General features: G+C 31.6%; 6 protein-coding genes and 2 pseudogenes across 11 annotated transcripts; 5 read left to right on the top strand and 3 right to left on the bottom strand.

The window, feature by feature from the left end:
* Positions 1 to 6,481: 6,481 nt before the first annotated feature.
* LOC132943122 (E3 SUMO-protein ligase ZBED1-like) lies at positions 6,482 to 7,309 on the bottom strand. Its single transcript, XM_061011949.1, has one exon. The coding sequence runs from the start codon at positions 7,307 to 7,309 to the stop codon at positions 6,482 to 6,484; it is 828 nt and encodes a 275-aa protein (XP_060867932.1).
* A 2,776-nt stretch (positions 7,310 to 10,085) lies between these two features.
* Positions 10,086 to 10,590, bottom strand: LOC132934922 (uncharacterized). Its single transcript, XM_061001342.1, has 2 exons — positions 10,392 to 10,590; positions 10,086 to 10,330 (listed from the first exon to the last, which is right to left on the bottom strand). The coding sequence occupies exons 1-2, from the start codon at positions 10,588 to 10,590 to the stop codon at positions 10,110 to 10,112; spliced, it is 420 nt and encodes a 139-aa protein (XP_060857325.1). The 3' UTR covers positions 10,086 to 10,109.
* Positions 10,591 to 52,051: 41,461 nt separating this feature from the next.
* LOC132933505 (nuclear factor 1 X-type) lies at positions 52,052 to 207,460 on the top strand. Of its 6 annotated transcripts, none has more exons than XM_060999777.1 (13): positions 52,052 to 52,509; positions 89,543 to 89,698; positions 137,127 to 137,318; positions 152,153 to 152,336; positions 163,855 to 163,893; positions 183,032 to 183,127; positions 187,788 to 187,916; positions 190,901 to 191,098; positions 192,282 to 192,460; positions 194,289 to 194,397; positions 196,829 to 197,073; positions 205,364 to 205,649; positions 207,115 to 207,460. In XM_060999777.1, exons 1-13 carry the CDS (start codon positions 52,507 to 52,509, stop codon positions 207,267 to 207,269), a joined length of 1,971 nt encoding a protein of 656 aa, XP_060855760.1. In that variant the 5' UTR covers positions 52,052 to 52,506; the 3' UTR covers positions 207,270 to 207,460. The 6 variants fall into 6 exon arrangements, with proteins under 6 accessions (XP_060855760.1, XP_060855758.1, XP_060855757.1 ...); XM_060999775.1 differs by lacking the exon at positions 52,052 to 52,509 and adding an exon at positions 53,034 to 53,518; XM_060999774.1 differs by lacking the exon at positions 52,052 to 52,509 and adding an exon at positions 62,539 to 63,025.
* A 5,136-nt stretch (positions 207,461 to 212,596) lies between these two features.
* LOC132934051 (uncharacterized) lies at positions 212,597 to 213,533 on the top strand (annotated as a pseudogene).
* Positions 213,534 to 215,365: 1,832 nt separating this feature from the next.
* On the bottom strand, positions 215,366 to 218,893 carry LOC132937314 (uncharacterized). Its single transcript, XM_061004142.1, has 2 exons — positions 218,518 to 218,893; positions 215,366 to 216,385 (listed from the first exon to the last, which is right to left on the bottom strand). Exons 1-2 carry the CDS (start codon positions 218,759 to 218,761, stop codon positions 215,574 to 215,576), a joined length of 1,056 nt encoding a protein of 351 aa, XP_060860125.1. The 5' UTR covers positions 218,762 to 218,893; the 3' UTR covers positions 215,366 to 215,573.
* On the top strand, positions 216,901 to 217,845 carry LOC132933926 (uncharacterized; annotated as a pseudogene).
* A 3,237-nt stretch (positions 218,894 to 222,130) lies between the features above and the next one.
* LOC132933528 (uncharacterized) lies at positions 222,131 to 223,212 on the top strand. The gene is made up of 2 exons (XM_060999805.1): positions 222,131 to 222,455; positions 222,881 to 223,212. The coding sequence occupies exons 1-2, from the start codon at positions 222,131 to 222,133 to the stop codon at positions 223,210 to 223,212; spliced, it is 657 nt and encodes a 218-aa protein (XP_060855788.1).
* A 17,730-nt stretch (positions 223,213 to 240,942) lies between these two features.
* LOC132943103 (uncharacterized) lies at positions 240,943 to 243,831 on the top strand. Its single transcript, XM_061011914.1, has 3 exons — positions 240,943 to 241,394; positions 242,949 to 243,163; positions 243,431 to 243,831. Exons 1-3 carry the CDS (start codon positions 241,099 to 241,101, stop codon positions 243,829 to 243,831), a joined length of 912 nt encoding a protein of 303 aa, XP_060867897.1. The 5' UTR covers positions 240,943 to 241,098.
* Positions 243,832 to 267,845: the final 24,014 nt, after the last annotated feature.

Below are 267,845 nucleotides of genomic sequence, written 5' to 3'. Positions count from 1 at the left end.
GGACTTCTATCAAAATTATTCACCTTACCCAGCAAACGAACATTAAATACAATTCTTATCAGTGTTTCAATTCGACCAGGAATTTGCCTCGTGTTATAAATAGATGTATTTTGAAAGAAAATGTGAAAAAATTAAAGCCTGCTGAAAGGTTAAATTCAATTATTTTATTACAATATAAAATTTTTTTAAATTTTAAATTCATTGGTGAAAATTAATTACATTTAATTTTAAATTTATTATAATATGTATTATGTAGGTACTGCTCGATACTTTTTGATGAAGTTTGTCTGAGTGGACTACAATACACTCCAGGGGTAGAAGAAATTGATGGATTTGTTGATAGTGGTAGTTTCAAAAGCCAAGAACTGGCTGATAATGCCCCGGTATTCATGATGGAGTATTGGAGCTGCATCTGCTCCTTGGGGGACACCAGCACAGATCGGGAATATTTCGGATATAGCAGAACCTGAACAGACAGAGTGTCTGTCTTTGAGGTAGGATTTAACACGTTCACTGCGGATCATATCACAATACACATTCAAATGTGCGGGAGTAATTCAAGGTTTTTTTTTGGTTGACGCCAATTGGCGTCATAGCAAATTTGTTATGCTAGGTATACCAAACAGTTACTCACAACTATCATACCGATTTGTTACTTTATTCTTATTATTTTACAATGCAATTAAATTAATAAATAACTAAACCTAAATATGTACTTCCAATTTAATAAAATGAAAACATCATTATTCCTTATTATTTTAAAATTAAATTAATTAGATAAATAACTAAAAGTGAACACGTTATTATAATAAAAAAATAATCTATAGGATTTATTTTGCCTTCTATTGGAACAAGCATTTCGTTTCGTTTTATAAAAGGAAAATAAGATAATTCAATTTCTTCCTCTTGCCAGTCACCGTCATTATTAGTATTTGTTGATGATTGAGTATTTACACTTGGTACATTATTCGCGATCTCAGTATCACTCTCAAAATCGACAGACACTTGTTCAGTATTTTCAAATTCATATTCACTACCAGAATCGGAAAAATCATAATTTTTGTCACTATCAGAATTAAAAAGCATCTGCTCAATTTGTTGTTCATAATTTCGATTCATACTGCATAACCGTTTTGGTCGAGATGAACCGGATTCATTCAATGTATTATCCATGTTCATAATATAAGTAATACAAAAGTAAACGAAATAAAAATAAATCGTTCAAAAGAAATAAAATGTATATAATTTAACTATAAAATGTATAAAAACAATACAATGTGTATTCACAACGTGTTTCATCAACGACCGACGATGGAAAAATGATTGCAACGATAGTGAATTTCTTGAAAATACCGATAATTATCTTGATAAAGGAATAGTAAACATCCCAAAATAAAATAAAAATATTATAGACTAAAAATAGAAATACCGCTGTGCGATTGCGCACACGTATTAAATAATATCTATAGATAACGCTGACCGAAAATGAGGTTTTTGATTGTAACGCGGACTAAATTATAGTGTATTGAAAAATAGTGATCGTGTTAAACAGCAGATAATAGTAGGGGGGAGAATAATTTTAAGCTTAAGGAGGAGACCTTCATGCGAGACAGTGTCGAAAGCTTGCGCCATGTCGAGTAATACACCTGTGCATATTAGCTTTTTTTCCAGAGCGTAGGAGATGTTATCAACTAGGCGATGGATCTGGTGAATGGTTGAGTGATTATGACGAAAACCAAATTGGTTGTTAGGCAGGTTAGATTCAATGACGGGTAGAATGCGCTTTAGGATAATGTTTTCAAAGATTTTTGAAAATAATGGAAGAAGGCTGATTGGTCTGTAAGATTTAGGAGAGTCTGGTGGTTTTCCTGGCTTGAGAATCATGATAATTACAGAGAACATCCATAGGACTGGAAAATATGAGTCTCGGCATGGAATTATATAAGTGCGTGAGCATTAGTAAAGCTTTTTTGGGCAATTTCACCGCTACTTCGCATGTTATTGAGTCATAAACTGGGGTTTTGCGACGAGAGAGTGCTGTATTGCATGTTCAACTTCGCATGGGCCATTATGTTTAGGTGGAAGGGTCATAGGTAGAGCGCAGAATAGGGAGCGGTTTACTGTTTCGATTTGAATTGGGTATAAATTGTTGTGTGGTTGAAAGGTAGTGGTGAGGTGGTGGGAGAATATATTTGCTTTTTCCAGATCAGTGATGGTCCAAGACCCATCAGCTTTTTCAAAGGAGGTACAAGAGGTCGGGAGCGAAGTATTTTTCTTGTGGTTTGCCACAATGAATTATCGGTAGTAATAAGAGAAATAAGATTCCTCGTAAAGTTTTCCGATCTAATTGAGGCCAATGTTCGTTTTAGTTTATTCGAGCGGTTGTTAAATTTACGTTTATCAGAGGGGTATTTAGTTCTCTGCCAGATGGATCGGGCTTTTCGTTTTGATGAAATTAGGGCCCTAATATGTAGGGGTAAATTCCTGACGTGGTCTTTAGGAGGAAGTGGTGAGGAGGAGGACCAGGCTGAATCTTGTATTGATTTGATTAGATGGTTAACAGCGTCGTCAATATCGACAGTGGATTTTAAACTAATTTTTAGGTTGATTTGGCTTTCAAGTAATGATTTGAATTTATCCCAGTCCATTTGGCCTTGAATAAGAATAGGTCCATCAGGTTTATAAAGAGGAGCTGTATCTTATAATGAGGACAGACGAATGGTCAGAACAATGGTCATCTAAGTTGGTTACTTTGGTATATAGCCTGTTTAGAATTTTTGTTACGAAAATGTCGAGAATGTCCGGGCTTTTTCTGGGTGAAGAGGGCTACTGGAGAGGGAGGGGCGTGTATTTTATAGTTTTTGATGTAGGTTAGAGCTTTGAGGGTATTACCACGAGGATTGTTTGTACGGCAGCCCCATTGTATGTGTTTAGCGTTAAAATCCCCCCCTATGATAAATTTTTGTACAAGGGTGTTGAAGAAGTCGTTAAGTTGGTTATGGGTAATAGTATGGCGAGGAGGACTGTAGGCTGCATAAATGTTAATAGGTATATTATTTAGTGTTAAGGATATGCCACAGGCTTGAATATGATGTGACTGGATGTTAGGAAGAGGGTAGAAGATTAGTGATGATCTCACTATGATAGCGGCTCCAGCGTGTGCTGTGCCATCCGGGTGGTTAGTTTTGAAAGTTTGATATCCAGGTAGATAAAAATTTGAAGAATTAGTGAAGTGTGTTTCAGAGATGAGTGCAATATCAATCCTATTGTTTTGGAGTGTAGCTAGAATTTCATTTTTGTGGTTTGCGAGTCATCCCGAGAGGGATGGAGGTTTCTGATAACTACCCTTAGGAGTTTATCAGATTGTGGTTGATATGTGTGGAATTGTACGTTGGTTTCTTTTAGGTAATGAATTATATTTCTGTAGCTGTTAGGAGTGTCTGCTTGGATTTTGAGGTGAGTAGTGGTCGAATTTCACGAGAAACTATCGGGGGCAGAGACTTCTGTTAGGTGGTTGCGTAGTCCAAGGTAGTTATGGACGCCTTTGATGAATACGGGTGGAGGCAAAATGATTTTAGGTGTGACTTCGGTGGTATTCTGTTGCCCCTGATTTGAGGTCTCTGAACGTCAATTTCAACATTATTATTTGCGTTGATATCGTGGACGTCGTCCGTGGAGAGTGGTGCGAACCGGTTTGGCGTAAAGAAAAGTTTAGTTTTCTTAGAAGTTACGATAGGCGGTGATTGCGATGGAGAGGAGGATGATGATGAAAGGGAACGTTTATTTTCATTGTTACTAGTATTTTTACTAGTAACAATTTTATTTTTCACAATCTTAATTGGGGATACAGTTGGCTTTGGATTTGGCATATCGCAGGTTTGTTGTTATCTGAGGTCCAAAGGTCGCCGCACGATACGGTGACCGTGGCCTTACGTAGTTATGTAATCTTGTGGTTGTTACGTAACAGAAAATATTTGTCGTGATATTTAGAAACTATAATAGTAGAACTAGTAAATAAATTATACTACTGCATTTGAGAAGGTAGCTCTTCCCGTAATGTGTGCCCTTGGTAAGACGTTGACGGAGAAGAAGAGTTGTTGGGTACACTATCGGCAATTTGAATTTTGCGTGGTCGTATGCGAAACGCATCTGTCGCAATGTTGTCACCCTGCCGCCCCGCCGTCGAAAACTGTGTGATTGAACTTTGTACTCGAGAAGAAGGGGACGGTACCGTCGCGGTCAAGCCGACGGTCGCCTACACCCGCCGATACACCTTTGTCGTTTCCGAGCCGTCTAGGCAATTTTTCCCGTTCATGTCGCGATCCGGTGCGCCGCCGCCGTTAATACGCCATTTTTTATGTGTTCCGTGCATCTGAGCCTTGCTGCTTTTTAACTCGTCGCAAACGCCAGTTTTCGCGTTACGAGCACCAGCCCTTGTGCCAAACCACGGTTCATTGTGTTACCTACCGTCGCCCGTTCGAATTTCCGTAGTGCGAACTCGAGCCGTGGTCAACCACGTAATCCACGTGTTTTTCGTCGGAGCCGTTCGCGCTTTCGTGTCACGCCGCCCGTTGTGCACACGAAGTTGGGAATTCGACCTCCCGTGGTCAGTACATTCACCGTGCATCATCGCCCGCTCGTTTTACCTACGCTGTGCGATTTGCCGTGTCCCCACGTGTTCACGCGCCTTACCGTTCGTCTGCCGGTTTCGCCCAGTGGGCCCGTCGGTCCCTTCGCTGTGTGCGTCGCATTTACGCCACGTCACCACCGAGGTACTGGTGCAATCCCGCGATCCGAACACCGTTGTTTTGTTTTGTCGCCCGCCCGACCATCGCCGTGCGATTCGAGCTCCGCTCATCCGCACGCGCCCACGTGTTCTCGCCCGCCCGTCCTACGCAGTGCGAACCGTGGCGTTTTCATTTATTGTCGTTTGTGCCGCGTTATACGCCGCTACAGCGGACATCCGCGCGTGACGGGGCTCGAGTTTACCTACCACCGTAAGTACTCATTTCGGGCACGCATTGTCCCGGTGTGATCACCTCCACATCACCGTCGATCATCAGCCGCGCGTACGCGGTGTCGTCGATCTCGTTGACGGGAGTGCAAGTGTCGCACGCCGAGTCGTCGCCCGCAGCCGTGCCACCGTCGTCTTGGGTCAACAGCAGCGTCATCGTCGCGATATCAGTTCCGCGCTCGTATCAGGTCGTACACACGATTGTTTATCAGTTTATCTTGTTGTTTTATACTCGTGTTTTTCTCATTATTATTATTTCCATTGATTTATTTTGCCGATCGTATTGTGGTCGTGCGTATTAATTATTACTAACCTTAGCAGTTAAGATATATTTTACATTGCAGAACATTACAATAAATCGCTCTGTGCCTTTTATTACCGCAAAACATTGTTCTTAATATTTTGAATCATCCTATTTTATACAGTCCATTCTCCGCCTCCTTACAGGGCTATTGACAGGTTCACCGACGAGGTAATTCACACACCGACGCGCTACGTGTAGGCCGCCCACCGCGCACGCTCGCGCGTACACGCGTCGTCGGGCTTGATGTGAGTCGTACGGAGCAAAAGTGAGATTTTATATTTTTTCCTGATGCAAGACAGAGGAACAATGGAGCGTAATCCGAGAGAAGCATCGAAATGCGTGCGCACTGTCGGACTAGTGATGGGTGAAAATAACAGGAACAGTTATTTGTAACAGTTATCAGACGAGTAGCAATAACAAGCTGTTACTTGGAAGAAAAAATAACAGTTACTGAGTTACCGGTTTTCTTCTTTTAGAAAACATCGATTTTAATTTTAATTTGTGTTCTCGGTTATCGTTATTCGTTAATTGTTTTTAATAACAGTTATATAGTAGTTACCATCGGAATAACAGTCCGTTCCGTTGTTACTTAGTTAATAGTTATAAACAGTATATAATATATACCTACGTTTTAATTGCGCATGTATCAAACTAAAATAATTATCAACCAAGAAATTTATTTTAACAAAAGATGTATATGTTACACTACACTACTACAGTATCTACCTATGAAGTATAAATAATGAAAAGGAAATTGGAAAAGTAATGGTAATAAAAATATCAAAATTTATTTTATTAAAATATTTAACACATAGGTAATATTATTTAATTAGTATAAATTATTTAAGTTTAGTGATACTGATACTACTGTCACTGCTTACAGTACTACAAAATAACATTAATATTACTATAGGTATATTATAATTTTCTTTTATTTAATGATGTCTAATTAGTAATTTGATACTTATTCGAATTCAATATAAAACAATTCAAGCTATTTAACCTTTATGAATATAAATTATAAACACTTGTTTACTACATTTATAATGTAATAAAATAAATTTTACCTTTTACATAAAGTATTTTTTATATAAAAATACAATATTGTTTAAATTATTTTAAATTATAATGAAGAAATAACAACATATGAACTTTCTGACTTTTTAGACGACAGCGCTACGATCATTTAGCACTAAACCTGCACTTGAAAATATCCTTTCACAGGGAACTGATGTACCTAAATGACATAAACTATTTTTGGCCAATAAACTTAGATTAGGGTAGTTATAGCTTTGGTCTTTCCACCATTTAAGCGGATCTTCGTTTCTGGATATAACTGCATCGTTCAAGTAGCGTTGAACTTCGACTATTGCTCTTGACTTTGCAGTCCCCAATGGTGAAAATCTTGCCACATTACTATCAATTTCACTCCAAATTGATAATTCTTCAGATTCGGGTATTGGATCTGGCTGTATATTTACATTTGATTGACTCTGTGGTTCTTTATCTCGAATAATTTGTGCTATATTTTCAATGATTTTATTTTTTATTGGATTCATATTCATGAAAGGCAGGTGTTTAAATCGGGGATCTAAGAATGTACACTTAGAAAGTGTCATACTTATTTCACAGTTCTTAAAACCATCCCTTGCATCCATATTACTCAGTAACTTTTTAGCTACAAGCAATGCTCTTGGGGACAAATTCATTTTTATTAAACTATTGCACACTTTGTATAACCCCTGGACTATAACAATTACAAGTGAAGCTGTCATATATTTTTGTCCACTTATTGCTTTTTTAGCCTCTGCGAAAGGTTTTAATATTTTAATTAGATCTTGTAAAATGGTCCAATCTTCGGGTCTCAAAGTATCAGGAGCATTATCCAATAAACCTAATGTACCTCTAATTGATGTTTGCATCTCAACAAATCTATATATCATGTAGTAGGTAGAGTTCCACCGAGTTTGTACATCTTGAATAAGCTTCATTGGATCTTTTATACCGTTATTTATTTGGTAAGTTTTAAATACATTATTAGCTACAGTGCTTTTTCTGAAATGTGATACTATGCTTTTAACACTGTCTATAACACTGTACTATAAAGTTCAATGTATGAGCAAAGCATCCCATATTTTTAAAAGATAATGAATTGAGGGCATTTTTAATATTGGAAGCGTTATCGGAGACCGCGAATGTAATTTTGTCGTTTAAATTCCAAGAAACCAATACTTGTTTGATTGCTTGGCTCAAATTAACTCCAGTATGGTTCAAGTTAAAAGAACCACACTCTAAAAGTATAGACTTTAATATAAACTCGGAGTCAATGAAATGAATGGTGATTGCCATAAAACTTTCATTGTTCCTGGATGTCCAGCAGTCAGTGGTCAAACAAGCACTCTCAATGGTAGATACCAACTCTTTCATTTCTCCTAAACATCTCTCATACATGGCCGGAATATGGACTTTGGATATCGTGTTACGGTTAGGCAGTTCATCACTAGGATTCAACGCTTTTACAAATTCAATAAAGCCCGAATCTTCAACAACTTTAAAAGGTTGAAAATCTTTTACAAAAAGTTTTAAAAGTACTTGATCAATTTTTTTTTTAGCATCTACTGATAATTTTTTTGGCAAATAATTTGAAACAGATGTTTGTTTACGTTTGCGGACTGAAGAATTTGAAGCTTGGATCAAGGAGAAAGCATTTGATGAAGATGGTGTAGGGATTTGATTAGATACATCAGAAGTAGATGTTGATGGTAATATTGCAGAGGAACATGATGCAACTGGTGCGGGATCATCAATTTGTTCACCTTCATTACGATTCTAGAATTAATTAATTCAAAATATGATAAATATTCAAATTTAAAAATTTAAATAGTTGATAGAGTATCTATACAATTTGTATCTTAATCAGTTTTTAATTTAATTTCATAAAATATTGTACATTAATTGGATTATATTTTAAATAAATGTAAATATGTATAATATTGGTAATAAAAAGATGTCAAAATATTAAAATGCACTAATGTATCAAATTATACTTTTAATAACTATACATGATAAACTAGTGGCTTAGTCGGGGGATATTTTCGATTTGCGGAGCGGAGCGGAGCGACGGCGCCGAGGAGCGTAGCGACGAGTGCCGCTAGCATGGCATCATTGTACGATGTTTTTTGAAATTGGTGTCACTGGAATATGCTGGTATATGCTGGTATGGTATTGTGGTATAAACTGCCTTATCATTTTTCGGACAACTGCTCCCAACCCGTTTATTATCTTATGAACGTTCGTCCGTAACGTATCCCTTCGGAATAAAATTCATACACCTAAATGCATTGCCGCCATAATATTTTAAATATTCGCTCAGCGCTCTTATACACTGACCATTTTTTAATTAAAGCCATTGTCTACCCAATAGTATACCTATTTGTATATAACAATTAACAATATTATGTAGGCTAGAAAATCTAGTTTATACCGTACCTTTAATAAATGTTGTACAAACATTTTAAGTATTCGAGTTAACAATATTTGACGTACAATAACTTACGATTTACATTTAGTTTGTAAAAATATCAATGTAGACATACGTCTATTATCAATGCTATTATGTATTTATTTTTATACTTACCAATATTTTCAAATGTATTACCATAATACCATTGATTATAATAAATATTATTATTTAATATTTATATTATTCAATGATAACATTAACACGTGCAATGCCAACATTATTCTGGCGTATTACGCTACACGCCACGCTAATATTTGAAAAACATAGACACCGTCGGATACGTGACGACGCCGGCCATACGGTGTGGCGATGCATCATATGGCCGACGTCGGCACGTATCCGACACGCTATATGCTAAAGCATTTATTTTTTGAATTGTAAATAATAATACATATAATATTATACTTATATATTTATTTTTAGTATAATTATCAATATAAATATATAATTATTATTTTAAAGATTTTGATATCATGAAAGGTAAATTATTATTAGAATCTAAAACATGATGGTTTTATTTTTTGATATAAAATATAACGAATGATAAGACACATAACAAATAACAAATACTTATAATGTTTTAATAACAATTCTAATAGTTAACAAATTAATATAACAATATGATCTCAATATAAATATCAAAACAAATATTATAAATCATTGCAAATGAAAAGTAGACTAGCCTTCGTCTATAAGTAATAAAATAATGAGAAAACAAATATTATAAATCATTGTAAATGAAAAGCAGACTAGCCTTCGTCTATAAGTAATAAAATAATAATAAAAAAAATAAAAGTAAAAAATAATTAAACAAAATTATAACGATTATTTGTGAAACTCTTTGAAGCATTGTTCCAAGCATAACCCTGGTTCATCCTCACATTGATCACAGTAATATATAGTTTCTTTTCGTATTTTTTTATCGTATTTATTATATATAGGACTTCGAGATCGCTCTCTAGATGGACCAGGAGGAAGATCCATTTGTATTATTGTTAATTAAATTTATTAATTTAAAAAAATAAGGTCGGGTGCTAACGAATTACGAATTTGTTATCATATAATTTCAATAATCTACGTTCGCCTAATCGTGTATATAATTTTTATGATACATACGACATGAACATACGAACAATAATTGTGGAAGTATTGACGTATAGATTGTTTTGTCGATGCATTTATTACATTTTTCTGAAAAAGCCAATACCATAACCATAACCACAATAGCCATTATCTACATATATTGTTCTTAATTTTAATATATTTAATTAATTATGCCATATACCTTCATCATTCAAATCATTCAAATTAAATTCCTTATTGCCATCCAAATGTTTCCTTTTCGTACCACTTATTTTTGTGAAGTCTTTTTTTATATTACAGAATTTATCATATAGTTTTCCTCTATTGGGACTAATAATATTTCCCTCTTTACAATATGGTATAAAATACAGTTCTTCGGTTTCAGATGGAAATAAGTCTTCAATTCCTTTAAGTTAGAAACATAATAAATATAATAATTTATTTTTAAAATTATAATACTCTTATACCCTTAGCTAATTCAATAAATCTTGTCCTATTTAAATTCTCATTGTTTTGAATTTGGTCTTTTATTATTACAGCAACCAATTTGTTCCTCATAGCACTGTTTAAACATTGTTTTGATTCATAAAACATCAAAACCATCTCACCATCTTGGTATTTTTTTAGGATATTTTTTATAACTATGGATGAAGATGAACTGGTCATCGTTCTTACAACTGTATCTACGATAACAAAATCATTTAAATTTATAATATAAAAATACTTTTACATAAATATTTAGGTATTCTGTATAGAACAAAAGTTTGAATAGGCAATCTATTTGTATAAAAATATAATAGCATAAAATAAATATTGCGGTTACCAGAAAATTTGTTGAGTTCAACTAAATTTGTATTTAATGATGTTATTGAGCATTCATTACCGGTGTTAGTTACCAATGAAGTTTCTTTTACAGTATCGTTATCAGTTATATGTTCTAATTCATCTGATAATTCAACACTTATGTTAGCCCAATCAATTAATGGATGTTGAATTATAACTGGTGAGTTTTTCTCAGGTAAATTCTATTATATAAAAAATTAGTGGAATTACTTAAATATAAGATTATACATAATCATACTTTTTCTGTTTTTAATTCCTTCAAATGTCTTAAAAACTTAGAACGCTGACCCATTTTTGGGAATAACTGTTCAACCATAGTTTCAGTAAGATCCAGTAAGACCATTTCATCTATTTCTTCCTCTTAAAATATAAAACATTATATAAACAAGTTCAGTCAATTTTATTTAAACAGGGTTTAAAGTTTGGTAGATAACCTCCTTATAATTTACTATTTAGTTAATTATTAATGCAACTATAGATAGGTAAGCTATCTTTAAATACCTTTAAAATTATTAATAATTTCTGATGAATATCCCCATTGTTTCATTATATTTTCTGTGAATAAATCCATAGTGGGTAGTTTGAGTTTGTTGTGTAATAATAACGCCTAAATATACAAATACACAAATATATAATATGCATTCAATATCAGGATAATATTTAAATTTAGGATATAGTAAGCACATTGCAGAAGTATAAAAATTATTATATTAACTCATCTTATATTTATAAACAAGATGCACTCTAGGTAGCCTAATTAACATAGTAATTTATCGACAAATTTTAAAATGGTATTTATTGAGACATTGGGTTGAATTTTCATACTTCCTATGAAAATTAGATACTTACTAGCTCCTATTGTAAATATAATTATTGAATACTCGTGTACATTCTATCTTTTTTTATAGTTATTGAAGCTTTTAACCTTCAAAACTTCATTCTAATTTTTTTGTCTTAATAACCTATAGGTAGATATAAAAACCGACATACAGTAGAACTTTGAATAACCATCGTCCATCACTGATAATCATTAGGTGTACATTGTACATACATAATATTATTATGAATACGTACCATCGATTAAGTACCGGATTAAGTAAGAACCTATACTTAATCAAACTGTACAAAATAATCAGTCAACTAATGATTTAATATAATATTATGATTTACGATTTTGACGACAATGGATAAGACTAACAGGAAGAGAGTTCAAAATTGTAATAGGTATATTAACATTCTAGAAATGTTTATTATTTAGGTACTACATTAATACAATTTTGGTTTATAACTTTAAGATTTAAGGGCATTATAGGTAGGTACATGGTACTATACCTATCTGCAGTTTTAAACAAACATAAATAAGCATTAAGTATATAAATACCGGCTTATTCGTTATTATTTACCTATTAATTATTATTATGAATGTAGTAGATACTTACCTTTAAGTTTTGGTCCAAATATTGAAGATACGTTTCGCAAATTCGCAATAGTCAATAGGTATTACAATATCGCGGACAGAAACACAGTACTTATAACGATCACTCAGAAAATATCACTACAAATGACAAATGACAAATGGCAACAAAAGTAATAGAATATTAGATATTTTGTATTATTCTTGTGTACAATACCGTCAATACCTGCCTACTACGCATACTGTTCAGTGTTCACTCGTGAGATAATTGGGTGGGTATGCGGTAGTGGTGAACAAGTAAAGTCGGCGGGTCGCCGCCGAGTCATAGTTGGGAATGTCAACATTTCCAGGATTTATAAAAATAGAAACTATATTTGTTTTTTCTGATAATAGTTACTATAAATTATAGTAGATAGAACCATCCTATATCATACTAAATTGTTACTAAAACATTGGTATATTTTACTTAATTATAGTACTGGTAATTATAAACTTGCAACTATATATTTTTATTAATATATACTAAACTCGTTAAGCAGTGGTTACTACAATATAGTTATACTAACTTTAATATTTTTAACTATACATTTATAGTTTATATTTTTTTCCGTGCACTGTAATGGATGGTGTTAAATTTGAATTCAATGATATAATATCATTGTATAAGATAAACGATTCTGAGCGAAAGCGGTCCATCACCCTATGATATTACCAAGTATATTTGATGATATTATTATAAATAAAGTAAATTATATAATATAACCTATTTACATGGAGGCTTGTTTTAAATTTTCAATCCTTAGCCATAAAAGTTGATTCATTGAAGTCCATTATTGTCTACAAATATAGTTAGAAGCTCATACAACATACACCATTATTAGATTAATATTATAGTACCTTTGAAATCCACTCCATTGGCCTATATACACCATACTTAGGATGCGGATATCGAGAATATCTAAGATCGTTTGTACTAGTGCTAGCGTGTATATTTGTAGTTTTATCTGGTGCAGTCAAATTAATTAAATTAGTTGCTTATTAATTATTACACAGGGCAAAGTATACACCAGCATTGGTATCGCGGTTTACTTCGTTTAAAATAAACGGACAAATACTAATTCGAAAATAACCTTGAATGGTGGTAAAATTATGAATTATGTGTGGTTGAATCAACACTCCACGCGTATTCATTATAATGTTATATTATTATTCATAGAAGTATAATATGATTGTATGTGCGTGCGTACGAATAGGAAAACAATAAATAAAACTAAAAATACGAGCCAACATGTACATCAATTCGATTTCTTTGATAGGTCGTAGTGAATTATTAGCCCGTTGTCGAGTGTGTTTTCTGGTCTGCCGAACAAAGGGAATATTAATATCAATCGAAGGCACGAGGGGGCATGATTATCATTTTTGTCTCTTTTATTATTTTTATTATTTCATAATATAGTGCTCTCTAAAAACATTTATTACAATAGTCATCCCTATAAACGTTTTTAATGTTTTTTATTATTTCTTTTTGTCGTTTTCCTAGGTTTTATTTTTATTTAGTATGTGTTCAATTTATAGCCAATTTTTTTTTTACAAAATATATAATTAATTATTTATATATTTTATAATTGTATTTATTATATTTAATCTATTTTATAATCATATTTTATATGTTAATTATAATAAACTTAAACTTTTTATATTTTATTTTGAATTTCTGTATATTATGCTCGATTAGTACGTACCTAACCTATACATATCTAATATAGATTTATACATACAAACTTTTAAACTATATAAAAAACAAATTAAATTAAATTAAAAATAAGCATGATCGTTTAAATAATTTATCTCTAAGTCGTTAATTTTAAAACTGTTTAACTGTGCTAAAGTCTTACATAGTTACATCGACTATCCAGAATACGATAATTTTTGCAATTATGTGATATCGTCGCTTAAACTGCAACAGTCCGTATCTCAAAATTTTACAAAATGAGTTTATTGTCAATATTAATAAAATAAGTGACTCTAACCTCTTCTGATGTTTTAAGAATTTGTATTTTATCCATGACTACAAAAAAAAATTAAAAACAAGAATTTTTATTTTAAAACGTATATAACCATTATAACTACTAAACCCCTACTAAACAGCAATTAACTGGGTTTTGGACACAATTTTAGATTTCAATGTTACCCATCTAATTCAATAATAGTATACTTACTACTATTTTACTTTTATTTAAAACTATATTTTTACTTAACCTGTTTTAAATATTATTTATTATTCTTTTATTGAAATTAAGATTAAAGATTTTTCAGTTAACGTACAGTTATTACAAATATAAAAAAAACAAATATGAAAAAAAGCTAAAAAATATGTGTTAAAAATAATAATTTTATATTCGAAGGTAAATAATTAAAAATAAATAATAAAAAAAACGGGGGTAAAATGTCCGCATCCAAAAATTTATCGAGAGGGAAATGTCCGGATACCATATCTGTGTCTACTCGATAAAAAAATATTGGAAATGATTAAAATGCAAATGTAGTGTATAATTATAGGCTCCAATTTATTATGCCAACTCGACTAAAAAAAAATTATTATTCAATGTTTTCGTAAATACTAACCTAAATTTAAAAAAAAAGCATTTTAATTCTTAAGTTTTAAGACATTTTGCGTTTAACAGTATGAATACACAGGCTTTCGTAGGACAAGAAGCGCGTTCTGGTGACTATAGAACTTAGGTAATATTTTCAACCAAGAGTGTATACGTATAGGGGTCCAGAGTGACGATACCTTATCAATACACCTTGATAATATATAGATTGCCCATCGGCATCTGATGAGGCGTGCATGAAATGACTAGCAAAAATTGGCGCTCCAAGCGGCAGTATTACAATTAACCGATTATAGATATTATATAAGTGTAAAATTAGTTCTAAATGTCGACACATATGGTTGAGTATTGACATAAAGCTCTAGCAGTTAATGTGGTCCAGATGAAAATTATGGATTAGCAAACGAATTAGTTGATGATTTACCTGCCGCAGAATTTAATTTACGCAAAAACAATTTTCTAAATGAATTAAAGACCACTAATCGAGGTAAAAAAACAACTAAAATAAAATTGATGTTATATGAATCTTTTGTATTAACTTTTCAGAACAATTAGCAAATGAAACCAAAGAGCAAGCAAATTCCCAACTTTGGTATTCCGAAAGAAAAAAAAGAATTACTGCCTCAAATATCGGGAAAATATGTAAAATGAGACAATATACATCTTGTAAAAAGATTGTCTACGATTTGCTATATAGTAGCATAAATATAAAAATAAAGGCTATTGATTATGGACGTGTAATGGAAATCGAAGCCAAAAAACAATATGAAAAAATATACAATTTGAAAATTGCACCTGTGGGTTTGTGTGTAGATGAAAAAATTCCATACTTAGCAGCAAGTCCAGGTAGTTAAAAACCTAAAACTATTAAATAACAAATAATAAATTGAAATTTATTTAAAATAATTGAGTTTAATAAAATAAGTTTTATTTTACGCTGACATTTCATTTGGCAAAAACCGGGACAAAATTATTTTTATTTTTTTTTATTGATTTTCTGATAATACAATATAATTTGTAACACACATTATATAGATAATAATTTTTGAAGCTTTAAAAATTAAAGAATACATAATAAAATATAACATTTTTAATCTGTGTCCGATGTGTTTTTTGTCGGCAAAAAAGTCTGAGTTGTTTGATACTTGGCTGAACTATGTACTTTTTGAAGCAATGTTTTGTTGGCGAAGATTGACTCAAAACTTGTTTAAATTGTTAATGAGGCGTCAACTGTACTTATATCTAATTTATTTCGTGATTTTATCCATGTGCTATTCATTAATGAAAAGACACGTTCGATTGCAGCATTTTAACCATGTAATGAGAAAGAAAATTCAACAACTATTAATAGACAATCAAGTTCTTTAAAATTTTTAAATGTTGATAACCAGGGTTCGGGACTTATAGCACTTAAAAACACAATAATAAGCGCTAAAATATGCACTTAAAAACCCTAGAATATGCATAAAAAATTTAAAAATATACATTTAATATTTAATATATTTATTATTTTATTAATAACCTAATTATTAATTACAATTAGTTTCACATAAAAATTTTTTAAAAAAAAAATCAACTGATTGTTTCGTGAATTTCCGAGTTTTTTGAATTTTATTCGTCAACTATATAATGATGGGAAAAATTAAAATTTAATTTAATAAATAAATAATTTTACATTTATGTGACTTACCTTCATTGTTACATTGAATAATTAAATGTTTCCGCAAGTTTTCAAATGTAAATGCTCTTCGATTGTCGGTTTACAGAGTTATGTACGATGAAAATTACCTCTCGATGTCCACTGAAGTGGTCGGTGCATATTTAAAATACACAAAGTCGTTGCATGGATAATCTTCAGAAAATTGACTCATATCCGAAATTTCATCTTCTCCTTCTAAAATGTTTGATATTTTCTCCAGTATTTTAAGACCTTCATTCTTTTCAAAAACTTTTTGTAGTTTTAAAAGTACTGCTTTTCCTTGAGTTCCTTTTAAGGATATAATTTCGATTTTACTTCTTGAATTACAGTAAGTGAATGGCCAATGGAAGGTTTTTCGTTTGTAATTTTACAATGGCCTTTGACTAACACTATCTGCATCATTTCGTCTAGGGCATTTATTACGCTACATATTATTTGGAAATTTTCACAGTAATAAATTGCGGCTTCGAGCCATGTCCCCCAACGTATTGAGATTTGAGATATAGGTTCTGGTGGTAATCTAATTCCTTGAGCTATCGATTTAAACAAAGCAACGAAGTATGGGGCTTTACAAAAATTTTTTTCCTGTTTGATATCAAATTGTCAACAGTATTGAATTGTCCACGAATTTTTTCAGCTATCCGATGAAGTGCGTGTGCACTGCAAGTGGTGTGTGTCATTTTGGTATATACATTTTTGAGAACTGAACTGGCCTTTACCACTTCCCCCAATTAATAGGGAAGTAACTCGAATTTAATCATTTTTCACTTTTTTATGAAATCTGATAACGGATTTTTTTCTTTATCTCCTACGAAAACGGAAGTAACTTTACTATTCCAGAGAGGTTAGAATTCATAATATTAAAATATATTCATAATCTCACATGATAGCGTTTCCGGCGAAAAAAGACGTATCTTAAGTTACTTCTATTTTTAAATCAACATTCCCCGAGATAATGGAAGTAACTCATTTTTGTATTTTTAAATACAATAATTTATTAATAATTTATTGTTAATTATTTGAATGCATATTTTATTTATAGTTTTTAATGATAGCAGTGATTATAGAATTGTTATCAGCTAAGTTATAATATAAATATTAAATAATAATACGATTCATAATGGAAGGTCAGAGTGTTGAACATTTCGTTGACGTTCAGAAGTAGGTGCACATATTTCTATAAATACGTGATTTCTGAAAGTAAAATCAATTTTTGTTCCAGACGATTCACACATTTCACACATTAATGTATAATTTGTAAATCTGCTGTTTAAAACATCCTGTAGAAAGTCTATTGTATCTGTTGGTAAATTTGCAATTATTGTTTTTCCTTCCGTTTTTTTTTTCAAAATCACAATTGGTACATGTAATTTACTCATTAAAATATAGGAATTCGTTATATAGATTTTGTATCAAAAAATTAGCTGTACTAGCACAATCTAAATGTTTAAGCCCTCCAGGTCTTGATTGAGTGTTCTCCTTTACTTTTAAAAATAGACTTGTTAATATATTTGCTCTATTTTTATAGGTCTGTACATTAATTCCATCTCTTATAGCGTTAGCTACTAAGATATAAAGTGTTTTGGATATATTTAAGTCGATAAATTGTGCATATTTAATGCTATCTGTATAGGATGAACATATAATTTGAAATATGCTATCAAATGTACAGGTATTTGTCAAAGAGTAATTTGTCCCATCAACCATAATTCTTTTCAAGTCTTGAATATTTCCATTTTTTAATATACCAATTATTGTACTTTTGGTTTTACTGTAATCATTGTAGAACAGAATACTTCTATCTGGAGTTGAATAACTATGTTTCATATTCTTTGCCGACTTGCCTTGACCCCTCCAGTTTTCTACTTCATTTATATTGTCATATGTATGGTGTCGACCGATACTGTTGTCACTGTGTTCTTTTTTGTGTTCCTTCTTTTCCTCTTTTTCACTTTGGTCATCTTCACTATTATTATACTCAGGTTTTCCTTTTATGAGTTTCATTGAACCCATAATAAAACTTACATGATTTTGAACAAATTCATCTAGCCGAATTGGTAGTCTTATGTTTGAAAACTCTGTTTTTTAATTCATTAAATAAGCTTTCTGATGTTGAACTTGACTCTATGGAATTACCATATCCAAAATATGGTGTCATTATTGCTGACCAACATGGTAAGAGCTTACAAAAATTCAATATTTTTTTTGCAATATTTGGATTGTCATTACATATTTTCATGACTTCCATTATTTGTCTTGAGCGAATCTTCTAAACAAGACTCATAAATATTTTTATAACATTAAACATACTGGTAGTGCCGTCTTCTTCTAATATATTATCATAACTAATGTCAACTAATTCATCTAGTAGTGGATTTGTTCCATCTATGCAGTCTACTTCCATAGTAATATTATCCGCAATTCTTTGTTTAAGATAGTTTTTTGCATTCTCACATTGTGTTGGTGCTTTATCTAAATCAAATCAATCTTCCTCATTCAGGGATACAATGAAAATACATTTCAATAGTTCTTTCACTTCTTCAAAATTGCTACTTTTATAATTAGTCCAATTGAACGCATGTATAAATTTTTCACTCTATAAGTTGACGTCTTAATTTGTGGCCATGTACTTATTAAATGCATAACGTGGTTGAAATCGTTTCGTATCATGCAAGACGGTACTTTAGTAGACTGTTCTAATATCAATGAAGAACATACTGAAATATATTTTGTTAGAGTAGAATATTGAGTGAATGCTTTAGCCACTACCATCGTTAATGCTAATGACTGATCTGTCACAACAATTTTTGGTGGAACAATATTGCTCCTTCACCATTCTGTCAGCCAATAATTGATACTGTTAGAATCGTGTCTTTCTGATAGCATATGGGCTGCAGTAAATTGGCATTTGTTCTTGTAATCCATTATGCAAATTTCATATAAAAATATTGATCCAGTTTCTCTTCCTATCAACAATTTTACTTTTCTTACCAATCCTCCTGTAGCATCTATTGTTGTTTTTGGTATTTTATTTTGTTTTGTATATACTCTGTAGGTATTTATTTCAGTTGATATCCAATAATGTAAGAAGAAACGGTCGTAACCCATATCGTGAATTATTTTATCATAAGGTACTGTGACGCGGTCCCGCGTAATAGCTGTTTGAATTCAAATAGCCTTTTACGCGGAAAGCCGCGCAGCGCTTCTCAAACAAACCGCCAATCGATGACGGACGACGCCGGCGCGCGACACCTGCGCCAGGAACCGTCGGCCGGCCGTTCGGGGAACCGGATTGTAAAAGTTACTAGTTTTATACGCACGCAACGGACAACACACCCGTCCCCGCAAGCTCGAAACCACACTCCTGACGCTACAGAGAGTACCGTACTCATTTTTGTTCTCTGTACACAACTAAAAATCTGTACATGATATTGTAGTTTTTGGCTACCTGCATCTACCACGAAATAAAAAGTCAATTTAAAGTCGTATTCGTTTGCGTTTATCTTATTTTATTCATTTGGTCACCTGACACCTCACCACACCATCCACGCGGCTCCCCACAGGTCCGCATCAACTGTGCCCTTAAGCAAAGATAAAAATGTAATTAAATCTTGATGAATATGACTTTTGAAGAGCTTAATACTTCATGACCCTTAGAGCATTCAATGTTGGTATGTGGGCAGGCTCTTGATCACCATATTCCATTATATTCCATTATTCGATTTGCTTCTAGTTTTTGGCTGTACGAAGCTGACATATTTTGCTCATATATTTTTTCTAAAAACTCATCTCTATTTTGTCCTATGAGTGTTCTTTTCTTTCTACTTCTACAACTTTCAAAAGTACCACTATATGTACACTGAATCAAAACTCTTGTATTTGGTTCTGGTAGATTCTGAACTATACCATTGAATGTACTACTGCACACTAAACAATGACCCTTGATATTTAAAAAAATATTTCCCGTCGGACATATTTTTGCAGTTTTATATACTATTGGGCATGCTTTTTTAGTGTGGTCAGAAAAATGTTCATGAATCAATGGACTCCATTCATTTGAAGTTAATACATCATAAGCTCGAAATGAGTTTTCCCGGTCACTTCGTTTATACAAATACCTTTCTTCTTTGTAAATTTTATCCCACTCATCAGAAGACAATGTAATAGTAAATTTAATTTGTTCATCTTCACAGTTCTCAACTTTGAATCGCTTGACAGAACTGGAGTAAAATTTACTTGAACCTCATTAGTACTATTGACATTTTCATCATCTATCATCAGTTTATTTAGTATATTAAATCGGTTTCCTTTTACTACTGTGTAAATTTATTTATATGATACCAAATTATCAAGATATGCTGCTATTTCTTTCCAACATTGATGTGAAGGTCCCAATATCGTTTTAGAGCAATTGTCAAATATATTGTTTCTTATCCACAATTGCTTGAATCAGTCTATCGTTTTCAACAACTGGCTTTTATGGCATTTTAAATGTTTAAAATCCTACAAAGTTAAAAAAATATTAATATTTATAATTACAAAATCAGGTCAATAAACTAATAAAAATCTTTCAGATAACAGAAAATAATATATTGAACATAATATTATGAAGAAGATATATTTTACATACTATAGCAGAAAGAAGAAAAAAAATATGCTATGCAGATAATGGACAAGAAAGACATTAATTATTTAGATAAACATCAATCTTAACAAAATATTTGAAAAAAAAAATGTTATTAGGTATATTAAGTCTATGATTGTTTTAGCTTTTAAGTAATTAAATAAAATATCAATTATAAATATGTAAAAATATATGAATGCATAAAAATAACTGACAAAGTGCCTTCACTGGAAGGCTTCATAAATCAGTTTTTTTTCAAGCCATATTATTTCTCTTTTTTACTTATTGTTCTATATTGTAATTGACTCTAGATTATATTGTTAAGAATAAAAATATATGTTTTAATTTGTATACCTATCAACGATTAAAAAGTAATAATATTATTATACTATGTTGATTATGAAATGATGAATAAATGTTTTATTACCAATCTTCATAATACAATAAGTTATATGCGATTATTTGTTGCCCAGTAAATTGAATCATCAAAATATATAGTATTTTATGAATTGTTCAATATTATCATGTAATATTTCACATTAAACTACAATTGTTAAAAATTAAAGTACGTACCTATTTTACATTGGGTATTACCTATACAGGGTGATTTTATGTTCACCTTATTTTTATGCTTAAATTATTTATATATTCAAATTCTTATTTTTAGTATTTAAATACACTTTTAAACCGTATTTTTAATACATGATATTTATTGTATCACTTAAATATGATATTGTTGCAATACAAACTTCTGTTTCAAATCAAATTTGACTGAATTGTTTTTGAATTAGGTATATAACTTAATGAACTAAGGATAATATGTCTATGGCAAATTAGTAAGTTATTGGGTAAGTAGATATGGGGGATAAAATGATTTGAAAATGTTAGTTATTAGATACTATTGATCTATCAATATAAATAATTTATAAAAATGATTCAAGTATAATAAAAACTTAATCTAATACAACATGTAATTTATATTTTTGTAACACCATTAAGGATTATTATTGTTAATATAAATATTTTAAAAACTCAGAAACTACTCATAAGATTTTTGATTTAGATACGTATATCAACATTTTCAAGAAAATCATCCTTTAAATAATTTTCAGTAAAAAGAGGGGGTGGGGGTTCTTCTTTGAAAAATAGAAGTTGTATACTTATAATTCTAAAAATCAAATTTTAATAAATGGACTATTAAAGAAAAAATGGGAGTTAAGATTCTAAAAAAATTTGTTTATTATTAATTAAAAAACTAAACATTCAAATAAGGATGGAATTTTAATCATGAAACTGCTTATATTCATTAGATAACTCCGGATCCTAACCTAAACAATTTTATAAAAAAACAACAAAATTTCGATGTAGGTATGAAGAAAAAAAAATAGCTACAATGCAAATAATTACGCCCGCCAGAACAGTAACTAGACATACACTGAAGACTGAAGAGTGAAGACCGTAACATTGAATAAACACGTTACCTATCCACTTGTCCACAGTGTATAATACGATAGCAGTGTATAAAGTACGTAAATCCATTTAGAGAACGTAGATATTGTTTAGCGTCATTAAAAATTACAAATATTATTATTTTAGGCTTTCGTCGACAGCGTATATATTGCACACCCAGAAGAAGAACGACACAACTCAAATATAATAATTATACAGTACAGGTAAAAATCATAATGGCTAAAAATTAAAATTAACATAAAAATTAAAGTTCTCATTCTACTTACTTGGTATTTACACCAATAGATTCAAATTCATATTCTCTATTAAACATGTATTCTACAAATTTAAAAAAGTTTTGGGTCTAATATTTTAATTAACTATGTCTATTTTACTTTTTATTTTTTTATCATAACCTTTGAGTTGGGTCTATTTTTAATAACTAAGAGAACACGTACTATTACTTTATAATATGATTGTTGCGTTACAATATCATATTTTATTTAATATTTCGTAAGCTTAAAAATACATCAATTTAAGTCATAAGTCATAAGTAGAAAATATGTAGAAAATAAAAATAAATAATTAATATAAATAATTTGTACAATATAAAAAGTCATAAAATGCCATGTTTAAAATTTAAATAGTTCAATATAAACAAAAGTTTGAAGTGTTACATTGTTAGATGTATTGGAAGCAAACAAAACACAGTATTTACAAAACAACCCTTTCATGCAATCTGATAGTACTAACCACTGATTATTTTGTAAGTGGACAGGTAGAACGTTTCTTTTTATTTCTTTTCCTTGGCGTATGTGTATAGAAAATGGATATATGTATCCTGGTGGAGGAACCCAGTGTTTTTCAAGCAATGCACATTTTGTGAAGTCATCAATAGGAATTGAAGTATTAATAAATTTTCCAATATCTAAGCTGTCATCAATTATTAAACTATAACTTTCATCATTCTTCAGATTTATTTTTTTATTGTTTTTGATATATGAACTAGAGGATGAATCAAAAATCAACTCTCTTTGTCTTTTGTTTACATTTTCATTCTAAACAACAAAATACAATTGTAAAATACTTACATAGGTAATATGTAGTATGTAATGAGTTAATATTAATTATAGTAGGTATCTATATTACATTATTACAATATTACTATTTACTTATATTATTCAATATTCATTATTATTGTAAGTAGGTATTAAAATAAATTTGTAATAGTGTAATACAATAATATTATAATATTAATATATTATAGCAATATAGCCTATTATAGGTACCTACTACCTGTCTACCTACATATTATAGGTAGGTACTATAAAAACTATCGGCTTACCTGCTGATCAGATTCAAGAGATTGTACTTTTTCAACTTCAGAAAACCTAAATTTCTTTAATTTTTCCTTGAAAGATACTGATTTTTTGTCCATCCTGAATTTTATTATTCATTTAATTATTTTAATTAGCGCACACGAAACGTCGACACGTCGAACTTGACTGTCGAAAACGTACGATAAGTAATAAGTAATAACACATTAGCCGTTAGGACGTTGTCTATGTTATTACGTAATTGATTTTATCGTATCTATTGAACGTCTGTGTCGACTGTCAATATTCACCAGAACTATGATAAGGAAACCTAATAACTTATGTGCTATTATTAGACTGGCGAGAAATTATCAGGATTGTAATTTTTCCATGTTTACAATAAAACTCTCGTATGGAAATATTATTGGATACTGTAACTCTAGAAGTATTAATATCTACGATATAAAAGATAGGGCAACTACAGGGCGTTTAGGGGGGGGGGGGAATGCCCCCTTTACCCCCCCCCCCCCTGGATCCGCCACTGACTTCAGAGTACCAATTTGTTTTTGACGTTCTATTACTGAATGCATAGAGTCCCCTTCATTTTGTGTGTGGCCCACGATTAGAAACTTGTGACGAGTTGTATTGATATTTAATACTAATGATGCGTATAAATATAAACATGCAATAAATTTATTTTTATTTTGTCCAGAACAGTTGTCAGAATAAAATATTATATCTGCTAAATTATTTTCAGTACCATTAAATTCATTACGTATAAAATCCGATAAAATCAATATAGCCTGTAAATCAAAACAAGCGGTAAACTGAAAACCATCGATTGCTTTTTGTTTATCATCTTCTTTTTCCAAACGAACAGCATTTTTTTCAGAAAGATGAAGATTTTGCAATAATTCTATTTCGTCAGTTTAATTTTCTGTGTTTTTATACGATTCACAAGTATTACATAGATCTTTTTTTGGTACAAAAAAACCAATATTGTAATTATAATTAAAAATATGTTAATACATAGCGAGATTAGACCATTTTTGCATACGCTTGTTCTTTACAATATTATACGTACATTCTGTACATTTTTGCTACATTTAAATTTCCAGCAATATAAGTTCTTGTAGTCTGCTTTCTGAGATAATATGACTCAATTGTCGGAAAAAGTTCTATGTGTTTTTGTATCGACTGTTTAATATTTGAATCAAGTGATTTTTGTTTCTTATGTTTGCCTATAAAATCTTCGTCTAGAAAACCATTTTTCATTTTTTCTTTAACAGTTCGTATCATTCTATCTGAAATACTTAACGCATTCAAAAAAAAAGTTTTACATACTTTCACTCGTGTGGAATTAATATTAAAAAAAAACCATGGTTCAATGATCTTGAACTAGGTACCTGTTATTGCATATCGATGTTTTGGATTAATTTCGTCGATATGCCTACTTACAAAGTCACGCTGTTTTGATAAATCTGCTAGATTCCAAAAATCTTCGAAAATACGTTTTCTTTGCTCTTCATTTATTTTACTCTTACATTTAATTCTGCGATTCGTACTACATGGCCCTCGCATAGATTTAGCATCAATAAGTTGCTTTTTAGAATTTTCGTACTGTAATCCTGAATTTTTATTTTTACGCATGACATTTTTCTTCCATTTTTTGGTCAAACGCTTACGTTTTCTAGTCGGCGTGTTAACTTCTTCCAAATTTGAAGATAAATAAGTGGCTGGAACAATATTAACATCAGGTAAATCCGATTCATGATTTTTTTCAATTGGTGGTACATTTTCTTCATCGCTATCAAAAGCTAATATTGAATCATATTCAATCTCATTTATTGGGGTCCAGTCACTACCACTATCTTTAAACAAATCATCAGAACTTTCACTTTCCATTATGGAGCACCAACCGGTATATCCAAAATATTGGTCGCCACTTCTTCGGTCGTTTTTGACTTTAAAGCCCGCAACTGAACAAATTTTGTTAAATGATCTTGGTAAACCATAATAAAGCGAAATTCTCCATCTGCTTGCGATTGCATGTCGATCAGGTCAACCTGACAACGACTTTTCATTTCTGAATGAATAATCGGTTTAACAACAAGGCCTTTTCGTTTAGATGACAGTTTTGTTTGACAAGGTCCGTAAAATTTTAAAAATATAAGTACGACTTCTTGAGTAAAATTGTTGTATTTTTTTTTATTTCTGCCATCATTCGATGCTTACCACCATGACCAATATTGAGATGTATTTCATTTAGTATGTCATATAATTCATCATTTTTTATGTAATATAGTAAATTAGTACTACCTTTTTCGACGGGTGCTATAAGTTTCTCTTCTCCTCCGATATTAATAATTTCATTTCAAATTTGTTCAAACGACGAGATTTATTGCTGCCTTTCAAATTATTTATTATATTTAAATATTTTTCATTTGAAATATAAGATGAATTATCTTCTCTTTTTTGAGACAACAGTTTTTCAAATAAATTATAAAACTCCGTTTTTGTTTCCATTTTATTTGAATTCAATTAAGACACTTGACACTGTAGGTACCTACTGTAAATTACTGTAAATTTCACGTGTGAAAACTGAAAACAGACTAACAATAGATCGACGCTCGACGTCGTGTTTTGTACAACATGTAACAATTATAACAAAAATGTCGTGCAATTAAGATAAATATTAAGCCCATATTATATATTGTCCACTTTATCGGTAAGATAAAGTACTGCTGCACTATATTATAGCAGGTATACCTACGATTAGCTTTAAACTCGTAATTCAAATAATCTACAGATAGACGGATCTACATGTGTAATCGATAAAATATAAAATTATTAGACGTGTAGATTACACTCGGCCCCACTTGGTATAAAGAAATAGAATTCAGTTTTCACTTTTAACATTATCCAATATTGACTGGCTAATGTCGACATAATCCGGATAATGTTAATATTTCATTAATATAAACGAAAAATTACACATTAACCAAAACGCATGGCTAATGTCGACATAAGTTGTATAATTTTTATTTTGAAACAAAAATGTTTTTTAGTCTTAGTTATTTAAATAGTTCGGTGCACCGTAACTCCGCACGGATCGTCTCCATTTTATAATATATCACCTTAACTCCGCAAACAAGTTTTTTTTTCGACACCTTAACTCCGCATACAGGATTTTTTTTTAACACCCTAACTCCGCACATGGTATAAAATATATCGTATTTATTATTGTATTAATTAATTTATTTTAAATACAATATATTATGTTATTAAAATTAAATAAAAATAATATTTTAGAATAAATAAAATAAAATATAAAATATTTAATGTAAATTAAAATTAAATTGCATTAAATGAAGCTAAACTCTTTACAAAATTATACCTATCAATTTGGTTGTCGTTATACAATTCTATTTTTTTATTTATAAATTGTATATGGTTTTTTTGTTGTGTTCTAATTATTCTACTTTCATTATTATTGGCAGAATTCATTCGTATATAAGAATCTGTCTGCATGGCTAATAAATTTTTAATGAAAACTGCAATATTTGGATGTGCTGAAGTAAATAAATTACCAAATTTGGCATGAAAAGACTCACAATTGTTAGTTGTTCTTTCCAGTGTTGCTTCTTTTTTGGCCCAAATACTTGGTGGAAATGTTGCATCCTGTTTTATGTATGTTTTATCTAAGTAAGTGATAATTTTTTTAACTCGTGCATCCTTGGATTGGTCATTTTTAAAGTCATTTTCAAAACATAGTTCAACTTCGTAAGGATCTAGAAACATAAGATCAAATAATTGTCTGAGCCATTTTCCTATGTTGGATTCGTTGTTTTTATATTCTTGAACAAGACCAACTGCTTGTATTCGTCTCCACCTATTAACAAAAAATAAATAAAAATAGATAACTAAATATAATATAATATAATATATATTATCCATACGTACCATGATTGACTAAGATGAAAACGGCATCCAATTATAACTATATTAGGAAATATATCTTTGACGCTTGAATGAATTGCCATTTCGAAATCGATTACTAGTGTTCTTGGTTGCAAACATTTGTTTAACGAATGACATTTTTCACGAAGTATTTCCCAAATAGCTGTATATGTATCTTTATTTTTATTTGGAAGCAGACAGAACACAACTGGTACAAATACGCCATTACAATATGCGTGAATACTGAATAATTGGTGAAAAAATTTCGTACAGTATTTAAATGTACCATCAACATATAAGGTCTGAGAATCACACATAAAATTTAAATTTATATCACAAGAAAATATTATTATATGATCTAATGGGTCATTTGTTATAACAAAATATTCGTCTTTCACCGTTATCGGATTGGTGTTATTAATATAATCATGTACTTCAGAAATTGATTTTGGAAATTTCGGTAAATTTCGTATGCGTTCACGAGAAATGCTATCTCTAATTAATTTTGTGTCTTTACATGTTAAAGTCGACGCTGCTTCTACATTATTAGCTATTTCAAGTTTTATTAACTTGGAAGAACGGTCAGTAATATAATCAAGTCCCTTTCGTTTTATCCCGTTACTAATCTTTTGTCGAATAATAATATTGGTGTCGATACTTTCATGTAGATGTGTCCCTGATTCCCGCGAAAAATTATAATCAACGCCAATCGTGTATAATTTTGCTGAACACGTTTTCTGTATGCATTTCCATCCAACTTCTCCGGATATTAGTTCTGTATACCTAGAGTATTTATAATTATTTTTTACTAACAGCACATTTCCCCGTTGACTGTATACAACACTGATTTCACTTGCCATATTTAAATAAAACTTAATTTAAGCAACAATATAATCTAGCAATTAAATTTTAAGCAACTACTACACAGAGAATGCTCAGAGAACTGAATTCGTCCCGTATACGTTCCACACTAGGGAAATAAATATATTGGTTATTAGTTTATTACCTATAATATGTTATCAATTTTATATTATATCGGTTTTATGGCATGTGGACTTTTGGTGTTAAAATATTTTTAGAATGCGGAGATACGGTGCGTTCGTGTTTTCGACCGTGCGGAGATACGGTGCATGCGGAGTTACGGATTCACAAAATATTTTTATTCATGCGGAGCTGCGGTGCGTCCAAATAGTTAATAATTCCTTTTCTTACATGGTATGTATTATGTAAGAAATATGAATTAAGTTTAATTTTGGATTTGAACGTAGCCCGTGGGAATTACATAGGCGGTTATCAAATATCTGTAGTGCCAAACAAAGCAATATAGGCTAAATATTACGAACTAATAATTACATTAAACGGTCAGGCTATTGTATTAATTGTACATTTATCATTTGCATGTTTATTAAAAATCATATACCTAGATAAAAAATTCAAAAATTCTTGTCAAGTGCCATTAAGCCGTGAACGTATACCTACAAAATAATATGTTGTTATTTTTTCTTTCTAAAAAGTATTGTTTTGTGGGCCTTTGTTCATATTATTATTTATCATGGATTCTAAAATAAAAACATTTGCCCCCGGCCCAACAGAGTGCAAGCACTGAAAGCGCATGGCTCCACACTCGTGCGCATGTCTATGAGCTGCACATTTATGCACAAATGGAAATTAAAGCTGCGAATTTCAGTAGGAGGGGTGATAAAATGTATTTGAATTGAGGAATATATCGAAATTTATGTTTCAAAATATCGAGGTGGGGTGGTTAACCCTTCGCGGCGAATAGTCCGGCGGCGAAATGTCCAGCGGCAAATCGGTTGCGGCGAAACGGTCGCGGTGAAATGTCCGAGTTCGTATTATTGATGATAATTTTTAAGCATAACGCATTATATTATAATACCAATTATTTTAATTATACTTAAGTTTGAAATTATAATTGTATATGAATATATTTCATTGGAGAAGTATGAGGGGAGGGAGAGGAGGGTATATATCAAATGTACATATAAAGTTACAAAACAAACATATCAGGAACAATATATTTAAAACTATTAATCAATAGTACCTAAAATATCCCAGGAATAGTTAAGACAAATATTACCGTAATGTTTCAATAAAATTATTCAGGGAACATAAACCTGTAAACAGTTATATAATGTTGTACACAATTTTACAAACAACATGGCATAAGCTGTTCCTGGAATGTATTTGGTACTCCTGTGTGTGGTATCACCCGTATTAGACAATACGCGGTAAACCAACTATCGCCTTACCCTCGTATTCTCTAGTTAATGACACTCTCTAAAGTTAATTAGAATGGCACTGTTAACTCGTTGAGGTACGATGGTAGGCGCTTGTCAATTCTTAGTTCGTTCCTATCTAGTTGAAATGACTCAAAGATTACATATACCTTGGCACTATTCAGTTTAATAAAACTTCATTGACACATAGTACGTATATCCCGGCGCTGTTCCTATAAAAGGTAAGAACGTAAGAATGACTAAAATAATGTTTAACTCGGGTTTTCAGGTCGGAAACACTTTTATTGTATTTAAATAAACATAAATAAAACACTTAGCAAATTCACATCGCCTAGCCCGTACTACGATCGGCGTTTCACACGCACGTCGTAGCTACGTCCTCGCCGAATCACTCAGCGACAACGGGGGCCGTGCCTGCGCGTACGGCGGTGTTATATAGAAAATATTATTGTCGCCTCAGCACATTATTGCTTCGCTGGCCTGACCTATGTCAATAATTTACAATTTGAAATATTCCCACCTATATTACATATATATTAAATAATATTATTTTGACGACTGTCTGCAATATACGACACTCCCCGTTGTTTTTTGGAAAAAATGCCCTCATTTTTTAATGCTATTGCTACTTAAAAATGTCTTATTACTAAATTAAATACTAAACTTATATTATTACTAGGTTACCGTCTCGGCTTATTCGCGTCGTTGACTATAAAATTATGCTTAAATGATAATTTAATCTTACTACTTTAATAGTTAATTATATAATGCGTGCCTAAAAAAAAAAATAAATATAAATATAAGGTTATAAAAATGTATTGATTGGTCCTTTTGTGGAAAAATGTTTTCTTAGAGATTGTTCACAGTTTGAAGTATAGTATTTTTATTTCGACAAATAGCAATAATTTTCGTTGTTTTTCTATGGTATTTCATTCTTTGATTCTGTGTTAGTTAATTCTTCTTCTCTTCTTGTATTTCATAAGGTAAGTATTTGAATATTATCTTGCTTGTTTTCGTTTTGTCGAATTTGATTTGTAATTTTTATTCTTATATCTATATTTCTGCTTTTCAAATTTCTGTTTGGACTGTGTCTTTTTCGTGTCTTCGTATGGAACAATTTTATTTGCTATTGTTTCTATAATTTTTGGTTTAATGCTTATTGTCTACTTAGAAAATATTATATTCGCCCTTTGTCTCAGAAGATTGTTGCTACTCGTTGACTCATGAATTTTTGATTATGCTGAAAATACATTCTATTCTTTTGTTTTTTTACTTTTGTAACATGTTTTTAATATTTCATTATTTTTCCTTAAATGTAATTTGTTTTATTATAATATTACAATAGTTTAGTTAGTATAAAATCTGCTAATGTCTTGCTATTGATTTTACTAATCTGGTGCTAAATTACATATTTGTTCTTAAAAGGGTATTACATATAAAATTCTGGAGGAATATTAAAGGTAGAAATATTAAATTTTTAAGGTAGTTAAATTAAATTTGTTCGTTGATTTAAAATCATTATATAATGCAAACATATATATATATATTATATAACCTTAACGTGGGTGACAGCCGGCTTGAGAAGTTGACTTAAAGTGGTAGTGTACACTGTGTACAGTGGATTGGCCTTTCGGCCATCGGTGGCCCATGGCGGTGTCCTCATCATATAGTCGTACACAACAACCGAAATGAAAATCCAGTGTCGTGAAAACGGTTAAAAGATGATACCAAACACGAGGTTAGTGTGGTTGCGTGAAAAATTTTCGTCGTGGACAGTGTTGCAATTTGCATGTCCGGGACGTAATGGAGAATGATGGTTGATGATGAATCCGTAGAAATCGAATGAAAGAACGTTGGCGGCCGGAGCGGTCTGCTGGTCTCCGACGGTGGCTTGTCGAGTGGTAGGTAAAAGGTATTACATGTTATAAAATCTTGAGGAAAGTTAAATTTGTACAGTTATATTAAATCTTGTGTTTTTGTTTAAAGTAATATTCAGAAAAATTATTCAAGGGACTTGATAAAATTTATAAGATTTTCGAAACCTTCCCGGATTTCTTCAATTAATTACGGTGGTTGAAATGTCGATTTGTCTGTTTTAAATTTAATTTCACATGGTTCTACTTGTGCGCATCCTAAGTCTAAAGGGTCTGAGGTGAATAAACGCTTGAATTTGTTTATTGGTGTTTGTGTCTTTATACGTTGTTCATAGCTAAGTTCGTTAGGTATTTGTATTATTGTACCTTGTTTATCCGTTACTTCTGTTATTTTTGTTACTATTATTTTTTCTTTATTAATAATTTTATTGTCTGAATTAATATTTTTTATTTCGTATTTATCGCGTTTAATCGTATTTAATTCAGTGGCAATTGCTATAACCATGTTTCTTGGTATATTACTATAGGTATTGGAGAAATTGTATAATATGACTTCGTCATCATTATTTAATAATGTAGTTTCTAAAGTTATTTTTTTATTATTTTGTAGGCGCTCAGTTGGTTTTATTATATATTGTATTTGCTTGTCTTGCATTTTTGTGGACACTTTTAATTTTGACCTAGTCTTTGGAGCCATGGTAATATTTTCGTTAGATATAATTTTAATTTTATTTTTATTAATGTTGGTTGCACTTGTGATGCTTTCAGTTGTATAAATGTTTAAGTTGTGATTTACATTATGTTCGTACCATATTTCGTCCATTTTTATAGAATTATTATCGATTTGTATGTTTTTATTTTTAAAATCGACTATTAGGTTGTATCTAATATTAAAATCGTTTCCTAATAGTAATTTACAATTTAGTCCTTCAACGACGTATACTTTGATTTGATATTGGCGTGTGTTGATTGTAATTATTAATTCTGTTGTTCCTATTTGTATCAGTTCGTTGTTGCCAGCGCCTGTTATAGTTATTTGTTCTTTGGGTTTAGTGACTTGTTTATTTTTTATTAGGGAATAATCTATACATGATATATTTGAGCCTGTGTCTATAATTGCATTTTGTTCGTTACCGTCTAATTTTATTTTTATGGATAGCACTCTTTGTTTTCGTTCAGTATCTGAATCTACGCTTATATTTTGATTGTTGATTTTGATTTCATTTTTGTGTTGAATTAGCTGGTTTTTGGTTTCTATGGCTTTCTCGTCTTCTTGTATAGGCCGGTTCCGATATTCCCTTATGTAGTTTCCGCATATTTCGCAAAACATAACGTTTCCCCCCTCGCTCCAATACTGTTCTCTGTCATCTTGGTCGTCTAGTATGTCCTTGGATGTGGACAAATATTCGCAGTCTTGACAAAATTTTGAGTACCATATTGTGGATTTGTCTGTTTTAAAATTATTGTCGGTTTTATTTTTCTCTATAGGGTTTTGTTGGGATAATTTTAAGCGATCGAAACATTCGTGTAAGAAATGGTCTACATTTTCTTCTATAGTATGAAAGTCAGGAAAAACTGTGTTTATTGTTATGTTATTGAAATGACGAGGGTTATATGTTTCTGTTATGATTCCTGGTGTCCAATGGCAATTTTTATTGAATATCCCTATATTTTTCCTATTTAATTTCCAGTAAATTATGGCATTTGTATATTCGGAATTTTCGTGTATTAAATATAAGTTGAAATTGAATTGGTCACAGATAAACGCTAGATCGTCATCTTTAAGATAGTAGCCAGATTTGCAATTAGGAATGCCGAGCATATTTAATAATTCTACTGTCTTTCTATATATACCATGTTGTTTAAGGCATATTCGTAGTGCGTGGGCGCCACAGTCACCGTCTCCGGGTACATTTTCCGTTTTTATGAATGAACCCGCGATTTGTGATATTTCATTTTTTAATTTATCGTTAATTGTGTTATTGAAATTTTTCCCTAACGTGATTATATTACTAGTTTGTGAACCATTGTTTTTAAAATATTTATTTTGTTTTTCATCGTCATTGTTTGGTAGTAGGCAAATTAAAATTTTTATTTGCGTGTCTTGAAAAATAAACTTAATCATAGTAGAAATAACGTTCCAATCCTTTTTGTCTCGTCCGGTGCAAATTTTGGGTAAAGCTAAAGTAGTAATATTATTCTCAATACAAAATTTCCTAGTGTTAGCTAGTGTTCTAAAAATGTTAGTGTACGCTGGTTTGTCGTAATATTCATTTTTTGTTATGAGATATAGAACCCATTGTCTTCCGTTTTTCAAATAAGCAATTTCGGTTATTTTTTTTCTTTGGTCTATTAAATTTTGAACGTTGTTAAATTTATTTCTAAATTGTAATGCGATCCCCTTCGACATAGTAAGGCATTGACTTGTGCAATGGCCGATTGCGATATCATTTCGTAATGATAAAATATTTACCGTCTGTTCACTGTAATCGCATAGGAAGTCGGTTCTATCGTTATTGCTGAGTAGGAATCTTTGAAATTCGTTTAGTGGGTTCAAACTACTTATTGTTACGATGTTTTCTATAGCTTTTTCGTCATCGTCGTTTACTTCATTAGTTATTAGTTTATTTGCATTTTTTGATGTGTACCAATTTTCTACAAAATGAATATAATTATTTTTTTCAATTTTTTTATCTCTGTTAAATTTAGAGGTGTCGATTTTTAAATTAATATTATTTGTTCCCCGAGGTAGATATTCCGATTTTTCTCTTAACTCGGGTGCTATTCGTTTTTTTGAAAAATTGCAATCGTTTGCATAATGTCCTTTTTCATTGCATTTGTAGCATATTATGTTTTCTCTTCCATTAAATTTTTCCGGTGTTGAGTATCTTTCTCTGCTGTTGTCCCTACTGTGCTGTTTTCTATTTGCGTCATCTCCACGATTTCTGTTGTTATATCTATTTCTGCTTGTATCTCTGGACCTGTCGTAGGAGTTTTTCCTATCCCTTGAATAAGATCTATCTCTATTATTGCTAATTTCTCTGCTGTTATCTCTGTATTTATGGTTATTATATCTATCTTTACTATTTTCTCTGAACTTATAGTCGTTGTACCTATCGGGATAAGGACTTTTTTCCCTATGATTGTTCCTGCCTTTGTAATCTGATTTGTGTGGATATGGACTTTTGTCTCTGTTGCGTGATCTATCTTCAAAATTTACTGTCTTGTCGTATTTTTTTAAATTGTTCATTTCGGTACATAGTTGATTAATTTTGTTTTTGTAATAACTGTCTATTCCTTCTAATTTTGTATTTAAACGTTTAATTTCTTGGTTGCTGTCTTTTGTTTTGGTATTTAATTGCATTACTTGTTTGTTCAAAATTTCTGTGTATTCGCTAAGTCCTGAGCTTCTTGAATTAATTCTAAATTGCATAAGTTCATATTTTTTTAAATTTTCTTTTAACTTTTTTAAGTTACTGTTGTCGTGAAGTGAAATCGTGTGTAATATAGGTTCTTTTATACCTTTTAGTATGTAAACACAAATATCTTCCTCTTTCATATCCTTGTCTAGTTGACTACATAAATATTCTATTTCCGTAACAAAACTAGAAATTGACTCTAAGTCGTATTGTTTCCTATTTTCTAATTTGTCTTTCAGTATTATAGAGTATCCTATTGGTTGAAATTCGTTTATGAACTCGCTTTTTAGATTTTCCCATGACCAGTTTCTTCCTTTGTTTTCCAAGTTTTGTAAAAATTTGTTGGCAGTATCTTTCAGAAATATTGATAAGAATTTCATTTTTTCATTGTCGTCCCAATTGTTTATTTGTGCTGCTTTTTCGTACTGTCTAAGAAATGTTTTGATGTCTCCTTGTCCGGAAAAACTATCTGGTTTAATTATCATTTTTTCCATTTTGTGTTTTGGATTTTTATTTTTTAAATTATTTTGTTTTTCAGGTGTGTTTTCTATTACAAATTGTGAGTTGCTAAAGAAGGTGGTATTTAAGTTCGATTCAGTTTTAATTGGACTTTCGATATCTTCGTATATGTGTTCTTTTTTTGTTGGTTCGTTAGGATTTAAGTTTATTAAATTATTATAATTATTGTCAGAGGTTTGCTCTAAATTATTTTGATATAAAGTATTACTAGTGTCTAAAATTTTGTCTGTCTGAATTATTAATTTATTTGCGTTAATTTCTAAATCGTTAGTTATATTTTTAATGTCGTTAGTAATTGATTTATTTTTTGTACTATTACTTGTTTCAGGACTTGAATCACTTAAGTTACTTTGTATGAGTAAATCTTTAATGTCGATTTTATCTTTTATTGAATTTTCTTGAACTTCGTGTTTTTGTAATTCGCTTAAGGTTTCTTCAATGTCGTCTAATTCTGTGATCCCTTTATAATATTTTGATAATCTAGCCCTTAGATTATCTACGGTTCCTACGCTTTTTAATTGTTTAGATTTGCATAGTTCAATAAGTTCTGATTTTTTGTGTGAATAAATATCTGTTAATTTAGTAATTTTCGAACCTAAGGCTATAAGCTCTTCGTCATTCAAATCATATTAAGATTTAATTGAATTAAAGAAAAATTTTGTAATGAAAGAAGTTGATTTTTATTAATATATTTATACTTAACAATAACTACTTAATTTTTGAATAATTTAAGAATTAAAATTAAAATATATTTTTTTTTTGAAATAAACTAAATACAATTTTAAAGGGCGAACGAAAATTAAAGTAAAAAATTATTTAAATTATTAAAAAAACTAATCTACAATCCTAATATTAATATTTAAGTATATTACAAAACGTTGCTCACCTTGGCGTATATGTGTAGACGCACGGTTAGCAAAATTGTACTCACGCGGCACAAACGTTGTCTTGTCGGTAAGACAAAAATCGAACGCGTATTTGTTAGTTAATCGGTATACACGCACACAATTGCGTTCTGGGTTTCTACTGTACCCAAAACTCTTATAACTGTTATTTTAACTTGTAAGGCACTAAAAATTTGCTCCCGGTTACACTACCAGAAATGTACAATTAGTCGCACTTCACTTGTACAAAAAAAAAACAAAAAAAATATATATTGGTGTACTCACGAGGTACAAGCGTTACTTTTTCCGTAAGAAAAATTTATCGAACGCGTATGTGTTACTCACTCGGTATACACACGCACAAAATTGCGTTCTGGGTTACTACTGCACCCCAAAACACACACAAAAAGTATATTTTACTTTAACAGGTAAAAACACAAAAAACTTGCTCCGGGTTTTACTACCCGAAACGTACACAATTGTCGTACTTCACTTGTACAAAAAAATTGGTGTGCCAAGGGAATTTTTCCCAGACCACACGTAAAAACTGTTGTACTTCTCGTACATAAACACTTCGAAAAATTAAACGTGCCAAGGTTGAGGTACCAGGGCACACGCACAAAAAAAAAATGTCTCCGCCCGTGAATAAGAACCCCGTTGGGCGCCACTCTGTGGTATCACCCGTATTAGATAATACGCGGTACACCAACTATCGCCTTACCCTCGTATTCTCTAGTTAATGACACTCTCTATAGTTAATTAGAATGGCACTGTTAACTCGTTGAGGTACGATGGTAGGCGCTTGTCAATTCTTAGTTCGTTCCTATCTAGTTGAAATGACTCAAAGATTACATATACCTTGGCACTATTCAGTTTAATAAAACTTCATTGACACATAGTACGTATATCCCGGCGCTGTTCCTATAAAAGGTAAGAACGTAAGAATGACTAAAATAATGTTTAACTCGGGTTTTCAGGTCGGAAACACTTTTATTGTATTTAAATAAACATAAATAAAACACTTAGCAAATTCACATCGCCTAGCCCGTACTACGATCGGCGTTTCACACGCACGTCGTAGCTACGTCCTCGCCGAATCACTCAGCGACAACGGGGGCCGTGCCTGCGCGTACGGCGGTGTTATATAGAAAATATTATTGTCGCCTCAGCACATTATTGCTTCGCTGGCCTGACCTATGTCAATAATTTACAATTTGAAATATTCCCACCTATATTACATATATATAAAATAATATTATTTTGACGACTGTCTGCAATATACGACATGTGGAAGTTCCATAGCAATATTTCATAGTTCCTTGGGAATGGTTTTTTACATAATTGTAACGCTTTTTTGCACAGTGCAGTTGTTAGTAGTAGTATATTAACGCTATTAGTTCACCTTTGTTGCCACTTCGTCGCAGCTATTACATTGGCTGTATACACGGTCGTACTAAATATTAATTATACATACACACATTTTTTTAAAAAGCATTGAAAATTCAATTTTTGACAAAATATATCAAATTTAAAATTTAATAATTATTTCATAGTTAAAAATGTATAGCATTTTTAACTTTTATAGCTTAGGATAGAAAATTTAAAACAAGGTTCCACGTAAATAGGTTATAACATATAAATTACGTTATTCACAATAATATCATAAAATATACTTAGTAATATCAATAATATCATAGGCTGACTGACCGTCTTCGCCAGGAGCGGTGCTTCACTGGGGCCAGGGTGGGCAAGTGCCCCCCAACATTTGATTTTGCCCCTTTTAACTTAATTTTGAAAATTTTAATCTAATCTGAAAATCCATTTTATATTGAGCATTTTATTAAATACTATGATATATAATATAAAACAGTCCTAATACTTAATTTGTTATTATTTACATTCATTTAATACTAATAAGTAATAGCTAATGGTATTTTGATATTTAGATATAATCATAATAATAAAATAAAATAAATAATACTAATATATTTATTGATTTTTATTTTAATAGGTGATACCAATATGTTGCTATTTAGATACTTAAAAAGCCCTTTCTGTATTTGTTTAATTAAAATGTTTAACTTTTATAGCTAAGGATTGAAAATTTAAATCTAGGTTCTATATGTTAATATGTTATAGATATATAAATTACTTTTTAACAACCCACTTGCCCACTCTATTAAACTTGCCCAACTTTTTTTAATTGTATTTCTCGACGCTTTTGAATACTACTGAACATTTTTAATGTTTATCTCTGGAATGCACCAACTAGATTCACTAACTACCAAAAGAAATGGTCCTAAGAATATGAAATAACCAACCGATGGACACAATATTTCTGACCTGTTGGTTATTGTTGAATTTTAAATCAATTTGTATATTATTTTGGCATAAATCTTTGATTTAAATTTTTTTTAATTTAAATATAAGTTTGTATTATCATTATAATAGTATATATCAATATCGATGTAATTTGTATTTAATTTACGGTAAATTATTTACCAATTTCTATCGATATTTATAATTGATTTCATGCCCTAGTTTAAAAAAAATGAAATATATTTTTAAAAAAAATATTTGTACCTACCTAACTAACTTCATGCATTATTCATCAATATGTTATGTATAATTTTAGATAGTATATTAGTTAAGTTTGAAAACTAAATAAATATTTCTAGCGAAAACACTAAAAGCAAAGTGGAAAAACATATGATATTGAACACTGAAAGTGCATGGCTCCACACCCGTGCGCATGTCTATGAGCTGCACATTTATGCACAAATGGAAATTAAAGCTGCGAATTTCAGTAGGAGGGGTGATAAAATGTATCTGATTTGAATTGAGGAATATATCGAAATTTATGTTTCAAAATGATGATGTGGGGTGGTTAACCCTTCGCGGCGAAACGGTCCGCGGCGAAACGGTGCGGCGGCGAAATGTCCTAGACCCTCAATAATAACCCATGGATATTCTTATACAAACTTACTATAGATAACAATAACATAAAATATATAAAGTTATTACAATAGTTGAAATATAATTTACAAATAAAATAAATAAATCCAATGTGTGGCATAAACAAGTTTATTTTAAAATAAATTCTCATATCAAACATGAAAAAAATACATACAATTTATATAAATATGCATATTACATATTATAGTATAAATAAACTACAACTATTCTTGATTATTGGTAAGTTGAACAAAAAAAACTTAAATTTAATATTATTTAAAATTATAACATATGCTTCTAATATAAAAACATTTTAACTGAAAGAATTCCTAAAAGTCTAAATAGTACTGGTTGTAAAAACATCAGTGTATCACATTATATTTTATTTGTTAAAAACTCAAAATCAAAACAATTAGGTAAATATTTTTATATTTAATGTCCCTAAGTACACCGTTAAAAAGTTATTGGTTTTAAAAAAAATAGAACTGAAATTTAAACTCTATAACACATAATTGTACATTTTTATACTTTTTTTTAGATTGAGCGAAGCGATTTTTGTGTCTGTCATCACCTTTTAGGACAGTAAAAGTGCTAGGATTTTCATCAACAGTAACTTTTCTGATAGAAAAGTGAATCCAGTTGGTACTTTGGGGGGTCAAAAGTAAAAATTTCCCAGTAGTTTTCAAAAGCGACGTGAAAAACAAAAGAAAAATAAAGGAAAAACGGGAATTTTTACGCAAAATCTATTTTCGAGAAAGTCAATTTTGGTTTTTGGTGTAACTCTAAATAAAATGACCGTAGGGACATGAAATTTTGACTGAATGTTTATAATTTCATTTCCTATACTCCATAACATTTTCCAAATATTTTGACTTTTTTTGAGTTGTTTACGGACATAGTCAATTTCCATTTTTTTTAGTTTTTTTTTTCTATAAATATTAATAAAATTTTATCTGTTGAGTAAAAAAGCTTGAAAATTTAATAGAAGGCTCCTAGGTTTTGTTTCAAAGGCAGATGAAAAAAATTAAAAATCCTTAGTCACAGTTTTTATTTATAAGCATTTAAAGTTCAAATTTTGACAAAATACGGAAAAATCACGAAAATTAGCAAATTATTTTAAGTTGAGAATTCATGAAAAATTTTCTTTTTAAATCTAAGATTTGAAAATGTAATATAAGATTACTCATAAGTTTTTCTACCTTTATCAAAAAAAAAATGTCTACAAGAAACTTAAATTAAATTTTTATGAGCGTCTGAAATTTATATTTTTACAACATTTGATATTCACTCGATTTCTCATGTATCAATTTTCTTATTTTATTGTAGTTAAAAAACGAATGACTGTAGATACTTGAAAATTTCACTGAATGTTTATATTAGCATTTTCTATACACCATAACATTTTGAAAATAATTTGACTCTTTTTGAACTGTTTACGGACATAGTCAGTTTTCAATTTTATTAGTTTTTTTTTTTTATAAATATCAATAAAATTTTATTTGTTGTGTAAAAAAGCGTGAAAATTTAATGCAAGGCTCCTGATATAATGTTACAATTGCAGTTGAAAAATATTAAAAATACATAGGCACAATTTTTTTTTATAAGCATTTAAAGTTCAAATGTTGACAACATTTATCAAATTTATAATTTATTAATTATTTTGTAGTTAAAAATGTATAAAATATTTAACTTTTATGGCTAAGGATTGAAAATTTAAAACAAGGCTCCACGTAAATAGGTTATATATAAATTACTTTATTCACAATAATATCATCAAATATACTTGGTAATATCATAGGCTGACTGACCGTTTTCGCTCAGAATCGTTTTTCTTATACAATGATATTATATCATTGAATTTAAATTTAACACCATCCATTTCAGTGACCCACTTGTAACCTACTGCACAGCAGAGCGACATCCACTTATCCATCTTTTTTAAATTAAAATTACATACAATATTTCTTGTTAACATACAATTAAATATTTATTCAATATAATATAACACATTGTACAACTATAAACTATATCAAACATTGTGACATAATGAAATCACAACTGCTTGATCATCAACAAGCTGAGAGAAAAAACATTTATATTTCACAGTATTTAAAACAATATCAGAAGGACTTGATATATTATTGCTATTAATTAAATAAATTCCAACATGTCTACTGGGCACTGGTTTTTTAAGTAAATCGTTTACGGTAAATATTTTTACAACAGTTAATTTTATAATATAATCAATTTTTGAATTTGGTTTATAAATATTTTTAATTATTGCAATACTACCGTTATTTTTTTTATTTTTTTTTATTAAATAAAACAAAAAACATTGTTATATCTACTACCTTTAAGCAGAGCTTGAGTTGGTAGTAGAGAGTTACATGTTACAACTTAAATTATATACATATATTAATTACTAATTACAACAGCAAATTGATTATATCGACATTCGACAATTAATTAAACATAAAAGAGGAAGTACAAAAAAGAATGAAATTAATAACATATTCTATACACACATAATATTTAGACATTCCTTAAAAGCTAGAGATTATATTTCTTGTAGAAGCCAATTGTAGATTATTATTTTATGATTAGATTTGGGATTTGATCTTATAGTTTTCTTGATTGCGAAAGGCATTGCATTGAAGAAAGTTGGTCCTAAATAGTCCACGAATCTTTGTCCAATAGTTTTTTTAGTGTAATTATTTGAGATGTCATATGTTCTATTACGTTTTGAATATACAATATCATTTTTAGGAGTATTTTTACTAAGAAACATGATCGCGAATTTTTTGTAAAGTAAATTAATAGGTAGAACGCCAAAGCATTTATAATTTAATTTAGTTGATCCTTCTAACGTGTTTTTGTCAAGGCATTTACGAACTATTTTGTTTTGCTGTATAGTTAAAGGCTTAATAGCATTTTCATATGTACCACCCCAGGCAATTGTACCATATTGAAAAATAGCTTGGTAGAGAGACAGGTACACTATACGCATAGTATCTGGTGAGATTATTTTCCTCAAACAATATATTTTGTACATAATTGTCCTTAGGCGCATAGTTATACTGTTTATGTGGAGTTGCCATTTCATATTTTGGTCGAAAATTAGGCCCAGGTATCTTACCCTAGTTACCCTTTTTATTTTGCAACCATTATGGTATATTATCTGTGATTTCAATTTCATCAAATGGGCTTTGACAGGAGTAAATAGAAAAAGCTATAAATTCTGTTTTATCTAAATTTAAAAGTAATTTTTTTTGTATTTAGTTTTCGAATAATTTGGTTTAGTCCAGTAGATGCTTTAGCATAGACTGAGTCCCATGATGTATCAGAGTACAGTAAACATGTATCGTCTGCATATGTAAATATTGAACCATCCGTCTGCGAGTCACAAATGCTGTTAATATATATTATAAATAAAATTGGGCCTAAAACACTTCCTTGAGGAACACCACAGTTAAATAAAAATTTAAGATAATACACTGATCTTTTGGATTACTACAGCTAAGAACATAATTATTGGAATTTAAAGTAATTTGGTTATAATAAATGGTGCTAAAAATTGAAATATTTTCATTTATCTTAAAAGATTTTTTTAAATTATCCTCATCATAAGTCAAAACTGGTATGGGTTCTTCTCCTTCAGATGCAGTTATTTGATTCTGAATTTCTGAAAGAGGATATCTACAATACTTTGTCGATTTTTTTAGTATCTGAATATAGTTTTCATATTTAAATGCACTATAATTATCCAAAGATCCATGCAAATGTGCATAAAATGGTAAGTGGATTAAACTGTGGACATTATAGTTAATAAATTGAGAACCATAAAGTGATGTATAGTTTTCAATGAATTGTCGTAAAAGCTGTAATGCTAAATTATTATTTTCATTACTAATTTGATTTGAGCATAATATTCGAATCGATACAACTAAAAGAAGAAAGTGTTCATAAAATTCTTTTTTTAGATTCAACTTCAATACAATAACCCCTGTAGCTTTCTAATATCCAAGATCATCAAGGGATCTTGGAAGACGAGAATATTCAGATGGTACAGACTTTCTTAAATTGTACAAGGATAGAGAAATATTAGATTTTTTTCTTCTATAATTCTAACTGGTTTTTCCCCCGTATCCAAAACTCAAGAAGGCGTTTCATTACCCCTTGGAAAACACAATGCATATAATTGAGGACAACTGTGTTTGTCATATTTATCGGAAGTTCTATTAAAGAACTTACACCATCTTTGTGATACTCAGGATTAGATTTAGATCTAAATGAATCATTACTATGAGACGGAGCAAACATACCTAAGCTTTTTACTCTATATTCTATAAAATCTCCTTCTACTTCACAAGAGTTACAAGAAAAATACCCATTATGGTTCTTAACATTTAATAAGACTGATTTTGCTGGAGCGTCAGCTACAATATGAACAATTTCAAAGTTTATTTGTTTATTTTCAATTGTAACACCGCAAGTTAATAAGTTATGTAGCTCGGTTATAAATGGTCTAAAATATTCATTTATATTTCCCGGTTTGCTTTTATAACTATGGTAAAGACCGACGGGAAAAATATTTTTTTGCAAAAATAGGTAAATTTGTAAATGATAATAAAATAGGCCAAAACTGAGTTTTTGAGCTCTTTGCTAAAGGTAGGCCATCAATATTAAAACTTAATTTAATTATTGTTATTAGGAATATATCTGAACTGTTTAACTAAATGAGGTTTAATTATATTTAATATACCTATATCTAAATATGAACCATTTTGTATTTCAATGATAGGATGATTAGTGTAGTAAACCCAAAAGCCATTATAATATTTTAAATAAAATAAGTAAAATAATAAATTATACATAGTATAATTTATGAGTAGAAACGTAGGTATTAATATAATCCTAAGTAACAGGAAACATAGAGCAAAGGTGAAAACAACAAGTTGTTTTACCTAGTCACAAAATAGTGCAATTCAACAATATTAGGAATGTATTAATACCCACAGCTATAATACGATATTAAACAATATCACGTAGAATAAATTATACATTTAGTATAATTTATAATAGGTAATGTAGGTAGTAATATGCAATGTAAAATAGGCCTAAATAACAGGAAGCGTGGATCAGAGGTGAAAACAACAAGTGGTTTTACCTAGTCCCATCATAATGCAATTTGACATTACTTGGGAAGTAATATTAGAATATAGATATCACGCCACCAATACGTCATTGTTAGAACCCTCATAAATACGGGTAGATCACCTACTATTACTTAGAAGATAGTCAGCCCTCGTCGTAGGTCTATCAAGCTTACGACAGTGCTTATATAGTTATTTTGTAATTCAAACTTGTAATAATAAAGTGTTACGTAATTGTCATATTTAAAAAGTCTAAAAAAGTGTTATTAATTATTTACCTATCTTTCTCAACCGCGACTCAAGACGACAACGAACGTGCTACGTCGTTTAAATAATTATTGTATTAGTGTTCAACGTGTCCTTCACTGCGATCACTACATTAGCTTTATGTTCACGTAGAATAGTTATAATGTCTTTTGGTACCTTTAAACCAACTCTACGCAGAATAGATAATATTTCATTTGCACATCCATAAGATACATTGGAATTTACAACCCATTTACGAAGTTGTTTTATTAAATGTTGATTTGTACATTCATTAGTATCCAATAACTCTTCTTCAACAATTGGCTGCACATTTTTTGAATTTTCCTAAAAAAAATATATAAAAATGTATTAATAATATATAGAAAAAATAAACTACATCAATACTTGATTCTAACTAAGTTCATTCTCTATTCGCCTTTTTAATTTCCTGTTAGATATGCATCCAATATTTTTAATTCTTGTACAAGGTGTTACAGACCCTAAAACAAATTGTACATCAATATTTATACAAAACAAAAAAAAAATGAATCATGTAAAATATACATAGGCAGTTAATGCAACAAATTATAATACAACAACTCATTTTATTGTGTATAAATAAAATATTAAAGTTCCAATACTTAGTTATAAAAAGTACAAAATATAGTTAGTTTAAATTATTATTATTATGGTAAATTTGCAGATGGTTTTTCTCTATCGAATCTGGTTTTTGCGGTTCTAAACCAACACTGAATATCTAATTCAAAATTTGAATCAGAATATTGCAAATGCTGCTTTTTGATTACACCAACCAAAAAAAAAATTATTTTCATTATTTTCAGTACACAACACTGTAGCACAAAAATAACACAATATACTTTTCATTATAGCAATAATTTTAAAATCCTGAATTTTAAACTTTGTCACATCCTTCTCAAAAGCTCTACCTGTCCACGAACAGTTGATCGCAAATTTGTTAGTAAATAATTTGGAGAGCATTCTTCTAATAGTACTTTTTGCGTCAACACCACCAACAGAGCAAAGCATCGTTTGCTATAAAAAAATAAATTATGAATGCAAGAAAAACAGAAATAAAAAAGTTAATTTTTTTTTATCAAATCTTACAAATTTTTCATTAATGTCACAATGTCATCTGTACTTAATTTATTTTCACAATCCAAAATGATTATTTGGGAAGTAAATGGAAATTGGTCCAAGAATTCTTTATCTGGAACTTTTGACAAAATAGGTACAATTTGGGAAGTCAGCGTTACAACTTCACTTCTTAAACTACTAATTTGGTTCATTCATCAAGCGATTAGCAACCATCTCATTCAGGATCTTTTTCAAAATTTCATGCAGGGTTTCTAATATATAATAACAATTAAAATTATTTTTTTATACCTGGGTATTCTCCTATTTTATTTGATGATAGCAATTTAGCATAGAGCAATTTTTTCCAAACTTTTTTTGTATGGTGACCCACAAATTATAAAATCTATAATTATTAAAATATACCATTATTCAGTTTAATTACTGTGGTTATAATCTACAATCAAGATGAACAGGCAACAGCAGTTTAAAATTTAAATAGCGTCTATACAAAATTTTCCTAATCATTCTGTGGTAATAGTAACAATTTGCAACAAAATGTAATTACAGCTCAAAAAACTTGATCAATAAATTACACAACAATTGAAATATCACTTAACATTACTCTTCATAATCAATTTACAATTATGCGAAGCTAAACTAAGGTAACCTAAACTAATATTTTCATAGTCATTAAATTTAATATTCAAGTCTAAAGACTTATACCAATATACGCATACCAAGTACTTTTTAAATATTTTTTAACTACATTCATACAAAAATTTCATATTTTTAAAGATATTTTGTAAGTCTCAAGTTTTAATCGGCATTTAAAATATGATTTTTGAAAAATATTAGTTGACTGGTCCAAGTTTAGCACTAATCATATATTCATATCAACAACTTTGGGCAAAAATAAGTTATTTCAGTAAAAAAAAATATTTATATATTTTTATCATAAAAATTAGATATGTATAGGTATAAAGAAAAAAGTTAAAAATAAATGCAAGTCTGAAGTTGAAAACTGCCCCAAGTTGTAGTATTTAATGATAATTAGGTAACATTATTAGGAACTAGTTAATTACTTATAGTAATAAATTATAATTGACTATTATTTTACCTTCATAATATGTTCTTAAGCTTCTGTTTGTGTCATTTGAAGATATTAAGATTTGCGAGGCGCTAGGGTCATTTTGATATCCTTCAAAATTAGGAACCTATTTTACAATAATTAATAATAATATTTTACAATAATATAATATCTTGTTTAATTTCTTGTTTGGTTACATAGATTAGTCATTATTATACCTTTATATAAATTAATTACCTGCTCTAAGATAGATATTTCTGTAAAATGTTCATCGGTTGTTATTGACATATTATCTGTATATACTTGAGTAATAGATGATTGTGGTGGCTCTGTTGTTATTAACATATCTGTGTATATCGGAGTAGTAGATAATTGTGGTATGTTGTCCCTACAACTCATATCTTCCGAACCAAACAATAAACTGTTAGATATAACTGGAGCAATACTGAAGCCAGGATCTAGATACAAACATTTAAATTAAATAATAATAACTACCAAAGTGCTTTCGCTGTATGTTTTTTCCAGAAAAAAAGCACACTTCAGATGCACACTTTTTTTTTTGCCGTTGCGGCAACTTATGTTCTTACCTTATATTACATTATATCTATATTATATCAGATATATAGATATAATGTAATATAAGATAAGATGGCAAAACGGCAAAAAAACATAAGTGTGCATCGGGCGTAAATAATAATATGCAGCATTATTTTAAAAAAAGTTCTATAATCCACCATACGTCATCTGTACTATCATATACTGGAATCATGCATCTTTGTTTTGCCACTTGTTGTTGTTCTTCGATATCAGTATCGAACAATATTGAAGTTATAACGTTAGAATTTGCGTAAAAATTCCCGTTGTTCCTTAATTTATATGTTGTTTTTTCCAGCGCGTTTGAAAACTATTGAGAATTTTTAATTTTCTCATTGCACCAACTTTTGTGTTTTGTGTATCAAGTCAGTTACCAAAATGAAAATTCAAATGGAACGAGATTTTAACAAACACCTTTTCAGATATTGCCGATTAAAATATTGTCTATTCTAGTTATAGATCATTCAAATTTTTACTGGTCCTGAGTTTTACTGCCCCAAACGGTGATGGCAGACATAAAAAAAATTTAATAAAAAGGTGGGTTAGTGGATTTTGCTCTGCTGTACAGTAGTTTATAAGTGGGTTATAGTATAATGGATGGTATTAAATTTGAATTCAATGATTTAATATCAATATATCATTGTAAGTATACGAAAAACGATTCTGAGCGGAGACGGGTTGTCAGTGTGGATATTTTATAATATATTGTTATTACTTATTATTAGAGTTAGGTTGTTGATGACTTGCATTTTTTTTCTTTTGATCATATACAATGCTATCTTATTTAATAATTAGTTTCATGATTCCTTGATTCAAAATGTATTTATTTTATTTTGCATTTTTTGCATTTTTAGGCCTTTTCATATATAGATGTTAAAATGCATTTATTTGTTTTTTAACGTCATATTTTTTACATTTTTCATATTTTAGGTCATTTTTGTATTTTTTTTACAAAGTGGGATCATTTTTCTCAAATGATTTTTGTTTCAGATTTAAAAAAAAAATTTATAATATTAAAAAAAAAATAATATTATTATTTATTATTGTGTGGATTTTGTTATGATTAAATCGCGTACTGATTAGATTTAATTTTTGCGTGTTATATATTTAATTATAAATATAACAACTTGTATTAACAAGTGCTTTTTCACACATAATATGCCGAACTTACACACTTTAATAATTTTATATTATTCTTTATATTTAAATAATTAAATGCTTACTATTGTCTATTAATATTACAATTCATATTTTAAATTACTCTGATGCCCATTATCACAACCATAATATACCTCTAATAAAAATTATTATATTTAAAATAGATTTTTTCCACTTAAATAAGTAGATTTTTTGGTCATTTATCAGGGCATTTTGTGTGTGTTTTAGGTCATGAACATCCTTAATCTAGTGATAAGTAATTGTTTACAATTCAGTCTCTAATTTGGTCAAATAATACAAATTGGACCTTATACATTCATTTTATTTTATGAATTATGCCTTAACTTTTAAGTTTCAATGAATTAATACTTAAGGAGTACAATTATTTTTTTGTGTTAGTAGGTAATCTAGAGAGAATATTAGATAGTAATTAGTATTAACAATAAACAATATTATACTTTAAAATCAAAGCAATATATTTTATTGAAAGATATAAACTAGATAGTTTGGTATGAAGAGTGGTTCTAAAATTTAAAGTTGTATTACTGTTTCTATTTAATTTTTATAAACTTTATGTTGTTAATGGTAATGGACAAAATTAAATTACACTGAAGTAAAATTAGATATGAATACTGTGATTGAGCTGTTTTAATTACTTCAAAATGTATATTACACTTTAGAACAATAGAACTGAATTTATATGGGCATATAGCTATATCGTATACAGATTAAAATACAAAGTGCATATTAATATCTGTAGATATATCATATTATATAACAGTAAGTATATAGAAACTGTATAGTTTATTAAAAAGATCCAAGAATACTTATTATGACTTTAAGAACAAAATAAAAAAATGATCCTGTTACAAACAAAAATTAAATTTGCATTAATATATTGTAAATAATTATAAACATAAATATTAATTTAAAAAATGTCACACGCATATTATATGACCTGAATAAGAGTTTTCAATTAACCCTTTTTAAAAACTTGAACCACTTGAAAGTTTTCTGTGATTGTGTACAGAATATAAAAACGTTAATTCAATCTTGAAAACGTTAAAAATAAAATAATGGCTCTTTTAAAAGGGTTTTAATAGCCTTACTTAATATTATAATTGATTCCGTTTTTATTTCACACATATTTTTTTTATATAATATGTGAGAGAATTTATAAATCAAATTATTATTGAAGTAGGGAATAACTCTATTATTTCTTAATACTATAATAATACTTGAATTATAAAATTGTTTAACGAATAATAAATTACTCAGAGAATTTTCTTTAGAGCTTATTTGCACGAGACAATATATATGAAATTATATAGCGGACGATAAAATATTCAACGTTTACGTAAGTCGTAAATCGTTCGTCTCTCTATATAAAATTATAGTACATTATACACATGACGTATAGTATTATACATTTATAAATACATTTCAGAGGTCGATACAGATTGCTACCGATTCGAAAACGCATATTATGCTGCCTCGCAAAACCACACGAAAGTATAAAAAAAGTATAATATACTCGAAAGACGTATACGTTGCGCGTGTTTAATTAGAAAAAAATCTCGTAAACTTCGTAGGGAACGCACTAAAAAAGAAAATCGTTATAATAACGTAGGGAAAAAACCAAAATAAATAGCAACGTTCCGGTCGTAAGAATACGGAATGATAAAAAAAAAAAGATGTTTAAAAAAGCGTATCGGCCAGTGCGTGGCGGTGGCGGCGCGGCGGGCGCTCTGCGACGAAGACGCGCGTTCTACTAGGGCCGCCGCCGCCGTATAGTCACTAAAAATAAAGTGCACTACGCGACGTCACTGCCGCCGTTAACCGTCCCGGAAATTGGGACATAGTTTTTTCGCACCCATCTGCTGCACGTGGAGTTAACGTGCACATTATTTCGGACCCGTTTAAAAGAATATAATATTATACTAGAAAACATCGTTATGAAGTATTGTTATGCAAGTCGATACGGCATAATATCACAAAAATGAATTTTAATTAATATTACTGTAGAACTGTAGAAGTCTAGACGAGGGCTACAGCAGCAGCGGATTCAGGGATCCAAGGACAATTCCCCCTCCCTCTAACAAACACCGTGGTGGCGTAGTATGTTTCCTGTATGTAAAAAAATTTCATATTTACATAGAGTCTCTATATGAGTAATATTATAAACATTTTACAACAAATTTTTTGGAATAAAGTTTTCCAGGTTATTTATAGAACTTAATCACTGATCTGTTAATTTACATGACATATCAATATTCAATCTCAATAATTATACTACCTACTTTCTAAACTAATTATAATATATTATTAAGCACCATGTTTCCATACATTTATATTAAGATGATGGGGGGAGGGATGTTAAATCTCAGCTTTAAGTACTACTTTTATCTTAGAAAAATATTATGTAAAAAAAAATGTGTTGAACTACTGTGTTTTGTCCCAAAATTGAGCACAGGATCCATCACAGCTGGTAAAATGAATCCGGTACAATTTATCGCGGCACAGCAGGGACAATGACATTTTACAGCCAACACTGCAGTTCCTGATCCAGAACTCTGTGCCTTTGAGAGAAAAATGTTGGTTTTTCGGGGAATTGAAAGACGTTGTTGCACATCGCGCGATATTATGACCGATGAGTTCGTTGCACCGCGCTCGTACACACACTCTCACACACGAAGCAAAGTCGCCGCCGTTCGGTCTTTGGTGCGTATATACTTACGCGGCGGCAAAATCGTGTGTGCACGTGCACGTGTGTGCGTGCGCCCGCGTAGCAGCAGCAGCCAGCAGGTTTATTAATAGAACGGCGGCCGTCCGGTTGACGGAGACTGCTGCGACGGCGGTGGCGGCGGCGGCTGTTGGAAGGAGAGTTTATTTTTGCGTCCGGTAGCAACCAGCCAGCCAACCAGCCGGCCGGCCCAGCCACACCAGCCGCCTAGAGCAGTCGACGGCCCCGGCCCGGGACACGGCCGCCGCTGGATGCTGTCACACACTCGCACGCACGCACACACACTACACACATGCACACACACAAGCACGCGTGGATCAGAAACCAGCAACGACGAGACGGCGCGCAACAGCATCAGCCCGAGCCAGCAGTCTGCCGGCAAACATCCGCGAGCGAGCGCGCGCGCACCACAAACCGCACGACGCACACGCGCGTCCTCTCCCGTACACGTTATACGCGCGCGAGCGATCGCGGGCGCGCGCGCGCGTGTCGGTTTTCTCCGCGTTTTCCGCCAAACTTCCGCACCGGTTTCCTCATTGCGAAAAACGCGCGATCCCCTCGCCGTCGTTAAGTGCATACGAATATCACCACATTGGAACCCAGCGTCGTCGTCGTTATGAGCGCCACGTGACTGGGCACACGATTACCGCCGCTTAAACTCGGAAAGCTCAAACACCATGGTAAGTATTTTCGACGACGATTGATGACAAAATATTATGTATATTTTGATAATCAACTGTATTTGTGTGGTTGTGATTTTGGGGTCATAATAATTATATGCATTGACTAATATACTACAGGTACCTAGGTATATAATAGTATTGCTATAAATGAGCGCTGGTAACTAATATATTATATATTTGTATATATATTATTACGTTATTGTCATACAGTTTAATGTACCGTACGACGTGTTGGTAAAAAGATGCGGCGAAAGAAAAACAAAAGTGAAAACTTCCCGTGGGGTGGCAGAGGGGAGGGTGGTGGTGTCCGTGGTTTGCGTTGTTTCTTCGTTCGCGCTCGCGGGAGGGGAGAGGCGTCTGCGTGAGGCGCACGTGCGCGCTCCCCAAAGGGGGGTGGTGGACGGGGGGGCGAGGGCCGGCGCACGCGCTGCCGCACGCTCCTCCCCGACGACGGTGTCCGCCCATCGGTGGTCCGGCCGCGTGGTGCTCGGCCGCCGCGTGCGGTACTTTACGTATCATTCACCGCATCTGCTCCGTGCCGCCGTCGCAGCGAGTCGTTCGCCGCCCGCACACATACCGTCGTCGTCGTCGTCGTCCGTGTGGTATACGCGCCGCCGATCAGCGTGAATTTTATTATTCCGATTAGTTTTTTTTCCCCCAATGTCTGTTGGTTTATACCGTCCAAACGACGACAAATACTATCGTGAAACGACATATTTAATACAATATTCGGGTGCAATGTAAAAAGATATAGGTACTATCCGGTTTCGGTCCTATGACTATACATATTGTATATATTTTTATATTTTGTTGTTAAATTGCATAATACACACGGAGGAACAATTTACGCGGAATTTTAAGAAAACGTAAACAAAAACTTTTTATTTATTTAAATCCGTTTTCGCGTTTTGGACACATTACGATTATGTTCATACCGGACTCACTGCGCAACTACATGATAGAACCGGACGTGTCCAACTATCTGCAAGCACCTTCGTCCAGTCAGGTGTGTGTTTAATATAATATGTCTATATATATATATATGTATTACCCTTTATTATTATGGTTTTATATAAATGTAAATATTTTATAAGATTTTATTATAATAGTTTTAAAGTATACCTATTACCTACCTAGTACCTACCTATTATACATGGCTGTATGTAATAAGTTCGATGTGGTCGAATTTAAATACATCATATTATATAGGTATATTTAGTGTTTGAATAATATGCGTACCTATAAGTATTTCTCTTGATCCACTGTAGTAATATAAAGTAATATCTTCGTCCTTCATAGTATCCGGAACGCTCGAATTTCTATACTCCGGTCTTCCGCGTCGATTCCAATAATTTGTTGCCCTAAATATTTGTTCGAAGAAATTGAACTGCCGTACCGTATATATGTAAAGGGCGAGACAATATTTTTAACTACATAGCACAACAATTGCGTATTGACATTGGCGCAGGTGTGCTTTTTGGCCGATGTCCCGTACGCATTTTGTTGTATAAGTATATATATATACGCTGATTGAACTTACCCGGGCTGTTAGCGAAATCGGTATTTTATCAAACGACAGTTGTTGATAGGTCGCACCGAAATAAAAATGTGTCATTAAAAATAATAAACATTTAATGGCGGTATACTCTTTAAGTGTAGCTACTAGCTAGTGAGTTCAACATCTGTGCGAACTTTTTTCTTCATACAAATCACAGATTCTTTAATGTATATAATATTTATGGTTATGAAAACATTAAATTCGTTTATATATATATATATATATTATTCGTTGTGATTATTTAAATATTGAAAAAAATCACGGTTTTATTCGTTATACCTACCTATTAGGCACATTTAGTACATTTTGAATTATACGTTACATTTTAGGTAATATACTAGATTATGTATAACTTATATGAACTTAAGTAAATTACCTACCTATACTATTATACTATTATAATATTAAAAGGTAGGTAAATATTCACATTTTGAAGTACCTAGGCAGAACATTTTGGTTTTGTTATATTCTTGTACCTATATGACTAAAATAAAAAATAAGTTATCTGAAAAAATACAAAAAATTAGTTTGTTTATTATATACTACATTATTACACCCACCTATATACTTCTACATCTTTTTAATATAAAATTATTTTTAAGTTATAACATCTGTTAGAGGTAAAACCGATTTTCTGCACCTTTAGGATAACACTATAGGTATAAGGTACAATGTACATCGACACATCGTATACCTAGGTCACTTTTGGTGGAAGTAATACTAACGTGGTTCCCTCCTCAGCTGTAATACACTGATACTACAGGAAAAAGAAAAAATATTTATCACTGAAACGTAAAAAAGTATACCTAATACAATTAATACTTTTCACATTTACACCTATATATTTTTGTATTTGTATGTATCTAACTTTGAAATTGTACCTAAATATTAATATATTCATAAAACTATGTTAAGACCTTTATTATTTATATATATAATATGACAGAAAGTAATTTAGATGCTTTCCATAGTTTTCTATGTAGGTATGTGCATTGGTATAATATGTTACGTATATATAATAGGAATTATATGATCGTAAGAGTCACTGGTATTCTTATATATTTATATATATCTAAGACATAATTTTATTTTTCAACATTCTTATAATTTATTGAAAATCAATAGGTACCTATATATTATATTATATCAATACAACGTAATTAAGTAATAAAATCACTGTTAAAAACATAGTAAATATAATAAAATATAGGTACCTACCTAATATATACTGTGTTTTATACTTAGCATATTATATGATACTGTATAGTAATATTTTGTTTACACAATGTATACTTAAAACTTTTACAAGCACTTCGGAATTTATTTCATGGTAATTTTAAGAACTTAAGTATATTGATAAATTGTAATAATTATAAAAAAAATCACAAATAACTATTTTGTAGAGAAAGTATATTATTTTGAAACATACCTATATTATTATGCCGGTTTGCCCACATGACCATATTATATTAATATGTTATAAACCTGCACGTATAGATAATATAGGTACAGTCGTTTAGATATGCCTTTATAAGTTGGTATATAGGTACCAGATTTTTGTTATTAAATAAACGATACCTATATTTATGTTATTTTAATGTATTGATTAAAATATCTACCTATCAAAGACATTTACATTTCTACATTTTACTTATACCATTGGGTATTTATTTTGTTACAACTTATACTATACAAAACCAATTTGTATTTGAGAAACTCTATATTATATAGGTTTTTACTTTTATATTGGAGATAAAAATCGAACTTTCGATATATCCATGTATGATCTATAATTAATATAATTATATTATGTCTAAATAGATAGGTACCTCCCTTAAGTATTGTACACATTATACTTATTACATTGAATAAAATAATAATATTTAGCTGATTATCCATGTGCCAAAGTATATGCAATTGTTATATAATAAGGGAAAATACATTTCTAAATTAAACATTGTATGCGGTTTTGTTGGTTGTGACTGCTGTTTTGACAGAATAAATTTAATTTTCTTAAAAAGTATCTTATGAAGGCGATACTTAAGTGATAACCTTAAAATCTGAGAATCTTCAGTAGTTCTATCTGTTTATACGTTAGTATTATTAATTATATTAGACAAATTGTTAATGAAAAGAAAATATACAATATTTTCCATAGTAAAATTATTAAATTTATCTTTTTTTTTGTTTAACTGTTTTACAAAATTATTGTACAAAAGTCCGATTAGATAGTTAGATTTATGATGGATTTTAAATTCAAAATTGTCTTATAATAATAAATTTAAATTTAAACAATAAATATCTACTATATAATATTTTATAATACTGTGCGTAAGTATGCGTGTGTGTTTATATTTACTTATATTATGTGCATTCAATTATCATTGTACACCGACAAGACATTATTAATAGAACCTCTTGGGGTCCTCGACAACGACAACGACAACGTCGCAGCGATTTCCCCGGTACAATTTATATATATGACACACACATACACAACACATACACACGCATCACATATATCTACTATAATACTATAATAATAAATTGATATGATAGTATATAGCTACTGTATAGTAGGTACCTACCTACTATAATAGTTGCTGATGCAATATATGCATTTTTAAATGTATCATAATATTATATACGTTTATCAATTATTGCAGCATATCAGCGAGTATTTTGTCATGTGAAAATAATAATTAAAATTTTGATAAAATGTAGCTGTTTGAATTTTCCTTGGTGGGGGGTCCCTACGCATCGGTAAAGGGGACGTCCAGTGGCGGAGCCTTTTCTCGCGCACGCCCGTTGAGCATATCAAAAGGACCACCCGCGTATACGATTCGTGTCCGGAAAAATAATTTTACCACCTCTGCGATTTTATTATGTATACCACCCCCAAGGCCTATATAGATTACGTATGTCACCCAGCAGAATTACTATACCCCTCTTATTACAGTAGTATAACCTGTTGTTGAGTTTAAAGACTGAATTATGCTAAACGTGTGGTATATAGTTATTGTATGATTTTATTGAACAATACCTATACTTACTCTTTGAAATTACTAGCGTATGTAACTTTGTATTTGTTTCTTTAACGTCACGTTTGGTGGCGTGGTGTGATACTTACTTTTGCATGGTGCAACCCATAATTGTTAAATATTTTGCCGTATATTTTGCACAAACTATGGGATGTCCTGTAGCCTATACTATTATATATTATATTAAATAGGTTTAAAATATTGGTTATATTGCAGGTTCTAAAAACATTTGTGTTACGTTTTACGTTTTACGCACACTATAAAAATACATGCAGTTAATTCCTTTGTACGTATATAATATTAAGTAGGTTTATGGTCTATCGCAGTTATTTCTTTAGGCCTTACAAAATATATCATCATATATTTTTAAATCCAATGCATTTTTGTTTAGAAAATAGAAAGACTTACTCAGATAATTTTTTTTAAGTGTGTTGTTACTATATAAATAAATATAAATAAATTCTAGTCTGATTTTATTTATAGTTTAATAGTTTTACTTATAGTTTATAATATGTACCCACTTAAATCACTTATAAGTTATAACTACACTTAACATTTAATATTAACTTTTAATTTCTGAATATTTCACATATTATTATAGATAAATTAATTAACAACCTACACCTACCTATTTAGTTATTTATAATTTCAAAATTGAATGCGGATAATGAACAATAATTCACACTTCACTAAATGATGTAATTTGAATTTATCTACTTATTACTATACTTAGTTTATAAATTATTAATAATAAGATAACAATTTAATTTTTGTAATAAATTAGCTGAAGCATTTATTTCAAGTTAAACAATTTTAGTAATATCTCGCGATATCTCAAAACTATAATAATATACATATGGGTATAAATATCAATAAATAGATTTATTGATAAATGATGACAGCAGAGGATTGGCGATATAGTCGACTGCTATAACAGTTATCAGAGAGTGATCTCTGATACTGATATCCATTGGCTAAGTTTCAGAACTCCGTAGGTATATACCGGTAGTAACGTTACTTTTGGTGGTTTTGTAGTACTTATTTAATAAATAATACAATCGAGTCTTACAAATCTGTGGGTACTGACAGATTAAAAACACTTGTGAGTTGTATAGTAAACATTTTAAATTTAAATAACATTGATTTTTATTTTTTATGTATGATTGATTTTAAGTATTATATTAATGTTTTGTTGTGCACTCATTACATGTTTTTGTATGTCGTATAACTGTATTAATATTATTATTAATTTAGAATTAATTAAAATAATTAAAATTTAGAATTTGATTTGATTATTATTTTAGAGTATCATAATATGTATTAATTTAAGAAATTATTGTATACTCCATTTAGAATATTAAACAAATCTCTCTGCAAGGCACTGACTTTTGAGGCCCCAATATAATATATCAATGCTTTATAAATATATGTCTGTATATAACTGTAAAGCCTACAATTCTTTAACTGTATAACTGGAACAAAAAACGTAAACACATGAGTCATAAATACTCATAATACTCTTACGAAAAACTGATCTAAATATTGTGTTTGATATAAATGTATTATTGCAGCGTTGAACAATTATATAATATACCTCATTAAGATAATGTCAGCGCAATATTTGTTTTCTCTCTCAGACCCACGCGCAATATAGATAAAACGCTTTCACCTAAAATCTTTTTTTTTTTGATTTTGAGTAATCTTAGAGCAAAATCACCTATTACAAAAATTATAGAGGATAATATTTTTGAAGGTATGACATATCGGTTTTATATTTTATTGTTATTTAATTTTGTATTCTACTTTCGAAATAAAAAAAAATTTTGTAAATTTAAATGATGTTTAAATTATTTTGAGACATTATTTAACCAAATTTATATTTCATACCCTCAAAAATATTATTCTCTATCATTTTTGTAATGGGTGAGATTTTACTCTAAGATTACTCAAAAACGCGTAAATATGTTTTGTTTATGTTGCGCACGGGCCAGAGAGAGAAAACAAACAGTGCGCTGACATCCTCTTAAAGTGTAATGTATTTTGTGGTTCCTGACTACAAGCTTTTTGACTAGCACTGATAACTAGCACTTTGACTGGACAGTGGATATATTTCTGTTACATACCAGGACAATTTTTTCCACTCAATATAGTTATATAAGAACTTGCAGATTCATGCTAAATTATTTCTGTAAATACTTGATCATTTTTAATTTATTTACTTGTTGAATAATAATATAATTATCACAACCAAATAATTTTTTATTATAATTTAATGTTTTTATATGAAAATAAATTACCTGATTATACGTAAGGGGTTAGCTGCACGATGTTTTCCCTCAATAATTTCTACAACGTCATTAAGTAAATTTAAAATATGATTCTTGACATTGCCTGGACCATGGGATGAAAATACATTTAAAAAACCAGTTTCCAATGTCATTAAATATGAACAAATTTACATTATTAATTACAAGATTGAAATATTTAAAAATTATATTATCTTAATACTATGTTTTTACTTTTTTAATATAAAATTGGATTCATACGCTTTTACAGTTTTACCTAAAATAAGTAATAACCATATTATATAAAATATACTTTGATAAATAATCAATGTTAAATATAACAATACGGTTTATGGTGAGCTGTATATGAAGCTTTGAATTCTGCAGTCTTCTTATATCCAATATTTAGCGAATTTAATTTATTGAATTATTATTATAATTGATGTGCATCGAATATTCGAATATACATAGCCATATAGGTACAAATTGTATTATTATGTTTTGTACTCTACAAATGACAGGTATACAATAGTTCAGAATATAATATAAGTAAATGTTTTTAGGATAGGTAGGTATACCATACACAAATTATTCATCTTAAAACTTAAAGTACCTAATAAAACAGATATAGAAATCAAAAATAAAATGTGCATTATAACTTATATATACGGCTGATTAATTAGTTTTTAAATTGCTTCTGTAATACGTAATAATGCATTTATTTGTATAATATACTAGATAATAATATACTAAATCCATTAATAAGCTTTAATAAACTAATACCCTTTAAAATCAAACGGCATATAAATAAATAATATTATTATAGTGTGAATTTTTTGTTACAATATTATTTTCAACATATAGTTCCTATTAAGTAAACAGTAGGTATAATAATTAATAACTAATGTTAATGAGTAGTGGCAGTCATGACTCATGACGTGGTATATAATATAATATACAATAATATGTACCTATTATGTAAGCATAATCTATATAGGTACCTATATAATATATTATGCTTTAAATTATACATTTATACACGTTTTAAATACATATTATACAAAGACAAAATGCATTATAGTTTGTAGGTATAGGTACTTATAGGTACTACTGAATTAGAATTTGTAATATACAAGTACTTACCTATATTATTAACTATAAGGTACCTTAAAATGTTTTGAAAATGTATAGATAAGGTATTAGTGTAAAGCAGCTCAATTTAAACACGATAAATATTATTATAAATATTATACAATATTCGTCATTGAAAATATGGTTGACCGTGTATTGGTTATATTGAAAATATCAAAACCATTTTGATATTTGTTGACGGGTTTTTAATAATGATATCAATAATGATATTGATCGTGTATTGGCCGCTTACTACGATAGTATATAAGTATCATGCGCGTCCCCAAGGGGTAGGGGTGGGGCGGAGGAGCGTCCCCCCATAACAATTTTTTATGTTTAAAATGTATTACTCTCATTGTTAACAAAATAATAATGAACAACATTTTAATTTACTGTTATGCTTTCCTTAACTAATCACCATAATAATAATTATTATTATAATCTATTGATAACCTGCAATACTGTTTAGATAAAGATATTAAGTAATAACTACTTATTTGGTATACTGGTATCGGCATAGTCACGATGTAGAGAAGATATTTTCTCCGTGGTGAAACCACGTGGTTTTAACCGTGGTGTATACAGTATACAGATCTGTGTGATAACATGATTGTTTGTACTATGTACAATTGTACTTAATTATACTAACAACACTAAAAATTAAACATTAAAGGAATTTAGGAAACAATACATTATTTCGTTAACTTATTTGTAAAGTAGTCGCATTAAAAAAAAAATAAAGTCAGTAAAATTGACTTAAGTTTGCCTAATTATTGAAAAAACACGCATAAGGTAATTATTGAATTAAAAAATAGATTCGCCCCCCTCCCCCCTAGAAAACCCCTGATAAATATAACTACTAAATATATTCATTGTAGTGACAGTCCTAGAACTAATAATAGGTACCTCGTACAGTCGTACCTATAATATCTTATCAAATTCAAAATTTTAATTATGATATTTCCATCATAGGTCATCAGATGTAATACCTATATATGGAATTATGGAACTATAATCGTATTAATGTAATGTCTAAGGGCCTGTTTTACAATCATAGTTTAAACCTCGGTTACGCCTAACCCACTGATTTTACCAGCCGAATTCGGTGGTTTAACCTTAGTTTAACGATTGTATTATGGGCCTTAAGTAACATCTATATTCCTTAGCGATTAACTGATAAAGTGAAAAGTATACTTCCCTAGCCGTGTAAATAAACTTGAAAGTTTTCATAAAAAATTGTTCATGTATAGGTAATAAATAATACTAGTACATTATTGTATACACGAAATTCATTGGACACATTGTCGAAAAAATCACGTTCGCCGGCAGAACTGGCGCGGTGGCTGTTCGCCACTGGTGTTATATTATGTTATTGTACCTGTTCGACGTGCCGCCGATAAAACGTATACACCGGTCGGGCTCGCGCGAGATCGTCTGTCATCGTCGTCACCCCGTCACCGCGTCACCGCGTCACCACGCGTCATTGTCGCCGACGACGACGACGACAACGCCGCCGCCGCCGCTGCCGCTTCGGTCGTAACCGAAGCCGCCGTCACGTAACCGCCTCCGGACGTTTATCGCACGCCCGACATGATTGGCCGACGGACGGACACGGGGGCGTGGCTTGGAACGTGATTGATTTTTTTTCTCTTTATTTTTCGCGTCCTCCTCGCTCCGTTGCACTCGCACACACGTACTACATAGCCCGCTATCTCCGTCCTCGGCGATTCGCCTTTTTCCGCGTCTCTTTTCTTCTTATTATTTTTTCTCTCATTATCATCGTCATATTATTATTTTCTTTATTATTATTACTTATAACTATTTTTTCTCTTTCCACACGCACACACATATAGATAATAGTAATATAGTCTTCTCTGTCCGGCCAGTGTGTGTGTGTGTGTGTGTGTGTGAGTGTGGTTATTAACATTACATGTTTTATTATTATACCGCAGTAGTGCGTCGGGTATGTGGTAGGTAGGTATACCTAACCTTATATTATTATACGCTCTACAATATTTATGCCGGCAGCTGCTATATACAATAATATACGATTTGTATACTCGTCGAGGCGCGGGCGCGCGCACGCGTGTTTGGTGTTGATGTGTCGCGGGCGAGTTATTTTCGTACGGGCGCGCGAAACTTATTACCGATAGAATATAATACAGAAAAAATTGCATTATTATATTGTCATCACTCATTATATTTAATGTCATCGCGTTCCTTACTTACCGCGTACTACCGTTTCGATATTTCCTTTTATGTTATATTATTGTGTTGTGTAGGTAGATACGTTGTAAAAAATTATTATTCGAATTTTCGATGTAATGGCTATTTATTAACGCGAAACGATTCAGCCGATATTTTGAGATCCGTATGATTGTCTATACCTTATACCTATCAACATTTAAAATATGTATCAATGCGGTACATATCCGCCAGCACTCGGATATCATCACCAATCGTCCAGCTGGCCGTCGCAGTGTTACTCGCAACACAAGGTAATGAATAATAATGATAATATAAAAACAATTTTAACGTTTATTTTTACATATACCTAACCTACTCAAATAATATTTTTATGTCAGTCCGAGATTCTTAAGTAGGTGCACCCTAATATCAGTGTACCCACATCTATATAATTAGAGCCAGGATTTATATGCAATAAAATATAATTTTTTATACATAATTATAAAAATGCATAATATTCCCTTTCGAATATATTATATAGGTACTTAATTTATATAATATTATGTCCTGAAAAGAAATTATACGGTGTTTTTCACAAAAAAATGTATGTTAGGTAGGTGCATAAAAAGATAGCTATATATAATATATTATATTTTATAAGTACTTATAGGCTACCTACCTATACTACTTACACAGTAATAATATATAGGTTGATACCTATATGATAAACGCTGGTGCGTATTTTATGATTTTAAACAATATAATAGGTAGAAATATATAATATTATACTATGCTTATATTAACCGTTCAAAAAATAAACTATTCAACACGATCTAAGTGTAAATAAATCTTAGCGATGCTTCAATATTGTCATAGTGTACATATATATATATATAGTATATAATATAGTGTATCATAGTGTTCATATAATATATAATAATTAAAGTGTAGGTACCTACTAGTACTGTAGGTACTACTATAAAATAGACTATTAGACTATAGTACTATCATTGTGAATTTCTGTAGTACGTAAAATATAAGTTCAATTAGAACTCTATAGTTAAATATGTAGTTATAATAACATCGGCCCCGATATATATGACCGGGAATCAGTGTGTTAAAAATTAATTTTATACTTAATTTAAGTATAACAAAGAAAAGAAAAAGCAAGCTTAGGATAATATTATATATTATTATTATCATAATAATATAGGTACCTAACTTTTTACTTATTATTGACGGTACCTACCTACCTATTATTTATACAATTTAATTTTTCTTTTTAATAAATATTAGGTATTATAATGCCATAGGTAACCTACCTACAACAGAATTATTTTGCCTATACTTGTTGTGCAAGTGTTACATCCAAAATAATAATTACATTTTCCAACATTTCAAATTGTTATAACTTATAATGGAAAAGTAGATAAAAAGTCTGTTTAAGTTTACATAAGGTAAATCTATAACACAAAGTTTCATCTATACCATAGTTTTGCATCATACTTCACTTTATATAATAATGTGATAAAATATTAGAAATACGTCTATAAAAAATATTAAAACACTGCAGGGTAAAACAGTTAAAATCAAAGATTTACCAGACTTTACCTTCCTTAATACAAACGCCTGCGGGTTATTATATCTTATTTACAGTAGGTATAAATACTTTTTTTTTAAATTATTTAGTCCCCAAATTAAGGTTTGCATACTAGCCCCATAATGTGTAGTTTCAGTTAGGTTAGTTAGGGCACTAATAGTTATTGATTAATTTTGTATGTCGTCGTACATAACTATATCTAGTATAGGTTAGAAACATCATGTAATAATTTTATCAATCAATTAAAAATACATTATACTAATTATACTATTTATGTAGGTTGGAATAAAAATGTGTGTATAGTAATATTATTATAAATGTAAGTTTCTCCAAAATAAAATCAATAAGCTTTAAAATAGGTAGTTTTGTGTTCATTGAATTAAATACTAAATAAATATACCCGATATATTTTGTGGATGCATTTTAGTTCAAAGTAATATATTAATATTAATATAATAATATGAACAAAATTATTATTTGGATATCACATGTATTTTTATATGTATTATAAGTAATGTACCTATACAATTTAAAAATTTAATTGTAATACAGTACAACATTTTAAGGTTAATTCATAAAAAATCAATACCTATATATTTAACAATAATTTTAAATATAGCCGTAATATAAATACGTAATAAATATAAAATAAAATATAATATAAGTACGTGTGAATAGATGATATAATTATAATAATAAATAGATAGATACAGCTACCTATATAGGTATATCAAAGAATTAAATACAATACATAAATATTTATAATTTATAAATTCCCGTATGAGATCGAATTCTCTGACGTTTTCATGATTGGTGTGTTATCTATTAATATAATTTTATTGTTTCCTTTTTTCATTCACGATAATCGTGTGAATTATAATTAGGTACGTTATTATAGACAGCAGGAAGCTCTATTAGTCATGAAAATATTAAAGTTAGAGAATATTTTAATAATCACCTATTTGTTCAATATATTCAGTTCATTGTGTTCTTATTAGTACCTATAACCGTGCATGTCCGACCATATTCGTAAATACAATTGATATATTTTTTGATTGAAATATTATCATTAAAAAAATATCATATTTTATATACCTTTACTTAAAAGAATACTTAACAAATACGTAATATCAATAAATCAAAAATATATAATGTGTAACTTTAATATATTTAACAATTAGGTATGTGGATACTTTGGTATCAATAAAAATAAAAATATGCATTTACTGGATATCAGTATTTTTTTACCAACAACATTTTTATAAATTATTAAGAACCATTAAACAATTATAATATTATAAATATACGCGTGACACAATAGTATTATACCTAACCTACACAATAGTATTATATTATATAAATGTATAATACTTTTTATGAGATTATGAGATCATGATATACTGTATAGCTGGTTGGTTTTGGTTGTAAAGAACTTTATCGTTATGTAATTTACGTTTACAATGTAGATTCTACATAATATATTTTAAACGATATTATGCTAACAAAAATTTGGGTTTTTGGCAAAAGCTGTAAATGAACCATAGACGTTCACAGCAGACGATGATTTTGGCATAAAAATTGTGTGGGTTAAGGTTAAGGTCGAAAAATCGGGTTTAAGTTGGAAAATAAATTTCACTTTGAGTTTCTTTTCATTCGTGGATGATGCAGTTTTGTTTTGTTTAATGGGAGCCCATTCCTCTCATACATGGTACACAGTTGTAATATACAACATGCAGGAAGTTAAAAAATATCCGGTTCAGCCACGTGTTTCTCTCGTAAATCGAGTGACACACACTGCGTTTTCAATGGACTTGTGTGTAACAGACCCTCCACGATATGACCTTGACCCGGAATAGTGGGTTTGAAAAGTACTATAATGTACGCAGTTGATTGGAACGGTTTCAAAAACGGAAAAAAGGGGTCGGATAGTATACCTACACGGCTACACGCGTCTGAAATGCATAGTGGTCGAAAACTAGGGCGGGCGGTGGTCTCACATTATATATTGACATATATGATATGTAATGAAACTAAAGCTAAATTAGTCCACAACATATCACATTATAATTTTGAAAATAAATCATGAGCATTGTGTATTGTTTGTGAAGGAAAAATGTTTTAAGTGCTTTTATAAATATTGTAGTTATAGGTACGGAATATTTGTGATTTTAAAATAAGTTTCAATGCATCATGATGGTTGAAAATGTTAAAAGCTTATTAGGTATAAAAAATGTATTTATGTTGTATGTTTATTGTTTATATAAGACAATTAATGCATTATGTACGTAATGTAATTGTATAATTCTATGGCCGCTGTTTAAAAAGTCTGTTAGAATTGTTTTATAATACAATAATTTATAAATGCATTTCAACTTATAATTTCAATCATACGAATATATGTACTTTCAAATTAGGCCTTTTGTTTTTTTCATGGACATTTATGACATAGAAATATAATTAGGTTATACAGCCTCTATATAAGTATACGCGTATATAAACATTACGCATATTGCGTATATACTTCAAACTGCCATTTTACAGATTAATGATATATTTTGTAAACGCAATAAAGATTTATTATCAAACTGTACCTATATAAGAATGTTTTCTTAGACTAATATAATTTTACCAATATCAGAGGTAGGTTAACATTCATTTAATGTTGAGATTTTTTTCTAGATTTTATGTAGATTTTTGTTTAATACACTCAAACTAATGTCTAATTGTGATACTGTTTTTATTGTAATAATTCATATACACAACTGTTAGGTCATCGTGCGTCTTAAGATGATTAGATTTATTTTTATTTCTCACGAGTGTAAAAAAAAAATGTGCAAAATATTTGAGCAAACATCTGTTATATATTAATTAAGCTGTATGTAACAGGAATGTTTTAAATAAGAAAAACCAGTTTAATGATCAGAATACAAATTGTTGAAACATTTTTGTTGTAACTTTTTCAATGAATTGATCATACTGTTAAGGTTAACGAAATACCATTACATATTATTATTTTGCATATTTTGTATATTATAGTCATTAGTATAAACTTCATATAATATAACTTAATTATATAATATGACGTATAACCTATATATGGCTTTATATATTATACACTATAATAAGTGATTTCCACAATGTCTTTTATTCCTACACTGCAGTTTGTTTTGTATACATATATACCTATCAACATTGTTCATAAAACATGTTTGGTTAAGTATATATTGTGTTAAATTTGATTAGGTTTATATTATATTATATTATATCTATTAAGTAAATAACTTTTACTTCTAAGTTTTAACAACGAGATTATTTTACTAAAAATTAAGTTACTATTTATCAATTATATATTAGTCCAGTGATGTAGTCGTAATTTTTTAGTGAGTACCTATACGCTTAAATGTTTTTGATATGTAAACAGGAGGGGGGGATTCTCTCCCCACAACTTCCTATATATCCTTCGTTGTTATTGTATTTATATTTATAGTTGCATAATTATATTACGATACCCTGCCGCAATTCAGCCTCTACCTTTTACAATCATACTCCTAGAAATATATTAATATACATTTTATTTTTTATGATTACCTATATACAAATCAATGAATTTTAACTGTTTTAAGTTATAAAAATTAAATACTTTAGTAATAATTACTTGATTTATGTTAAAATATGAATATAATGTTCCACTTCTAAGCTTATTTTTGTCTGGTTCCAAATTTAATGTTTAATACAATACCTAGTTAATTTGTCAAATATTAAATAAAAGACAAAAGTTAGAAAAACACGAGACATAATGCACAAATAATTATTGTAACTGGTGGTTGAAGCCGGGCGTTGTTGTTATTCTGTAGCGTCTTATCAGTTACATATAATACGTTTTCCCACAATGTTTATAAATAACTCTATGGTCAGTATACCAGCAGCTATACTGTATAATAGATAATAATGTTTAATTACAGTGTTGTACAGTCATATATACTAAAATACCTTTAGTATAACTGTTAAGCAACTTTTAATTATGGAAACCGTCAAATCGATAAGGTTTGTTCGACATTTTTTTTTAAAAATGGCTTATCAAATTGGTTTATAGAATAAATGCATTCCCATACGCGTATACCTGCGAATCATGTGTTATTCTATAAGTATACGCACTTACAGAAAAACAGAGAAGTGGGTATACCCGCGTATACGCCACACTACACACTGTAATATTACATATTTTTACATTATTTAAACACAACGATAACTGTTATCATTTAAAAAATAAGGTTGGCTGATTTAACAAACAATAGTTTATCTTTTCATTTTGAGGTCTGTGATTGTTACGTATAATGATTGAAGATTTACAAGTGTTATTCATAAATTGAATTTATTGAGAGAAAAAAATCGAGTAGGTCGATGTTGAAAATAAACGTGTCCCAGTAAATTAAATTGCCACCTACAAGAATTGTGCACATGAGCAATACGGAAAAAATTAATTTATTTTATCATTGTGCGTAATAATATTCTATGGTTATAAATTTATAATAATGGAATACGCCTGGACAATAGAATTGCATTTTGTAGCCGTCATTGATATACACGACCAGGCGCACAATATTCTGCAATTCTGGCAGTTCGTGGGCGAATTTATAATCATATTATAATATTTTTTCTCCTATATTTATCAAAAATTAAATCTACACATTTCTCCTTTACAAGTAGTAATTCAAATACAAATGTCCGCAAAGCAATTTTCGTCGTGTCCGGTTCGGCTATTCGGTTACCGAGTTGGAAAAATAAAATAAAATAAGTACCAGACTAAGCGGAATTGTTAAATAAAAAAAAGGCGGAGAAGTTCCACTCGAATTGTAGAGCTATAATAAAATTTACGATCTGGCAAAATTTCAAAAGGACAAAAATATTTTTTTTTATTTTGTTAGAAAATGTTTTATTTTAGAACGTCAAAACCTTGATGAGGGCGTCGCGATTAGGCAATTTAGGTACCCTCGAGCTACTGTTCGAAAATAGCACCGGCCGCGGCAGCCCGTATACATACGTGCAACATAAATGTGTATAAATAACGTGTAAAATATAGGCCGTTTCGATGTGTGAAACGCGCTCTCGAAACGAGAACAGTATATATAGCGTGCATGCAGCAGTAGTTGAAAAATCAATAAATGTAATAAATAAAATCGACGTCATAGCAATAGCATTACATAATATTATGAGAAGACTAGCGATGGAAAATCATTTGTAAAACAATAACAGAGTGCGATATATTCACGACTGTATTAGCACCGCGTGATGTTTGGCACGGTTGTAAAACACATACTGGACCTTAAAAGATTTAGCGATTTGAAGGGCGTTTGGATATAATCCAGTTGGACCGACGTTTCATTGTATTTCATTTTCTCACGACCGTTTTGGCCGGTAAGTCAGCTTATTCTAGTGAATCGCGACCATCACAGGTAAACGTCTGCAGCGAGGCTAGACCACGCGGCTTTAACCCAACATTGCAGATCATCGCTCTGTAGTTTACTGTTTTATATAACAGGTATTTTATTCGTATATGATTTGGGTTGATATACATGCAAATTATATTTTTGGTCTCGTTTATTATTATACGCGTTTCAGTGTTACACGTATAATTTAATTATTAACAGATTACTGGGTCAGGGTGTATCAGGAAGATATGACATGCAGTACATTGAAATTACATTAGAATAATTGCAGTGCATGTCAGGTTTTCTTGATATACCTTGTATAATATGATGCAATACTATATTGGTAGATGTTTATGTTTACCTACGCGTGGTTCGATTTGAATTTATTGTGTTTTCTGTGTATATAGTATAAACATTAAACATATATATTTTTGTGTCCTAAAAATAAAAAATAACGATTCTAGCTTTTACCTTTTATATGTTGGTATATAATAGGTATAAATACGGTTCTTCACAGCTCAAACGAATTATATCGCAGTATATATATAATATGTGGTTTGAAGGGATATAATATAATATATAGAGGGGTTGATAAGTATCAGAAGTTTCATCTATATTATTATATATAAACAAGGGCTGTTTCCTAATGGAGTGGACTTCGTGAAATTACCTGCAGGGAAGCAGACGTATATTAAGTAAACGTTCTTTAAAAAAGCCCAAGGCAATTTTTTTTTAGTTACATATCAAAGCTCTCGATAGCAACAAAATTGAAAACTACACAAATATGTAATTATAATATATATATATATATAATAAGCTAGGGAACTTTAAACTTTATACTATCTTTTGCAGTTTGTATTTTTTTCTTACATATTAAATAACAAATGATTTTCTTTAAATTAAACAGAATGATAATATTTTTAAACAAGTGTATTTAATTCAATATTAATTTAAATGGAGTAATGAACTTCATTTTGCATTTTTTTGCCTTTGCCTACTTCTATAAAATTCTTCAAATGCTTTTTTCTCTCTTTACATTTTTAACGTAGGTATTTACGAGTACCTATTTACCGTTGTACAAATCAAACAGAGCTTGTGAAAATGCGTTGTGGATGATACTAATATATATTAAATGTTTCAAATAGTATATACTAGAAAGTATCTATAGTCTATACCTATAATATCATAGCTACGTGTGTGATCGTTGCACCTATAAACTACAGAAACTACCAGGTGGGTCCTTGAAAGATAATTTTTGATGTACAAGAATATTTTAAATCCGAACCGTCTACATTTTCCCAAAGACAGTCTATAGTGTGTCTAAATATTTTATGATTTTTAAAAAAAATTGATATAGACTTGGTTTATAGACTATTTAAATTTTCTATTTTTTTTATTCATGTTTATCAAATGTCATGGTAAAAAGCTCAAAAATTTAAGGTTTCTTGAAAATTGTTCTTGTAGCACTAACATATACAGTAAAATTACTATAACAGTGTGTATAATACGAGGGCAGTGTATAAGTGCTATAGTAATGTATCAGTAAATTGGTACGCCACAATTATTGTGAAATCGCATGTAACCACGAACCGCATAAATAGTATATACAGTAGTAGTAGTTTATATGTATAGTATTATAATGTATTGGTAGGTACTTAGGTATACTATATTCGTATTCCGGCACTCGACCGTTGCGCGACTATATTATTATAATATTACACCGTTCACCCTGAGTCCTGATCACCATGCACTCACGACCGCTCGTGGAATCACTGTGGCTTTAAATTGATAAAAAGGATCCTTTACTATATATAAGAGACTTGTACACGGGGGCCCAAATGACATTAGCATTCCGGTCGGGCGAGACTTAATCAAAGGAAGATGCCTATATTACGCATATATAGAGTGTATATAATTATTATAGAGAATCAGTTGCTCGTTCCACTGGGACCGTTCAGGTCATGTCCCTCCACGCTTAAATGTTAAATACCTTTACGTCGGTTGATAGTCGACGCTCACGCGCATGTATAGTTGGACTAGAACTGATACAATAACAATATATTAATAACGGTCGCGATAACGGAGGAGTAGGAGGTAGGTAGGTTGTCTCGAGAGATCGCGTTTGCAGACAAAATTATTGTAAATTGATATGCGTAACCCATTCGGCGGCCCGGGTATACGGCATCTTGTACACGGCTATGTATAATTCGATTATTATCGCCGTTATCCGGATTATATTGCTGGGGTCCGCGACGTTTCCAGAGGGCTCTGATATAAGTGATATAACGTGCATTGTACACAAACACACACACACAGCATACATGCTACTCGAAGGCACTCATTTTTGAGTATATCGACCAAGACGAGTGCGCAATCAACGATGAATGATGATGAATGTATAAGTGCATCAAAATAATCAAAATAAATATAATATATCTTCCGAAACTGCAAAGATGGCGTAACTATATACATTATAATAATGAGATATATAATATAATATACGTATATTATTATACATACATGTATTAAGAATGTGTTTGTCGGCAGGAGGACTAGAGGCGAGACTCATCTGGTTATTTTTGTATCATAGAAGAAATAATATTTTACCAGTTCATATTTCATAGGAACCTCTGCTGCGGCTCGGATGTATTGACTTGCCACGTACGCTGCAGATTTATAGGGCTCGTTTTACGCTTAAAATAGACGGGCATGCACGGGACACGGCAGTGGCTTATAATAGGCCTTCGGTTCAACAGACGGCATTGTTTTACCGACACTGCTACAAAGCTATAGTATATTATATATTCTAATGATAGCAATAGGTGTTGTAGACACCGTGTTGAAATAGATTCCAATCATATTACAATGACAAAATGTTCTAAGTTTATACACGAAACTTGCCGTTCTATACAGTGATGTAATTAAAATGTCTTATGGAATTTATATGAATATTTTATAACTATACCGACCAATGGGAGGCATACATTTGTCAAAATTTGAACTTTAAATACTCATAAAAAAAACCGTGCATATGGATCTTTAATATTTCTCAATTGCTAAACTGCTATTATAACTAATTAGGATCTTGTATTACATTTTCAAGCATTTTGACCCAACAAAAAATATTTTATGAACATTTATGAAATTAAAAAATTACATGATAAAATTAACATTTGGTGATTATTCTTCATACGTTTTAGTTTGGTAAGTGATAGACAAAAAATTCGTTATCAATTTTCTTTTTTTATGTGTTTTCTTGTATCTATACAACGATGTACTAAAATTCATAATTTGTAAAAAAAAAATGCCATAGAGGGATCTATCTCCCATATCTTCCCTCCGTTTACGCCCCTAGTTCTATACATACCTACCTCATTAAATATTTATAAAATGATGATTTACTGCAGGATTTCTAATATAAAATACAAAAATAATAAAAAATAAAAAAATTCCTTTAAAATTGTAACCATAATTTTTTTAATTTATTATTTTACGAACGGGCCATTTTTCTCATATTATTTTTTTTCAATATAATCCGACGTTGCATTCTCTCATGTACCTAATACTGCAGTATGAAAAACTATACTATTTTCAAACACATACGTACACATATGTAGACGTAAACATTGAGTATTACCATGTGTTATCCAAACAATAATTAGACACATTTTATTTATAGTACTAATAATAATACTGTATAATATTATAGTATAATATAGCGTGGCAGACTGGCAAATATAAAATCGAATGCACGTGTATGGTGTATTATTGATCAATATCATACTGTATTACTAGCTGTACATTGTACCTATTCCTATATAATATATGGGATAGGGTGAAAACGATACGATCCTATTTGGTGTAATATTATTACGATCTTTGCACGAGATTATACTTCAAAAACGAAAACAGTCATAATAATTTGATGTATCCCGCGGAATAATTTATGCGCATGATAATAATATTCTAAATATTACGCAAAACTGTAGTTGTATCGATTTCTTGCGGACATCCGTTATTGAATTGTATCTAAATTGTAGCATATGATTGTTGTAATATATGTTATAAATTATATAATGATGTATGTTTTGTTATGCACCACTGTGATCAACAGATTTTCGTGTTAGAAAAATGTGTTTCATTCGTATTGTGCCGTAGAACTGCAGCGGCAGCAGCAGCAGTAGCAGCTATCCGATCGATTCGTCTCGATAATATCATCGCAAAAATAAGTCGGTCGGAGGGTTAACAAACGAGGGGGGAGGCGAAAAAAAAGGGCAATTAATCTAAGGGGATGTCTGGTTTTTATATGTGTACGATTGCAAAGGATTTAAGCGTTAGCTTCCGCAGGATTTAAAAGAACCGGCATGACGGACTCATTAATTCTGGTTGTCAGCGACGCGCCGAAGAAACACTATACCGCAGTCGTTGCAGAATAGTTACAAATCTACTAGTAAATGGCGTATAAATGACTGGCGATTTTTCGAATAAAACTCGTATGTATATGCACACGCACGAGACCGTTAATATCACAGAAGGATCTGTGCATCATAGTATTGTAGTATAATATATATTTGCAAATATGTATACATTGTGTATATGTGTAAGCCGACGGCAGACATCGATTTTCCAGACTATTTTTTGAAAACCACTGCAGTAAGTGCAGTATCAGCAGCGCATCGGTCGCGTTCGACTGCATCTTTACGATCCCTAGTTCTCTCTAGGGTCATATATGATAAACATATATATATATATTGTACTCCACCCATGAATGCATTTTGCATATTAACAATTGTTCGCCTGAATTTTTTTATTTAAAATAATTTAACTCGCTGCTGCAGACGATGTCACTGCAGAATATAAATATTAAATGAACACTATATTTACATATATATAATATGTATCTGTATGACTACTGTATGCTATTAAACGATGTATACATATTTAATATTTATATAATATATTGTATTTTATGGTGGAAGCATTACAAAAGACTTTATCTGGCATTTGCAGATTCAATAAATAATATACGGTTTTAAAATATTTTCGATTTGATTCTTAGGCAGGTCGTTGTTGTCAATCGTATTTTTTTCATATAGGTAGGTACACTGTACACGACTCATTTATTTGATCAAAAAGAAAATGTTTGTTACATAATAATTGTGTAATTACATAAAAATTACTAAATATATTATAGTATACTGCATATAGACGTATACTGTGTATTCTTACCTATAATCATTTAGTATTAGTGCATGAAGTGTAAACTTTGAATCACCCCACTGTATTTTTTTTTTTTTTTAATAACAATGTTAATCACTTTTAATGTTTAAGTATAATTCTAATTTATATTGTCATCTACTAAATTATAATTGTTTCTCGTTCATGCACTATATAAGGGCTGCTGCAGCTGTAATTCGTATGCTCGTTTTCGCGTCAGTACGTTCGGTTGCTATTAAGACCCATAACAACGGTATTACGTTGAACACGATTTGCCCGTATAATGTGTACCATTTATAGGATCGAAGGGACCACTGGGGCGCAAGAGGACGTGCGGGTAGAAAAGTGAAAAGTGAGTCGGTGGACGCGGGAGCAGGAAATCGCACTGATGGCTGGGGGTGAAAGCATGGGTGGTGAAATAAAACCGCTGCGTTGACCGAAATTTATTGCTGCGTTTTTCAAACCAAAGTTTAGGCACTTAAAAAATATTGAAAAAAAATATAAAACATCCGACCTAAATACAATAAATTAAATACATTTAAAAAAAAACACTATATAGAGGGAAACGCCACGGTGGTTCTCGCGGCATAAGTTTACGCAACCAATAAATTAAAAAAATTAAAATTAATTTCAGGAGGAGAAAAAACAAAAAGAAAAAAAAAACAATGAGCCATTATTGTGAAACGTCGAAACCGTTTTGTCTGTCGCCACCGCTGCCGCCGTTGCTGCAGGCTTTTTGGACGGTTTGGCGGTCGTGTTCGGGCGACCGGGCCGGACAAGAACGACGCGAATTGGCGAAAATATATATATATTTATAATATAAAAGGGGTCAACAAACATGAACAGGGACGGTAGTGATGGTGTTTAACGTGTTTGGGCATCGGTTAGTACAACTTTCCGACCCACGTCTGCGGCGTATATACAGGGCCATGTTATATATATTATAATATTATTGTGTATATTATGGTCTTTGGGTCCTTCCATTGTGCTTTCGGACGTTTCGCCGAGAATAATTCACACGGTCTCTGCTGCTACTGCTGCTACCGCTCCTATACATGTCATTTACAGTTTTATAAAACAACAAACCGAGGGGCGCAGAGTGAAATTTCATCTAAAGGACGCGGTGATTGAATTACTGCGATTGCGCTTCTATAATAATAATAATGGTATATTATACTATATTTTGTACATCGTTTTCTTATTATAATTATTGATATTGGAGGTACCTATACCCAAAATGCGACTTCCACTATAATATAACTACACTATTAAGACATGCTTTTTGAGCTGTATAATTTGAATTGATATTGTTTATCTACTTGCATAATAATTATTCGTCAACCAACTTATTATTCTTTTGAAATGCTAATTTGACTATATCGTTAACATGGTTTACGCATAGAGTATACACATGGGCGTAGTTTGGTATAATTATCTGTGGAGACTTTTATATAGGACTAGAAAATTATACAAACATTTTAATCTATAATTTCGGATAAAATGTAAAAAATGAAAGTAAACACCATGAGGGGGCTACAAAAGTTTCTGTGGGGGCTGTAGCCCCCATACATACTACGCACATGAGTATACTTATTCTTAATTGTATAAGAGTTTTAACGAGTTATGATGAACTCAACTACAAGTAAAATATTAAAATAAAAATACTAAATATTAATAATAATTATATAAGTAAATAAATATACATCCATTAGGAGGACACACAATACTGCGGCTATTACATAATGGACTAACTGTCAAATTTCAATACAATTAAAATGTATTATTCAATTATTTCGTGTATAGATGATTTGTACCTATATGTATAAATAAAATAATCATATCATTTGGAGTAATAAATTCCTTACGAGTTTAAAGAAATAATAATTAATACCTAATTTTTGATATTTTGTTGGGCCTGTATATTATATAGGTATTGTGTGGAAGTTTTAGGGGAATAAATAAAAGTAGTTACTGTGGTCGAAGAATTAATATGTTGTCATAATTGTTTATATAGTACTTATTTAAGTTATTACCTATTAAATTGAATAGTTTATCTTTATAAATTAAAAATATTGTATATTGGCCAAATGTTAAATATTTGGGGTATATACTATCTAATAAGATTATATTGGCACATAACATCTAAATATTTACCATCTTTTTTTCTATATACAAAACGATATTTTGCTTTTATAATAATCTGATAAAAACACATATTTCATCGAATGTCACATAACGTCAATTGTAATATTTTATAGATAAAATATTACTTTTTAGAAGGCTATAATATTTATTACTGAGATATAGAAAAAATACAAAATTATATTTATTTTATATATCTATACTTGCATATTAGCAAAATTAAATTACATGACAATTTGTTAAATTATATTTTTTTAGATTCGTTATACTTTATTATACTATACATTATGTGGCATGCATTAAAATACGTTAAATCATAATGTCAGTAGAAGTGCCTTTATATGAAAAAACGAAAATTCTATTGAAAAAAAAAAAAAGTAAACACCAGGTTAATTTATATAATAAGACGTAAGCATACATGAAAATGTTTTGTATACCTACTTTGCGTATAATTATTATAATTTTATAGTTTATGGTTAAACTCGAAGAAAACTGTTTTCGTCTTTTATATCCAATTTCGAAAAAGCACTAATGCATGTACCTATGTATACAAATCCACACACACACACGATATTATGCCTTTACACGATATTATGCCTTTTACAAGCTAAGAGACCTACTGCATAATACACGACATAACCATAGTATAATATGTGGGTGCGATTTCTTTTTCCGTATAATAATAAAAATAAAAATACTCAAAAAAGGGGAAAAAAACTTATGTTTATCGTGTACGACGTACGGTCGTAGCGCGCGGGGTCCTTGTCCACGCGTTATTTACATGCCGGATTGCTGGTGTTTCGGGTGGGGGAAGTGTTTCAGGAAATTCGCGAATAAAACCTCATGGCTTAAATCGTCGTTATAAGCGGCCGTGTTTGAAGAGGGCAAGGAAATCTACACACACACACACATATATATATATATATATATACATGGAGAATATACGGTGCCCTCGTGCACAGATATACGATTTATGCGCAATCGACGGTCGTCCGCGTTGTACGTTATATATACACACACGCGAGCACCTCCTACGCGATGTCCAAAAGTCTGCGGTACGCGCTCGGACACTCCTTTGCAAACGTCCCTTTGCGTGTAACCCGCGGGGACTCAATTCCTGCCGCCGTCGTTGCTGCGGCCCGTGCCGTTTAATTAATAGGATCGTTTATTACACGTATGTATATATACACCATAGAGTGAGTGAGATAGGGAGTGTGAAAGAGAGAAAGAGAGAGAAATTATACAGAGGGTGAGAGAGATATAGAAATAGATAGATATCGATCGACGACCACTATCCTCTCTCTTCCGATACCGTAATATGATAGGCGTTTCCGATGTTAACATACTGCAACGGTTTGTGTATATACAACGCATGTGACTACGGTATATCGTATATCATACAGTTATTAGTTATTGTACAATAATTATACGCACTTGTTTACAGAAGTAGAGAGACGCGTAGGTAATAAACGTTGGTCAATCCGATCACAATATTCTATCGAATATTTTGAACAATTGGTCGATTTTCTCTCGAAACCATCTAATAGTGTCTGGAGGACAGTGTACGGTGTACGGTTTTAAGCAATGTGTTAGTTTGTTCGTATAGTTACAACTTAAAAATAATATTATATTACTATTTAAACGGGTTTCTAACAAACATGGCAAAGTAAGAAATAAAACCCGTAGAAAAGTGATAATTTGAAAAGTTTCTCTATATATGTACATATCTACATAATAATAAATTATTATATGTTATTCTATAACAACAGTTGTACCTATATAGTTACTGTATAGTCTATATATTATCGCTCGGCCAGAAATCGTCTATTCATTTTGAATGTTATATAGGTAGTGAAATTTAAATTAACATTACGCGTTAGCTGTAACGGCTCGTGCCGTTTATCTTGTTTTCATTTACCGTCTTTCAGTTTCCAGAACGGTTTATTAGATTTACCTATCAAGAGACACTTGTCACTTCTTATCTAGTTGTTCACATCTCCCGTATTGTGTACGGTTAAACGAAACCGAATTCAATTTACATTTTAAACCGGAGGTATTGGTGTTAACAATAACGGGCAAATTGTATTACTTTCGTCTGTTGACTGTACCATAGTATAAATATATTTATACGGTTATATTATATGCATTAGAATTTAAGCACTGTATTCACTATATTGTTCGTGATTAAAATATTATTACGTGATATTTACACGTTTGCGCAACAATGCGTGTATGTAGATATATCATAATAATATGTACTATGTAATTGCGATTGTAATCAATATAAAAATAAGAAAAATATTTTCCTCCATATATAATAATAGATTTTATAAGATCAATGCTAGTATCCATATAAAATATTAAAATGTGATGCAAAAAAAATCGTGACGTATAATATCATACCTATACAACTGTCGTTTGTACCTACATTTGTTCGATGAAAAACGAATGCTAGCGCTCAATAAATATATTGAAGTTGTAGAATTGTTTAATCAAGGGGTGCATGCCAAGTCAGTTTTTGTAGGCGCATCGGAAAAAAATCTATTAAAAACTCCATTCATAAATAAATATATACATATGTTCTTCAATATACATAAACATTGCAGCGGTAATCGTGCCGCGAAGACTTTATAACCGAGCGGCATTGGTGGTTAAAAATCCCTATGTAAACGCGGCACAGAAATCCTCATCGAAAATCCGGGGTAAAAAATAAAAAATACCGGAAAAAAAGATTACGCCGTTTTATCCCTTAATTCGCGTTAGCAAACACGCAGAGTACGGCGGTGGCACCCTTCCTCGCGCGTTCTCCGTCGAGAGTTATACGCGTGACGACGACGCGTATACGTTCCTCTCGATCTTATCTGCTCGGTTCGGAGAAAATGTGCATCGGCGGCGGGAACGAAGAACATAAGAAGAAAAAAAAAATACGAAAAGGCAATCGCATTAATACGCCAAGTACAAACTACTATTTATTACTATTCGGGCGGGCGAGACGCGACCGAGAATGAGACTGCACGTTATATATAAAAATCGTCTGCGCGCACCCACCCCGGGGGCAGTTGTTTATTGCTCTCCGATATAATAATATGTATGTACACTAAAACACGTATGTGTGTGTATGTACGCGCGCGCGTGTGTACGTGCCAACCACGCGGGTCGTTCTCTAGCGAAAATCATATGCAAATGGAATATACGCATCCACTTTTAAATCGGCCGCGGTGGCTGTGGTCGGAAAGAATATAGATGATACGCGCGCACACGCCGGCCTCGCGTCCATACGATAATAATATACGCGTGCGGTTATGATACCCTTTATCTATATATACACGCTATATATAATAAATATAAAACTACCCTCTGTAACTGTTACGCGCTCGTCGCCGTGGCCGCCGCAGCCCTCCTGCAGACACCCCCCCCCCACCCCCTCTGCATTGTGAGTGTTGTCGACCCGCTTCAACCGACAGTCACATCATCACCGCCTCCCCCGCCCCGGCACACAGTCAGTTTTGGACGACATTATTTCATAATAAGTTTAATATTTTATTTATAGTATCGTATATAGTTAGAAAGAATATACTATATCGTATATTTCGAGAGAAATTATGCAAGAAATCATCCACACATTCGAAAAAACGAATGTTTTAATATGACTGTCGGGATTTTTAAGACACATTTCCATACTAATTCATCATTCCCGTGCTTAAGTTCCTCGCTCAAGGGCACTAAATTTGAAAATTCACATCATTAAATTGTAAAATTATACATAGGTATAATTATTAGGTGAACAAAAAAACCACACAGCTTAAGATATCTATGTAGACTATAGTATAATATAGGTAATGTAATTAAATTTATCCGATTTGTACCTCCGCATTGTTATGTCACTAAATAATATTATAAATGAAGAAAGGTAATTTGGGATCAATACCTCGGAGTATAATGTTAGGGATTGGCAATCAAAAACTGAACAGAGTTCCAATACGATTTTTAATTTTTTAGATAAAATCTGCACATTGCATAACTGATTTTTAGTTGATATAATATAACCAGCATTCAGCTATTTTAATGTCACGTTGTGGTTGTTTGACGCAAGTGTAAATGCATGATTACTTTTTGAATATTATATTTTTTATTCTGTGTATTTTTAATAAGATTTGAAAAAATGGACACATACCGATAGAGCATTTGGAGTTAAAAGACGTGTGTTTCATTAATCATCTGTGTCGACGATTTAAATTAAACACAACATAATATTATATACACGCAAAACCCACGCATAAACGACCTGTCGCGTGTGTTAGTTTGTCTGTGTGCGCGCGCGTGTTATTGGATACAAATTTCCAACGTCGAGTGAGATGGACGTTCTCATAATATTATTAATATATATTATATATAGTAGGTATTATTTTAATGATCTCTTTGCAGCGATAATCGACGCCGCTATATTAATTTTTTTATCAAACGGTTCGCAGTATTTTAGACTTTTGCTATTTTTAAAAAAAAAATAATAATATTTACGTTATTCATAGAAGTTTACATAATATTCTATAGCATTTGAAAATGTGGACATCCAAAAGCAATTATATTTTTAACCAGTGGTGTAATTATACAAATTTGGGCCAGATGCAAAATACCAAAAACTATGAACAAAATATTCTGGTAATGCCCTTTTTTGCTGTCTATCGATAGAACCCTATTAAAACCCTATATGGATATTAGGGCCCCAGGCAGCCACATTACCTTTCCTAACCTAACCTATTTAACGTATCATTTAAAATAAAATGTTAATACAATTTATGAACGCTTATCTAAGCGTGTACAACTAATTACACAAAATAAACGTATTGAGCATAGATATATAATTTTTAACCAATGGTATAATATTTAGATAAAACTACAATATAATGTTATGTTGAATGTATCGAAATGATATCCCATTTGCGCAGTAAAACTTTTATGGGACTATTATTGTTGAATAATCGCATTTAAGATTACCATGATGTATATCTTTCAAGGAATAAATAAAAGTTATCATGAAAAAAAATCATATGTACTATAGTAAAATTATATTCACATTTCACGCACATGTTTAATTGAAATTGCTTATCAATTTGACGATTTAGGAGCGATGTTACATTTTCATTGTTGAATTTGTTGAATTTCAATGTTGTATTGTGATAAAAGATCATTGCTACAGCACAGCATAACACTGCATACTTACACATTGATATTTGATGGATAATATAAATATTATAAAGTCCAACTAAAATTAATCACTATTTTAATAAAAAAAGTTCAAATATCAAAATATTAGAAAATAAATAGTTTTATAATTTTTACACATAATAAATGTTTCATAAATTAAATTAAAAAATAATTTTAAAATCAAACAACATAAATTGATATTGATTCATTGGTCAAATCTTCTTCCCGACATAAGTGTTTCGAATTTGGGGAAGGCTGAAAGTCAGTTTGAAAGGTTGTTTAAAAAAACCTTGAAGTACAAAACATTTTACGGATCCTAACAATAATTTTTAATTACGAAACGAGTATTTTCATTCATTATCATAACTAAATACTGTGAAACTGTACAATATCAATATTTTTAGGTAATAAATATTGTGATTGTATCGGAATATTAGATTGTATATTACACCATTGCTGTTGACGGTCCACCACTGTTTGTCGTCAATCGGAGGAGCCGGTGCATTGTATGGTCATCGGTGACACGCGCGAGTTTTATTTGTGTGTGTGTGCGTGTGTGTGTGGGTTCATTCGGCGGTCCAAACTAGTCGCCAGGCGCGGACGTTCCTTGACATTTATCGACGATACGCATTTAATTTTTTTCCTCGTTTTTTTTTTCTTAACTCAAAGTATTATAATATATACCTATAATACAATTTACTCCAAAGCAAGTAGTTTCACGACGAACAAATATAAAAAAATCTTATTGGTGCACACACACACACACACACACACACACACACATACACGATACACCACTACAACTTGACAACCACGCGACCGTCGTATTATATATTATATTAGAGGTATAATATGTTAAACGTTTGCGGGCGCACGCGCATCTTAATTCCCCGGAATAATCATAAAAATAATAATAATACTATATCAGATTATAATATATTCCGGTATATACCATCGTCGCCGCCACCGCCGAAGGTCGAGTAAAATGTTTTTTTTTTCGTTTAATTTTTTCTTGTCACTTTGCACTTTGGAAGTTTGCGCGCGTTTGAAATAAGGAGATCGCATACGCGTGCGTAGATTGTAGGTGTACCCATATATAATACGCGAGATATTATAGTATGGTCGCCGGACATTCTTCGGACGATCGACCGCGGTATCATGTTACCCGGTCGTCGCACAGTGATCACCGCGGGGGAATGTGGGTGTCCCGTGTAAAACGCACATAATATAATATCTCGCGATGCCTGTGTGTGTGTGTTTTTTATTATTATTATTTTTCTCCTTTTTTTTTTACTTTACGAGAGGAGAAAACAAGGTCGACGACCTTATCCCATGTGGCGGTGGTTATGCAATATAGTTCTGATGGATAAGCCTTATTGTATACCACTGCTGCCGCCGCCACTGATGCTGCTGCTGTAGTCTTACCAGCCGTCGTCGTTTTATAAATAGCGCGCGAGAGCGCTCGCGCGACATCCAGCGGATCGCGGCGCGCGCTGCGCGTGCAGTGCGCGCGTGTTTAATAGTTCGAAAATACCCGACTCCGGTGTCATACGTACACAAGTGTAGATTATTAGCTGGTACTATATTTGCACCACCTGCGGCCTTAATTGTATTTTGTAAATAACTTTAATGGTCGAATCACATATTATACAATTATTGCCCAGACCAAAAACCCCTTAAAATTAATTGTGATTTATGAAAATAATTTTTTTCTTATATAATTTTGAAAGAACAAAATACGATATTATCTTGTGTCAAAAGTAATAAAAAAGAACATTAATTGTTAGTTCCAATACTATTTCGATCGTCGATACAGTATGCGATTATAAGTGAATAACTTCAACAGAGAAAACTATTATCTATAGATTCTTCTTTTTAGTATCACCACAGGACACTTCTTAAATTAAATAATTGAAAATACTAAAATTCTAAAATCTAAATTTGCATGAATTTATAGAAAAAAATGGGGCCAAGCATGCTTGGGGCGAATCACACAAAAATATAAGTACCTATACACGCTAAACAGTGGTGGAAAAGGTATATTTTTTTGTCCAGGGAAAATTCTATAAATCGTGTCCACTGTAGAATTGTATGTTCGTACTTCAATGATATCGTATTTTTACTTTCATTCCCATTTCCACGGCTATTGCACCCAAATTATTGTTAATTAAAACTTATTAATTCTTATTTTTATGAATAGGAAATACTGTAGATTTTACTGCAGCCTCGTATCGTAGGTCTTGAGGATACGTCGAGAAATTACTTCTTTTGCCCATTCCCCCTTTTATGTGTGAACATAACAATATTATTATTATTATTATTATTATTATTATTATTATAAAATAATAATATAACATTATTGTCATTTGATGAAAAAAACGCCGTCCATGGGGCGGCGCAGAGAAATTCCGCAGAATCGGTTTACCGGTTGTCGTCTCTAAACTGGTTAGGTCAGATCTCATACAGATTGGAAAATTAGTATTTCGTCGTTGATATTCAAGAATTCGCGCGAGCGAATGAGTATACATATACGCGAAAACAGTGCGTACAGGTTCCGGATGGATGAAAAATATTATAAAAATAATATATTGTCATGTTTTGTTTTGTGTGGCCGCGTAGGTTCACAATATAACGTTTACCTATAAAATTTAATACTATTTCAGTACACGCTACACTTATTATTCGATGTGAATCACACACGTATTACTTATACATATAAATAAGGAAGGCCGGTTATGTCGCCGTATGGAGCGTTTTGACGTATTTGACAGAAAACAAAGATATATATAATTCAAGTTTGAATTAAATAATAATGTCCATTATTGAGTTTATAATATAATATATATCAATAGCTAATTGTTTTAATACCTATATCCCAATTGATCCCATATAGTTAGGTTAGGTTAGCCAGGTTAGGTAGTATACTACCTCAATAATAAGTTGTATAAACTTTTATATGTTTCACTTATAACAAATACTACATGTCATTTAGACACAATGACACAACCGTATCAGTAATTAATCTTTTTTTATAGTGGTGAAGTCCACCAATAAAATTGATTTTATACTCTTTATAGTCTACAGTAAGTGACGCAAGCATGCATTCCAAACATGTTATATAGGCTTTTTGCAATAAATTAGTAATACAATAATTGATTGATATCAATAGACAATAGTTATACGAGTCATTAATGTATCATTTATTAATTCTTTATTTATTTGTTTATATATGAGATATACCTATAAATGTCTATAATCATTGAACATGGTATAAATGATTAAATATAAATTATTGGTTGTGTACAATAATAAATTGTTCTCTTAAATAAACAAACTGATTTTGAAAAATATTGTGCTGTGTAGTTACTTTTTTGGTTAGGCCAGGATGAATATTAAAAAATATTATAAAACCTATTATCATCTTATAGGTAAGAACGTTATCTCGTCGATTTTTAAATTTTAATATTATACCCACTCATAACTTGCTTAAAAATTTAAATTTCGTAAAAAGCCAAAGAAAGAACAAAATATAATTCTGTTAAGTTTGCCTTAAGTTTGATGACCAGGTCAAATATTAAAGCTTACAACTCAAAATTGGAACTGCTGAACCCACATTTGTTGAATTGTAAGTTTTTGTTTAATCACTTACGTACCTCGCATATTTGAGGTGATCCATTATGCTCACCCCCATTTTTCCTTTATTAAAAAATGTATTCAAATTCTAATTTTTAAGTGTTCTCAAGGACCATATTTTCAAATGCTTTTTTTTACATAATTAAAGGAAATGGCGAAATAAACTATTATTTCTAAACGAGAATTATTACTTTAATTTGTAAATCGTTATAGTCACCATATTTTCCAAACCTATTATCAATCATCATGGACCTAATATCAAATTTGCTATACATAGTTAGATAACTCAAAATTACTCGATTTGGATGTATCAACCTTTTAAAAATATTTATTTGCTTAACAATTTAGGCAAAAATAGTGATTCTAATTTGAAAAAAAAAGTTGGGACAGTTCACAAGACATAGCTTAAGTGGTGTAAACAAATTATATGAATAAGATCATTAAGTATTATACTAAAAAATTCCAAAACCCAAATTTGAATACATTTATTAATAAAGGAAAAATGAGGGTGAGCATATTTGGGGTGTATCACCCTGTATATTTTTATGTGAGACGATAAAACAATAATGATTATAATAGAATACTATATAAAAATACTTTTTACACGCACACAACGCCGATTTGATGTCTGCGCGCCGAGGCGATCGACTCTTTAATATATAATGTTTACCACGCTCGCCACACATGTGTGGGATATTATACCGATACACACACACACACACACACACACATAATATATTATGTATACATAGGTGTACGTAATATTATTTTCATACGCATCGCACATGGTTAAAGTCGTTGCGATCTGTGCGTGTGTGCGTGATTGTGTTTGTTTTTTTTTTTGATTTTCGACGAGCATATGCGTTTTGTTCGGAGACCGAGTCTAAATAATAACCACCACTGCCTCCACCACCACCGGGACGACAGACCAACAGGACGATGCGCGTTGTCGTCGCCGAGATGACAAACCGTCAGCGAACTCTTCCTCTTGTTCGCCCAACAGGTGACAACCCACTTATTATCGATGTCATTGCCTACATAAAATTATTGATGCGTATTATATTATATTGTATTTATATTATTGTTGAACCACCCGATTTCAGTTTCTAAAAAATAATATATAATAATTCGGATATTATCGGCAATGACTTCAGACGTCATCCATGTTGGAATAAACTACGTTTAAATCCCTATGTTCCAAGTGTGTTAGACAAAGATAGATTATCACCGCTTCCAATACCCTTAAAACAAGATTTTGTAGCTAATTAAATATTAGATGATGAAGTTCACATGTGGACAACGATTTAGATGGAACGGATATTATTTTAATGCAACAATTTACAAACAATAAATATTATATTAATACGTCATTTATATTTTATATTGCCATGTGTCAAGTAGAAAATGTTACTAAACTAATTACGATTTGCTCGTAATATTATTAGAGAATATAAATTCAAAATATGTCGTCGACACGATTTCAATATGATGTATAGGTACGTGTTTTTGTCTAACGACATTGTTTTGCCAATAGTACAATGTGCGTTGTTCTCCGGTTGACCCATTATGCGATTTATTTCTCACGGAACTGACAAGTTATTAATAACACAGTCAATAATCGGACTACTAATAAACAGTTAAAATGTTAGTAACCGCGTTCCTATATAAAAAAAAAAAAAAAACAAAAATTGGACACAATTAATATAATATACCGTGCTGCACATGCACGGTATATTAAAATTCAATTAAATATTTAAGATTTAAAACCGAATCCAACACCGGTGTGAAGTCAATTTTTTTTTTAGTTCATATACAATACTGTATTATTACTTATTAGATTTAAATAATACACTGTTTTGATGAAAATAGGACTTTAAACCATATACTACCTATTTACTTTATAGAACAATGCGTAAATTGTAAATTATTATATTAACTAATCTACTGATTTGAATTTTTTAATTGTTATTCATTATATTTAATTTATTTAAATTGTAATTTTAATAGTATATTACTAATTTTATACCGGGCTGCATGAAAAATGTATTAATTTAATAGTTCAATAAAATTTAATGCATCAATCATGGGCCACTATAAATCATGTTTAATGGATTCTATTGATTCGTTAAATATTTGGTGATTGTTCAAGCAACTCGGAATTAGTCTTCATAATATATTAAATTCGTTTGTATTTTTGTATCTTTTTATCCTGAAAAGTCGGTATTAAAATCGAAATAATTGCATTCTATTTCCTTATTTATAATATTATAATATTCCATCTCAAGAATGTAAATTAAATACCTATAGCTAGTCTCTGCATGTACTTCTGATAAGGCATAGTTTAGGTTTAGTATACCACCACCAACTATATGTAGCCATGTAGGTAATTGCTTAAAGCCGACGCTCGACACCTCGTTAAAATATTATATAAACGTTTGTAGAAAATATATTTTTTTAAATAAGGTTACGTCTAGACTGGATATCCCTTGTCTGAATAACCTTATCTCCTAATATAACCTAATCTAGTTTTGCTGACCAGAGATATGTAACAAATTTTGGATTTCTATCCAACCTCCTGACTGGTAAAATCGACTTATCAACATTTTTAGCACTCATAACTTCTCACTTTACCCACTGACACGCCCCGTTCCATTCCCAATTTCTCCGGCAAACTATTTCGGTAACTCACCACTTATTCGGCTTAATATACGCACCACGAACCACGGACCCCACTTGTTCACTTCTTTTTCACACATATCTGTACATTTGTGTATTCAACCCCATTGTTTTTTGGGTGTATCCCGTATTTACTATTTACCAATAAAATACACACAATTTGACGTTTTGCGTGGCGTCCATTATACTTATGTCATGTATAATATATAGGTAATATATAATATACCTAGTATTAAATAATATATACATTGGTTATTATGAACTCACGTAAGAATTCTGAATTTCATTAACGGAAGAACTTCTACAGCAGACGAATCACTGCAGTAAACAACAGCCTTGTTTGTTTACTGTTGTCGTTGGCCGAAACCCGTTTGAAAATCAAAAAAAAAAATTTGGCAGTTTCCGATTTTAGTGTTTGTGTGCGTACGCATGACGTGCGTATTCTCCAGCACACACACACATCGATATACCATGCCAATTGCATAAGAAGTCTCGGCCAACGGGGTCACGGCGACGACACGACCACGACCACGGTAGTGTGCGCGTTTGGCAGGCTGTAACGGTCTGGTTGGCACCGGGTTCCGGAGGATCTCGGCGTGCGCGATTCCCACTAACCCAGTGCGGTGCGGTGCGAATTGGCAGCACCTCCTGCTACAACCACGTGCTCAAGACTGTTGCTTCCGTGATAACCGGGGTCCGATCGTACATGTTCACCAGTCACCACAAACACTTGTATATTTATAATAACTAGCCTAGGTTTAGGGAGGGATTTCGCGTACCTATATAATATAATATGTACTATTATAGAAATGAAGTAGCACCTATGTGAACTGTAACAACAATAATAATACCTAATAATATTATAATAGAGTAACAGTAACAACGTAGTCACATCGACTTAACTATTTTTTTTCTCTTATCCGCAGGATGAATTCCATCCGTTCATAGAGGCGTTGCTGCCTAATGTCAAAGCGTTCTCGTACACATGGTTCAACCTGCAGGCCGCTAAACGCAAGTATTTCAAAAAACACGAGAAACGGATGTCGCTCGAAGAGGAGAGACGATGCAAGGAAGAGCTGATGGTGAGTTCATCAGCTATATTATAATATATTATATTATACTCGTATGTACATAGTTCACAAATACACACACACACACACACACACATACACACATACACACACATACATACATATAAGTAAAGTATATACATACTGTACGTGCCGCCACCACTACAACGGTCGAACTGCAGGTGGTGGCGGAGGCGTACGCGCAAAAAATAAAAAATAAAATACGAATCACCCGTGTATAAAAAAAAAAGCTATAATAATAATAAAAAAAGTAAAAATAAAACATTAATATAAACGACGACTCACGTGATGTACGTTTTATCTTTATATTATGCATAATACACACACACACGCGGCGATTTCGAATGTCCCGCGATGTTGACCTGTTCGATTGCCGAGCGGCGGTGGCATTCAGTTCAAGGTCATATATTATTCTCCCGGCCGCCGAGGAGTGGTCGTTGTCGTGTTGACGGTGCACACACACATACAAAAAACATTTTAATATATACATATATATATATATATATAGCACCCATCTTTTATTCCAGACGAAGTTTCGTCTTTCAGATACTTGTCTCGGTCGCGCGTGTGACTATCCCCTCACTACCACCCCTTCTATGTGTCATATCGCCCCTAAAATACCTGCGAACCTGGCTGATATAACGATAAAAACATAATATATTATTATTACGAATGAGCACGTAAAGCTATTAAAGGGGTTTCATTGTTTACGTAGAATAGCGTATATGGATGGGTGAAAAAAAACATCTTATATAGGTAAGAAATCGTATTATCAGCGAGATAGCTGCGTAGACTGTGCGAGAATTCGAGGTTTTCTCCTTTATAATATACCTTGTATGATTCATAAATAATTTAATAAAAAAAACCCGAAGAAAAATACCCCAACAAATATGTTATACAAATAATATATATACATGTACGCATACATCATCTGCTTTTCGATTATGAGTTATAGTCATGATGGTTGTATAGATCATTCTGAGATATTGAATCTATGATAGTCATTTTACTACGTCAAAAATCCTTCCTTCGACTGGTTTGAAGGATGTCCAGTGGCGTCCGGCGAGCAGTAATAATATTATTGTCATGTGATTAATCGGTAACCCCGTCGTTGTAACTATATACATTTATATCCTCGCATTATGGACCATGTTTATACCTATGTACGATAACAATCTAAAACAAAACTCGTCGTCGTGTTTCGATCAAAGTCAAAAAAATCACCGTATTTCGCATTTGCCGGTCGAATGTTTTTTATATATTATACATACGAGAAACTTTAATGAGAACCACCGGTAATTTAAAAGCTGTGGGTGAAATGCACTTCGGTATTATAAATAAAGTTTGGCGGAACTCTACGTTTTCCTTTTACAATATAGTGAGAATTATTCAATTTTCATCAAGTGGACATCCAAAACCCAAAAATGTTCATAATATACCCAATAAAAATTATATTTTCTGCGAATTGTCAAATTTTCGAGATCAAAATCACGTCTCTTGTGTGTGCGTTCACGTACTCATCGTGCGTATGCATACTTATTACTTACTTACATTGTATCCTGTAAAACACCTATCGCTAATTGTAGCGTGCAGGCACATTTTTTTATGTTTTTCGCGCGAGACGAGCTCTCGCATTCATTGCAAAAACAATAATAATAGTAATAACAACAACAACAATATTATCTCGTTTTTATTGGACTGGGAAAAAAAAAAACAAAAAAACATCTTCATAAATTAGAACCCACTGACGGTCGTTCGCGTGTGTGCTTCTCGGCGCGCACCGAATTTTTTTTCGTATAATACACACGACATACGTATTATATTATTATTATGTATATAATATAGCATTGAAACGACGCGACGGCGGCCAACTTGTTCACCTCCGTTGGAGTGCATAATATACCTTCGCTTAGTGTCAACCGGATAACGAATGAGTCGTATGAATAAAATACGAATAAAATAGTGTAATAATAATAATAATAATAATAATAATAATAAAATAATAATAATAATAACGATAATGATAATAATAATAAAAATAAATGACCGAGGTGCGTATAAGAGTACTTGCAATCGTGTGCATACTATATTATTATCATCATAATATATGTGTCGCCTATCGCGATTTCCCGTTTCCTTGTGTTAGTATTACCTGTATAGCATGACCACCGAGTATGAATTCTTTATCCTAATCCTATAGGCCATAATATACCTACGTACTACTGCAGAGACACGATATCGGCAAAAACTGTCTGACAGACGAATCCAGTATCTTATTCCATGCGACATGCGTCCATAGTTCCATCTGATTTTAGACGTATAATATAGATTTAACATTAGATACAAGTGTGTCAAAGCATTGTCATTTGTCAAAGCAATCAAAAACATTATACATAATTATATTATTAGGAGCGTCATTTGCGCGATGCAAGGGTGTGCATATTAATTTCATTTCTCTAATCTTAATATTTCACAGATTTTTTATTGAATTGGTACTATTTCTAACAGAAATAATAACATTTTTAGCTTCTAGACTTTTGTATTGATACAATTAATAATTTTTGAATTCCAAGCTTCCTCACTATTGATATATTTGTTGAATATTTTAAATATTGAATTATCTTCCAAATTACTTATAATGGTTTAAACAGGGAAAAAGTTTGAGGGCGTGCTATATGTCACTAAAAGCCAACGAGCGTTCCCGAGTTTTTTTCTTTCACATCTTTGTTCATAAAAAGTTAATGTAAAAACAGAATTCCTCCCAAGAAAAATTATGCTATTATATATTATGTTATCCCTGTTCAGTAAAAATAAATTGAAATAAATACCTGAAAATCAAAAACAAATGTACCTATTTAAATTTAGTTAAGTTTTAAATACGAGTAGTTCAATAAAAACACATAAAAAACTAATCCGAGGAAGAAGTCTAATAAATTATTAAAATTAACCCATGATGTAAATTTACCATACTTTTTTTTGTGAAACGTCCCCCCGGACTTAGAGACTTAAACTAAAGAGGACGTATAATCTTACCATAAATATGAAGGCGGACTCCGTTACTCTTCTCCCCCTTCCCCTTTCCCTTACGTGTGACGATTGAAATGACTATCGTGTTGGATAGTGCTATTAAAACGAACGTATTTTTCACAGAGATCATCGTTTCTATTGCTCTCTGCTGTTGCGAAATATTGTAGTATTTGTAATTTTGTAAATACTTTAATACAATAATACTTGACACTATTATAATATATATAACTGATACGGAGGATATCTATATACAAAAAAGAACACGCTACTCAACGTTTGTTTCAATGGCGTGGGCATTATATTGTTGCGCGAGTAAATCTCCGTTTCCGCGCGTGCAGGTTCAAAGTTTATGTTCATAGTTTATATACCTACTATATAAGACACTTTTCATCTGAACATTGCGAATACGCAATTCTAGATATAATATTGTTATTGTATATTATGATACACTGTCGTATGATCACGTTATTTAAGTATAGGTACTCCGATATAAATCGTAAATTTTAACTTAACTCATAATTCGCGTAGGTATATTATAATACTTGCATATTATAAAAATGATTATACTCACAATATTTCGTAATAGAAATAATGGTGTAAAGCATAGTATGCACATGTTTAACACAGCCAGCTGCACGCGCACATCGTGATCAGGAACATATTTGTTTTAGGAAATATGATGACGCAGTGCCGCAGGGGTGTCTGAGGAGTACATCCCCCAGTGATATTTTGTAATCCTATTCTTAGGCTAAGAAAGAATTATCTTTAGACATTCTTTAGAACTGTTATTTAAATATTTTAATATATATAGAATATACATATATACAACCCTATAAATCAATTATAAGTTATTGTGTTTTGAATCACATTTTAAAAATTAGACAACTACATAAAATACCGTATTACATGACATAATATGATATAATATTTTTTAAAAATTAATTTGATTTGATATATAAAAAAAATTAATTCAGGTTTAGATTTTGAAATCAAATTCTTAAATAAATTATTAAAAACATTTTTAATACACTTCTATCTACAATATCTTAGGCTAATCAAAACCCATACAATCGACGCCTTATAGAAAACGATGGACTTCACCGACACGAAGTACAATGTATAATATTATATACGTAAAGGCATGGGTGTAAATAGGGTGAGACTTGGGGGCAAAATACCTTCTCAAAATTATCCATATAACCCTCAAATCAAGTTCTCGCCAAGTACATAGTACTATGAAAATATTATTTTTTCTAAAATGTTGAAATCAAACCGATTAATAATTATTGAAAAAACATTATAATTTTGCTTTTTTAGTACAGTATTTCTACGTAATTTGTAATTATGTCACAGAACAAACAACCATTGTAAATTGTAATAAACCAAGTAGGTTAGCTTCTCGATATGCGTTTGTTTTTCATGCAACCATGGTCCTGTAGTAGTAATTATACATACTATTGTATCCAATAACTGTGACTCATGACTCACGTGTATATATACACGTATCGGGTGCGTGTGTTTCTTTTCGAATTGTCTACGCGCCGAAAAGAGTTGCGCAAAGAAAGTTGTAAATAATTGTAATACTCTGTGGTCGTTGGTAGGTACAGCCGCGTCGAGTGGCGTACGAAGAAATGACAACGCGCGAGATGACTGGTGTCCCGGCGGTGTGTCTATTTATGGAAAAAGGTCTTTTATAACTGCACTGCGCGAGCGCGTACGTAAAACTTCTCTGAACTATTACTTTTTACGGCTTTGGGTTGTTTTTAGAACGATTATAATGTCGCGCCGGGCTCGCGGGATGGCGACGGTACGCAGGTCGCAACGCCTGATGGTGCGGCAAAGATCGAAGGTGATAAATATTCGCCAAGATTAAAGGGTTCGGACGATGAAACGAGAACATGGATATTAACCCTTTTTCAAACTTTATTAGTTACTACGTAGAGGTACAGAATATTGTATTACCTATATTTAGCTGAGCGGAGAATTACTATGCATTGCCCACCGCCACTGACGCGATGTACCGCGTGCGTCATTGTGTGTTGAACACTGCGATGGCTGCTGCCTGCTGCCTGCTGTGGACTGTGGGCTTGATCCCCCGATCCTCATCTGTATATCTGCTTGATAATAATAAATAAATAACTATTATTATTATTTATTAGTTAACACCGTTCGCACTAGTCGAGTATGAGGCGTCGGCGTCAGACGCCTAAAAATACTATGACAACGTGCGCCTCCGCCCCCGCACACAATATAATATATTATTTTTACGTATACGACTAAAAGTGTGCGGCGCACTTGTGCTCGACAACCGGCTATTATTCTAATATTCTAATATAATATCATAACACCGACCGTACGTACGAAAAAGTGCAGGGCGCTGTTATATCGATCAGTGATGATGGTATAATACTCGTGTGTAACGTAGAGACGTAGAGTACTGAGAAGGTAGTAATAAACTGAACAAATCCTCCGAGATAGGATGAGGTATTGTACATTTTACACATTATGCGAGTAGATTGTAGGTATAACACATAATAATAATAGTATTTTTTTTTAGATTTCGTCGTTGGTTATTAGCTCTCTTTTAAAGTGTAACATTGGTTTACATAAAATTGTTTTTTTTAATTATATCACTTACACAATACAGTTGAATAATATAAGGTATGGAATGTTCTACATTGTTGTTATGATTTTAGTTTAACACTGAAACTGTATTGTTTTTGTGGATCGTCCCTCACTCCTCAGTCCTCACTGAGTGTGATTTTACAATAATACGTATGGTGTTTGACATGTTCGGACAGATACTTACTGTGGTATAATTTAAACATTCCTCTGTTATGTATTTTTGAGTTAAACTGTGAGACCAGTGTGGAATGTATAAGTATAAAGTATAAGTACTTGATTGTGTTAGAGGTAAACGTGGTTAGATAACCTGCATACATACACACATAACATTATAATATATTAAAATAAAATATAATAATATGAGGTCATTTAATTAGTCCGAAAACACTCGTTAAGACATTTATGAATGTGTCAAATGTGTATTATATTTGTTAGGTATAACGTGTGATAGAGTGTATTTCGTTAAGCACTGTAGATGTTTAGAAAATAATCATAATAATATATTATACCGAACGCATTCGTTTATAGTTTATACAAAAGGGCGTAGAATGTAGACACTAGAAATGGATAAAAACTGCTTTGCTCCAAATGTATAACTTTTAAGTTTACCTAACCTAACCTATTATATAGTTTAATAATAAAGATATAAATTACCTATGAATGTTGTCATGTTGGTTCATAGGTATAGATGTTGAAAGGAAAGGACAGTTTTAAAAAAATCTACTTCTTTGACTAGTTACCTAAATAATGTCTTAAACCTTTTTTTCCCATAACTTAAATTAAAGTTAAAATAAAATACACTGCAGGCGACTTTGCACCAAGATTAAAATTATTAGCTTAGCTTGAAATTCAAAATTATTATTGTTGTCATGTTTAAATTTCATGTTACAAATATCACAAATATCAAAATATATATTATTATATAAGTTATGGCGGAATTTCGGAGCCCCTATACAGTTTCTTATACCTATACTGCATAGAATATACCTATATATGGAATGATTATTTTATCGTGAAACAAGTAATATCTTAGGAAGTTTAAGGTTTTTTTTAAGTTGAACAACACATTATACTTTTTACATTTTTCTATGGTTCAGTGTAATATTTTGTTCTTGCATTTAAAAACTCCTTGTATTTTCGAAGATACCGCCTGATTAACGATGAAGGAATCCCCCTGTAGCACCCTATATAATATCATATATACGTGTACATGACTCTCGGAGCGCTTACATTATTATAGTATAATATTATGTTGTTTGATTAATCGCCGGACGGACGGACAACAGTTGTTAAATGAAAAATAACCGTGTCGCGTTTATTGAAAGTAAAAAAGTGTATATACGTTCATATACAGCACGCGTGCTTGTTTTTGTTCCTATATAATATCAAGTAGGTATATAGGAAGTTGAAATAAAACGCTTGGTCGATGTAGTAGTAGTATAGGTGTATCTAGCAATAATAAGAGTCCATGACCTATGGTCGCTCGAGCGCACACACACTCACATTCATACACCACATATGCACATTATTCACTACACCCGTACACACACACAAACACATACTAGTCACATTCGCATATTACAATATTTACTGTCACTATGCATGCGGTGCATTGTGCCCTCGGGCGACCATCCAAGGTCCTGCGGCGGCCGGAGACTTGATGAAATTTTTGTACGGCAATAAACGGTTTTAATGTAAACCGACGAGTGGTTTATTTATACCTAGGTATATTATGTTGTATATAAGACGTGTGGCAGACGCCGGCGGAATCGCAGGGCCTATTATTGTACGCGTAAAATGTGTATTGCATTTGCGGTTTTCGTTTTCGACACATATTTACGGCGTTTCCGCGCGTGAGCGTCTCCGGAATTCCGTCCCTACAGATACTGCACAGCAGTTGTTGTCTAGACGGAAAGTATAAATCGCGTCCAGACACATCCCATGCTGCACTTAAATTAATCGCGTGCCGCCGCTGCAATCGGCGCGGGGGCTGGACCGTCGTGAAAAAAAAATACTGATTGAAGCCACGACTTTGTCACGCCCCGAACACTATTGCTGAAGACCGTATAATAAACAACTCTTATCTCGGTCTCCGAACTTTGATTATAATATATATACGTATATGTTTGTTTTACTCGTACACTCATTTATATTGAAATCAATCGAAATCCCATTTAATTTCGATAGTTTAGTCCGTTGTCTTCTGTACTTCTGTTCGTCCGAAAAAAACCAGCCATACTATTACATTAAAAGTATATTATTTATATTTTCATAGTCCAAACGCTGTGGTTCTATACGATCATAATTTATTATAATATATACCTAATAATAATTCAATAGAATAATACAAGGTTATAACTATTAAAAGGAAAATGTAATATTTTAACTCGATTTTTTTTAATAAAACATTGTCGTTGTGTATAAATATATAGGTACATACACGCTTATATTATAATATATATATATATATGTACGGCAATACAGCATATAATATATTATATATTTTACCGAACGCACGAGTGTTATATAAAAGTATTTTGCATATAATATCATGCCTATCTATACCTGAAGTGTATAAAAAAAAATTTGAATTATTTTTATTTTAATCGTGTGTACTATATAAATTTATAATAATAGCCCATAGACTATGCGTACATTACGCTTAATTTCTTGGATTACCGCGGCGAAGACTCCATTATAATAATTATTATATTATAATATACAGGCCCGTTGAGATCAAATCTCATCCGTTATTCCATATACAACGCATATATAGAAATTATGAGATTTGCATAATTGTCCTGTACGCATTAAATATATGAAAAGGAAACGCGTGGCGCCTTTTAAAATCGTTCCGACACGTCTTAATGTTCCAACACAACTTTTTAGCTTCTAACCAGTTTTTTTTATAGTGCTATTATGGTATGGTATATACGTAGGTACCTTGATATCTGAATAGTACCTATATATATATAATTTACACTATTACCATAATAGACATGCATACACAATACCCACATAATATATATATATATATGTATAAGTGCATTTTAATAAGCAAATAAAATTGATTAGGTCCGGTATTTAAAACTGTCTTATACACGTATATAGATGCGATCCGTTGTATATATTAAATATTATATAATAACAATATTTACTTTCGTTTATAATCGATATAATATTAGTAAAACCTAGTACAGTAGTACCTACCTATATTATTATTAATAAATTGCGCCGCGGTGTTGGTTTAACGGTACATGCGCTGAAAAAAAATAAGTCAAAATACGAAAGTCATATATATTATACTCTTGTACCTACCACGTGGAGGCATAATGTAATCGGTTGGAGGAATACAGATTACAATATAAATACCTATATATTATTATATCGTTATTCAGACGACGCTCGCCTGTTTGATTTTTTCATCAATTTCTATTCTCTTAATTATTTTAATTTCATTCCGCGTTAATTAAAACTTGTTGTTCGCCGCTGCTCCGAGTTTGGACGCGCCACGTGATGCTCGCTTTATAATATACGCGTAGCTTAATTAAAAGCCATGTATACGCGATCATGTCTTGTCGAAACAAGGGAAATCCAAACCTCCCGACTTGAGTCCGCCGCCGCCACATTTGCGTCCGCGATTTATGTCCGACCGCGATAAAATGTCGTTCTTCTCTCTCTAAATACACACACACACACACACACACGACACTAACGACCCTAACTTCGGATTCCGCAGCTCCGGTTATATACCGACCGACTCGAGTACGGTGTACGCGAAATGATATATTATACTTACGCGTGTACGACGTTTAACTACGTAAACACACAATCGAGAAATATATATTATATTGTATGTGTGTATCGCAAACGTGCGTGTGTTGAGCAGTAGTATACGAAAGACGCTCGACTGCAGCTTGTATATTATAAGTAAGTATACGCGTGCGGTGCGGTTGGCGACGACGAAATATGGTTACACTTAGAGCCTTGCGCGTCATAAGCCAAAACGTAAAAGCGCAACTAATTGTCATCGGAGGGTCGTGTGTCAAACAACCACCCTCGCCATGCGAAACTGTACTGTATCGTGTGTGCTTTACACACACACACACACACACACACACACACACACATACACACAAATGTATAAATATAGATATGTATAATGTAACGTTTTCGTAAAAAAATAATAAACAAATAAATACAACAAGAATGTTTTATTATATACACATATAATATATACGTTGGTTTTTGTCGTCGCGGGCGGTGCAGGGAAATAACCGTTTTGCGGGTGAAATGACCCAAAGGCGCCTTTACAAACAGCTCGTCTGCGTCTCCTTTCCTATTTCTCTTATTCTTTCCCCCCCCCCCCCTACTCCTCCATCGACGCTCGAAAAACCTCCGAAATTGCTATCGTGCGAGGGACGACGACGACGACACAAGAAATATGCCGCCCCCACCATATCCGCCCTGTATACGACATGTACGTATATATATGTATATATTATATGTGTTGTATAAATGCCGTAGAGGAGACACATTCTTTACATATATGTATATATGCGTGCGTAGCGTTTCTCTTATTTATACATCTATTCTAGTTTTTAATCTTCCCCTTCAACCACCACCTTCACCTCTCCCCCCATCTGCCAAGTCTCGCGAGTGTGTCGCATTTGTTTGGATTATATGCATTTTGTTTTTGCGCACTATACACCATCACCCTATATACACACTGCATGCGTGTATATATTATATGCAATGTAATTCCCCCTCCCACCATCGCTTACGTCTTCTCGTGTGTATGTGTGTAGGGGCGGTGCGCATTAATACGACTATAGGACTGGGATCTCGGGATCTCCGCGGATGATTTGAGTGCCTAACGGGCGGGTTCTGTACCACTTAATTTGAAAAACTCGCGGAAATCCGTACAGTGGCGTATATAATAACATAACATTAAGTACACTCGTTTTGGCAAAATAAATTATGCTATGTTTCTATAGATTTATTTATCGTCCATAATCTATATCCATATGATTGAATAATGGAACTTATGAATAATTTAAACTATAAGTTTAGCGTTAAATGTCAATGGAAAGAATAAATACTTTTATTTGTTTTCATTAATTGATTTATTATTTATAATTTATAATTAGTATGTAAAATATATACAATATTGTTATACATACATTTATAAAAACCTTTGGGTCATTTAAATAAAGCCCTAGATCATTTAAAAGAAAATTACATTAAGAAATTACAATCTGTACTTTTTAGTACTATTAGTACATACACAATATTATGAAATGACAGAATACAATTTTAATTCAAATTTTGAATAAGAAGCCACCTATTAGTAACACTTGACTAGGAAAAATCAATAACAAAAATTGAGCATTTAATTTGTTCAGGAAACTTTTATGTTTTTCCCACAAAAAAAAAATTAATAAAAAAGTAAATTATAATTTATGTGAACAGCTTTCAGCATATTAAAGTACCTATTATTGTTGATTTGATTTTTCACTGATAGACTATAATTTAATTTGTAACAAGTATTGGAAGTATTGGATGTTATTCGAAATGCTTATTTTATGAATTAAAAAAAAATAAAAATATAGTATGGGCAATGTATCCCCATAATATAATAATATATTATACACTTTTTATATTTATTTTATTTTATTAGCGAGTTATATAATATACAAAAATGGCAATCTAATTTTAGTATTTAAATTATATTATTGAGATGTATTCGAAAATATTAAAATATTCGGCATGCAGTAATAACAAACCGTCGGAAATAAATAAAATATTTATAGGTACCTTACACGTCCTTCTAAACGAATGCCATCATATTATTATGATGGGTACGAGTTTTGCGATAGGTACTTACAAATATAGGTACCTATTATTGTGTATTATCGTTATGTGCGTAAGTCTAATTCATTTGCGAAATGAAATACATTTGAATAATCTGCAACTGACCGCTCGTAAAGGTCAATATGTTGACGACGTGTTGTCAAAATTCGACTTTACCTTAAAATCGTCATGTTTTGCGCAATATTACACATTATTGTCGTATTGGATTTGAATTATTAAAGTATAATATATAGCATTATAGTATATATGTGGCAATTACCTATTTAGTTACTAATGAAAGTATATAATATTTTATTATATTGCATAATTTATTAGACATAAATGATTATAATAACTCAAAATAACTGCAATGTATTGCAGCGTTGTTGTTGCACTTCGTATCCCGATGCTGCAGGTACCTTTAGATTTTAGGTATCGTTTTGGGTACCGTGTTACTATAAATATTTTATCGATTGATATCACATGCAGTCTGTGACACACTGACGCTGTCTCGAACTTTGACTGTGAGTCGAAGAAAAAAACCCGATTCTCTTGAACAGAATTTTATCTCGTCATCTCGCACATAAATATTGTATGAAACATCGACAAATCGAATTTTTATCTCTATGCAGCTGTATACGGTTTTATAATTATCTCATCTGCAGTCGTACAATAAATGACCATTCGCATTCAAACAATTGGCATTCAGTTTTACGTATTCCGTATTCATGTTAAAAATGTCGAAACGTAAATTAAAAAAAAGTTTTAAAAGATCAATGGAAAAGTTAACAAATAACGTTAAATTATTATGACTGTGGTATGTACAAGGGAGGCTGTGTAGTTCTATAGAAAAAGAAAGTTTACGTCGCTTACTGGCGATACCGACCGACAGATAAAAGCTAAACGTCATCGACCATTTGAAAAAAATAAAAGTAAATCTTCTTCACATGAAATTCCAAGGAACGATAGAAAATACTTTTCTTGAAAACGTGTAAAAAGGCTTAAACATTTTTTTTTTAATAAGTAATAAAGTAGATATATCTTATAGACATCTTTAATTATAAGCCTGCACAGTGAGTTTTTATTTTCAACACGTACCTATGTATTATACAATTTTTGTAAAAATACAAACTTTACCATTTTCGACAATTCTTAATTTTTTTTTATTTCTCTCCAATAGTTCGAGGTATTGAAGTTTTAGATATATTATTATTGCTTTATATTACTTCCCTAAGTGTGTTAAACATGCAGTCAGCATTATAGCTACATTCGGTGTTTATAATATAATATATGTTTAATATAAATTTCCGCGGCTTTAAATATTATATTATTTCTCTCTCTCGAATAATAATATAATAATTTTTCATACTTTGTATTATAATAATTTATATATTGTATACGTATTATAATATATAGGCAATATAACTATATATCAAATAAATCATCTGGTAATTTTTATTTTTTATTCTAAGCATGAAAAAAACAGAAAACAGTGTACAAACGCTAGTGTATACGGCTATACCATAATACAGTCAAAGCGAACGTGTAAAACATGTAATTTCGATTATAATATATTACCACGCGGCACGGTGTTTATTGGGAAAAAAAATTGCATCGCTCGGGAACTACCTGCAGTATAATATACGTTATATTATATTTATACATACCTACACATAGTTATGTTAGGTATATCGCATACATAATAAAGTACGTCTATTATGTTACATACCAGTTTTTATTTTTTTGTAAGTGGGAAATAATGACAATATTAGCGCATAAAACGTAATGGAGTTATCTTGTTACCTACCTATATATACAATATATATAATATATATAATGACCGACGACAAACAGCGTTTGATCTGCGGGCATATATAATAAACTAATATTATATAGATAGATAGAGAGGGCAAGAGATGAGAACTCGCACAGAGTTCTATTATTATTCTTATAATATATAGGTAGTCGCATTATAATAATATAATATTCTCTCCATATATCGTTGTATAATATTATATAAATTATAATATATATATATATATATATCCTTTGAATGACAGAACTACTGAACTTGATATATAATATTATATAATATAAATAAATACATATTTGCAGTTCGTTTAGTAAATCCCGCGGTTGCAAATCTTTTCAACGCACCTATTGTTGAAAAATGTGATTGCGTTACATCACATCATATTATTATAAAACGACGTTTAATATCAGCTACAATGTACATAATATTATATAGTTATATCCAAACCTGGGCATAAACGAGTCAAAAAATTAAAATTAAGTTAATTTTAACTTTTTAACTTAATACTTTTTTAACTTTAATTTTTAACCTAACTGATTTTTATTTATGTAAACTTAATAAATAACGAGTTACTTTGAATCAAATCCAAGTTTCGTTAGTTTATAAATAATTAAAGGATAATTATAATAAAATTATTATTGATGATGCATATTGCACAAACATTTATTTTTATTATTTTAAACTATATTACTGGCTATTTATAAATTAAATAACTTAACAAAAGTTAATAAGTTAATTGTATGTTTCCATATACATTTTATCGTAACTAAGTTAAAAAAAAATATTGAAGATTCCATGTAATTGTATGCTGTTAATTGGCCCTTCCTATATAATAAGATATTATTATCCAAAATTGTATGTATGGGTTTTAATCGACACGATTTTGAATTCAATTATCATTACATTATAGTAAATTCCAGACGTTTTGTTGAGAAATCGGTTATTTTTCGGCAATGTACCTATAAACGTGTTTGACAAAACAAGATAGTTCCTGATCGTATACATATCGCTTCATCAGTTCTGTGTCGTGTATCTATATGTATAGCCAAAAACCGGTCGAGTGATTATATTTTTTCAACGGATATTAATAATAATAATAAAATAAAAATCAAAAGTAATAAAAAGTATTTTAATGTGCCATTCAAATGAAAGTGACAATATACTCACATAGCAATATATTATGATATATTAATATTAATATATATATTATGTATAATGTGTAACTAGCAAAGTAGATAATAGGGAATTTTATAAAACGGTAATAATATAGAACTGATTACGTTTTTAAATGTATATAATTATATACTTGAACCATTTTTATACATGCGATGTTTCAATATTGCTGTAAGCGACGGTAAATGTCTTTATTATACTATTGTGAAGATTCCAAACTTCTCGTAAACAGCGATTTTTAATTTTGAATCTACAACGGAGTACACCGATTTTTATTGTAAAGTTACTATATTTGATTTTTCATGAAATCGTTGAAACTCAATTCCATATACTGTGTGATCTAGCATATTATTATCTCGTAAACAGTTTATAAAATGTTTGTAGTTATTTTAATTATACTAAACGTTTTACGGAACACAGGAAAATAAACTGTAATTAATAAAAGATGTATAATATAATATCGGTCATATTAATGAATACAAATGAAATTTTAATATACGCACTCACGAATATCGGAGAGCTTATTAAAAAAACAAAAACAAAAAACTGATAAATAAACTATTGTTAATTTACACCCTGCGGTATAGTATATATTTTAATTTGTGCCGATTAGTCGATGATAGCGTTCCATGAAATATATGATGGTGTACACCAGGGTTATACTATCACTAGCTGCTGCAGAGAGTCGTGCATTTTGCTGAAGTCGTTATTAGGTTTAAAGTTACAAACTTTTCGCCCGGCTGTGCGCGCGTGTGTATGTATACTGGCGGTGGTCCAAAATATTTCCAATTGTTTTATATCATTTCGACCAGAATATTATCCTGGAAAGTTGGTTGCTATATGTCATATATGTATATCATACACACACAAAGACAGTCGAAGCTGCAGTTGCGTATAACGCGATTACGCGTGTTTAATCCGGCGGCAACGGTTGGTGGCCGGTAGGGCGAGTATACGGCGAAAGTGCTAAAACTAAAATCAGACACCCGGACAACCGGAAAAGAAAATCGTCGACAGGAAACATGAAATTTTGGATTTTTGTGTCCGCAAATTGGTTTCATCGTTATATTTTTGTAACCCATACACACAATATTATTCAACTTTTTTCGAAATTTTCTTTTGAATAATTTAAGATACAGCCATGAAATTTTAAAATCGTACTTTACTACCCTAATTTTTTCCACTATTAAGTTTGAGATCAAAATCACTATTTACTTTTGATTTTTAAATGACAATCTACATTTATTTTTCATAATCTAAATTAAAAGAAAGAAAATTTTACTAAAATGTTGATGGTGGTACCTAAAAATAAATATTAAATATTGGATGAATAGTTTTTATCACCAAGCGTTTTAAGTTTAGTTAAGACTGTAACTGATGTGGTAAAATAAATGTATTAAATGCGTATTAATAAAACAAAACATTTTTATTTAATAAGTATATTTCAATTTTTTTAAATTAAGAAATTATAAATATTGATTGACATTAAAAATCATAATTCCATAGTGGTTTCAATTATTTTTGTTACACCCTGCAGTACGCTAAATAATATATGTATTTATACTTTTTAAATACTTTGGGATAGTAATGCTATCTCAGTTTACCAGTTTACTCTCCCTAATGTTATCCGTCCTCTGCTAATGGTTAGCAAACAGGAAAAAATGTACTCTATAATAAAATGCCCAATCGTGAAGTATTATTTTAATTTACATATAGGTATAATATTTATATAAGTATTTATACCTATTTTGTGATTTTATAGATCCTTTAAAATACTAACAAAAAGGTTAAGTGTATGCTTAATAGGTACTATGGAAATTTGTCTGTTGATTTGTCTCCATTTAATTATTTGAAATCTCTCTTAGATAATTATAGATAATAAGTACCTATTTAAATAGGTACTTTTTCATTCGTGTGTTGGAATACACATTTGAAATACATTTTAATAATTTTTTTTTATCAGCAGGTATGTAAATTCGATATTACATAATTATATTATGTAGATCACGTTGATCGGGGCTATAATATATAAATAACACGCAATCACGCCGACGAAGATATTATTATATTATATACGTCACCGCGCATAGATCGGTATTGGATTTTAAATATTCGAATCGATTCCGCACCTTTTTGTCGGACACTTTTATGTATTAATAAATTAAACAATACTCTCCTTGAGCTCCGTGCGATGTAGGTTTAAATATATAAATAATTAATACGTGATCATCTAAGCATGGGTCAAGGACTGGGTTTAGGACGTTGAAAATAAAATCCTGCAAAACATACGTTAAACCTACAATAATATTACTTACTTTTATTTATGTTTTTATTGTGCGTATTTATTTAAAAAAAAAAAATTATATTATATGACATGATGCAACCAATTGACATTCCGATTTATAATCTATACAAACTATGGTCCGTTCATAAACCATGTATTAAACGAAACACAAAATAAATCCGAGATCGTTAACATCACCCGCGTTTGCCCGCAGCAATAAAACGTACCTATATAGCGAGTACCTATAAAATACATGATCCTTTTATTTAGAGATGGGTCTAACTTAATTTTATTCTCAAACCGTCCGAATACGAGCTAGAATCTATTCAAACTTTTTTCTAATGTTCAAACTGTTAGAAATGTATGTAACAATTTTTTTTAATGTAATAACAATAAGGTAAACTTATAGTTGGTAATAGAAATCAACTTTATATGTACAACATTTCACAAAAAAAAACGGACATTTCGAATTTAAAACTACAAATTAGAGAACTGTTTAATAAGAGTTTTAATTCGATCTTTGAATTATTCGAATTTCTTAAAGTTTGAGGTGTTTAAGCGTTCAAAAACTCGTTCTCAATTTTGTTACCAAACAGTATTTTTTTTGGTAAATGTATATACTTTGTAAAGAAAACTACTGTTTATACTGATAAAATAATCGCCGTGGTTTTATATTTTATAAATTGTTATACTTATGTATTGAATCAAAATTTCCGTATTGCACTTGCGCACGTGTATCATTGTAATCTGAGTGAAAAAAATCGTTAAAATCAAAATCTACCGAAATCTTGCGAGTCGCACACAATACTCGACACGGCGCGGTGCACATTGGTATATTATATTATTATTATGTCAACGTGTGTGGAAGGTTGCCGTCCGAGGGCGGAAAGAGAGCAAATAAAAATAAAATGAAACCGTTAAGCCGGTGAAATATATATTTTATCCACGCCGCGGAAAACGTAATAAAAGCAACTTATGAGGGCCCCGATAAGACCGGCGGGCCGCGGCGGTCAAGGAAAACACGCCGCGGCACCATTGCCCAATGGTCCGTGCCCGATAATTTAGGTGCTTCGTCGTTTCGGCGGGGTTTGTGTCGCGCGCGCGCCCGTTACAACGCTCTCTCGTACGCGTTAGCGGAAGATATACGGATATTGTGTACCTGCAACTGCAGCATCAGCGCGAAGGGTCGGCGTTAATTATGATCACCGTATCGGGCGACCCGCCGTTTATCGCCGCCGTTTAAGCGCGACCGGGATATGTGCGACCGCACATTACACACACTGCACAGACGGCTGCGCCAAGACTTGTCGCGATTGGCCGTTACATCTATATATTATATTATATTTTATATCCACGATGCCTATACCGTACATATTATTATATATATTAGGTGATTCTCCGAAAATGCTCACCACCGGTTTTTCGTTTAATAAACATAATGGATTTTCAAAATATCAAGCATAGTTTTTACCTTTGTACTTAAGGGCCATATTATTTTCAGAGTTTTCTGCACCGTTTAAACAATGTCCTGCGGCGATACAAACTTCTTTTTTCCAACCTATTTTACTGTAAATTATGAATGATTTATATGGATAATTTTTTTTGAAATTTTTTATATAGGTATCTATATAAATCAAATTTCGAACCAATATAGTTTCCGAGTTATTAAATATATATTATATGTACCTAATAGAAATAATAATCCTTAAATGTGGTTTTACAAAACTATAAAATTGATGTAATATTTAATAATATAGTACTTATTGTAACCAGACAATTTTTACAAAATATACAATTTTGATGGATTAGTGTAATTTATAATTACTATTATTTTCAAATAATCATAGACTCCATACTATCATGGAACTACCCTTAGCATACAAAGTTAAATGCCTTAAAAACTAGTCGTTCGAATTTCGATCGGATATTTTCATCAACATTAAAAAAAAAATCATCTACTTAAGAATTTACAAAATTGTGATTCTAGTGTGAAATTAAGAAGTTGTTACCACCACAGTACAGTCCTTAATTGGTTTACAAATCTAAGTATCTGTGAATTAGATCATAGCCTACCTACAAAATCAAAAAATCAGAAATTTAATAAATTCATTATTCAAGGAAACATTGGAGGTGTTAAAATGCTTGGTGAATCACTCTATACAATACTTTTCCGTAGGTACCTAAACCTCACCATGGAGTTTGTCGATGTGACTTTATTCTTCTATAAAAGATATATATTTTTTGAAAATTAGAATTATAGACATGTATAATTTTAATATTTAATATTGACATTGTAGAATTAATAATTTCGAATAATCCAGATTTGTTCATAATCCAAAACATTTAGATTTTAATTTTTTTAACTTTAAAATTTGTATTATAGTAATCTGAAAAGGCCTGAATTTTAACACGCTTAAATTGTTCAAGTTTGATTTTTGTAAATTCCATAAAGTAATCGTATATAGATACTTTGTATATTGTGCATATGTACCTATATATTTTTAACATGTGTAACTATGTAGCTATCAACCTGAGGTCGTCTATATTTTGCATGGTTGTGACTTCATATAACGTATTATTTTCAGTATACTTCTAGATTGTTAAGTGGGTAGAATTTTTTTCTTAAATTCAACTTAAGTCCTGCAGAAACATTGTAATAAAAAAATGTTGTCTTATTTTGTGAATGTATACGACTATGTATAAGAGACGCGTCACATCGTAGCAAAACGTAGCAGATTTACTTTTCGTATGGGACCAACGCTGAGCTGGGGCTCTCCCGGGTTGTTTTTATAGTGTAGTTGACATACTTTACTGTTATCAATATGTTAATTTTATAACGTTATACAAGACTATTAAATATATGTTTGTACCAAAGATACAAATGATGTGGCTAAACAAATCAGTATAGTAAATTTTTCTACTAGGACAAAATAAGCTATAAAATGTTTTTTTAATTTTCATTTACAGTATTACTTAACTATTATTATACCATATTATATTATTTACCTTTAGAACACACATACGTTGTTGTCACACAAATGTGTGCTCTATAGTGAATCATCTCTATATCACATGTTGAGTAGTTTTAAATTATATTTCTAGTTATATTACACCGTATGTTATTTAGATATGTTTTAAATATGCATTACTCGTTGTAGAATTAATTTATAAAAAAATTCAACGTCCACGCCACGTATAATTTGCGTGTTGTGATTTGATAATAGGATAATTAACCAAGTAACACTCACCTAGAATCTTTAAAATATTGAAAAAAATAGTAAATTTGACATGTTGCAACGCGTTTTTAATAATATAATATAACGGGTGGAGATAAGAAAAAAATTTTAAAAAACATTATGCTAAGCGTCTATTTAAATCGGTGCTCAAAATTATTCAAATTTCTCGTATACTGTGCTATAATTATAATGTATTTTTCAAATAATAATATGATTCTATATGTACCTTTGTGTCTAACATATAATAATAATAACAATAATAATAACACGTTGCGATAAAATTTTTTTCATAATAACAATATAATAATTGTTGTGCTTGGTATATTGAATATTCTACACTATAATTTATTATAAAATATATTTACATAGGTAAACATTAACTAGTAATCACTAATACCCAACCACTACATTATTATTAAATTATTGAATATCTACTCTGTGCGACTGTGCACTTAATTATGGATTATGAGATATAACAATATGTTATTAATTGTATTTAAAAAAAATGTAAACTGCTGAAGAAAATTTAAAATTACTTGATAACGTTGATTTGTGAAATACTGTCAAAAAATACAAAAATTACAATAAAACAATACAAAACGTCCACCAACAGTTTACAAATCGAGAGGGCCCGATTTAGTTATTATGTTGTACGTTATCGAAATTGAAAACTTTGATCGAATAGATACTTCAAAATCTACTGAATTCATCACCACTAAACGCCTGTACACTATTATCGTTGTTTATAATATTTCAACAATTATAATAATTATGTACATACTGATACTGATATTACGATGAAAATTTAATTCTACCACGTATATAGTGGTCTTTGGAGGCTAATATAATACTATTATTTACCTATTTATGTACTATATAAGCTTATATGTATGTTATATACCTACAATAAACATATTCATATATAATATGTATATGTGTATATATAATTTATATATATATATGCAGTGTATGTAAATCGTCACGTATATCTCAACCCATCGTTTTTGAACTGAATAATCGAAAATGATAAGCACGTACGTATAGTGCACCAGATTTCTGTTGATGCTTCGCCAAAATCCGGGTCGGGAAACACGAAATTTAACACGGCGCATGTATAATACCGTTTTGCTCTGCCACCACGGTGAATATTTACCTGTTATAGTGATTTAAATTTTTCTTTTTCTTTTCCTTTGTGCGTGTATAGGTGTGTGCGCACGCGCGTGTTTTTTTGCATCTGGGACGTGTGCTGTTCCCGTATCTCTCTCTCTCTCTCTCTATATATATATATATATAGTAATTTTCCAAACCAAGTTGTCTAGTTTTCCCATTGCGCCCTCGGGGACACCGGGGTGGTTTCGTGGAGGGAGAAGTGGTGGGCCATAATTCAGGACCACTCGGGTGAAATTCGTCGTGTTTTCTACCTAACATTTTGGCAATGTTTCAGAAAATTAGGTTCGTTTTAACACTTTTCTCATCAGGCAATTTTTTCATCCTTTTTTTTGTTGTTTTGAATACAAAAAAAAGAACTTGAATGCGAAAAAAACCAATTCACGCCAAAAAAATATGCACAAAACACCAATCCTATTTATTTTAAACGACCCGAAAACACTTAAAGTCGAATCTATAATAACAAATGCTGCAAATGAGCTTATTAAAAAAACAACAAAAAGTTCACATTGCCACTGCAGGTAGTATGTACAAACCGAAATATGTGAAATTATGAACTTCAAAATAAAGTATATTATTATTTATTTTATAGAACAGTTTCTTGAATTACCGTAGTATATTTAGGATCCATGCATGTATGGTCGTCAAGCAAACCGTCTTATCAGTCTGCACTCTACAGTGACGTATCTAGAGTTTTTTTTTGTGGGTGGTGGGGGTGGGGGGGTCATACAACACCCTCGCCCCACTGGATACGCTACTTTCAGTCTGTATATTATGTATAGTACCTATAGTAATAATACTGTTTGTTTCGTTTGTATACAACTTACAACTAGCTTCAGTTATGGCCTACTGCAGGTAATATACTCTGCGATGAAATGCAGATAAAACAAGTTACTTTTTTACTGACCTAGTTATTAGTTTAAGTTAACTTGATTAATTAAAAGAAGGCTCAACTTATCCTAATTGGAAATATTTTTTATAAAAAGCAACTTAAATTAAGTTATAATTATAAAGGCTTGTCATATTTATCGTTCATAAAAACTTTATTAAAGATATCGCAGTAAAAAAATATAACATCTATAGTTCTTTACGTATACGCGAAAAATAAGGTCCGGAAAGTTGTATTATTACACACGTGGGGTGATTTCAACCCTCTGTACGGCTTATTATTTTTACTCCCTGGTCACGAAGAGGGCTCAAGAACGAAACGTTTCATTTTCTGCAGTAGCACGAGCATATTATAGTATAGGTATATTATTCATGACTACGATATAAATAATCGTGTGCACCGCGGCGACGAAGATGATCTGAAGAGTACAACGGTTGAATATAACAATTAAAAGAGGAGAAAAGTAGATGAAAAAAAAATAATGATAATAATAATAAAATCGCACCCCACTAAATAGCATAATATCGTTAAATTATATTATACACCATTATACTGTTCTTAGTGCCGCGTTATGGGACTAACTGTGTAATATTATTATGTTTTGCGCGAAGTCCCGGAGATAGCGGCGGTGGCCCGATGGCGCGGCGTGACGGACGAGGACGAGAGCGGGAGCAATATCTTAAAAATAATGACGTCTGAACGGCCGATATTTTATTATTATTATTGTTGTTATTATTATGTACGCAGACGTCGTCTGTATTATAATGTCCACCCATATGTGTATGTTATATTGTGTACACATAATAATAATATGTTTACGCTCACACACTCGGCTACACGAACGAATGCGTTTCCGAATGTTTTCGTCGTATCACATTATTATCATTATAATGGTCACATAATTTTCGGAAACATTATCTCGCGCATAAAACCAACGGCGGCGGCAGGAGCTAGGGGATGATGGTGACGGTGGTGCGGGAGCGATCAATGTAGTGTGCAGAGTTATTAGCCCTCAGCCGGGCCCCGTCGCAGTATGTACATTATTATTATCGTATTATGTATAGCGCGCGGGCCATATACAGACCGGAACTCTGCCAGAGATCATAATATACACTATTATATTATACGCACACGCGTATTAATATAGATAGTAAAACGAAATAAAATATGTAAACATAATTGTATATAACGAGTATGTTATTATATATTATGAGTACGTTACGGCTGCTGCAGTGTATAAAATGTGCATGCATTTGTCGCGTGTGTGCGTGCGCACGGTGCAGTGTGAATGGGGCAGTGTTTGACAAGTTCCTTGAAAAAAGGAATTCGTTCAGTTCCTTGTTCCTTAAAAAAAAAGAATCCGTTCCTTTGGAAAATGAACGAGTTCCTTTTTTAGTTCCAAATAAAATGAAAATTCTTATTTAATCACTTATGTTTTTTTTTCCATATACATACTTCTTTAATTTGTAATTATAATATATAACTACAATTATAGGTAGGTACATATTTTATAATTCTATTTTGATATTTTCTTCAAAATTAAATTGTTGGCTAACTCATGCCGATTGTCTTAACGTCGATACTCGATAACGATCACTAATCAGCAATATACATTATACACATTAAAAAAAAAAACTTAATTTCAATTATTTACATAATTATCTGTGTAAATTATTGGAACTATAGAAAAGAACGAACAATTTTGTTATTTTTCCTTGAAAAAAAGAACTAGTACATTTCCTCGTTCTTTTTTTTATAAAAACGAATTCGTTCATCGTGCCGTTATTTAAAAATGAATTCGTTCCAGGAATCCGTTCCTTCCAAACCCTGGAATAGGGCCCGCGGAAACGTATGTATAATATTTTTATTATATTATATTATGTTGTACCGTATGCCGTCGTCGCTAAACTTGTGCCAAACGATCGTACAGCGTACTATATTAAACTTGATAATAATATACTCTATAGCTGGACGGCTAATCTGATGACAATAATCTACACAACTGTAGAAATATTGCAATATTGACATATTATGATACAATGTAGCCGACAGCGATGGCGTTCTTTGGGTTCTCCTCTCCGTTGTTTAAATAAAAAAAAATTCTTCAGCCTGCAAAGTCCGTGTCGAAAGCATTTTATAAATTGATAACGCCGTCAAAATGTCAAATCGAAATGTTCTCTCGAATCGTGGACATTGCGAGTTGTCAGTAGGATGTGGTTCATCCCCATATTTTGTAGACTACGTACTATGTAGCACACATTTATACATTATACGCATATGATATTAGTATCATTCCAGTGCGTATATATAATTTTACAAGTACCTATAGCTCTTTAGTTGTATATGTTAGCGGGGAGGGTAGTAATAATCAAAACTGACGACCCGCGGTCGAATGGGGTCGACGCCACCGTCATCCACTAACCCCTTTTTACATGATATACGTTCTACTTGAATAAGATGAAGCAGATCGACATATTGTTTTATTATATTTGACAACGAAGAAACCTGCAAATTCGTAACCATGCGTTCATCTGCGGCGGGATCAAATGCGTTTCTTTTCGAAATATGACTATGTTATATATATCTTATTTATCCCTCTACGTGTATATATAATTATAATTGATTAGCGTAAATCAAACTACCTCTTATACAAGCCAGAAAGTAGAGTAACTGAACAGTTTTTGTTGACGGGACTATTTGTTTATGGGAGACTGAAGATGATTGAGTCGGTCGAAGTATCATAATATACTAGTACAATACATATACGCGTTTTATAATAATCGTCACGTCAATGTTGATTCTAACGATTCGTATAACGGAGCTAAAGTCAAATCCAATCAAGTTTGTTTAATCATATAATAATCCTTGTATATACGATTTGGTTGTCAAACGTAGGTACTAGAGACTAGTACCTATATAATATAAGACATAAGTTGTATATTAACAATAAGTACCAATAGTACTAATATCTTTACTGTACGGTATACAGTAGAACTACACACACACACACACACACACATGACACATATAATATATATGATGCATAAGATATATTATAGACGCTGGTGTTGCGTGATTCCCACAAATAACCGTTTTATAGGTTTGCCAAGAAGTCGCGGATTTCACGATCGAAGGGTGGACGGGCTGCGGTAACGCCACGTATATATAAATATAATTGGAGGTTTCTATTTCGTCGACGCCCGGCAATTGCCGCGGCAAAGCCGAGTGGTTAATAATAATGAATGTGGTTTAGAACGACGGCGGTGGCGGTCACACCTCACGACGACTTCATTAGGTCCTTTTGTATAGCCGTATTCTTCCCCTCAACGGGTCGGTGCCAGATTTCTTTCCCGAACTAATTCCGCGACGAGTTTTCGTCCGCACGTCCAATCCACAATCTCCACCGCCACCTCATCACGCCAAATGGTCGCGGGATGGAGGGAAATTAAAATGAAACGTGCACGGTGCCGCAGAAGTGGATCCTCCTCTCTCCCGCTCGACCGCCGAAGACTCTTTTATTGTATACTTTATTTTTATGACGATCATTGCCGACCTAATCGCGTGTTCCTATATATATATAAAATATATAACTCAAAGATGTACAAAGCAATGTCGTTTGTAAGCAATTATATATACAAGTTGGTACCTCTTATACCTGCTCGCGATGGTGACTTTATTTGTACTATATATGTACATACTACTATGTCTTATCGCCATTTATGCATATATATATATATACTACTCCACGATTTAGTAAACGCTCGAACGCACCACCGGTGTGGCCAACACGAAATTCGGCGGGTTTTCGTTCTTTTATTGCGCGGTAAAACGCCAATCGATCAGAAAGATTACGATAAAACGTCGATTACGTCGTTATAACTTATATGGGGTACTGGGAAGAAACTTCGAAATAACTGTATTATATAGGTACTATATCGAACAATAAATACGATACAGGCGCTATACGCGATAACGTTTTAACTTTTAAAGAAACATCGCTTTCTGACGACAAAAAATAAATAAATAACATTAATATACGCAGTTGGGTATATTTTTTAAATTCGGTCAAAACAGTTCGAAAAAAGTGAATGTAACAAAGGCTTTGTATAGCAGCTAATCGGTGATAATGTCGCATGTATTATAGTTACATTATAGTTGCGCGTTATTCTCAGCTAGTCCAGTGACTTCAAGTCATCATATGTAATTCCACTTAATATTTTGCACGTCATGTAATATCAGAGGGTTTACTGAAACTGAAGAGCATCACTACCGGTCTAACCGCTGTTTTGACCGGAATGATATTTAGTGATCTGAGGTGGCGCACTTGAATAAAGTTGTATTATTTTATAAATTATGTATATTTTGCGGTTTCAAACGCAATGAGTTATATAAATAAAATACGTCATTGTTTTGTGAGTTATTTATTTTCGAAGTTTATCGGTTTCTAAATCATCAAAAACTAATGATTCAATTACACAATTAGGTACGTGTATAATATAAGTTAAGTTAAGTCAGTAAACTCGCACTCAAATACTCAATGTTAAGAAACAATTTATATGTATATAGGTATACCTTATACGGGTGTATAATATTATACTACGAGTATCGACTCAGCACGCACTTAACTACTGTCATCGTGGAAAGAAAACGTTATATAATGTAGGTAGTGTTGATTTAAAATTTAAAAAAACAATTCAGTGTTTATCCTAGCGCAGAAATAAAAATTCCGGTAAATGTAAATTAAACGTAGCAGTGGTTAAACTGGCGTCGGGCGCTTTGGAAATGTAAATTTGTTCGTTTCTATTCACGTCTATAATGTGAGAGCTTGCACCGTTTCCATACTCCCTGCAGCGGATTACCGGTGTATATATATTATATTGTTATATAATGTACTCCGTGCAAAAGTATTATAACGTCATTACTCATATTATTGTAACGAAGTTATCGGGCGTCGTGCTCGGACCGTCGTAAATCACGCCGCGTGGTACATATAATAATATTACATAGTTTATAATAGAATTACCGAGTCGCCAGTCACCTAAATAATATAATAAATAAGCGCAGTGAAAAAGTTCTGAAAACCGACGATAGCATTGTTGATCGCGAGAGTGTCGAGCAGAGTTTTCTCGCGATGCACGCAAAAAACATTTACTGCTGCGGGATAAAAGGTCGGGTGCGCGTAATTAATTTTTCGTCCGGAACACTCACACACATACCCACACACCCACTCACCCACACATATATTTATACCGTCGTTATAATTATTGTACGCGTTCCACGCGGGGTGTGTGCACGGTCGGAATATTTATCTCCGGCCGGCGCGACGACGACGACGGCGAGTCTGTTAATCTCTTCCGCGCGCCCGTCCGACTGCAGCACACCAGACACCACCTGCTTCTGTGTGTGTACTAACTAATTAACTTAACTCGATAGTTTGCTGTTAAATTAATTAATTAGCACACACCGATAGTCGTCGTCGTCGTCGTCGTCATTTTGGGTTTTTTTTTTGTATATACATATTATAGTATATATAGGTTTGTATATTGTCGTGGCGGTATAGTATACGCGCACATACAACAACGGTACCATCGAGAAAAGGATGGAGAGGGGGCGAGGGGAGGGGGCAGTGGCGTTTAAAAAGTTTTTAATTCGATGTAAGAGTAACATAAATAACGGGCGGGCCGAATAAGAGTTTTAAAACGGTTTTAATTACATTAAAAGGGAAAAACCGAAACGCGCGATATCAATTTTCGTTCGTGAAATCCGCGCGCCCGCGCGATAATGGCTGTTAAATAAAATTAAGCGGGACCCGACGAAAAAAAACACACACAAACGAGAGCGGTTCGATGTTTATTAGCGGACCCTCTCTGGTGTGGCTCCTCGGCGGGTGGGTGTGTAATATATATATATATGTAGAGATTTCGACAAACGGTCGTCGTCGTTGTCGTCGACGACGCCGCCGCTGCTTTGAATAAATTCGATAATTCGATTAAAAACGGGCCCCCGCGTTCGTACAACACAATTTATATCTATTTATACCTATATGTATATAAATATATTTTAACGTGGATATAGGATGCGCTCGGCGACCGTGTCACGAGAGAGATAAAAAGGGTATAAGCGCGCGGCAAGAGTGCGTAAATCAAGGTAACGATGGTGGTGGCGGGCCGAGGGGTTAATCAGTTGAAACATTTTCCGCCCTCCCTCGTCGGCAAAGCACGGCGTGTCGTACACGTTCGTGGTTTAAATACGCGGATCCGTCGCAATCTTTATCTCTTTCTCTCTCACTCTCTGTTTGTCTCTCTCTCTCTCTCTCTCTCTCTTTCTCCCTTTCACGCTCTGTTTGTCCGTCCTACCCTACCGGCTACCACCCTCTCCCTGATGGTTTATTATACGACATCGTAGTATCGTTCACTACAATACTTATCATACACTCGAAAATCCATGCCACTGCACTTACATAGATCCAAGTTCCATCATTCGCACTCGTTAAATATTTTATTTTGTATAGACACATCTTATTTATGTTTATACCTACTTCAGTTTTGTTTTCGTAAGTAGCATTAGAGGGTAGACATGGCAAATTTTTTTCTAATAAACTATGTATAATGTAATCATTTTAACTTAAATTCCTGCAATATATTATTAATATAATTTACTAACGATAAATTCTGAGCTGTTATAAGGCTGCTGGGGAATATATTGGTCAGCTGCTGTGCAACAGCTAACAGCATAGCAAAACAATGAAAATACGACTTTGTATCATTATTTGTCTTAGTTGATATTTCCGTTTTATATATTTGATCTTGTCTTGTTTAAATTGTTTGCTGTAATATCACGATTCCTGCAGTGGAATGTTCCTGCAGCTATGCTATGCTGCAGGTGGTTTTGCATATTGTAGAAAAATGTGTTCCGCTCGTCGTTTCCAGTGGAAATATTTATTGTATATACCTACAAAAAACATTTAACAGTTAACATTGACAATGAGTAGCTTTTAATGGAAACAATTTTGATCGTCGTTGTAAAATAATTATAATTCCAGATGGTCGAAAATACGTTCGCAGATTATCTTTACTTTCTAATATTATGAAGGTATTACATTAACTAAATAAAAGCAATTCGCGAATTAGTACGAATAAACACAATTGAAAAATAAAATAGCAATTTTTGTGTGATTTAAAAAAATAATATAACTGCAATGTTGGATCGCCGATTGCTTTCTCCTCTTTGCTGGCCACAGTACGAATTTTTATACGCTTGTGGCCCACAGACAATATATCCCAGGGCCCGCGGAAGAATTTTACCAGAAATTATTTTTTCTGATTGTGAATGAAATGAGGTTTTCAATAATTTTTATTTGATTTTTTAATGTTACCTTTACTTCTTTGTGCTTAAATTACATTTTGATGATCCTCATTTTGATTGGTGGTGCCTGCAGATACCGGCAATCCAATATAGTATGGTCCATGGTTAGGTCCATTAAACATTTATCACTGTTCATTAAGTCATACCTATGCGTGTATATCGTTATTTCAATAAGAAATCGTCATCGTAATATCCAATCGATACCATAGATGGTCGATCAAACTCTAGGTTACGCGTATAATAATTCAGCCGCGCGTGTGCCATTTACCACGCTATAATATTACTAATTAATAATTATTAATTACTATACATATTTTATACAATAGATATGTAGGGGTGCGTGTATATTTCGTTCATATGGCTGGCCATAATAAATTCTTCCTGCAGCGAATACCGTACATACCTATTATACATCGATTACCGGTAGTCCCGATATTACTGAATTTGCGCGTTGCACATAGATGATATACGATATATACCACCTACTCGTATGTGTAATGCATGCATGCGGAATATCTCCAACAGTCGTCACGGAAGTCACATAAATACGGATTAAAATTTACAATAAATTGTTATTCGGCTCCTAATGCTTTTCAATGCAGTACAAACTGTATGCATACATGGGAAACAGAGTTGTAAATAATTTAATATTATAAGTCTTCAAAACGTTAATTTTATTATATACCTATAGCCATATAGGTACTATTAATGTGGCATGAATGTGTGTAAATTTAATTTAAAATAATTTCTCATAAAAGTAACGAAATAAATCTATATATATGTTGATCCACTATTAAAATCAACTTTTTTTAAGGAATAATGTCAGAGTTTTAACATATTATTGCGATCAATATTTTTACACGCTGGAACAAACACAAGAAGACTCGTTTATCAAGTTCGATGATTATTTCGTTATAACGAGCTGTTTTTTAGGTGCATAATTTATTGCACATATTATATTATACACCGAATGGTCTGAAAATTAGATTAGCCGCAGTTCACCAAATTAGCACATAAATCAATAGAGTGGCGATGACGTCCTTCGAATTCTCTAGGTTTTATTACTCCTATATTGCAGCTGCAGCTGTATAATAATATATATTTCAATATAATGATAGCACGCGTGATAAGACCGCGAGTACACCACCCGTGAATTCGCTGCGGAGGTCACTCCTCAGTCACGGGTCTTGCTGAAATTTCGCGCCTGTGTATAGAACGACCGGAGGACGTGGCGAGAAGAAGAAAAAATCATAATATAATAATATAGGTATGAAGGTAAAAAACCGTACCCGCGCGCTTCAGCATTTGATTTCGTGATTATGGAAAAATATGCAATATAAAAAAACCAACGTGTTTAAAAATGAAAATAAATTATACTTGTCGTTGTATTTATACAATTTATTATTGGAGTAGGAAAAACACGATGATTTGCATATCCGTTTTCGTTCCCGCGTAGATCGTTGGTGTACATATTTATATTTATAGCCGGCTTTAATTTAATATTATCGTGTATAACGCGTACGTATAAACTCTGTCAAAACCGCTTCGGCGACGACCACTTCAAAGGGGTGGCGTGTGTGGGGGTGGGGGTGTCGTTATACATTATATACCCTCAGCGCGTGATGTGAGTACTAACAGTTGATCTACAAGTCTTCCTTCGTCGGCTCTATTCCTGATATTATTGTAATCGGCATTCTCTATTCTATAATAAATGTACACTTTTCCATTTAAATATAACCTTCCCCTCGGTAGTGTAATAGGTAGTCTAATGTTTCTGATGTTTCCGTTACAACAATTTAAATTATTTTTTGACGATACTTGAGATAATATACTTTACGAGGTTGTTGTTTTGGTATATTATGTAAAATGTATAATGTATATGAAGAGACAGAAAGAGCAGGGACTTCTTATTGTAATTGGAATTTGCTTGTTTGTTTTGTGGATCTGTAATGTAAGGTGGGTGACAATCTAAGTAGGTTTTATGTTGATATACCTAAAGATATAAAGCAGATATATATACTTAATATATAGACAGTGTTAATTGTGTTGATCATCAATAAACTCAAAAAAAATTATAGCACGCTACACGATATTTATTTTTTACAAGGAAAATCTATGAATCATAAATTAACCGTGGTGGAGGTGATTTTCGTGAGAAAAATTAATTTTACTAGTAACGATAATCTTAATTTTGCTTATATAACAAACCTACTTGTATAGTTTGCGCGCGGTTTATCAATGCGTTTTTTCGTGCAACACACTTGGCCAAATATATGAAACATAAAAACATTTAGTTGAATATGAACACGATTCGCTCGCTCCGATTTCCGGTTTTTTGTTTTTTCTTCGTCGTCTTCTTTATCTTCTCAGTTTTCTGTACCTAGTGGGCACACGTCCAGGCCAAGTCCAGTTTGCCGACTGATATACTTTCACTGTATTATTTTTTATTTAAACGCGATATTACTAAATAATATTATTATTGTATAATATCGTGCGGTGATATCACGGAATGAAAATACGTTTGTAATATTTATAGAATTTGTGCATCTGCCATGCAGTTTTCATTTTCTCGGCAGAGGAGCAGGTATAACTTTTATTTAGATCTATTACCTATATTATTACCTACGCTCGTCTATAATACGACTGTTGAATGTGATATTATGTGAATTCCGACTTTGAAGTGTGGACAATCTGTACATAATATTGTAATTTTAACATAGAGATTCGAGACGGAATTTACAGTATATACTTGAGAAGTATTCCGCATACTTTTAAATACAATTTTCAATAAAACGTGTATTTTATACGTTTTCTCAAAATTACTATCAAAACATACCGATATTTTTAATTATTTAATGATCGGTCGTAAAATACTAACGAAATTTTAGCAATTGAGTAAACTGCTAAAGTGCAATAACAAATAGTTATTATTTTTTGTTTTCTGCAGTGCCTATACAGATATTTTAATTTTGAATGCGCGTGTGGTTAAATGAACCACACTATTTTTATGTGTTTAATGTATTTTAAGAATATTCGGAATACTTTGATGAATACTATTATCTGGTGCGTTCTTCCCAAATACTTTAAAACCTACCCTATTATGAGTATAGATTGGTACAATAATATAATTATATGACGGGTGGCAGTTATAACCTTTTCGATTTGGTGGGCTAGAATAAACCGAACTGACAAACGATGGGTTCGATGGGAGTGGTGGGGTGGTGAGCGGGTGGCTCTCGACGAGAAAAAAGGATTTGTCGAGTCATTATTTAAGATAAAAGAAAATTCCCAAAAAAAAAAACAAAAGTGTGAAGCGCGGCGAGCGCTGTATTGTTCTTGCAGATTTGTTGTTTCCTGTAATCCCCGTCCCATTCCCAATGACTTATTATATTTACCATAGCGATTCTCCTGATATAAATATACAGATAACCATCCTGCTGCAGCGCGGGCGTATACATTTCGTTGTTGCGCGCTCGCGAAATTGCATTTTAATTATATATTAGTGCCTGGAATCGCCATTCTTTTGTACGCCTTTTAGCTGTTATTTAACGACTTTTATTTTTATTAAAAGAAAAAAAAAGTAAGAAAGAAAGAGACAAGGAAAAAATAAAGAAAGAACTTTTTACCCTTCTTTACAAAACACCCCGCCGGGAGCGCGTCGCGGTGGCGTGTGCTGGGGTCGTTGTTTTATATTTTTTTTCTCCTCGATATATATATATATATACACATATATATTCAACCACTACAGTTTTTTTTTATATATATATATATTTCACCATCCACTTTTCACGCAATTAACTTAACAGTCGAACGACTGGTGCTTTACTTTTCTGGAACATCTTCTCCGCACGCGCTCAAATAATTTATCGCTCCTTGTAAAACTCAAAGAAGCAAAAAAATACGAAAAATGCTCTGAACTGGGGCCGGGCAGCAGTGCGTACATAAATAAAAAGCATATTTCTCGGGATCTGTTTTCGATGCGAATTTCCAATTGGCGCACCACGTCGTCGCGTTCCATAATAATTAGAGAAATAAGACGATGGTAAAAGCTGTTGTGAAAATTGTTATACGTGACGAGTGATCAAAGTGTCTATATAAGAGGATATATATGTGTATTAGAGAACCGTATATTTTATTGTCCATCACGGTAAATACATAATATATACAATTTACAAGAACCCGCATTAGTTATCTTAATTTTATTATTAAAGTGAATTTACATTATAACAAATTTAATGGTTAGGAGTAAATCAGGTGCTATATAGTTGTCTTTGTTTGGCCACCGCTGATTTTAAAAGTACTACAAATTAAAGATACCTATTCATAATTCGCTCTAAAACAAAAATCAACGAGAGAACATAGATAAAATGTTCTTACCTACATTTACATGTTATTACAAGTCAATTTTGTAAATTTCGGCTCTATCTAGAAGTGTTGAATTGCTGAGGTCTCTCTAGCTTACCCTCCCGTTTTGTGATAATGGGTTTATTATCTACATTAATATACATACCTAGATGGCTATATGACATACTATAATGAGCACTATTAAAATCGGTTTTTAAATATATTTTCACGCTTTAGCAATTGCAGGCATCGAAAAGAGATTAATAATTAAATATTACTCGTTAAATATGCGCACGGCCGTGGTACATATATCATTATTCACGTAACTGTAGAAACGCGCTCGACTTTGATTGGAATAACAAAACTGATAATAATAATAAAAAAAGAACTGTTTTTACAATTATTTAGAATATTGTTGCGGCTGAAACCGGTTCGGTTTGCACCTCATCGACTTGTGTATTATACGCGTACTTACCTCCTTATGCTGTCGTACGCCGTTTGCAACTTGCACGTGTACACACACATGTCGAGTACTATATTCTATTATACATAGTGACCTTCGATAAAGTCGAAATGCAATATTTATACACATTTTATCCGCACACGTAGGTCGTAAATTAGTATTAGCGTCTCCGCTATAGCAGTGTATATAAAATTATGTTTGTATGTATATGTGTGTGTGTGTGTGTGTGTGTGTGAGTGTGTGGAGCATATCGACCACGCCTTCAGTGGATGGATTTCTGCATAAGCCGCACACACTATGTACATAGATATTACCTATAGATATTATAATAATACCAACACGACTTTTGAACTTTGACGATGTCATTGTGAGGTGTACATGCCCGTATATATATTTATGAAATATTATAGCCAAAGCACCTTTACATGAAAAATATAAGTTTTTATATTGCGTTCAATTTGCAGCCCTAATATTACTATGAGCATAACGACACCTACTTATTTAGGTATAACTTATAGATCAGCTATCTTCTATCATTTTTGAGTTGTACTATACGGTATTTAGTACTTACCTATACATAATATTTTACATTTATACATATTAATATATTATAGATTACTATTGGTTATTACGCATAAATAAAAATGCATAAAACGGCAAAAACGTATTTATAATATAAAATACCTAAATACAAAATATAAGTATCTATACTGTCACTGAAAAAAACTTAATCAATAAATGTTTTTTAATTTTAATGTATTTTATAACTGTATTAATATATATATTGAAAATTTAATTTTATAATACGTTCGAATGTAAATGATGTAGGTACATTTCTTACGGGTGCTTTTCTACTACAGGACATTATTATAATAAGTATTTAAGTGTGTAATAGTTATAATTCTACAACATATGACATTTCTATTAACATTTCTATCAACATTCTATAAAACGTGTTCTGATACCGTACAAAGTAAGTGTGTAAATCAGCGCTGAATAAAATTAAGCTTCAACTGAGTGTGATATTGTTAAATCCAAGTATATACATAAAAAAATAAATATTTTCGACCAGTAACGAAGCCTTAACTTTTATCATACATTTAATATTATATTGTAACATAATTATAATATTTATTATTTGTTATGATGTTGTGCCTATTATATATTATATTATTACGTATAATATTATTGCGCAGGTCAGAGACGCTTTTAGCGAAAACCGTTGGTAGGTATATCTACTATCATATAATTTATTAATATAATATATATTATGTACACATATATAGAGGTATATGATATTATAATATACGTTCATTTATTATTTTTTTTTTTTTTTACTTTGAACACGATTTTCGAATTAATATCGAGAAACTGTTAAGTTATTTACGCGCGTACGTTATACGCTGCACATATACGATTATATCTCACGACGAATATACGTATATTTCAGACGACAGCGAAAGAGTGAGAGAGAGAGAGAGCCCGGATGTCAAAGACGTTGCATATTTATTTAAAACGATCAGATTATGTGTATAGATATAATATATATATATGCTCGCGTCGGGCGTATATGAATCCATTTTTGTACCGTCACGAATCATTATTATTATATTATTATTATTATTATTATTATTATTATATTGCGCACGTATGTATGCAATTATTTCATTTTTACACACTATTGTGACGTTTTGTGCATAATATTTATGCGCTTCGATGTGAAGATTGTAATATTATTATAATCTATACTGCACGCTTGTCGCGTATTATGAGATGGCAACGACTTCAACGACGATGTTGATAATGATAATAATAAATGGTAATAATAACGAGAGCTTTCTCGGTGGAGGGATTTATTATTATTATTGTAACGATACGCGCGACCTGTCTACGCATAGGTATAATAACAATATGATGATAAATAAACCTCCGTATATTGTATTATATGTATATGAGACGTAAGCATCGTACAAGTAAAAATATGAAATCGTCCTCCGAAAACAAAACCCACGCGACCTATGTTTTTACCACGCGTACACGACGTTTGGGTTTATATTATATAAGGTGTACATCTATATTATGCACGCGTTTTCGATTAAATTTATTTTTCCGTTGCATTTATTGTGCATCTTCTGCGTGTTTATAAATAATATATATATATATATAATATATGTGTAATATAGGTCCCCACCTCTCAGCATATATTCACCGCTTGCATATTATTATACTTATACTTATATACTAGCAGAAGTATAATTATGGTTGCCGTCGGTGCAGCTAAGTCGACGTCATAATAATAATAATAATAATACTATCAGAGGAGAATGTATATATTATTATGATGTATATTATATTATAATATAGTAGCGTATTTTTATTTATTTATTTATTATTACACACGAGCGCCATAATATGATGTGTACCTATACCTGCAGGCTTGTAGCGTGGTTTGTTATGTGCGCACCTATAACCAGCGTTGACCTTAAGCCATTATACATACACATCTGCAACGGTGGCGCCAAGTCGTGGTACTTACCTGCGTATATATATATAATATGTTATTTATTTTTTTACATATTTTGTACTTATCTCTCGTCGTGCAACTTGCACTGCTAGAATTACTTTGGTAAATTAACATCGTGGCGATCATTCGTTATATTTATCTATTTTATATTTTTATGTCAATGTGCAACATCGCTTATTTTCTAAATATTTATGAACTTGCTTGCCGAGAAAACTGTTTAACGTTCGTAACTGTACAGTTGATACTTGGTTATTAGACGACAAATAAATAAATATATATTACCATTGAGTTTATTATATATACTACATACACTCAATGATATTACGCTATGTGTCTGATATATGACATATATTATACGCTGTATAAGTTTAAGTTTCATATGAATCACTTTTACCTTTGAACATTTGTATATTATTATCTTATAACTAGTTCTAACACTAAATATCTGTTATCGATAAAGTCTATAAAAAACAATCGGTATTTACAATTTTAACCCTGCAGAGACAAATTATTTATATGCATCTACTCGACGTTATAATAATTTACCTAAAAACGCGAAAAACATACGCGTCATTATAGTGTATTTAGGTATAAATACTCGTCTAGCCGGCTTACAATTAAACGCACTCTATACATATTCGATCGTTGTGAAATTTGGCCGAAAACGATCCTGCATGGCGGTATAACATATTATGTACCGACGTAAATCAAGTGTTTATATTTACGTACGTATAACTACAGAGCTCGAATACAGGAGTTAGCTCACGGTCGCGTATATATTGGGTAGGTATATACTATATACATTCGACTTTCGAGTATACTTATAGAGAGAGAAATATAATGTGAATTTGGGAATATAGTGGGTTTAAGTGTGGCCTCCCGGCGCTTTTTACTTAACCTCCGGCACCGCTGGGAAAAGCCAAAAATCGCGACGGTCAGACATCTCTGTTACACACAGGTCTCTATATATCCACCACGCAGTGTGCACGGAAGGTCATAAATCGTGTACACCCGCTACAAGATGAATGTGTGTATAATGCGCGTATGTATATATATATATATATATTTAGTGGGGTAGTACCTATAGATAGCTTAGGGTCGTTCGTTTAAGGTCTGCGTTTGGTGCCCAGAATCTATGTCTCACGGGACCAATTGACGAAGACGATTCGGGGAAAAAGTGAAAAATCGCTGGGCGTATACTGTACAGAAATATATTATACACCATCGATAAAACAACAGCGCTGTTATACGCAGTATAGAAATATATTGTACGACGTGATATTATATCCGGTCATTATACGCGCACGCGCCGAGTTATATCGTCGGAATATAAAGATAATATGTGATATATATATATTATATTAGGACAGCTGCGATATAATAATGGTGTAAAACGTAAGTAAAACATGATAATATTATATGTAAGTACGTCGTGGTCAAAGATGATGTTTGAACGATAACGCCATTGGTTATAAAACAAGCTAATCTTATGCTGGCGAATGTTGTTGAATAGAATCGAAATTCTTCAACTAGGGTTATTTATATTTTTGACCACGGTCAAGAACGAAACTTATTATTACAAATGTTCGATGGACTTATCGTTGGCAGAAGGTTAACTGTTTGAAATTCTGTACTCCCTTACCCCCTCAATAATAATATATGTATTAAAATTAAATTAAATAATATTTACGTATAGTTCCTAAGTACTAACAAAATTCTTACAATTTAATATCTTTAGGGTACCTATTATCGTATGCGTTAAGGCTGTGGATCACTTATATTCACCTAGTATTTATTATTTTTTTAACCATTAAATGGTATATGTGTTTATATATTTCCCAATTCCTGTGATTTCGATGTATGAATTTGTTAGATTTGTTCTTAGTTGTGCAGGAATAATGTATTAATTTTTTTATTTGGTAAGTCTTTAAAATAAATAAATTTAAAAATAACATAAAATCTTATTAGGTATAGTACACGAGTAACGTTATACGTTAGATATCATTTATAGGTACTTTATGAATATTATACGAGTATTACAGTGATTACCACTGGCCACTTGTTGTAATCGCTTGACGCTTATAGATATAGGTCAAAACTAATAATAACACCGATCGACTTTAAAACGTTGATCAGAGAATTTAATTTTTAAAAACTATAAAATATACCGTTGTTCATAGAACATAGTCATATTATTCTTATTGTAATTTGATGAAAACAGTGACAACGTCATCATAAAGTCATATATATGATTATGTTATATATTATTATGTACAAATATTAGATGAGTGAACGACCGTTGGTCACTCGGTTAGGTAAAGATTCCCCTCCTGCGCCACACCAACCGAAATCACCACCGGCGAAAAACGGGGAATTTCCAGGCGACTATGCGAGTAGTGGGTTGTTAGGGATTATATTATTATTATTATAGTATCGTATTGATGTAGTATACACACAATGATAAAGAAAATATTATGTAAACCGTCGACGACGCGCATTTTCACGGCGCTTGTCGGAGAAAATTGTACAAAAATAAAAAGAGGGAAAAATCACGTCGTCCGAATCGAATAACAACAATTCTAAACTATAATATAATATACCGTCGTAGGCTTACAAGCAAAAATATGTACATTGCTAATTTAATAATAAAATGACGTCGAGCGGCCGGTCGGGCGTGCCGAGTGAATAACAAATGCGTGCCGGGTCAGCTTTCTTTTTTCGTGTCCCGCGCGCGAAACGTTTCGTTTACCGTCGACGGATCCCTTTTTTTCGACCAGACGACTCGTCGGCGGAGCGCATTCACACATAATATATAGATATTATATACATGTATATGACCCGGACGGTTGTTTGTTCGTTTTTTGTTTTATTTTTTTGGTCTTTTGTACCACACAAATTCGTTTATCCTCTTTTTATTATTATATTATCAATTCCTGGGGGGAAAACGCGCGTAATGCTATATATAAACATAAATCGCGCTGCGCTTGTGGCCCGTTCGTCGTTTAACCACGATTTGACATTTCGTCCCCGGCCCGCCGACATTTACGATATTGCGTCCTCGGTAATTACTCCGATTACACCCGACCAAAAAGGTTAATTTAAATACCAAAACGCAAACCGTCGTGGAACACCGCAGACCGCACTGGCTAAATCCGTATGCTTGTATATGTGTATGCGTCGTAGCTATAGGTATTACGAAAAACGGATATCGACGGTCATAATATTATTATTACTTAGTAGTCGTATACGAATTTACAGTGTGAGTGTCCACTGCTAAACCTGTACGTTTGACCGTAAAGTCTGCAATACCGACACCGTGTTAACGCCATACGCAACAAGTATAATTATCACATTATTATCGATTTCTGAATGTCATCAGCGATTGTTATATTTTGTACTTTCTTATAAATATAGGTTCAAAAATATTTTATGTGCTGCCCCATTAAAAGAAATTGAAAATAGTAATTATCTCAATATAAAGTTTTAAATTGGCCACAGAAAGGACAAAATACAAAAAATTAAAAAATACTTAAATCATGTCATTTGACGTTTGTATAAAACAAATTTAATAATCATATTATTTAGTTTGGTAAGATGAAAATAATTAATACGACGTTCCAAAAAATACATATTATTTGAACATATTATATTATATTACACAATTTTATTGTTATGCATGAAATCATAACCCCATTTAAATTTGTTCAGGGAGGCCCATTCATATTATTGTTATTGTGTTTTAAGGGTTTTGTTTTATACCTCGAACAATTCGTAAATTGTTTGGTTTTTAAAGCTTATTATACGTAGTGGTGGTGTGACGTGTTCGTGAGTTTGTAGGGGTATGATTGTTTTTATTTTCAACCCCACTCCCCTCACAAAAAACCCGGCGGCGCCCACGACTTAACCGAACAAGGCATCCCTAATTTGTTACACATCCGTCAAGATACCAATCCCGAGAGGGGATATATATACTGTGTACATTAAGGTACCTGACAACAATTTGGTCTAATAGCCGGATAATATAAAAGGGTGTGTAAGTTTTGCTCCCTCTTTGTGGACTTAGCCGCCACAAAATCACTCGTGAAATCAGTTGTTCGACGTGCCATTTATAATTCCACAACCGCCGTCATGTTATCTCAATTCCCGCGCGCTTATCGTGTCACAGCGTTGTGTTATAAAAACTTTTCATTCCTGTAATAGGTTACTGTTGGTTAGAAAATATAATAGAATATTTTATACAAACTGCAAGTTTAATGTCTTGCAATATATCCTTCCTCTCAGATCCTCGATAATTACATAAGTTATAAGTACATAAATATTATAATCGTTTGTGGAATTCTCTATTATAAACTCTAAGCGAGGTAACAATAGGTTACGATGTAACATTTTTTTGTGGATTGTAAAATTAGTTGTACGCAGAAATGCAGCACGTATAGACCACCACCGCAGTGATCGGACGCTTTTCTCATCACACACACTGAAGATTAGTCAGATATTTTGTTCGTCGACCCCTTAAGTTATTATAAACGATCTAAGCCCTATAAGAAGACCCAAATACCAGATATATCAAATTTGAACCACAGACCCATTTGGTTTTTACTTTTTTTTTCTTTACATAATATGCATATAAAAACAAAATTTAATTAATACAATTTAGAAAAAAATGTGTATAAATTATAATATGTGACGCAATTCGGCAAGTGCAATAAAACATTAGAACAGTGAACCAAAAATGATGAAACGTTCGTTATTTTTTTAGTCTTACAGCAGTATCAGAATGCTTGTAATTAGCAGGATCGGCCGGCTGATCACATTCTTTTTAATAGTTGATAATTATCTCACCACATATTGTATCTAAATGTAATTGTAACAGTGCAACATAATATAATAGATAAAAATGTTATATTTTTATCTAGACATTTCCGCTGAGCCCCTAAAACACTCTTTCGGAACTCTAAGGCTCCAAAGAAGAACGGTTTGAGAACCACTGGTCTAATTAAACCGTAACCCTGGTTTGAGCATAAAACACATTACGCATTATAGGTATAATATGTACGTGGTATACGCACGTACGGTCGCGCATGGAGAATGGTGTTCAAACGACGAGTCGTCGAGACGAGAAGATAGTATGATAACAATAATAATAATAACAGCGATAACACTTAGGGTAATCGTAATGATAATATCGTAGTCTCGTCTTTCCGTTTTCGCCGGATAATGCGTTTTACACCACACGCGATAATTATAGCAGCTATATATATCGGCGTGACAATCTGTTTTTTTATCGTTATTATTATTATACATAATACTCCTCCTATGGCGCCAGTTAGGCTATACTGACGCAGAATTTTATAAGAGTTTTTCGGCTTTTTTACCATCAGACCGCTGTGGCTAGACTACTGCGTATAATTACGCACGTCAGCAGTCATCGTGCGTTGTACTACACTAGGTAGTTTAATCCTCGAGGGGACGTGCTCGTAGGCGGTTGTTGATTAAACTAATTATACAATATTATATATTATATCATATTATATGTATGTACATAGTTTTGTCGACTCGTACAGTTATTGTCACGTGTCCAGGGCTGGTTTGAGCTGGAATGATATTATGGGCAGCATATTCGTATTTTCTCGGTGTCACAAAAATTATTTTACAAAGTCTGCAAGTTTCCCCAAAAATACTTATGAATAAAATGATGGGTGGCTTGAGAAAAATAAAAATCAAATGTTGTAACGTGATCAAATTTCAATAAAAAATTAAAAAAGTGTTCCACCTTACAAAGAAATATAGATTTTGAAACTGAAAAGTAGCCTATGCAGTATGCACGTTTCATTCCACACTTCATGGATGTATGTGGTTCGAGCTGGTCATAAGATGACTAAAGTGTTAGGTAAAAAGTACATATTATGCACTTCTGTATATATTCAGTGGCGAAACCAGAGAGGTTTTTGATTGTAATATCAATCACAATTTGGTTTGTGTTCTATGTGGTATAATTTAATTCTTGAACTCCCACGCAATTTGTAAATCTTGGCTACGAATTCGAAAATTACTCACATTTAGGCTAAAACAAACTTTTGATGGTTACAACGAAAAATAGTCATTTGGTTTTTGTAAAACCTATGAAAAATATTATTATTTATTTCATTAGGTAAATCCATGTACTTGGTTCATTGATAACATAACGACAATACGATCACTGGATCAATATTTTTCCACGCTACCATGTTTTCCATGTTTATTACATTAATAATTACGATTTATATTATTATTTATCATTGTGTTGAATGGCACATAATACTTATAATTACGACATAATAAGCTATCCTATTATTGAATTACGTAATGAATCCTAATCACGCAGTTACGAAATCGGACGCTTCTTCCAAAACTCGTTTGATTATGTTAATACTGTTCATCCGTACGTTTGAAATTTAAATAAACCATATAGGTACTCACACGAACACACATAGGTTCATGGACATACGCAAACGGACGTGCACGTGCGAGAGTCAATCATATATATTAATATGTTTTAGTATATGGGAGAAAATCTAGGAGAGGGCTCGGTGTGTCGGTCATGTATATTAGAGATGACATTTTTACGTACATTTTTTTCTGGTTGTTTAGACAATAATATTTACGTTCTTCTATTGTCATTAATTACTGGTAAAATAGATACATTCTGATATTTTTGGTAACATAGCATCGAGGACATCCTCAGAAATCCGCCTTTCCTCCAGTAATTGTACATTTATGAAAGAAATAAAATAGTATAAATACGACATAATAGTATGGTGTGTATTTATAGTGTTAATTGATTGCTATATCAGCCCAAAAAAACCATAGTTAATTTAGTCAATCGTGATTTTAGAATGGTTGATATTTATTCTTTCCATAAATATATAAAAAATATTTTAAAAAGTGAAATTTACGTGGCAAGGAGATGTTGTAGTATGGAAATCAGTTTGACAATTTTAGCTACCTATTGATAATATAATGGTCAATTAAATTAGAACAACAGAAAATACTTTAGCTTAAAATTTAAATACAATTGTATTCATAATTCATAATTCTCACTTCACCTTTTATAGGTATCAACTAATATATTGTTAGATATGTTATAAATATTCATCTAGTAGTTTGAGCGGTAATTTCGTAATATTTTTAGTAAAATAAATTGATTGGTAAAATAGTCGTTATATTTACCACGGGCTTACTAAAAATATATATGAACAGCTGCGTTACCTATTCAAATCGACTCTACAATAGCAGTTGTATTTGTACCATAATTGAGTCAAGTATAACAAGTTAATATTATAAATATGTATCTGCTTTAAATATAAGTATATACTAATGAGTGATCGTTAAATTAAACATTAAAAAGTATTACAAAATACGTCTTTGCAAATAAAACAATTTTTACGAGGGATTTCAGTATATAAATTTCAAAATTACCTATACATAAACCAAACGATGGTAACAAGTTAAAATTCGTTACGTGATACGACAGAATGATAATACCTATTATACCAATGTCCAATTGTATGAGTTGTGACCCAGCAATGGCCAGTTTAAAAATGAAAAACCCAATACAAGTTAAATAAATAAAATTATACAGAAATATTTTAAAAACAAAAAAATATATATCGCTTAAAAATACTTGTTCACCATAGTATTTTAGCAGTTACCGGTATTTAAATATTCTTGTCACTATTAAGTATTTGTATTCAATAAATAATTTGTTAGCATTGAATGTAGGAACTTGTATCTATATAAATGAGACAGAGTTTCCAAATGTTCAATGAATAAATAACACATAAAAAAAATAAGATTTTTTTGGTAACTAAAGTTATGTAAAGTAAACTTTGACGAAAAAAAAAATGCAATAATAAGTTTACATTTATGATTAACAATTATTTTTGTTTCTATAGCTTTCACTCACCACGATTATACCCTATATACGTGAACTATTAGTGGGTAAACTGGATAAGTGCTCCTACCTATGACAAAATGTAGATGACTGCTGATTGGATTATAAACAGACTAGATGTAAGCTGTTTTATAAAGATTTTTTTTCTCTCTTCTATCTACGAAAACCGGTGAATTAGGCCTTTTTATACAGTCGGCGTTGGTATTTATTACACTTAATGTTTTAAAAAAATGAACAAATTACGCACGGTGGACCTCACTTGGGCTTAGAACCTCACCGGATTCGCTGACGGACGCTCTCGAAAAGTTGCCACCGAAACCGGTATCGGAATTTATTAGGATCGGCGGTCCGGCGGTTTAACTATATTTGAAACGATGTAAATATTATTTATGAACCTCGAACGCCCGTAAAAACATTCTAAACCGTATTATCCAAGCTATATGAACTGAACATTATTCATATATCATTATTATTATTATTATACCATTCAAATCCATATACCTATTAAGTATAGTTATTGTCCGCATTAATAATCCGAAAAATAGTTTTGACATTTGTACACGGAAAATGAATCTAAGCACTCGGCGATCGCTGCTTTGTTAATATCATATCTAATACTTTAACGCTACACCAATGATCTATTTTGCATCTTTATTATACATATTATATTAAACACATTTATGATTATGTACTGCACGCTGGGTCTGCTGCAGCAGAAAATCTTTGTGCCGTAGACCCCAAATCATAAGTCAGACCGACACTGACAGTAAATTACTATATATACAGTATGATCCATTTAAGTGTATACATTTATTCTTTCGAAAAGTTTTAACGTTTTAATATTTTATGTTATTGAAAATGTAAAAATAAAATTTTTGAAAAAAAATTTACTTCGTATAATGTTTAAGTTTTTACTTTTTTTTAATTTTACTATTAAAAAAAAGTTAAAAGTTTTAAAAATAATGACACTTAAATGGATCACCTTGTACAATATCGTTGTGTGGCGTATATGTTTTTTTTGAATCGTATGCGGCTTACGAAAAATTCGAACTACGTGTGGTAGTGTAATGTGAATAATGTGAATAATGTGGTACCTACCTACATAAAATATTACAATTTATAAAATATAAATAATAAATCTGCCTATAAATATACGTACGAAATATGTATGATATATTCGTATAAACAACACGAGTGGTTCTATAGGATTTAAATTACAAATTTCTTGATAATATAATATTATAATGTTACATAAGTAGTATTATACGTTATAAATATATATAGGTATACTTTATAGAGTATACATATTGAGAATGTTTTTTTTCAATTTTCAATAGTGTTTAGCAACTCTTTTCTCAAAACATTAATTCATTTTCGATCGCAGAGGGAGTTATTATAATAATATGTCATAACAAGTGGAAACATTTGAATTAATTTAACTTTAATTGAGTCACTTCTATTTATCCCCATTATTAGGTACCTACAAAGTCTATACGTATAATACAGGTACTTATACCTATCTTAACCCAACGAGTAATTAATTATTCACTTCCAGAAATATTACTAAATAGGTAATAATTTAATGCATTTTCTTCCGCAATAAGATGACGTTAATAAATTTAAATAATAGCATGTATGATAAATTGATAACTAATAAGTATATATTATTATAATAATTTGCGTTCAGTAAAATATTGAAGACCATATAATACAACGATATAGTCGTAATTATACGTTAAAGTTAAGTTGATTTCAAATTATAAACGTAACGCACAAATATTATATTTAATTAGTAACAATTAATAAAAAATTGTAATACATCTATAAAAAATTGAATATACCGTGATGTAGCCATGTAGGTTTATTATATAATATTATAATGCATATAACCTATAACCTATTTGATACCTTGGTACATAGAATTAGTGCATATAATTAATTCACTGTGGATTTTAATATTACCTGTTATTTATTTATATATACCTATCACATTTGTATAGATAAATTAATTTACTTCATTTAAAACTCTTGTCTCTAACACAAACCGGCTTTTTGAGACAAATTATTTTATATATATATATATTTTTTTTTTATTGGCTTAAGACTTAGACGACTGAGATCATTGCTTGTAAGGTTGATAGGGTTGGTACAGTGAGGTTGGAATGATTGAAACGGTTATGTTTATATTTAATTATTTTAAAAATATTATATCAACATTTTTGTTTATTTTTTTTTTTTTGGGGGGGGGGGGGATGAAAGTTACACTCAATCAGATAACTTTGAAATTATAAATATATACATAATTATAATATGGTATTCACGTACCCTTCGAATATAACAGCTATATAGGTGCACCTACTTCATGTAGTTACCTGCAGCAGTTACCACCATTACACGAACCGAAATCTATATTCCGACACAATAAAAAAAACATTATAATATATTATCGATAGTGTGTATCAAACATTGTGCGCTCGGCTATTGGATATCGGCTATAAATATTAAATACACTATACACGACAGTATATTATATTATAAATACGCACACACGCACGCACGCACGTTTAATAAACACGCATAATGCGTGCGTACGAAGGTTATTTTTATTTTACCGCAAAGAAACTTAATGTACCGAAAACTTATCGGGTATATCTAGTCACATATATCTAATAAATATATATATGTACGTTTAATGGATTTCCGCGATTTTTGCATTGTTGCAGAACGAAAAACCCGAGGTGAAACAGAAATGGGCGTCTCGGCTTTTAGGAAAGCTTCGGAAAGACATAACTCAGGAGTGCCGGGAGGATTTCGTGCTGAGCATAACTGGCAAAAAACCGGCCATGTGCGTGCTGTCCAATCCCGACCAGAAGGGCAAAATGCGGCGCATCGATTGTCTCCGGCAAGCCGATAAGGTATATTATACACACATAATATAGGTATACAAGGTATAACAATATTAACAATACAATTATGGAAAACAGTCAGATTTAGGGGTTCGGGCTGATACGTGACGAACCAAACACCGCGAAAACCGTTTCGAAAAATAATAATATACACATTTGCGCAACGAAAACCGCGGAAATATTATTATGTTTGAAATCATTTAAATTTTTAATAACAGTAGCTGATTTTTTTTTGATTTTTTTATTAGAAAGTTTAAATAAATCCACATTGTTTATACAATTATAATATAGTTAATGTCACTTAATTATTCTTGAATGGTAAAACTATATACATGATTTCATTGTTGTGTATTTAGAATTTGTTTACAAAATACCTATGATTATGTAAGCATAGCTATAATCTTAATAATATTGCAACTAACGACAAAATGTATCTAATTATAAGACAATAAATGCACGTCTTAAGTATAATTGATCGTAAATTAAGTACAAAATATAAAGAAACATGGAACTTTTTTTACGAATCAATCTTGAATATACTGATATAATAGTATATATAAATAACAAATAACTAACCCTTTTAATGACGGATTGTTATATTGATTTTCAATAACTCGTTTTATTTTAACCACCTTATAATTTTAACATACAATATAGGTAATATTTATTTTTTATTCTATTTTAACAAAACGTATAGGTAGGTAACGTATAGGTATAGTAACGTATAGGTATAACCTGTATTTTGCATGTGCTATCTTTATTCGAATTGATGATTAAAGAGTTAGATGATCAGAAGCTATACAATCGTTATTTCTTGTACAGTATACAATAGGTGTACATTTATAAATATTTATAATAATATTATTTATTATCTTTCAATTGGATGCAGTATGTAATAATGCCTTTTTTCAATTTAATATTCACTTAGTAATAAATTGCATTGATGTAATGAGATAACTTCACATTTGTGTTTTGGGAAAACTGCGATCAATTTAGTTTTATTTCTTCATCATATTTAGACGATTAAAGAACTCTAAAATAACATTTTAAATATACAATTCAGAATTCAGTAAGTCACATAATAGTAAAATCGGAAAATCGGGATAAGTATCATTAAACTATTTTTATACATGTCTTAGTTTTTCATCAATGATTATATCTATGGGATTGTTTAGACAAACCATATTAAATGCATTACTTAATATTGATGAATTTGAAATGTTTGATTAGTAATAATAGAAAACAACGATTTTATACTTAATCATTTTGTTCTTAACACAAAAATCAAAATCAACACTTAAACGCAAACTGAAAACCACTTTTCTTTCGATCAACCACCTAGTTCGTTACGTACCTACCTAGGAAGTATTTAGTATAATATTTATTTAAGTTCGGATAAACTCATAAGTTCATTTAGAATTAGATAGTTAAACTGGAATCAATTGAGCTTATTATAACAATATAGTATTTTCAAGAGCAATACATTTTTAATAAAAATATTCAAAGTTGTTTTTGATAATATTTTACATTTTTCTGCCATAAATCAAAAAGAAAAAAAAAGAAATTTATAAAACTCATACAATTTGAAGTCAATATTTTCCAAATAATTCTAAATAATCGACAATATTTATCTCCTTGAAAGTTAATATTAAAAATATCACACTTTTTGTAATGATAATTTCTTAATAACAAAATAATACAATTAACTTATCTATTTAGATGAAAACATGTGTGCAATATAAACATTTTTACATTCATTAAAATATTCAGATCGTAGACTAGAATACCTCATTTCAGTGAGTGAGTGAGTGAGTGAGTGAGTGACAGTAACTTTTGTGTCAACAATGTTGAACAGTTAAAATGTTTTAAATATATAGATAACTATAAAAAAAAAATTTTAAGTTTTTCAACAAAATCAACAATTTTGAAATTTGAATTATTCATTTTTATATAAATTCCTGAGTATATAATCTATGTAGGTATAGGATGAACGGCGATTTCAGCTTAGTGCAATGTGGAACGTGTTTGTCGGACGCGAGCATCGACGTAAGTGAAAATATAAACATAATATATTATATTTTAATATTAAAATCGTTAGATTTCGTTGAGATATAAAAAAAATACAAATTAGGATAAGTAATATACAACATTATATACTTAATTTATTTTTCGTACCTACTATAATATATAGGGCTAGGATTTATATGCAATAAAAAATGGTAAAATATGCAAAAATATGCAAAGTAAAAATATATTTTTAACTCTATTAAACATTACATCAATTTTGTATAAAAATTAAATATAAACAAATAATATAATTCAGTATTTTACCATTAGTTTTGATAATTTCGTTTGAAAATTCTTTCATAATTTTTTTTATTCAACACATTCAATTTGAACTTGGGCATTCTTCGAAATTGTTTATACAAACATATGATTTGTATAAATGTTACATTACATTTCAGTATTTCACGTGAAAAATTAAAAATGTTGTATTTACAAGTCAAACACGTGCCCACAACTCACAAGTCTATTAAGATATAATCTTATCTTTTATAACAGACTATTTTGCCAGTTTATAAATAGTATATTTATGACAAATAAAACAATAATTAGGTACAGATAGGTAGGTAAAAAACTACAATTTTTGCATTATTTTTTTTAGAAAAATATTTAAAAAAATTAATATTTTCCATAATAGCCAACTCGTTGGTATACATAACTGTCAACCAATGTATTTGGATTAAAGGAAAAAAAATATGATAATGCATAGAATTCCTAGCGTTATATAATATATATATAATAGCCTGGACTCGTATGGGTGCCCCAAATTTAAAACAAAGGTAGATGTTTTTATTTGTATAAGTCATATACTATAAAATTGCACAAAATACAAATATGTAAAGTAAATAATAAAAATAACTGGAAAAAACTCATTAAAATTATAAAAAATAAAAAAAAAAATTTTAAAAACACACTTTTCCATAAAAACATTTAAAAAAAAATTTTAAAAATTGCACTAAAAAGACAAAAATAATTCTCTGTACTTAAAAATAATGAAAAATTTATTGATGAAAAATTTAAAAGTGTGTGGTGCTCATACACTTGACATATATTCCCAGTCACTATCTTATAAACATGATTGAACAAAGAAGTGTATGTGAGACTTTCCTTGGCTTTTAAATTTTTCATCAGTAAATTTTTCATTATTTTGCTCTTATACTTGACATATACTGCCAGTCACTATCTCATAAACAGGATTGAACAAAGAAGTGTATGTGAGACTTAGCTCGGCTTTTAATGTTTTGTATGATGCACCACACACTTTTAAATTTTTCATCAATAAATTTTTCATTATTTTTAAGTACAGAGAATTATTTTTGTCTTTTTAGTGCAATTTTTAAAATTTTTTTTTAAATGTTTTTATGGAAAAGTGTGTTTTTAAAATTTTTTTTTTTATTTTTTATTTTCTACTTTTTAGTTGAAAGTAAATATTTTTATTAAACGTTTAAGAAATATGTTATCCGGTGTTTTCGGTACCTATATCAGAATACCGGTATAATGTTATTTGGTAATAATTACCGTTGTTACCATAGATATTATAATAATGGATAGGACACGCCTATACTTGCTTCGTAAGAGGTTGCGGTTTTTTTTGGGGAAGAGAGAAAGTTCAATATCTGCGAGAGATATTACGGCGACGTCGTGGGGACAATCCTTTTTTTTTTTTTTTGGTCCATGTCCCAAAATGACAACGGATTATTGTATTGTCATCCAAGACCAAGGTCTATACCAATTTTCAGAATTTTTCATCTTCAAAAAGTGCCTCAAATCGAGCGCGCAAGATTTGATCACAGACAGACGTGAAACCAAACTTAAGAAAAGTGTTAAAAAAGCCCCATTTATGACACATTCTACATTTGAAACTAACCGTAGATTTTATCTCTGAAAGCAGTGAGGAGCAGTAGGCCTCGACAAATCGGTATAATTAGAGTGTACATTCTGTTAATAGGTGCATTAACTGTCTAAATTATCGTTATAATATAGATCCTGCGTGCATAATTTGGTCGTAAGCTCCACGGTGTTGAAGGAATATTTTTAATGTCTGTACTCGGTACCAGCTAGTAGTAGTGCAGCCCCACTTAAAATGTGCGCCACCCTTTTTACAGTCATCCGCTCAACGGGCATCAATTACCATTATTATTATTATATGTATGTAAATATGACACCAGCTATTTCCGTTATCCTCAATTGCATCGAATACTTTTTATTCGTAAAAAAATATTTCATAATTAAATTTAAAATTAAATCAGTGTCCCTATAGTACGGTACCTATTATATTAAATACGAAACATTTTTATTTAGATTTTTCCAACAAACTTCGTGACTAATGTGACTAATATTACGTTTAGTACTTTTAGTCGATAAGAACCTGTTCAAGTATAATATGTATATATTCGATTAAATATAATAATATAACTAAAATAAATGATTCATGAATTTTGATATATTATTATAAGACGTATAATTCGTTAAACTAGTTACTAGAATAACGTTTTTACATTGTTTAATGCCGTCATTAAAATTCGTACTGCATTTTATCAGTGCCATACTGATGAATGATGATGTCGTACTGTACACAATTTTATACGTCGGCTCGCTGTAACAATACCGAATAATAATGTAATATCTCTTGCCGACGCGGGCGAGGTGAAGTGTTGCCGATTATAAAACTCATTTTATATGTCGGTACACGCATATTCTTCTTTTTTTATTTCGAATTTTAAGTGTAGGTGCATCTTATTATTTTTGTTCTGTACTTAAAATAAATGGTCATGCTGTGATACCACCTACAAAAGTATTTTGGATTATAAACTGTTCAGAATATAAAATTCCTTCGGTGGCAAGAATATTAAATTCACAGTACAAGTAATAAGTATAACATACGGATATGTACTCGTATATCAATTGCAAATTTCAAGAACCTATTTGCCACAATTAAAGTACCACGAATTATATATTATTTCTATTTTTTAATGACAAAAAGTTTCGTACTAGAGGAGCTTCGGTGTATTTTTATTTTTTAAAAACGTTACGCTCGTTGTTGAAATATTATCGCTGAACTAATTGATGATTTAATAATAAAAATAGCGTCCATATACGCATAAATGCATAATATATAGGGCCAAAACTGCGTTGACTAAAACCGACGGCAGGCTACTGCTTTTCCCACATCACGTCACCTCGTAGGTACATGCTATATTATTTTTCATTTATTTTTTTTTATCGTTCTTCGTCGTTGTCGACACTTTTTACACATTCAGTTCACGTGCCATGTTGCCGCCGCCGCCGCCGCCAACGTGTTCCGTTCTCACAAAAACGCACGCCCGACGACCCAACGAGCACGTCGTCGTCGTCTCAACCGATACCCACGCCGTACTTAAAACATCGTGTTCAGTCTGTTTCCTTCCTCCGTGCGCATACGACACGTCCTCAGTCATTACACCGGGATGGTGACGATGGATATTATAGTGCATTCAAAGTGATAGGAAGGGGGATAGCATTAGAGAAAGAAGTTTGACATAACAATGATAATGTGATTATTTATAATACGACCACATCGTTACGATCGAACGCAATTTCATTTTATTGTAATCCTCATAAAATTTTACAAATTCGATCTTCGTTAGATCACGCTTTAATAAAATCTTAAATACACAACCAAAATATTGTTTAAAATAGTTATTGTACTGATTACATTAGTAAAATGTTTTGTTTCGACGAAATCTAGCGACGAACAAACTGCAACGTCAAAATATATACAATAAAAAAACCCCGGGAAGTATAAAAAAAAACGAAAGGGAGGAGAAAGTTAAAAATCATCACATTCTCGCGCGTCTTTTGTAGAAACTATACGACACGAGTACAACAGTAATTTTTCAAAGCTTTGATCACATCGAAGTTTTATTCAGAATTTCCTTGAGCCGTACATGATTGTTATTTGTTTTTATTGAGCCAACGTAGTTTTTTCCCGTCACAAAACCTGTCTTGTCGGTCGGGTGAACGGACATTGTATATAATAATATAATATTATGTATATTTTAAATTACTTAACGCTCCTATTCATATTTTTATTTTTCATATTAGTTGAATACATTATCTTAAACTCGTACACATTTCAATTATTTTCAAACCTTTTATAGAAAAATATATAGATGGCCAATAAATATATACAAACGTAAATTTCCTATATCTCGTTGGTAAAGTACTCAGATGTATATATTAATATAAAATATGTGATTATTAATTAAGTGATTATAATGCAATAAATATTCGATAGCATGCAATGGAAAATGAAAATTATGTTTGACAAGCCGTTGCAATTAATTGAAAAAATACCAGACCACCAGTTACATATAGATAGTTGTATTAACCTTGTCTTAATTATGTAGAAATAAAATAATAAAATACACAATAAATAATACTAATAATAAGACCTCGCCACCTCGGTGAGAACACCGTAATGAATGTATGACCTATCAATCAACCATATTATTATCGTTTTATACAATTCCTTCTGTACGTCATTAGAAGGTCAGTATATTAAGCAACCCTTCAACACTAAAATTGCAGGAGTTCTCAAAAAAAAAAACACTAATTTTGTACCACTTAATTTTTTCAATATATTAAATGTGATAAATGAATGTAATTTAAATGATATTAGCAGTATTCTGATGAGTTGTAATGGTTTATCATACTGCTAGCTATATGAAGATTTATTTTCTGATTTTTGTCAAATAATATTATTATGTGTTTATGCGTATAAATGTTATAGTTATACACTCACATAATATTGTTTATAACTGTTAAATTTTATAAAACTTTTTTATTAATAATTATTTATCAATACATTTAAAATCAAATAATTTACATTTACATTTTCCAAATAAAAAGTAAAAATTATTGCTGATTATTGAATTTTGGTTTCTTATTAAAATTGCATTCAGTCGTTATGATATATGTATAAATACTAATTTCACTTAACTTCACAACACTTAATTTCACTTACATACTACTTGTTATACCTACTGGTAAAAGCAGACCTACGACAGTGGTGTACCCGAATAGCCTATCTACAACGCCGTCTGATCATAATTTATTGTTTAAATGATTCTGACGTGATTCTTTTTAATAATCAAAAATATATTTATCTCTACGATATACATTATTATATAGGTGACATCTATAAATTAATAAGGCTTGTTAATATTAATAATTATTATTTTTTTTATCAGAATATCTGAAAATATTGTGAACCTCAATAATATAATACTTATTTAATAGCCGTGAATATAATTCACAACAATAATTTTAACAGACTATAATGTGAGACTTTTTAATGGTATATCGCGATATTGTTTTTATAATATCTATCAATTTCTTCAGTATACCAACTTGTAACTCGCATTCCTAAATGTCTTTTTTATCCCGGTTTTTACTTTAAAATTCTCCTACAATTCGTTTAATGAAGTTCGCCAATGAGAACCCGACTTCTCAATAGCCTAGTCAGTAGTTTCTCTTGATTATTTTTTTCATTCATCAATATTTAAAGTACATAATCAAACATAATATATTATGTACTATTTTTTTTATTTTATGGATTTGCCCCGTACCGCATAAACAAATTAATACTCGTGATGCAGAAACATTCCATACTATAGTGGCGAAACTGTGTGTGTCAAATTAGCACAGAATAAATTAAAATCAAATATTACTGTTAAAATAAAAGTTCAAAAAATTGTAGAGTCAAAGGGTTGTGTTCCGTTTCAAGAGTTGTACTAGAGTACTTAGAACATTTTAATCGTATCTCCCCCGCCCGTCATACCACTATTGGAGCTTCAGAATTCAGATACGCCACTGGATACACGTATATATAATAATATTATAATATAACACGCGTACATAATATTATAATATTTATAATAATAACAACAACATTGTATAAAGTGTACAGGTGCAGAGATTCCGGTCGTAAATCGAATCCGATAGCAATAAATCAGGTGCCTGTATAATAATATACACTACAGCAGGCATATTATAATACGCGTTTGATGTAGGTACATCGTCTTCGCCATCACGCGCGTCAGGTATAGCTTATTATACGTCCACTGGCGTGCGTTATATTATATTGTAAACTGGGTATTTCGCTGCACTGCAGACGTATACCGGGTAACCCATACCTATACATGCTCGTGTACGCATTATATAGGTACGTGTATATAATAATATTATACCTATAATGTATTCGAAAGGAGAACAAACGAAAAAAAAAAAAAATAACACGTACATAAAAAACGCGTCTCCCGACGACGTGACGTTTTTGGTTTACAATATTATGCCGCCGTTGTAGTAGGTTATACGACGTTTATATGTTGGCGGTGTGCGCATGAACGTTATGCATATTATTTCGCTCTCGTTGATGGGATGTAACGCTTGTAAATCAAAAGGGCGCTGGTGGCGCGGTCGTCTCGCGGTGCCTATGCTGCGGTCAGTTCCGTTAATATTTTATTTTTACCCGTTTCTTTCTGTTTTACACAATCGACTACATAATATTGCGATACATCGGCAGCTACGTACGCCTATACACACGCGATAATATACGCAATGATGATATTATGCACCGCCTGCATAGGTACGATGATGGGTAGTATTAGAGTCACCGTCTTTTATCGTTATTTTGAGACCCCGCGGGTGACGGCGTGTCGGATGCAAAACAAACTCCATATCGCTACAACGTGATAATATTATTATTATTATTATTAATATAACTCATTATTCGTGTTACAAAAACATATATATATATTTCAAGTGACAATTTTGACGACCAGCTCCGAGCAGTACGTATAAACATAAAAAGTCCGGCGAGTTAAGTAACAAAACTAACTTGAAATATTTGTCAAAGTGGAGAATGTTAAGTTATAATAGTTAAAAGTTCATAAAAAATACATCATGTAGGTAACTGTGAATTTTTAAAGTTAATATGAAGAAAAGTATTAATATAAGTTAATTAATTATTTTTGATAAACAACTGAGTACCACATAGCAGTTGGGTAAATATCAATTTTTACTTTAAATTTGTATTCACTAAACATTTTGCCAAAAATATATCTTACATTATCCTTATTGCACACAATCTCTAGTGGTTTAGGCAACATATCAAATTAATTATTAAATCCATAAATATTAATTATTTGTTTATATTAATTTAAAATCATTGATTAAAGTAGGCTTTAACAACAAATTAATTAAATAATTTTATTTATTAGAGCCAACTACAATTATATAGAATATTATGTATATGCATGATTTAACTTAACGTAATATTTTTCAAATCAACTGACAAAGATAAGTTATTACATGGATCCAACTAGATACCTAGTTAAGTTATTAAGTTAACTGAAAAATTAACTTTATAACTAGGTAGTTAGAATTTGGCTAAAAAACTTCTGGGGAGGGAGGAATTCCCTTGTTCCCGCCACCTCAAGTATGCCACTGGACTACTAAAGTGTCAAGAGTGTATTATATTATTTCGCAAATACGTAATTAATTTGCATCGTTTATAAATAAACTATACTAATAATAGTTTTGGGAAAAAGTTTGTGGACTATTTAGGCCCAACTGATTTTAATTCATTGCCGCTGTAAATAAAAAAATCTATTTCTATTAAGAGGATGTCAGCGCACTATTGGTTTTCTCTCTCTGGCTCACGCGCAACATAGACAAAACGCATATGCGCAGAATCGTTTTTTCTATGTTTAAAGTAATCATAGAGTAAAATCACCCATTACAATATTATTCTCTATATTTTTTGTAATGGGTGATTTTACTCTAAGATTACTTTAAACATAGAAAAAACGATTCTGCGCATATGCGTTTTGTCTATGTTTCGCGTGAGCCAGAGAGAGAAAACAAATAGTGCGCTGACATCCTCTTAATAAGAATAATTCTATAACTAATAAAAAAGATATTGTTAATTACTTATAACTTGAACTTAAGTGTATATTTTCTAGAATTTAAGTATTTAATATTGTTGGTAATCACAAATTTAGTTTGTTTAAGTCTTGTTTATTTAATCTTTTCATTTTTATTTTTCTTTGTTTTCTAAATATTATATTATATTGTACACTATCAACTCATCTACCTCACCACAAGCATTGCTTAATGAGGTAGATTAATTAATAATTTATTGTTACATTGTTACACTGTATGTGATTTCGTTGTTTTAATAAATTATTAAATTTAAATTTAAAAAAAAAAAATCTCATTTAATAAAATAATGTGATATGTAATATTCATGGTTATATAATATTATACGTCTACAAGATTTGATGTACGCAGAATTATATTACTATACATATAGGCCTTAATAGAAAATGTTTAATTCCACTGTTAGGCATAGTATACAGTGAGATGGTAAACGTATATACCTATACATTTCACATTATATTCTATAATATATTAATATGGTAACTAGTCATCAAAATCATAACTTTATAAAGAAATGTCTACTACATTTTCAATTTAGTATTTATTGTGCTTAAAATGTTTTTGTTCTATAGGCTGCTAATATAATGACTCTTAAGGGTACTGGTACGAAAGAATTTATTATTAATAAACTAAAGTTTAAAACTCAGCAAAAAATTATGACAAGTAGATACTATTCAGTAATTAGAACCGTGTTGAAATTTGAAATAAATTATAAACTAGTGCAAAAAATTATTCGTAATGAGTAATATATTTATAGTGTGTTACCACTGGGTATCCTCCTTAATTTCATGGTTCATGTTGATCCACTTTTATTTGAAACCTACTCATTGTACAAAAAGATGTATAGATTTTAGATTTATTTCAATATAATAAAAAAAAAAATGAGTAATATTATAACTGCCGGTATAGATACAGAAACCAAAACTTAAATTAAAAAGCTAGGTAGTAAGAAATAATTACTTCTTAAATATATTGGATATATATATCCAAACGTGCAATGACAAAATAAATTTTATAATTAATTTCAAAACGAAAATCGTAAAACGCCGAATAAGCAAACGCGTTGTATAGTGTCATAGCCCATAGGAATTTAATATATAATATACAACTGATGTTAGCTCACCTCCGAACGACAACACCGAATAACATCTATACACACAGTCAAAAGAAATGTCAATTAAAACCGTGATTTAAATAACACACACTCACTCATATACATATAATGGTATGTATGTGTATATAATGTCGTCTACTATATAAATCTTACGGACGGAACACATTTTCTGGGTTTGATTGCACTCAATCTTGTCCGTCCGATCTCATTATAAAATGTTAATTTCGAATACGACACTCATTACTGCCGCAATGTTACCGTATATACGTGTTGCAATAATCGGTTTAAAAATACAATAACTAATTATATTATACATTTTCGATCTCTGGTCGGCTCGTCTTCTGCTTCTCCGCTCTCTCCACACCGAAACCTAACAGAGTTCATGAGTCTCGTGAGCGCATATAAGAGTGTGCGTCACGTGTGTGTGACGTGCGTGCGTATGTGCCTTCAGGAGAAATACATCGAAGGTGGCCTGCTAATTTACGAACCAACGAGGTGTCTGTCGCATCCAATTAGCGAAATTTATTGTCCATTACATTTTAGTGTTACACTGATTGTGAAATACAATTTTTATTTCACCGACCCGCAACCGTGGGTACTGTTTACATATTATAATACGAACGGAAATACTACACGACGACCACATCATTATTATTATTTTTATTATAAGTTTATTTACGGCGACGAGTCAAATAATATTATAATATTGACGACCCCGGTAAACTACGCATAGTTTGGTCGCGGTTTGAAACAAAACCCGTACCCAGCCATTGTCCATAAATATGTATACAGGACGATTCACCAAACATGATAACTCTCATTTTTTTTTTCTTTAATAATGAATTCATTTAAAATTTAAATTCTAGTTTTTTAATTTTTAAGTACACATACAATTATATATAAGATATTTAAATTTTATATATCATTTAAGGAGACTCCTGTAGAGATACAAACTTTTAAACGAAATATTTTACTGCAGATGATTTTTTGGACAATTTTATTTTTATGTCCCTAAATTTGATCGCGTAATTTCTGAGTTATTTGAATGTATAGTAGTCATTTGAAATGATTTTACTAAAATATAAAATAAATGTAATGTTAAATCTAGTATTTATTAAACTCAGATGATTTTTATCGATTATAAAACGTTAATGAATTAATATTTATTATTCTAATTCTCAAATTATCGTAGTCACTAGTGCTCCGTATCTTTCAAACCTGTTATATCCTTAGTACACAATGTTAAATAACTCAACAACTACTTGTTCAAACTTCAGTTTATATTTAAAAAAGTCACCGGATTAACAATTTATAAGAAAAAGTAATACTTATTTGAAAAAAAATTTTGGTATAGCCACAGCACACTCTTTAAGTGTTGTGAAAAAATATAAGTAGGTACTTGAAAACATGGTGTTCAAAATTCATAAAATCAGAATTTAAAAACATGGGGGGTGAGAACTTACAATTTTTAGGGAATCACTCTGTATACACTTATCTATAGTATGTATATGAATTACTTACAACATATAGCAAGTTCGGTGTAGTGACAGGAAGTCATTAGAAAATTCGAATTTGACCTTTAGCGATTTTAGCCACTACCCGCATCGTATATTATTGTATATAGCGTTCAGGTCGTTGTACGGATTTATTTTGCAAAACGCATCGCTCCTGCTGGGTTTTGAGTGTACATCGTGCGTGTGTAATATGTATATATTATACATACACATGTGAAGTTATTACGTTTATATCGTAGATGTTTCGTATAAAAAAATCAGAAAAATACCATCAAAACACAACTATATTCATTCTTAGTAATATGTTTTATTATTATGTCACGGAACAAAGTACGCACACAATATAATATTATATTAGTATATTAATATTACATTCAATCATATTCCGTTTTTTTCATGTAATTTTGTTTTATTTTTTTCATGTGACGACACAAATCGACACAATCGTAAAAATCCATTAGACATAGGTATATTATAATATAATTGATACCTGTTGTTTTTAATTTACTATCGTAACATAGATGTACGCAAATTTATTTTCAATTCAACACTGTTTAAAGTAACAAAAAATAAAAATATCAATTTTCCACAGGTATCATTATTAATAACCTTTCATAGGAAACTGTATTTAGAAGAACAATATATAAATTTTTTTTTTTTTTTGACATTTATTAAGAAAATATACAATCTGTAAGGTTTTTTACAATAGGCATATATGCGGTTTTTATGTGATTTTAACGTGAGTTGACATGATTTTAAGGAACTACCCAACAGTAGTACTTATGGCTTGAGGGAATATATAAATTATTTTTGTTTTTGTATTTAAATGGATTGTTTTTTATTATGTGAAAAAAATCTAGTTCTAGGCCGGGGAAAAAATCAATTCAATATGGAATACAAACGGACCATCCAAACCTAAATCTCTAACCCTTTGTCCGAGGTTTAAAAAAATATTAAAAATCACCTGCGATAATTACTTTATCATTATTACAATTTTGAGAATTATGAGAAAATGAAAACTTTTAAATTATTATACAATATAGTTTGTGTAATTTGTTAAAGCTTTAAATTGGATTGGCAGTATAATAGGATTATTACTGTTGAAATTGTTATAATATCTGTGTTAAAGTTTTAAACAAAGCTGACATTTCGGATACGTCATCGGAGAGTTCATTTCATATGTCTTTAGCTGAATTTAATCGTCATATGATGCGTTCCGTATACACACGAACTACATTGGTACGCATTGTTAAAAACGGAGGGGAGTGATGAGGGCTGGAAATAATGTCCGAGCGCTGATAGGGATCATAATATAATAATATAAATGCAAACGAAGCGTAACATTTTTTGGTGGTTCGCAATTCGTAAAAACTTATATTATCCTAATGCCCTCCAACTGTGGTGTCCCTTAATCTGTCAAGGGTTGTGTACGACTGAACCACTGTTATACGCAACAACTATGTGTATTTCTTGTATATTCAAAGGGTCTCGTCAATCAAACTTTGAATGCAAAGCGAAAATCAACCGTTTGTTGGGATTCTCTACCAGAAATGTCTGAATGACTCCTATACTAAAGTCCTACATCTAATGCGGTATTATTGCATAGGCTGTTTAGGCTAATAATTATATTTTGTATTATAATTATTGCTAATTTTTAATATCTATAAATATGGTAGTGTATATCGTTTTTAATTTAAACATTTTAACTTGAAATACTTTTGTTATTTTATAAATAGACAAACAATAAAAAATATATTTGGACTCTAGGATCAGGTGCTTAGATTTAATGTGTATGTGCTATTTGTATATAATATATACTAGGTAAAAAAAATAATTATATGTGAAAGTATATAAATAATATTTTGCCATTTTGTATATTTCCGTACCTATAATACACCTCTGTGGCTGGTGTCCTGTTTATATTATATATGACAATACCCATCTTGCTGCAGTGTCTATAGGCAATCTAGCTGTCCAACCGTTGACGTATGATGTTTAACAAATAACTTACTGAAACATATCCAATAAAAGTATTGTCAGGGGTTATAATAGGCGGAAAAAATCTTAATTCGTTTCTGCCTACTTGTGTATAGAATTATAGAATATTATAATATAATAATATATTATGTACGATTCTGTTAAAACCGACAAATCACCGCGTGTTACAGGTATGGCGGCTGGACCTCGTCATGGTGATACTGTTCAAGGCGATCCCACTCGAAAGCACGGATGGAGAACGGTTGGAAAAGTCACCGGAGTGCACACATCCCAGCCTGTGCGTGAACCCTTACCACATCAACGTGTCCGTCCGTGAGCTGGACTTGTACTTAGCCAATTACATCAATAGTCACGGTAAGCACGTTTTATATTATATAAATTCAATATAAAGTAATAATAATAATAAAACCAATAATCCAATTAATAAGTATAATATTATATTATATTGAATTGTTGGGCATTAAGCCATTTAGGATTGTATTATATAGTCATATGGGTGTATTAAAACCTCAAATATTTTCATCAGTTATAGATGTAATCATTCCTAAAAAGATCGCCACCCGAAAAATGGTACCCCTTGTCCCCCTTAAATACGTCCCTAGGTGTATCAATAATAATAATATTATTAAATAAACCTTATTACTTTTAGGCTGAGGATTATATAAGCCCTAAAAATGTCTGCTAGTATGCCTTAATATGTTACTAAAATACGTTAAACAAAATTAAGAAATTCTAATGTACCTTTTTAAGAAATATGATGATATCTTAAACTAAAGTTGAATATCAAATGATCTTTTAAAATAGTTATTATTCAAAAAAAATTTATTAATGGCTAAAAGTTAAACTAATTTTATCTAAAATCAAAAAATTAGTAAAATAAGCTTTTGTTTTTTTTCTTGTAATTAATTTCAAAATGTCATTAAAATAGACAAATTCATAAAATTTGCAAAATATAATCTTACATACAGGATTATGAAACTTATTTTGGTATAATCTATCTATGTTTTTGAATAAAAAAATGCAAATGTATATAAATATATTCCTATACGTAACAAAACATATATATGGCTATTATACAGTTCTCTGCGTTTATAAATATATATAATTTTTTTTATTTACACAATTTATTTTCAAGCTGGCTTACAATAATACGAAAAAAATAATCTGTATGTAATTTTTACTCCGGCTTTCACATGTTGATCATAATACACGCGTGTATAAAATATGAAATGTATGGGGGAAAATGGAATTATTTTTAATTTTTACCAATATAAAGAGAGGTAAAAAGCCATTATTAAACTCTGTTTAATAAACTATAATAATAGTATAGTCCGTAAACTCAATGTCATCATGTTATATAAGACGTGATAACACGGTGTTTCCAAAATATACGAAACATTGCAATTATTATGTTTTCCAAAATTCATATTTCTGTTTCCAAATTTAATTCAACGCCATAATAATTGTTAATGTTAAATACTCAACGGACCTTTCATTATAGGCAAAAGCAAAGGTAAAAATGGTGTATAAACACTATGCAGGTATTGAATATAATATGTACTTTATTGGTATGGCTTTTGTAGTTTAGTTAAATTAATATCCGTCCCATTAAATCATACGAATTTAAAGATAATATATAGATATGTCGTCCACCTAAAACGTACAGACTAAAAATGTATATTTTTTTCGTTTCGTTTTTCACGTAGGTAATTGTATTCTTTATTAATATGATGAGACATGTACATTTCAATTACGTAGTCTACAATAATATTGCGTATATTATAATACATATTATGCGTATTTTAAGTATAATATTGTGTGGTACTATTTCCGTTGTCGTACGATTGTGGGCTTTATGTCATTTACTATTATCGAGATTAAACCACTGTATGTATTATACATTTACGGGGATTTCGATTATTATTTTTTTTTACTACTTTCTCTAACGCATCATTTCGTAAAAATCATTTTGATATTCAGGGTGTTAGAGCGTTACTAACTTTTAAACACTATATAATATATATCTATTTAATATTTAGTTTCTTCTGAAAATTCTGTGTATGGGTGTGAAATGTTAATCGATTCGAATAAATGTTATAATACATGTAATTTAGACAGTAGGAGATGGGTAGGTAACATAGCTGATTATGGCTCTCTTTCTTTCTCTTTCTCCCTAGCACTCTCTCAATATATTTTCTTTTTTTTCTAACTCTTTCGCTAAATGTCTGCAACGTGTAGTTTTCGATAAAGGGTATTATTCTTCGTCCTCTTCTCCTACGCCTGCTCAGCCGGTTCGATGAGAATAATATAAACTGTTGCCAAATGCTTGCGCGAGAACCGCGACCCGCCACAGTCATTGGTATTCGATCAAGCATGTCCTCGTGTATATACGTTCGTATTTTTATGTATATGTATATCGGATACGTAATATTTTCTCCGGCTTGAGTATTGGGTCTCACGCGGTTGGTCGGTCGGAATACTAACCGACGTTCTGGCCCGAATCACACGTCTAATTTATAACGATATGTCGTCTCTCACAAGGCTCATAATTAGGGCAAGGACACGCCACGGCTGGTCGCGCACCTAGAAATGGTTAAAATCGCCACCGTTATAAACGGAATAACAATGATAGTGATGGTAATAATAATAGTAATAATAACATATTTTATAATATTATATTATTCTAATGCATTCCGTAGATCCGCGACGGCGTGTGAGCGACGTGACTACGGTTGTATATAAACGCGATGCATTATATATTATTTATCCGTCGCCAGTAAAATTTGAATTCAAATTATGTATACGCTCGTCGTCCTATACCGAACCGGACCGCGTCGGTGAGAACGGTTATATTGTCATTACTCATTCTCTATTTATATATATATATGGGAACTATATAAGTTTTTAGTACTTAGTACGTACGTAAGCACGACGAAGCGAATAAAATTTTAATATCGCGGACGTGTGATCGACCACAATGCGTATTATTATTATTACTATTATTATTATTATTGTCTATAGGTACAAGTTGAGTTCGTATAGTACAACGTACCTATATTTTAATGATATGACTTGTAAAGTACTGTACATGTATTTTTTGTGAGTTTGATGGTTTTCATTTTAACCAGAGACAGGGGAGGATACCTCAATAACAGTCGATATTGCTATCGTGTAACCTTATATAATGGTTTTACTATGTTCAGCATTCAGCATAATATTTCACATTTCCGCCTAAATCAATGTGACGATCTGTACTCAAATATATAATAATATTATATAGTAATATTATAATATTTAATAGTTAATAAACCTAAATATTAATTAATAATAATTAGTACCTAATTATAGTAGATAGGCGGGCATCTAGTATTTTATTGTCGCTCGAAAACGATATTGATGACGTTCAATGTTAAAGTACGCAAAAACATTAGGCACCTATATTTGATATAATTTGATATAGGTACTCAACTGTATCCCAACAATCCAATTTAATATAATACTATAATAAATAGAGTACTATATGAACTTATCACGTGTGTTTGTGTGTGTGTGTGTGTGTGTGTGTGTGTGAGTGTGAAATTTATCGTGTATTATTCGTGTGCTCAAAATTTTACTCAGAGGTTAAACCAAAGGGGTTATGTTAATACGTTGTACATAGTGGTATTTTTATGGACTAAACATAGGTATATATAGTATATACGTAATATATTATTGAACTTCGTGAATGACCTACAAAAGGGCTACAGTTTGAAAAAAAAAAACTGAAGCTAATAATGCAGTTGGTTATAAAATAAATTACGATATAAAAGCCATTCAAAAAATAACCCTAAGTGCATTTTCGTAATGACTTATATACTTTTGTCCCGAGCGTATTATATAATAATATTCTTTAGACATCCGTGCGGACCTTTTAAAAAAAACCTTCGCCGTAGGTGTGCAACGCTTAGTTTATAATATATATAGGTATTATATATTATATTTTTTTTGGGGGGGGGGGGGAGAGGTCGATATCATTACGACGAGTTCGGGTAAAGGTCGTTTTGGCTGCTTCACTCTAGTGACAATAAAAAACAGAGGGTACTTAGGATTGGAGCGCGGAGCCCTTGAAATCGGTTCCGTCGGAGACACAGCAGCGCATTATAAAAAAAACATTTTTCCGTTTTCTTTTCGAGCAAAATTTGCATAATATTGTAGGTAATAATAATATTATAATATACGCACATCAAAACGCCTTGCCATTCCACATAATAATGATAATATTATTATCGTGGACCACTAGAAAACCCGACCCCGCGATCATCGGTTTCAATCACCAGCGCGGTTGCTCTTCACTGCCGGTACGGACGTTGTTTCGGTGCAAGTGGTTTTATACGTAAATAATATTAGATTTTATTAAAATGTGTTGTACTTGTTAGTTGCTTTGTAACAATAATTGAATACGTCAATACGTCTACAATAGCTAATAATATGCTCGTGGTTGGTAACATAAAAAAAAGATCATTTAATTATCCTATATTTTTATGACCTCGTGCATTAAATGAGGGGTACGTTCGTCTCTCGATTCCCCCCCCCCTCTCCCGATCGACAATGACTCTAGAAAAATGTTACAAATCGTATCGTCGCTTTCCCACTTTTCCACCCGTAACTAATATACAACGGCGTGGGGTTCTGCTTTTCAGCGTCCGTCTCCACACGGCGATAACATCGTAATGCTATATAATATTATATATATATATATAGCCATATTATCATAATAATATTATATTGTTATAAAACAATGCATACATATCTGTGTGCACGCGTGTACAACACGTGTTGTATACGTACACACACACACACACACACACACACACACACACACACACACACAACGACGCACCGTGTGGTGAGCGCAACGAAATAATTAAAATGAATAAAAAAAAATTATTGAAATTTGTATTCCTGTCTCGGACAAGACGACAATGATGTCTTTATTCATATTATTATATATAAAATAATAATATAAAAGTGCAATCACAATATCATAAGGTTGTCACGAACGTTAGATCCCACGCCGGTCGTTGACCACTTCGGTTAGTATTTTGATAAATTCGTGTGTGACCTTCTGCACGGGACAAAAATATAATATAATATCCGTAATCGCGGCGAGCGCAATCCGTCGTCGATGTTCAAATTAATTTAACATGATCTTCAATAATATGATCATAACGTGAAATTTGAATCTGCAGACTACTTGATGGGATAAAAGGCTGGTCATGTATATATTGAAGTTTTAATTTTATTGTTATTGCAACCGATCTGAATATGTGTTTTTTTGTCACTTTTCAGAGTGAGGAAATAGAAATTTGAATTGAAAAATGTTAGGAGATTTGTGGCTTTAGATATATATTGGGACCCATATTATCTAAATAATGATGGTTTGATTATTAATTTTGAGACAGATTATCTGGTTTTGGGTTTTTTTAGATATTTAATTTGATTGGCGGATATTTAAAATATCCATAAATATATCATATTTCTAATACTAGATACATGCTAAGTATAATTGTTTTACATTTTGTTTGATAATTTGAGAGATATCGTAGATAATATTTGGAGTAAATACCCATATTATGTAGACTTTGTATGATTTTGGACTAATTTCTGTTTACCTGTACATCGAAAAAACTGTTTATTTTAAAATGTAACTTACATTATTATGTTAATAATCATTATAATTTAATATTTTTTTTTTAAATTTAAAATTGCGTACCAAGGAATAGCGTGTACCCATACACATTTTGATAGTAATATATTATATAGACGGGTATATTATGAGTTTGTTTGAGATTATTATTTAATATTTACAGCCGTCACAGATTAAAATGTTAAATATATCGGTGCGTGTAGGTACCAAGTTGAAAACGATCATTTATTCTTCAGGTCTGAGCAACAGCCGGTCCGTGTCTTGCATATTAGTGTAATAAATTCGGAATCTTGATTTCAAGCATAATCATTTCAATGGGAATACACTATATATGTATATATACATATACAGCACTACTGAAGTAGATAGCATCTATAAGGCTGACTGTTTGGATATAGAAAATAATTGTTTCTGTATTCCATAAGTATATATTCATTTTGTGCAGTAGTATCTGTTGTTTTTTTATTTTTTTAATAATTAGTTTTTATTTTCACAAACGGAATATTAATATCATCTGCAGGTATATCTGTCGGCCGATACATATAATATAAAACCTGCAGCAGTTGTTTATGTAATATAAAAATTTGACTAAACACACTCGCTTTATCAAGTTTGGGGAATTTATATTAACAAATGCAGGTCCATATATATTGACGTTCACACTCAGACCAAAGAACAGCCTTACTATAACTCTCAATAACATGTTGATTATACGCGACCTTTCTGCAGTGCAATTTGTACTTAGGTATTTAACTAGACCTCCCACTAACTTACAGCCCCTCTCATATCCGTATCAAGTGATTAGATTTGAACCATCGATTCTTTAATAATAAAACACTCTTAAATACTTATTTTAAAACCAATATCGGTATATAGAAATTTGATGTCTCCATCAAACAACCAAAGCTCCCTTCTATGTTTTCAAATATAACAGTCCACACATAACGACGTCACACTAGTTAAAAATATCGGTAAAACCCTATTTAAACACTTTCTCTTCACTGAAATACCACTGTATTTCTTTCTATCACTGTATCCTCTAATTTCCAACTTAGAGCTCGTAATAGCCCTAGTGGAGACGCGTTTAAGACGGAAATGGTTTTGTGGTCTTTTAATTTAATAAAAACAAATGCTAACACCCTAAATTTCCATCACTTTGATCAACGTGAAACTCAACAACCACATAGACTTATTTAAAAACAAATACTTACTGATTATGTGACATAAAATACACTAGCTTATATCTAACTATATAATATGCGATTGTGATTTACGAGTGACGGCTGAAATGTGTAATGATCGGAAAAAAATATTTGCTGTAACTATTACAACTATTCATACATATTATTACTATTATATATATATGGATGATGGGTATACAATATTATATGCTATAAGTGGTGAAACATTTGAATGATAAAAAAATAATGTCAAAAACTCGTTTGTGCACAATTATTCGATTTTGAAGCGTCGAGCAGATATAGCAAATACGCACACATATAGGTACTAACATATATAATATAATATATTATATATATATTATACATTATACACACTTGAACGGGGAATTAGCATAAAATAAAACGTTCGGTTATGTAGTTTTTTATTTTTTTTATCCTTATAGATTCTCCTTGGACTATTATACCAGTTTTCCGGAATGTTTATTCAAGAACACATTTATATACATAATATATTTTATGTGTGTGTGTGTGTGTGTGTGTTTGTGTGGATTTGTGCAAAACGTATGGTATATATGAGTATACAGTATACAGGTATCTATACAGGGTGGGCCACCGTGCAGTTTTTCCCGTTTCCTCGCGATGGTAAAGAGAAAACACGATGGTGACCGCCCGTTCATCAGTTTGCAAACGTTGCTGCATTATTATAGTACAAACAATTTTTAATTTTTTCGATTGTTTACATTCTGCACAAACTTAGGTACATAATATTTTATATTATGTGCATGATTGCCGCCGAAAAGATTTATATTATGCGTGAAATCGATTACGCGTCGGACGATTCGCGCGAGCACTATTATACCGTGGTGTAGGTACATATATAGTAATCCGCACAATAAATTCGCTTATTAAAATGAATAATATGTAATATAATTTATATTGGTAGTGTATATGTGTGGAACATTATATGGGAGCAAAACCGAAACCAGTTTTTGTTTTCGTTTTGTTTTTTTTTTTTCATACAGGAAGATAACAAAAAAAAAAAAAACTGGCATCGATATATTACGTGCGCGGGACGACGATACATCCGCGGAGATCCAGTTGGGTGGCAAACGCTCGTAAATGTACAGAGTGATCGCCGTGTTAGTACTCGTCCACTTGTGATAATATTTAATACACATTACACCCACCAGCTCTCTGACCTGGACTTGAAAACTATGGTATAACCCCGTTTGAATACGCATATTTATAATATTACAACTAATATTCTACTTTTAAAGTTATGCTGATTTAAACCGTTTTAAAAAAACGGCCGATCTCAGATACCTTTTTTTTTTTAGGTAGGTAGTATAATGTCCGAACATTATGATAATGTAGTAAAACATAATTATTGTGGCTCTATAATAAGAAACAGTGTTTTTTACGGGAACGCAGGATATTATGCTTTATATATTTTATTGAATTAATATAATTTAACTGAGTAAATTTGAAAAATTGGATCTTACTATAGGAAAGATATTTTTAGTGGATACATTGGCATAGCGAATGCATTCTAATCAATACATCATTCCTATATTTTTTATTTATTTTTTGGAAACATTTTTCAAAAACAAGAATGTCTTGAAATCAAAAACCGTTTTCAATATAACTATAGTCTATAAGTAAATATCTATAGAATAATCGTGGTTTTAAAACTTAAAAATCATAGTTTTTTTTTTTTGTATACCCGTGTTATTTTGTCAGTGTTTTTGAATTTGTGTTCAGATATCATAACCAGGATAGTGCGATGACGACCTGCTCACTCTGATCTCGGTTTTGTTTTAGTACACAGACCAATGGAAAAATATTATGTTAGAATAATTGCCTATACAATACTCCTATTCCATTGCACCTCCGATCACATTAATCGTGAGCACACGAGATACACACCGCAAATAACTGCAACACTGACACTGTTGTTGGGTTTTTTTTGTTATTTTTTTATTGACCGGCAAAATGGACTTTATATAACGTATCTACGAAATCCTTCTAAATCACCTCTCGACTTAGTCCCGAGGCAGTTACCGTGAGAGCGTTTCCTATAATATTATCTCGCAACGGTACTGAGGTGTGTGTGTGCACGGGGTGAGCTGTAGTGTTTTCTCGTCCTAATATCTCGTGGATATTTATAAAAATCACCACTGCGCAATAATATATTAGGACCACGTTATAATGTTACCTAGCTGGTATAAATAATTAAATTTTTTTAACATAAACATATGTAGAAAAAAAACTGTGATTATCAAATCTTATAAATATTATGAATATAAATATAAAAGTACAAAAATTATGTTGATGATGATTAAGGAAACATCTTAAGGGAAACGTGGTTTCAATCGGCTTTTTTCGTTTTCTTCGCAATTTTACAGTGGTTATCTTGTTCAGATGAGTTGAGTCTTTGATGAATTTTTTTGAATTGTTCTTTGATCCAAATATCTAAGAACGGTATTTTTGTGTCGTCGTGCAGTTGCTTGTTGCGCATGAACTAGGGGGCTTTTAGAGCTATTCTGAGAATTGTATATTGTTTAATTGACTGTAGATTTTTAATTTTTGTTTGAGATTTGGCGGACCACATTGGAAATGCGTATAATAAGAGTGGTCTTATTATTGATGTATATAGTAGTAGTGAGCATTTAATAATATGTAGTGTTGAGCTATAGTTTATTGCAGGGGGTATAACATTTTCATTATTGCATAGGTTCATTATTTTATTTATGTGTGTTTTCCAGGTTAGTTTTTCATGGCGGAAGACTCCGAGGTATTTAATTGACTGATCTTTAATATTTCAATTGATGGGATGATTTTATTGTTTGAGTTTACCCCGAATATAAAAAATACATTTAATTTGTTGATTATTATAGGTATGATTTGACGACGTATTAGTTATTATTTCGCTTAAAATATCTTTGTGGTCATCACCGGAACAATCCACGGAATCGCGGATCCCGTTCATTATAATATGTATACCTAAGTACATAAAATACGTCGTCGATACTATTAAGTTGTACTGTTGCATACGTGTACGGGTTTTCCGCATTTTAGTATGTAGGTATCTGTGTTTTTTCTTCCCTCCCCCCCAAAAAAACTGTCCCAAATTTCGGTCGACATCGCGTTTAAAATATATTTCATGCACCCCCGACAGCAACCGCCACCCCATCCATTGAAATTCCTTTCGACTTCTGCGTGTTACCCGCCCATTCGTACACGCTGGTTGTCACTCACCCCGACGATCCAATTTATATACGTACGATAATATATTATTATGTTCATGCATACGCGAGTTCCACCCCCACACGGTTTCGCTGCAGACAACTCTGATGGCCCGTTTATTTATTACTGCGTTTTATTAGTCAATATAATGTATTACGTTTGCTTTTGGTTTTCATTATTATTATTATTATTTTTTTTTTTTGTGTGTGTCGTCCGGAATACAACAAATATGCTGTTTATCTATATAATATTATATTGGTTTTCGAACTTTGCGACGTCTCGTTCTAACGATTAAAATGGCCATTGCGTGCTTTTAAAATGATAAAACTGTCATTTGTGGATCGGCGTGATAAGCGATGTATGATCGTGTGAATCGATACAAGATCGCAGTGTATAATCATATTGTTTTCCATGATTATGATACGTTCGACATCTCGCTTACTTGCGTTTCCATCCGCAAGTAACAACTTTATAAACATTATTACCGTGTACATAATGTGGTTTTCGGGACGTAATAATAATAGTAATAATCGTCGTTTATTCATACGCTTATAAAACCAAAGAAACGCGTAGGAGTCAGGTTCAAATATAAAACGGTTAATTTTGAGAAGTGGTGTATCTATCGATATTTTTTTTATGTAAAAAAACATTCTTCGTGTTACTTGCGGAATACCTAAATCCGATACTCGAAAGTTTTGTACCGGCATGTTTCATTAATCGAGAATATGACAAGTCTTTGGGGAAATATTATATTATAATGTATACTTTATTATTAAGAAGATGCAACACAACCTATTTTAGGTTTTGTTATAATTATAAACGGGAGATCCAGAAAATGCATTTGCGTGCAGTAATTTAAGTTAAATACAATTTGACCAAAACGTGAGATAGGTGGTGTTGCTTGATCAGTGACGATTTATTAGTATGACATGATCTATAGCTGTACCTACGACAAATTATTTTTCTCGATCATATCAAATAGGTATAACGAATTTGATGTTATTTACAATTTATGAGCCTTGTGACGATGGACACACTTAACAGTTTAACCCAGCAGCCCTTAATATTAAAATTGTGAATTGATAAGAATTTGGGGTCTACAATGCAATTTATATATGTCTCATTTCCCCCATCTGTTATTGTTTAACGATATTTATTTATTTTATACCGTATGAATAAATATTACTTTTAAATCATTTTTTCAAATTAACAATACAATCATGATTTTGTCAAATTCTTAAAAATTATTAAAACCCAAAATAAATTACTTTTAACATTTGGTTTTTACTTACATCAAAAAATTGAGATACCTAGTAGTTATTAATTATTAAAAGTTAAACTATTCGTTTCCATTAAGTATTAAAATAATTTTGTTAGTTTTGAAATTTAATCAGAAGGTAGATAGGTGGATAGGTGTAATATAATATACTTGGTATATAGGCGAACGAGTGTATAGATTATATGAGGACGAAATTGGTGAAATAAAAAAATAGTTGTATACTATATAGTGTATCTATAGAGTATTATAATACCTACAGTACAATATTCATCCTATACATTTTTACGATTCGATACTTATTACGGTTGATGACAACATAACTCTGACTAGTCTGCCAATAACAAACCCTATACAATTTGTATTTGGAAACATCGTCAACAAAACAATGTCATTATTATTTATTTTTATTTTTATATTTTTTTTTTTGTATTAAATTATCATAAGCGACTGGGGTGATTTTGTTTTACATTTTTTTTTCAGAAGTCTTAAGTGGAATATATGACAACAACAATGAAAAAGGTGAGATAATTTGAAAGCATGAGTTTTATCATATAATAATATATATACTTACTTGAATATTAAATAGAAATATATAAATATTCAATGTATAAATGATTATAACGTATAATATATTTGAAAATTACCACGAATATTTCTACTGATGGATATTCATATAATCCATGTTTATAATTTCACTCTATTTTTCATTTTAGCCGTACGAATTAGTATTTGAAAAAAAAACAAATATTTAAGTTTGTATATTTCTATTTTCTATTTTATTTCTTTTAAAAAACACTAAATGTTTTAAAATATATTGATGTATAATATTTTCGTTCTATTTGCATGCAATTTGTTTTACAAAATATTATGATAATATATTAGTAATAATTATATATCGTTCAAAGGTACTGCGTAAAATATAAAAATCCCCCAAATAGCGAAATTAAGCTTAAATATTTAATTTGGACAAAAGGCGTTCTGTGTAGGCAATACAACGACCAGCTGACGTTTTAAATAATTGTTATTTAGAAATTTGTATCGGGGACGGCAATATTTTAATATTTTAGCACTGTTTCGATGGGGAAATTTTTATTTTTTTAAATAGTATTTTGAGAACTTTCATCGTGTAATTTTATTTTCTGTTTGACATATCTTTTTGTCTATACCTAGTATGATTTGTTTTTCGTACATAACACATGACTAATATTGATGGAATAACGTCGAAACAAAATGGACTGAACACTTTTTATTGAAATGTATGCATTTAAGAGATAAAATAACAATTGGTATTAAAATACCAAGTTATTTCCGTCGGATGACGTTAATATATAGATTCATAAATCTCATTCCTGCTAAGTAAACTGAAACTTTTTAACAATGCTTGTATCGTGATAATGGCGATTTGTTGTTGTATACGCTTCGGAAAGCGCAGACCGTCTCGTTAACAACTCACGTATTTATTGAATATCTTAACATCATCATATACGGTACTTATAGGCTATATCAATACTAAATATATATTATAATTTACAGTTTGATGACTGTCTAAGGTAGAATACAACAAGTGGTAAAATCACTTAAATACGTATTGAGTTGATTGAAAACAAATTTGTAATAAAATTAGCTTTATTGCGGATTGATTTAAAATTAATCGGGAATTACATATTATTATGAAACACCGTATCATACCATAATATATATTTGGATTTTCATACCACTACGATTATACCGTGGTTATTACTATATTCGATTAAAATGTCATACTCATTATTATTATTATTTTCATACTGGAAACTATATAATAAATCAGTTCGTACCGCGTCGGGTACGCGAAAACGAGTTGCATCTTGATTTACGTCATATTTCCCAGACGTGGAGTAGGTATATACACGTTATAATAAACACATAAGTACATTAGGTATACTTTACAATCATAGTAATAATATGGTCTTATACACCGATCGCGTGGAACGTATAATATAGAGGCAAAGCGTGCCTAATCGTCAAAGATGAACACCATATAATATAATATTTTATTTGTTATTATAAATACTATACACGAGTCCGATGTGATATATTTATGCGTAATATATTATTATATTAAAGCCGTACAAGAATCTTTCTAAAATATAATATTTATCAACGTTTCGACTACGTGGCGTAGTCGCCGACAATCAAAATCATTGTTAGAAAAAAGAGCGTTTCGTACCTAATCAATATTATCATTAAATTTCGTTCCTTATTATTGGATGGATGACTGTTATAACTGTTTTACGAGACTCCAAATGTGTATTTAATATAATACTGCAATGGATTATACCGTGTACAAACACTGAGTCGATCTCGTCAGTTAATACTATTCAAACTTCCAAGTGACTTAGGACATTTTCTATGATGCGTATACTGTGTAAATAATATTCATAAAATAATAGGTAGGCATAATAATTTATAGTGTTGATAAAGATATTTTTCTTAAATATATTTTTTCGAAATTATCACGTGTATCGGATGAGACATAGTTTTTATCTGCGCTTACTAAAAACGTTCAAGTAATTTAACAATTTGTCAATCTTTCTAAAAAATAAAGTATTTGTATTCGTTTAGTATAATAATTATTCATACTATTAGTACCTAATCTAGTTACGAGATTTCAAAATGTTAACGGTTCATATACGGTTAGTTATATGAATAAAGTAAAATTTATTTTAAAAAAATCAAATTTTTGTTATAGTACGTACACCTTACGTAATAATATTTATGTATTATATTACCGCATGCTGCAATAGAAACCAATTTTATTATTATGTTTACAGAAGAATAAACAGTGACCGCCATGGTCACAAATTAATACGGTTATAGCCTATAGATAATAAGGTATAATATATAGGTATACATGGCCGATAAACGCATGCGTCGCGGAAACGTACCTATATAAAAAGGAACATTTTGTATTGCAGAACGGTCGCACATAAATATTTACGGTCAGTTTGTGTCGACTATTTCGTCTTATTGTCTTATACGTATATAGAAACACACACACACACACACACACATATATATTACGGTGTAGGAGACGCCACGCGTCTTCGGCGGTATAATAAAGCACTTTTTTTTTTTACGACGACGAGTTGCGAGCGGAAGACGGCCGGTGGGGACATTTATTATGTTGAACGCGTGCGGGAAAAAAAATAATAATGATAAATAAATAAAGGACAAAAAAGCAGTTATAATACAGAGAGCCACATGTATAGGAGACGGACGGCGGAGGAAAAACAACTGTTTTCCGCACGATAATTCAACTATATAAACGCGCTCGCGCCTCGCCACAAACGCTGTGGCCGGCAGCAGCAGTAGACGACGACGACGACGACGACAATAACGCCGAAGAACAACGCGCGCGCTCGCCCGACGAGGTCCGACGAGACCGGAACTTCCAGCATCCGACGACGACAACGACGACGACGACGGCTACTAGAGAGGCGGCCGGCGGAAGTAGAGGCATTGTCGCGTGCGTGTGCTTGTTTGTGTGTGTGGGTACCCTATCCTCTGCCGTATCTGTGTGCATATATATATATATATAACACTGCGCGATGACGCCGCCGCCGCCGAGGGGTGTCAAATGGTCAAACTGGCACCGGATACAAGACCTTTTTATACGCCCCATCCGGTCGGCGTCGTCGTCGGTTCCGGCCGGCCGGCCAGGCAGAGCCGTCCTTCGGGTATGCCATGTATATAATATATATATGTGTTTGTGTGTGTGTGTGTGTGTGTATGTGTGTGTGGGTGTACATCGCGCGCGCGACTTGTATATATATACTCAGAAACTTACTTTTATGGACTTTCGCTGTCGTTGATGTCGTCGGTTTTTTTCCTGTCGTGTTTTTGTTGGTTTTATCCATACTGCAGTCGTCTGCGAATATTGTCATCCCCCTTCGCGAAAAGCAACGGACCACGGTGAATTTTTCTTTTCCTCTTCTTGTTTGTCCGTCTCTGTCTGGGAAGCCTCACTTGTGGTTTCAATCTTGATAAGCCATCAATTATATATACAAATACAATGTATATTGTGATTATTGTATTGATATTTGAAAGGCACTTATTAATTTAAAGCCTAATAAGATGCATGATGTTCTTCAATAGTCAAATAATCTAGGTGGTGATTGGGCCATTCAAAACACGCTTTATGCTTAGAGCTCAGTTCATCATGTATTTGACCCCAGTTTTGGTGTATTTCCTTTCGTAAAAAGCGCGGTTTTCATTAATCATCCCGCTATTTCAGGTACCTAATAGAAGTACTATAGACGTTATCTGTCTTGAATGAATCCTTATCCACTCTTCATATCAAAATGTTCCTACATTAATTCCTTAACTTCTAATAAAAATCCTTCCTAATCCTATCCTGTATCAATACAAGATTTACAGTTTAAATATTAGGTACGGGCTAATTAACTTTTTGTTTAACCTAATGGTGGAAATACCTATGATAATTTATATTGAAATTTCATAAACAAAATATCGACAGTTACTTATATGGACCCGTCCATTAGCGTCATTATATTTCACAGCTAATCATCCAAAATTGATAAAAAAAAAGTTGAAGAAAACATATATTCGTTTTCTCAATTAACATAATATGTAACGATAGAATTTAACACAGCTTCCATCAAAATAGATATCAATTTGGATGGTATATTGAATTATACTGCAGTTGTAGTCTTGTTTAATGTACATCAGTACATGCGATACGGCATATCAAACGACAAGCATTGCTAACGGTGCGGTTTACTGCGTCGGATTTCAAGAGACTGTAGTACAAAAAATAGATATTTATAGCCAACATCGATGGCGCGCCGGTCATTTATCATCCGCATATAATATACTCCATCGACGGCTAACCCACACCGCTAATAAACACGAAGTGTGCGGTGTCTTTCGGTTTTTGTAGGTCGACGTCTATTCTTGTGGATGTTGTCTGTTCCATATGTACTTATTATATTATGCGTTGAATCGATAGTGTTCTTATTGTTCCGTACCTATACCCAATGGTTACAAAGTTCGGAATAAAATAAAACAATAATTATTGCGGAACAGCCTCTTCCCTGGTTTAATGTGGAGAAATTTGACTTTATTCCAAAACTCATATAGAATATAATAATCTTAATTATAATTATCACGAGCATGTTGGATGATTCATTTAAATAGCAGCAATAGTGCATAATATTGTATATTATACCATTTTAAATTCTGAGTGGAGCTATTTTTACAATTCATTTCTTGTGAATTCACAAAAAATAAAAATATTTTTGTATATATAGCTGTGTAATCAATACATGTTTACAAATTTACAAGCCAATTAATTACATTTTGATAATATAGTAATTTTTGATGCAGGGACATTCTCTCATTTCTTGTTGCTGTTCAAACATTATCTTAGTTTTTAGTAATTTTTTTTGCGACTATTTCTGATTACATTAGTATTAATAAAATAGTGTAAGTATGACTAATGTATATGCTTACTAATTATTAAGTGTCTAAAGTTATTATTTCGCATGTGTTGTCACTTGTCAGTTTTCTCCGTCTAACGTTTAATATATCAAATTTTACATTCTATTTTATTTTGAACGTAAGATGAGTCATGTGATGCGTTAGACGGAGACAACATAGGTGAGTAAGACGTCCTCTTAAATCATTACCTATTTATAAAAATTATTTTATAATGAGCAATTTAAAACTATTATATGCAAAGACTGTGTGTAAAGTATAAACCCCAAGTTTTTGGCTCCTATGTATTTTTGATTTCATAAACAGAAGCATTAATTGTTAAAAATTGTTTAGTAATTGGAAAAACTGTATTATATATTTATTGTTATATGTGAGCGTTTATATTTGTGTATTTACCAAGTAATTGGAATCGTAAACCAATAAATTAAGGTCACATTTGTAAAGAATAATGGTGAACTTTCAAAAATAGTTTGCAAAAGGTCCTGCATCCGTTCCAATTGAAATAATTATTATTACTAAACAAGATCTGTCCCCTTATGGCTTACACTCCAGTTACTTGAGTGTGTCTACGAAGGTGGTGGTATATGGTGCGTGCAGAGGTCTGAGGGGCATGCGAGTGCTGATACTTAACCTCATTTTATTTGCGTGCTTTCGACATTTCATTTATTTATTGTATCGAAACACTTGAAAAGGCAAATTCCCTTATTTATTATCGTTATCTGTTTATAGTTCTAGACTTTTATTACTAATAATAAAATTATGTGTATACAATTATCTTAAAATTATTATGTACACTGTACAGTATAATATAAACTATAATGTACCTATATTATCTATATATATAAAAAAGCAAATGTATGTCTGTTTTTCCTTTAAGCAATCCTACACTATTCATCTGATCGCCACGAAACTTTGGGAAGTTGTTGAGTATACTCCCTCAAAAGTTGCAGACGTATTATAATTTGCATTTTAAAGTGGTACTTGCACAGGTATTTTAAAATTCCAGATAGTCGATGAAAACTTTTAAATTTTGAAAACTATTACACCAAATATTAAATAACGAACTGTACAAAGTTTGAATCATATAGAGTTGGCTTTTTTAACGGACAATAAAGTGCACGGAGTCAGCTAGTAATTTATAAAGCAACATATGATCGTTGATGCATCTTAAATTTTGATTAAGAAAATGTTAGTATATTTTATGCATTACTGCATGGTAGATGGATTTTGTAATTTCAGAGATAAACTCCTTTTACGTTAATCATTCATTTTTGCAAAAAGTACACAAATATTAATAAATAACAATCAAATCGGCATGAAACACAGTTAGCGGGGTCGTCGAAACTTGTACATTTTAACTTATTTTATATAACAGCATTTATAGCTTCGATCCGAAATAATATTTATTATTTATTTGATGCACAGAGCGCAGATACTATAATATTATGCAATAATATAATATATTTATATACTTAGATGTGATTTATTGCTTATTGATATAGATACATTGCCGTAATTTATTATTAGTAATTATTCGATATTACATGTAGTAATAATAATAATATATAATTTATGTATTAACTAACAAACTGTCGACAGCTTTTCAAATCGAGTTGCTTGTAATAATCTGAAAATTTCCGTTTTTATATAATGTAATAAAGTGACGTCAGTGCAGTTTAAAAAGGTCGTATCTCACAATAATACGATAATGTTATGTTGAATATAAACGACGGTGAAAAGGCTAAAAAAAATAATACGTCCGATGGAAGCGCATAGTAAACGCCGGATCTGCCGATGGTATTTCCGGTCTTTTCCCTATTCGATATTTTGTCTAACATATACATATATTAAATTGTTCTTCTGGTCGTTTCGCCCTCTCTAGTGCGTCTATAAAACGTCTCTATACATATGTTGTACATGCTATGCACTGCTTTGATTTATTCACTTTTGTCATCTCTCTATACGTAATAACAATGTTATAATATACCAATAATATGTATATATAAACTGTCGTTGAATGACGATACGTATCATATCAAACTTCGAAATCGTAACTTCAAACGGCTATAATACAACTGAGATACTGTCATCTAACAATTGAATTCAGAAAATAATGGTTCGAGCAAATCTCGTATTACTTTTATACTATAAACACACAGTGACTATGTAAAATTTGGTACAAATTGTAGTATTCGAAATCCTTACAAAATATGTTGACTCAAACGATTTACAGACAAAGTAAAAAATGAGGACTATTAGATATAAAGTAAAATAGAATAACTAAAAGCAATCATAAGTTATTGTATAACATATAATATTAGTTTGTGATTTTGAAACCAATATTAAAATTACAGTATACTTGATTATTTCAAAATACTTATATCAGCGTCATTTACATTAATCATGTTCTTCCAAAAGTACATCACGTCTTTAATTTTAATTTTAAATCAAATTATTTTTTAAATCACTACTTTGGTTTGCCACACAAATTTCCCATTTTTTTCGCAATTTAATTGGAAATTCTAAAATGATTTGTATATAATAAATAGCACCGACCGTGTATGATTTTCAATTTATAGTCGATGGCCGACGGGAGTGCTATACATTTTGGAGCTATCGGAAAAAAAAGTTAACATAAAAAAACCAAACCTAAAGTAATAGTAACGCACGTGGCAAGTTCAAAATCTAAAATAGAAAACGATAAAACCACTATAAATAATAATATGAAGAAATATTACAGTATTTGGCATGCCGGCCGAATTGATCTATTGCAAAGATCCACCAAGATCTGGGCATGTGGTGCACGGTATCAACCAACTCTGTCCTGGAAAATCCCAAGTCCGCCCACGTTACACACACTTAGGATATTCAATATATGCGTACGCCGCCTTTGCATATCGGTCGTATATGGTATAATATAAAAACGGACACATTTATATTTTCTTCTCGCCGAATCTTTTTCATTACTTAGCACGTCGGAAAATTTACGATCCATGTATGCGGTGCACACACACCGCGTTGATATTATAATATGACTTTTCTTTACGTAGTTTCATTTTTTTTTCTCGCTTTCTTTTTCTCCTCGTGCAATGCATATAAAAAATATGCATACTCTACGCAGCGCAACGTTTGCTAATTGAAGGAAAAGTTTTCGACTTTAAAACGTGATTTGTGTGAACTCGTATACATAATGGGTATATATGCGAGCGAGGGTCTCCGGTATCGGTAATATCGTCGATATAATAATACCGCCGCCACTAAAAAAAGAAAATACGCACGGCGTGTGATATACTGATATACATGCGCTCTCCCTTATTAGCCACGCCGCGTAGGCCGTTGGTTTAACGGGTTTTTTGTTTTCGTTTTTTTTTTCCGTTCCTTCTCTCGTCGGGGTTTCATTTAATGTTTTTTATTACGACGACGGTCTCCTCCGGTGCTAACTTGGCGGTGGCATAAACCATCTCTGCGGAGAAAGAGAGAAAAAGTCGATACCATGAATCACAGCGGCGGCGCCGTCGGGGAGCTGCTGCAGCTGCAGCAGGAGAGTGAAAAAACGGCCATATACACCACGTGTGTATTGTACGGCTATAATTATTATTATTATTGTTTTTGTTGTTGGTCGAACGAATAATTATCGTGCCGCGCCGACTTACATAAATGTCCCACGAACGCGACGATTTCGAGTTATTAAAATATATTTATGATATTATGCTCGTATCGCGATAATGTATTGTATGTATACATACAAATAATATATATATATATATATATTATGTATATTATATTTGCCCCGGATCGTCTCGCGCGAAAACCGCCACGACTTACCCGCGATTTTAATCTGTAAATTATTGTGTACGTGCTAGTCATCGCGGAAGATATGGCTAAATTTTCCATATGAGTTCCGTTTCCGAACGAACGAACATTTAAATATACATTATATAGTATCCTGGGTCCCGCGGTCGCGCATGTATATATATATATATTATCCGCTCCGCACACACAATAACTGCATGTACGCGACGTGTGAGTATATAACATAATAATATATATAGAGAGAAGCGATTCTCGCGCATTGTTTGACGTCGCGCCCTTTCTTTTTTTTTTCACGCTCGCGCATATAAATTCATTTCTTTCACAGCCCGAGCGCAACGTATACCTATATTTATATAATATGTTATGTGCTCGGATATGTGTGTGTATATATAGGATACGACGACCGTCCGACGACGACGACACGCTTATAATATGCGTATAAGAAAAACCCTATAATTCATTCGATGCTCTCTATATCGATCCGCACGCGCAAACAACTCTGCTGCACGAGCGCAATTTTATTATCTCTCTCGGCGTTTAAACGAAGAGAAGAAAAAAAGGAGGAAAAAGGTGTCGGACCAAATGGGATAGAATAAACGTACGCATAAACGGTGGGGTGGAGGGGTCACATACACAAACGTGCGCACGTCGTCGCTCTGTACAAAATAATTTAGTATTATTACATTTTACATAATATACGGAGGAAAACCACTACTTTGGGAGTATCGTCGTCATCGTCGTTGTCGTCCACCAAAGAAAAACGGATTTCAAGCCTATAGGTAGAAACGCACGACAAGCATTGCAGCCCTCCGCTGTGATCTCAAAGTTCAAACAGCTCGAAAAAAACCATTATAAAACACTTCACTCAAAGTTATCAAGCCACTGCAACCTCTTACTTCCTCATCTACCGTCGTCGTAAAAGAAATTTGTCCAGAATCATATTATCATAAAAGTGTAGTCAAACTTATATTCTGAGATTATGAATGAAATTATCCTTTTCACGCATTTAATGATTATTGTACTAGATCCAATTTGTACTGCAATGCTGTAATTACTGTAATTCGATAGACTCTAATATTGAAAATAACAGATACAGACAGATTCTTCTGAACGTTAAATTGTCCGTGTTATGGGTTAGTAAGACGGAGAAAACACAATATGAAGGTACAACGTCCTCTCAACAGATTGTAATATAATATTAGTAAATACCTATAATGTGAGTATTTAAAAAATGTACATACTCACCCACACTTCTGACATTAGGTTCGCAGTTTCCTCTCAGCCACTTTATTGTCAACCCCTATATCATTTGTAAATTATAATAGTGTTGTTCGACTTATTTGCGTTTTTCGTAATTTAGCGCGAAAAATCGTCCACACCGGATGTGTTGACATTTAGTTATGCAGCACGAGGATTTTTGATTGTGAAAGACCATCGCGACGAATATGCGTAGGTACACCAAAACACGTGTTTTTTTTTTCGTTCAACGACGTCGGTTGTTTTACATCCTATCTTCGTAAATATATTATATTTTACTAACTTAACTAACCTTTCTGAGGAAATTTTTAAAACAAAGATTATTTTTAATTATTTAAATTAATTCCACGACCTTAACAAAATTGTATTTATATTTACTATAAACTAAATACGATTCATTAAAAATTATAAACCACAACCTGCTATATCTTCCTTCTCCAAAAATATACCCCACTGTTTCTATATATATGTATAATATATTCTGTATATTATGGGCTTTCGTTCCGCTCACATTCAAAGTTCGTAAGACGAGATAATTCTGTAGCGTTCCGAAAATAGTAAAGGGACACGTAATTATATAAATTAAAAGACGCGCGCGATAAAATACGCAATTCTGTTATTAAATTATTATTATTTTAATTTTATATAGGTAATAGACATTATACTCACTCACGAGGCCGTCAAGTAGTAATTCATTCAAACGAAATTTGACGGTTCATATACGATTTTACAAACTCCAATTTAATATAATGCGTGTTTTACGTTTATCAAATACACTCGAGTGTGCTGACCGGATATTTCCTTGATCTTGTTCCAAAAATCCATACGATATTATATAACCTCGGTTACGTCTTCCCCGGACATTGGTGGTATTATTATTATTTTTATACTAACCAACGCGTGTATATAAGTATAATATGCGTATCATACTGCAGGCTTTGTTTTCTTTTTATAATTGACATCTGTTTCGTCATAAACTCATAACTGGCGAATCGCGATTGGAATAAACACGCATTAAACCGATCGAATAAAAAATGTCGTGAGTGTGTGTAATTGACGCAAATAGTGTTTGATTTATGGAAGGCGCTGTTAAATACATATATACGCATCAACGCATGTGTATTAGTATAATATTATGCGTAATAACATGACGTGATCAGTCGGTGCCCACATTTTCCTGAGCATCACAAATATAATAATATTGTTCGGTATTTGTAGTTTTTGTTCGTGGATTGATCGAGGGATGCTGAGACAAGCCGCGTTATTTATTACAGAACGATTCGCATTTCGTGAAATACCAGGCTTAGTTATACTAGTTTATTAGTCTTAGACGAAGATTACACAAGAGTATATTTCTACATTAATTCACTACCTTTGAATAAAAAAAATTTCATTTTTTGCGAGGACATTGTACGAGTGCGTAGTTTGAGTGTAAGTTTAACGTAGAGTTTATAAAAACCAGAGTAGCGCATAAAAACATTTCAGCAAACACTTTTTTCTTTTCTCGCAACATTTTAGTGTTAAATTAAACTTTACTTTATATAACATTTTATTAAACTATAGTTTTTCAAAAATATTTTATAACGCATTTTTGTTACATTATAATTATAATTAATTGTATGCAGGTACAGCTCGAAAGTTATAATACGCACATTTAATTTGATATAAAAAAAACACATTTAATTGAACTGTGACATTTTATTATATACAAGGCCGTGTCGGAAGGTTTAAAATCATTTCTATTTATATGTTTGAAATAACTTTAAGAGAAAAACATTAAAAAAATCAAATGAAAAAGAATGTAAATTAAAAATGAATTTCCAACATAACTTGCTATATAGGTGGCAGGTGATATATAGTATTATGGACTTGAATCCAATTATATTTCAGACTTAAGAGCGAAGTAACAAAGTATTTTAAGAATATCATACATTTTTAATGCTTTTTCAACTTCAAAACCACAAAAATAACTTATTATTGATATATGCATGTGTGTGTACTAGTTGTATCAATACTAACACAGTCACATTAATGAACCTGTAATTACTTTTTACTCACACAGACAATTCAAAACTAAAATATTAAAAAAGTTACCTATAATAAAGCTTATAATTTATTGACCACTCCCAAAGTCACTTCAATATGTTCAATATTAAATATTAAATATAACCAACAAATTCAACTGTAATATAATACTTGAATACGAAATATTGTAGCCAGATTCGCGTAAAAACTATCCTATATACATGCAAGTGGTTATAGGTTACCTTAGGCTATATATTAATATATTACGTGCCGATTACAGAATACCGAAGAGGCAGAGGGCAAAATAAAAGGAAAAAAAAACTAGTAACAAGTATACGGGAAGGAAAATTCTACGCGAACCGAGATTTATTAACCGAGAATTATGCCCGGCCTATATGGATATATACACACTCGTTATATACATACTGCAATAACGTATAAAATGTTATGCGCAGTCGCGGTACGTCTAGAAAGTTTGGAGCCCCTAAATTTGTTGTGGGGATCACTGAAACGACGATTAGAGATTAACTTAATGTACGTTACGCACGCGGTTAAGTGTTATCGTTGCACCACGTTATCGTGTATAACCTAACCTATATATACATGTGGTTAAGTATTATGTCATCGTCGCAGTACCTTATCGCGTGTATGTATATACCTATATGTGTACAATGTACATGGTATTTAACTGTGCTTGTCCTCTTGCGTCCACGCCTATCAAATACTCAATTTCTAATCGCTTCATGTGGTTAAATTCAAAAACTTACATTTAAAACCACCAGAATACTTGATGGGAATTAGTTAATTAAAACTTTTAAAATATTAACATAAATTAGTTCAGTTTTTTCCTGTAAATGGCAGATTTGTAAGAAATTCGAAAATAAATATCGAGTTAAAAATACAAAATATGGCTTTACCACTCTTGCTTGATAGTATAGACATTAGACATATACATACATTTTGTATTTATATATGTAATCATCACCATGGGTTTGGAAAGGTTTTACATTTCCATACTTTCTCGTGAACTGCACTTCTGTGTATAGGTAGTTATTACCCCGATGGTTTTAGTTGGTAGACGAATCGTTAAGAAAACTATAATAAGGTATTTTTCTGCAGTAATTCTATGCATATCGCATACATGAATATTGTATGGACTAAAGGATCAAATAGGTGACACTATATTTTGTTTTAGTGCTTACCTGTATATTATAATAATTATAAAATTTACTTAATAATTAAGTTATTCTATTCGATGGTTTATGGTGCTTGTGTGCGTTTTTGAAATGTCTTTATGAAATATCGATCGCCTCTGATTTTGAAACTATTACACAAGACTTGTATAGTAATTTGTTTTATTTTTTTTCAAACTTAATCTTATTTTTTCGATTCCATGTACTCGTAAATTATTATGCCCAGAAACGTTTTGGTCGCGTCGTAGTTTTTAAAAGCAAATACGACACATGGATATAATATATTATTGTACGTGTAATTGAATTGAAATGTCAGTCTGTAAAATATACACATTTTTTTAAATTTCGTTTTTTCATCATTAAAAATAAAACCCTAGTGACGAAATATATAATACACGTCTTAAAAGTTGTAGTTATTCGTTTAATTAAACATATTTATTATACCGAATTTTTAATTAAATGGATATTTTTGCAACGTAGTAGACATTTAGACCTTCAACCGGTCGTATACCTACAGCATTCATGTATCCATCGCATTTATATAGCCATCGTTATCAGTAGAATAGGGTAATTTTGAACATTCTTCTTTGTTTTTTGTTCAACTATTTTTAAAAGAAATAAACAATTGCTATAATAACCAGTTCAGCTCAATTATAAGATGTCCTTTTATAATCTAAAAAAAAAAAAATAATTTGTATATTTTATAATTTTATCACATATAGGTACTTACCGCAAAAATCTTAATAAAAAAAAAAAACACAATAAAATCCCTAATATATTACTTGTATACGATATACCTATAAATCAATTTTTAAATTTCGACCCAGCGACTGCGGTGCGTATATAATATGGCCCTCATCAAGAACTACCATCATGGCCCGCGGATGTAGTTAATATACGCGTATAGTGTATACTGTATAATACAATAAAATTTATTTATTACGTGTGCGATGCGCACGCGCGCGCAACGAGAAGAGATTACGCTAGCACATTATAATATATTATTATTTTATTATAAAAAAAAACACGGTATCCTCCTCCTGATCCGTATAAAAAGGAGCAAAAGGATATAAGAGGAGTTGATTTCCATATAAATCAACCGGTGACACGCGTTAGTGTATATACGTAATAATATATATTATAGGCACTCACACATGCACGCGCGTGCGTACGATAGGCGTGAAAGTCGGCGGCGATCGTTTAGCGCGCGCGTGATGCAAATTCTCGGGCGCAAATCGTCTCTGACGGGTCGTTATGGACCATTTGCCTTTGCGGCAGCCCCTCCGATATCGTCTAAATATTATACTTTGATTTTGTGTGTGTAGGTACTTACTTTTTTTTTATTCTTTTCGCGCTAACCTCTGTCGCCGCTCTGATGATATTTTACGGTGTATATTATACTATACATTATATTATAGGTACGCGTGTACGCGAATCATAATATAATATGCCAATAAATTACATTATTTAATTTACCGTAAATGGTCTGTACTAGTGATATTCTTTCGATGATAAAATTTAATATTATACAGAAAATTGCAATATATATTGTCGAGAAATGGTGCAAGAGGTAGGTGTAATGTGGCTATATATATTTGGACATTTTTTTTTTTAATCCCAAAACTATAATAATATAGGTAGTTAATAATTTCCTCAGAATCTCAACATTGTTATTTTTATAAGTGGAGAACGTAAAACAATAATGTGCAAAAAGTGCCGATGGTGTAACAGGATAGCAATGTATGGAATTTACTCAACTCACCTGCAGTCACCATAGTTAGTTTTTGGTGTTTGAGAGCAAAGTTAGAACATTTCAAGCTGAACTAGGTTTATCTTAAATTAAGATATATTGTTTAAATATATTGTTATCGTCATACATACGCGTACTAAAAATGGCTAAATAAGTTGTGCAAAATTGGAAAAAAAAAACAAAAGTATAAAAATAATGTAAAATAATTATAAATTATACATAATATGGGCAATAGACAAGTAATTTATATTTTTATTTTCATCAATATTAAAATATAATCGGTGTACTTATAATTACCGACAATCACTAATAATACAATAATATGTCATTATGTCAAACATTTTTAATTGTAATTTGTAATGTTTTCGTTTGATCCTGATGGTTATGTATTGTTATTCAGGCCAGTTAGATTATCATAGAATTGAAAGTATGCCAGTATCATACTATACATTTAATTAAATAAAATCAGATTTTTCATACTAACACAGAAGACAATAGTTAACTGAGCGACTGGACCTTTCTTCTTAAGAAAATAAACAAATTGTATAAATAAATGTATTTACTTTAAAAATTCAACCAAAAAAGCTTCCTCGAAAAAATATTGTTGACCCGAAACAATCATTAATTTTAATAGGTATAATTGTATAAGCAACTTAACATATAAAAATATGTCGTTTCCGGTTTCTTAATATTCATCCGTGACCAAATCAATCGGACGTGCGCCACCCATACGACCGCGTTTTCTCACCCCTTGACTGCGATCTTATAACTTATAATCATTATATAATACTTATGGACGTTGTGCACCGGTGTTACATCGCACGCGTTTTGTTTTCGGAGCACGTCGTAGTCAAATGGTGGTGGACGGAAAACGGCGAAATCGCCAGACACCGGCCCATAGAGTACCTATATTGTAATATGTTGTGCAATAGTGATATATATTGTACTTCGGTGTTAAACCGATGGGCATAATAACAAAGAAAATGCAAAAAAAAAGGGAGAAAACGCATTCTCTTGTACATCAACGACATGCATATATGTACGTGTTTATAGTACCGATGCCCTGCTATGATACGTAAACATATAAATCTGCACCCATCAACAGGACCGTTAGCCGATATATATATATACATAATGACGATGGTGGAGGTGTATAATAATTTTGTTTTATTATTATTATTATTGTGACCATTGACCCGGTTATTTTTTATGTTATGTAATATTATTGTGTTGCGGCTTATGTTATATGTGCATATATTACAGCCCCCCCCCCCCCTGTACGTACGGTTAGCATCTCCGCCTATTCCCAAAAGGTGCGTTCTATTTTTCTTCCCCTCAATAATAATAATATTATATGCTCGTGCGTTTAATGATTTAGGTATGTATAGTTACTTAGATTAGTTAGTACCTACCTATGTAAGGATCTATCCATACAACCAATAACGTTCAGCTTTCTAAAACTGTTAGGCGTTAAAAATCAATTATGGTGTTATTATATTATAATTACATTGGGTTAAGTTCTAAGGTTGTCTCCGGTTTTTGTTCCGTAACCTTTTTTATTCCTCCCACAAATACGGGTGTCGTATTCGCCATTCTGGACGTTGTTAACCCAGAATTCCATGTTCCTGGACGTCGAGAAGAACGTAAACGACGAAGGATGAAGATTACACATTCTTATGGCACATAATAATGGCTACTTGTTGTTATTGGGTGTCGTTGACTTCACGGTGTTATTGTGTTAGTCCGTTCACCCGACATTTGTTGACGAAATGTCGGATGTGATTGGAAGTTTTTAGTGGCCAGATACCCATCTGCTCATTTCAGTACCCGTCGGATATGCGCGGTGCACGCATCCCAGCCCCTGTAATATATGATAGATCCCCGCTCTCACCGGGTCCTGCAGTAGCTGGTGTAGTGGCATTTTCCGAACTTGTGCGGCTGTCGTCGGATACTCAACTGTAGGGCTAGACGGCAGGGCAGCCTGACTGATTTCCTTCGCTAGGCGTTGTAGTTCTAGTTGAGAGTACTGCTCGTGTGGTGGTTGCTGGTATCCTCCCTTGTGGGCTGGGGTCCTCTCTGACATGATGCTGGGTGGTTGGATTGATATTTTTCGTTTATGCGAAACGGACAAAATACTGAGGGCACAGTGGCCACAGATTCTACCGTGATTATTATTATAGAACGTTGTAAACTCAAATGTCACGTAACAAAAACCGCAACAGCGAAACGAAAAGAACAATGTAAGAAATATGTGTGACTGCATGTTATTAACGAAACAAGTAACGGTAACCATATGCGACAGTTTGGTTTTGTATGGTTGCTTGAAATTCAACGTAATGGACAAGATAAAGCTCAGCCTTTGCTACTGGCCTGTCACGTGACTACCGCAGTCTGGTAAGATGGGAAAGTCGACCTGGTCACGCCGTTTGTATTCCCCAATGGCGGTTGGAATAAACGTGCGTCGACGATACGCCACACTACTACAGTATACCTTTTCTGTATTGTGACTGCTGCGTATACCACGTCATATACACTATTTCGAAATAGTATTTGGACGAAACCACATACGTGTCTTGTTCGTATTTTAGTTAGTACCAATGTATTATATATTTGGGATAGTTATAATAAATCGTGTACAGTTGCAGTCTGCACTATATAACGTTTAACATCTATCAACACTTCGCGCCCACGCCTGTATACTAGCACATTTATATCGTCATATTGATATTAAAATAATCGTATTTAGAGATAATTTTTAAACCTAATCCCAACTATACAATCCAAAAAAGTAATTTTCCAATATATGGAAAAAGGCATTCTGCAATATTAGTAACTGAATTGAGTTGATCTGTTTATATCAAAGTGATCCCATGAAAAATAATAATTTATATAGGTACATATACAAGATTGAGATATTATTGATCGACCATTCTACTACCTACTACTTTCCCATACTATATATTTGATACTTCGGGCGCTGAAAAAATAATATCAATAAATAAAATTCAAAAAAAGCGTTAATAATTGAATAAAAAACTTCATATTATAAATTATGTACTTCTAATTGTTATTGATTTTTTTTTTTTTTTAACGATACGATTATTTGTTTGCCCACTGACTTGAACCTGTGTATATTATAGTCATACATATGCATAAAACATTCTCTCGATTGTTATAATATATATATATCATGCATATACGTACAATGTAATATAATATGATATTATAAAGGTAACTCTACTCGTGGACTATTGTAAAAAAACGTTTTAATAACATGATACCTACGTACCTATATATAATAATATTATGTCTATATTCGTTTAGGTAATTTATGAAGTTCCAATACGCACTACAGTAAATATAAAAAAATGCGGATACCACGTTTATAGTTTGTGTCGATAACATCTGCAACGTACCTATATATACATATAATAATAATAATAATACACGTTCCGCAGTCCGCTGCGGGGAAACGTTCTTATTCCAACGACCGCTTAAAACCGCAACGGCGGCGGCGTCACGCCGCAATCGCGTGTACCCGGCAGACTAACACACAGCAGTACACACAATATATATTCATCATTGTACGGTTCGCCCCCTTTACGAATCCGCATAATATAATGTAATTAATTTTTTACGTCCGTTTTCTCGACATCGTATATAATATATGATGGCGTGTGTGTGTGCGACTCGGGCCCGACGACCGTTCGTAAATAGGATTTAATCTGATCTCCCCGGCGGCGGCGGCGTCTTATCCACAGTGCACACTTTGCGTATAATACGCGTGCTGAATTCTGTAAAATTCAACGGGCGTCTAGGCCTTTAAACCGTCGCCGCCGCCGTTTTCGGTTGTAGGACTTTCTGACGTCCGACGGACTTTCCGCAAACGTATTATTCGTTATAGCACACGCGCACTCACACGTATCGGCTACGTTCGTGATGTGATGACGTGGGACTGTGGGACGGTGACGTTAAGTCGGAATTAAAATAGACAGAGGTAGTCGTCATTCGGGGGGGTATTTTTCTTGTACATAATATATATCTACATTTTTTTTTCATTTCACACACGTTTTATTTTGTTCAACGGTTGTTTTCATTTTTTTTTTCTGGTTTGTTGCAGGCTATTCGCACAACCCCTATAACGGTGTGGTATGCAACGATAACATTTTAGCGACCGGAGTTTTTTCGTCCAAAGAACTTTGGAGGCTTTCCAAAGGTAGGGAACCACAAAAATAATAATAATAATAATAATAATAGTATAGGTACAACAGTCGTAGGAGAGGGTTATACATCCGTGGCCGTATATATGTAATGCATATATATATTATACCGACTATTATAATATAACTCATAGGCACATTTTATAATAATACTACTGGCTATATATTATACTTGCAAACATTGATCGAAATAAAATGAACAACGCGCTTACCTTCTTCTCTTTTATCCACGCGATTTCCCGTTAAATTTCGTAGTATTCCTACGAGGTGCAAAAATACAACAAACGTGACTACAACGTTAACGATAGTCACCATAATCTTATACGACAAGAACCACACCACACCAATATATTATAAAAATATATACCTACTGTTATAATTTACAACACACATACACACACAAACACTCGAGTACTCGGCTTTCCAATGATACAAAAACGACTTTGCCCGTCACACGAATTATCGGTAGGTAGGTAACCTCTGTATGTTGCGCGGTGTACAATTTAATCAGCATTGAGTATAAAAAAAATGCGTAGAGCATTTATGTCTGGGCTTATCTACTGACAACATAATGTAAATATGTGATATAATTTCCGTTCAGATGACGATATGAAAATATCCAAAGTGATTGTCGGTAATAATAATGACGGTTGTTTATCGGTCGACAACAATAATAATATATAATATTATAATGTTATTACTTTATGCACGAACCGAGAAGAGGTAAACATAATTTATAATACAATATTATTATGATGTCTTTTTATCGATCGCGCGGCCGACCAGACCGAGTCGTCGATGTTAAAACTACCTAACGTAATCAATGTGATCATAAAATTAAACAAAACTTTTAATAACTTACCTCCACGTATTATACCAAGTGATGGTCATTCGCTGACGACGCTTCGTTCTCGTAGTATACATGAATGTTCACGAGTTTCAATCGCCCTCGGACTCTATTAATATAATATCGATTGATATATTGATATATACACATGCGGCTTATTATTATTATTATTATTTTTATTATTATTACTAGTATACATCAACGGGCAGCACATGGCGCTCGTAAAAATATAACGCCTACTCGTAAATCCGGTAGTTTTAACGAGAAGAAATAAAATCACGAAAACCGACCAAGAACTCAACGCGCGTTGCACCGGCTGCAGTGTAGGCATCGAGATTTAATTCGCGGTACAAATTGCCAGACCGAATTTCCCGATAGATTTTCCCTTAAGTCCAGTCTCGTTTGTTTGCTAAGATAATGCATAATATATTGATATTGGAGTTTGTTGGGCTATAACAACGTTTTTGTGATGAACGATGAGTGATGACGTTGCCATTGGACAGATACACTTATTAAGTTCTCGTCTCTATTTTGCAGACTAGTAACGAACGCAAGTGAACCCTTATTTTCAAAATGATTGTATAATAATTATAGTTACAATTTACAACCCGCCTATTTTAAGCAGTACTGTGGGTGAATTGCATGGTTTTTGACTATAAAATATTGGTAATGCGTCGTCGAATTAGAAATGTCTAGCTAAATACACTTACGAGATAGTTAGTTTGTCGATAGATACGTGATCATTGTTTTTGTTAGTGTTGGTACGAAAGATAAGATGCACTTATTAAGTTGTTCAGTTTTTTCACGAGAGTAATTAGTTTTAATTTGGTGCAGTATATTGGAGTATAGGTATCGTTGTATTTACTTTTGCAATTGATTTTCGATTATTGATTGTCTTATAGACGTTTAATGAACGGTAAACTATCTATAGGATCGATATTAAGTAGGTATATGATATCATATTAGTTCGAATAAAAAAAAAAAAAACAATATTTATAATTTATAAATAATAAATTGCAGAATGTTACAATGAAATGCGTACATGGACTTTAATAAATGACAAGTCTTCGAATAATAAATTATTTTATTTTCTCGAAATGTATATCAAACATATAACGTTTATATACACACATGCCTTCGACATATTAAATAACAATTCATATTTCACGGTTGAAAAAATGCATTTAAACTTTGAGCCATGCGCCTCTCGAGAGATGTATATTCTTTCGCGATTCCAAAATCGTAAACCGTAGAAAATACGTCTGCGAAAAAATAACACCAGAAATGATCAAAACTTATCATGAACACAATTTACATTTTTCAACGTCTTATTCTCTATATGGTATGAATAATAATAAATAATAATATATCAGTCGGCTGACTTGCACAGTATATTGTGTTATTGCAGAAGATTTCAGAAGAAAGAAAATGTCTATTTGGATTAATTTATTAGGACGATATTATTATATGCTGAACGAACTCGAATCGATAGGATGAAGTCGCATTTCTACAACTTATAACAATAATAATAATCTAAATACTATATAACTTATACTGTATACTCGTCGGAATTAAATAATAGACGTCTCGTCGAGAGTATAATATTAATATTATACCTAAGAAACACCCTGTAAGTCTGTAGGAATCAACTTCTATTACCTATTTATTTTTTTATTTATTTTTATTTTTATTTATTCTTCAAGAAGATAATGGGCCCCACTGAACATGTTCAGTGTTTATACCTGTAAAGTATAAACTATATTTGCGTACATGCAGCAGTAACCTGCCAGAAATATGGCATCATAATGCTAGTGGGGTATGAAATTAATTTGAAATAATGTCGTTGATTATAATATCAAAAGAATATTAAAAACCGCTTAAGTGTAATTTTATTTTAGTTTTATTTTAATACGAGCTTATCGATAAACTATATTCGCTGCAGATATAATCTAAAGTTGATTTAGATTCCAAACCACTCGGTGACATTATTATTGGACTCGTTAATTTTGAAAAATTTACAATTCGACGCACCCAGCCCAGCGCTAAATAGGATAAGTTCTTTCCTATATTACTTACCAGCAGAAAAAACTTGAGTACCTACCTATAATTATAACCAAAATAATCAACTACAATAATTTCGATTATGGACCGCTACACTGATTTTTTTCTTCACCCTATTATAATTATCATACAAAAAATTAGAAACTTATAAGGGACTACATATTTTAATTTCCTACGAATTTTATAATAAAAGTACGGTCGTTAGTCGAACAGTTTCAAACCGATCAAAATATATACTTACGTATCTTACGGCTTTTTATATACTCACGCTCGCATGTCTCTATATGTAAGCTATATTATGACTTAGCCGCTTAAGTACTTATATGTAATATGTTTGTTAAATATAATTGTGCTCAACAAATGCTCGGTAATTCTCAAACGCCTTTTAGCGTGGTTATTTACAATTTAAGATTGTATAAATCATTTCGAACGTCCTGCCGAGATTTTCCCGGTACACTCCGTAATCAGTTCATTCGGGGCCTGCCGTTGTACGACGTTTAAAACTCTCGAATCTACGGTTAAAAAAAAAATTATATAAATATTTTTTTCGTGTATATTAAAACATCTCGCACAGTAGGTGACTGCATATTATGTACATATCGCCTCCTCATAATAATATGTGTTTGTGTGTATGTGTGTGTCTTAAACGGATGGTCCCCACCGCCTGTCCACCCGCAGCACCACTATCGGCCGCGTGCTAGCGCTGCCACCGCCACTGCATAGGAAGATCGCCTGTTTCGAAGTCATAAGTCATCCATTGGTATCCGCAACATTTGCTGGCACACAACATTGCCCCTTTTAAGGATTAGACCGAGGAGAGACGGCACACACACACACACACACACACATACACATGTATATGTATAATATTTATCCGCGGGTAAAGGGGTGACGTATCATTTTCCGCGCGCACACACGTGCAACCGAATTGTTCAGATGTAAAACCCGACAATTGTTCGAGTTTGGTATATATAATAATGTAATAATATTATACTCGGTGGCAGGGTATACCGCAAAATATATGACGATCGCCTACGACGTAGAGATGAGAGAGGGATTGAGATTGCGATTCAGAGAGTGAGAGAGAATGAGGTAGAAGGGTTGAGACTGAGTGAGTGAATTCGCGTGGTTTCACGGTTAATTCTTACATTGGTCAAAGGGCACGACCACCCTAGCTTGACGATTTTTAGCTCGTCGTCGTCCTTGGGTCATTGCGCGCGTGACTTAAACCGTCTTTATACCGCATTCTCGTTTTCGATAAATATAATATATAATATACCAACTGATTTTACACCGCGATATCGGCTATATTGCCACTGTTTATATAAATTATATATTTATATATATATGTGTGTGTGTGTGTGTGTGTGTTTGTATAACACTATTTATTACACTATATAATATATAATAATTCGTTCGATTAAAACGAAAACGTTACTTTATTATGTTAAACGATTTACAATGTATTTAATAATAAAACGGAAAAAGACGAGGATTATTATATTATACCTCATATTATACATTTCTGATTTCACGATATGAACCAATCAATATTGTCTAAACTTATTAAAACGAAACCGATTAGAATTTGTATTAATACATTTGGTATATTAGTAAGAGTATATAATATATTTACTAAGATATATCTACTTTTAGATAATATTATTTAGATATGTATATTACATTTATAGTGTGTACCTATATTTGGCGTACAATTTTTAAATACGAATATTTATTATCTTTTACAGCGTCTATAATTCAGAATCCAAACGGTATGCCACCCATGAACATTATCAAAATCGAAAACCCAGGGTATTATTGCAGCAGCTTCACCCCGCCAGGCGACCACTCGTCCATCATGGCATCTGGCAGTTACAGTAAGTATATTAGTATAATATTATAATGTATTTATCTCAACTATTTTCCTATTTTTCTGCGAGTTTACACTGAAAAGACTTATGACTAAACAAATTAAAAACAATACTAGAATTGTCAATTGCTACACAGTGTTACATTGCACTGCACACATTATAGAGCACTGCGGTGTCTATACGTAAACTTGAATAACGTGAATAATAACGTATTTTAATAACTATTATGAGGCAGGTACCTATATCCACTGTGGTTAAAAGCGAAAGGGTCCAAGTTTCTTGAGTACCTAAATTTATCCAAAAAATGGTCTGTACGCGTCTTATTTAAAACATTTATACGACCAGTCATTTTGCAGATTTTTTTTGAGATTTTTCCTAAACCACGCTATACTGCAAAGTATGAAAAGTTAACCGGCTATAAGTGTTACAAGTGGATTACGCTTAATTTCTTGGAACTGTGCAAAAATATTACTAACAACAGACATCGTCGGAAAAACATTATTTTATAGTGTAGTAAACTATATTGGTGCGTAGTATAAATGCATAATATACATTTATCTTTCTATATGATATCTATAAGTGATAACATTATACAGGGAAATTATGTGTCATTGAAAACGGTATTCCCGCCGTCGACAGGCACGATTTTCACAGAGCATATAATTATAGAATATGCCCTATATATATATATTATAATATAATTTCTAACGGCGTGTGTTTATATCTTGTTCTCTATCCGGCAAAAGTGCAGTTGCGCGTTTGTCTCACGAAAATTAAACTCGTTATGTACATAAACATCGATAATGTATAAACGTGCGATTTAGGAAAAAAAATGCAGATATATTATAGTACAGTGCGATGCGTATATTCAAGCCATCGCGTTTCCTCGTACATTTCCCACGTCTCAATATATAAGCACAATTATATAATACATTAAAAGTGTGACACGATAGCTGACGACGTGTATTATCATACGCGTGTATCGATCCGGTGTACCTATTGCGGTTGGATCGTCCGGGGCGGTGGGTATCTATATCTGTATAATAATATAGGTATTAAGTGTGTGTAGATATATCTATATAAAAGTGTGCGTATACCGCGGTTAAGTCAGAGCGATTGTTATCTTGCTCGGCCAATAGGTATAATAGTTATATCGTCTGCGTCCATACATAATATGTGTATATAATATATATATATATATCTTAGGGTATATAATAATACAAAGCCATAGTGTGAAAAAAAAAGAAAAAATGTTTCCAAGATGAAGGATAAATGAACGAGTTCTTCGCATTGTTCGCGGTTTCCCTTATTAGGTATCAAAATGGACGATTCGCGAAAGCCACCATTTATACAATATATCATATAGGTACCTTACATATATAGAATACAATATATTTTATTATGCTGCGCGCATTATTTGCACTGCCTATACCTTGGCAATATTATCTTGCTCGCAATAAATTAACCAGTTGGCTATTAAAACTAGGTGAGTAATAATATTATAAATAAATACTATATAATATTATAATTTATAACATAATTCAACATATAATTTACTCATTGTTTAAAAAAAAAAACACAAATTCATTCTATAGTTTCTATACGTTTACAAATTCGCAACACAGAAGAAAAATGTTTTGTTAATTAGTACCTACATATAATATGTTAAAGATTCCTGAAATAGTTGAAACATAGTTTGTTACATTAAACATATATTATAAGTATATATATATATATATATATATACATATATATATAAGTACTACGCAGTAGTTAAAATTCTTACTGCACAGTGCACAGTGAAAAACGTATGATTATGAACTTGTTGGTTCATAACTTACTTACAAATTAAAATATCGTAAGAAACCGATCGAGAGAACAAAGATAATGTTCTTATAGGTACCCAACATTTTGATAATAGGGAAATTCACTTTAATATTAAATCTAACAGCACACTATTGAAACCGGTGAACGAAAATCTACCATGTCGTACGTGCATAAGACGGAGACAAGATATGCGACATCCTCTTAGCGTTAACTAGGAAGCGACTGGACCAGCACGTCCTAACGTAAAGTTTCGAAATTTCAATGTTAGTTGTCAAATTTTTCTATTATTCTTATTACAGTTGTTAACATTATTTGACAGTACTTTATAGATTTACTAAAACGATGAAGCAGTTGACCATCACATATTGTTCGATTACACATTCTTGTTTTCTATAACAAAAACCAGTATAACTGACCCATATAACCACATATTATTTTATTTTAATACCTACGTCATATTATTTTAAACATGATAAAATATTTGTTAACCTAGATATTATTTGTTTATTATTTGTTAACCGAGATATTATAATGCTGGTATTTTTATTAGTTTGAGTATGAATAGTATGTGGCAAACATTACTGTATCTAGCTGTATATTTTTGAATACGCCGCTATTCCCAAAAACAGAATAAATGTATTGTGGTTCCACAAATCGCGACTGTCCGCTGCTGGGTCGGTATGCCACTGTAGCCTATATATTATGTGTAGCGACCGTTAATGGAAATGGTATGTTTCCAAATTGAACATGACAGTAAACGTTCTATGCGATGTTAAATTAGAAAGTCACGCATGCACTTAGGCTGTATAGTAAATAAATCATTCTATTAGGAATAGAGACTATCACTTTAAACAATAGATATAGATATAGGTATATTTTAAATAACTGAATAATAATAACTTATAAACTGAGCTAATCTACGTCTATATAGAGGAATCGGCTATAGTTTAGTTTCAATGAAAACTTAACTGTCGTTACAGATTGGCTAGAAAACTTAAAGCGTACTTTATATATATAATTATATAACATAATATACATCATAATATAATAATTTAGTAGTATACTTACGAGTCAATACGATTAGTACACAGAAAACGTTCACAACGTTTTTAGAGACGTATTTTTCTACATGCATATAATCGATTATTAATTTTTTTCAATAGGCCCAATGTCGATCCAGAGGACACAGAGCCCGTTAAACGAGCCCAGAATCAAACGAATGCGGAGAATGAGCTCCGCCGAAGATACAGAAATCGATTTGGGCGGTCAGAGAGATAAATCCAATTCGGAGATCACATATTACGGACAGAGTCCAGCATCCCTATCTAGTCAGACAAGTTGGCACTCGGACATCGATCATGGTATATTTTTATATTCGTTTGTTTATTTTAATAGAAACCGTATCCATAATAAATTAGTAAAGAAATACACACATTAATTGATTGATCACCGTTCTTTACAATTAATGTAAATGTTATAATATCAACATGTATTATTTATGTGAAAGTGTATTTCCTCACACTACCTAATCTAATTTAGATCAAAAAAACACAATGATAGTATTTATGAATTAGTGTATCTTTCCTGTACAGACATTTTTTGAATATTACAGCCCATTCGTATAATATAGGTAATTTATATTGAATAGCAGTAAAGTGTAAAGTTGTATGCTTTGGTTACCACATTCAATTCGATACTAATAATATGAAAACACGCAAAAATATTTCAACATTCGTACAATCATATCACATGTGTAGTCTATCGGATAATTATTATTATTGTCCACTAAAAACTGTCACAGGTTCACAAAATATTATATAGTGTATACGAATAGGAATAAAAACCTAACCAAACTATACCTAAAAATGTAAAACTAATTTAAAAAGTTAACTTTTTTGAAATTTTTACATTGACTAATTATTTAATTTTCTAATTAACTTATCTACTTAAAGAATCCATTGTAACAACTTCGCTTTTCCCTGTTAATTTGAAAAATAATAGTCGAGTGAAAATCGTTTTTGTTCAAATTTACCACTGTAGCTAAAGCTAATCAATTAATTAGTTTTTGTTTAATAAGTTATTACTTATTAAATGTAACTATTTATATAAAAGTACAATTGTTTGAAAACAAAAAACCAATAAATATTCCTTGGTTTAATTATTTAGTTGCTTAAATCGTTACAGCTAGTGACAAATAATATGGAATAGTAAAGGATGCATTTTTTACTAAATATTTAATTATTATTTGAAAAAAGTGAAAGTTACACAATTACAATAATTATGTGTCTTGGTGGTGTCTAATAATTGAAAAAAAATTGAACAAACTTTTTTTTTAACTGAGTCAAGTTAATATTTTTCTTCATATTAACTTAAAACTTGTAGGGTTAAATATATTCTTTGTTAACTATTTGATTATTATAGCTTAATAACTTAACGTCTTAACGTTGACTCAACTTTACCAACTCAAGTTAATTTTTCATTAATTTGCCGACCTTTGAATATCATATAATTATTATATGCATAATATCACATACATTTATATAGGTATACCTGGCCAACACTCAGGAAGCATAGCGTCCTTGGCGTCCGCCAACTATTACGGTTCGGCGACATCGGGACCCGAACAACACAGTCCAGCTAAGTACCCGGAGAACGGGCATGATACGCTTTCGGACTTTGTCACATTTGTGTGTCAAGAAGCGGAGAGCTCTCAAGGCGCACAGGTATGTTATGTCATTGCATGTAAAATAAATAATATGTACTTATAATTATTATATATTGTGTAATTATTGTACCCCAACATATTAACGTTTTATATACATATTCAATATTCATTCAACACCCGATTTTCAATATTATAGTCCACAATAGCAAAACAATAAACAAACATATATTATATGCCTAATAATGGCTAATAACAAAATACTTACTCAAGTTTACATTGTATTATATATATTTAAAATTATCTAACAAGTGCTCGCCGTGTGTCAATGAATAGCTTGCCATTTTGTATTTTATATTTATTTTCTAAACAGTAATTTCACTTTGTTAATATAAATTATGTCCCAAATGCTCCGTATCACTCCAAGAATCTATGCGACATATCAATATAATTTAAATACTTTTTTGTCAACAGCAATCTATAAGAAGATTCCTATTTAATGGATTACATTTCTTATAGATTACTGTTGAAAAAAAACCATTGAAATATATTAAATATATAACCCATGAAGATAATTAGGGTTAGGCTTAGATCATATACAATGGATGGAGGTATGTGCGTATTTCTCGTACACCGAGCTGTGTCCAACATAACCCCCCACTACCCATTTAATTTCAAGGTACAACGAGTTATTACGCATGCGTTTCACCAACAATCACTATAAAATAACTAATAAGTGGGGGGGGGGGGGGGGGGGGGGGTTATGTTGGACACAGCAAATGATTAAAGTAGCTCCGTTTATTGTATATGATCTAAAGGGTTAGGTATACGAAACTTTTGGAATATGCTGTATAAGTACTACAATTTTAAATTTAAATTCTGAAAGTTTTAATCCTTCAAACCACATTAGTTCTTACACATCGATTCTCACCTATATAGTTAACATAAAATGATGTACAAAAAGTCCCAGAAATTCGTTGCATATTCAGTTAGTTGTAACTTAAAAAAATGTTTTTTTCTTTTTAAACTTATAACTTATAAGTTTCAGGAAAAACATTTTTCATCTCACATATTTAATATTTATCGTGTTTTTTCTGCTTTCTGTACTATTACCATACTGGTTTAGTTCGTTTAGGTGAATTATTCTTCCACCCCGTTTTACTTGTTGAGTTGTGTATTTATAATATTTTTTATAAAGATTGGTAGAACAATAATACATCTTAAATCAGTGAAAATCTGAAATTTGTTTACGATTAGAAATCACAATGATGATAATAAATAATATATACATTACCTGCTATAATATATATATACCACTTGGAATTAAATTTGGCGTTCATAAAATATATCTAAACTAGTTCGTTTTCGGAATGGTAGTTATATATTTTAATCCCAGAATTCAAATATTATAAAGGTCAACAAAATATTATATAATAATATATTATTAAACTTGTTAAAATAATATAATAGATGTTTGTTTTAATTTCCCCACTTGTAAATGTTATATCTATTATCATTATAGTCATGTATAATATTATGTACATAATATAGCGAGTGTATTATATTTATTTCATCTAATAATAATTATTAATTACCGTTTACTGTTTTTTTTTTATGCCCCACGTAGGGATGGGCCTATGGAAATCAGGTTTTACATTAATTTATACATATTTATACATATATATATTATACAGTTAAAATATTTTAAAGTTTTAATATTAGGTTAACACGCGGGTTTAATGCCATTTCCGACACCGTTTGTCGGAAAATATTAGAATGCAATGTATAATGTATAGAATTTATTATATTATGTGCAGTCTACAATTGTATACTATTTCCGATGATGCGTACTAATTCGCACCGTTTTTCTTTTCTCTATTTCATCGTAGGCGGGACCCACGAGGAGTCCGAAAATGGCTCAATATTATCCGAGCACTATGCTACCACCACCCCCTCCACCGCCCATGGCGCGGCCAGTAGCCATCATTCGATCTACAGGTAAGCTTTTACACAATTAAGTAACTAACAATATAATATATAGAATGCCGGACGACCTTGAGTTATACTAAACTTCGTTCTATAATAATTATAAGATAGTATATTAATATGATCATTTAGGTCACTGTTATCTGTAGATAACTGTGATTTAGATACTTAAGATATTAGGTACCTACCAATGATCTTATCGTTCTTGGTTAAGGAGTATGTATTATACATTCTCGCGCGATCGATCAATCAATCATGGAAATAAAAATATATCAAAAACCACAAACAGCTCAATGTACCTGTTGGGAAATAAAGATTTGGTTCCCAAGTCAATATAAAGTCTACGAATTGGTAAATTACTTATAACCATACTTCTGTTCGAATTGGTTCCCAGACCAATACGTACAAATATACATAGTTAATATGTTTAAGATCTGATAAGCGATGACTGTGATTTTCCCTCAAAAATATAGGCATTATTTTTATTTACTTCGAGATGAACTACATGTTGTTGTGAATCGTTTGACGGAAAAATTATTCCAGAATTTTATTACATCCTAACAAATATTTGTTTTAAAAAAGTTCCAATATGAAACATATCTAAAACAAAGTAATACACATAAAATAAAGAAAAATAAAAGTTAATTAGTGAACAAAATAAATTTAAAAAAAACTAATAAACGTCAAATTTTCAATTTAAATTTCTTAAAATCTTTTATTATTATTTATTGTTATTAATAATTATTTTAATTAACTTAGACTTATTGGATATTGGGTTAGATTATACAGTGACAGTGTTAAACTACTATTATATAGGTACCTATTTTATTATTAAATATGATTATAGGCTATACCTTATGGCATAATATACGAATATACAATATATATTTATTTAGACTATATAGCTATACAAACGTGTTAATATTAACATAGTTAATATCTATATGGTATAGTCTACTCCTCTATACTTCGGTATACTTAAGTCTGTGTAAAATGGGTAGGCAACTGCTGTCGGTTAAATAAATAATATTAAACACATAACTTATCAACTATATAGATGAAAAAGTTAATTTTACATAGTTTTATTATTCAAATGTCAACTGTGGACGAACGGGGAATTAAATATCTATTGACTACCTGGGAACTAATTCGGATATTGGAAACCATCTCATATAGGACAATCCACAACCCTCAATTGCGTAATACATATAAGTTCTGCAGCATCCTTATATTGTTCTCGAAAAATGTACACGAAGAATATCGTTGTCTTTAATTTTGCGGCGTATCCTAAACGTAGAAGAATAAGTAGACTAGTGGTGTTTCAAAGGTCGCCCGAAATCTCGCGCTCGGCAATCGATTTCGTGGGACATGGCACATTGCCACCATAACCGCACACTACGACGAACACGCTTATATTATATACCATGGCTAGGCCTTTTTTCGCGTCCTATTTTTCTTACCTTCGAGCGTTGTACTCGATCGATAAAACGCACATATCCTATAATATTATACAATAATAATAATATATGTACATTGTACAGCAACATGAGTACAATAATATGTATACCTATTTTCTACAGTGATATATTTTGTTTTATCACTTAAAAGTATATTTCTTGATAAACTCATGTGTTTTTAAAAACATTTTTTTTTTAATTATATATTATAATTTAAAGTTATAATTAACAAAATTTTTGGGTTTGCAGAGCCCCTAAAAAATTTCGGAGCACTGTTCATCTATACTTATAACTAATTAACTACTTACGGTTCGAAATTAGATTTGTATAAATTGAAATCCTCAGAAAAGTATTCTGATCTGAAATATAGAATTAAAAACAAATATCCTTAATAAAATATAAAAATATTAAATAATTTAAAAATTATAGGTACCTAACGACCAGTAACTTAAAATTGTAAAAAAAATTCAAAACTATATAAATATACATTGAAAATTGATAAAATATTCAATATGTATAATATTATATCGCTACGTCGATTTGTCTACCTTTGCAGTTGTTCTGCGCATAATAGAGACAAACTGTCTACCGTCGTTAGTAATGAAATTTGTCATACGTGCTAATGCATTCGGTAGATGTCAATAGTGATATATTTTATTTTCGATAACATATTAGGATTATTTATGTTTATAATTAACCTATTTAGGTTATGTTGGAAATATATAATATTTTTTCAATTATCAAATTCTTTTTTACATAGGTAGTCATACAAACAAATTAGGTAGGTATCTACATTTAAAAAAAAATTACAAACAGATTATTATACGATATTATATAGATCACGAGTACTTACTAGGCATTATATAAATAATAGATAATATTATATAGATAGCAATGATCGATTTGTATACAAAAATATTATTGTCATTTAAATATAAATTGTACCTACTTATTGTTTATTAATAATGTACGTCCGACGGTTACAGGTGAGCTGACCATTGCTCCGTCAAACTCGCCGCCGACTTCCAACACGCCGCCAATGGGCGGCGGAGGCGGCGGTGACGGATCGCCGGGTGGCGGAAGAGATTCCGATCAAAGTCCGCCGCCGATGAGCGGTCAACTGTCCGAGTCACAGCTGTCCGGTGGTGGCCGGAGCGTGGTGACCGGTGGAAGCCCGTTTGCCGTGTCCGCCAACCGCGATTACCATTTCTCGCACATACAACACGGCCAGGTACCGTATACGTTCAACTTGCCAGCTCACGATTACAACCCGTCGAATTATTAACGTTTTTATTTTTCTCTTACCAATTTTTTTTTTTTTGATTTGTTTGTTTGTTTGTTAGTTTGTTTTCTTTTTGTCCGTTTGTTTTCACGCAATAACAACAATATTTTTATAAAAATATGACCTAACACATCCCTCCCCCCGTGCGTGTGACGTATATATTATTTGCACACATATGATATAGGTTTTGATATACTATGCATGTTGTGTTTTATTCTTAACTATTTCCTTACCAAACTATATTTTTAATTCGTTCTATATTCCTTTATCGTCGCTATCGATCATTGCATATTATTATTATAATATACCATAGCCGAAAATCCGGTATACGAGTATACCACGGCCGGTCTGACTGTCTAGGTTAGGTTAGACTATGTACCTCAGTATTATAGTAAATACCTATTCGGCTATACCACATACTTTAACCAGAGTAAAATTGTTCTTTTCGGACTTAATGATTCACGTGGTTTTTGAACTTTTTTCGTACTCTCATGACACGACATTTGACACTTTAACGACACTTTATACAATAATTTAAATGCACAGACATATATTAAATGTTTATGCATATAATATATACGTCACGTAATCACCAATATAATAATAAAGACGCCGCTTGGAAATGTTCACCCCATTTGTCCGTTCAAGCTTTGCTTAGCCGGCAGTGTTTTCGTGTTTTATAGTTTGTTATTGTTGTTATTGTTGTTGTTTTTTTTTTTATCGTTTTTTATTTGTTTTAACCGCACACGGTCCCGAATACCGTCTGTTTATATATATATACATATAAAATATACCTACCTACGTCTGTAAAGATTGTGTTTCGATATTAATTATATCCAACAATAATGTATATTACATATTATTATATTATTTTACATCCGTTCGCGTTTTCACCGAGTGTTAATAATATGAAGGAAACAAACGCGTTCGCCCTCCTATATATTATTATATTATAATAAAAATTATTATTATTACGATGCAAAACTTACGCGCGGTTTAGTAACTTTCATTTTTTGGTCGTTTTTTTATAATATATAATAAAATTATTACTGTGTACAACTTTTCTTTTTGTATAATCGTCGTTAGTATAAACTGTTTTGGTACCTACTGAAACTACCTATACAAATATAATAAATAAATAATATGTAACATTATATTGCTGTAAAACGTCACGAACTCTTTAATATTATATGAGTGGACCACGTAGTTCATCAAATACTAAAATGTGCCATTCTGTTAGGTTTTAATAATATTATAAAAATGTTTATTAAAGTCAATCCATAAATGTAAATGTGTGTGTACATAATAAACTAAAGTGCAATAAATAAATATTCACGGTAGAGAGATGCAGTTATAAAATTAGGTATAATACTTATACGTAGTACCTTTATATATTATATATTATACAATAAGCCCATGTGTTATTATTATTTGTATTAATTATTATTATTATTATTATTATTATTATTATTATTGTAATATATTTTATAAGTAATAATTATACAGTTATTATTATTGTCAGTACATTATTAGTTGTGTGTTCGTGTAAGTCTAACCTAATGTATAGATGACATTGTGAATATGTTTATATTGATATTATATAGATTGTCGACCTTGACTTATTTTATAATATATTTATAGGCGTAACTGCATAGTTGTCGCTGTCAAATATATTATAATTATTATTATATAATTAAATTTCCATCTTTAGCGTTTACATAGGTAAAGAACAAAAATAAACATAAATTGTTTAATGTTTTGAAAATTGAAATCAAACGTTCATTGCACGCATTGTGTCGTCTTGTGAATAAATAATATGATATATAGTAAGAACTGAGTATTACAACTTCCATATTATATTCACTTAATTTGTGTACATTATTTGTATGTATATATATCAACAAAAAAGAAATTCGCAAGTATTTTATAATATTCAGATTATAATAATATCTTACCTTGCCGATTTTAAACAATTATTTCAAACGTGAAACTATTATATAGGAACTTGAACTTTGAAGATATTATATTTTCATAAATTTTCTCAGTTCTTTGCAGTAATTGGTTATAATATGTTTAGTCAGTTTAATAATAATAAAAAAAAATCTTTAAATGTTTTGCGTATTGTTAATATAATATTTAAACTCTACAAAATAAATGTTGTTATTTATTCTTTAAATTTAAATTTTTTTTACAAATGTAAACTAAAATAAATTTTTTTTAACTAAATAATTTAACTCACGGGATAATTTTTTTCGAAATTGCAGTATTAAATGGTGTTATTTTTAATTTTTAATACATTTTATTATTCGTTACAAGTTACAACATTTAAAAAATAAACGTTTCACAACAGTGAAATCCTCTTCTATAAAATTATCGTGTTTTCTCGTTCGTTCGATTTATCTTACAAATTAATTCCATTGAAAAAATTTAAATACAAAAGATATTAAAATAAAAAAAATTGAATATCTAGCAAACGTGAACCAGAAATTCCAGTTTACTAAAATAATATGATTATAATAAACACCGCGTAGGTATACAAAGACACTGTATCGTACGTATTTCTCTCATTTATGACTTGGAATATTGATCAAGTGATATTTCTCATACCTACAATCACGCGTATATATATATATTATTATACCTACCAAATCATTTGCTTGAATGCAGTTAAAAATTAATTTCGACACCAATTTAAAATAAAAATACGGCGTCTGCGATTTCATACATTACAATATTACGCGGCCTCAATACCCGAATAATACAGCCATCAATACTTAGCAAATAACTCGAAATACTCGTGAAAAAAATACCAAAAAATGTCCTTCTAAGTCTTGGGGTAATATGGTTTTAGTCTGGTTCGAAATCGTTTCGAAACGTATTTGTGCCGCGTTTGAACTTAGAAATAGTCGACCTCAGTATTATGCATTGTCGGATACACACACCATATATTACCTATAGCGGTATATTCTCTTTTGAAAAGGAGTATATTATGTACGTATAGGTACGGCGGAAAATGGAGAGCTGGAGCAAATCTCGTGGGCGTTTTCACCGATGTTTTTTTTATTCATCTTTTACGTGCCAAGGACGGCGTTCCGTCGGCAGTAGGTCGCGGCTTGGAAAATGACATGCGTAATATTATTATAAATTATCTACGTTATTTTATATAAGCTATATATTATATTATTTTCTATAAATAGGAACGATAATATAACTATAATATTGTATAAAATAAATACAGATAATAATTTAAAGTAATATATTTTTATTTCATATTATGCGCTGTGCAAAATACCCTATAAAGAAACAAGAAAAAAAATGTTTATAAAATATAATATCGTATACATTCTATAAATATATCAAGTTCGACATGTATATTTTATAACATTATATTATTTCAAGTAGGCTGACACGACCAAAAATACCGCGTTAAAATCCCATCAGAAAAACAAAACCCACGTACTTGAAATATTTGAATGGAGGTAGGTATAATATTATTATAATATGTACAGTATAGATGTACTAGGTATGTACCTACATTGTATAGGTAAAATATTACAAATCGATCTTCGTGTTTGTAATTGTTATTGTTTCGTACTATGTAGACTATGCCCTTCACATATTATATACATTATTGTGTGGTTGTACAATATCATTCGATATTATTGTTTTACTATTGGTTCTTGCATTGCGCACACGAGCGATTCAAAGACACCCCACCACCTCCCACAGGTCATGACTATGTCACTATTGAATTAGTTAAGTTTTTCTCTATTATTTATATCTTTTAATAATATTTAACTGTATCCGATAATTTAATAATGTATAATAGTGATATATATATACGTATTAGAAGATACCTACAAAGTTGAACGATCGACAATTTATTTTTTATTCTTTCCGTAGTAGGTATATACCTAATATTATTTAGAAAATACATTATAATAATATGATTATGATTATGTTTTGTTATTGTTTCTGTTTGTTAATAGATGTTTGTGTTACGTAATAATTCATTCGTTTTACGCATTTTAATTGTATAATATAAATGTATCAATTAATTTAAAGCCAAGAAAGTAAACCGTTTTAGTGATCATGTTATATATTACATACGTAATAATGATATTTTATGATAATATACGCCGATAATTATATTATTGTTCTGAAGAAAATAAACTGCATAAGTATAATATATATATATCTATATTATATAGGTATAGTGTAATTGTATAATAGTATGCGTTCATTTTTATTTTAAAATGCTAATAAGTTTCTGTTTAATTTTTTATATATATTATATTGTACCAACATATTATATTATTATTATTTTGTAAAACCAATACGTTTTCAACTACCAAAGTATATATACATATATTATATATTATATATATATACTATTTCTTTTTGTATAACTATGTGTAGTAGTGAATAGAATCTGTTTTGTGATATTGAAACTCCTTATATTGTACATATACATATATACGCATAAAAATAATGCTGTGTTTTATTGCCTCGTCCACTTTACTATACTTGGTAGGTTATGCCGATTATGATTTTTACGATGGTTTCATTTATAACAATAAAATACTACCGCGATAATATTATTATGTGATATATAAACGCCTACCCGCGATCGCGGACAATTATTATACAATTGTACTCACACGTACGTACGTTGTTATGCGGCAGTGGCGTCGACATCTCTCGTGTTCATTGCGCTCCGAGGATAAGCGTTAAAGTCTCTTCGAGTTGGCACTGACCGAAGCTGTGCCGAGAAGTCGCCGAGATGTAAAAATAACATAATATAATAATGTTAAATTTGTTTTTTGTCCTCTCTGTCACAAATATTTGTTTAAAACGGGTCTTAATGTAAATACTATAATTATTATCCAATATACTTACTGCACTGCGAGTTTGTTTTTGCGTCGTTTTAGTGTTCATATATGTGTGTGTGCGTGTGTTAACCAACAATAATAATACATGCATACTCGTCCATAGTTATACAATTACAGCAGCTAATGGTTTTTATTTATTTTAACATTATGATATTAACGACGTGTGAACAGTACCCTAGGGCCTAGATTAAAACTATAATAATTAAGATTAGGATGTTTTTGACCTTAAAAACTAAAAAAAATGCACTCAGATATCTCAAAAAAATATCAAAATATTTATTTATGCCCTTAAAACATACATATATTGCATAATAAGATGCGTTACAAAATATTATTGTAATATTCATTATTCGTTAAAAATAGAAACAACACATTTTTACATTTTTAATAATAAGTAATAACGAATATTAACCTATTTTAAATACTATTGTAGATATATTATTGTTTATTCATATAAGGTTTTTAAAAATGTTTTCAAATTACCTATACCTAGATGATATGAAAAAAATTAGCATTTATTGCTAAAAATACAAAATGCAATTTAATATAATAGGTTACTGATTCTACGCCCTACCATATAGATTATATAGTCTTAAGGGGATTCCATACCGTGATTTTCTGTTTTTGTCTAACACACGCGTGACATAGGATTTTTGACTGATTCTTTGCCAAACATATCAATTGAATTTTGATTTTTTGATTTTAGCTTCTCCAAAAATTGAAATACAAAAATGTTTAAATACTCTTTTTTAATATGACGTTTTCTGGAATTTGGGGGATAATATCAAAAATGTGGGAAAGTCGATTTCAAGTAGACTTGACGACGAATTCAAATCTGTTTTCAGAATTCTTATCGCTTCAATAGATCAATTGGAATGTTTGGCAAAAAACACGTCTAAAATACCATGTCACGCGTGTGTTAGACAAAAACAGAAAATCACGGTATCGAATCCCCTTAAATGTAATAATAATTTAATCTGAAATGTGCATGACTTAAAGAAAAAACATATAAAGGTCATAATCATCCTAACTCTAATAATAATACGCTTAAGTATGTTTTACATCTAATAGGCATGGCCGCATGGGTTTTGTTTTTGTCACAAAAATACCGGAAAACGTATATTAATATTCTGCATAAGCACACTGTTAACGCGTTTGGCTGAATCACCAATAATGAATGATTCTCACAGGTTAATACTGATCTGTGTGATGTACCCAAAAACATTGACGCGTCCTTGTGTAGTACAAATACCAGACTCCTCGTCGGACTGATTTGAATAACAACTTGTAGGTATCGAATAAATATATGATGGTTCATTGATTTCAAAATTAATGCGTGCATAAATGATTAAAGAATTTAATCTTGGTAGGTACACCTAAACTATATTATAGTCTTAAATCACCTACGATTGTCAATACGATAGGTACGTTAAAAATAAAAAAGTTTTCTTTTCATCAGTCACGTGATCTCAATGTATTTATGCATTTTATATGGTATTTCGCAGATTAAGTTAAAAACATAAACGTATACGTTTATATGTATGCACGTATATGGTTCGTGGTACATGGTATACGGTATATGGTATATACGAAGAAACCAGTGGCTCTATCCTTATAGGGCCCAATCCTAGAGAAATCGTGAATTTATGGCCGACTGAAAATCTGCCTTACGACCTGTATATTTTCGTATTTTGAAGCAAGCCATTCTTAATCCTAATCATATTTTAAACACTGGGACTAAACATATACCTGCAATTACCAACCATTTAGAACGTATTATCGACTCCGATGTGTGATCTATTCGGCTGTAAAGCATATTTATTAAATTTATTTCAAGATTATTGCATTCGAATGAAGTAACCATTAATAAATGATAAAATAATAAAGTAGAACACGTGGAGAGGTATATAATATTGCATTTAAATGTGTACATCTATACGGTCCTAGTCAAATATAGAAATAATTAATAAACGATCGTGGATATCATTTCCGATACCTCTGAGTCCCCCAAATCAACTGCAGATAATGGTACCGTATTATTATTTTCAGCTAACTTTTCAGATTTATTTTAACACCATGGCCTCAGTTAATACTGTCTGGATTCGATTCGTATGTGTCAAATGGATAATAATTTTTAAGAAAATACTTAATAACTTTATCAGTGACGCTTTGTATGAACTTTGTTGTCCACGGACTTTAACGATCGCACCTGCAATTTAACCTGTATGACTGTGTGTAGTGTGCGTAATGTGCATAACATTAATAACTATATGGGCCGAGAAGTTGTTGCACTTTAAAAAGTATACGTGAGCAAATCAAATTAAAGTTCTTTATATTACAAATTACAGTGTATTTATATAAATATATAACCAGGGCTCGGGACTTATAGCACAAAATCATTAAAATAAGCGCTTAAAAACATCATTATAAGCACTCAAATAAGCATTTAAAAAACTTAAGTTCAAACAAAATATTTCATCAAAAAAAAAACTTTCTTTTTACAAGATAAAGTATGTACTATAGACATAATTTGTATAGCTGTGCTAAAAATAATGATAAGGAAAAGTTTGTAACTAAAAAATAAAAAAAAATAAATAAATCTTTATATTATAAAAAAAATTAAACTTCACTTTCGAGACAATTTGCATTATTATTTATAGATTTTCCGAGGGATTTTCTGAAAACTAAAAGGTAAACGATATTTACAAATAGTTGAAAAAAAAATAATTAATTAAATCTTACTGTCATTATTGCATTAAATGATTTAATTTTAATTCTTTCAAAAACAACTTTGCATAAAAAAACAATAAAAAGTAGAAAAACTGGTCAAAAAAGCAAAAATAACAAAAAAAACTGGAAAAAAGCATTTTTTTGAAAAATCGATGAAAAAAGCAAAAAAAAGCACTTTTAAATTTCATAATTGAACGTGTCGTAACACGACATACACTTCCACACCACTCTACTATATTTTAAGTCAATCCATAAAAATAAACAAATGTTTTAAGTCCCGAGCCCTGTATATAAATAATAATAATCAGATACCTGATTGTTTATTTTATAAGATCACACGTCAAAAACTCAAAACGCAAAAAAAAAAATTTGAACTAAAAATGAACAACTGAAAGCAAAATTCCATTTCAACTATTATCAAATAAATACATTAATAAATACATTTTATGCTTCCATAGTTATATGAAAATAATAACAAAAATAATTGCAACGACTTTACCGCCCAATATCAAATAATACAATATTATTATTACTTCATATTTTATTATTTTATACCTACTGTTATTATCACCGTTGTTCTGTACACGTATGTTGTGTGTGTGTGTATTACACAACAGTTGTTCAGCTATTCGAACATCGGCACCGTGAACACGGTAACCGGAGTGATAAGTCCAACCAACCTGAGTCTGCTGTCCAACCCGGGCGGCAGTCCGTCGTCTTCTTCGGGCGGCGGCAATGGCGGCAGCGGTAGGTCTCGCGGACACTCGCAGACGACGTTACCGCGGTGGAATACGCAGTGCTCGTCGGGACCACCTTTCATCACGCTCGACGAGGACTACATGATGACGCCACTGATGTCCGGAAACGGTGGACAAGGCAACGGCGGCACACTGATCGACGACGGCAAGTATTATCTATGTATAATATAATTTGGCACTAATAAGACAACCAGTGTACAACAAAGGTATTGTTGTTTATACTTTTCAATTTAATTAGTTAAAGTATCCGTTGTAATAACTTAGCTTAAGTTAAATTGAAATTGATACCTACGTCAAGTTTAAATCATGTATGCATATAGATAATCATGATTTAGATTTAGATCGTTAATATATTATATTGGTAAATAACTGTAGATTAGTCAAAACCAACTAATTGTTTTTTTTTTATTTAATCATGTTGTGTTTAATGATTTTAAATACAAATAAATAGATATTCTTTGGTTTAATATGTCTGTGTAATCATAAACTACAGCTATACCTCCCTGTCCCAAATAACTAATAAGTGTCTCAGGCGGCGACCAACTTTCGTACGGTTCGGTCAAACTACACCCATCGATTAAATCGATTTTCATTAACTTTAATCATCAACTTTCGTTTCCAGCGATCTGCCGTAGACGAAAAACTACTTTACTGTGTTAATCTTAGCCAAATGAAATCTAAATACGGTTGTTTGAATAATAAAGTTAACAACAGTCACTTCCGCCGCCGTAAAAGAAGCCTGCCGCCTGAGAATTAACATTATTTGGACAGAGTTTAATATGCGCAATAAGAAAGCATTGTATAGGAGTATTATAGGGTGCATTTTAAAATAGTATATTGTGTGGCAAGGGCGGGAAGTGAGCTATTTCAGTCGTGGGCGTCCTGTGGGAAAAATAAAATCAAATCATCTCAAAAGTGACGAAATAAATAGGTATGATCACAACTTAGTGATACGCAATATCGGGGAAAAGGGTATTCAGGCTAGTTTCATTGGTTGTTAATATTATGCTATGACTTTGTATTATTATACATTTATACATATTAAAATATGAGCTGATCAAAAGACGTGGAAGACCCCCACCCTCTTATGCACGTGACCGAACGAAATTCAATTCATTGTGATCATATACTTAATTATTTCATCCCGATTTTAACGATACAAAATTATATTACAGGAAAAACTACCACGTATCGTACAATTGTTGGATTTTGCCAGAAAAATGGCGTCGTTGGTTATAACTGTGTACTATGTACAGTAGCGTATATAGGATTTAATTTCGGTGAGGGGGAGGTTATAGAAATTCTTAGCCGGAATTCGCGACCGTACCTAACCTAACCTAACCTATAGGTAATTAATAATTATAATTCTACACAAACACTTTTATTTTAGGGTTTGAACCCCTAATTCTCCCACACTATACCACTGATTATGTGGATATAATATGCCATAATAAGCTGAGGATCGCAATATTGTGCGGCTATTTATACATTCTATGTATAACTATTTAGTTCGCGTTCAAACCGGTTAAACCCTTATGCTGTTTACTGCATACGGACAAAAATATTTATTATATAATTTTGAAATCAATTGGTTTTTCTTCATTTTACAGACAGATACTTTAACAGCGTAGTCCACCAAACGGACGGCATGGATAGGATGGACACAAGCGAATCTCAACACATCCAATCGTCGAATTCAGGTGGTCGGAACACCCCGAACTCGGTTGACGGACAACAAGACAACATAAGCAAACCGCAGACGTAGCCAATACATTTATGGAAATCAAATATTCGTATTATATAATATAGGCAATTCATTCTAGTTAATTATATTATCATTATTATTATTATTATTATTATTATTATTATTATTATTATTATTATAATTATTATTGCTACTATTATGGACATTTTCATACGTGTAAAATAAATATATTTTATTACAATTTAAATAAATTTAAATCAAAACAAAACCGAACGGTCAACTTTATTGTTAATCGATATAGTCAATAAGGATAATTTATAAAATAAAGTGTATTACTTTACTGTTTTTATAAGTCACGAACACAGTTATATTAATTAAATCCATTGTTTTTTAACTAGGCTATACGAAGTTTGTTTTATTTCAATAGATATGAATTCAATTAATATATTTGCACGGAAACAGGTATAGGCAGTGGCGTAGCCACGAGTTTGGAACGGTGGGGGACGGGGGGGAATTGGCAAAGCAAAAAAAAAATGAACAACCGTTCTATTACTTGATAAACGCAAACAAATAAGAATAAAAATTATAACATAAATATTGTCAATGTGAAACCAATTAAAAATAGCACATCTATGGAAATTTTCAACAGTTGTATACCTACTGATTATTTGTAAAAATAAACGCCAAAACATGTTCAAAAATATATTTTTGCATTGAAATTAGAACGATTAGGAACACAAGTAACACGTTTAGGTACACATGTTTTCAGACAACAAAAATGAATGCAACGTTTGGATACATCATATTTTTAAAATAATACCACATTTGAGTAGCAATACATTTAGGTACCTACACATTTTTTTCTATTTTATTTTTTAGAGTCAATTAGCGTTACCCTGGAGAGACCACAGGGAGGTTGGCTCATAATCGCTCAGTCCCCATTTTTTTTTTTTTTTTTTGAACTAATTTAAAAATATTTTTTGTATTAGGTACATTAGTATTATATTAAGTCATTGGGTCATTACAAAAATACTAAATCTACTTAATTCAAAAGTCGTATTTTATTTTATTTACTGTTCGCGCCGAGCAATTAATGCTTATCACGTAACAGTAATCGGCAAGGCTGGGCTGAGTTAAAAGTTAAAATTAAGTCGTTACTTTTTTTTTCGAATTAACTTTTAACTTAATAAGTTACTTTTTTTCAATATTAACGTATTATCAAGTTAATTTTACTTCAAAAATAACTAAATTAAGTTAATTTTTGTCCGAAGAATAATGCAAATTTTTGAATGTTTTTACCTGGATGTATCATTTTAAATTTCCCCAGTAATTTTCTTGAGCGTAAAGAAAAACTATCCAATAAACCATATTATGTCTGGAATTTTTTATTTTTGCAAAATAAAGCAAATTTCAACTTTACACCAAGTTAAGTTACTTTTTTTTTTAAAATTAACTTTTAACTTAACGAGTTAACGAAAAAAAATACAAGTAACTTTTAACTTAACTTAATTATTTTAAAATAACTTAACTTAACGAGTTAAAAAAAATCGTTAACTTGCCCAGCCTCTTTGTTTTGTATTCTGTGTGAAGTTTGCCTCCAACTAATCGTTGGCCTCACGATTATCAATGTTGTTGTTTTATTTTTCGTGATATCTTTTATTGCGGCCAACGCCCGTTTTTATACACACACACACGTTTATAACACTAGTAACACACACGTTACACGTTTTTTGTTGCTGTCTTTTCTTTATATTATAACCCTTTTTTTTTGGTATTACACATCCACAATTGTGTGTATTATTATTATTCTTATAGTATTGTTACCAGTAAATTGTCGGATCAATGTGATCCAACAATTATTATTATATTTATACATTAATTGTGATAAACCGTCGTTCCGTTACTGTAACGGATAACAAAACTGTATTCCTCAAAAAATAAATATTCGTCGTTACCAGCAATATTCGTGAGTGTTCTTAATATTTTTTAACATGGAATTTCTATTCGTGTGATGATGTACGGGGTATATCATCATCTCTAGTAAGGCAGGTTTCGGCTGGTTGCTGGAAATTATCTGACATCGGAATTGGTGACAGATTATGTCGTGCGTAAGTCCGCCAGGCACTCAAACAAGTGGTGTATGAGGCCGCCCAGGTCTTCCAGTTTTGTGTCGGTCATCTGAGGGACTACCAGTAAAGCAGTCTTCCTTATATTTAAGTTAATGTTAAGTCCCCGATTTTTGTGAGTCATTGCACCAAACCGTTTCGAAACTTAACTGTATTTCCTTCTTCCCATGTACATACGTCTCGTCCACGCCATAGATTCGTGTCGTATAAATGATAGCCCAGCGTCAATTTGGTCAGGTGTATATTGGGTTGCCTATTCAAAATTTTAGTAGGCGTCATCTGACGGTTATTCAAAATTGGTACATCGACTTATTCTCGGGCATACCGAGTGGTCCTTTGGGTTTCCACCCCCCGTAGTCTGTAGTACTGCTATCTTATTTATTATACAATTTTATTTTTTTTCGACATAACGTGAACCGCGATGCCATAAATATTTTTTAATATTATTGTCAAGTTTAAATTTATTTATTTTTATTTTTATGTATTCATGTTATGTTACAGTTACGTTTAGTTGGTGCAACAAAAAATGTTGTTGTTGTTTTAACAGTTTTATGATTATGATTAACAAATTAGGTTATAGTAATACTAAAAAACTTAAAATCAACGAGGATACAGTTAAAATGACTTCACTCTAGGCATGTAAATAATAAACATTTGATAATTAAACACTGTACAACACCAAAAATATAAACGAAAATACGCCAGTCGTCAATCACTATCATGGGTGGATAGGCCCAACGTGAAATCGGGATTCTCCCGGTAGGCCCTCGTCTGTATTTTTTGTTGAGGCCCCCCTGACTTCAGCCCCATCATACTACCTAAGTTGTACAAACATCAGCTTACATATTTAAATTTTAATTTAAAATATTCACGTGTCACAAATTACAATGGCCCTTTGATTAGTACTGCCTAAATTATAGTAGCCTGGTTTTCGTGTGACGTGAATTGGTGTGCCTTTATGTATGTTATTATGTTAATGATATTTAGCTCCCGTGCATATAATTATATAAATAAAAACTTGGAAACAAAATCGATAGGTTACTTATTATTATTCTATTTTCAGAAATCGATTTATCAACATTTGTTCATGTTATGGAAAATTAATGTAGGTTGTGCCCACAATAATGTGAAATTGTGTCGTTATTTGTGATACCATAGTAGGTAAGAACTTCGTTTCCTCTCTTTACAAGATAGGTTGATTAGAAATTTAGAATAAAGAATTCAATAATTGTTAAATTGTCATGTAAGTAAAACAAGTTTCAACATTTTAATATAAATACTATATAGGTATACCTACATATTATTATGATTTTAATGTTCACTAATATTTAAGTTAAGGGGGCTCCCTCCAGTCGTTGAAAGAAAAATGACTTTTACACCAAAAAGCCAGACAAAACTGGAGGAATTTGGTTCGACATTGGTTTAATTTTGCAAACAGATTATGATTGATTAACAAGTTTACAGGTTTCGTAGAGGTGATTTTTAATATTCCAATTACTATTAGTGTCATAATGCGTATTAATGTGTTAAGTGGGGCTGTAGCCGGTTTTGTCAAAAGTCAAAACTAATGTAAATTTGACCAATCTAAACATTAATTTTGTTTATTATAATGTTTTTCAATATATTTAAATTCCGTATCATAAATAAACCTTAAGGGGGCTGGAGGGGCTCCAGTCAATGAAAAAAAGTGACTTTTAGACTAATAAGCTAGACAAAATTGGAAGAATTTGGTGTGACAGATTTTAATTTTGAAAACGGATTATGATTGAGCAACAAGTTTACTAGAGAATGATCGAGGCGATTTTGAATATTATTGTTAGTGTCATAATGAATAATATAAATACAAAATATCATATTTTTTCGATATTTTTATTCTTGGATATCACAGCTGAAAAAAAAATATTCAAAATCGCCTCGATCATTCCCTAGTAAACTTGTTGATCAATCATAATCCGTTCAAAATCTGTCAAACCAAATACTTCCAGTTTTATTTAGCTTATTGGTCTAAAAGTCACTTTTTTTTTTATCGGCTGCAGCCACCTTAATATAAATACTAAAATTTTCATATTTTAAATTCTGAGCGGAGCGAGGAAGCTACTGGTGGTTTTTTTTATCATGTATACAAAATTTCTACCAGAAGGATTGCTTCGATTTTAATATAATATGTTATATTATAGTATATTATGTCTTAGCAAATTGGTTCAAGATGGTACTTTAGAGAGGTCATTTTTCGATTTTCTCATTAGTTATTTAATTCCACTGGAAAAACCGCTAGAAACGTGATTTTAATTTCTAACGCTTTGTTCATCAACATAGAAATAAATAAAATAAAAATAAAAATAATGATTTTAGTTATTTTTTTGTAATTTACAATATTAATTCAAATTACAGGCTATTATAAAATATAATAACAATATAAAATATCTAGACTCACAAACAGTCTCTGCAGAGAATCGTTTTTCTTATACAATGCAAACGAAAAGTTCATAGTTAGTTCACGGAAAAAAATAATTTGGTTATAGTAAATGGTTGTATTTGTTTCGGTTGGCCAAACTATACGGTTACCTATACTAAGACGCTTAGTTGACAGTGCCAAAAGTCTTTTGTTGGTCTTAATAATATGCATTTTACAGGTTCTGTACTGCGTCCGCACCGAAAAAGCGCGCCAAAGCACACCAATGCAGTGCGGTGGAGGCGCGATCTGTTTTATTTTTATTTTTAACTATTTTTACTATTTTGATAACAGTGATTAGTACCTAGTGATTAGTGTTTTTGATTAAAAATTTTTATATTTGTTTTGTTTATTTTATTTAATCACAATTATAATATTTTTGACACTTTAAAACTAAATATGTTCAGTAAGTGTATAATATATAAATACTCATACAATTATAAAAAAATAATTTGACGTAAGTACTATGAGTTGTTTACTACTCTTTAGATACCTTGCAATGGGAGGTAACGTTAAAGCACACTCCATGTATTTTTTGAGAGGAGAGTCTACTACAAGGAATATCATTGCAGAAACAACTATGGCAATTTGGGAATGCCTAAAAGAAAAATTTGGATTTATGGAATATACCCAATTGCCTAGGTAAATTTTATACTAAAATGTCTACCTAAATTAAGTTTATATAATTTGAAGAAAATAATTAATGTTATTTTAAAGGTGCTATAGATGGCAAACATTTTAAAATTAAATGCCCTCCAAAAACGGGATCAGCTTTTTTCAACTACAAGCAATATTTTAATATTGTTTTAATGGCATGTGTAGATGCTGATGGACTTTTTTTGACCATTGATGTTGGTGATTATGGTAGGAATAGTGATGGTAGGGTGTTTAGAAGAAGTTCGTTAGGCAAAGCCATTGAAAATGATTTGCTGGATGTCCCTGACCCAAAGCCTTTACCTGGCTGGGACTCCAAGGGCCCTTTCCCACATTTTTTTTGTAGCAGATGAAGCCTTCCCATTGAAAAAAAACCTGATGAGACCTTTTCCCAAAAGATCATTAAATAAAACCAGAAGGATTTTTAACTACAGGTATATACAATAATATTAAAATAAATATAATATTAATTAAACAAATATTTGAATGCTATTGTATCTTATTGTATATGCTGTACATATAATATTATTTATATTTTTGTTTGTACTATTAAATTAAGTATTTACTGTTTAAAAATTTATCTTTCGAATACTATTGTATTAAATTTAATTAATTCATATAACTGGGTCTAAACTCGTATAATATTTCAATAAATAAATTAATTAATTAAAATAACTTAATTAGCCACTTATAAAATATAAGTTGGAACCTAACCTAAAAAGACTTCATAAAAATGAATAATATATCTTTCTTTATTTACTAGGAGCTCCAGAGCCAGAAGAAGCGTAGAATGCTCATTTGGAATGCTTGTTTCTAAATTTAGAGTATTTGAGCAACCTCTAGCTTTTAAGGTAAAAACATGTGAATCTATTATTAAAGAAGCATGTGTTCTGCATAATTTCATACGTATGCGAGAAGGTACATTTTCTACATCCTCAATCAATTGATTCAATGGGAGTACAAAATAATCAAGAACTACCACTTATTCAAGTAACAAGACCCACAAGAGTTGCAGAAAATAACAGAGAGTTATTGTGTAGTTATTTTATATCAAATGAAGGTCAGGTACCTTAGCAAGAAAATTTTTCTTAATGCACATTTGATATAGGAAAATAATAAATAACTTTTAAATGTTAATTAAACAGTTTAAAATAAATACTATGGTCTATGAGATATCTTATTGATTAATTTATAATGTAGTTGTCACTTAAAATCTCGGTATAAATATTTTAATATTAATAATATTATTTTAATTAAATTATAAGACTGGGCTTTTTATAATAAATATAAAACATTAGTATTTGTTTAATACATTTTTATAAAGTCTATAACCTATGTAACTAGGAAGTAACATTTATTGCCATAAGTCAGTAATATTAGTAATTATATTTAAAAGAATAAAAATAAATAAGTGAACAATCACATTTACTCGCCTCCTTGACAATATTATTAAAAATTAGAGGGCAGTATTGGGCAAAAAAATTACTTACAAACTTTAATTATCAATTAATCATAGAAAATGTTTGCTCAATACTGCCTGAGGGCACAAACTAGAACAGTGTAAGACATTTAGTAGCTGGTGAACAAAAATTGTGAATAATTGTAAATTATTCAACATATTATATGCATTCATCACACAATACATGTTTCTGTTTCATATTTATTATAAGAAGGTAATTTAATTAAAATTATGTTATTTACCTGATAAATTAATTTCCTTTGCAATTGCATGCCATGCTGCTGTCTTGACTGTGTAGTTAGAATAATCCGCTCTATTGTAATCAAAAAGACATGGGTGGTTTTCGATGTGCTTAACCAATTGCACCATTTTTTCACAATCCTCCGCCATTTTTATAAGTTTCAAGTGTATAGGTAAATATATTTTTAAAAAATACCAAAAATAATGTTCTGTGTTTTTACTCTTATTAGATAGTTTGAAGTTAGGTACAATGATTGCAATTGATAACGTATTGATAACAACTTAAACAATGTATAATATCGATAATTGTTATTTTGACTTTTCACCGCACGTGCACTGCAAGAAAAAACCGCCATGCCTCACCGCATGCAGCGCGCCGCATACACAACACCACTGCACCACCGCCGCACTGCATCGGTGTGGGCATTCCCATAAGATAACGTGTGTTCTATTTAAATGCGGCACTGCATTGGTGTGCGCCGGGCCTTAATGTTCGCACACACCATCATGGCGTACTAAGTACTAACTAAACTTCTAAGGGAGAGCGCACACCAAAGCAGTGCGGTTGCAGTGCGGGCGGCGGCAGTAGCGCGCGAAAAACACTGCGTCCGCACCGCAAAAGCGCGCTAAAGCACACCAATGCAGTGCGGCGGAGGCGCGATCTGTTTTATTTTTAACTATTTTTACTATTTTGATAACAGTGATTAATACCTAGTGATTAGTGTTTTTCATTAAACATTTTTTTATTTGCTTTGTTTATTTTATTTTATTTCAATACTATTAAAATTATAAATATTTAAAATATTAAAATATCCAATGTCAAGTACTGACGAAGACTTATTGGTGTTGTTGTTATTAAACAACAACAACAATAATAATAATAGTCAAAAATGTAAACGCAAGTATTGGGTGCATCCATACCTAAAGAAAAACGCAGACACTCTAGGAACTTTTTCTGTTGCAAAAGAGCTTTCTCTATATCCTGAAAAATTTCAAACTTTTTATAGAATGACACAGAAATCATTTGAAATCTTATCAGAGTTAGTGCGGCCTATGTTACATAAAAAAGATACTCACTTCAGAAAAGCCATTACTGTGGAAGAACGGTTATTGATTACATTGAGGTAAGTATTTAATAGTTTTATTGTTCAACTATTTGAATAAAAATATTAATGTTTCAAAATGTATCATCTTGTTGCATTCTAACTTGAAATGGTTGCAAAGGGGGTAATTTCTGAACAAAATCAGAAAATGTTTTCTCTCATGATACCTATCCTTATATAAGTTTAAATAGTACCCGCAATCACATCTGTTACTAGGTACTTTATTTATACAATTAACATTTATTAAACACCTTTTAATTTATTTTATTTTAACAAGTTTATATATTAGTAATAATATATTAAACATAAATCATAAATGTATAAGTTACATTATAAAGGAGTCCAAATTGGGGCATGCGTTGCTGGTGGTTGATATTGAGTCATTGGGTCGATTTCATGTTTATGGTGTGTAGATCTTTGTTGTTGGGTTGGTGGTTCTTTGTCATAAGATGAAGGTGGTCGTTCAAGATGTGAAAATAGCTGTGGTGGTTGCTTATAATATAGTTCTCTTAGTTGAAAATTAGACAGTGGTTGTTGATCTTGTAAAGGTTGTCTTGAATATGATAGAGTGTCATGAATATTATGAACATTTGTATTCTTATTGTATGATGCCTCTTTACAAGCATCATCGACTAATTGCATAATGTTAATTTTTAACTTTCTTTTATTATGGGAATCTAATGATTTAATATCAGGTAATAAGCTCTTTAAAAAGTCCATATCATGATCTTGTAATTCTTCTGATTTTTTTTGGGATCTTTTTTCTTTAAAATACCCAGCAGCTGCAACATTAAGTTCATCTAATGAAGAGCATTGTTGTTTTTTTGATGAACTATCTATGCCACTTTTTTTTTTGATACATTTATTGATGCTATGTGTATCTGTTATAGATCTTTCTTCATGTTCATAACCATATTCTATTTCATCTACTTCTAAATAGTCAATACTATTTTCACTTACTGTGAGACCTGTAAGGTTGCCAGTTTGAGGTCGGGATGTGGTGTAAGGGTCAATAAAGTGTAAATAATCAGTAAGGTAATAGACTTTCTTTCGTTTGGTCCCTGATCCACTTGGTGGCACATCTTTAAGTTGGCGTAAATATCGTCCACGGATATTTCGCCACTTTTCTTTACAATCAGCCACTACAAAAATTAATAATCACAATTATAATATTTTTGACACTTTAAAACTAAATATGTTCAGTAAGTGTATAATATATAAATATACTCATACAATTATAAAAAAATAATTTGACGTAAGTACTATGAGTTATTTACTACTCTTTAGATACCTTGCAATGGGAGGTAACGTTAAAGCACACTCCATGTATTTTTTGAGAGGAGAGTCTACTACAAGGAATATCATTGCAGAAACAACTATGGCCATTTGGGAATGCCTAAAAGAAAAATATATGCCGCCACCAACAAAAGAAAAATGGGAAAACGTTTCGCAACGTTATTTGGATTTATGGAATATACCCAATTGCCTAGGTAAATTTTATACTAAAATGTCTACCTAACTTAAATTTATATAATTTGAAGAAAATAATTAATGTTATTTTGAAGGTGCTATAGATGGCAAACATTTTAAAATTAAATGCCCTCCAAAAACGGGATCAGCTTTTTTCAACTACAAGCAATATTTTAGTATTGTTTTAATGGCATGTGTAGATGCTGATGGACTTTTTTTGACCATTGATGTTGGTGATTATGGTAGGAACAGTGATGGTAGGGTGTTTAGAAGAAGTTCGTTAGGCAAAGCCATTGAAAATGATTTGCTGGATGCCCCTGACCCAAAGCCTTTACCTGGCTGGGACTCAAAGGGCCCTTTCCCACATTTTTTTGTAGCAGATGAAGCCTTTCCATTGAAAAAAAAACCTGATGAGACCTTTTCCCAAAAGATCATTAAATAAAACCAGAAGGATTTTTAACTACAGGTACATATATAGAATAATATTAAAATAAATATAATATTAATTAAACAAATATTTGAATGCTATTGTATCTTATTGTATATGCTATACATATAATATTATTTATATTTTTGTTTGTACTATTAAATTAAGTATTTACTGTTTAAAAATGTATCTTTCGAATGCTATTGTATTAAATTTAATTAATTCATATAACTGGGTCTAAACGAGTATAATATTTCAATAAATAAATTAATTAAAATAACTTAATTAGCCACTTATAAAATATAAGTTGGAACCTAACCTAAGAAGACTTCATAAAAATGAATAATATATCTTTCTTTATTTACTAGGTGCTCCAGAGCCAGAAGAAGCGTAGAATGCTCATTTGGAATGCTTGTTTCTAAATTTAGAGTATTTGAGCAACCTCTAGCTTGTAAGGTAAAAACATGTGAATCTGTTATTAAAGCAGCATGTGTTCTGCATAATTTCATACGAATGCGAGAAGGTACATTTTCTACACCATCACATCCTCAATCAATTGATTCAATGGGAGTACAAAATAATAAAGAACTACCACTTATTCAAGTAGCAAGACCCACAAGAGTTGCAGAAAATAACAGAGAGTTATTGTGTAGTTATTTTATATCAAATGAAGGTCAGGTACCTTGGCAAGAAAATTGTTCTTAATGCACATTTGATATAGGAAAATAATAAATAACTTTTAAATGTAAATTAAATAGTTTAAAATAAATACTATGGTCTATGAGATATCTTATTGATTTTTTACTGAACTAAAACTAGCTTCAGGATTATTGTATGTATAATAATATGATGAACCTATGTTAATTTATAATGTAGTTGTCACTTAAAATCTTGGTATAAATATTTTAATATTAATAATATTATTTTAATTAAATTATAAGACTAGGCTTCTTATAATAAATATAAAACATTAGTATTTGCTTAATACATTTTTATAAAGTCTATAACCTATGTAACTAGGAAGTAACATTTATTGCCATAAGTCATTAATATTAGTAATAATGTTTAAAAGAATAAAAATAAATAAGTGAACAATCACATTTACTTGCCTCCTTAACAATATTATTAAAAATTAGAGGGCAGTATTGGGCAAAAAAATTACTTACAAACTTTAATTATCAATTAATCATAGAAAATGTTTGCTCAATACTGCCTGAGGGCACAAACTAGAACAGTGTAAGAAATTTAGTTGCTGGTGAACAAAAATTGTGAATAATTGTAAATTATACAACATATTATATGCATTCATCACACAATACATGGTTCTGTTTCATATTTATTATAAGAAGGTAATTTAATTAAAATTATGTTATTTACCTGATAAATTATTTTCCTTTGCAATTTCATGCCATGCTGCTGTCTTGACTGTGTCGTTAGAATAATCCGCTCTATTGTAATCAAAAAGACATGGGTGGTTTTCGATGTGCTTAACCAATTGCACCATTTTTTCACAATCCTCCGCCATTTTTATAAGTTTCAAGTGTATAGGTAAATATATTTTTAAAAAATACCAAAAATAATGTTCTGTGTTATTAGATAGTTTGAAGTTTGGTACAATCATTACAATTGATAACGTATTGATAACAACTTGAACAATGTAAATATAGATAATTCTTTATATTTTGACTTTTCACCGCACGCGCACTGCAAGAAAAAACCGCCATGCCTCACCGCATGCAGCGCGCCGCATACACAACACCACTGCACCGCCGCAGCACTGCATCGGTGTGGGCATTCCCATAAGATAACGTGTGTTCTATTTTAAATGCGGCACTGCATGCAGTGCGCCGCAACCGCACTGCATTGGTGTGCGCCGGCCCTAACTTGACTTATATAGCATTAAAATTTTGACTTATCATTGAAAGAAATAGGTTAGTAATATTTTTAGTTTTTAAGCTAACAAATTTATGTTTTTCAATTGAATTTCTACTATGATAGTATCATATTTTTTTTGTTAAGATCAAGGAGTACATGAAAAAGTTTTCCTAAGTGTAAGCGAATCTATTGTACGTGAGCTTTGTCTTCCTGTTGGAGATCGTTCCAAAATATTAAAGAGAATTAATGAATTAAAATCAAAGTTATCATCTAATGCACAAGTAATTATAATTTTTTTTATGTTTTCGTGAGTTATATTATACTACACATTTGTATCTTACACTTAATTCTATATGGTATCAATAAAGGTTAAGAAATTAGAACTTTTAACACTTTTAACTAAAAAATAAAATGCTAATATTTCAAACATAATATGTTAATTTCAACATTTTTTTTTATATCAAGTTAACTTCTATAAATTAATGAAGTTCAGTATGGGATAAATAAAATTTAGTAGTATTATGATAAAAATATTCATATTCAATTGAGATACTTGATAAATCATAATATAAGAATAATTAATAATAAATGTATAAAATTCATTGACCATAAAATATAAACTCTTATAAGCCCAATATAAAATATTGACTCTAGGATAATGGTGCCGTTTCAGTTCTGTTATCGTATTTGAAGTTTTTTTTTATAAGAATTTTAAATATTAAATTAAAATATTTTGGTAATAAATATAATTGATAAGAATTGTGTTACTAAAACTAATGTTGAGTATGCTATTGTACTAATTGAAATGTCAAGTGCAATAACCAGATAACTCTATAATATATTTTTTCATTTTTAGATGAGACAAGTAAAACAAATGAATAATTAAATTTGTAATGGAGGCATAATTATTTAAAAAATTTATTGTGCTATATAAATATGCTTGTGCTCTAAAATTGAATGCAACTTTTTAGTTACCCAAGACGACAGTAAACTAAGAAATGAAGAAAACTATTCTCGAGGTATAGCTATAGATAACTTATCACTTACAGGCATCAGCGAAATATGTGTATGGAACGAAGTTAGTGGTTTCCATGCAGTTAACAATTATTCAGTTGACCTAATGCATGACGCCATGGCATATTGAAGGGGGTTTGTTCATATGATTTATCCGGTATGTTATATGAATTTGTAATTAATTTAAAATTTTTTTCTTTGGATACATTAAACAATCTCTACAGTATTTTAACTACGGTCTCTTGGAGGCCCAAAACAAACCTCAGTTAATATCTATAGATGTTCTAAGAAATAAAAAAAAATTAAAAATGTCAGTAAGTAAAGTTTTATGTTTCAGTAGACATTTAGGTGTTATAATTGATGGTCTAATACCTATTAATTCTGAATTTTGGCAATTATATATAGTACTCCGACAAATTATACAGATAGTAACTTTAAAATCAATTCAACCAGAACATATTTTCATTATTAAAAACGCTAATTACAGAACACAATGAGTTGTGTTTAAAATTGTTTAAAACAAACTTAAAACCAAAATTCCACCACTTACCTACTTCATTATCCATACATAATGAGTAGACCTGTATCCCATTTATGGTTCATGAGGTACGAGTCTAAACATAGGGAATCTTAGCTTACTGCACATTACATTACAAGTAGGAAAAATATTTGCTATACATTGAGTATAAAACATCAACTAAGACTAGCTTATTGACTGTTATCAAAATTAACATTTTCTTCATCTTTGGGTTCATCAAACATAGGAAGAATAATAGAGATGTCTAAGAATGATATAGAAGAAATTGAAAATAAAATATTGAATCAGGCTTTAAGTTTAAATTCTGTGAGTTTTGTTTCTTGGGTTCAGTTTAAAGGCACTCGTTTTACAACCAAGCAGAGAATGATAATTATAATTGATGTTAAAGTCATGCCTATATTCGTTGTAATAAAATATATTTTTTTTAAAACTACAATGTGACCTCCTATTAGTAATTGGTCAACGTACATCAGGATTTGATGAACATCTACAGGTATATGAAATAGAAAACTGTAATGATCTTATATGTATTTGATTTGATAATCTTTTAATAGAACATAGTCCATGTGTTTGTAGCACTATGTCTGATGGTTGTACATATATATCTTGTAATTTTTAAAATATTGCATTAATATTATATTTATATTATAACTTTTATTGATGTATAATTAATGTATAAAATGTATTTTAAATTGTTTTTTTATCTATATAAAAATGTACCTATTAAAATTTGTATTTACTATATTTTGTATTCATTTATTTATTCATATATATTTATTTATTCCTTTTAAAGGTAACACTAAATAATTCTGTCCAGTGACATCGGATTAATATGCGGTTTTCGGGAGGGGATAGGGAATACATAATTACACATTTCTTGATGATTTTTACATTTTTAGATCTTTCCGTGTGCGCATGCGCAATACAACTTGCATTTTTTTAAATGGCAACAGGTGTTTTGAATACCAAATTCGGATAGACCGAATTTTTTTAAGTCGATTTGATCCTTTTTACCATAGCTCTAAAATCAAAATTGACCAAATGGCAACCAGTCAAAGTTTCGATTAAAATTATTGAATTTTTCAACAATCATACTAGAATTTTTTGAATTATTATACAATTTTAAGTATTTTTTTTGTTTACGTAGGTTTGCAGATATTATTAAATCATTTTAATTTAATTTTGAGGAATTAATTAACCTCAATTAGACGTAAATGTTAGAACTAAGAAAAGATTAAACAAACTGATATGATTTATTTCTCATAACTTCTATTATTAAAGTTTCTATTTAAATTATTAATTTTATCATTTATTGTTATTTTTCATGATACAAGTGGGTAATTACTTGTAAACTCTAAGATTATTTTATTTGTAGCATTTACTAAAATAAACCAAATTTATTTATGGTGTGCTAAGAATGATATTATCTTAATGTTCGTATAAATCTGACAATAATAACTTATTATAACTGATAAGTTTTAGCATTTATTTAAATGTGGTTATTAAAAGTCATTACAAGTTTTAAACTCGTATGTAACGCAAGTATTTCATTGAAATTTAAAAATGACAAGTAATAATGAAAAAGTTGATATGCTTTTAGTTTATGGTGAATGTAGACGTAATTCACGAAATGCCGCTAGACTTTATGCAGAACGATATCCCGAACGATACCACCCTCCTCACAATTACTTTGTCCGAATTGAATCGTCTTTGAGAAATAGTGGTGAGCTACCTGGAAGACAAGGTGATAATCGACGTAATCAAAGACAGTTGATTGGACAGGCAAACGAACAGGACAAATTGCAGGTATTAGCATATGTTCAATTAAATCCTCGATCTTCGATTAGGCGTTTAAGCAACGAAATTGGAATTTCTTATAAAAAAGTTCATAAAATTTTGAAAAAAAATAAAATGCACCCGTATAGGCCTGATTTAAACAAAAGTTGGTACCAGGTGATTATAATCGTAGACTTACATTTATTGCATGGTTTATGATACAATTACACGACGAACCCGATTTTCTATGATTTATCAGTTGGACCGACGAATAGAAGTTTACCAACAACGGTATAATTAATAAACAAAATAACCGGTATTGGGCTGATCACAATCCATATTGGACGACTGATACAAATCACCAAACAGTTTGGGGAACTAACGTTTGGTGTGGGCTACTTGATGGGAGACTTCTCGGGCCATATTTTTATGATGGTACACTTACTGGGAGAAGATACTTGAAGTTTTTAACTGATGTTTTACCTACATACATGGACGATATTCCATTAGAGTCTAGAACTAATTTATTTTTTCAACAAGATGGAGCACCTGCACACAATGCAATTGTTGTAAGAGAGTATTTACAAAATCAATTTGGCAATCGATGGATGGGTACATATGGTGCAGTAGCTTGGCCACCAAGATCTCCAGATCTCACACCATTAGATTTTTTTCTGTGGGGACATTTGAAGAATGAAGTTTATTCAACTCCACCTTTAAGTATTCAAGATCTAAAAAATAAAATTGTAATTGCTTGCGCAGAACTTAAAAAGGAACAGATATTAGCAGCTACTCAAAGAGAAGTGATTCGTCGATTTCAATCATGCATGGAGAATGATGGGCAAAATTTTGAACAATTTATTAGATAGTTATTAGAAATTTGTTTATCCAAATAAATAATAAAAATGATTAAAATTATAAAAATATTGTGTTAATTATTTTAATCGTTTCTTACCTAGTAATTAGTAAATGAACCAACATTTACGTCTAATTGAGGTTAATTAATTCCTCAAAATTAAATTAAAATGATTTAATAATATCTGCAAACCTACGTAAACAAAAAAAATACTTAAAATTGTATAATAATTCAAAAAATTCTAGTATGATTGTTGAAAAATTCAATAATTTTAATCGAAACTTTGACTGGTTGCCATTTGGTCAATTTTGATTTTAGAGCTATGGTAAAAAGGATCAAATCGACTTAAAAAAATTCGGTCTATCCGAATTTGGTATTCAAAACACCTGTTGCCATTTAAAAAAATGCAAGTTGTATTGCGCATGCGCACACGGAAAGATCTAAAAATGTAAAAATCATCAAGAAATGTGTAATTATGTATTCCCTATCCCCTCCCGAAAACCGCATATTAATCCGATGTCACTGGACAGAATTATTTAGTGTTACCTTTAAAAGGAATCACACTGTATATATATATGTCTACATATATGGAAATATATGTGCCTATACATTAAATATACATTACCTATATATATATAATATATTAACCCCCTTCTAGTTGCTTTTACAACCATTTTCTAATGGTTATTACAAACAATATGATAGTTGTTACCATTACCTTATAATGTAGTTAAAAATACTATGTATTACCATATATTGAAAATTAAATTTAAGTTAGGACAACACTAGTGAATGGTTGGGGAAACCAATGTGTATGGTTGATGGAACTATGTTGGCTGGCAGAATTTCAACCATAATTTTAGGTTACATTAATTTATCATAACAACAAAATGTGTTTAGTATTATGAACTATGTTATATGGTAGTCCCTTTACCTACTATTGGAAATGGTCAAAACAACAATTTATATGGTAACTATAACCACATTGTTTTTTCCGAGTGATATTATGTGATACATATATCATTAAATTCAAATTTTATTCAACCAATTATACAGCTGCCCACTTGTAACCTACTGTACAGCAGAGCGACATCCACTTACCTGCTTATTATTCATGGATATCATATCACAGATGAAAAAATAGATATTCAAAATCTCCTCGAAACTTAATAAACTTGGTAGGTAATCAATGAAAATCAGTTTTAAAAATTGAGATCCGTCTAATCAAATTTCTTCAGTTTTATCTGGCTTTTTAGTCTAAAAGCCACTTTTTTCATCGATTGCATTCCCCTGCAGCCCCCTTAAAATGTATTTTATGATAAGGAATTTAAATATATTTAAAATTATTAAAATAAACGAAATATATATTTAGATTTGGCAAATCTAAATTTTTGACAAAACCGACTGGAGCCCCCTTAAGTATAAATAAAGACATTTGTTTAAGAATTCGCATTCACTTACATTATTAAATAATATAGAAAATTATTTTAATTAAGATATAATTTAAAATTAAAATATAATTGTTCTGAATAATTAAAAGTAATTTTTAAGCAAAACTGTTTATTATTATTAAGCTAAAAGTATTTTAGAATATAAACAAAACATAGCTGTTGACTGTTGAGCCATTTTAATACAAACTAATAACTATTGAGCTAGTAATGTATTTAAAATTATTATGTTAATAATTTTTCTTTCATCTGAAATAATAAGGTTATATAAGTTTTTTTTTTTTTTTTTTTTTTTTTTTATTAAAGAAAATATATACAATCTGTATTAACTATACAATAAGTAATATTGATGATTTATATACAAAACTGGACGGCTTGATAGAAGGGAGTGTCCAAACAACACTACTTCAATTTTTGACTTTTAATTGATGATTTTTTTTTTTTTTTTTTTTATTTTAGTATTATTGGTTGAGGAGGTCCCTGGGCCAATTTCGCTTTAGACGACGTGGAGGGTTATCGGGGAGAGTGACGGATGAGAGATTGGAAATGAATGGATTTGGATGGTTGACTGTGTTATTGTGAAATAATTTATAGTAGAGGGAGGCTAGGGTGCTTATGTATGGGATTTTAAGGTCAGAGTGGAGTGTGAGGTTGGACACGTACCAGGGTGCGTTTGTGAGGAGACGAAGACAAATTGATTGGAAGGCTTGGAATTTTTGAATGTTGGATTTTTTGGATGTGCCCCATAACTGTATTCCGTAAGTCATTGAAGGGCGGAGAATTTGTTTATAGATTAGGAGTTTTGTGTAGAGAGGGAGATTTGATTTGAGAAGGTGTTTCATTTTGTGGAGTTTAAAGTTAAGTGATTTCCTTTTTGTTTTTATGTGAACTGCCCAAGTGAGTTTACTGTCGAGATGGACTCCGAGGTAACGGGTGGCATGTGCTTTGGGAATCGTGACGTTATTGAGGGTCATGGGGGGACTATGGTCTGGACGTAGAGTAAAGGTTATGTGGGTAGATTTATTTGGATTTATTTTGATTCTCCACAAGTTGAACCAATTTTGTAGTTCATTGAGATGGGATCGTAGATTTTCGGATGCTATGGTTAGGTCAACATTAGTCGATATTATGCCTGTGTCATCTGCGAAAGTAGCAAGAGTGGTGTTCTCAAAGTGAGGAATGTCGGAGGTAAATATATTGTAAAGAGTAGGTGCTAGAATGCTTCCCTGGGGGACGCCAGCTTTTATGTAGTGGATTTGTGAGAGTTCGTCTTCGCAGCGAACGACGAAGGATCGGTTATGAAGGAAAGATTTTATGGTTAAAAACAGGGGGGCTGGTAGAAATCGTATTTTATATAGTAGGCCTTCGTGCCAAACGCGGTCGAACGCCTGAGCTACGTCGAGAAAGACGCCAGTGGAGTACTGTTTGTTTTCGAGAGTTTGTGCAATTATGTCGATTATTCTGTGGACTTGATGGAGTGACGAATGTTTATTTTTGAAACCGAATTGAGTGTGGGGGATTATATTATGGCTTGCTAATAAAGGATTTATTCGCTTTAGTATAATCTTTTCTAGAATTTTTGAGAATGAGGGTAAAAGGCTGATAGGACGATATGAAGAAGGCAGGTCAGGAGGTTTATCTGGTTTTGGAATTAGAATAATTATGGAGTGTTTCCATGAATGAGGAATGTGGGAGAGACGAAGAATTGAGTTGAAGATAAAGGTTAAGAGAAGAATGGCTTTCTTAGGCAAATGTTTAATAATTTGATTTGTTATGAGGTCGTGACCTGGAGATTTTTTGTTTGATAATGTACTGATAATAAATTGGATTTCGCTGGGGGAGGTATGTTTTGTGGGTAGCGACATAGGAAGGCAATTGGTTAGAGATTTTTCAATAAAGGATGTGTGATCGATGTTGTTAACGTCGGGATGAGGAGAGAAATTATTTTCTAGGAGAGAGGCAAACAGGTTTGATTTGTCTAGGTTGGTCTTTGCGAAGGATCTGTCAGGATATCTAATTGGTGGTATTACTTTATTCTTATTTAGGATTTGTTTAGTAGCTTTCCAAATAGAATTGTTTGAGTTCGATAGAGAATTTAAATATCTTTGGTATGTTTCTGTGTTGTGAATACGTAGAAGGTTTTTAAGGGAGCACGCAATATTGTTGTAGCGACTTTTGTCACTGGGGAGGTGGGTGTGGTGCCATCGGTTTCTGGCTCGGCGTTTTTCAACAAGCAGTTTTGAGAGGTGATCAGGGAGAAAATTTTTATTGCGATTGGAGGGTAAGGAGGTTGATGAGTCAAGGGCGGCGTTTTTTATCAACGTGGTGAAGGTTGAGACAGCAGAGTCTATCTCTTCAGTAGATTTTAAAGAAATGTTTAGAGATATATTGTTTTCAACGATGCGGGAGAATTTTTTCCAATCGGTTATCCCTGGGGTGAGAGTGGGGAATTTTTTCAGTGAGACCAATTGATTATTTAAAGTTAATAGGATAGGGGTGTGATCAGACGAGAGGTCTGCGAGATTGGCAATATTATAGTTGAAGTTATTTGGGAGAGTATGAATGAAAAAATCAAGAATGTCGGGAACTCTGTTGGAGTGTGATGGCCAATACGTTGGGTCAGGAGGAGATAAGAATTTTAGGTTGTTAGAAAGTAGTGATCTGTGTAGTGAAAGGCCTCTAGTATTGGATACTCTAGATCCCCATAAATTATGTTTGGAATTGAAGTCACCTCCGGATAAAAATGTGTTACCGAGGGATTTGAAGTACTGAGTGAAATCATTGTCGGTTATTTTGTTAGCGTGACCCGGTGGACAGTAAACAGACGAGATTGTAGTGGGTACATGGTTTATTGAAATTTCTATATTAGTAGCTTGAATGGATGTAGTTTGGAATTGTGGAAGTACTGAGTGACTAATGTTAGTTTTTATTATTAATGCAGAACCAGCATGCGCAGTACCATCGGGGTGATCGCAGTGGTATGTTGAGTAGCAGGGAATATGAAAATTTGAGTGTGTGGTGAGGTGGGATTCACTAATTAGAAGTATATCTATGTTGTTTACAGTAAGAAAAGCTTTTAATTCATTTTTTTGTTGCAATAGGCCGTTCGCATTCCAAAGAAGGATGGATAACGGGTGGAGAATAGTTTCGTGATTATTTATCATCTTTAGAAACTATAAGTTTATTGATAACAGTGGTTAGTAGAGAGATTAGGGGACAGATTAGGTTTTTTAGTTCTTCGAGAAAAGATGAAAGTTTGAGGGATATGTCTGGATGTGTTGTAGGATTGGTTGGATTGTTTGTGTTATCGGTGGTAGCTTGGGCGTAAGTTTTGGGGAAGTTTGAGGCTGAAATTGAAGTAGCGTTTACAGATGTTGGGGGAACATGATTTGATTGAGGGTTAAAGTTTTTTTTTGATTGTAGAGTAGATTGAAATTCCTTATGGACTGGGCATCCTCGGTAGTTCGCAGGGTGATCACCACTGCAGAGAGCACATTTTGCTGGAAGATTCTGAGATTTTTGGCATGATGTGGACAGGTGGTTGGCTCCGCAACGGACGCATTTTGGGGGATGGTTGCAATAAGATTTGGTGTGTCCAAACGCTTGACAACGGAGACATTGTATTGTTAATTTGTTGGCACGAGGTTCTTCGATCTTTATTTTGGTGTGGTACAAAAAACTGATCGAAAATATGTCTTTATTGTTGATGGCTGGCTCCAGGTCAATAAAAAAGAGCGGGAGAGGAAGTTTTGTATTACGTTGAAGAACATTGGTGATATTTCTGGTTTGATGACCGTGAGAAAGTAATTCATTTTTAATTTCATCTATTGGTGTGGTGTGGTGGAGATTTCTCAGTATTACACGATACGCTCTATCTTGCTTCAGTTGATAAGTATGAAAGGCTGCTTTTGAGTCTTGCAGAAATTTAATAACTGCGCGGTATGAGTTTGCTGAAGTAGTGGAGAGTTTTATGCCATTGGTTGAACTTTTGCATGAGAAATGTTCACCTTTGGTTAACGTTTTGATGGAGTTACAGAAAGCATTGAAATCATTAACTACGCGAATGAATATAGGCGGAGGTGGCTTGATGACTGGAGTGGTTGTTTCGGGTTCTGAATCAATCTCGATTAGGTTGTCGTTTTGTATTTCCGAGGGCTCGGAGTGATTTGAAAACAAAGAGAAACGATTTGATGAAACAAATGTTTTATTTTGTTGAGTGGGAGAGTTTGGAGAGTGGGGCAGTGAATGTTTACCGTTTTTATTATTTTTATTTTTTATCGTAGTGAACCCGTCGGATTGGACAGGAGTTTGTTGAGAAGTACCATAATTATTTGACACACTCTGTAGACGAGATTTTTGTATAATCAAAGGTGGAACGGTTTTAGACTGTTGTTTATTATCTGACATGGTGTACGACGACGGTACGTTCTAATGCTAGATTACGGAGAAGCCCGATAAGGCTGACCGTGCGATACTGCGGCCGCCCGACGGCCGGCCGTATTTTTGGTAAAACCGTGATGATAATTAGGTTGTAGTATAATTAAATTTGTTACCGAATATGAGCTGGAGGCGCTCCTTTTGGTGACTTGGTGTTGGGGTTGGCAGAACAGAAGATTGACGCTGTTGAATACGTGGAATGTTTTTTTTTTTAAAAAAAACGGACTAAAACATAGTAATTTAACACGAATAGAAGGATAAACAGCGAGACGCGATGTTTCATTATCAACGGTCGTGACCGAACTGGGTTATATAAGTTATAATTAATTTTAAATTCTCTATTTATTGTAATTATTTAATTTTTTTACAAACAAAGAATATGAAATAAAAATGTACTTTCAAAAGGATCTAAAAGTTAGATGCATAAATTGTATATTATACATGTTGAAGCTTTTGTACACTTTAAAACTCTATATTATAATATTTGAATACATTTTTTTGAAATTTATTTTTAATACAGAGATAAGACAGAATTGTTTCATAAAAATAATATATTTAAAATAATGATGCCTTTGTTTGTATTTTTCATTATTTATAGTATGAGGCCTTAACAAATATTTCCCTAGACTAAAAATTGCCTATCAGTCCATGATCGCTATCACGGTAATACAGGATAACACAGACCATTAATAAGGGTATTTCCAGTTATAATTTCAATATTATAGTGAATATATGTATATTATTTACATATTATTATATTTATTAATATGCTATACAATATATTACATCGTGGGTGCGCGTGCATAAGGGGTTGAGTCAACAACTATGAACTTTTCGTGATATTTTCTTACAATACGTGGTGATGCAGAAGTGCAACTGTGATAATAGTATACCTAGTCACGAGATTGATGAGCGAATAAAAAGCCTGCTTACAAATAATATGTGCTCACGAGCATAATACGTAGGTATATATATATAGCTACAACCGTGGTTTCGACGTTGTTTCATGTTAGTTTCATTACTTAAATAATTATAATAATGAATGGATGCATAACACAATAATTAATGAATGACACTTTATTACATAAATGTTTTATTTTTACAATATAACGAATTACAACATGACTGTTAAGTGATGACAATACAGTACAACAAAATGTGAATGTAATACAAAATAAATTGATAAGAATGAATATCCTTATCACACAGACGTGGTTTAAACAATGGTCTCGTAAACGGGGTGTTTTAAATACCGCAGGTCGAAACCGTGTGCCTCGGCTTTTGTCACACAGAATTTTAAAGACCACGTGTGACACTGTCTCGCGTAGAATTGTATCCGCCGTGTGTGAACGCGAAGTCCTAAATCTCAGTAAAAAGCGTGAGGACCGGGGGCCCTGCGCGACTGTAACAAGTCTTGACTCTCGTCCAGAAGGTCTGCTCACAAATATAATATCCAGCGAAAACCGTGGGCTCGTATCCTCGCCGTATCCTCAGGGCACTGCATCTGTTTTCTCTTGCTGACCCATGCGCGTTATAGCAAATTTTTGTTTAGCAGAACCAACCTTGTATTGTTACTTTTAATATTGGAGTAAATTCACCTATTATAAAACTTTGAGCCAAGAACATTACCTGTGCCCCCGCGTTATATTTCTTACGATATTGTAATTTTTATATAATTTAGTATACCTTTCCATATATTATCTACAATTAAGCGTACCTGTTCGGTACAACATTTGGCATGATTATTACTATAGTAAGGTATTACGCATTGAAATTATAAAGTAAGCAACGACGTTGCGCAACGTCTATCCCCTGACCTCCGCCCTCCGACCAACATAGTGTCCGGCGACATGTCGCCGAAGCTGCTGCCAATGCCCAATTGTCACCGTCGGCGTAACGGTCGCGACCACCACGTATTGGCACGTCATTTCAAACACATATCGCATATCATTGTACAAAAATCCTACAACAATCTGCACTGCTGACCACCGCCTCAACACGTTCCCCGGCTGGAATCCAAAGCACAAGCTCGCCGGAGATCCAAAATCACTTGTTGTGTCGTGTATTTATTCAAATAATTAAATGTGCTAATAGGTTACTAATACTAAAATAAATCAACACAGTTTAATTGATAAATAATGTAGAATGGACTGTATTAAAAAATATCACGCCACACAACATAAGTGAATACAATAAATAATAATTAATAATTATCATACACACGTTTAGGGATGTAGGCGCACACCTACTAATTACTATATAATATAAAAAACTGATTACTATAGTTATAAGTTTGAAGTTGATGATAAGAGTGTTCGAGTATGCAAACCAATGTTTATGTCTACCTTCGATATTTCAAGTCGAGCAATTTTCACAGCTACAAAAAAAATAAGTAATGGCATATTTGAAATTGATCAACGTGGAAGACATGGAAATCTTGGTAGAAAAGTAGATGATGAAATTAAAGAAGGAATAAGGAATCATATTAAATATTTTGCCTCAGTTCCATCACATTATTGTAGAGCAAATAGTACTAGACAATATATAGATGGAAGTTTAAATATATCTCTAATGTATAGAATATAGATTGTATGTAGAAAAATGTAATGAAGAAAATGTTGTGTATGGTAAAAAAAATGTGTATGATAGTATTTTTAATCAAGAGTTCAATATTTCCTTTTTTAAACCAAAAAAGATTTGTGTATGTGTTGTGAAGCCTTTAAAAATAAAACTGAATCAGATGATAACATTATGACTGAAAACTATGAAAAGCACCAACAAGAAAAAAATCTGTGTAGACAAGAAAAAGAAAAGGATATTTCTGATGAAAATAATATTGTTGGATGTTTTGATTTACAAGCGGTTTTAATTACACCTCGTGGGGAAATATCTCAATTTTATTATAAAAGGCGATTGGCATGTTATAATTTTACCATTTACAATATAAAAGACAGAGCAGGAATATGCTACTTTTGGCATGAAGCTATTGCCAAACGAAGTTCAAATGAAATCGGTCTTGCCTTTATCAAAGCAAAAACATGGTTCTTTACTGCGATAATTGTGGTGGTAAAAATAAAAATAAATTTGTTGTTTCAATTTTGGTTTACTGTGCTATGACTTGATATTAAATCTATCACTCTGAAGTCTTTTACTGTTGGTCATTCATAAAATGAAGGCGATTCCATGCATGCCAGAATCGAAAATAAAGCTAATAGAATTTTAAAAGGCGGTCCAATCTATCAACCTTCCCTTTATTACTAAAAGTACCTTACTTATTACTTTTATTGTATTGAATTATACTATTTTAAGGATGTGTTGTTTAATTTTAATTAAAATAATTTGTATAGTTTTTAATTTGCTAAACGTATGTGATAAAACGTGGTTAATACAGTCGGTTATTATACAGTTTTATAATAATTTTTTTAATTTTTTATGATGTGATTTTTATTATTATTTTATTTTTATTCAGGAGTGGATTATTAATTAAGTTGTTAATTGTTATACCGTTAAACTTAATTTATTGTGAAATATTCATAAGTCTGAATTTTAAATATACAATTATGTTGTTAAATTGTTTATGGTCTTTTATTCATTAACGAAATATATCTAGTTGTTGCATACTGTTTTTTAATATTTTAGTTCAAGAACGAAATAAGTCTAATTATTGCTCAGGTATTTGCAATTTATCAATTCAAAACTGCAATATGTGCTTAAGATTTATTTCGTTTTAAATAAAATTAAAAAAGCAAGGTAATGTTAAATTCAGACTTATTAAGCCAATGCTGCATACCAAATTTGGTCATTCTATTTCGATTTCACAACTATTTATAGCATTTTAAAAATTGTAAGTTTTTTTGAAACGTTATACCCGAAAAAAAGGTTTTTTGACTTGTTGCAGTTTTGAACTGGGGCGTCGATATAATCATTCCTGCTATATACCGCATTAACTGAGACAAGTAAATTTGTGATTAAATATTAGCTTAAACCCACTACGAGATGAGCACCACAAAAAATTACACAATTTTTTTTTAACCCTTATACATACCTAAGACATTAATGTCAACAATCGAATACCATTTACCAATTTACCATTATTACTTTAGTCACCTAATCAAGAATCCAAATTTATGATATTGTAAGAAAAGTAACTGTGAAGTAATTATTTACAATAATTATTTATTTTATTGAGAGTGTCATTAGATTACCGAATAAATTTACTTAAGTGTATAAAAATGTAATGTGTATACAATTATTATTTTATTATAGGTGTATACTTACGAAGCCAGTGGAAATGTTGTTTAGCTGGGGGTGAAACTATTTTATTTAATTTATAAATTGTACAGAATAATTATATTAAAACAAAAACAAATGCAACAACCTTTTTTAGTATAACATAATATTTATAAACTTAACTAACAGCATTAAAAAATGTTGAAAAATGTAATTTTATTATTAATCATTATTAAAAGTTTCAATATCAAAATCTAAATTCTCATTGTACCCATTAACATCTTCCTCAATGGCAGAATTTCCCGTAAAATTTGTATAAAAACCATGAGCATCTGCAGGTATAAGATGCGTTATTGATTTTATATCATCTAGTTTTGCTTTGTTTATTTCTTTCCCACTAGGCCATAGTTGAGTAAGTAGTGTTTCAGATGGAAATATGTCATTTGATGCTCTACCACGACAACGTTTTTCAATATTAATTTCGATAAAGTTTTCATCTGATAATGTTTGACTCATAAATAATGAGAATGGATGACTACGGCATAATTTAATTTGTCTTGTTTGTAGTCAATTGATTTTCTCACCAGAGACTGATACCTTTCGATTTGTAATTTTTTTCTCTAAAATTTCTGAGCTAACAAAGTCTTCATCACTAATTTGAGTAACAATTAATGGATTTTTTTTTTTACATGTTTTCATAACGTTAATATAGTCTTGAGGAGTATAAAGCCTTTGTTGGTATTTTAAAGCTGACTCAATATCTCTAAAATTTCGGTCGTTGGGTAAAAAACTGTGGCCAGGGTATAAATACTTAAGTGTTATAGTATTAAGTTCAGTACTATTGAAAATAGTTTTCATAGTAAAACAATTTTTATATTCCTATTCTGCCCACCACATGAATCAGACCACAAAACAAGTTCTTTGATATTTTGATTCAAATTATCTTTTATGTGTTTCCTCAAACATGAACTGACCTCTTGAGCTCCTCTTCCTGACTGGCCTTCCAACCAAACACAACAAACATAAAAACTTCTTAAAAAAGTAACTAATAACGATTGTTTGTTATTAGTTACATAATTAGTGACGAAATCGTCATAACAAAGAATAATAAATTAAAATATTACTATTTTCAAACACTCCATTGATAATAAATTAATAAAATAGTGATTATAAATAAATAGTAGATTATCAAATTAACAGAAAACGACCAAGCCGCATGGATTGATATTATCTTATTACTGTTATCAGTTATACCTAGATTACAAAACCAAGCGTCTTGGATGTATTTTACAATAACTTTTATCGATATAATCATTCAGTTAGTTTTTGAAACATTGATAGATAGCGCTACACTTCAATGTTGGTTTGGTTGTATTATACAGAATACGTGAACTGAAATCACGAATTAAGATATACTGGATACGGAACGGAATGTGATAAACTGAATACACTAATTGCTAAGATGTGTCAAACCAACTAGCTCTATTTTAGCCCTAGTGTATAATGTATGTACTTATTGTACTTATTATCAATACTATCGTCTATCACAGAGAATTATTCAAAAATTATTTATTTATGTTACCGATGTGCCACTGTGCCAGGTCCCTACTTAAATATTTAAATTTCTCAAATTTTTAATACATATTTTATTTATTAATTATAACTTTTAATTGTATACAATTTTAAGCATATCTATATAATATATTTTAGAACAAAAAACTTAGTAAGCATCAGTGAAATAATTTAGCATTATACTAAGTATATTATGTTAGGACAATGATTATAATCAAAAATTAAACTTACAACTTACCGAATACTGATTTGACCCTTCGCCGGAAGTCCAAGTATCGTGAATATCATTTTTAGAAAAATGAGCTCCACAAATTCTTGATCTTTTGGTTAAAGATGTTCCAATTGCTTCTTGCCATTCATTGAAGGAACATTGTGGGACACTAAACCTAGATTTATGTAACCCTGGATAATTTTGTATACAACATTTGTTCTTCCTTACCATGGTAGACGTATAAATGTATATAAAATATGTTTAAAAATATTTAATAAAATAATGAGAAAATGCAAATTATCTTTAACAATTTGTAATCACATGTTATAAGAACTAACTACCTCTTATTGTTATCAAAAAAATACATTATTTTATTTTAAACAACTTATAATATATATATATATGCCTTTATTGCTATTTTAAAAACATTTATTTTATAATGATGAGTGTTTTTTTTCTATCTGCAGTAAACATTTATGCTAATAGAAATAATGCTTCTATTTTAAACTGCATAATATTTTCTGGTGGGAAAGATAATCTAGTTGGTACTTTTGAGTGGTCGTAATTGACTCGGATTTTTAGGCAGAAGCAGTTTTCGACCAAATAGATTTAGTTTTTTTTATGCAACTAAAAAACTTAGCCACAAATATTTTAAATTTTATTTAGATGTTTGTATTAGCATTTTAAAATACATCATATAAATTTCAAAATATTTTGACTCTTGCCCACATTTTTTGTGACACAAATCAAATACAATAATATATATAATATATTTTCAAAAAAAGTGCGGGAATTTAATACAACTAGAGAGTATAATATAACTAGAGAGCGCTAGTATTCTTGACACAGCAGCTGATTGTCTTAGCACTTTTCAGTTTCATTTTATAAACTGATAACCTGCTCCGTTCCGTATCCAGTATATCTTAATTCGTGACTGAAATTCTCTATCTCGTCCTACTAACATTTCGTTTATCAAAAGTTTGAGGAATGGTTGCTTTCTGCATAACGCCGTTCAATTAATGCAATTTAATACCCGTCGATAAAGACAATGAACTACAATCTGTTTATAAAAATGTTGAGATATCAGTTGTTGAAGAACGAAATCAACTATTACACAATAATATAGGTATTATTACTAACAACTAAAGGCCCGGATTTTAAAGCATATTATGCTTATTTTATTGTATATGAGATAAAAATCTAATTTTTATACATAAATTAGTTTCATGTCATTTTGATTCAATATAAACCAATTAGTTTTTGGTTTTTTATGTACCTAAATGTTTTTTTTGGTTTTTATTGCATTTTCTGCAATTATTCTAGCTATGACATTTTTATATTATAATTATTATGCTATATTAATGAAAAAAATTTAATTTAATTAATAAGAAATGTAAAAACACGGAATGGCCGAAATACGGACAAAATGGTTATTGGATTATTATTGTTTTCGTTGTAAATATAGCAAAAAACATGGAAGTTAATTCTTTTTTAAATTTAAATTCATTTTTCAAATTTTTTTTTTATTCAATTTTATACAAGTTGATTTTTAAAAAATAAAAATGCTTTTTGTTATTAATTCTGCTTTAAAATCCGAGCCCCACTAATAACTTATAAGGCGTAATTATAATACCTATATAATATGGCTATAATATGCCACGCCGTGGCGGCGTTGAAATATGATGTAACACTTCTCGTGACGTCGAGCGTCGCATAAAGATTTCAAAATATATAAATTAAGTAAAGGTCACAGCGACAACTTTTAACAAAACTTTTAATTTAATATTATTTCATTATAATACAATTTGATGCTATGATACGTTATATATATTATGTTATCATTTTTAGTTAAATATTAAACATTTTAAAACAAAGTGAAAATATTTTATTGTATTTTGTTGGAATATAATAGGAATTTATTCTGGCTTAATTTAATTTTTTTTTTAATTGTATTTTTTTATTACTTAGCCCTTTTGCTCATTTATTTTGTTTAACTATTTAGGTATGTATATATTTATTATGATTTATGTTATTATCTAAGTATCTGAAGTTTGTTTTAATTATAATTATACAAAACTATTATATATTAATTTATAAATTATATATAATGTATTTGATATTTGGATTTCAGTTATTTTCTCAAAGGTATTTTACCATTTAATTATTAAGTTACAATGTCTATATGATATATAAAATAATATATTTCAGTGACTTACATGGTATAGGATATTGATGTATACTTAAGCCTATGTTGAAATCGACAGATCAATAATAAAATTGTATTTATTTGATTTCATAAATCAAAACTTTATGTAGCATTAAATTATAAAATAAAAATTACTAATTCTCATAGTACCTATACCTAATCATATCTTGTGATTTTGTGGTTTAACAAATTATAAGCTAATTAAATCTTTTAGGTAATGATTTTGATTTTTGATTTTCAAAATCAATTTTACGGTGATTTCAGATTTTCATTTTAAAAATCAATTTTTTACTGATTTTTCCCATCTCTGAGTATAGGTATGTTCGTTTTTTTTTGTATTATGTGATAACTGATGATATTGATAATAGGAATTCCGAGTTGCTCGACTACATTGACTAAGGAGAAGGAATCAATTAATATAATTGATATTATTAAAGAATATGATGGCCTTGCTGAGTCTGCAGATAGTTCACATGAAGAATTTTGTACTGAATTAATTGATATTTTATCTACAACTCAACTTGCCCAGTGGGCTATAAAACATAACATATCAAATGTTACAATTTCTGATTTATTAAAAATATTAAAAAGTTTCTATGACTCATCATTACCAATCGATAGTAGGACTTTCTTAAAACTGATAATTCAACTAATAATATTCCCATAAGAGATGTAGAACCAGATAAATATTATCATTTTGGGATTGCTAATGGCGTTAAAAACCATTTATCGAAAAAAACGAAAAATATAATTGAATTAGTCATAGGTATAGATGGGTTACCTTTGTAACGTCACAGAATTTTAGACCTCTGTTAATATAATAGTAAGCCCCTGGGTATACCTTTTTCCCACAATAAATTATCAGTGTACCCGTCGCCCGTCGGTCTGTGACCGTCCCATTAATATTGTCATTAATATAATAGCGCGCTTGCGATTAAGGCAATGTTATGTAATATCTGATCCCCGACCCCCATCTGTAAAGGCCTTCCCACACTAAATACGTCGACGTCCGTTGCGATGACGTACGTCTAAAGTATACGTTCAACGCAACGTACACAGATCCCACACTAAATGCGTTTATTGGTTATCCGTCAGCTAAAAGCTAACTATAAATTATAATTATTTCTATCTAACCAAATCAACTTTTGATTACAAAATGTACAATGTATTACTGGCTTATTACTGCAGTTACCTACTATATTCCTTTATCTGGTTGTTTGCTCCATCACCATTGCGTGCAAGTCACTACTTTTAGTATTAACACTAAACAGATATTTTTGAATTTTTACGCGATCTAAACGGCTATTGGCATTGTTATTATTAATAAGAAGAAAGAAAAAATATACATTAAAGAAAACTAGACTTTGGGTACATTCTATGAATCGAACACGATCAGAAAACGGAGAATTCAAAAAATTATGTGTTGAACTTGAATTATATCCAGATCGATATTTCAATACCTTCAGAATGAACAAAGATCAATTCGATATATTATATATTATACACACTTTTAAAAAACTCGCTTTCTAAAAATGATACAAATTTTAGAAAAAGTATACCCGCTAAAGAACGACTTGTAGTCACATTAAGGTAAGATACGTATTTATTATTTTATTTTTAATTTATTATACATTAGTTGTAGGTATATTATTTTCTTATTCGGCATAAATCGTCCATGGTCATTAGTTATTATTATTTTTATATATAAAAAAAATTAAATAATGATTAATATTAAATATAATTATATAAACATAAAAATTTATTAGAATTAATAGAAGTGTACCCATTAATTTTTCGAAGAATAATGATTATACTCATGAAACCCATTGTCCGCGACCGACATATTACTTTGAGAATAATCCATTGCTGATGATTTTGCTGTGTTAAGAGGAGTTAAAATCGGTGCATAAACAGACGAGTAGGTGGAATGCCCTGAGTTGCTTGAAAAAGGCGAATTTGAATAATTATTTCCAAACTCAACATCAAACAAAACTTGTTGAATTTTTATTTTTGCAATAGCATTTTGTTTTGGTGTCATACGTTTTAATGTCGGAAGATAACTTAATAGAAATTGTTCATCTGCATCATGTTCTTTGGAAATAATATTCAAAATTTGTTCATCAATATTATCTGCTGGTGCTTCATTTTTACGCTTTTTAGTAGCTGAAGAACATTTATTTATACGTAATTTAATGTTATGTTCAATTTGTTCATTGCAACGTTCTGGAGTTGTTGACACTTCATTAATAATATCTGATTCTCTTTCCGGACTGTTAATTCTTTGTTGATTATAGATTTCAGAACTTGAATAATTCCCAATAGTCCTATAACATATTAAAAATAACGAAGTTATAGATTATTTAAAATAATTTTGATTGTTACGCAAAATAATTTAAAAATTTTAATTAAAAAAAAAAAATTATAAACTTACTCTCTAATCTCTATATATGGAATCAAAAATGTCATTTGTGAATAATATGACCATTTCGATTTTTTCCCTCCTCCAGAACCACTAGGTTGCTTTTGACTTTTATGCATTTTTATAAAAGTATCTCTCAATGACCGCCATCTCTTTTTTACTGTATTGACATCTACAATTTATTATAACATATAAATAAATTATTATGTTTTTATATTGATTGGTTTCTTAATTTACTTTTATTAATTTCGTTTTATAGATATTTAGCAACCGGTGCATCATATCGGGATTTACCATACCGATTTCGACTTGGGGAATCAACCGTTAGTAATATTATTAAAGTAACATGTAATGCCATTTCAAGTGTACTCAAACCATTATTTATGCCACAAATTAACACCGAAGAAAGTTGGAATAAAATAGCTCATCAATTTTATTCTAAATGGAATATTCCAAATTGTGTTGGAGCTGTCGACGGAAAGCATGTTATGCCATACCAAAAAAAAAAAAATGTAAATAGTATAAGTGATTTTTATTATTTTTATTTTTATTATTTTTATTTATTTAATTTTTATTTTCATTAAAAATATTAAAAACTTACCGTCATTTTTAAGCTCATTGGCTACTCCCTTCCATATTTCTTCTCTATATGTGGCATTCTTATAAGTTCCCAAACTTTTGTCATACAGTACTGGCCTCTCTCGACTTCAACTATTAGCTGTTCTTCCATATTTAAAAAAAATATTTGTAATAATATCTATTTTTTAAGGAACTACTGGTCCACACTTCTTAAAACTTAAAATGTATATTATGTTCGTATGACACAATATTTTAACTACGTTCAAAGAACGGACTAAAATAGTTTTGTCCGTAGTCAAAGTATGGGTATCTACTATCTACTGATTATATCATTGGGAATACTGTGTTGATTAAAAATTGTGAAGATAAAACTATTTTAAAATATTAATAAAATATGGTTCTATTCGAATGTCGACGCATTCAACTGATAGCAATTTTATATCGTACGTCGACGCGCCGGACGGACGTACCCGACTTTTGACGCGTCGTACCTGGTGTGCGGATTCGTATTTGAATACGTTAAATTCAAAAAGAGTACGTTGACGTACGTCATCGCAAAGGACATCGACGTATTTAGTGTGGGAAGGCCTTAACAGTGTTCTCCGTCAACACCGTAGCACGCCACTATCGGCTGCTGTCGGCGCCTTAGAGCTCTTTCACACGAAGCCACTATGGCAGCGCCACCATGGTCGCGCCACCAGAAAAGCATCGCCACAGTTCATGCTTCCAGAAGCGCCTCTGTGATTTTAATTTTCGATAGAATTTAGAATAGAATATAATTTTAATTTAGTTCCAAAATGGAAGTGGAAGAGGTTGCATGTGTAGCATATCTGTACGCTCGTGTTGTACGTAAACGAAAAAAAAATAGAAAATATTGGGTACACCCACTACTGTCTGATCGTTCTACGAAAGGTCTATTCAATTTATTTTATAATGATTTAAGAAAATATGAAGACAATTTTTTTAACTATTTAAGAATGTCTGTTAGTTCATTTGATGAATTAATGGAACAACTTCAAGACGATTTAACGGGTCAACAAACAAATATGAGAGAATGTATTTCACCTCTTGAAAAATTAGTCGTAACTTTAAGGTAAAGTATAATTTTGTTTAATAAATACTTACGTGTACGTACAAGCTATTAATAAACTATAATATTGATCTTCTTAAAACATTTTTATTTTAAAGATGAATGTCAAATACAAAACCTATATTATAATACCCTTATTATAAAAATACCTATTACAAATTAAAAACATAGACATATTAAAATGAAAAAACACAATACATATCCACTATCTGTTTTAAAATTAGATGGTGTACTTTTAGTATTATAATTTATTTTAGTTGAATATATCTGTCTGTATAAATGAGTCTGTAGAATTTTCTGTTGAAGCATAGCTTGGTGAGGGCAGTGGAGTTGAAGTACTTGACTGATGTTGTGTTACAGATGTAGATCTTATTTGACTATTGAATTGATTTTGTAAAACTCTTTGAGAATTTGTATCTGAATGTTGTTGGGTTGTTTGATATATAGGATGATAACTTGTATATGGAGACATTACATTTTGGCTGCTAAGATTATATTGTTGAGGATGATGAGACATACTTAAAGAAACTGATTGCATATTCATTTGAGCATTATTTATTACTTTCATTAAATCCATTTTAACTGAAAAACGTAATTGCTCAGGTATTTCTTTCAGAGGCTTTAATAAAGATAATAAAAACAATCTATCGGCGTCTTCTTCATAGTTTTTCGTTTGTTCTTTACGAAGTTCTACACTTTGGTGTAATGCGTTAATTATTTCGTTTTCAACTGAATTTCTTTGATTAACCTTTTTTTTCTTAGAATTAGGTTCGTTATTCAATACATTAGTATTAAAAGGACCTCCTAAATCATCTCCACTTTCATCAGCATCTGGTATTATATTTGTTTCTGTAGGTTTATTTTGAATAATTGGTTTTAAAAATAATAACTGATTGTAGTAAACATATGGATTTTTTCTGGAAGTTTCAGACCCTGATTTAAGTTTTTTAATTCTGCTCAATTCTCTTGAAAAACAATCACGTAAACTTTTCCATTTGCGTTGTAAATTTATTCCTAAAAAAATAATCGTACATAAAAATATATAGGTATTTATGCGTGCTTTAAATTTAAAACTACATCATGCATTTTTTAATTATTAAAAAATGTATAAACATATATACTATTTATTTTATCCATTTTTAATAATATTTACAAAATTTCAATTTTTAGTTAAAAATAAGTTAAGTAAGACCTTTCAAATGTACCAACTAGGAATCTACAATATTTTTAAGATAAAGTCAAATGTAAATTACTTTTATTGCTATATATACTTTAATCTCTTATTTAACATACATAGTTTAAAATATTTGGTATAGTATTTTATTAAATTATTAAACAGATATTATATATATATAGGGTTATAGATACCTATGTCAAATAAAGTGTTACACCATTATTAATTATATTGCAATATATATATTATATAGGGAGGTAAATTGTTCAAAAATTTAAAACTATGAAATGTACATAATATAATAAAAAGTGTTATATTATGACTTTTTTTTCCTGAATACCTCAATACGATACCTAAATTATTTGGTTCTAATTTTTATGCAGATACCTTGCCAGTGGATGTTCTTTTACGGAATTACACCATGAATATCGTCTAGGAATTTCTACTATTTCTGGATTTGTTACTCAAGTTTGTGAGGCTATATGGAATAGATTGAAAGATGAATGTATGCCTCAACCATCAACACAAATGTGGCTCGAAATTGCAAATAAATTTGAAACATTTGCAAATTTTCCTAATTGTATAGGCGCCGTCGACGGTAAGCATATCAGAGTAATTAAGCCCACCGACACTGGTTCATTGTATTACAATTACAAACATTATTTTTCAATTGTATTGATTGGTATTTGTGATGCCAACTATTCATTTGTATCCATAGATGTAGGTGCTTATGGAAAGAGTAGTGATTCTTCAATTTTTAAAGAATCTATGTTCTATAAAAAAATGATGAATAATTCTCTGAATATTCCTTTTCCAAAACCGATTTCAACGTTGAACTCAGAACCAATGCCATATGTACTAGTAGGTGACGAAGCGTTTGGATTATCGGAAAATATAATGCGACCATATGGTGGAAAAAATTTAACCATGACAAAAAAAATATTCAACTATCGGCTGTCGAGAGCTCGTAGATACATAGAATGTACATTTGGAATCCTTTCCAATAAATGGAGGATTTTTCATCGACCATTAAACGTGAAACTTGATTTGGCTCAAAATATAATCAAAGCTTGTTGTATCTTACACAACTTTGTACGGGCAAGAGATGGATATCGGTATGATGATACTTTAACAGTTCAAGGATTGGAAAATATAGAAAACACAAATGTAACAAGAGGATCACAAAATGCTCAAACTGTGAGAGATAAGTACGCAAATTATTTTGTAACCGATGGTCAAGTTGAATGGCAGTATAGTAAAATTTAAGTTTTTATATCTAAATAAAATTTAAGTATTATATAAATAATTCTTAACGTAAATAAAATATTTGAATATATAAATAAAGTTAAATTTATGTAGTTTGTACAATGTAGTAATAATAATAGAAAATAATTTACGAAAAAGTAAGTAATATACATTTTGGATATTTTAATATTTTTTTTGTTTATTATTTGAATCGCGGACGAAAAGTCCGAGCACATTTTTACTGTCAGAAAAAAACTCCGAAAATACAAAATATTCTATTAATTTTCATTTATAATTATATTATATATATTATTACTGTAGTGATCGGTTTCTATTTTTTTAAATTTTGATATTTTGTCCTCGGAGTTTTTGACCGGAGATTTTCATTCTATTTTATATTACTACTCACCAATTTCCTTTTTCTCTTGGATTGTGTTTTCTTCACAGGAAAATATATCTGTAAGTTCTTCCCAACATTTCTTTTTAATATCACGATTAGAATAATCGCTACAAGCAGAGTTCCATATTGCCGGGCGATTTTCTATTTCAATAATAAACTTTTCCGAATCAAAGTTATCCATGTTAAATAAAAAAACTGGCAAAATAAAAAATGTCAACACGCGCCACTGGCTGTGATACGAATGAAAAGATTACGCGTGTTTACATTAGAACTATGTAAATTTAGTTGGTCGCGCGTTTGTTATGTCTGGTCGCTACAACTCCTATGAGTGGCGCGGCCAACTTGGTGGTACCACCATGTGTGAATACGCTAGTTTAATTATTAATATCTTATGGTGGCGCGACCATGGTGGCGCTGCCATGGTGGCTTCGTGTGAAAGAGCTCTTAGTCGCATCCGTCGGTGCGCTCGCCACAGTGTTTTCTGTTCCCTAATTACCGTTATTGTAAAAAGTCCCGCAATACGAATACCCTGACCTTCCCCACTACAACATAAATTGGACGACACCGGCTCGCGACTGGACACCGTCGGCCAGTCACATTTTTGTTGTTAGCACGGTTTTCCGACTAGACGTCGCGAACCATCTCGCACCTGTCCACCGTCATTAATTTATTTATTCATATTCGCAACGCCCGAGATGATGGGCTAAACGACCACATCGGGCCCGATACCGGGTAGAGCCGCCGTCGTTCCAGTGACCGACGCCGATGGGCCATGTCGACCACGAGTGTGTCGACGGCCAGCAGGCCAGCCTATCACAGCCGTCGGTCATCACACCTGACCAACATCGTCGTCAGCCAGCCACTCAACTCAAGTCATCATCACTAGAGCGCAAATTTGTATGCACTTAAAAGTATTGAAATATGCCATATAATATGCAGTAAAAATCATGAAAATATGCAAAAAATATGGAGTCAAAATCTTAAAAATATGTAAAAAATATGCAAAAATTTTTTATTTATTTAAAATTTACAATACAACTTATAATAATTAATTACTTAAATAGGTACTTCATAAAAAAAAATTTAGGAAACTGAAAAACTTAATTTATTTTTAAAATTTTATTTATTATTAAAATGAATAATCATGTGCATTTCAAGTTTTTCTTCTGTGAAGCTGTATCGTTTATCGGTTAACATATTTTTAAAGACTGAGAACGAACGTTCGACGTCAACCGAAGTTATTGGGGCATATTTGAAGCAACTTAGTATTGTCGGATCTTCATAAAGATCTTCGAGCTGAACGTTTTCACCTAATAACCCTGAATTAATTTTTCGTAGAATCTTCAGACATTCATTTTTGTTGGAAAGCTCGTTTAGTTTTGTTGCAAGTGTTGCACTTTTCGATCCAGGAATAGAATTAATTTTTTCTTTCGTTTCGTTAATTATTGAAATGCTTTCATGAAAAGTCATATTTTGAGTTTCAAGTTTTTTTATGACTATCACTAAAAATGCCAAATGAGTAGATATAAATGTTAAATCATTGACAACAGTGATGTGTGCTAACGCCGTATTATCGTTGAAATCAGGAATTAATGATTTATAAATAAAAACACTAGTTAAATTACTTCACGTACACTAATTTTATTATTTCTACTCAAACACGATTTAACTTATAACTAAGATTTTCTGTCTACACTATAGAGGTTCTGTCTAACTCGAGTCCGTACTCCGACTGCCGACACGGCCCCGTCCGTGGGAACCGTATCGGTCCTTGCACGGCGAATTCGCTGACCAACGCACTTCCCACAGTCACGTAGGCCATTGCGTTATCCAGCGAACGCACATATCGCATACAGGGTGTCTAGTATATACAGGGTACAACATACCCCCCGAGTTAAACGGAAGCAGTCCCTGCGACCTCGTAAATACAAATTACTTCCCCAAATCTAAAATAAAATCTTAAACTAATAACATGTTTGCTTAATATTTTAGGTGCGCTAGTATACAATATTGCCACATGCGCCTTGCTTATTTAAATCTATTTTAAGCTAAATATTCTATCGGTTACAAGTACATTATAAATAAAAGTTATAATTATATATTTAAATTTGAGTTTCCGCTACAACATCTCGTGGTTGGTACATGATGGGCCTCCTAGCAGTATATTTAACAAAACAGAATAAAGAACTCAAGAGAGTTATAAGAATGGTCGCGATAATAATCAGAGATATGATAACATATAGGTTACTTTCTTTTGGAGTATAATTTTTATGTTTCTCAACTTTTATCATTTCCTCGATTTCTTTTAAAGATTTAGAATGCCGTGATAAGTCTTCCAGACCAATGCTGTTATGACTCTCCGAAAAATTAAGCGCTTCAACGAGGTCCTGAGAAATATTTGTTACTAAAAGATGACCTAGACCCTCACTTTGTATAGGATTATAAAGATTTTGGCTGGAATTCCTAAAAATCACTTGCGATGGAAAGAGAATAGTTTGTTTTGCATATAAAACACATTGTGGGTTTAATGTTATTTGCCCTGTCCCATTAAGGATGATGTTGTGCGGATCCTCATTAACACACTTAATAGCTACATTTTCACTTACTGATACGTACAACCATGTATTTGTAGATTCTAAGCGACTAAAAATAGAATTATTAATTTTTACATATTGAACTTTACATACAGAAGAATTTTCCTTTAGACCTAAGAGAGAGTTAACACCACAAATTGTATTTGTCGAACTATACATGCACATGATCTGCGAGCAATAGAAAGAAGTGTCGATGCGTTTACAATTCCCCAACTGTGATTCGGTTAGAGGGATAAAATATTCTCGATTTGAGCTAAGTGCTAATACAGAAGGTACGGATGTGAGAATAGAATATGTCTGGCCCTGTTGTCGAACAGGAAATGGTATAAGCCTATAACCCTTGTAGAGATTAGAACTGATTAAAGGGATCTTTTGTATAAATATCAGGGCGTTGCTTGCGAGTAAAACTGAAACTTGGGTAACCTGAATGAATTTTGTGATACTAAACTTTTCTAATGGGAAAGGTAAATTCGAGCCTATGGGTAGAGTTAATTGAATTTCTCGTAAGTGTTCCACATATTGTTGATGAGTCATGAGGCTCGGATGAGCTTGTCCGTGGATTGCAGAGTTCACAATTTGTAGGAGTTTCTGTACACCAAATGCCTGTTGGGTAAGCAGTAAGCTTATACCGTTCACTTGCTCACTGAGCATTTCTCGAGCGTCTAGTTCTGATAGAGTTGAAAGCGACTTCCCCAGTTTTTCACTTAGATGGGTGATCAAATCCCCCATATTCTTTCGTTCTTTAGAAATTGTTGTCAAAGTTGAGTTTATATCGTTAACCGTGGCTCGTACAATTCTGGTCTGTGCTTCTAGAATGTTCAGGGTATCAGTTCTAGCATTACTCAATTCCGAGATTTTGGAGTTTAAGAACTCTGCATCCTCATCTGAACACACGCCGAATAAAACTTTGGAAACTCTGCCAACTGCATTGAAAAGACCTCTTCTTACTCTTGTTGATTGGTAATTTGAGTCTAAAGATCCTAGAATTTCTCCCTTAACCTGTTCGATTTGGTGAAAAATCGATGTTGTGCTGGATTTCAACCATTCGCAACTGGAAAGGACAGCTGTCGATTGGTGTACCCAACTATACCGTTTGCAAAATAATTCGAGTTGTTTATGGAAAGCGACGATATCGTTGTGATTAGTGTCCAAAGCAGAGATATTCAGGAAGGTTACGAGTTTGAATTCGTTGACCACTGGATGTATTGTGCCCATGGGTTGATACAGGATGCCTGACTCGGGTACTGAATTTATTGTGTATCCTGTCCTCCCAAATACTATATTGGTCTGAATGAAAAATGTTGATCTGTAACATTATTTTTTTTTTTTTTTTTATTTATTTACTATACTAATATTTACAACCATGAGTAACTCACATTACTCTATGAAAGGTTTAACAAGGTTTTTATGTACTTTTGTTTTCTTTTTACCCCTGAGGATGGTCACATTGTCGTTACAATTTAGTTCTAGGACTTGGTAAGGTCCAAGCCATTTGGCACTCAGTTTGCCTTTTCTCGCTTTGTCTTGTAGCAGAACCCTATCTCCTACATGAATGTCAACGGATTGTGCGGTTTGGTCGTAGTCGAGCTTGGTTTTCTGTTTCTTTTGAATTAGACGTTCTCGGGCGATCTGGTGGGATTCCCTTAACTTCTGTTTTAACTCTGTTTGGTAGTCATCATAATTATAGCGGGCTTCTGGGGCCTTTGTCAGTGAATTGGGCACCAGCAAGGTCTTGCCATATAGTAACTCATAAGGTTGTTTACCCGTAGAGCTATGCACCGATGAGTTATACACGAACATTGCATACGGGACGTACGAATCCCAGTTTTGTTGGTTGACATCTACATAATGTCGAAGGTATTCCCCTAGGGTTCTGTGGCTCCGTTCAAGTGCCCCGTTCGCCTGAGGATGGTAAGGTGACGTCGTGGAATGCTTTATGCCGATAAGCTTGCATGTTTCAGTGAAAACTCGACTGAGGAATTCGGTACCTTGATCACTTACAAGTCTCTGAGGCATCCCATGAATACATATGAAAGAAGTCACAAAATGGTATGCTACCGTGTTTGACTCCTTATTGGCCATGGGTGTTGCGATTGAGAATTTCGTCAGGTCACATTGCATGGTCAGTATATATGCGTTACCATCAAAAGTTCGTGTTAATGGACCCACAACGTCTATAAATACTTTCTCGAATGGTTCAGACGCTGTGGTGCTGATTATCATGGGTTGCTTAGTGTTACGGTTAGAAATTTTATTTACTTGACATGAAGTACATTTGTTAATGAATTCGGTAACATCCTGTTTCAACCCTTCCCAATCATACTGGCACTGAATTCTTTTTATTGTCTGTTGTATACCGCGATGACCACCTAAGACCGTGGCATGATGTTCATGGATTATTGCATGTTTGTCCAGCTCGGAAGCGTTTTGCTGGGAGATTACTTGAATCGAAATGCCGGAATTTTGAAAGATGTATTTTATCATCTGTAGTACGGTAGATTCATCCAGCTGATCTAAGCCACTACCAATACGCGGCATGGCAAGCTTTTTGATTTCGACCTCTTGACAGAATCTTCTCAGATTTAGTAAAGATTCATAGATATCTTGAAGAGTTGGTTTCTGCCAACATTTTTCCTTTGTCACCAAATTCAAAATGTATCGTGATCCCAACTTGAAATAAGCTATCTCTGTTTTCTTCGGGTGCTGTTGCTTTAGTTTCTCTACATGACCATATCTCCTTCGGAATTCTAGGGCTATCCCTCGGCTTAATTTAAGGTCTCCTGATACACAATGAACTAAATGAAATTCTTCGGGGGTTTCAAAGATATCTCCCGAAACTTCATGTACATTTGAGTTCTTCACATTTTGACTAGCTGGGTCTTCCATGTATTCTTCAAACGATTTTAGGGTTATTCTTTTATCCTCCTGTGAAGTCTGAGATCTGGTCCTTATTACATTCACTCCAGCAATGCGGCTTAGGGCGTCCGCGTTAGTATTGGTTACTCCGGGTTTATATACTACTTCATAATTGTATTCAGCTAATTTCAATCTCCATCTCATCAGCCGAGATCCCGGATCTTTGACGTTGAATAACCACGTTAGTGGCTGGTGATCAGTGAAAATCTTAAACTCTCGTCCCAACAAATATGGACGGAAATGCTTGACTGCCCAGACTATACTCAATAGCTCTTTCTCAGTAGTACTGTAGGCTTGTTCTGCTTTGTTGAGTGTTCTAGAAGCATAGGCGACTGGGAGATCTTGTCCTGGAATACCTTGGGATAATATGCTATCGATCGCGAATTGGCTTGCATCTGTGGTCAGAATGAACTCTTTTTCAAAGTTAGGGTACTGTAGAATTGGAGCATTAATTAATTTTTCTTTTAACATATCAAACGCGGTTTGAGCTTCAATCGTCCATTCGAATGGTACGTTTTTCTTTAAGAGTGAAGTAAGAGGTTTTGAAATTCGGCTATAGTCTTTGATAAATCGACGATAATACCCTGACAGACCCAAGAATTGCTTTATTTCCACCACATTTCTAGGTGTTGGATGTTCCTTGACACATCGTATTTTTTCTGGATCTAGTTCGACACCCTTGTCGGTTATAAAATGTCCTAAATATATTACTTCTCTTCTGAGAAACTGACATTTCGATGTTTGAAGGCGAAGATTATGTTTATCAAGTCTAGAAAATACCTCCCTTAACTTTGATTCATGATCCGTTAAATCTGTTGCATAAATAATAATGTCATCAAGATAAACAAAAGCTTTGACACCATTGATTCCGATTAAAACTGAATTCATCAGACGCTGAAAAGTACTGGGCGCTCCACTCAGCCCGAATGGCATCTGTATAAACTCATAGTGTCCTTTGTCCGTCGAAAATGCAGTTTTCTGACGGTCTTCTTCCCGTATCGGCACCTGATGATATCCACTGGCCAGATCTAGTGTGGAATAGTACCGAGAACGACCTAGCTGATCTAAAATTTCGTCTATTCGCGGTATTGGGAATGCATCTCCCACTGTAATCTGATTCAGGCGACGGAAATCGACGCATACACGATACTGAGGTTTCCCTTGCGCATCAGGTTTTTTTGGTACGACGATTAGTGGTGCATTCCATGGAGAATCAGAAGGTTGTATTATTTTGTTTTCTTCTAACTCTTTCGTTTGTTTAATAATTTCTTGTCTATGGGCATACGGAAGCCTATAGGGACGTACATTAATAGGTGTAGCATTCTCCAGGGTACGAATTTCATGATGTATGGTGGTTGTGGACGTAAGAGTGTCTCCACTTAAATGAAATATATTCGTTAACTCACGGCATACCTTCCATAAGCTGTTGCATTCTTCGGGATTCAAGTGCTCTGTCTGTAATGTCTCTTTAATGCGTTTTAAACGATTTGTGTCCCCCGTTTCCTTTTGTGAATGTGTAGCCACTAGCGTCGTAGCGTCGTGGATTCTTGGTACTCGCTACAAGATACATCCTTTAGCTGAAGCGGTTGTAGTGTTACTGGATTCTCTGTGCCATTCACTACGACTGCCAACAGTTGTTTTTGTCTGACTGTAGATAGGACATTCCCCAAGCGTATGTTCTCTCCTCCGATAGGTTGGGAATGAATGACAAAAGTGCTGCCTTCCGCTGCTGTTGTGCTAATTGCTATTATGGTTTCCGTACGTGGTGCCACCTGGATTGGCTCTTCATTGGTTTGCGTGACTCTCGAAGCTTGATAGTCAATAATAAGTCCGTTGTCAACCAGAAAAGGTTTGCCCAAAATACCCTCATGAGGCACTGGAAAATCGTCCCGAATGACTTGGAAGCTCGTTGGCTGCACCTTTGTTCCAAATTGCACGTCCAAAGTTACGGACCCAAGAGTGTGGACTAGATACTCATTTATTCCCTTCAGTTGGTAAATCTGGGTTTCGTCGACAAATACCTCGTCAAGTAGGCTAGACAATTTTATCATGTTTAGATCACTTCCGGTGTCCAGTAGAAAGTGTGCACTACCCTGAACGCATTGTGGTATTTGTAAAGAGACATGATTCTCCACTAATTTTGCTTCGAAAAGGAGAACCCCTGCAGGTTGAGAGTGGCTGTCTTGATTTGTCCCACCGGGCGTCCGCCACTGGGGCCCGGTGTTGATTCGTTTCCCGATGCCGATGCTTGCTTTTCCTGTTCTTTCTTCGCATTAACATATTTGCGTTTTCGACATTCTTCCAATGTATGATTTGGTTTTTTACAGTACCGACATGTAATTGTTTTCACATCGCGTAGTTCAGTTTTTCCTTTCTGATGTGACTCTTTATACCGAATTTTCTCTGCTTCTGACGCACGACATTGTCGAGCTTGGTGGTTTGTTCGTCCACATAGGAAACACGCGCCACTTGACTTGCTGTGAGATGCCGTCGGATTTTGATTCGATTTGTATTTATTATCCACTTTCTGGTGAATGTTATTTTTACGCATTTCCTTTTGTGATAAGCGTGACGTTTCCTCCTCGATTGCGATCTGAACAGCTTCGTTTAAATCGTTCGGCTTTCTAGCCTTGACTATTATCCTAGTGTCGTGAGGCAGGCCCTCTGTGAATGCAGCCAGGATCTGCATCGCTGTTATTTTTGATATATCATCTGGGTTATCTAGTCTACCCGTAGATATTGATGTTTCGAGAATTTCGTAAAATAATTGTTCTGCTCTATCTGCGTATTGTTGTATCGTTTCTCCGTATGCTAATCTGAACATCGATAATTTCGTGTGTAAGTGTGATAAAGTGAATTTTTTTTCAATCATTGAGTTTAATATTGTTTTCAAGTCTTCATATTTCTTAATGTCTTTATATCGTATTGCACAATATGCCTTACCAGTAAGTCTTGTTGTAATTCCTTTAACAAAATTCTCTTTTTCACTCGGGTCAATATTTTGCAGTGCAAAATCGCAGGAATTTTGGAACGCATGATTAGAATCTGAACTTTCCCCGTCGAACATTGGGATTAATTTTAGTGCTTGTTCTATAGACATGTGTTTAGACATTTTTACTACTTGATTTGACGTCGGTTTTCTATTTGATTGGAGTACTTGTGTTGACTGCTCGATTGCAATATCTACGTTACCTAGTGTCGCTTGAACTTCGTGTAAAATAGTGTTCGATTGTTGTATGTTTTTTTTAGTCTGTCGTTGATTCGGATTCTGTGAATGGGTTGATGGATGCTCAGAATTATTTGGATGCTCTGGTTTAGTTGGATGCTCTGATTTGCAAAGATGCTCTGTACCTGCTAGATGTTCTGAACTAATTTGACTTCGTAATGGATACCTAGATGTACCTACAATCTCCCCTGTTGGATCTAAACAGTCCCTTTCCCTATTTAAAACTTTGTGTGGTATGTATAATTCCCCACTAGAGGTATCACTAGCCGGACTAGATAAATCTATTAAATCTGAATTATCACTATCGCTTGCCCCCGGATTCGACATGCATTAATGAGAGACAAGAGTACAACAATAATAGTATTACTATAAACTATATTACTAATTATTATAATAATATTTATTAAAACTTACAAAACGATGACATAAAAATATTGTTGCATTATGATTGATGTCGACTGTTGTTGTTTAACTTGATAACGCTGCTGCTGATAATGGCACGGTGTTGATATACTGACCCACTGACGCGGCGGCGTTGACCTTGCCCTACTCCCTTGCGGCAACGCGTACAGGAACTGGGCGGTGGCACTGTCCACACGGCGGCGGCAACGACGACGACGATGACGGCGGCGACCGAACTCTCCTTGTAAATGTGCACGCAGCGCTGTCTCGTATAATGATGTGGTAACGTGTTGTCCCGGCGGCGGTGATGACGTCGACGACGAAGACGACCGAATTCTCCTTGTCTGTGCTACTACGTATCGGCGGCGGCGACAACGCGTATAATAATGTGGCAACGTGTTGTCCCGGCGGCGGTGACGACGTCAACGACGAAGACGACCGAACTCTCCTCGTCTGTGCTACTACGTATCGGCGGCGGCGACGACGCGTATAATACGAATATTATATTATGTGACAATTATGACAACACTTACGAGTGTTTATTCCGATTCCTTGATATTGAAATTAAATTTCGACGACGATAGCTTACGTAGATTCGTTAGTGATCTCCAAAATTGCACTGCCGTAGAATAAAGTACAACAGTTTTTCTCTTTTGGAGATCCCACCGCTGCCACCAAATGATGTGTGCTAACGCCGTATTATCGTTGAAATCAGGAATTAATGATTTATAAATAAAAACACTAGTTAAATTACTTCACGTACACTAATTTTATTATTTCTACTCAAACACGATTTAACTTATAACTAAGATTTTCTGTCTACACTATAGAGGTTCTGTCTAACTCGAGTCCGTACTCCGACTGCCGACACGGCCCCGTCCGTGGGAACCGTATCGGTCCTTGCACGGCGAATTCGCTGACCAACGCACTTCCCACAGTCACGTAGGCCATTGCGTTATCCAGCGAACGCACATATCGCATACAGGGTGTCTAGTATATGCAGGGTACAACAACAGTACCATCTTCAATTATATCCAAAACTTTTCTAATACTTTGTGCATCATCCATTGCCAGTCTCTCGATGACTTTTTTATATTTGGTAAAATAATCTGCGTAATATAACGCAGCATGTACCCATGATCCCCACCTTGTAAGAACTGGGACCGGTGGTAAAGGGGTATCATTCATTACTTCTTTAAAAATAGAGATTCGACTCAGTTGTATACTAGTATGTCGATAACTGACTGATACAGCAAGAGCAATTTAGAATATAGGTAGACACACATTTATTTTCGGCATATTAACGATTTACGGACAACGAAAAACGATGTAACCGAGTGCCAAGTGGTATGTCGATAACCGACTGACACAGCAAGAGCGATTAAGTTTACGTCGTAATCGATTATTTATCTTATAAATGTTTAAATAAATATATATATACATTATTATTTAGTGACTATGAAATTTAGTTTTAACTTTTCTACTTGACAAATATTATTTTATACATTTTTTTAAATTTTCGCTTCAATATGCAATAAATTTTGAATTTTGCCAAAAAGTGTTGTATATTTTGACACGATTTTGCCGCTACATTTAACTTTATTCTTTTTTTCCACGCTCTTTAGCAGCTCCTCCTTTTGTAGTTATACTTTTGTTAATATCCATCGTTCAATCGTACAATCAAATTTAATTTAAAAATTAAAACACAACAAAGTCTCACAACGGACGCGAAAGACGTATCGTGTAGGTATGATTTGTGTACACGCTACACAGTCCGCCAGTCCACAGCACACGTACCCGAGGATATAACTATATAAGTAATAATAACAATAGTACTGAATTATTAAAAATAACATATTATTATGATATTATATTAAATTATGATATGATGATGGAAAACCCTACGTAAACGGTAAACTCGTATTCAATTATTCCAATAATAAGATAACTATCTTTACCATATTATTATTTATAGTTTATTACATAATATTATACATAAACTATATAAATAAACTATAAAAACAATTTTGATACTAATCAAAATAATATGTCTATACCACTATAATACACCATACTCTGTATAGTGTATACAAGCTTTCAATTACAGAGTGAACATAGTGAATTATTCAATTTTTTTCAAATCCGCTATTTGGTAATTTCGGTAAATTAAGGCATAGGGCGCTTCGGCCATGAAAAATCACGGGTCGTGCCTGGGCACGCCCTGTGCGCACGCCTATGCTTGTATTGTATTGCCGTGAGCGAGAGCCACTTACTATTATATTTCACTTATATAATTGCCAAAATCCTCCTTATATATTTTATTTGCTCATAACGATGTAAAATATAACCACATGATTACCTTATATTTTATTTTATTATTTTATTAGTATTATTTTTTTTTTGTTTGTCCCCCCTTTAAATAAATCTTTGGGATTCATTTCCCACTGCGTGTACCAAAGCCTGTAAGTTCCACCGACTTGGCCTTAGGGCTAACACGCGGTGCGGCTTGTGAGTCACGATGTAAGTGTACCCCTTACAACGTGGGTGATTTATAGAGGCGTATAAAACCTATATTCTCTCACCTTTAACTAAGAGCTCAAAAAGCACATTTTGGCCCATTCTATGCTACATACGGCCTTTTTCTAAAATTGTATTTCCAATTGGAATTTATTGGGGGTACGATAAACCAACCGACTCTAACGATTTTATACGGGAGTTTCATAATGAGACTGTCAATATAATAGCAAATGGCATCCAAATTTAAATAAAACAGGCGTTACCCAAAATAAACAAGTTGTCATAAAAACATTTTGCTGTGACGTGCCAGCCAAGAGTTTTCTTTAAAAGACGAAAGGATATAGTAGTTTTTTTCGTGTTCCCGTTGTTGTACAGAAGGTGAATATTTAAACAGACGCGTTTGTTTTCCTGATTTAAATTGCCCTAGAAGGATCCACGAACATTTTGTAAAAAACAACAAGAAGAACGCCATATTGGCGCCAATTTTATTTATTTATTTTATTTTATTTATTTCGTATGGCTGGTATACAAATCAACACAGTTAAGGCCACAATATATATCGAATATAAATCAAAATATGAGTATAAAATAAAAATAAAATAACTACAATTAAAAATATAAATATAAAAATGTAAATAGTTAAATAAATAAGTAATGATAGTAGGGGCACATGGTCATTGTTTACAGATAAAATCCATAGTCATAAGGCAATGTCTAGTTCTCAAATCCATTCTAATGCTTCATTATTTGCCGCATGAATTCCCTCAATGCCCCGGTTGAACCTCCTTTTCGGGCAATCTTCCACAATATGGTGTATTGTTTGGTTATCGTGACCGCAATCACACGTAGGGCTGTCCTTAAGACCCCATTTGGACATCACGGAGCCGCACCGGCCGTGACCAGTTCGAATTCTGTTAAGTACGGACCATACATCTCGTGGTAAATCCATGCCTTCTACACCTTTATTAGGGTCTGACACTAGATCACTATTTTTTACATCAGTTGATGTCCAGTTTTCGCACCATTCTTTTGTACCCTCAAAGTTTGATAGTGCTTACTCCTTAGCTGTGCTCCACGGGGGCTTTCTTGATTTTAGCCTGAGGTTAGGTGTATTTATCAGCATTTGGTATAACAGGGACTTTTTCGTCTTATCAGCTTTGGTTGTTGTTCTAAGCAGTGCCTCCTTCCTGCGTAATGTTGGTGGCAGAATATTAGTTAAGACTGGTAACCATTGTGTCGGTGTGCTTTTTACTGTTCCACTAACTATTCTCATTGCGCTGTTGAGTTGTGTGTCTATTTTTTTCGTATGTGTACTGTTACACCAGACTTGAGCACCGTATTCTGTGGTACTGTAAACTAGGGCCAACGTAGCTGTTCTTAGAGTCCTACCATCTGCTCCCCAGCCCGTGCCGGCAAGTTTCTGTATTATGTTGATGCGCGAATGTAGCTTCTTCGTTGTTTTCTCAATGTGTTCTTTAAAGGTAAGTGAGCGGTCGAGAGTAATTTCTAGGTACTTGGGTTTGAAACTGTGTTGGACTTGTACACCATTGAAAACCACTTCTAGTTCTTCATAAGCTTGTTTATTATTTAAATTGAATGCACACACCTCCGTTTTCGTGTGGTTGGGTTTTAGTCGCCATTTATAGAAATAATCGCCTAGTGTAGCAAGATCGTCGTTTAATGTGTTGCTCCCGTCTCTTAATTCCCTGCTTTGGTGTACGATAGCGATGTCGTCAGCATATTGGAACATAAGTCCTTTGGTTTTTGGTATATCATGCAGATAAAGGTTGAATAGGGTTGGTGCAAGTACTGAACCTTGCGGGAGACCATTGTTTGCTGTGCGCCATTTGCTTCCTTTGCAGCCCATAAAAACCTGGTAGCGACGATTAGTTAGCATATTTTCTAGGAGAGTTACAAGGTTCTTACAAGGTATAGCTTTGCTAAATTTATACGCGCCAATTTATCTAATAATAATCTAACTAGTATTCCAGGCATTGATATTATTAACGTATGTTCTTTAGATTATATGAACTTAATATGTTTAGGAGTAACAAAAAAACGTATTAATTTGTGGTTGAAAGGTCCTTTAAAAACCTGTTTAAATAGTGCTAAAAATAAATTGTTGAGGAATAATAAAATGTTATACCTATTGACTTTCATCGGAAACCTCGTGGTGTCGATGAACTTCCGAGGTAGAGAGCTACTGAATTTCGAACTTTTTTACTATATTTAGGACCCGTTGTACTTAAAAATATAATAAATGAAAAATGTTATTTAAATAATTGTATGTGCTTACATGTTAGTATTTTCATATTACAGTTTACTCTCGATTATCCGCTGTCTTTAACGGAATCGTCTACATACCTAGGGTGATGTCGCCACCTATGGCCAGGTCGTTTTTGTTTACCTTATAAATAGTATAATCTATTCATTAAATTGGCCAGATATATATGCCATTATTCAGTAACTTGAACAAATTCATTTGATAACACGGATTATAATATATTATGTTGTTAGCACTGTAAAAATATTTACCAATTTTATATTATCGTATTTATGTTGTGTTGTTATCATAATTGTTAAGGATTCTTTTTTTATCAATATTTTATTGTTAATGTTCAAATTATTTGTTATTATTTGTTCCTGCGTCATTAGGTAAGTTTTATTCAATTAAATTACGTAAAATTATGTAACAAGGTCTAAAATAAATCCATGTCTCTTGTATTCAAGTGACCATTAATGGAACTCAATTTCTATAAAAATCCACCTATGGCCATACTATGGCCATAGCCCGGAACACTACTGTTTCCTTTTATGGCCATACTACGGCTATAGCTGAGAACACCACTGTTACCTTTAATAACCATATCAGTTACTTATATAAATCAATTAAAAAGAAAGTAAGTAACCAATTTGTTTATTTAGTTTATCAAAATGACACCCAAAATAAAAAAAAAGTCCAAGACAATACCCACTACAAAACCTAAACGATTCATGTATTCCCCATCAAAAGTGCAACTAGCATTAAAGGCTGTACATGATGGAATGAGTGAGAACAAAGCTAGTCAGACGTTTAATGTTCCTAGAACCACCTTAAGAAATAAGTTATCTGGAAAATCACCTGAAGAATCAACTGGTCATAGTGGAGTTACATCGGTATTAGGTAAAGAAACAGAACAAATGTTGGTTAAATGACTCTTATCGTGTAGTCGAATGGGATTTCCAGTAGGTCGTGAGGGTTTGTTAAGTTCTGTTAAAAATCTTATTGATGAAACAAACTTAGACACACCATTTTCAAATAATCGTCCAGGGAAAAAATGGTTCTACAGTTTTTTATCTAGACATAAAATTTTATCACAGAAACATTCTGAATATGTAAATCGTGCCAGAGGATCAGTAACTGAAAATAAAATTAGGAACTGGTTCAAAGAAGTTTATGAGGTACTGGGTGAAAATGCTTCTATACTAGAAGATCCCAGCAGAGTCTTTAATATGGATGAGACTTGTTTTAATTTGGCCCCAAAGGGTGAATTAATTATTGGAGAGAGAGGTAGAAATGTGTATGATGAACATACAAACTCTGATAAAGAAAATGTGACTACACTTTTTGGTACAAATGCCTTAGGAAAATGGGCACCTCCTCTCACAATATTCAAGTATGAAAGGATTCCAGCAACCCTAGTTAAATCTGCACCATCTGGTTGGGGAATCGGAAAATCTGAGACAGGGTGGATGACCTCAGAAACATTTTTTGAATATATGGCTAATATATTCTTACCATTCATAAACGAATCAAATATTGTTCGACCAGTAATTGTTTTTTTGGATGGTCACAAGTCACACCTCAGTTTACACTTGAGTAAATTTTGTCGTGAAAACGATTTGATATTAGTCGCATTATATCCTAACTCAACACACATATTGCAACCACTTGATGTTGCTGTATTTGGTCCCCTCAAATCAAGATGGAAAAAATAGTGAAGCAGTGGCGTATTAACAATGAAAAGGAGGTATCTAAATTTGATGTACCAACGGCTCTATCACAAATTATATATGATAAAGATATGGCTAGTAATATCAAGTCGGGATTTCATGCAACTGGCATATATCCTTACAACGCATATAATGTGGATTATTCCAAAATTATTATAAGAACTGTACAGGAGCATGACACTTTAATTAATGCCGACAATATTAAGTGTCACCTACAGTTTGTAGAATCCAAAATTAAAAAAATTGATGTTAACCTATTAGATGAATTTAAGAGAACTAAAAGAGGACACTATGAATGGGATGGGAATGAAAACGCAACAATGTTGTTTACATTGTGGTCACAAATCATGGATGATGTAAACAACCCAGAGAATGAGATTACCACAGATATAACAACACCAACAACATCAAATCTAAATCTAAATCCAGAAATGTGGTTGAATATTCCCTCAAGTAGTCATGCAGAAGACAACCTAACAGGAGAAAACCCAATCATCCCTGGAGAGAATACGACTCCAGACTCTATAGTTATAGTTCCAATCAAACGATCGTTAACTACTATTTTTAATGATATTATAAAGTGGCCAGTACAACCCTTATCTAAAACAACCAGAAAAAAAGAATATACACCTAGTGTAATAACGTCAGACAAGTGGGTTGAATTTCATGAAATTAAATTGAATGAAAAAGAGGAAAAAGAAAGAAGAAAAGAAGAAAAGAAATTAGCAGCATTTGAAAAAAAAAGAGTTAGAGAGAAAGAAAATATAAAGGGCACAAATTAAAGCTAATAAAAATATCAAACAGAAAATCGTTACTGATACTGAAAGCTCTGAATCAGAAAAAAGTTGGAATTCAAAAATGGATGTTAGTTTCGAAGAACCTTTAGCTCAGCCTTTAAGTTTAGATCAGATTCTACCAGTTTCAAGTGATCAACCAGATTTAAATACTGGTGATTATATTTTAATAGAATTTGAATCAATTGGAAAAAGGAAACTGAAATACAAATATGTTGCCACAGTAGTTAGTATAATTAGCAAAAGTGAATATGAAGTCCAATGTTTTGAAGCAAACAATGAGGAAAACACTGAGTTTGTACCTATTGAAAATGATATATCAATAGTTGACTTAACCAACATATTGTACAAATTACCATCTCCAGAACTTCGTCTTCAAAAAAGACACCTTATTTCAGTGTTTCCAGGTGTAGTTGATGTTTTTGAAAAAAGTAGATATTAAGACTGAATATGTATTCCTACAGCCTAACCAAAAGTCAACAAATGTGATTTATTATTACCTATTTAATTATTACCAGAAAGTTATTTACTTTAATTTTTATTACAATGCTTCATTAAGTTTTACTTATTTTTATTATAACCTAACTAGGTTTTTGTTATGTTATATCCTAGGCAGGGATCTATTTTCATATAATAAACATGTTATAATATATTTTCCTACATTCTAACCTATTATCAAAAATCAACAAATGTGATTTAATTATTACCAGAAAGTTATCTACCTAGGTACTTTAATTGTTATTACAATGTTTCATTAAGTTTTACCTACTTATTTTTTATTAAAACCTAGCTAGTTTTATATATCCTAAGCAGGGATCAGTTTTTATAAAATAAGTCTGTTATTATTATTTTTTTTTACATTTTTATATGAACTGTATTTTGTTAAATAGGTTGTTTTTGTTATTATTATATTTTAAATCATAATAAACTGTTTGTGTTTCGCTCATAGTTTTCTGTATTTAATATTTTCCTATTATATATATTTAGTTACTACATTTGGTACTTATATCATTTTTTTTTTAAATAAATAAATTTAAAAAAATATTATGGCCATAAGTGGGGAAAATCACTGACCATAGTCGGAGTTGATCTGGCCATAATAGGGGAAAATGAGAAATTAAAAATTGAATTGAAAATTCTTCTTAACTATAACTTACAGAGACTTGAAACTTTAACCAAGTATAAGTCATGTTATAAAGTATACTTGGTTTGAATTTCAGGATTTTTCCATGATTATAATTAGTACAATATATTCACAAAAAAAATGCTTAACGTGGCCATAGGTGGCGACTCCACCTTATATGTATACAAAAAAATATATACGTATTGTATCTTTCCATTATAAATCATTATAGGTTTAATTGGGTTGTGAATTTGTCATAGCCGATAACGACGTAAAATACGCTTATTTAATATTAATACACATTATGTTATGTTCCTTTAATACTACAGTCGTTTTCACGAAAAATGGCCCTCGACGGTGGCGTGCCTGGTGACGGTATTTCTGAAAGCCAGTGGTTTTTAATATTGTCCGCTAGAGAGCCGGTGGTGTAAGTGAGAAAACTGTGAAACGTATCACCGCGGAAGGAAACAAATCTTCATCTGAATCACAGGCTGATATTCCATCGTTCACTTCCCCACGAAAAACATATAAAAGGATAAAATTTGCAAGTGAAGTTGACGGTTTTGATGCGGATATTGTAAGAAGGATCGTTCATGATTTTTACGATAAACGTACTTAAATCAAATATTAGTAATAGTTTATTAAAGTTCAATAAGAATCTATTACACTATTTTATTAGTAATTTTATTTCTATTTATGGTCGCGAATGTGTATCACAATGTACAGTAGAACCTCGATTAACCGTCAGTCTCGGGAAGTCGGGATCAGAGCTTTGACGGATAATCGAAAAGACGGTTAAGCGAGCAACAAAAATTAAAATATATATATTATTTATTATTTTCTTTATAGTAATTATGACATACATATGGATATCATTAGGTATTATTACTTATTGGTACATTATTATTAGTTTTTAATTTATTAAAAAGTTTTATTATTTACAATTACATACATATTTAACAATTAATATTATAAAAATCGGTTAATTTTTGTTGTTTTAACATATTACGTGTTTTTTTTGGCTGCCATATATCTTATTCTTCGAAGCAGTAATAGCTGAGTCGCAGCAGCTTCAATTTGTTGTTCAAACCACTCAAAGCATTTGGAAAGCATGGATTCTGCTTCAGCGTGGGTGATAGTTTTTGTAGGTTCTTCAAATTCCTGTTCACTTTTGTCATTTTCTTCTGTACCATTTTCCTTTAATACTTGTCGAATAAGTTCGTCGTCACTTAAGAACTCAAAACCTGCATCAAGCTTATCTATATCCATCCACTTGGCCACATCGTTAATTTCAATCTTTTCTTCCGTGGCCTCACACATTTGTAGAATATTCTCATCGATGTTGTTATTCTCTCCGTCGTTATTATCCTCGTAATTTTCAGTGTTACATGAGGTAATCGATGTAAACCAGAAGCATTCGAGCACACCATAATTGTTATACGATCCTTTGACGTGGTACGCAGCGGCCACCAGTACAAAGTACAGGTACTAGAGATGTGTCGTTCGCGAACGAACGGATCTTATTGAACGGGTCAAAGTAGTGAACGATATGATCCAGATCGCCGAACCGAGGTGATCCGGATCACCTGATTTTTTTTTTTCGTATTGGTTCTTGGTTCACACTGTCACTATCTCCCCGATTTCCGAATCATATACTCACGCGAACCGTGTAAACCGTTGATTGAACGAGACTGAACGAGACGCGAGTTTTTGTTTTTGATAACAAGGTTATAATAAATAATGATATTTTTATTTTGCTCCTCTTTACATTGTATTAATGAAAATAATAAAATAATAATAATAAGTATTATAATAATATAACTATCAACTAATAACTATTAGTATACAATAAATATAATTATATAAATCACAACATGTTGTGGTTAAGAAATAATATTTGTGATATTTTTGATGTGGTGAGTCGAGATCTTCTTTCATTTACAACTTGTCCTGCTTTTGAAAATATTCTCTCACATGGTACTGATGTTGCCATAATACACAGTCTCCTTTTAGTTAATCTGTACAATCGTGGGTACACATTTTTTCGCTCAGCCCACCAAACCAAAGGATTTTCTGCACGGTTGATCAATGGTTCATTCAAATACTTTTCAACTTCAATTATACCTGCCACTGACGAGTTGGATCCTCCAATCAAATTTACAACAGTTTCATCAAACTCTTTCCACAGCATTGAACTTGAATTACTAGTAGAGGTAGATGTAGCAACTTGTTAATGTATTGGTTCGTCTGATTCTAATATAATACTTTGTGCTTTAGCCTTTAACAAATTAACTGCATTCTTACAATGATTTTCATTAGAGAATGCAAATTTCTTGAACCTCGGATCCAATAATGTTGTTTGACTAATTAACGGGTTCTCTTCATATTTACCAAATCTTGCATACAACTCATCCTTCAAAACCTGACACATGGAATTAATTTCTTTTGGTAATGTATTGTTATTATTAAAATTAAAGACAAACTTATTTAATGTTTTAATAAAAATGATTTCTTTTGATATAGTTACATATTTTTCGGCACTTATTTCGACAGTCACTTCATAAAAGATTTTCAAAATGTCCCGGGCATTTTCCAATATAACCCAGTCTTGTGGGCTTAGACTGTTCAACTCTGAATTACCTAAAACTGCAAGAGTGGCAATAATCGGATCTTTAATTGCAATTATTCTATTGATCATGTCGTATGTCGAATTCCATCGCGTTGGGCAATCCTGTTTAAGTTTTAAAATAGGTGAACCAAGTTGTTTTTGATTGTCATTTAATTTTGCCAGGGCGTGCGAACTTTTTTTAAAATACTGTACTATGTTTTTTACCTTTGACAGAGTAGAATCTATACATTCCAAGCTAGATTGGACAATTAAATTTATAGAATGTGCAAAGCAAGATAGCCATCTCCAGTTACAGTTTCTAATTGCTGATTTGATATTAGCAGCATTATCAGTTACTACAGCAGTAAGTTTATATAATAAATTCCATTCCTCAACTAGGTTCCTTAAAAAACGAGACAAATTTTTACTTGTATGTTTTTCATTAAACTCGATACAGCCTAATAATACAGATGAAACAACTGTATCGTTTTTAGGGTCAATAAAATGTGCTGTTACGGATATAAAACTTTGGTTTGTCCTGGAAGTCCACCCATCTGTGGTCAAACATCTGAGGTAACAAACTTTGGGTTACGGTTTTTCTTGATGGAATAATGTAAGTTGGACATAACATTTTAATTAATTTACGAAATTCTTCATCCTCCACCACACTAAACGGATGGTATTCCTTCACAATCATTTTGATTAACTGTTGATCGATCATTTTTGATTTGCTCATAGGTATCGGCTTATGGTTGAAGTTTGCAATAGAGCTTTGCTGTTTGTTATGTGGTCTTAAAAATGCTGTTGATGTTGTTGCTACTGAAGTAGATTGTTGTCTAATCGGATTTTGGTCCATAGATGTTGAGGGTTCTGGATCATCAATAATCTCAGAATTTGATTCATTTACCTATAATTTAGAAGTATTATTATTTACCTATTTGATATTAATTATTCATAATTTAAAATTTTAACTGTACTTGTAACTGTTAAAAGGTTGGTTGTGTTGGTTTTTTAGGTAAAATATTTTATAAAAGAATCTAAAGTGGTACTTAAATACTATTTTTATTCAATGTGTTTGAGTTATTACTTAAATATATTAAGAAAATATTTGTTTATATTAAATAAATTGTTATTCTTTATATTAATTGTATTACTTATATTATAATAGTTTTTTTTAAATTAATCATTATTATTATTATTATGATTTATATGCCTAAATGGCTGAATACAATTTTTACATCATGTCTTAATTATTGCATACTATCATTGATGGCACTATAATAATAATAATATAATAATTTAATATTATTTACCTAAAGTAACTTGTTTTGATTATTTATTTTGAAGTGAATAAAATGCGTTTACCTACTTATATTTGAAAAAATAGATCATTTTTTCAATTATTAAAACAAATAATTTATTAAAAATTAACACAATTAAAAGTATATGGATATAATAACTGATAAGAATATAATCGAGATTGATAAGGGCGTATATTCGAAAATAATTCATCCATCCGACACCAAGGCGCTGCAGTCACTGTCTCGGAAATTTATCATTGAGTTGCCTTTCTATTAGTTATTCTTTTCTATGGTGGGATGATCCCCTACCGGCTGACATTTCTAACGAATATTATTTTGTATAAAACAGAATTTCAGCATTAACTTTAAATTAACTTTAACGTAGTTGAAGTATTTAACTCGTGATAATAATAGCTACACCTGTTATTTAAGTAAATATTATGTGTATATACTATATATATTAGAGTATAGGCCGCTGTAATATATTTATAACAGGCTATATTATATTTTATTATTATTATTACTTCTATTTTTATTTTAGTACAATAACATAATTGTAATATGTATAGATCGGACACAAACGCTCGCTATTCGTTAGAAATGTCAGCCGGTAGGGGATCATCCCACCATAGAAAAGAATAACTAATAGAAAGGCAACTCAATGATAAATTTCCGATCTACCGTCTTTGTTAAATATACGCGTCCTGCGGTATATTAATTCACGTCAAGGCGCGCTCTGGTGACTATAGAACTGTGGTAATATTTTCAATCAAGATTGCATATATATATATGGGTCCAGAGTGACGACACCTTTTCAATACACTTTGTATACGACCAATGAGACGGAGAACGTAATACACGGTAAAAAGTGGGGGTACTTCCCGAGGATATGCGTATCACAATGTTGCTGACATACCTAGAAATATATTTTGTCATGATTGCGCGTACACACGACGCATATACACACCACAGAGTAATATTACTCTATGATACGCATAGGCGTGTCTAAGATTTGTTCCCAGGTATGATAAACAGGTATGGTAACACATAAATAATTTTATTTTTATTTCTGATCAAATTCAAATACGAATACAATGAGAAGAATAACAATTTCTTTAAACTATTTTTAAAAATTAAATACACTTTTATACAACTTTTATAACTCAAGACGACGTTTTGACGGTGTCATAATTTTGAATTCTTCAATAAATAAAAATGCTAATGAAAGTCTTTGTTGCGTCATTGTACTACGAAGTTTTGACTTAACCATCGTTAATTTCGAAAATGCTCGCTCACCAGACTTGGGTAGTATTCCGAATACTTTTTAAATACTTTTTTTTGAAAGTATTCGTATTGAATACGTTTTACAAGTTTTGGGAATACTTTTTTTCTTATAAGGTTTACTCTTATATATTACTAATTATTACTTATTTACTATATTATTTTGAATGTAATTTATAACTAATAAATAGCCAGATGCCCAGATAGATGTGTGATATCGAGATATGATGGCAACTGCATGGCAAATAAGCTACAGCATTGAACGTGTTAAACCCATGTATGTTATTTTTACTGAGTTATTACTTAGTTATAACTGTTTTTGGATAACATCGATGATACATTATACAGCTGATGTTTTTATTTGACGCAAATTTCATATATTTGATATCCTATATAATATTATTGTTAAATACTTAAATGGATGTTATTGTAGAATGTTATATCGAAATCTCCCAATAGATATCTAAAGGATGTATAAGTATTAAGTTGATCTATTATACAATGAGGTAAATCGCATTGATGTTATTTTTAGAAGTTGAAACAAGCAACATATTTAACATCCTATTATTGTAAAATAGATAATTTATCACAGGTTATATTTTTGAATATCTATAGGTTTTAGTTGATGCATGGTACAGTGGGTAATATGTAGCCATGTAGATACCTACATTTTACACTTTGACCAACTACTTAGATTCTTATATCACACACTTTATTAGTTATTGAGTTATCTATAAGTATTTTTTCACTCGGCGTTTTTTTACACGGAGTGTTTTTGTAGGGTGAAAATGTGAAATATACTTTAATGCAAAGCTGTTTGGTAGTTCGCTATTTTATTCTCTTGTAATGCTACAATAATTTTCTTAGTCAAGTTAGATGT

Source organism: Metopolophium dirhodum, chromosome 1 (genome assembly GCF_019925205.1).
Source record: "Metopolophium dirhodum isolate CAU chromosome 1, ASM1992520v1, whole genome shotgun sequence".
Classification (NCBI taxonomy): Eukaryota; Metazoa; Arthropoda; class Insecta; order Hemiptera; family Aphididae; genus Metopolophium; species Metopolophium dirhodum.
Note: the sequence above shows the minus strand (reverse complement) of the source record. Positions and strands in the feature narration are given on the sequence as shown.

What these genes read in the sequence shown, in the direction of transcription:
- LOC132943122 (XM_061011949.1), bottom strand. Translation starts at nt 7,309, where the DNA reads ATGAAGCTTATTCAAGATGTACAAACTCGGTGGAACTCTACCTACTAC.
- LOC132934922 (XM_061001342.1), bottom strand. Translation starts at nt 10,590, where the DNA reads ATGACCAGTTCATCTTCATCCATAGTTATAAAAAATATCCTAAAAAAA. An exon ending in ATTTATTGAATTAGCTAAGG is followed by an intron (nt 10,331 to 10,391) that starts GTATAAGAGTAT and finishes TCTAACTTAAAG; the next exon opens with GAATTGAAGACTTATTTCCA.
- LOC132933505 (XM_060999774.1), top strand. Translation starts at nt 62,939, where the DNA reads ATGTATCAATGCGGTACATATCCGCCAGCACTCGGATATCATCACCAA. An exon ending in TGACAACAACAATGAAAAAG is followed by an intron (nt 163,894 to 183,031) that starts GTGAGATAATTT and finishes GGTTTGTTGCAG; the next exon opens with GCTATTCGCACAACCCCTAT. An exon ending in CATGGCATCTGGCAGTTACA is followed by an intron (nt 187,917 to 190,900) that starts GTAAGTATATTA and finishes TTTTTTCAATAG; the next exon opens with GCCCAATGTCGATCCAGAGG.
- LOC132937314 (XM_061004142.1), bottom strand. Translation starts at nt 218,761, where the DNA reads ATGATTGTACCAAACTTCAAACTATCTAATAACACAGAACATTATTTT. An exon ending in AAAGGAAAATAATTTATCAG is followed by an intron (nt 216,386 to 218,517) that starts GTAAATAACATA and finishes TAATTTTTGTAG; the next exon opens with TGGCTGATTGTAAAGAAAAG.
- LOC132933528 (XM_060999805.1), top strand. Translation starts at nt 222,131, where the DNA reads ATGACAAGTAATAATGAAAAAGTTGATATGCTTTTAGTTTATGGTGAA. An exon ending in AATTTCTTATAAAAAAGTTC is followed by an intron (nt 222,456 to 222,880) that starts ATAAAATTTTGA and finishes TATTTTTTCAAC; the next exon opens with AAGATGGAGCACCTGCACAC.
- LOC132943103 (XM_061011914.1), top strand. Translation starts at nt 241,099, where the DNA reads ATGGAAGTGGAAGAGGTTGCATGTGTAGCATATCTGTACGCTCGTGTT. An exon ending in AAATTAGTCGTAACTTTAAG is followed by an intron (nt 241,395 to 242,948) that starts GTAAAGTATAAT and finishes ATTTTTATGCAG; the next exon opens with ATACCTTGCCAGTGGATGTT. An exon ending in TTGTATAGGCGCCGTCGACG is followed by an intron (nt 243,164 to 243,430) that starts GTAAGCATATCA and finishes ATGTACTAGTAG; the next exon opens with GTGACGAAGCGTTTGGATTA.